The sequence below is a fragment of the Equus caballus genome, chromosome 3 (genome assembly GCF_041296265.1).
Source record: "Equus caballus isolate H_3958 breed thoroughbred chromosome 3, TB-T2T, whole genome shotgun sequence".
Taxonomy (NCBI): domain Eukaryota; kingdom Metazoa; phylum Chordata; class Mammalia; order Perissodactyla; family Equidae; genus Equus; species Equus caballus.
In genome coordinates, this window is record NC_091686.1 from 67,358,303 (window position 1) to 67,575,919 (window position 217,617).

Here is a 217,617-nt window from a genome sequence, read left to right on the forward strand (position 1 = left end):
ACGCCTAGTTGCATGTCATTGTCATTGCCTACCTTGATGCTGCTACTCCCTGAGCAACATTTTACAGTTAAAATATTAACTTTCATAAAGTCATTGATTTAGCAATCATTTTATGTTTGGTCATTCACCAGACGTTTTCTGTCTCAGTCAACCACAAATCAGCCTTTGAGGAACTTTGCATTTTCCTGCTAAATCATTTTCTTGATTATTGCGCAATTACATATGGGTTGGTATAGTTTTACAAATATTTAATGTTAATGTTCTTTTCAGGTGTGGAAAAAGAACAGAACATACATAGTAAATATTTAAGCTTGAAACTTTCTTGTCTTTCAATCTCCTCAAAGATACTTGAATTACTTTCTATATCTAAGTCTCAATAAACATTACCGAGGATTGCCTAATTTATGCAGACCCTGGGGGTAAAAATATCCAGAAGACTGAGTGGAATGCCACAAAAATCCTAGGATTTTTCTGTTTGATATTTTTTTCTCTGGTTAGCACTACCACTAACAGACAGGTAAAAACTTTCTAGTGAAGGCATAAAAACAAGAGCTATTAAAGTCTTTATTTTGATTGTATTGGATATTACTAATAACATCTCTTTGACTTAGAAAATATGCCCCAATAAACTTACATGTAAAGAAGATCATACTCCGTCTTGCAATGCATCTTAATCTATAAGGAATTGTTTGTGTAAGTTGTTAACATTTGTTGTTTGGCTTGCTAGACACTGGTTCTCCCCCGCGGCCGCCCTTTGAAATCACTTGGTCAGCTTCAGAAAAATTGCTAATGTCTGGGCCTTACCTTCCCAGAGATTCCAGTTCAGTTGGTTTGGGAAAGGCCTCGAACGAGTGTATTTTTACAAACAGACAGCTTGATATTTTAACTAAAACGTGGAAAGAGAGGAAGAATACTAAACCAAACATTTAGCTTCAGGTTCTAGTCCTAACTGAAAAGAAACTGTTGTGTGATCTTGTATAGGTCATTTTAACTGCTCTGGGCCAGACTTTTCTCCCTCTTAACCTGCAGGTTTGAACCACATGATCTCCAATGGAATAGCTTCCTATGACCTCTGAAATATAGCACCGGGAAGATGAAACGACAGCTCTATTGTCTCTTGACGGTAGGTGCCTTTTAGCATTGAGCAATTTTAGGCCAATGTGCAAAGGCATTGGCTAAAATATCCTAGAGTGATAGCACAGATAATGTCCCCAGGATATGAAATAGTAGTTCATCGTATAAACAGGCTTCTCCAGTCTTCTAAAATCTTGCCTCTATCTCCTTTAGGATCTTTGCTTAGGCTTCTTTTTTCCTTTTGTTTTTCTTTTCTTCCATTTGCTTACAACTTATGAATCACAAGCTCCAGACACGCACACAAAAATTGTGGGGATTTAGAAACTAGAAAATCTAGATCTTGCTGCTGATAAAGAGGACTGTCTTGTTGTATGACCCAAACCACGTTTCTAAAGCTTCACTCTTTCTGGTGGAAAAAAAAAGTATATATATAAAATCACTAAAAAGCGGAAAAGAAAGCAATCAATTAAGCAAAAACTGACATTAAATCAGTAGTTAGAAGCTCTAGCTTTCAATCCTGGCGCCCATGATTTGTGAGTCTTTTGCTTTTATGACCTTATTTACGCGGCACTAGCTTCATCTATGAAATTTGGAGAGAAATGTTTGTCTTTCATTCATCGCAGTGTTTTCATGGGCCTCAAGTGAGGGAATGTTTAATAAAATTGTGAGACAGAGCTGTAAGATATCATTGTTGGCATTAATAAACATCAGACATTCACTTAGTGGCAGGATATATAAAAGAGTCAAAAAAGTTAAAAGGGTACCATGATAGCCTGGATTCCCAAAGCAGAAGGCAGTGGACAGTCCAAAGAGGAGGCCCAGGTGCCAATTGCAGGTGGGACAGAGGTCAAGACGATGGAATGGAGGAAGAGGTTTGGCAATGATAAGGTCACTGGTAACCTTTCAGGAGAAAGTTCAGCAGAAAGGAGAGGACGGAAGTCAAGTAGTAGACATATGATATCCTTTATTTCTTCTAATTCCAATATTGCCATCAGAAAAAATGAGTCATCTGTGAGCCTCAGCACAGGCCTCTCTGAAGTTGTCATAACTGAGTGTAAAGCTCACGTAAGAGAGATGAGTCATTCTTCCTTGAGGGCCTTTGTTTAACCCTTACTGGACGCGAGTGAATGAGACAGAGAAGTTGCTGATTGTAGGTTTTACTATAAGATGCATTTCGTACTTTTTTCTTGTTTAATTTGGAGGGAAACATCAAAATAATTTCCTTCAATACGACGTAGCTCTAAGAAGGTATCCTTATACATTATGATAGAGGGATTAGGGAAAAAGAGATTTTCTGAGATGCTGAGATTTTAGACTTGCTATATCACTCACTCCTTATTTAAATGTATTTAGCCTCTTCTCTTATTCCTTTCCCATCGATCCCTATTTCACTATTTGTGTGTGTGGTGGGGAGATATATACAATAGAAACTATATGTTTATACATAGATGTATATATGGTATATATGTATATGTATGTGGCAGGGGAGGGGGAGATATATACAACAGAAACTATATGTATATATAAATATATGCATATAGTATCTATTGTATCTCTGGTGAGTGCAGATAGCTGACTCGAGAGAAACAGACATGGGTCTGCATCCTCAGTCTTTACATGGTGCTATAGAACTTATTGTACCAGAAGAAATAGTCCTTCAGATCTATTCTTCCCACTTTAGTGCGACTGCATGCCTAAGAGTATATAAAAAATGAAGTTAAATGAAACCCAAAATCTCACTAGAGAAAACCTGAGCTTTACGCAAATTCCCTAGAAACTTTCTGTATCCTAGCTAGATGATAGAGTGTGTCACTGGATTTGAAAGACATATTGCCCATATAGCTGTAGGGTTCCAAAAGGAATGGTTGTAAACTGCACTTCTCTTTGCAGCTACCCTGTGCGACCCATCTCATAGTGGATATTACGGTACCCAAAGATGAAAACTGCTGCTCTTTGTTATGATATTGATTGTACCAAGGTCCCTGAGAAATCTTTGACTTTCCAAAATCACAAGCCCACAGAAGATATTCAAAAGGGAACACTAAAGCATGGTCAATATGAAACAGTAGGATAGGGATGGCTTTGATGTTAGAGGGTAAATTTGGGGGTGGAAAGGTTGACGCCGTATGACATTTATACTTTTGTGACTTTTGATTTCAAAATACTTTTACGACACTCCAGTTCCAATGAATTGGCACTTTTGCTTATTTTTTGCTCTGGTCAACACTCAAATGAGTCTTAACTTTAATATCACTTCCTCCGGAAGCCTTCCCTGACCTTCCAGACCACGTTAGGCACTCTGAATGATGTCCTTGCTTTATATCCTGAACTTTCTCTATCATAAAACTTATCAGTTCTTCATCCGTTTGCTTCTTTGCTTCTCTCACTGAAAGATAAGCTCTAGGAGGAAGGGATCAACGACTATGCTTATTGAGTAACTTATGTGACAGGCAATGTTCTGCAATATGAAGTTAAACATTTTGGAACATTGCCTGGCACATAATGTTAGTCCATAAATATTGACTATTGTTATTGTTAGTGGTGATTTAAAAGTTGTATTCTCAATACCAGATTCTAATATTCTTGAAGCCAAAGTGATGCCTTAATTGTGTTTAGATACCCTGCTGTCTCTAGTTTAGTCTTGCATATAGTAGGCAGTAAATACATAGTTGTTGAATGAATTTGTTCATTACCAAAGCTGAATTCCATATTATAAATTATAGGAAGAGAAGAAAATTACACCGGGACTCAGTTGTCCTATATCTGGTATTGATCAGCTGTTACAATGCTAATAATTGCAACTGTAATTCCTTTTACATTAATGATGTGCATATTATTGCAACTAGCTCCTGGACCAGTTTTGCTAGACACCTACAAATCAAATTTAGGGCCAATGGTAAGGAAGACTTGCCCATTAAGCAGGACACTTAACAATACTTCTCTGAATTGATCAGTACCACTGACAAGTCACGATGTCGTATGATGGGTTTGGTATGGGCAACCAAAAGCCTGTTGAGCAGAAGAAATTATTTTAAGCAATCTTCAGATTATGATGTTTGTTGAAGACTTTATGAGATCTTGAATCATGCTGAGAACCGGTCAGAGATGAGATGAATCATTTTAAGAAAACACTCTGCAACTTAAGGAACCAAGGGACTCCTTCTATTGGCAACCCAGTGATTAGGAGCCCAACCAACCCCAGACCCTTGTGCTCCATGTGAAAAAGAGCTGGTCACATTTGGATGACCATCACTATGAAAATTAACACAGGAGTGATACTAAGACCTGAAAGATAAATACATCAGCAACGTTATTGAGAGAAGCGGCGTCACTCAATTCCATGTAGTAATTATTATGAAGCATTTGAATACTTCTTACCTATGCATCCCTAATTTATGACAGATTTAGCAACAATGATAGCATAAGACAGCCCAAGTTATTTAAAAATCTTAGGTTTGAAACTAAAACACTTTTTTGATAGGGAAAAAATAGCATGACACGTAGTTAAGAAATTATAAATAAAGAAATACAAATAAACTGCTAAGAAGACCCAGCTACTTCTTTCTATTGCTAAAAAAATTCTTGCTTCCACCTTCTTCATTGGATTGGCCTATACATATGTTCAATCATAACTTTTCTTCTGAATGGAATTCCATTATATTTTATTAGAGTTTATGAAAGTTTGTCGTTTCAAAATTATTTTACCAAAATGTTATAATTTTCATGAGATTTTTCTCAACCTCATGAAGTAGCGTGGGGTCTTCCAGACTTTTCTTGACTGAGACCTAAAGTCATTTTACATTAAGATGCAGCATACTTAAGAATATATACTCATATATATCTAAATAAGTGCTTTAAAAGCAATACTTTATCTTGTTGAAATGTACTGTGATCTCTTCTATTTTATTTCATACGAAAGATAAAATAATGGCTGAGATTCATTAAAATTTATTTAATGACACACTAATTGGTTACAACATGCAATTTAGGGAAAAAACAAACAAGTGTATCAATGATGCGTTAGAGTCGTGGTTTTCCTATGGATCCTGGAGCCCTGGAGCTATGTGAGGAGGTGGGGCGCTCAGAGTCTGTAGTGGTCAGAGATGGGAGCAAGAATGTGTGTTCCTGGAGTGGATGGATTCCAGGTTGTCACTCTCACTTTGTTATTTTTTGTTGTGTATCCAGGTCTTCCACATAAAATTTCATTTAAAGAGCATATCATTATGGGCTGGCCCAGAGGTGTAGTGGTTAAGTTTGGTATGCTCTGCTTTGGCAGCCTGGGTTCGTGGGTTCAGATGATGGCACAGACCTCCACCACTCATCAAGCCATGCTGTGGCAGTAACTCACACACAAAATAGAGGAAGACTGGCACAGATGTTAGCTCAGTGCCAGTCTTCCTCACCAAAAAAAAAAAAAGGAATGTATCATTGGTTTAAAAAATTGACAATTAACCTCTGTATATTGTAATTTCCTTACCTTATGGGTCAAATCCTGTTATGACAAAAACCACTGCTTCTGAAATCACTACAGAAAATAAAAGATTTCTTGTATGATGTTTTGTTTATTTCAAGTAATGCTATAGGCACAAAGTTACAGTAAAACTAAAGTATTTGTCTGGGTCTTAGGATTTTTTCATAACAGTTTTCCTTACATCTTTTAAATCTGGCATCAGAATTTTGGGAGTTCTGTTATGGGCTTGTGTTAAGTTGTTTAGATGATTTCCATGGACTTTAGCCCCCTTGCTCAGAATTCAGTGCTGAGTTTGTTTTTCTTTTTTTTTTCCTTTTTCTCCCCAAAGCACCCCGGTACATAGTTGTATATTCTTAGTTGTGGGTCCTTCTAGTTGTGGCATGTGGGACGCCACCCCAGCGTGGTCTGACGAGCAGTGCCATGTCCGCGCCCAGGATTCGAACCAACTCAACACTGGGCCACCTGCATCGGAGCAGGGCCAGCCACTCGGCCATGGGGCCAGCCCCCAGTGCTGAGTTTTGAGTGGCCACTGTTTTTGTTTCTGATAAGTGAATACATCTTCTTCTTTAAAGGTCAAGATAGTTTATTTATTGACTTATTCTTCATGCTTTTTCAGATAAAGAACATTTCATTTCAGTCAAGGGAAAATTAGAGTATTTTTTTAGACTTTATCAGTTTGTCAGGAATGAGAACAAATTGTTCCCAGACAGATATGCAATATTAAGGACAAAGGTGACATTCCACAGTTTTAAGCTAATTAGAAAGAATTTTAAATGATTACTGGAACTTCCTGAAATTACATCTGTTTGAGACAGGAACAAAAACCCTGCTTGTAAAGATGAATCAAAATTGGAGAGGGGTGGGGGATGGGAGAGGATTAGGGAGCAAAAGAAGAAAGAGAACTTGTATTGATTGAATGTTCGCTGTGTGTCAGACGTTAAGCTGAGTGTATTACGTATAGTCCTTCTTTTAATCCTACACAATCCATTGAATAGATACAAGAATCTCCAATTTACTGATGAGGACCTGAGTGTTGAAGGACTCATCCAAGCTCAAGCCGTGATGGAGCTGGGATCTGAAACTAGGGGTGTTAGATTCCAAATCCACGGTCTTGCCCAGCGTTCTCTTTGCTTCCCGAGACCAGGCCTCTTCGGCATGGTTCCGTAAGTTGCCCTCCTCACTGCTGCCCCAGCGCAGGTTCTCTCGCGGACCCTGGTCTGAACCCTGAGCCATATTCCCTCCTGCTCTCCCTCTCCTCACTCCTCCTATGGCCAATCCCTCTGTGGCTCCTCCTTCCATTTGGGGCCCATCTCATCCTTTAGGCTCAGCACTCTCTGCCCCTCCCTGTTCCTTAGCTTCCACCCGACTCCAATTTAGCTTTGACTTTTGACTTCACAGCATCAGGCTACCTAAGGTAGGTTAATAAGCCTCGTGGTTTAAAGCAAGGACTCCTCCTACAAGAAAGTCACATCTCAGTTTACGCCGGACCGCCAGGATGGAGGATTAGCACCCATGTAGACACTTCACCTCTCAGTAACTCAGGCTTTGGTTGAGAAAGGTTTAGGTTCCAAATTTGAGGGTCTGTTTGCATGAGAATTAGAGGAGCTGAAGAATTGAGAGGCCCAAAGGAGTAAACTATTTGAGGTCAACGACTGGCTGGCGTCGTGTGAAACTCTTCAGAGGGGTTTATGCCGAGCCAAGAGTCAACTCTCCCCCGTCCCAAACAGTCTATCAGATAGGGAGGAAGGTCACCCAGAGGGGAGACTGGATGGGTGGCCTTAGCTTGAAGTGGAAAGACATTTGTGGTTGCGGATAAGGGACAACTGGGTGCGTGGAGGGCAGAAAACTCAGAATTTTTTCTAGCTGGAGGGTAAACAAAAAAGGCCAGAATGAGGAGTACATCAAGCGCAAAGCTGTAGCATGTGGTTTTGTAGAAAGCTGAGGGTACAGCAGCACAGTTTCTTTGTGACGTAACGAGAAAATGTAGTGCTGTGAGGAAAAAGAGATTTCTCTGTGCTCTTATGACTGAGGGAAAGAAAACAATCAAGAGCTTTTTTTCAAATGAAGTATAGATCCTCAGGAAAGGAGGTTTGTTGTAGCTGGGATCCTGATGACAATCTGGAGAGCTCTCATGTGTAGAGTTTCCCGAAAGATCCTCCTTTTTGTAGGTCAGAGGACGGGGGAGAGCCGTTGAATTTTCCCAGGCCGCTCTAGAAAGGCCTGAGGAACACTTTTTAAGTTTGTCTCCTTTTCTGGTTGGTGAACCAGGCCTCACATCTTGCACTTTTTTTACATCCTCCAGTGCCTGGCTCTGTACCTGGAACATAATCAGTGCTCCATTTATGTTCTTTAGGTGGATGAATGGGTTGGGCATTAAATGGGATGACATATGTGAAAGCACTGAAGAGGGTGGATGGTGAAAAGCATGGACTTGTATAGAGGGAGACTGGCACAGAGGTGAGCTCAGGGTGAATCTTCCTCAGCAAAAAAAACAAGCATGGGCTTGGAGGGAGCCAGCCCTGTGGCCTAGTGGTTAAGTTCGGCATGCTCCGCCTTGACAGCCGGGGTTTAGTTCCTGGGTGCAGACCAACACTACTCATCGGCTGCCATGCTGTGGCAGTGACCCAAATGCCAAAAAAAAAAAAAATGCATAGACTTAGAGCCAGATTGCCTGGGTTCAAATCCTGACAACCCCATTTACTAATTTTATGACTTTGGGTAAGTCACTTAACCTTTCTGCACCTTGGTTTTTCCCTACTGGTAAAGTGGAAATAATAGTATTACTATCTCTTAAGGGTGTTGTGAGTCTTGTATAAGCATATTTAGAACTGTGCCTGGCCCATGGTAAGAGTTCAGTAAAGTTTAGCCACTTGAAACTTAACAACCTGGAAACTCTAAACCATACAAGGTTTTTATTGTTTTTAAAATGGCCAAGATTGGATAAAAAGCTAATGCAATACAGTAAGCCCATGGCATTCAAGTGTTTAATATTTTAAGTTTGATTGTTTGTTATCAGTCCTAAAGGTTGTAACTTAGAGTAATGGGTAATTTTACTTATGAATGAATTTAAATCGCCGGTAATGTTAGACTTATATGCAAGATGAATCTTTTCTCTGGAGAGTGTGCCCCAAAATATTGCTCACGGCACCTGACACTGCTTGTAATTACATATCCATTATCTATTTTCCTAGTAAGCACTATGAGGACAAGGATGATGTATGTCTTATTTCCAGAGCCTAACACAATAATAAAAATAGCTAAAAATTATGGTACATTCACTATGTGCCAGCTACTATGCTGAAAGCTTATAAGCTTACATAATTGGCATCAATTAATATCTCATTCAATACTCACAACAACCCTTTGAAGTTGGCACCATTATTGTAATAGATTATTGTTCAAACACATTCACTCTCCTACTCCCACTTCTATATGTAGAAGGTACTTCCATACCTCTTGATTCTGATGTTGGTCATATGACTTGCTTGGGCCACTGAGCTGTAAGCAGATATAACACAAGCTGAGGCTTGAAAAGCACATGCATGTGTAGGGGAGGAAGACATTTCCTCTACCCACTCTGGGTCCTTCTGGCCAGAAAACAAATTAAATTCACATAAGACAGAATAACAAAAAAAATTAAATAAAGCTTTATAACATGTATACATGGGAGAGGCTCAGGCAAACTGGGCAACTCACCAAAATGGCTGAAGCTGCCACCTTAAATATCATCTTCAGCTAAAGACAAAGGAGGATGTTGGGGGTGAGGGGAGGTTTCGGGAGGTTACCAATCAAGTACAGTAAACAAGAGTAAGATTCTTATGCAGACTTGAGTCCTCGCCTTCAGCATTGATGAGAGTTTCTAGAGATAAGGTCATCCCCTCTTCCTCCTGGTACAGAGAGGGAGACACCTTTACAGATGAAGATTTCCTTTACAATGTAAGTGTCTCTTAACAAAGGGTAAGTAAATTCTGCTTTTCAGGGTTTCTTTCCTGTCTGCAGCTTTTAAGAGTTACCAGCCCCAAATAATCCTCATGCCAAAGAGATGTATCTTGGAGTGGCCAGTTTCAGTTCCCCACACATGGAGGGTCTTGCTTTCTTGCACCTCTGCCATCATCATTAAAAACAATGCCCAGGCTAGCACCTGCTCCCAGCAGAAGGATGAGAGACGTGAAGCAGAGCTAAGCCTCTAGTCAAAACCAGTCAAGATCAGCCCATCTCCAGCCAAATTCCAGACTCATGAGGAAACCCATTCAAAATCAGCAGAGGTTGGCAGCTCTTTTTAGGCACTGTACCCACAAATTTTGATAAGTTGTGTTTTTATTTTCATTTGGTTCAAAATATTTTTTAATTTCACTTGAGACTTCTTTGATTCATGTATTATTTGAAATGTGTTGTTTAATCACAAAATATTTGGGGATTTTGTTAGTGATGTCATCTTTAATTCCACTGTGCTCCGAAATCATACTCCTTGTGATTTGTCTTCTTTTAAAATTGTTGAGGTGTGTAATATGGCCCATAATGTCATCTATCTTGGTGAATGTTACATGTGAGCTTCAGACCCATGTGTTTTCTGCCGTTGTTGGATGGAGTGTTAGGTCATGTTAATTGATAGTACCTTCAAGTCAACGATATCTCTACTGATTTTCTGCCTGCTTGATCTATTAGCTACTCAAAGAGTTGAAGTCTCCAACTATAAAAGTGGGTTTGTCTATTTCTCCTTTCATTTCTATCAGTTTTGCCTCAAAGTTTTGGTGTTTTGTTACTAGGTGCATATACATTTAGGATTGTTATGTTTTCTTGGAGAATTGACTCCTATATCATAATGCTTCTCTTTATCCCTGATAATTTTCCTTGTCTGCTTTTTCTGAAATCAATACAGCTCCCCCAGTTTTCTTTTCATTTGTGTTAGTGTGGTACGTCCTTCTCCATCCCTTTGCTTCTAACTTTTCTGAGTCTTTATATTTAAAGTGGGTTTCTTATGGATATCATGTAGGTGGATCTTGTTTTCTGTCCACTCTAACAATCTCTCTTTTAATTGCTGTATCTAGACAATTCTCATTTAAATTGACTTTTTATATAGTTGAATAAATATCAACCACATTTGCAACTGTTTTCCACTCATTGCATTTGTTCCTTGTTTCCATTTTTGACTCCTGCTATTTTCTGCCTTCTCTGGTTTTAATTGAGCATTTTATATGATTTCATTTCACCTCCTCTATTAGTGTATCAATTGTAGAACTTTTTAAAAATTTTCAGTAATTACTCTAGAGTTTGAAGTACACATTTTAGACTAATCTAAATCCATTTTCAAATAACACTGCTTCACATGTAGTGCAAATATCTTACAACGGAATATTTCCAATTCCTCTCTCCTATCCCTTGTCACATTAGTGTCTTTTATTTCATTTATCCACATGTTATAATCACCCAATAAATTATTATTAATTATTATTACTTTAAACAGTTATCCTTTAGATCAAGTAAGAAGAAAAATAAAATATTGTACTTTACTTTCATTTATTCCTTTTTCAATGCTTTTCTTTTCTTTATGTAGATCCAAGTTTGTGGCTTGTATTATTTTCCTTCTTCTTGAGGAACTACTGTTAACATTTCTTATGGGGCAAGTCTGCTGGCAAGGACTTCTCTCAGTCTTTATTTTTCTGAGAAAGTTTTTTATTTCTCCTTTACTTTTGAAGGACAATTGCTGGATATAGGATTCTAGGTGGTTGTTTTTCCTTTCATTGCTTGAATTATGTCACTTCACTCTACTATTGTCTGCATGGTTTCAGAGGTGAAGTTCACCACATTCTTATTCCTCTACAGGAACATGCTTCTCTGGCTTCTTTCAAGTTTTTCTCTTGTCTTTGGTTTTCTGCAGTTTTTATATAATTGACCTAGTTGTAGGTTTTTTGTTATTTATCCTGCTTGATATTCTCTGAGCTATCTGGATCTGTGGTTTGGTGTCTGTCATTAATTTCAGAAAATTCTCAGCCACTGTTACTTCAAATATTTCTTCTGCCCTATTCTCTTTCTTTTTTTCCTTCTAGTATTACAATTAAGTGTATGTTACACCTTTTGAAATTTTTCTACATTCTTGGATGTTCTGTTCTGTTTTATTATTATTTTTTCTCGTTGCATTTCAGTTTTGAGTAGTTTCAATTGATTTATCCTCAAGTCCATTGATTCATTCTGTGGCTGTGTCTTGTCTACTCTTGAGCCCATCAGAAGCATTTGTCACCTCTATAACAGTGTTATGACCTCGAGTATTTCCTTTTGGTTCTTTCTTGGAACTTCTATCTCTATGTTTATATTACCCATCTGTTCTTGTGTGTTGTCTACTTTTTCTATTAGTGTCCTTACTATACTAATGATTGGTATTTTTAATTTCTTATCTGATAATTCCAACATCTGTGTCCTATCTGAGTTCTGTCACTTGCTTTGTCTTTTCACACTGTTTTTTCTTGCCTTTTAGCATACCTTGTAATTTTTTGTTGAAAGCTGGACATGATGTATCAGGTAACAGAAGCTGAGGCAAACAGGACTTTAATGGGAGGTTTTATGTTAATCTGGCTGTATGGAACGTTTGCTGCAGTTGTAGGTATGAGAGGCTTAAAATTCCTCTAGAGTCTCTTTTTTTCTTTTTCGTTTTTTTTTTGGCTCCCCTCATTACTTTGGGAAGCCCAAAGTACTGGTCCTCAGAGAGAGGCTGCACATCTTCAGCTCTTTCAGCTATAATCTGCTCTTATTATACTGGGACCCCACTGTCATAGTGCTAAGATATGTGGGAAGGGAAGGGTTCTATAATCTTGTGATTGTCTGCCTTTTAATGAGTGTGTCCCTGGGCTGTGAGTGTGCTTTTTCCTCCCTGAGATAAGTTAAGACTAGAGGGGGCTGGAGTGGGATCACTGCACTTTCCTCAGGAGGGATAAGGCTCTGGTAAAGTATTTCCTATGGAAAATAGGCTCTTGTTATGGAGACTGCTCTGGGCATACTTCATAGGGTTATGCTTCCCCTCCCGACTAGATCCAGGAGGTCTCTTTCTAGGCTCATTGGAGATAAAAACCCATTAACATATGGGTTCTCTCCAAGACTGCAGTCCCCAGGAGTTTCTCATTCCATACTACTCCACACTCAGCCTCGAGAAATTCCTCAAAATTACCATTTAAGTGTTCATACCAGTTTATGGCTCCAGGTTTCTGCTTCAATAAGCAGATTTCAGCAGTGACTCTGAAGTCATCTGTCTCTACTTTTCAGGGCAGCAGTTTGTCCTGTGGCCTCAGTTCTCCAACAGGTCCAAGAAAATGTGTTGATTTTTAGTTTGTTCAGCTTTTTCTTACTGTCAGGATGAAAGCGATAACTTCTAAGCTCTTTACATGTCAGAGCTGGAACCAGATAACCATCAAATCATTTTTTAAGAAGGGAAGATGTTAGTCAGAAACTACATTCCTACCTGGAATAGATTAATCTCATTCTTAACAGCATTCCTCAAATAAGCTCAATTTATGGACTTTCCAATGTGAAAAAAAATCCACTAGGGGGCCGGCCCAGTGGCACAGCAGTTAAGTGCATATGTTCCACTTCAGCCACTCGGGGTCCGCCAGCCGGGATCCTGGGTGCGGACATGGCACCGCTTGGCAAGCCATGCTGTGGCAGGCGTCCCACATATAAACTAGAGGAAGATGAGATGGATGTTAGCTCAGGGCCAGTCTTCCTCAGCAAAAAGAGGAGGATTGGCAGCAGATGTTAGCTGAAGGCTAATCTTCCTCAAAAAAAAAAAAAAATCCACCAAAAACTCATTATGAGATTTAACAACATTCCCATTGAAAATCAGAAGACTATGTTTATTCAACCTCTGTGAACTCATTTTCCCCTTGGAGCCTCTCCCATATCCAAAACAGAACCCACGAATTTAATTGGCTGATGGAATTATACAGTAACATCAGAGACTTGATAAAGACAACATCCAGAGAAGAAGTGCCTATGAATCTATTTTTTCGTAACTGGAAACAAAGACAACATTGGATGTGCCAAGAAACTATGTAATCACTATTATTATTATCACTTGAAAATGAACAATAATTATGTCATAGATATGGTCATTGAAATATACTGGTAAAAATATAGGTAAAACTCATTGGATTTTTTTGGTTTATCTATTTGGTGGACTCTTTTGGTATTTAAACTTGTCCCATTATTTCTGTTCATCTCCTTGTTGAATACTCAGTCATACAGATATTGAAGAGAGCCTGGGTAAGTCCCAAGAGGTCTAGCCCAACTTGAAGTCATTCCCATTTGAAATAAAAACATGGAGTAATGTTTGCAGTTAGTCTGTTCATGTAAGTACCAAATGGACTCCAAGAGTCTACTTGAACTTGTGATTTGGTGGCAGGATCACCCTGGGAACCCAGGGCGAAACCTGAGAACAGACACAGATCAGTGTCTGTGCTGGAATCTCTGGCCTGAGCACACAACCAAGAGCAGCCACAGGAATGGGGTGTAGAAAGAAAACCTCTCCATTTTGAGTGGTGGTGAACAGACTTTCTCTCTTTCAGCTGAGACAGGACAATCAGAATGTTCTTACAGGATAAGAGGCTTCCAGGAAATGCTCCAGCAGTTAAGAATGGAGATTGGAAGGGACCACAAAGGGTGGATGTAGAGTCTTGTCCCTGAAGATTTTAGAGGCGGGGAAATCGACTGCTATCTATGTTTTAAGTACAATTTCGTCAAAAGACGGCAGAATAGATTAGGTCACTTCTTGGGGTATTGACTTTGCTAATGATGATTTTCACTATTTTTAAACTTCATTCTTGAACCCCAGCTGCCCCACCCGTTAGCTCGAAGTGGTTTAACAAGCTTGAATCATAGTTTTATCTGTAGTATGGAGTTAACAGAACACATATTGTGGGATACTTTTGAGGCTGAAATAATTTCACTTATTCAAAGAACAGGAAAGAATCCCTGGCAGACAGAGGGTGGTCAAGAAATGACGTGTCAATTCTCCCTAAACATACCCTCCTCACCCCGCTCCCCCACCACATGCCAACTAGGAAACAATCCTTGTCCACGATGAAGATTACAGATAAACAGTACATGCCAAAATGTCAGAAAGGGCCTTTCAATTTTATTATAAAACAAGCAATAGTTTAACAGATGTAAATGTCCTCACTGTGGGAAATGTTGCAATTTTATGACGGTTTAAGCAATGTTCTCACGTATGCACAGTCGCTGGATATCAGTAGGACACAATTATAAACAATGACTCCTCAAATTTAGCGTGGGTAGGATCTTTGTCTTTTACAAAGAAAATTGAGTAATAGGACTTTTTTTTTAATGTCTAAAATGTTTATATTGTACTACATATCAGAGCACGGAGGACAAAAAGAAATAATTTAATGTGACCCCTTCCTTTAGTTTTTCTTTATTCATGGCTGGGGCATCCATCTTCATTTTGGTTCCTGAAGTAATGTCAATTTTGTATTGTAAGTGTTGTAATATAAACTTTGTAAGCCTGAGCTTAACTTTTTCCTTAAAATTTTTTTCAGAAAGCATAAACATTACAACTGTTCTGAAATTGCTGCATATTTGACGTCTTATTTTGTTCAAGGACAGAGACAAGTTATTAAACAAAATTAAATAACATCCAGAGTACAGGATTCTTGAAATTACACATTTTATTGATGTAAAGTTGTAAACAATAGGAACATTGCTGGCAATCTGAAAGAGCCAGTAATCTGTAAATTCTGTAGTTATCTATAAAACTACAGGTCAGCTGATATTTGCTGCAAATGCTTATGGCAGTATTTATTCATTTAATCCTTAGTCAGAGAATGCATGATTTTATTATAATAGAATATAACAAATTTTACAATTATTTATATTTACGAAGTCACATAGTTTTTCATTCTTTTACCATCCTTACTGCTTAATCTAATTGTGTTGATTTCCCAGTTTGAGTGAGAATAATTTTGCACTAGGAAGATAAAAACAATATCATTTAAAACAGAATGGACAATGATTTGTGTTACGAACTGACTTTCGTCGCTTAAACAATATCATTTGAAACAGAATGGACAATGATTTGTGTTACGGACTGACTTTCGTCGCTCTAAAATTCATAGTTGAAGCCCTAACCCTCAGTACTTTAGAATGTGACTGTATTTGGAGATGGGGTCTTTAAGAAGGTGATTAAGTTAAAACAAGGCCATTGGGGCAGGCCCTGATCTACTCTGAGTGCTGTCCTTAGAAGGAGAGGAAATTCGGACACAGGGAGAGACATCAGATACATGCACACACACAGAGCAAAGAACATGTGAGGATGCGGCAGGAAGGCAGGCCAAGGAGAGAGGCCTCAGAACAAACCAAAGCTGCCCATACCTTGATCTTGGACATCGCAGCCTCCAGAACTATGAGAAAATAAATCTCTGTTGTTTAAGTCACCCACTCTGTGGTGTTTGTTATGGCAGCCCCAGTAAACTAATACAGATTTGAGGCTTACAAATCCTTATGAGGAAGGTATGACTATTATTTTTTTAAATTTATTATTATTTTATAGGTAAGAAAAAAACTATAGCACAAGGAACCAAGGTTTGAACCCAGCAGTAAAGAGCCAGAGCCTCGCCTTTGACCTCCCACCTTTTTTCTGCTCTCCTCACTGCACATTATATACAATGCTATTAAAACCATACTTACGTCATACATATTTCCTTTGCAATCTAATTGAGTACATTGTCAGTGAAAACAATCTCACAAATTATGATGGGAAAAAAGGAGAAAAGAAAAGGAGGAAAAATGTAGGCAGGTGTAGAACACTCACAAGAAAAATATTTCCACTGAGCAGATAAAAACTATGACCGTGCATTGCTGTAAACTTGTGTGACTTGGAGTGATAATCTAAGTTCTGTTAAATGACTTAGGAGACCTCAGGGCCCCGTGAGGAGACAACAGAATGACTGAAGGCACGCGTTGTCACAGCTTAGGAAAACCATAGAAGAAAAGTAAAATTTCTTATAAATGAACAACTTTTTGAAATGCCAAAAGAAGACAATAGAGTTTGTTTAAAACACAGTAGGGGACGCGGAGGACAGAATTGGGAAAAGCAAGTAAAATAATAGATGTAGACAAAATAAAAATAATTAAGGTAGCAGAAACTCTTAGTTTGTTTACATTTTACACTAATGATAAGAAGTGGGGAGACTATGGTATTTTGGATTAACCTTTCTACTGAGAATATCAAGAAAAGCTGCAGGAAAACAAAACAAAATGAAGTATTGCTCTGAAGGCATCAAACAGCTAGCGAGGCAGTAAGGAATGGAGGGAGCCACATCTGGGAGGAAGGGGAGTGCCCCATATGTTGGGCTGCTGTCCCCTTATGCTGATTCCCAACAGAGAAAGCAGTGGATGAGGGACAGAAAAGCTGAGCAGAGAGATTGACAGACTTACAAGGATGTGGACAAAAATTAGAATTTAGATCCTACCAAAAAGGAGGGTCCTTGTTACCATAACCCCTGCGTTCTATTTGGGACTTAAAGATTTACATCCTAATAGAAGAAAGAACCAGAAATAGATCAGGCCTCTCATTTTACAGTCAAGGAAACCAAGGCAGAGAGAAGCTAAAGAATTTGCCCCAGGTCATCCAGTTACTGGTAACAGAGCTGGGGTTCGAACCTGGCTCATCTGACTCCAGCGTTCATGCTTTTTATTTTCATACGACAGTATGCATAATATTGACACCCAAATCCAGCAAAGATGCACAAATAAAAACTTTAGACCAATTTCACATATGAATTTTGATACAATAATCTTCAAAAAAACCCCAGAAAATAAAATTCAGCAGCACATTTAAAGAATAATATAACAAGAGCAGGTGTGATTTGTACTAGCAATTGGAAGAGAATTTACCATGAAAAAAATTATTAATTTAATTCAACATGTAGAACAAGGGAAAAATCGTAATAATCTCCATAGATGTTGAAAATTCGTTTGATAAAATTCAATATCCATTCTTGATTTGAAAGTATAAATAAAAAGATTTTTTTTAATATACATAGATCAACTCAAGAGTCCACGTCATGTTGATGGAAAACACTAGATGAATTCACACTAAAGCTGAGAATGAAACAAATTAATACAGGCCAGTATAATTATTAGCATTAGATGAGCAAAAGAAATAAGAGGCAAAAATATTTGAATAGCAGGATATAAATTATCATTATTAATAGAAGAAATGATTTCGTATCTTTACAAAACAAGAAAACTATAAACTATTACAATCAAAGAAGCGTTTCAGTAAGATGGGTGAAAACAAACTTTATAAACAAAAATTGACGGCCTTCCTACATAAACTCAACACCCAGTTAAAATATAAAATGGCACATCTAACTAACAGTAATAGAATGATTTTTAGTATCTGTAAGTAAATTTAACAAGAAATGTGCAAGAACTCGACGAACAATATATTAAAATACTATTATGAAAGATAAAAGAATTGACTCAACTGAGAGGTATACCCTAATCTTGGATAGAAACACTCAACATCGTAAAAATATAAATTCCCTCTAAAGTAAGGCTATGCATGTAATACAATGATAACAAAATGACATGCGATTTTTGAAATAGACTAAGGAAATCAATGAAACAAAACAGAATCCAAAGACAGCAAGCACTATGGGAGTAGTATGTAATATTAATGTAGCATTGCAGATCAGTGCACAGCGGGGATTATTCAATAAATGTTGAGAAATTGCGATTGGCATTTAAAAGATAAACGACTTTATTTACTTACTTGTTGCACTAAAACAACTTTTAGATGGATCAAGTATTTAAACTTAAAAATGAAGCTATAAGAGTACCAGAGAACACCAGGGAAGCTTTTCTTTGTCTTCTTCATGTGAAGGCTTCATTAAGTGTGGAAAGGAAAGAGAAACCACAAAATACAAGATGGATAGATTGAACCACAGGAAATGTTGTATCAAAAAAGCACCATAAATAATTCAAAAGACAAACAACAAATATTTGCAAGACATCTCTAAAAGCAGAGGGCTAATTTTCTTCATATAAACGGTGCCTTATTTCTAACTAATGATGTGGACCCTTGGGTTGGTAAAGAAATGGAAATATTAACATATTTTAAATATAGACAGTGATGAGTCTTTGAACCAGCAACTCCACTTTTGGGAACCAGCAATCTCGTTTCTAAGAACCTATCCTTACAAACATGCATATCTGCATATCTGCAACCTGATGTACACACGAGGAGATTCTCTGCAGCCCTATCTGCTGTGATAAGAGACCGGAGGCAATCTGAATGCTCACCAAGTAAAGGCCCGTTGATTGATATGGTGCATAGACCAAGGTGATGCTACGCAACTCTGGAGTAAATGACTCAGCCTGGGATGTACTTGCATTAAAAAAGAAAAATCTACAAAGATATAACATCAGGTAAAAAAACAAAAACTAGAGTAAATAGTATAGTAATGTTTTTTGGCAAACAAGCTTATAAATGATTATACTAGCTTATGTATAGAATATCTCTGAAGTGGTACAAAATAATCGTTACCTCTGAAAAGTGGAAGTGGTGGTTGAGAAACAATAATAGAAGAAAGAATTGCTATTCTCTGAATTTTTTTTTATCCTTTGTATCATGTTCATATAAAAACCTATTAAAACATTTTTTCAAAAGCTTAATCTGGAGAAATGAGCAAGAACAGCCAATAAAATTTTGAAAAATAAGCTTAATAATTAAGTTCTAATTTTACCTGATCTTTAAGCATATTATATAACTACAATTATTAAATACATGTGTTGTACTGGTGCAAGAAGAGGAAAAAAGGCAATGAAATAGAACTTATAGCTATATACATTTAATATATGTGTATAATATATATGTAACTTTTGTATATTATACAAAATAAATTGATAAATGATAAATGAATCATCACAAATTAGAAAAGAACAAGTGAAATTTCCAGCTTGCTATACAAAGATAGAATCTTTAAAAATAGCTAAGTTTTTTTGTGGATGACAAACTTTCTAAAGTGAAAACTTTAGTGTAGAAAAAATCTTTAAATATGAAAATATCACTTTTCAAGTTCTACATTTCAAAGAGAAATAGAGACAAAATCAAAATAGAAAACAACTTGGAATAGACATTTGCAACACAAATGATTAAGTGTTATTATTTGAAGTATTTTAAATTTTCTATATGTCGCTAAGGATCTGAAACAGCCTAAGAGAAAAGTGGGCTATGAAGATGAATAGGAATTTCACAAAAAGTACAATTACAGATGGTCAATGAAGATATAAAAATATTCTGTCTCACTTGTAATGGGAGAACGTTGTTCCAACCTGAGACGGCAGTTGTGCTTCTGTTTGTTCAGTATGGAACCTTGCAACAGAGGTGTGAAGAAACAACTCTCGTAAATGCTTCGGTTTTCTGGCCAATATTTTTTGTGGTGAATTAGCTCGTTGTCTTGCCCAGTGTGTGCCTTGATGTGACTCACGCCCTCTGAACGCAGTCCCCCCAGCTATGACAATATGATGGAATGTATCAGCAAGTTAAGTGGACAGGGAGAAGGAACCTGGGGCACCTGTATGGTCACATAATCCAAAGTAGAAATTACTCAGATGGGTCAAGGTTTACCTGTTCTAGCCCAGTTCCTGGTTTGAGATGATCTCTTCTTAGATCCTGATTCCAGTAACCCGGCACAGCATACCTATAGCCTGGAATACCTCACATTTAACCTTTTACACAACCTCTGACTATAATGTCTTTCACAACGTTTTACCACCTCAGTAGAGTTAACGAGATTCTTGGTTGCAAAACCACTACACCAGTTTCTGTGAGGTTCTGTTCCTCCTGTGAGCTTTTCTTTATTACTTGTGACCTTTACCTCTCTGTCCGTGGAAATTTGTTGACGATTTTAATTTATTCTTTACTTTTATAATAAAATTGTTCCGTCATGGGCACTGAAATACTTTGAGTCTGCAGGATGAGTGTGTCTAAAGAGAGACAGAGCTCAAAGGTGCAGTGAATCTTGGCTGCAACACTTACTAACTGTGGACTACAGGCAAATTCCTTCACGTCTCTCCGTCTCAGAGATCTCATCTTGTAAAATGAGATTATCCCTCATAGGATTGCTGTAGGAATTAAATGATTAATATTTTAATAAATGATTATGTTAATTCAATGATTAATATTTATGAAGCATCTAGAACAGAACCTAGCATAGAGTAAATGCTAAATAAATAGTTTATGTTGTAATTTCTTGCAGTATACATTTTAGCAAGCATGTTCCACATCATTTGGAGACTTTTTTTGGTAAAGATTTTATTTTTTTCTTTTTTCTCCCCAAAGCCCCCCAGTACACAGCTGCATATTCTTAGTCGTGGGTCCTTCCAGTTGTGGCATGTGGGACACTGCCTCAGCGTGGCCCGATGAGCAGTGCCATGTCCACGCCCAGGACTCGAACCAACGAAACACTGGGCCGCCTGCATCGGAGCACTGGAACTTAATCACTGGGCCACAGGGCCAGCCCCCATTTAGAGACTTTTGGCCTACAGTTGCAATGTACTCTACAAATGTCTTTATTAACAATGAGCTCACATGTCTGTCTCCAGGTGTGAATGACTAAAATAATATACCACAAAATCTAACTTTGGATATGTTTTTCTATTTTTCAAAATCATTGAAAAATAACAGTAAGCATATTGATTAAATATGCATTATATACGCATTTGTATTAACACTAAAAGAAAATTTTTTTTTTTAAGGATTGGCACCTGGGCTAACAACTGTTGCCAATCTCTTTTTTTTTTTTTCTGCTTTATCTCCCCAAACCCCACTGTACATAGTTGTATATCTTAGTTGCAGGTTCTTCTAGTTGTGGGATGTGGGACGCCACCTCAACGTGGCCTGACAAGCAGTGCCATGTCCGCACCCAGGATCCGAACCCTGGGCCGCCGCAGCGGAGCATACGAACTTAACCACTTGGCCACGGAGCTGGCCCAGAAAATGTGTTTAATGTTTGAAAAAATAGTAAGTATAAATTTTTACTTCTTAATTTTGATTTCAAATAATTTTAACTTTATCTGACTCTGATACACAACTGTCTTAAATCTTTTCTGAAACAAGTGTGGTATAATTAAATTATTAAAAGCAAACTCTAGTATTCTTCAAGAAATAATAACTCTGTGATACTTTCTAGTATTAAAAAGTAGTCCTTGATGAGTTGTTGCAAGTTTCCTTGATAAAAGTTTGAAAATTGTCTCCGTTAGAACTAAATTACTTACACTATTCTTGTAAAAGGGAAACAGGGGCCATCCCATGGCCAAGTGGTTAAGTTCAGGTGTTCTACTTTGGCGGCCCAGGGTTTTGCTGGTTCGAATCCTGGGCGCGGACATGGCACTGCTCATCAGGCCACGCTGAGGCGGAATCCCACATGCCACAACTAGAAGGACCTGCGACTAGAATATACAACTGTGTACTGGGGAGGCTTTGGGGAGAAGAAGAAAAAGAAAGAAAGAAAGAAGATTGGCAACAGTTGTTAGCTTAGGTGTCAATCTTAAAAAAAAAAAAAAGGAACCAAAACAGGTAAACAAGTGAGAATATACTCACTTTGAAGCCCTTATTCAGTCATTGATTCAGCAAGTATTTATTGAGGTCCTGCTATTTGTATTAGGTGTTGAGATATATCAGTGAAAAAAAATTGACAACCATACCCTCTAAACTTACAGTCTAGCAGAGGAAAAGATAAAGAGTAGACATCATAAACAATTAAATTGTGTAGTATGTTTGATAAGTAAGTTTAGCGCTATGGAGAAAGAAAAAACATCATACAGTGTAAGGGTGATAGACAGTGAAGACGTGGCTTGAAATTTATGAACTTAACTTGCATTGTTGCATAACTTCCTCTGAGCTAAGTGGATTGCCCGATACTTTCATCCAATTTAAGAGCAAAAGTTTTGAGAAAGACAGCTATAATTGGACAGTCCTGGGAGAATTTCTCCATTTGGCAATATTCACCTTACGAGGATGACTTACTTCTGTTAACAGGTTACTATTTTACTCGAGTGTAGTCTGCATTTACTAGGCCTCCATAGCTGTTGGGTCACAGAAACAGGAGTATCTCCTGTCTTCTTCCTCTGCCTAGCCGTCTGAAGTCTTCCTTTCCCTTTTTCCCTCCCTCCTTCTTCTCTCCCTCCCTTTCTTTCTTCCCTCCTACCATTTTTTTCTTTGATAAATTTAAAAACTTTAGAACAGTTCAAAGATTTATGCCCTAAATATTTGTATTACCCACCATTTGGAATTGGAAACTTTTAATATTTCTTTCCAATTCTTTTTAATAAAAGAAGATGTTACAGATAAAATAGTCAACCTTTCACAATTTTTCTTTGGTGTTAGACTGCGCTATGTACTTTCCATATTTTAATTCATAATCCCCTATGTTAATTAGTATGTTAACTCATCTGTTAACTAATCCTCAGAACAATCCTGTGAGTTAGCTTCTACTAGTACCCCCATTTTACAGATGAAGAAACTGAGATGTAGAGAGATTAAGTAGCTTAAGTTTACACAGATTGCAAATGGTGGAGCTAAAAGACCCAGGCTGCCTGGCACTGGAGTTCAGGCTCTTAACCACAGAGTCATATGCCTTGTTCCAGCCTCATCCTCATCCTCCTCCTCCTCCTCTGAAGCAACCCACTACCATAAACTTTGTGTGTATCCATGAACAACACATAATTCCAGCATGTGTGTGTAAACCATCTCAAATTTTGCATATCTCTTTTTTCATACTTTGTTGTTCTCTGCCAAATTTTTCATTTGCAATTTACATCCTTGAAATACTAAGCATAATTATTGTAAAGTCTGTGAGAGCTCTAACGTCTGGAAACTGGATGGGTCTGTTTCTACTATCTGTTGTTTTTGCAAATATTTATTTATAGTGTCTTGTCTCTTTGTGTGCCTCTTTAATTGTGTGCCAGTACGTATTTGCAAAGTTGTTTGCTATATATTTGCAAATTATTTTCAAAATAATTTGAGGGTTAGAGTAATTTTACTTTTTCTCCCAATTTGATTTACATTTGCCTCTATCAAGTGCCTAAAGGGCAGTATTAGAATTTTAGGATCTCGTTAATCGAATTTCACACTGTAGTCTTTATAAGGCTCTATTTCTGACTTACCCTTACTCTTCAAGTATAGCCCTTCGGGTTCCAATTCAGGGCAAGGGGGATTATCAGTCCCCACCCCCAACCCCACCGTAGTAAACCTTGAACTCCAATCTGTGTCTTCAAAGTCCCTTTCTTCAGTCAAAGGAACAGCCTTTCAGCCTTTCCCTCTGAAGCTGGCAAATGACCCCAAAGGGAAAACAGCTCCAAGGCTAGGCTCCCGCCTTGGCTGTTGTTTCTCTTGAATCATAACTCGCACTCAGTTCTTCACTCCCTGGTTGACTTTCCTTCAAGCAGATGCCTGGGTTTTTTCCCTCAGCTTTTCAGGTTGACAGCAGTGGAATCATTGGTCCAAATTACCTTGACCCCTCATTCTAGGAAGCAGAAATTCTGTTTTTCAGTTTTAAGTACTTTTTCATTACCATTCTTATTTCCCATTTAATCCATAAATTATTCAAAAACAACCATTTTTAGTATTTAGTCCATTTATGTGTTTGCTTTTACTGTCTTTTTTTGTTAATTTCTCTCTCATGATTTTTAACCAGAGAACATTTGTATAATTTCTATTTTAAGAGTCATTGAGGGGTCCTGTTGTAAATATTCCTCCTGCCTTGAAAAGAATGTCTGGACCCTCTTTACGAGACAGTGTATGTATCTTTTAGATTAAACTTATTATTGCGCAATTCAAATCTTCTTATTCATACTAAATTTTTGTTTGCTTGTGCGATCAGTTTTTGAGAGACATTTCAAACTCTCCATCTATGATTATATATTTGTCCATTTCTCCTGGTAATTCTGTTAACTCTCGTTTTATAAATTTCAGGTTATTAGGTAGATGCCAGTTCAGGATTATTCTAGCTTTTGGTGCATTATTATTTATATCTTTATGTAAGCTTCTTCTATATCTCTATTAAAGCTTTTTGCCTTAGACTCTATTTATTCCAATTAATATTTTATATCAGCTCTCTTTTAGTGATAATATGATATCTAGGCATCTGTCATTTGGTCTTATGTGTATCTTTTGTAAATAACTATCTGAATGCTTGGATTTCTTTTTTTATCCCAGTTTGGAAATCTCCAACTCTTTACCATTATTATTATTCATAATATATTGCAACTTATCACTACTATCTCATTTTTGTTTTCTAACAGTTTTTCTTTCTATCTTTTATTTTTCCCTTTCTGCCTTTCGTTGGTAGAAAGACTTTCTCTGGTATATTTTTGTTTTCCTATATTTAAAAGTAATACACAGGGGCCAGCCCCACGGCCGAGTGGTTAAGTTCTTGTGCTCGGCTTCCAAGGCCCAGGATTTCGCCAGTTTGGATCCTGGGCATGGACATGGCACCTGTCGTCAGGCCATGCTGAGGTGGCGTCCCACATGCCACACCTAGAAGGACCCACAGCTAAGAATATACAACTATGTACCGGGGGACTTTGGGGAGAAAAAGGAAAAAGTAAAATGTTTAAAAAGAAAAGTAATACATAGTATTTATCCTTAAGGCATAAATAGTTAATGATATGATAACGGTTAACCATATTCTTTTACACTCATTCTTAATTTTTGTAATTTTATAACAAGGTCTCGTTTTAGTCAGGGTCTCTATCCTTTATTAGAGCAAGATGAGAGGATCTTAGCAGTTTAACTTCTTTCTAAACTCTCCCTCCAAGATCCTTGTTACTGTTACCTAGTATTTAAGTTTCACATTGTTTTCTAAATGTTGCCCCATGTTAATTTTAATTTCTACTCAGTGTTTATTTCTGTTTCCAAACAGAAACATCTCTGAGATCCTTGTTCCTCATTGCTACTTGCATGGTATTTTTTCTTCCTGGGATCTTTTTTCGTCTTGTTGAGGTATATTCATTGGCATTTCTTTCAGTGATGGTTTAGAGGTAGTGAACTCTTGGTCTATTGCATAGAAAATTATAAGCCCTATATTCTTCAATTTAGACTTTGCTAGAAAGTTTAGCCACATGTCATACGCCTTAATTGAGTTTAATAAGAAATCTTGAAAAGAATGAGAAGGCAATTACCACCGGTCCCTGGAAAGGTGGACGGATGATTAACTCATAGCTCATGGCGACAACAGAAGGTTTGAAAGTGTTAACTGGTGAGTTACTCCAAACTTACTTTAAATTTATTGTTTGTTTTTCATCTTGTCATCATAAAGTTGAGTATTTCGTTGTCTGTTGACTGAGGACAAAGAAATTTACAAGTTCGGTTGACTTGTAACCTGGCGACCCAAATGTTTGTTTTAAAAAACTGTATTTCTTAAAATATTTGCAAACTGTTCACTTAAAGTTGTAAACTATGTTTGTCATAGAAAGAAAGTGTGAAATTAACCCATTATGTAGGATTTCACTGAATTTCTGGAATCTCAGTTATCTATAAGTGGTTTGAGTTCACGTGTTAGAAAGCGCTAATACCCTTTGTGGCTGAATATCTTTATTTTATCTTTACTGTTAAATGGGGTGGAATTCTACAGTAACCTTGATTTTATCCAAATATTTTGAATATTTTATTCCATTGTATAATAATCTGTTTTCACTGATGGGAAATTTGCTGCCATTCTAATTGACTTTCTTAGGTAATATATCGTTTTTTCTTGGTGAATTTTAAGAGTTTTTAATCCTTCATGTTCTGCAATGTCATTGTATTTAAGTGTAGACTTGTTTTTACTCACCTACCTCAAGACTAGGCATATACATCTTCAACTTGAAGATTCATGTCCTGCTTCAATTCTAAAAGATCTTTGCCGTTATTTCTTGAATATTTCCTCTAACCTATTTTTCCCTTCTGGAACTCATATTAGACTTATCTTGGAAGTTTTCATTCCTTATATCTCTTTATTTCCCTGTGCTACATTCTTGATGATTTCTTCAGAACTTCCTTCCATTTCTCGAATTCTCTCTTTGTTGTGCCTAAGCTACTGTTTACCTACAGGATTTTTTTTAATCCCAGACTGTATTTAAGATTTTCACTTGTCTTTTTTTCAATTTCCTGCTCTTATTTTATGGTTCCTTGTTTTATCTCCTTGAACATTTTAAGCTACGTATTTTAAAAGGCCTTTAGATCACACTTCCTGTAATTACTTAGGTGTGATTTCCACATTTCTTGGGTCTGTGGACTCTTTCCTTTCTGAAATTCTTTATGTGTTTTATAATTTTTGTTTATGCGGTCATCGTAAGTGGGAAATGTGTTCTCTGGAAGGCCAGCACATCCCCTTGGCTATGGAGACCTCTCTATCAAGCACTGTGATGAACTCTGCTGAGATGCAATGGGGGCCATTGGTTCTAAATCTTTCTCTCGTTTTACACTGGGTTTCTCAGTTTGGAATTCCCACGTTGTGTGAGTAATGTGATTTCAGGCCCTTGTATCCTTGCTTGGTATATCTTCAAGCTCTGATTTCTTGAACTTGATTCCATTTCGACTTACAGCCTGAGGTGGGTATTTTTCTGTATACTGAAGTCTTGATTGTCTGGGGAAGATTTTCTAGTCTCTTTTCATTAACAGAGCAGAACTTTCTTAGCTCAGGGCTCTAAATATCTGCCTGTGAGATCTTAACATCCTAGGTCCTAAGGCATACATCTATTACAGATTGTGACCACCTATCACTTTCTTCCCATTATAGCTTCAACGTCCGCTCCGTGTTTCTGGGATTGCTCTCTTTTTTGTTAGCTGCTGATAGCCACTCATTTCTTCTGTGTTCACTCATCCAGTAGCAATGTCTGACTCTAACATCATTTTCCAGGTTAAAATGCAAGCTTCAAAATGATGTAATTATGATCATATCAGACCGTAGAAAAAGAACTTTACAAAGTCATGTTTTGAACCCCAATGATTGCATGAGATTCTGCTGCTGTATCAAGTGAGAAATATGGCAAATCTATGATGCATAGTTTTGACGTGACAGAGTAGTATTAGTGGTGAATGAACATTCTCACTGAAGTGATGTTGTTGAAGGTCAACCTGTCTCACTCTGTGCTTCAAAGTCTTCATAGCACTTCAAAATGGAACTAATAGTTGAATAGTTATCTGTACTTTTGAAAAGAATACTGCTGGGATAACGTGATAGGCATTGAAAGGCAAATTACCAAAATGAATGTGCTGAAAAGATAATAATTGAACAGGAAAGAAAGGGTAGGACTTTACCATTGCCGCACAACCACAGGATTTAGCATCAATTCACATGTCAGAACATTCTTCAGATCTATACTGAAAGGGAATTTTTTCCTTCATTTATTCTAGTGAGAGTGACTAAATCACATTTTTATTTCTGCCTAACAGTCTCACATTAACAAGAATTAGCATACGAAAAACTTTACATGGAGGATATGTAGGAAAAGCTGTGACACATAATTTTAACTGCAATAAGATTTATGTTTCCTGTTTTATTCAAGCTGCTGCTCAACAAGCTAGAACAAACGTACCCATATAATTTTGAAGCCAAAAAATATCTTGTGGCTAAATTTTACATCAACAGTTTTATCCATGTACTTTGAACAAGAGATTTTAAAAGCAATCTGTTTGAAAATCTTGGTACTGAATATTTCAGATTTTTTCCATATTTTAAATACATAAAGAAAAAAAATGACTGAGTTAGGAACGATATACTTCTTGCAAAGAAAATGACCATATTGCTTGCTTTTCATCTTCTTTTTCTTTTTCTTTTTTGGTGAGGAAGATTGGCCCTGAGGTAACATCTGTTGCCAATCTTCCTCTTTTTCTTTGAGGAAGACTGTTGCTGAGCTAACATCTGTGCCAATCTTCCTTTACTTTATGTGGGATGCCTACCACAGCATGGCTTGACAAGTGGTGCTAGGTCCGCCCCCAGGATCTGAACCTGTGAACCTCTGGCGGCTAAAGCGGAGTGCATGAACTTAACCACTACACCATTGGGCTGGCCCACTTTTCATCTTTGCTGTCAAAGATCTCCACCGCTATGTTTCTATGACTATGGAGTTGGAGGGATGTATAGTACTATTAAAATTATCAATTCCTAGGCACTGCTTACTGAATTCTGATTTTCTTTTCTTTTTTTTTTTTTTAAGACTTTTTTTTTTTTTTTTTTTTTTTTAAAGATTTTATTTTTTCCTTTTTCTCCCCAAAGCCCCCCGGTACATAGTTGTGTATTCTTCGTTGTGGGTTCTTCTAGTTGTGGCATGTGGGACGCTGCCTCAGCGTGGTCTGATGAGCAGTGCCATGTCCGCGCCCAGGATTCGAACTAACGAAACACTGGGCCGCCTGCAGCGGAGCGCGCAAACTTAACCACTCGGCCACGGGGCCAGCCCCAGGATTCTGATTTTCTTGATCTATGTTGGAGCCCAGTAATCTACATTTTAGTATGATTAAACGATTCCTCCCTCCACATGATTCCTGTGCATACTAAATTTTGAGAACCATTGATACAGATGCTGCATTAAAGGGCATAGTAGTCAGTACACTAAAACATGTACTCAGACTACCCAGATTTCTGTGGAAGGTGGTCGTTTCTTTGACTACTGGCCGGGTATGTTAATTTATAAAGGAACAGCTGATACTAACAACTCAGTGAACAGTTTTATCCAAGCTACATATAGCAAAGGCAAGTGGAATTCAAAATATATCATCCTGCAGTTTGAAATTCATACGCTAGATCTGCAGGGTTAAATTAGGAAAAGGCCAAGAACATTTTCAAGGAGAAGTGGCACCAGTGACATGATTAAAATGTGAATGAATATAAAGAATAGTTTTCAACCCATAGGGGCTTTGATAATGAAGCAACCTTAATGTATCTAATGAGAATTGCTTATAATTTTCTGGTGGGTTAGGTAAGGAATACACATATTACTAGATTTGTAATTCAAGTAATCTGATTACTAGAATATCATTGGTAGAAATAACCCATAAGATGAATGGCTGACATTGCATACAATCAAATTTATTATTCATGCAAGCATTTACATTAGTCGGTTGTGCAGTCTTAAAAATATTACTTGTTAAATAAGCCAACTTTTAAACTTTATGTTATTAAGACAAGCCATGGGTTCCTTTTCGCTTTTAATTTTTTTTTAAAAAATTCATTGTTGTGATATTATTACTTTTTAATCATCATTATTCACATAGAAAGCAATTATTAGTTTTAGATTTGAAAATTGATAAGCAACTATGCTCCTCTATACTTGCCAATAAGTAGAACAAGTTTTTTTTAAAAATTATTTTATTGAGGTCATATTGGCTTATAACATTGTGTAAATTTCAGGTGTACATTACTATATTTCAGTTTCTGTATAGACTACATCGTGTTCACCACCAATAGTCCAGTTTTTATCTGTCACCGTACGTATTTGCCCCTTTACCCTTTTTGCCCTCTGCCCACTCCCTTCCCCTCTGGTAACTGCTAATCTGTTCTCCTTGTCATCTATATGTTTGTTTGTCTTCTGCATGTGAGTGAAATCATATGGTATTTGTCTGTCTGACTTATTTCACTTAGCATAATACCCTTAAGGTCTGTCCATGTTGTCAAAAATGGCACGATTTTGTCTTTTTTTATGGCTGAGTAGTATTCCACTGTGTATATATATAAATATATATATATACCACATCTTCTTTATCCATTCCTCTGTTAATGGGCACTTGGGTTGCTTCCACATCTTGGCTATTGTGAATAATGCTGCAATGAACATAGGGGTGCATAAGCCTCTTTGAATTATTGATTTCATGTTCTTTGGATGAATACCTAGTAGTGAAATAGCTAAATCGTATGGTATTTCTATTTTTAATTTTTTTCAGAAATATCATACTGTTTTCCATAGTGGCTGCACTAGTTTGCATTCCCACCAGTAGTGTATGAGGGTTCACGTTTTTCCACATCCTCGCCAACACATTATTTCTTGTCTTGTTAATTATAGCCATTCTGACAGCTGTAAAGTGATATCTCATTGTAGTTTTCATGTCCCTGTTGTCTGTCTGTATATCTTCTTTGGAAAAATGTCTGTTCACATCCTCTGCCCCTTTTTTGATTGGGTTGTTCATTTTTGTTGTTGTTGAGTTGTATGAGTTCTCATATATTCTGGAAATTAATCACTTGTTGGATATATGATTTGCAAATATTTTCTCCTGGGTGATGGATTGTCTTTTCATTTTGTTGATGGTTTCCATTGCCATGCAGAAGCTTTTTAGTCTGATGTAGTCCCATTTGTTTATTTTTTCTTTTGTTTCTCTTGCCTGAGTAAACAGCGTATTCAAAAAGATACTGCTAAGACCAATGTCAAAGAGTATACTGTCTATAATTTCTTCTAGGAGTTTTATGGTTTCAGGTCTTCCATTCAAGTCTTTAGTTCATTTTGAGTTAATTTTTGTGAATGGTGTAAGGTAATGGCCTACTTTCATTCTTTTGCACGTGGCTGTCCCGTTTTCCCAACACCATTTACTGAAGAGACTTTCGTTTCTCCGTTGTGGACTCTTGGCTCTTTTGTCAAAGATTAGCTGTCCTAGAACAAGTGTTTAAAGTCTTCTTATTTTATTACTTCTTAATTTATTTTTAGTTATTACACATTTGTCTAAAACAAAAAAAAAATTAAAATTGCTATAATTTTTATTTTATTTTGTCTGTAGTAAATTTTAACATTTGTACCAACCCATCAGACATATTGAGAAAAGCATGAAGCAAACTCTTAGAGGTAAGGAGAGTCCAGCTACAGCACACAGTGGCTTAGATGTGGGCTATTCCATCAGAAATTTTGTGTCAAACTTTTACCCATATATGTAAATACTGCATATTTTTTTCCAACCAGTACCAAGGATACCAACAATCTCTTTAAAATGTCTTCGCTTATTTTACCATAAAGCAGTTCACAAACTTATGTCATCACAAACATCATCCCCAGTTTAATAGCAACATAATAGGCAACAATTAAATTCTCTGCTTCTGTCCAATTTTAAACAGAATTGGATTGAGCTCAATCTTTTAATAATTTGTTTACTATTAAAATGTGAGTTGTTTTATAAAGGAAACTTATTCACCTTGGCTTCAGCTTTGGTTGTCGGAGCCATGCTGGACTTCATAAAATATTCTCCAGTTATATTCAATTTACCATCCAAGGTGATTCTGACATTGACTTTGAAGAAAGTTTTGAGCAATTTTAATTTGACCCTCTGATTGGGTTCTCCATTCTTCCTAGTTAGGACTTCTGTCTTTGAATTTCAAAATAGAGTGATGATTTTATTTCAAATGTGCATGACAGTTTTTAAATATACAGTAAGACTGATGATTTCATGCATTTATATCTTGGGGATTTCTCACCAAAGAAACACCCATATTTTGGATCTTTTGCAGCTTCACAGCAATAAGACTGATCTTCAATTAAGTACCTAAGTACTTCATAATTTTTACATCTCCTGCTGATGATCGCCAATACCAGTTCACTGTTCGTGGTTGAGAACCTGCTTTGAGCTGTTTCACTTTCAAGTTCAGCTCAGGGGACCTAATGGACAGTTACTTCTTTTCAACATGCCTCATGATCTCAGGTTGTTCTGAATTTTTCTCATCATGAATATTTTCTCTATAGTGAAGAATGTTTTCTCTCTCTAAATTAAGAATCATGTTTAAAAAAACAGAATTTTCCATTCATTAGTATTATCTGGAAACTTCTTGCAGAAGAGTAGAGTTCTGCCCATTTAATAAGAAAAAACATTTAGTGTAGCACAGATCCAGCAGATAGGGAAGCTGATTTGTGGAAGCTTGGTTTATGGAAACAAAAGTTTAAAATTGCCGCTAATTTATGAAGTTACAAACTAACTTTTCAGAAAATCTATCTGTGCAGGACTCCTGGTTACGTCCAGAAATTATACTTCACAGCATAGCCATGTAGGTTACTAGCTGCAGTGTTAATATCTAGATCCTCCCAAACCAAGATGTAAGTGGCCAAAAAAGTGGCTGCATATGTCTTTCAAAGTCTCTAAGGAGCAAAAAAATCAGAACTGGCTACTCTGATCTTTGAGGAAATTTGATCGTTTCAGAAGATGGTCAGTGTTTAAGCTAACAATGAAATGTATTGACTAGTGTATCCTAAAATGTCCAGGGGCAGGGCTGAAACTTCAAACAGGGTTCTAATCAGGGGTTGTCAGTGGTCGGAATCTTTTCCATGGTTCTCGCTGCTTCTATCTCTTGTAGTTTCATTCTCAAGCAGGCTGTTATCCTGTGGCAGCATTGATGGCTTTTACAAAACTCTAAGCTTTCATTCTGCTAACTTAGCAATGAAATCTGAAATCGAGAACTTTTCCCCCCAAAGAGTTGTGATAAAAATCCCAGGGCTGATTGTCACCGTCCTGAATTAGGCTGCCTGCCTGACTCTCAGTTAATTGCTTGTGTTGAGGGTGACGGAATGCTCTGATTGCCCCTGGGGTTAGAGGTGAGGTAAGCACACCTAAACCAGATGCAATGAAGCTAAGGAAAACTGGTACTCCATCGCAAAATCAGGGTGCTGTTTTCAAGATGGGCATGGATGCTGGCAAGGCAAACACATTTTTACCACCTTTTACTACATGCCGTGTATCTCCCTAGCCATGCAAACACAACCGTCTGGAGGGTAAACCAATTTTGATCAGGTTGAGAAGCATCTGAATGTGTGTCACTCACAGGAGGCCCTCTAGTCCCTCAAGCGAATGGACTGCAGTCTGCTCGAAGCAGTAGTGTGCAGACATCTGTTCGCCGGGCCCACTGAGACCGGCCTGATTCCTGATAGTCACATATGTTAGGCTCAAGCTGGGGACCCTAATTAGACCAAATTTACCTCTTTTCTTTCTTATAGCTTTCCTTTCGCTCACTGACCCCTTCTTTCTATTAAATTTTTTGTTAATTCTTAAGCAAGCGCTTGGTCCTGGAAGGCCTGCAGTTTGACCTAATTTATTGCCTAATATAGACTGCTGAAGGAAGCCAAAGTTTTTTTTTTCTTCTGCCTCATTTAAACACTTTTGAATAACAGTTTCCTCAGAGGGTAAAAATAAAAAAGGAGGAGGGGAATAAGTCATGACAAAGGACGAAGAATTGGAACTCTTCACATTAGTGCTGTAAGTTGATAATATTTGGAAGGAAGCCATCTTAGAGTGTGAATTAATTTAGGAAGGAAAGTATAGTTATGAGGTTTTCCATCCGTTTATAGCTTGACAAAGGGAAGAACAAACACTGTGATAATGTTTGTCTGAGAGAATGTGAATCCACAGTAACATGGGGACTTGGAATTACATCCTTGACACTCTTGTTAAAACTTAGGTGGAGAGATGAGGGTTATCGTAACCCCCAGTGCCCAAGACCTTAAGTGCCTAATATAATGAGAATATTTCAAGTGCCTAAATTATATAATTATAATTAAGGTTGAGGTTGAGAGACAAGGGTGGTGATAATTTCAAGGTATAGTAAGTTCTGTTTGAATGCTTGTTTTGAAAACCTGAATTTATTCCAACATAAAGGCACAATTTGAGCATAATGGGAATTTTGTGTTTGCTTATGCATGATTTCCTCTGAGAGAACGGCTACATAAATGCACAAAGCTGTTGAAGCAACCTGCGTAGACTATGCACACACATGCCCACTTCTCAAATATATACCAGCTACCTTGGTTCACATTTGTGTTATGAGCTGACTCATCTGCATCTGCTGTTACATCTTTCTATCCAATTTCTATAGCCCTTCCTCCATCACTTGACAGTAACTCACAAGCTAAAACCCTTCTGGACACCCACTTCCACATGCAAACTTCAGGCATTTTTCAAGATAAAAACCCTCAAGATAAAGTGCCCTATATACTGAACCATTTATGTATTTCTTAACCATTTAAAATGTATAAAACTATGCTACTGTTTTTATTAGGGTTCTTTATTTTTTTAAAGATTTTATTTTTTCCTTTTTCTCCCCAAAGCCCCCCGTACGTAGTTGTATATTCTTCGTTGTGGGTCCTTCTAGTTGTGGCATGTGGGACGCTGCCTCAGCGTGGTCTGATGAGCAGTGCCATGTCCGCGCCCAGGATTCAAACCAATGAAACACTGGGCCGCCTGCAGCGGAGCGCGCGAACTTAACCGCTCGGCCACGGGGCCAGCCCCGGTTCTTTATTTTTTTTTAATGTGTCACTGATAAAATTTTTGAGCATTATATCCCTAACCTCAGTTTTCCCACAAGCCCTGAGGTTTTTATTGCTCAGTTTTACAGCGTGATGATTTAGGAAGGCACATATCACATTACGATAAAACTGACTGTATTGAGTGCCAATAAGACCTTCAACAGGAGTTTCAAATATTTACTAATTATAAGTAATATTTATTAAGTGAGTACTGTGTTCTACATATTTTACATATACCAGCTATCTAATTTAACTTAATCCTAAAATGACGCTATGGGTTAGGCATAATTATTATCCCCATTTTATAATGGAGGCAACTGAGATTTAGAGGGGTTAAATAATTTCTTCTCCATCACAGAGCTAATAAGCAGTTGGGATTCAAAACCCAGCTCTCTGAAATTGCAGATCCTGTTTCAAACAACTTTGGCCAAGCAACCGCCATGGTTAAAGTGCTGTGCTGAAGGCCCCGGAACTGGCAGCCTTGGCGTCAAGTCCAGGTTCCACCACTTACTAACTGGGTAGCACTGAACGAGGTACTTAGATTTTCTAAATGTCAGTTTCTTAATCTGAGAACTGGAAGGCAATCATAATAAAATAGCTAATATCCATGGAGCACTTACTATTACCCTCAAAACACTCCAGGAGATAAATATTAACCCCTTTCTGCAAATGGCCACACTCAGGCTTAGAAAGGTTAAGAACCTTGATCAAGGTGGCACGGTGAGGAAGGAGTGGAGCTGGGATTTGAACTTCAATGTGTTCCACTTCAGACTCCTTGTCTTGACCACTCTTCACCACAGCCCCCAGTAAATCCTTCCTCCTGGCTGTGTCTGAGGTTTGAAAGAGATGCTGTGTATAAATTACTTAGGACGTGCCCACTCTATGGTATGAATGTAATGAGTGAGGTCCATTATTGTTATGATTACCACTGGAACTGAGTCCAAAACAAAAATCATTATAATACAAGGCAGAATGTAAGCAGCATTGGAGAGGCAAAGAAAAAAAAAAGGATATCCAGGGAGTTCAAAAGAGGGAAAGCTGATGGTTATAAATAATACAATTCTTCAAGGAGGAGGCAGAATTTGAAAAAAATTGTGTAAGACCTTGGCAGACAGAGATAGAGGAGGGTTACACATGTGGAGCAACAGCAGAGAGCCTATCACACGGAGGGGCATGTGGGGAGTGGAGGGCAGCTGTTGGCTGCAGCTGATGGTCTGCGTGGGGAGCCCTGAGAGGGTAGATGAGAAACAGAGACCACTCGAGCCTCCCTGGGGAGGGTCTCCCACTGCTGGGAGAGGAGTCTTTGCCAACATGGCGCACAGTGGGGAGTCAGTGTCGATTTTTGAGGAGGGAGGTAATGTAAGCAGGGTTGAGCACTGAGAAAACAAATCTGGCACAGATTGTAGCAGAGAGTGACTGAGGGCGTGGGCAGGGCAGAGTGTCTGAGTCATTGGATGCCCTCCCCTGCCAGCTTCCAGGTGAGTGTGGGTTCTCCTGAAAAGCACATTCCTGGGCAGCCCTGCCATCTGAGATTCCTTTCTGGCTTGTGAGGTTTGCAGTACGACAAGGCCCTCTACAGGCAACCTGATGACTAAACTCGGAGGAATTCAAATAGGCAGGATCTTAAAATTAACCCAAAGAATCAAGGGGGCAGGCTTTAAAGGCCCATAGGAACCCCGAAGGCGTGGCATAGTGACAGAAGCAGGCTGGCTGTTGAGGGCATACTCTTCTAGCCAAAGCCATGTAAGAATATAGGGCCGTCGCTCTATATCTTTCAAAAGAAGCTAGAAAAGCTAGATTTTTTTTTTTTTAATAGTAAAACATCTTGATTCCTAAATGTGGACTTGATTTAAAACAAACACCATGAAAGCCAAAGGAGATATCTCAGTGGGCTAGATCTGCATTCTAGGCTGCATGTTTTCGACATACAACTTCCAACCAGGAAGGGCATGTGGAGGTCATCTTTTGTCTAACTTCTCCACTTCATAGACAAGAATATCATGTCTAAAGGGCCCCAGCCAAGTTAAATAACCACACAGCTGGACTAGATCACAGGTCACGTAAGTGTCCATTCATTGCACAGATTTTTAAATGTTGCTTCCAGTTTTTGCACCGAGCTGGACCACCGCCATTGACTCTTTTTCTGTAAGGCCTATGTGGGACTAGGGTTAGGATTCAGAGTGATGTGGTGGGAAGGAGGTTGATGAGATTTTCCTGTAAATGTGAAAACCGTGCACTCCTCACCCCGTTACCAAACTGACCCAGGTGTGTCCCAATTAGGGTAACATCAGTGCCAGAGAACCCTTGTCCACAGGTGGTGTCAAGTGTTCCCAAGTGACCTCCTCGTGCCCTGAGTCCTGAGGATGAACCGGGGTTCACTTACAGTCTACAGGCTCTTCCCAGCCTGTACATTCAGCTGTCAGCGGGCACTTGAAGACTGTTCCGGCCCCACCCTCAGGATGGTATGCGTATCTTAATAATCTGCAGATGACAGCAGAGAGTTTTTGTGGTTGATCCATGACAAAGGTTATGATTTTATGTATTTTAAAGAAAGGAACTTTTTTCATTTGCATACAAATTACCTGGGTATATCTCTAAGCTCAGCAAGAAATCAACCCCTGATGCTAATGTTTTCCGTAAAATATTGGGAAGCATTATCATCTAGAGTTCAGATGAAGGACTTTGGCGTCAGAGCTACCTGATTCAGGTCTAGGCTCTGCCACTTAAAGGCTGTGTGACCTTGAAAAAGTGAATTTCCTTCTCGCAGCCTCAATTACACATGGGTGTGGATTAATTAAAACATGCTAATAATGCTTTTCAAATGTTGTAAGTGCCCATAAATGGTAGCTATATTACACTATTGCTTCAACTTGATTTGTGAAGGAACTTAATATCCAATTAATATTTTTGTGGAATTTTAAAGATCTAGAGATGCCATTCTTTCCAGAAAGATGTGAAGCCTGATCAACACCCTTTTAAAGATCAAAAGCACTGCGCTTGAATGGGGTCTTAACCGAAGTGCAATCTAAGTGACTTATGCTCCAATAACATCTGAGAGGTAAAAATTACAAAGAAAGGCCATGGGGTATATAGATAAGACCTAACTAAATAATTCAATTCTCCTGGTTACCATATAATCACCTTCCTAATCTTTATGAGGTGTTTCCTTGGAAGCCATGGGTGTTGCCCACAATCTGGAATATCCATCATGTTTAGTTTTGGCAGAGGAGTGAAATATGGTGATGGGACATATTTACTCATGGATATACTCCAGGGACCCAGCCTTTGGATTCTTAGGAAATTCACTGCATAGGCTCTCGTATTCTGAGCTGTGCATTCATTGATGTAATAATTAACAGAAATTTGGAGCTGAATTTGGAGGATATGCTTCTGAAGGTGCTACTGAATAGGGCTGCGCCAAAGGTTTGGACAGAAATGTGGACTCACCCAGGTTAGCAGTGCCAGACTCTGACAAATGAAATTTCAACACTTCCAGTTCATCTTGGCAGATGCTGGTATCCTGATGTCATGCAGCCATGATGTAAGCCAGAAAGAGTGGTATTTTGCAATAGAGAGATTCTGGTAACCCTTCCCATGAGTGTGGGTTGCCGGATATCAATATTTACATCACACCACAGAGAGTGTGTTACATTCTGTAATTCAGAGAAGTTAGATGGCTTACTCATGGTCTTCTGCAGACAAAAAATTGTCCTATGTTCAACATCAAAGGCTTAAATTACTGATGTTTGCCTTGTTATTTTCTTAAGACATTTTTTCAATTACATATAATGAAAGGAAATCTTCTTGATGTCACCAAGATGGACATTTCAAAATTAAAGGATTAGATTTGTATTGTGCCAGGAAACACTAAAAGGTGAACCAAGTTATAATTTCATCTACTTCAAACGTTATAAAAACATAATCACACAAAAAACTAATTTGGGGAAAGAAGATACAATAACAAGCAATTATAATTCCCTTTTTGTAAATTTACTGGCTCAAGTATGACTAAAATTATAGTGTTTGTTCCAACCTCCATCATGCTCCAGAATATTAACTAATGAAGCACTCATGAATATTGATGACCTAAGAATGTGTTCTCCAAGAATTGAAGGGTAGACACAGGAAAGAGACAAAATAGGAAATGAAAGAAACTGATGAATCCTTTGGCCAGTTTGATTTAAAGATTCCAGAAATATGTTCTCATTTTTTTTCTCAATGATCCATCCCACATAATGATCCATAAACTGACGGTTGAAAATGTAGTTCTGATGCAAGGGCTTCACTGGTAAGCTTTTTTCAGGGTCTTATTGCATATAGGAACAAAATAGAAGATGAAAAAATTTGCAGAACATCTTGTGTTTGTGCATTTTCCCACTTAAGTTCTGCTTACACACATCAATACTGCCATAGGAATGCCAGAAACTCCATCCTGCAAAATTAACCCTAGGAATTATGGGATCACAAGATGATTTTGTATGACAGACCATAGACAGATGGCTTCTCATGAGCCACACTGTAAACTTCTGTAGTCCCACTGGTGGATTTTATACTGTTAACGCATACTGGTGAAATTCTGCATTAACTGTTTGACAGGTGCAAAAATTTGAATCTCTAGTGGCTTTTGTTTTGGTTTACTTTTTGGCTGGCAGTCTGGGGCTTTAATTCTCTGTCTGATGGTGTTTAATTTCGATTGTATTTTGTTTACCATTTAGAAATATTTATAGACAGCACATATTTATAACTTTATCGGTTCTCACCTCTCTAGACTCTAGTGTTGATTGTTCTTTCGTCGGGAAGCAGTCCTTAATTAAGCTTTATTGTTTCTTCCTGGACTCTCCCCAGTCTTTTAAGACCATTTTGAAATGCTCAGGAAGAGCATAGCTTTCTAGGTGTGGTCACTGGCGTCACTGGGAGGAACCTTCCCCTCCCCACTCCTCGTATGATGTAACCTCTGCATACTGTGTGAGGACATGCAGAAAGTGCTAACGTGCCGTTCCTTCCGAAGGAAAAACAAAGCGAGTGAAACACCTTCTACTCAAAGGAAAGCAGAATGTGAGGTTTTGTTTAGGAGTGAATGAAAAGTCATTAACTTAGTACAAGCGGAAGTTTTGTTACTAGGCTACCGTTGTGAGAATATTCACATTTGATCCTCTTTTAACCCATCTCATGATCAAAATTAGTTTTGCTTATCTACATCACAACGGGGAGAAAGCGTCCATAGTTTTAGATTGAATCTAAAAGAAAAATGGTCAAGATTATTATTCTTTAATTTCGTGTTTTAATTCCCTTAAAAACAAATTCTTAAATTATTATTTTACAAACCAAACAGTAAAATATACACCTAAGATGATATCCAGTGGTGCGTTTTTGGGTTAGAGATGGGGCTGGGGACAGAGGTGGGTTTGAGAATAATCCCACTTGTAGCACAGATGTGGAAAAATTCCTCTCTTCTCCCCCTGTCAAACTTTAGAGCTAGAGGGGCCTTGTAGAAAATGAAAACGAAGCCCAAAGAAATTAAGGAAACTGCATAAGACTTATTTAAATTAAGTGGAAGAAACATGATTAAAGAGGAAGGACCCTAATTACCAAATAGTTATGTCTACCATTGTTCCATTTTCTCTCTCTCTGTGCAAATCTGCTTTCAAGTATTCAGAAATGGTAAAGAAAGTTTCCATATGCTGTTGGCTGTGGAAAATTCCTATGTCCAATTCTTCAGTTTCTATTTCAGGGCCAATTGTAGAATTTTATTTATTAGTAGAATTCTAGAATTTCAGCCCATATGGATAGTCACCGGGTAATTCCGCTAACAATAGGAGGAAGTGATGAACGTAAGCATTAGGAGACTAATAATTCTGACCCAGAGTTTTATAATCCATGCAGAAACAGAAATGTTTTGCCTACTCAGGGCTCGATATGCAGATAGCTTTCAGTCATCAGAAACTATTTAGCTTATTCCATATTTCACAGATAAAGGCTACACAATGTTGTCACCAGCTGGGTATGACTTGTGTTTGCCTCGGACATTCCATTTTCTTTTCTCTGGCGTAGACTTCTGGCACATGTTTGGTTCATTGGAGGTGCCATAACACTGATCTCATCCTAAGAGTTGACATCACATTCTTTTAGACACCATGAAAGCAGCATGTTTGGGATTAGGTCCATAGAGCCGTGGTCCAAAATACTGGGAGCATGCACGTGAAGAACCCAAGCTTGGCATTGCTTTGGCTTCCTGCAAGGTTGATCATTATTCCCGTGCAAATTCACATCTGACATGGTCAGAAACATGAAACTCAGTCTCTGCTGTGAGCACGATAACAACACAAAAGAGCAACAAACCCAGAGAAGGACTATGAACTTGACTTCTGTCACAGCAGCCTGTTACTTGGCTCCCATGGCACTCCCATGATGGCAAAGTCTAAAGACCAAAATGAAGTTTATTCTCTCATTTCATCATGATCTCAACTTCCACTGTTTTCAAGTCTAATCAGCTTGGATGGTTTTGTTGCTTCATTTGAAGATTTCCATTTTGGGCCCACTGATTTGTACAAATGCCTCACGATCATTTCTTACGAAGGCCTCACAGTGGTCTTCCTCCAGAACAGATGTTGTAAGGTGATTTCAATTTCAAACACCTAAAACAGAGCATCAGTTTCCATATGAATTTGACTTCTGTTTGTATAGCTTATTGAGGATTATCAAAATGGTCTGGTGTAGCAATTACTCTTGGTGCCCCACCCAGATCCCCTTCACCCACTGGTGGATCCACCCCCCCAGCATTTGTGGGTGTTAACAGGCTCCCAGGAGCATCCTCCTCCAGAGGATTGCCCTTGGCCAACAGAGCACTTTACCTGAAGATCCCTGGGAAATTCCAAGCCCCTGCTTCCTACCTGACCAGGAGTATGCCACCCGTGCTCGGCTGACGCAGGGTACTAAAACCAAGATCCCTCACTTTGGGACAGGGCTGCAATGCCATTCATGTTCTACATCTCCCTGTGGAGTCAGGGTGAGGCTAGACTTCAGCTAAAGCCACATCTTTCCTTACCTTCTTCCTCAGCTCCAGCTTTCTTTACTTTCTTACAGGTTCCACCTTAGAACACTCCTTTAGCTAATCACTTGCACGAGAATCCCCATCTTAGATTCTGCTTCTAGGGAACCTGACCCCAGACAGCTGTCTTGTTAACATTAAAAGATCTTATTCCCCCTTTTTTTTCCCCTTTCTTGGTCTCTTAGGCAATTGATATAGCAATATCAATTGATATAATAGATTTATTCTCTCTAAGATGCAATTGTTAAGCAAACAAAATTTCTCTTATTTTGTACAGTCTTGATGATTTTAAAAATGACAACTTAGTTAATAGAGTACAGCAAGAGAAATATATTTTTACTTTTTTCTTAAATGTATCTTATTATTTCTTGACTTTTCTCTAGTTATATGGATTTAAGAAAAAGTTACTACAGTGGATAAGGCAGAAATAAGAATTAATACGTAAGCAATTTATACTTAGTGGATCGAGCTTATCTTCTTGGGCTTTTAGCAGTAGACAGTATCTCCTGAATATACCTTCAACTGATGTCTGGGAAGAAAATGGCCCAGGTTTGTCACAATTTTCATTAATTTAAGACTCATTTCTTGAGTTGTTCACTCAACAAATATTTACTGAGTGTCTCTTGTGTGCCAGGCACAGTATTTGGCACTGAATATATAATTGTGAAGAAGACCCACTTACCCTCTACCCTTGTGGCACCTGCTGTCTTCCTCATTTATAACTCTGATATAGGCAGAGAGAGATGAGGATGAAGGGAAGTTGTAAACTGGAGCTATCCTATGGCAACTGCAGGTTAATTTTTGCCACTTGTCTGGGTTTATGAGAAAAGCATCAAAACAAATATGTAGAGGGGCTGGCCTGGTGGCATAGTGGTTAAGTTTGTGCGCTTGGCTTCAGCGGTCCCACGTTCACAGGGTCAGATTCCCGGTGTGGACCTACACCAGCCGTCAGCCATGCTGTGGTGGCATCTCACATATAAAATAGAGGAAGATTGGTACAGATGTCACCTCGGGGACAATATTCCTCAAGCAAAAAGAGGAAGATTGGCAACAGATGTTAGCTCAAGGCCAATCTTCCTTACCAAAACCAAACAAACAAAAGCAAATATGTAGGAACTTGCCAGATTTACAGCCATATTTTTACTAGAAAATTGTACATGTCAATGCCTGGTACATGGTAGAGCCTCGATAAATATTTGCCAAATGAATGAATGCCCCATGCCTTCATAATTTGTTTCTTTCATACCTCTTTCTTACGTAGCAGTAAAAAATAGCAAGAAAACCACTTAATAATAATCCAACGCCAATCCCAATTGCAACGTATTTTTCATAAGAATCCACAGCATATGAAGTTAAGGTCAAGTGCTCACATCTTTCTCCAGTATAACCAGTAAAGCATCTTTAAAAGAAAAAAGAATATATAATTTTAAAACTTATGATGATAGAAGTATAAAGAAATGACCCATTTCAAAGAATGAAAAAATTTCAATGGAAAGGAAGTAATTTAAATCAGAGGCAAATACCAAAGGAAAGGCAATCTGGTAAAGGTATTGAAGAAGCTGTGTATTTTACAATTATCATTTCATTAAAGTTCCATATTAATGCAACTTCCCTCATTGGTAGAAGGGAAAGGCAGTACGTTTGCATGAGTTGATCTAGAAAATTATTAACCTACTCTTTCTCAGAAGGATTCCAAGCAAATCAATGATCATAAAAATAGTATCTTAGTTGCTCTAGAACTTTTTATTTTGAAAGGTCTTGCTTGCTTTTTTTTTCTCCCTTTCTTGGTCTCTTAGGCAATTGGTATATCAATTGGTATAACAGATTTTTTTTTTTTGCCATAGTCTGTTTCATTTCATCCTGTAATCAAACCCATGAGAACTCAGAACCACCTTTGCATGTTGCTAAAATGCAGGTTTGGATTCAATAGTTTTGAGGTGGAGCACAAGTTTCTGCATTTCTAACAAGCTCCCAGGTTAATGCTGTTCATCTGGGAATCATATTTTTGAGTAATGAGGATTAGGTGGCTTAAGAAAAGACTCCTTAGATATTCAAATACAAAGAGGATTAGTGAGTCATGCTCAGATCACGAACCTTTTTTACTAGATAAGATAGAGGTGTGTGGAAATGTACTATGTGAAACACCAGTGGCATACATTCAGCTCCCAACTCTGGGACCTGGGAGGTTCTTTGCAATTACCTGCAGATGGCTTTCTCCAGCTCGTGGTGGAATGCACAAACACCATTGATGCAGTAACTATTGAGGTCTTCCAGGCAAGGATGTGAGAACTTCAAGGCTATGGGTCCTTCTGTACTGTAGTGAGCTAGGAAAAGGAGATACAATATTTACAGATGAATTGAGTCGTACTTTTACAGTAGATTTGTAATACATACGTAAAGAGATCTTTAATTTTAAGAATATTTTCTGGGTGCTCTGTCCTTTGAACTATTGATTTTTTCCTTTGGCAGTTATATCCACAAGGGCTAGGTTAATATCATCTAGACATTTCATTAATGAACAGGGAGTGGAGGTGGATTGGTGATTCTTTCATTCTTTGGAAGCTACATGATCAGGTACAGATACAAGTTTGCCAAAAGGTGGCAGCGTTGATTCTAGCTGTAGCTCGCTATCTTGAGCAAGGCTTTCCAAATGTGTGCCTGAATGCTGATAAATATAGAAGATCTCACATGATTTTTTCATTCTTCCCTTTACACCTGAGAAGTCAGCACTCAGGAAGATTTGAATTTACACTTGTGGGATAATGAACTTGATTTCTCTTCACTCTTCAAGGGAGAGTAAGATGAGAATTCTCCCCTCCTCTTCGGTGGACTATCATGAGTAGCTAATCGAAAAGGGAGCATTTTTCCTAACTGATTTCAGAAGAAGTATTGTTATCGCCTATACAAGAAGCTAGAAACAACTTATGGCTCAGGCTTAACATAGTTAAGACAATACCTTTGAACATTAATTAGAAATTTTACATAGTCAAGAGGCATTATGAGGGCCTGGGGAAAGCTGTGGAGTTCAAATGAGAAAACCTGGGTTTTGATTTCTAGCTCTGATACTATGCAAGTGACTACATTTGGCCAAACTTTCGTGGTCAAGTGTTCAAAGCCTCTGGGAAAGCTTCCCTTTGGGAAGCTGTGTTGTGGCAAAAATGTCTATATTTCAGGATGCTTACTCCACATTCCCTGACATACTAAAGGCATATGCTAGACCATCCTTGGGATTTATGCAGTGGGAATGACCCTTGGGTAAAACTGCATAAATGAGTCCTTTTTGGTGTACTTTAATTACTGATTCTTACATTTTTCTTAAGCAAAATGAGTGGCATTTTATTTTGTCATTACATTACACCATATTTGCCTTGCTAAATAGATTAAGAGAAGTCTACTTATTTGCTTTTAGGGAAAAAAAAACAGTTCTAAAAAAGCATACTGTTTGATAGTGAAAATACTAAATCTTTAGATATATAAGATACTGTGTTATATAATTTCATTTTGGTTGAGAACAGACAATATTACCTTAAAATTCACATTCATTTTGTTGAATGTGGTGTAATGAATTTAATTTCTCATTTTAATAATTCTGAGGCAGTGAGAATTTCCCATTACAAACAGTGCTAGGTTCTTCCTACTTGAAGACTAAAGAAGTTCAGTGAACTGAGCCTGAATGAGGACCTACTAGAAAATGTGAGAAGTGAAAGAAGACATTTCCAAAGAAAGAGTATACTAGAGAGACATCTTTCCCCTAAGGAGAGGAATATTAGTTATAACTTTGTGAAAATTTTCCTAAGAAATTGGATTCAGATTTTTAAGTTAAATAAAAAGCAAGGAAAAACTAAAGTTCTCCATCAAGAAAGCAAAGGAAAACTATAGAGATGGTATATTCAATCCCTTTCTTCCATTATTACTACCTGTAACTTGGAGCATTTTGCTTGCAGTTTACTATGAAGGAAGAAAAAAGGCGGTGCTGGGATAAGGTTATGAAGTCAGTCACTGAGAGGAAACTGCATTTTAATTTTCTACCATATTATCTACTAATGAAGATGTTTCCTCTCTGTTCAAAGGCTCAGAAGACGAAGAAGCTGCTAAAAGTTATTCTAAAATCCAGATTGATTTCATTTTGCAAATTGATAGATATTCAAAAACTCAAATGGGGAAAATATGTATATATATTTTTTTTGCTGAGGGAGATTAGCCCTGAGCCAACATCTATGCCAATCTTCCTCTGTTTTGTATGTGGGTCGCTGCCATGGCATGGCTGATGAGTGGTGTAGATCTGAACCCGTGAACCTGGGCTGCCGAAGTGTAGTGTGCAGAACTTAACCCCTGGGCCACAGGACCAGCCGCCTAGGCAAAATGTTTTTTTTTTGTTTTTTTTTTTAAAGTATAGTTTTTTTTTGCTTTTTTTTTTTTTAAAGATTTTATTTTTTCCTTTTTCTCCCCAAAGCCCCCCAGCACATAGCTGTATATTTCTCGCTGTGGGTTCCTCTAGCTGCGGCACGTGGGACGCTGCGTCAGTGCGGATTCGAACCAACGAAACACTGGGCCGCCTGCAGCGGAGCGCGCGAACCCAACCACTCGGCCACGGGGCCAGCCCCCTAGGCAAAATGTTTTAAATAAATTTTTAAAATTTTAAAATTAACAGTGAAATGAATATTTAAATATTACTGTCTTCCATATTCAGAAACAAAATATTTGACTTGATCTTCTTTTATTTGCCTGGCTCTGAGGACAAGATATGGTGTTTCCTCTGTCGGATGTCCCCTCACCAGTCTTCACAGCAGGGGGCTGTTATAGTTTGCGTGAGAATCATTACCACCCAGTACACAGGTCTTGGCAGGTAACAAGCTTTTCCAAATTCACCTCTGAGATTTCAAATAGGTTTGAAAAAGTGCTGATGCTCAATAGCAGTCAGAAGCTCTTCTAATAATAATGATAAAATAGGAAACAAACATATCATCACCATCAACAATAAAAATTGAGTGCAAGTGTGAGGAAATATAGCATATGCTAAAACAATAACAAAAGCCCCCAAAAACAAACAACAAAAAAGATCTTTTCAAAGATGAGGGAAAGTGGATTAAGGCTTCATCTTGGAGCCATAATTTCTCTGGCTGTTAAGAAGACCAAAATCTGATGTCACTCATCAAGAATTCCGAAGTGGGGAGAAACTGCCTCTGGACACACCTGGCTTATGGGGACCCCACCAGGAGTCAAACAGAAAACGTGGCATGTTTCACAGTCAGGACAGTAACTCAAGACAAACGTTTTCCTCTCATTTGCTTCATTTCCTCCTTTTAAAAAGGCAATTCTTGCTGACACATTTACCTGTCACTTCCACTTAACTTCATCTTGCTAAAAGAGTCGATCATCTAATAATAAATATACATCTAAAAAATTCCAATTTGCTTTTATCACAATCCAAATTTCTCTTAAAAGTTAAAAAAAATCACTTGAAATAGGAAAGTGCGAAGAAAATACCTTCTGTTTTGTTAACTGTCCAGTTACTTTGCTGGGCTGTGACTGGGGGTGTGACAGTCGTGGCTGCCTCTTCAGTTAGCGCCATCATTGCTGTACGAAGGGGGGAAAGGCATCGTTAGCCGGTGAGCCTCCTTCTTGGTACAAGCAACAGATTGAAAGTTCCTATTTATCCTCACTTCTGTTCTATTTTTAATTCATTTACACGTGAAATCCATAACCTGACTAGGGCAATTTCCTGCCAGTTTCTCATTCATACCAATTCCATGGACTACATTATGATTATGGAAAATAGAAACACATTAGTTTTTAAGAGAAAGTGATATACTAATTCAATCACAAGGATGTTAACATATAATAGTAAAAACATCAACTACTCCTCAATTGCACAAAGCAAACATTTCATAGGTCTCAGAAAAAGAGGTGTCAAATATATTAGGAGAGGAACCTACATTACATAGGAAACTAAATTGGTTCACAGATTCCTTGCTCTGATCTTTGTCTTGAAGAACAACTGTTAAAAGCCAACTTGTCACTAACTCAGAGAAAACGAATCGTATCCACATTTTAGGCTGATACAAAATGAACAAAACAAAAAGAAATTACCTACCATTGAAGAAGAGACAGACTGAGATTGGCACTCCGAAAGCCATTTCCTGCCGTTGTTAACAGTATCTCGCTCTTCTCCTCCTAGACTGACGGGTGGAGGCTGGAAGCCTTTTATTGAGCTCTCTGAGTCTTGCGTTTATATTTCGTGAAACGTCATCTGGCAGTTCTTACCAATCAAAAAAATATGTACATCTGGCAGCAGCTTAAAAAGCCTCGAGGCGCTCACGCACTGGGTTCAGATACCTGTGTTATCTCGCAATGTGATCAGGTTTTCTTGTGGAACACTGGTTTCCTGTTACCCGTGGGCATAATCGTGTATGTAAAAGCACTTAAAACAACAAAAAAGAATCTGAATTCAGGAAAGGCCCCACTGGTGTGAACAGAATTGTACCAGCTCCAATGTTGCTAGGGACCTATATAGGATTCCAGGAGAGTGGAGTTTTGATATTTGCAAACTAAGAAATAGCATAACTTGTTAATAAAAGAAATATTCCTGTAATTGCACTTACATGACTTTTCAGTACAGACTGGGTCCCACTGCAGATCAAGATATTTTGTCATTTAATAGCAGGGGAGAACAATTAAATTTGCACAAGAACAGAGGTTCAATATTCCATTTTAGTTTTTGCTACTTAGTTTTACTAAGTTCTGTAACAGTAATTGTTTTTAGTAGTATAACATTTACTTTTATGTCATTCTGCCATTTAATATTTTTCTGAGTGAATGGGATGGGCTACCAATTCTGGGAACTACAATGCTTGAATCTGTGCCCCAATGATTAGGCTAGAGAGAACCAGTAAATTACCAAAGCAATAATAATAATAATAATAATAATAATAATAAGGAAAATCTCCATTAAGATAAATTTAAAATATTTAGGTTTAGTACATCTAATGAATAGAAAGTTGTAAATTTAACACAGAACATTCACAATTTTCTCACTTTTAATCTAGTTAGGATTACTAAAGTGCATTTTAAAGGCTAAAACATGTAATTATTACCATTACATTTTGTGATTATAAGAGCTTCCTATAAATTTGCACTTGCTCCAAATTATTATAAATAATTTATAAATATGTTTTGCCGAGGCGTTGTGTCTTTCTACCAGGAATTTCAGTCACTCATATTTTCTATACCTTGAAAACCTGTTTAAGTCAAGCTTGTCTATCATTTGCAATATGTGCACCCAGCAAATTCAATTTACCAGAAAGGCTCCCTGTCACTATTCACATATGAACTGGGCTTTAGAAATCACACAAGAATGAGCTTGTTGAACTCATTATAACTTGGGCAATCACTTACCACAAGAGTCATCATTTTAAAGTTGAAAGAATATATAGTACTTGGCTCACTTTGAATGTGCCTACATTTTGTACTGCTTTTGTAGTTTTTTTTAAACTGTTTATTATTAGGACAGTGTCTGGATAATATTTTTCCCGGGCAAATAATATTTGAATTATAAATCAAATAACCATCTTCTGTACCATTTACAAAGGCTTAAAGAAACATCACAACCAGTTGCAATGTTAGCGCCACCAAATTAGTTGAGATAGACATGAGATAGACATAGTCAAAAGTTAGCGTAGGGAAAGCCGTGGTGGAGAAGGAAGCCACACTGGAACTATCAGTGACCCTCACTCACCAGACCCCCTCCTCCGCCTCATTCTCGCAGTGTGCTTTCAAGAAACGAAACGCTTAGAAAGGCAGGGAGGCAAGCTAATTAGGAGCCAGTCAGTAACCAGTGGAGAGAATGACTTGTTAGTAAAAGGTTTAAGTCCTCTCCCCAAACTATTCCTTCTCTCCCTGATAAGAAAATAACCAATGTTTGCTTGGATTCCTCAGGAATGTTGCATTCAGCAGATCCGAAACTTTTGTCTACGCAGAGGCAGCCAAGGGTCTGGGGCCATCTGGTCATCCGACCCCTGGCACTACTGAGCCCCTCCCTTTCCCTGCTTCTTTAGTTACATTCCTATGTCAATAGTTTCTTTAACCTTTGGCTTCACATATGCCAGAAGCTAATGTTGAGATCAGGGCACTAACCTCCCCCTCTCGCACAAGGCAAATAGAAGTTACAAATTGTTCAAAGCCCAGGTGGCCCCACGCTGGGCTCACGCTGGAGTCTGAGCTAATTACGGGGCCTTAAAGTTTTATTACAGGGAAACTGATGCCTGGAGGATATCAAGAAGCTGAAGCTTCCCAGACCCCAACTCCTGGGCTTCCTGGCGCCAGAATCCACTATCCGCAAAGGAGGCGGACACAAGGACACCCACCTGCCAGTCCCTCTATTTCTCCATCCGCCAGCAGCCTCACAGGGGCAAACGCAGGCGGAGGGGAAGGCGCCAACCTGCAAGGCCACATACGCCCCCCACCCCCCCGCCCCCCGCCAAAACCTCAAATAAAAACCCCAACGTTTTTTCCTTTAAGGCGGTGGATTTGAGTTTTAGCTTCCGTCTCCTCGTCTGATAATAATAATAAAAACCCTTTCCTTGCCATAAGCCTGGCGTTCCAGTTTTATTTCGCCCCTCTTGTGTGGTGGGTAAAAGAACCTGTGTTTGTGTCCGGTAACAGCAGTTTCTGGAGGTTGATGCCAGGACTAATGTTAAATATCTTTATTTCCAACACTGTGACACAGAAGTACAACCATTTTGTGATAATTATTAACTGGTGTTTGCATAGTGCTTTGCATTTTATGGAAGGTTTTCATGCATATTTAAATTTTCAGTAATCCTGGCCCCCAAAATTCCAGTGCCTAACATAGAGTAAATACTCATTCTGTCTTGAGTGAATAAAGAAATAAACTACAGGCCTTATTTTTATTCCCATCTGATAATTGAGGAATGGAGACTCAAAAGAATGAAGAGTCGGGACTTGAATCTGTGTTCAGATTCCAGATCATATGCCCTTTCCATTTCTCCAGCTGTGCCCTCTGGGGGGAGTCAGTATACTGATCTAGGGGAATTCTCTTAATTATCTCCTAAAATCGAGCGTTAAATAAATTATCTTTATCATAATAATCTAAATATTAAATAAAGTGTGGCTCTCACACACATTTGGGCTGAGAGAAATGGAAACATCTCTCTAGACGTTTCCCCACTCTGGTGAATTGGGCCACATAATATAGAAACTCATCTACCACTTTAGCTTAAGGTTTATACCAGAAAATAGCCCTAATCATCCCCAATGCTTCTTTTCCTCTGGGACTCATACTGATGGAGGCCACTTACATTTCTCTATGGGAGAGTCTCCTGCCTTCACTTCTTCAGTCTCTCACCAAAAAGTCCTTTCCTCAATCCTGAAGAATGGGGGAGACGGGTATTGCAGGGTCGCCTCACTGACATCTTTACTCATTCTTTTTTGGGAGGGTTCTCTTTTTCCTCCTGGGAAAGATTCACCCTGAACTAGCATCCGTGGCCAATCTTACTCTTTTTTTTTTTCTCCCTCCCCAAAGCCCCAGTACATAGTTGTATATTCTAGTTGTAAGTCCTAGTTCTTCTATGTGAGCCACCACCACAGCATGGTAACTGACAGACGTTCAGTTCCCTGCCTGGGAACTGAACTTGGGCTGCCGGAGGGGAGAGCACCAAACTTTAACTGCTAGGCCATCAGGGCTGGCTCTACTCATTCTTGCTACATGTTAGAGCAGTTTATAGTGAGAAAGGAGAAGGCTAAGAGCTGTGGCACTCCACTATTATTTTCCCCTCCTACCACTTTTTCTATCTTAATTTATTTATCTCTCTCCTCTAGTCATAAGCATCTCTACAAGTGTCTTCCCTTCTCTTGCCTCCCCTCCCTCCCTTCTCTTTCCCTTAGTTTATTTTTTCCTTCGACTTCCTTTCTCTTCTGCTTCCCCTCTGTTTTTTTTCTTTTCCTTTCCTTTCCTTTCTTTTTTGCTCATTCACTAACTCAATCAAAATTTGTTGCTGGACATGGGCAGGAAATGGTCACCAGTCCATTGCTTATCTCTCTCTATAAGTATTCTGTAATTCTCATGGATTCAGTTGCCATTCATTCACAAAATATCGAATGCCTACAACATCCATGGCACTGGGCTGGGTGTAATGATGTTTGCAAAACAAATAGACAAATCATGCATGGACTCTGACCCCAGGGAACTGGAAGGAGCTGAGGAAAGTACATACATAACTACAGTACTGGGTAGGGACTGATAACTGCCGTGGATGTCTGTATAAAGGGCTATGAGAGTTCAGGGGTGGGGCTTAGTCAAACTCTCACAGTGTTTTTTCATGGACAAGTTTCATTTGAGGTGAATCTTAAATAACAAGTAGAATTTAAACATATAGCAATAAGAGAAAGGATTCTAGGTGGGAGCTGGGCACTGAGGGGAGGCAGAGTGGTGTGTTGTGAAAAGAGAGTGAGTTCTGGCTCACATCATCTCAACAGATCTTGGTTGGAATCCTAGTTCCACTTTTGCTATCCATTTGCCTAGGCTGAGGCTTTTTAATAACCCTAAGGGTCAATTTCCTCATCTATCAAATGGGGATTGTCAATAACCAAAAAAAAAAAAAAAGTAAAGCATTTAGCACATGATAGGTGCTCAAGTAAGGATAGCTATAACTATTGAACATGTGTAAAGACACAGGGTGTATAATGGTCAACAAGGTCAGAAATTTAGTTGTTAATACATGTGGATGAGTCCTAAATTCTCATCACTAGCCATGAATTCTTATTCTCTTCCCAGACTGATATTACATCAGGACTTTTATTTATCTACTATGTCATCATCTCAACCTCAACATGTCTTAAACTGAACATTTTATCTCTTCTCCAAATCAGCTTCCCTTTACAACTTCCTCATGTTCATCAATGATAACATCTTCTGGGCTCTAACCACAATTCTCAGAACTTATTAAATACAATCCAAACTCTGGTTTATCCAGGCTTTCTCTAATCTATTTCTGCAAACTTATCCAGCTGTATTTCCACCACTCTCCAACACACACTTCACCTTAGTCTGACTGTAATCCTTGCTTTCACACACACACATATATACTAAGCTCATTCTCACCTCCATATCTTCATACTATTGTTCAATCTCCGTTCATTCTTCAGGCCCTTTTCCAGACACTTGGAGGACAAGGAAACCTAGTTCTTCAAAGCTCCTCCACCAGACCATCACATGTCTGTCTTTTATGGACCCCAAATATCCATAAATAAAGTCACGGTACCAACGAACCAACTTTATCTCCTTTACGTGTTGACAAAGGCTTCCTCCGTGACCAAACTTTAGTCAGGTTCCTCTGAGTCCTCTTCTTGACAAGGGCTGGACTTGGCCCACTGAGCCCAGTTTTAGCAAAGACTCCTGATAAGTCAGTTTATAAAGAATCCTCTCCCCCTTTACATCTGATCAAGTCCCTCACCCCCCGACCCTTGATAACTGGCCTGGGTTTAGCACGACTCTAGTAAACTAGTTTAGAAAGAGACCCCCTACTTTTGAAGTCTAGTCAAGCTCCTCTTAGTAATTTTCCATCCACTGATCTCCTCGCTCTGCTCGTTGGCCACAAATGCACAGCTGCCTTTGCTGTATTCAGGCTGAGTTCAATCTCCTCTACTGCTGCAATGGTCTCGACTCCTTTGCAATAGTCTAGAATAAAGTCTTCCTTACTGTTTTGAACAAATGTCAAAATAATTTTTCTTTTACAGCGTTTTAATTAGTCTCTGGAAAGGCTCACCCCTGAATTTTAGCCTAGCCAAGGGGGCAAAAATCTTCCAAAAATCACTCCTCCTGCACCTTGGGGGGTGAGGGGACTCAAAATTACACACTTCACCTTTCCTATGTACATATATTTTGGGTCATTTTGTTTGTTTTGCGAATTTGGGAGCTTTGAATTGAAACTTCTGTCTGGGTTATGAGACAAAGATTGGTCTAGGCTGATTGTGGGATGGGCTATAGAACCCTTTCTTTCATGTTTGAGAAACCTGTACATTTCCCCAGCATGTTGTAAAGAAACAGATAACAAATACATGAACAAAGAATCTTACAGATATCTTAAGGAAACAGAGGACAGGTGTTCTTCAAATTGCTTTTATTATGCAGTTGAAATATTATTAATTATAAACAGTAGTCTATTTTCACACAAATTATCAAGAGTACACACTGATACAGACATGCATTGGGTGAGAATCATTACTGGTAATAAACACACTGGGATTTGGGCATGAAAACAATACAATTATGTGCCTAGGGTAGTCTCAAAATAGCCTTCAACTGGCACTCACATGTATTTCCTGATTTAACTTGTGTGAGAAACAGGGCATCTACTTTGGGAACCCAATGCCATAACAGAAGAGAGAACTGTGGGCAACAAAGCAGTGGATTTTTAGTCATACCCTAAGGTTTAGCTTTGGCACATTGTGTCATATTTTTCTATTAGATTTCTGAATTTGTGAACAAACATAACATCTGTTCTTTCTCTTTTCTTTTTTTTGCTGAGGAAGATTAGCCCTGAGCTACCATCTGTTACCAATCTTCCCTTTCTTTATTTTTTTGTTTGAGGAAGATCTGCCCTGAGCTAACATCTGTGCCAATCTTCCTTCGCTTTATATGTAGGTTGCCACCACAGCATGGCTGGCGAGTGGTACAGGTCCACGCCCAGGATCTGAACCCAGGAACCTGAGCCACCAATGTAAAGTGTGCCACACTTAACCACTACACCATGGGGTCAGCCCCAACATGTGTTCTTTAATGAAGTACTTGCTCATACTATATCATATTTTTCTGATATTTGTAGGAAAACACAACCTTAGTTTGTTTTGCTTGTGTTTGGATTTTCTATTATTCCTCAAGGAAGGTATTGTTCAAATATTTTTCTAGAAGAACACAGAAATTACATGTAAGCCTAACATATTCTTATTACGTTTTTACTGTAGCAAGCAGTCAGCCAGAATTTGACGTCACCATTTCCAAGTGGCACTGCAGGTTTTGTCTCCCCTGTATGTTTTTCTTTCCTTGAATAGAGCATCATTTCTCATCAGGATGGCCCGTAGGATGCATTTGGGAGATATATGAGGTCAAGATTTTATTTTTAATATTTTATCTTTCTTTTAGCAAGTAAGCTCTTTTTTAGCATATGATATAGAACATAAAATATATAAAAATTGAGCATGCTCGTAGCAAAACCTAAATTACATTTTACATGGGTGCTCATTTGGCTGACAAAACATTTGTTGAAAACATACTGTATGTGATGTTTAATTGGTTCAAAAATATATTCATTTATTATGAGCCCTTTATTGTTTTAACATTATGAACAAATATCATCCACAAAATAATTGTTACCAAAGTTTTCACTGGAATTGTTTTGATTTTTTTCCTAAAACTGAAAAACTGTTAGCAGGAAATGCATAAAGTTGTGTGAATCATCTGATCCACAATGATTCCATCCATGAAAAAATAAATACAATGTAGAAATAAATAGCTTTCTAGTAAAATATAAAGGTTTTTGCCCTTTGCCAAAATAAATAAATAGCATGACTTCAGTTTGCTTTGCTCTCTCACGTGATCTAGTAAAGGGTTTGTTTAGCCGCCAGAAGGGTGTTCTTCAGAAGCATTGCCACGGTCACGGGTCCGACGCCTCCTGGAACTGGAGTGATAAAACCAGCCTTCCTCTTAACGGCTGATGGAGGAAATAGAAAGTATTCTTTACTTTTAAATTTTTCGGAGAATGTCATAATTTTTAAACATACTGAACTGTTAAAGGATAAACTGCAGCATATTAAACATTTTAAGAGCTTATTTGAGCATTTATTGATTAGAATTGGGCACCACCAAACCGGAAATGGTTAGGGGCACTCTGCTGACAGGAACTCGGCGAGAGACTTTACTATAGAGAAAAGGAGGAAGCAAAGTAAGGAAATTACCAATCTGCTGTAGCTTAAAGCCTAGTTGGCTGTTTGTGATTGGTTGTCCTTAGGTTTCAATATGGTAACCTTGAGGCATTTACAGGCTTAGATTTTGGTTTGCTATGTAGGCTGCCACAGCATTACAGCCACCTCAGTCTAAGGGCCCCCTTGTTTACTTTAACAGAGTATAGAGGATTCTTCTACATTCCATATAATTCAAACAGCCTCAAATCATTTTTAGAATGAAGTGGGCTATCACACACACACACACACACACTTAGAGAAACACTGCTGTGTGTGTTATCTAATGTGGATAGAAAGGAAACAGAGTCCAAAACTGTGGGTTTTGTGTGCAGCTCAGTTAGTTTTCCATGATTAAAATCTATAACTCATTGACCCAACTACCTGTAATTCCAGTTAATTACTTCTAAAATGCACGATATTGGTCACAAAAGAGAGACAGGATATAGACAGTTCAGCAGACACCATTCATTACAGTGGAATATTCCTGTTATACCAATAGCATCATGTATGTGTGGATAAAACATTCCAGTGCAAGTCTAATAAAAATCATCAAACTTATTTGAATTACTGAGCATATACACACATAGTCCTGTTCTAAGGTATGAAGACTTCCTATTCAGTAAATCTACTCAAAGGAAATGGCAGAGAACTTTCAGCAAGTTTTATTTACGAACATTTCACACGCACATTATCACAGCTGAATGGCTCCGTGCACAGACCTGCTGGTTAGCGTTTTACCGTGTGAGTAAGAACAAGGAGGTTTTCCCAGATAACTCTTTTACAAAGTTAGCATGGACAATACTTCTTTAACTTGTAGTCTGACGTTATTAATCACATATTATTTAGATGCATAAGTTTTACATTTAGATGTATAAACTTTTACAAGTTTGCTCATTTATGCTTCTGCATGAATCAAAACCAACAGATGTTTTCTAGATTTAAGTATTATTTTTGTATAATTTATAATGCTTTCTTAAAATATAGTTTGTAAAATTTACATTTACCTTAAAGCGTAGTAGTACATTGCAATAAAATTTTTTAAATTATAGGAAAAGCAAAGGAATAATATTCTTCTACTTGAAGAAAAGTCGAAATAAGCTTGAAGAAATCACCAAAAAAAAAAAAAAAATCTATCCAGTGTGTATCATGAATCTTCTCATGGTATGTAACAAAGAAAAGATAAGAATACTGTGATTTGGAAGGTAATATTTTAGTTTTCCAAAAGCATGCCCTCTCCCGTGCCATACTTTCATCCAATGTGCTCTCTGCTGTAGAAACACTCACTGAGGTCAATAGCTATTTCATAAACAGCTATGAATTATCTCAATCCTTCCTTCCTTTGCTCTGGCTATTTCTTCCACCTGGAATACTCTTCTACCTTATCCAAATAAGAAAATCCTCATTATTTCTTAGAAGCTAATAAAGTGTCACCTGTCTGTAATTTTGCTCAAAAGTTCCCCCTCCAACACTGAATTAAATGTTTACAGGAACTTTATACCTACCTCCATTATGGAACTTAAGATGCTCTGCTGTCTGTTCCCTTAACTAGTCACCACACCTAGAAGGCACAAACCAAGTCTTTGTGGTGGCGGTGGTTGTCATTTTAAATCTTAGAATTTCTCCATATGCATTTTAGGCAGTCAGTTTTGATAAAGTGAATTAAATAGCCCTTGAAATTCAAAATTTAAAATCAATTTGTAGGAATCTTTCAGTGCTTTTGACTGGATACAAACAGTATCAAAACAATTTGGTTCAAGCTAATTTCATGAAAAACTCAAGCTACTCCTTCTGCTTGAGGGTGACAAACTGCATTTTTCACTTTTCAATAAGCCAACTCAATGGCATGAACAATGCCTTCCAGGACATTTTCTCGAGGATTGGAGGAGCAATGCCTTGGAAAATTTCAGCAGGTCTCTGGAAGAAATGTACTATACTACTACCACTGACACTGATAGTATATAAATCACATATTTATAAAGCACTGACTTTGAAATATTAACAGATAAAAATAAAAGACTATTCAGTAATATGGTAAATTAATAGTCAAGTACAAACTAAATCTTCAATGGAAAATGAAATAGTTTATTTCATAATCAAAAGGTGGATAAAATCGGTTATGTCAGGGAATCTGTTATGGGTATATAATCATTTTTATAGAATTTGGTTTTCCACTTTGAAAAGTAAAGTGGCTTAGAATTATGTGTATATGGAAAAAATAATAATAACCATAGCTACTATCAATTGAGTACCTTCTTTTTGCCAAGAACTTTATACACATTATTTTAATAATTAATATTTAATTATTATTTCATTTTAGTAGGTGAAGAAAGCATGGTTCTCTGAGCATCTTACTACTCTCCTATATGGTAGAGACATTATTCAGAGCCAGGTTTGAAACGTGCTATGATTGCAAAATTCTACCCCCTCCTGATGCATCTGTATTACCATGACCTGAACAAGTAGAAAAGTCCCAAGAAAGGCTCATATGCCAAAAATTAGCTCATTTTTCTCAAATGATTAGGAGGATAGTCTGAAAAATGAAACAAAGAGGAAAAAGTTCCAATATAGTAATTTTTCTACATTTTTACTATGAGTACTCATAGCTCACTATCTGTGAATTATATCCAACACTGTAAATTACACAGATGGCTTAGCAGTCTGAGTTGGCTTCTTTCTGGGCATCAGATTGGATAAATGAAACCACTGGGGTGCTCAGGTATCATGACCTTCCCTTACCAAATTATGTTTTTTCCAACATGCTTACTATTGCATTCTTTTGCTCAAAAAGTGAGCTTTAGGGTGGAGGACGAGGGAACGGGAGAGGCTACTGCAGGAAGTAATACCTGTCTGAAATTTGTAGCTGGTGCCTGCGTTTTCGCACACTTCACTGATGGAAACTAACACGTATTTATCCCGTCCTGCCTATCACTTCACAGAATTTGAGTTCATATCCATAAGAGACGTGTAATGGCTCTTCACCCCACCTCGGTTAGGGCTTCTCTGGACATTCATAAGCACTTAGTGGCATCAATGGAGTCTTGTAAGTTACTCACTAGGCAGAAGTTTATGATATCACTGTGAACACACCTGGTTATTCAAATACTTGTTACAAATATTTTTTATAGACAGATGTGAAAACGCAGTTTATACATAGTCATAAGAAGCAGACTGTGATGAATTTGACTTTAAATAACATATAAGGTAATCTGTTCCTTTTGATTTGATTTTCATGAGCCTCTATGTCTAAGAAAGATATATAAATTTATCTGATGCTGGCTAGTGTTAGTGTATTCTTTGTTTAATAAGGATCAGAATACACAAAGATGGACCTTGAGGGTATTATGTTAAGTGAAATAAGCCAGATAGAGAAAGACGAACTCTGTATGACTCCACTCATAGGTGGAAGTTAAACATATAGACAAAGAGAACTCATTGGTGGCTACCAGGGGAAAGGGGGTGTAGGAGGAGGGCACAAAGGGTGAAGTGGTGCACCTACAACATGACTGACAAACAATAATGTACAACTGAAATTTCACAAGGTTGTCAACTATCATAATCTTAATAAAAAGTTAAAAAAAAAAAAGGATCAGAATACAGAAGTGATTTTTCAAGAAAGTTGGAGGATGTCTGATGCTCTGAAAAGCATCTTCCCTGAAATGTCTGCAAGAGAGTAAGTTAGCAAGCATTACATCACCAGAATAACCTTTCATTGGCTGGTCTTTCTCTGAGGGCAGACAAGGGTTTGCATGTGCTTGTAAAAGATGATGCTTTTAAAGATTAATCTTATTATATGTGGGGAAAAGGTGTTCTATATGATCCACTGAAAAGAAATACAGAAGCATTTTAAGGCAGTAATTTCCTTCACAGACTTATTTACTGTGTGTTTAGATATGAGGGAGTGTGTGCCTGTTTTAAGGAAAACACCAAAAGTTCTGTATGTATGAGAGTCAGGTGTTAGATCTTGATTGATATTAGAACTTTCATGAGAGGTTCATGAACAGGTATCACAAAACCAGGGTTAGATTCACTTTCATAAAGTGAATTTCATAAAGTGAATTTCATAAAGTGGTTTTAGAGTTACTGAAACTGTTTGAGAACGGAGGCAAATAAAGCAATCATCAGATTCTATTGTTATCTGCATGGAACTTGCCCTGAGGAATGAGATTTAGATGGAAATGATGTGGTCATGTTTAAACCAGGTTCCCAAAAATAAGAATATTTTGAAGAAAGGCAATAATTATCATGACAATTTATTTGAATGACCTCTCCTGCAAAGTGAATTCCTATAGATTTCCTTGAAAGTGATAGCATGATTTAGAATGTTAGAGAGTCTATGTTCAGTTGTACAGTGAGAAAAGAGATGACCATTTAAAATCAGTCATTTTAGATACAAGATTTCTCTTTGTACCTACTATTCTCTTTGTTTGACAGACCCTTCCCCCACTTCACCTGGTGAATATTTAGTCTTCCTTTTCAGCACTAGTTAAATGTCACTTCCTTTGTGGTGCCCATTAGTTCCTCAAGCTGAGTTAACTGTTCATTCATTGATCCATGAAATTTAGCAGAATGATTTTCAATTTGTAGTCAGAGAGTATGTTGGAATCTCCTGAGAAACGCAGTCCGACTACATATGTCTCCTCTCACCTCAAGATTCTAGTATGCACCACTGAGAATCACTGCTGATGTGAGAGAGGTTTCTATCGTGGTTGTGGGATGGGGGAGTGTTACACATATAAACAGTGTGGAGGAGGTTTAAAACATGGTGGAAATTCACTGCTTCGGTAGGGCTGCTTCACATGGTGGCCTCAGTCAGGTCCCAGGCAAACCCTCATATGTTAAGGCTTGAATCACAGTTGCTCATGCCCCATTGGTCAAAGCAAGTCACACGGTCAAGCTCAAGGTTAAAGGCTTGGGATAGGAAGAATGGCAAAGTCACATTGCCAAGGGGATGTGCATATGGGGACAGAAGATATGTGCGGTCATTTTTCATAATCTACTATAATAGTCTCTTGGTTTCTGGTCTCTTCCACATCAGCCCTATAACCTGCTATCAGATTTATTCCTTAAAACACAGATTAGGCCATTTCAGTTTATAAACATTTGCTGACTCTTCACTGTCTCTTGGATAAAATATCAGTTCTTTGTCATGGCAATTAAGATCTTTCATTATCTGGCCCTGCATCCTTCTTAGTTGTTTCCTAACTCTTGCATATTCTCCTAACTCAATTATTCACTGTTCCCACACACGCTACAAACTGGCTCAGATAGATTCATAGCAAATGTTTCTTGAGAAAGGCAGCCATAGTCATTGTCCCTTGGAAATTATAGTCTAGTTGGGAGATATATAATACAAATATAATTACTTAAATAATAATTGAGCGAATGCTATGAAATGTGCTACAAATGAAATGTTTACTGCCCTGTGAATGTTAGGAGGACCTAAGTGAGCCTGAGCACTGTGTACACATGTGGCATTTATCTATGCCAAGTTCAGAAACCTGAAGGATAAATTAAACTTTTCCAGGTGAAATGGAATGCGAGGAGCAGACAGTGTTTTGGTAGGGGGAACAATGTGATGAAGGTGGAAAGAAGCTTCTCTCACGTGGAAACCAGCATGAACTCTTGGAAACACTGCAAGAAGGCCAGTGGGGTCAACAGGCAGGAGTGAGGAGGAAGCATTGCAGGGCACGACATGGAGGAGTCCAGCTCATGGAGAGCCTAGCACTCAACGTTAAAAATTTTGGATATCAACCTAAGAGCAATGGTTAAAGTATTTTTTAAATTTGGAAAAAAAATATATATTCTGAGGCAGGATAAAATCAAATGGGGAGACAAACTGTTCTCTGCACATTTCTCTAATGGAATGAGTTTATCATCTGGGGCACAAAAGTAAGTACGTAAAATGAGATGTGCTAAGATGGGAATAAATTCTGGTTCTTGCGCAAGCACCTCAAAGAGGAATAGAAATCAGATTTGGGGGTCAGAGAAATATTTGTAAACTGACAGAAAAGCTTCAAGATCTTATGGATGTCCAAGGGGGTAAGAAAGAAGGAGAGAATGCAGTGCAGACATAGAGAATAGTAACGGCGAAGAGGTTTGGAGCTGACAATCAATCTAATGCAATGAGGAGCCGAAAGAAGCTCATTATGACCGAAGCACATGGTGAAAACAGAGAATAGACAGGATGAGGCTGGGGAGGTGGTCATGGGCTGCATGACCACGAGGTGAGGGGTCAGGCAACTTAGGTTGGGTGATAGCAGCTGTAATTACTGTGTTCAGGGTAAATAAGCTTTTTTAAAAATGTCTTTTGTCAATAAATTTGGTTATTTATATATGAAGGAATAGCCAGTTTTGCAAGATGAGAAATTAGAGAGCAAAATGTGTATGGCTAAATAATTTTCAGAAGAAAATTAAAGGAGGAGTTCATGTTGTATTTTCATGTTTCAGGTTCTTGCATGTCATTAAATTATTATCCAAGAAATCCTTTTTCTGCCTGGAATATATATCTAATCTGCTGTGCTCCCTTTTCTTCACAGTGTGGATGGCTACTTTTTTCATGCTATTGGCTTCAGATTTCTAAAGGGAAGAATTAAGACATCAATGACTTGACATCATTTCCATTATTCTTACTTGAAGACAACCATTTTTCAATTCAGGATAAGAACAATAGGTCTGGAGCAGAGATCATTTCAGGTTTAACATCTGAGGTGATGACAAGGATGATGGAAGAAACTAGGTGTTCAGTTTACGTGTGTGCCTCAAAAAAATCCAGGGGTGACACACGGTCACAAGGTGTGGAAAAACTGCTCATGAAGGATACTAATAGCAGCATAAGGGATATTAAAATACCCTTTTATAACCTACATAAGAATAAAGGAAGAAGTATGTGATCATTAATGATTTGGCACCGTCAACTCTGCTTCATGACAGGGAGTCTCTGGCTTATGTGCTCTGTCATCATTGCCTCTGGAAACTTTACATTCCCAGGTGCCCAGGGCCTGGCTTAATAATCCAAACTCTCATCTAAGATACTTTGTTAGGAAGACTCGCTAATTCTTAGACAGATAGTGAATTTCCACTTCAATACATCATATATAACACCAAAGGTCTCCAATAATCGAATTTCCAGATGTACATAAATAGAATTAATTTTGCTAGTATTGTTTGGAAATTATATATTCTAGCAAAGTCAAAGAATATATTTGAGATTTATAAATCTATTTTTGGGTGGAGGAAGAGGAACTGATGTCTCAACTTACTGTAGCATTGTTTTATTTCCTTTATATTTTTTCCAATTCTCTGTCACTTTTAAGGAAGTACTCTATGGCCCATGTTAGATTTCCAACAATGCTACAACTCATTTTTAAAACCCACTCCCTTCCCCCAAAGAAAAAGGGATGATTCCTTATCTGTGACAAGACAGCAGAAGAAAAATTTCTTGTTCCTCTCATGTGAATTTCTGCCTCCGAGTATACACATGTAATTGTCTAAATTAAATGCTTAGAGAATTTTCCCATGCTTCTAAATGCAGTCCATTTAGGCATGACCTCTCAAACATATACACTATAATGAAGGGGAGACAAGCTTCAGGAAAATGAAGTGCATGAAATAACAACCAGAAAAACCTGACTGGCATAAGACTAGAGAAATAGTATGACTCAAGAGGTATTATGGAAAACACTCAACTTTCTCAAATTGTTGATATAAAAATGACACAAGGGCATGATGAGCCAGAGAGAGTAAAGTGCTCCTTGACAAGTAATGGCACACCACTCAACTCTCAGAAGGCAACAAAGATTCAGGTGCCGCAGCGGCAACTTACAATGCTTTCTTTTGCATTTATCTGGTTGCCTGATTCCTGGGGTTTCTACAAGTTTTCTGCATATATTAAGACATTCATTATCACACCACCCTGTGGGACAGACAGGATTAATGCCCTAATGGTACAAGAATATGAGACTCTTATCCACATTCCTTTACAAATTGTGTTGGCTTCATTGGGTTGGTGAGCTGTACTTACAAAGACTTTCCTCATCTCTTTACCATGCTATCTATATGTGTGTGGTGGCTAAGCCTTTATTTTGTTTTTTGCTTTAGTTACTTTTCTCCTTATATTAGATCAAATCTATATATATCCAGCTACCTGCCTCGTAGATTTGAATACCTAAAAATACCACTCATACCTCTCAGAAGGCATACATGGAGCCAAATAGCAAATCAGTCACCTGATGTAAGTTTGAAATTGCTTTCTGTGAACTCTGTCTATGACCCATCAGTGGAACCTCCTTTCTGACCATGGATGGTGTCAGTTATCATTACCAGTTTCCATTTCGGTAGGCAGGAGTAGGGAAAACTGCTATGATATTTCTAGTACTCTATCAAAATGACTAAAAATATCTCCCTTTCATGATTTCTTTAAAAAAACAAAATCATCATTGACTCCTGTCATTCTCCCCAATCCTTTCTCCTCAAGCCACTGAACATTTCTATCACAGAGTGGCAAATCTGTAAACTGGATAGGCTGTTTGGAGTCCTCCTCCAATGTCTTGGCAGGGCCTTGACCTGAGTCATCTGCCATCTGCCAACCAACCCGAGATACTAGGAGATAAAATTTCCCTCTGATCGCTATTTGTATTTTAATATGGGGCCCCAAGAAATAACTACAAAAATACCCTTATCATTAAGTGTAAAAGAAGAAAGACACCAGGCCCTTCTTTTGTTCCCACAGATATCCTTTTTATGCTTCAACTTTAACTCTTCTCTATAAAGGTAGATCATTCAATCTTAGGTACATTCTACTAAAAAGAAAGTCTTTAAAGGTTGACCTGATTTCAAAGCCCAAGGCTTCGCAATAAGCATTTTGTCCATGTTGTAAGCAACAATGGAGGCAGTGGCTCACTGCTGACAGGGATCTCATAGTGACCATCAGTGGTTCTACCTGTTTCAAATGACATGTGTGGGCACTATAACCACAGTCTTAGTAATAGTCTCTCTAACAGAGGCTTTCGTAAATTTCCATCAACTTTTTCAAAATGCTCGGAAGAGACCACCTCTGGGTTAAAGTGTTAAGTCTTCCCTTTTCCTAAAGCTGGAATTGGGGCTACTTTGTAGTCATCTACCACAAAAAGTTGATGTTTTGAGTCACACTGATCAACCATATTGTTATGGACTGACCATTTGTGTCCCCCCCTAAGTTCATATATTGAAGTCCTAACTTCTGATGTGAAGTATTACGAGGTGGGGCTTTGGGGAGGTGATTAGGTCATGAGGGTGGAGCCCTCACGAATGAGATCAGTGCTCTTATAAAAAAGACTTCAGAGAGCTCTCTGGCTCTTTGGGTCATGTGAGGATACGACGACAAGTTAGCTGCCTGCAACCCAGAAGAGGGTCCTCATCAGCACCCTGATCTTGGACTTCCAGCATCCAGAACTGTAGGAAATAAATGCCTGTTGTTTAAGCCCCCCAGTCTATGGTAATTTGGTGTAGCAGTCTGAACTGAGACACATATCTTCAAATTAAATGAATAACTGAAAACTGAGTTGCTGGGGAGTCACTTTAAGTTGATTCTTTACAATATCACAGACTAATAGTTCTTTAAAAGTGATATAGTTCAAAAACAGTCCTATTTCCTTAGAAACTGGTAATATGCTCTTACTTTCCCATCTTGTCAAACACACACTTGGGAGAAAATAGTGCCAAAATTACTTCCAAAAGAAGCTGACTCTGACATATAGTCTGGAGAATATAAGTCCCATGAGAGCAGGGACTTTTTTTCTATCTTGTGCACGGCTATATCCGCAATACCTCAAATGTGTGCTAAGTGAGAAAAATGTGCTGAGTAAATCAATGAATGACTTAATGGGTGTATCATTACTGGATCTGGGTTGTTGTAGATTAATAATCTGTTTGATGCTACCTTGAGTGGGAGCTTTTTTTTTTCCCACTAAGGCAACCTTAAGGAATTACTCCTGTAATGTAAGAGTAAATAACACTCAAGATTTCTAAGCACAGAGGAAGAGCATACAAATGACCAATGGTATGACTAAGAAGACTGAAACTTGGTGTGGGATGGAGATACAAAAGAAATGTAGGACAGGGAGCTTCCCTGACAGGCACATACAATTTAGTTGGGAACAACTAGGTAAAAATGCAAGGTCATACAGGATTAAGAGCAAAATGAATAAGGCAGAGGAGACCTGCTATAGGAGTTTGGAGAAGATGGGGACAAGCATGAGTGCTTTAAAGTTGACTCATATGACTGTTGGTCAAAAACAGACTCGACCAGAAGAGAGCTGAGGCCAGAAAAGGAATGAGAGGCAGGTTGGTAACTGAAACATGAAGTTATATATTTCCAGATTAGTACTGCAGCGGGACTGAAGAGAAAAGGTGAATAATGTGCACACACACAAACACACACACACACACACACACACACACACACACACACACACACACACTGTTTTCTGCCAGGCATTCTGCTCAGCAAGTCACATATGTTAATTCATGTGAGGTGATTATTTCATTTACTCTTCATAACAACTTTATAAAATAGGGATTATTATCTCAGTTTTTCAGATGATAAAATCGAGTCTCAGAGAGGGGAAGTGATTCGCCTAAGATCATAACTGTTTTAAGCAACAGAGCTCGGATTCAAACCCAAGTCAATCAGACTCCAAATCGTAGTCTTTTATGAAAGGTTGGACATAACAGAAAAAGAGCAGGGAGTGAAAAGTAACTGTCAGGTGTCAGATGTAGAGGACCAGGCATACACAAGACACCTGGAAGGGACTATAGTAAAAGAAGAGAAAATATAGATGAAAAACTAGTTTGAAAGCACTGGAGTTTTACTTCCATTTCTAGTAGTTTCTTAGAAGAATGGTACTGGGCTTCTCTGTAATTCCAGACAGTCTTCTGTACTCATGTCTTGATTACTGGGTTGGAATTTTGAGGAATAATTCTGACCAGAGAGAGTCCTAAATTATAGAGTCCCTTTCACTGTAGGAGAAATTTCCTGTCCAGTGGAGATTCTTTTGAAGAATGCAAGTTAAGGCTTCAGCTATTTGGGGCACAGTTCACAATTGTTTACTATATCATACTTCCTCATTCAACAAACAATGTTGGGCTTACTATTGAGTATATTAGGCCTTCTGTAATTTTTCCTTCTTGCCTTTGATCTGCTGTTCTCTCCACCTCTGCCCACTCTCTGCCTTATATGCACATACTTAGGAGAAATTCATCAATCCTTTCAGGCTCATTTCAAAAGGATTCTGGAAGTGCATTCACTCTTGCTTATGCGAATACTCTTGGAGTCATAATTGATTCTTCTCTTTCTTTATATTTAATCATTTAGCCAATCATCCCAACTCTCTTTTTAAATTTTATCTACTATCTAACCATCCCTTAACATCTTCACATATTAACACCCTGGCCCATGCCCCATCTGGGATAATTTCTTACTTGGATAATTACCATAGCCTCCTAAGTGGTACCCTATTTATACTTTTACTTCTCTAAGATGTATTCACCATTCAGTAGCCAGAGTGATTCTGTTAAAATCAAGTCAAATGTTATTTCTTTGTCCCAAGGCCTCCAGTGGCTTTCCATTGTACTTAGAGCAAAATCCAAATTCCTCTCTGTGGTCTACAAGGCCCTACATGATGTGGCACCCCTGCTGATACCTCTTTGACTTTCCTTCCCATCATTCTTCCCCTTACTTACTCTGTCCCGGTTACAATGGCCTTATGGCCACTCATCAAAGCCGCCAGCCAGGCTGCGCCTCAAAATCTTCACACGTGCTACTCCATGTGCCTGGAATGTTCCTCCCCGTATATCCACAGGCTCTCTCCCTCACTTCAGCACTTAGCCTTCCTTGGTCACCCTTTCTAAGCAACTTCACTCCATAACTCCCTAGCCCCCCTTCTCATTTTATTTTTGTAACACCAAATGCTGCCTAATATATGGATATGTGTGCATTTGTTTGTTATCTGTCTTCTCCACCAGAACGTTAGTACTTGTGGGTAAGGCTTTGCCTGTTTAGGTCACCGTTGTATCCCAAGGGCCTAAACAATGCCTGACACATAGCATCCCCCCACCCTCTCCTGCAGCCCCTCCTCTCCCAGCCCTGCTCTGGCCTCCAGGAATTCCTGAGAGGGCTGTGGGCAGCCCCTTCCCTTCCCACTGGCCTCCTCAGCTCTGTTTGCAAAGGGCTGCTATGAGGGGACAGAAAGGCCCTGGGCCTCCGCTGTGCTGGGAATCATGGGTCAGGAAAAAATCACTAGCAGGGGGTGGACTCAGCTGTTGTGTTCCCTCCAAGGCTAGGGGGTGTTCCATTCCTGGTGCAGTTTAAGAAAAGAGCAGGTTGTAGGTCCTGAGAGTAGGCACACAGACTAGCTCAGGGTATGGGACTTCTCTTTCCTCTTACTGTCCCAGGGCAGCTGGGCTAGGGGCTTCCTTTCTCTCTCTCCCTAGGATCACCCCCTTCCTTTCACACAGCCTCTCCCAGTTCAAGCACAGACTCCATCATGAAAACTGTTCTCTGCAGTAGCTCAGTCAGCTAGTGCTGGCCCTGTGTCTCTCTGTGGCCTATAGGGCAAGGTGACCAATCTCTGGAAGGGCTCTTGGCTCCATCAACTCCTGGCCTATCCATGGCAGGGGACCCTGCAGTGGCAGCACACAGGACCCCATGAGAGGCCCCAAAGGTCAAGCCAGGACATTGAGGAGCAGAGAACCAGGAAGCAGCAGGAAGGAGAGGCCCATCCCCATGGCCCTCTCCAATGTGTCCCAGCCTAAACCTAACTAAGATCCTGAGCACTGTGGTATTTAAAAATTTTTTTATTGAGATATAATTAATATATAACGTTGTATAAGTCTGAAGAGTCCAACCTGTTGATTTGATACATTTATGTATTATAATATGATTACCACTGTAGCTTTAGTTAATACCTCTATCACGTCACATAATTATCATTTCTTTTTTGTGGTGAGAACATTTAAGATCTAGCATCTTAGCAATTTTGAAGTATATTGTTGACTGTCATCACCATTCTGTGCATTAGATCTCCAAAACTTACTCATCTCTACTTGCAAGTTTGTACATTTTAACAACATCTCCCTAATTATTACCCCATCCCCTAGTCTCTGGTAACCACCATTTTACTCTCTGTTTCTATAAGTTCAGCTCTTTTAGACTCCACACATAAGTGAGATCATACAGTATTTGTCTTTCTCTGTCTGGCTTATCTCACTAAGCGTAATGCCCTCAAGGTCCATCCTGTTGTCACAAATGGCAGGATTTCCCTCTTTTTCATGGCTGAATAATATTCCATTGTACATATATGCCACATTTCCTTATCCATTCATCCATTGATGAGCACTTAGGTTGTTTCCATATCTCAGCTATTGTGAACAGTGCTGCAATAAACATGGGAGTGCAGATATCTTTTCGGTATCCTGTTTTCATTTACTTTGTATATATGCCCATAAATGAGATGGCTGGATCATAAAATCAATATATAGAAATCAGTGTGTTTCTATATACTAACAGTGAAATATTTGGAAAAGAAATAAACTATCCCATTTACAAGAGCATGGAAAACAATAATATACTTAGGAGTAAACTTAACCATGGAAGTAAAACATCTATATAATGAAAACTGTAAGAGTTTGATGAGAGAAATTGAAGAAGACACAAACAAATGGAAAGATACCCTGTGCTCATGGATTGGAAGAATTAATATTGTTAAAATGTCCATATTACTATAAACAATCTATAGGTTCAATGTAATCCCTATCAAAATTCCAATGGCATTTTTCATAGAAATAGAAAAAACATTCCTAAAATTTGTATAGAATCACAAAAGACCTGGAATAGCCAAAGCAATCCTGAGAAAGAACAAAGCTGGAAGCATCAGACTTTTTGATTTCAAACTATACTACAAAGCTACAGTAATTAAAGCAGTATGGTGCTGGCATGAAAAATAGACACATAGACCAATGAACAGAATATAGAGCCCAGAAATAAATCCCCATATATACAGTCAACTAATATTTGACAAGGGAGCCAAGAACACTCAATGAGGAAAGGATAGTCTCTTCAATGAATGGTGTTGGAAAAACTGGATAACCACAGGCAGAAAAATGAAATTAGACACCTATCTCACATCACTCACAAAAATAAACTTGAAATGGTTTAAAGATTTAAACATAAGACCTGATACTGTAAAACTCCTGGAGGAAAACATGGGGAAGAAGCTCCTTGACATTGATCTTAGCAACAATCTTTTGGATTCAACACCAAAAGCACAAGCAACAAAAGCAAAATCAACAAGTGGGACTACACCAAACTAAAAACCTTCTGCATAGCAAAGGAAACCATCAACGAAATAAAAAGGCACCCACAGGATGGAAAAAAAATCATATAGCCGATAAGGAGTTAATATCCAACTTATATAAAGAACTCATACAACTCAATAAGAAAAAACAAACAATCCAATTAAAAAACAATCAGAGAAGCTGAACAAACATTTTTCCAAGCAAGAGATACAGATGGCCAATAGATACATGAAAAGATGCTCAACATCACTAATCATCAGGGAAATGCAAATCAAAACCACAATGAGATATCACTTCAGACATGTTGGAATGCTCTTATCAAAAAGACAAGAGCTAATAAGTGTTGGTGAGGATATGGAGAAAAGGCAACCCACCCTTGTGCAGTGTGGATGGGAATGTAAATTAGTGCAGCTACTATGCAAAACAGTATGGAGGTTCTTTAAAAAATTAAAAATAGGGGCTAGCCCAGTGGTGTAGTGATTAAGTTCCCGTGCTCCGTGTCAGTGGCCCGGGGTTCACGGGTTTGGATCCCGGGTGTGTACCTATACACCACTCATCAAGCCATGCTGTGGCAGCGTTTCACATACAAAATAGAGGAAGACTGACACAGACATTAGCTCAGGGACAATCTTCCTCACCAAAAAAATAAAAAATAAAAAATAGAACTAACATATAATCCAGCAATCCCACTTCTTGGTAGATATCTGCATGCTGTGTTCTAAGAGTAGGTAGCTCATAGTGCCTGGCCATGCATACACAGAAAAACCTTAGTACCTGAACCAGGAGACACACGGGGGCTTGGGAGCCCTGTGCAGCCCTGGGCCCAGGAACAGCCGCCAAGGCTTTCTCATAGGCATGTCCCCAGTTCCTGCAGGTATGACCTGGCCTTCCTGCCTTGGGCTTCCGTAAAGTACCACTGGCCACACTACTGGGGGCTTGGTGAGCTGTGCCCAGCCCTGGCCCCCAGTCTCCAGCAGAGCCACATAGCAGTGGCAATAGCCACATCTCCTGAGGCCGGGGGCCTTAGGTCTACTGCAGACTCCCACCCTGCGGCCCCCACCCCACCTCTGGCCAACATGGCCTGACTCAGCCACAGTTGGCATGTCCTCTGTTGCTACCCCACCTGTCTGGTGTCCCAGCCTCATCCCCAATCTGTCCTGGGAGCTCTTGCTCAAGAGGCAGGTTACCTGGAGCCAGTTCATGTGCCATGGTGAGACCAGTAGGGGCAGAGGGAAGCTCAAGGACCCCACCCTGGCTAGTTCACCTCTCAGCAGACCACCCTGAAGGCCTCATGCTCTCCTGCCAATCTCACTTTGTGGGTTTCTCTTTCTTGCCCAGTCAAAATAGGTGGTAACTCATATGCCTTTCCCGCTCAGGACCTGTTGTATACGGTGTCTGGGCCAAGGCTGGTCTCTAGATATGCTCCCTTTGTTATTTTTCCAACTCCAGAGCATATTGCATGACATGCATTTCAATAAAAGTTGTGGCCTAGTCAATTTGAAGGGCAACGCTGAAAACATCGGTAATGATCAAGAGATTGAAAATGAGGTCAGTAAAGTTGGACATATGAAAAATAGAAGCCACAAAGGGACTTGATATAATTTTCCACACTGCATAAAGTGGTCAAAAAGTGTCTAGTCTCTACCAGATAACTGAATAATAAAAGTGAGTTTAGTTAGAACTGAAGACATTTTTGTGAGGCTGCACAATGTATACAAATTCTGTTGCAAATCTACACACCTCTGACCTACGGAGAGTTCAGGGTTAATTCTGTAAGATCTGAGCCAAGTATGACTTCACTGACACCAGGCATCCACCAAACCCACAGGAAAGAGTTAATAAGTGGAGCAAGCTTTCAAACTGATTAAAAAGCAAGCAGATAATGATCAGACTGTCCCTGAAGTTTTCACAATTGAATTCAGGACAGACTGAATGGTCTGTGGATGTTAAGTGAAGAAATCTCTCTCTTTTTTTTTTTCCCAAGTGAGAGATTAGTTTTCAAGTTTTTATGTACAGAGTGGATCATTATTCACCCAAGTATGGCCTCCCATCTAAAGACTATGAATTCTACATCCTTTTCATGTCCACTTAGAATGGCCATGTGACTATTTTCAGGTCAATAGGATTCCAGCAAAAGAGATGCACGCATCTTCTAGTTCAATTTTCTTAAAGGTGAAGTCATTCTCACCTCCCCCTGGAAGAAAACATAGACGAGGAGGCAATTGAACTTCAATTATACGGATGAGAACAGTGCTCACATGCAACAGTGTTATAGGCTGAACTGCTCCCCCCGCAAATTCATGTGCTGAAGTCCTAACCCCAGTACCTCAGAATGTGACAGTGTTGGGAGAAAGGGATTTTAGGCCATTAAGTTAAAATTAGGTCATTAGGGTGACCTAATCCAGTATGACTGGCATCCTTTTAAAAAGAGGAAATTTGGACACAGACATGTACAGAGGGAAGACAATGTGAAGAGACGGGAGGCAGACGGCCATCTGCAAGTCAAGGAGGGAGGCCTCAGGAGAAACAGCCACGGCAACACCTTGATCTCTGACTTCCAGCCTTCTGAATTGTGAGAAATAAATTTCTGCTGTTTAAGGCACCCAGTCTGTGGTACTTTGTGATGGCAGTTCTATCAAACTAATACAAACAGTAAAATGGATGAAACCAGCAGCCCTGAATGAAACAGAGCTGCGAACTCCCTTGACTGCCTGCCTAACTCCCGACTGTTATGGGAGAAAGCGAAACTATCTTGTTTGAGTTAAGGTATTTTGGTGTCCCTTTGTTACAGCAGCTTAACCTATACTGTAGCATAATCCTTAGAGGGGTAAAAATGGAAACAACTTAAGCATTTAATAAGAGAGAAAGAGTGAAGCAAACCACAATATATTCACTAAACACAACCATGAACTAGGACCTCAGTATGGAAAATGACTGATAAAAATTTAAGTGTGTAAGTCACATATCCCTCAATCAACGTAAAATATGCATACACAAAACATCTGGAAGCAATTATGGTAAAAATAACCATATTGATTGTGATTCTAGGTAGTTTTTTTTTTTAAAAGATTTTATTTTTTTTTCCTTTTTCTCCCTAAAGCCCCCCGGTACATAGTTGCATATTCTTAGTTGTGGGTCCTTCTAGTTGTGGCATGTGGGATGCTGCTTCAGCATGGCTCAATGAACAGTGCCATGTCCACACCCAGGATTCGAACCGATGAAACACTGGGCTGCCTGCAGCGGAGTGCGCAAACTTAACCACTCAGCCATGGGGCTAGCCCCTCTAGGTAGTTTTGACATAGGTATCTTTGCTGTAAACATCTTTGCCATACGCATTTTCTCCACAAATATTTTCCCTGCACAAATAATTGGCCGTAAGTCAATTTTGCCATAAAAGATAAAATCTGACTGGTTGACAGTTTTTGGTCTCATTTTTCCATGTTTTATATCTACAGTGATAAAATTTACTGGAAGTGTGAAATAAAAGAGCATAAAGCCAGATTGCACACTATTCTAGGAAACAATAATATATCAGTCTCTGCAAATCCTTTGGTGAGAGCACAGTCATCCCTCCCACATTACCCATAGAACACTGGAGATGTGACAATATTGCATTTCACAAGGCAATACAAAGCTCAGTTACAACTATGCATCCTAGTATTTGGAAACCTATACCTCTCTTAATGAAGGAAAAAACTTTAGTGAAAAAGAAAAAGTGACCCGTAAAAACCAAAACTTGACCAAACTATGGCAAGTGTGATGCCGAAGGAGAATAAAAATCAACCAGCAAAAAAACAAAATGCATAATACTATGAATGAAAGACTTGGAAGCAGAGTCCTTAGGTACACAATACACAAAATAAAATCAGTTATTTACACAGTATGTATTAAAATATTTTGTGCTTTCATTTTTTGCAAAAAAGTCTTTTAATTTTGATATTAATTTTTCATGTGTCATTATGTCTTTTCTAAGGTCCCTCTTTTATTTTTCATTATTTTATCCTTTACAGCAAAATTGCCTTATGGCCAATTATGTGGTGAAAATATTTGTGGCAAAGATATTTACAACAAAGATGCTTACCCTGAAACTATCAGAAATGATCGGTTGTGTTAGAGGATTGCATATTCTTTCCCATAGTATATAGCTTCTTTACTTTTACAATGTAATGTACCTTTAGACTTATCTCTATAATTTCTATTTCCTATCCTATAACTTTATAGGATAGTTAGCTGAAAGCATCACTCTTAGACATTAACCCCACCTATTTTGATTTTGAGAAATGTGCCTACACATTGTTCCTCTTTCCTACCTCTTGACTTCCATTTCACCAGTTCTCCCCAGCATTACTGCGTTCCCTGTTTTGGTATAGACCAGTGCGTGGAGAGACATGGTAAGGGATGGAAGACTGGGAGGAGAGATGGTAGGGAATAATGAGCAGACATTACAGTTCCCTTCATTCCACCTCCATCTCAGCAGCATTCATCATAAAACTGAAGCAAAGCTATTAAAGCTTCAAAAGATTATAGAAACATCCGTGTGCTAGCTACGAGGTGTAAAGGAGGCCTGAGAGTTCACCAAATGTGAGCAAGGTTAGCTGAATTGACAGCATGGGAAGTCATTCGTTAGACTGTTCAGCTGACCAAATCTATTCAGTGAGTTGCTGTTACAAAAGCAGTGTAATTACAAGCTTCCGGGACTAGGACTACAGACTGCTTTCCAGGTTGTTATTCAGGACAGGCAACTACAACTCACCGCACATAATCTCTTGTTTGTGTCTGATGAGAATACAGCATTCTTGGTCAGAAATGTATGACGTTTTCTTCAAAGCTACTGATAGCAAATGATTAAAGAAAATTCCAGGTGAAAGTAGGTATGTCTCACCATTTTTCTTTTTAGATCTATACAGCAAATCTGAATTTTTCAGATAGATTATTTATTGTATGATTTTATTAGTTACGAAAACAATTCTTAGACACAAAGTAATTTTATCACAGATGCTTTTAAATACTATTTCTTCTTTTAATGTCTTAAATTGGAGGGGGAGGCATGTTCAGGTAACTGAAGGGGAATGGTAATATTTGTCAGAGGCTAGAAGGAATTATGAACTATCTTGAGTTCTATAATTGAGGATCAATACAAAAGAGCATTTTAATTTAGTAATAATTTTAGGGCCCTATTAATTCCCTGAAGCACTCAGAGAGGAATGGCGTTGCAGGGCAGAGTAACTTGGATCTATACTGAGGAAAAGCACCAATGTGGATTCCCTAGGAAAGCTGCTAAGCAAACAATACCTCCAACACTGAACATCCTACATGGGTAGTAACACTGAGAAACTGTAATCAAACACAAGTGAATAATCATGTGGTAGAGATGAGTATGGCACTGGATGTGAATTTGAACTATATGACCACTACTTTCATGACTATTGTAGGGCATCGACATAAATATAAGCAGTGTTCACTTTTCACCATAGTGAAAGACCATGAAAATGATTGTGCAAGCTGAAACAGTGCACAGCAATCTTAATAGTCAACACGGCAAATTATGTTTGTTCAACGACCTTTAAAAATGTTTAGTGTTTTAATGTCAAAACATTTAAAACTCTCTTACTCTGGTTTATAAATATGTAGGAAATTGAAAATAATAGAAAAACTAATATTTATTTAGTACACCGTAATTTAAAACATTAGAAACATTGAGAATTAGTGTTTTATTTCTATGTAAAGGTCTTAGCAAGAGTAGTTTGAACGGTGCTTTTCTTCTGGTCATATTCTTTATGATCTGGAGCCAGCATCTTTTCTACGCCTTGGTGAATTGTCAGATTCCTTTCTAAGTTTGGATCGGCTTCCAACATTTTGTCTTTGCCCTTTCAAGGTCGGGAAATTTTTCTGAGAGTTCCTTTAATGTGAAGTTTTATGTCATGTCACTTCCTCTGAGACACTGCCATCCTTTTAGTCACAACCATTTTCCTCATTTTTGTCGCTAAGTTTGCTTCACTAAGTTCCTCTGGCTGTATACCTAGAGTCTCTCAAGTGGCAAACGGTGGCGTCATCAACATCCCATGGCCAGCTATTTCAAATTTCACTTTCAGTATTATCACTTTTCATTTATTTGCCGGCAATTCCTTCTTTCTGAGATCTATTTTTGTAAAATATGTGGTTTATCACTGGGAGACAAGGAGTCAACAGAATTACACACTTTGCTGTCCGAACTGAACAGCAAACGTGCTATGACCAATCACTAAGAGATTTTGAAAGAAGTGATGGGATTGATCACAGATCACGATGCACATTTATTTACATAATGATTTGTGGACTGAAGAGCTAGCAGAAGAGTCTGCACTTTATGAAAATACAGTTAATACGCCATGCTAACTGAAATTCAAACCGCTTCACTGGGGGACTGCTGTTATTCAGCCAGACCATGGTAACTGAAATCTGTACATATCAGAACCATGCAAAGTGAGGGCTGCTGTACGCCAATACTGTTGTCCAGACACTTTTAAAATCTGCTACTATACATCTCCTGGGGGAGAAGCGGAATAAAAGAAGTAACTTCATGTCCCCAAAGCAAAATATTAGCAAAGTGAAGTACAAGATAGTGGGGACAACAGAGGGTAGAAATTCCAAGCGCCTGGCTGTGGACCCACAGGGCCCTATTACTATGTCATCTCAGACAAGATGCCCAGGCTCTGTGTGCCTCTGTAAATGAGGGATAATAGCAATATCTACCTTATAGGGTTGTTGTAAGAATTAAAGGGATAAGTTACGTAAAAGGCTGAGAATAGTACCTAGCACATTGTAAGTACTTCTCAAACACTAGCTACTATTATTACTAAATGAAGAACAATACCAAATGACCTGAAAAGAGGATATCCCCATGTAAGAAAGCCTCTCATACCTTCCTTACTCTCAATGTAATTTTCTACTAGACTTGCCAGCTCTCTCTCTAAGAATATTGGCAATTTTGTGACTGAGGTGGCAGGAAATTATTGGAGGAGTGATGGAGGGACAACAATTATTTCTCTCTAGTCCTGACCACAACACAATGCCACCAGCTCAGGAAGGGCTATTCTATTCTACTCTGGGCTCAGGAGAGGAGGAAGAAGGAAGAAGAGAATGGAGCAGAGGCAAAAATGAGAGCAAGAAACCCTCGTAGATGAAGGAAGCTGTGCTCTGGAGGAAATTATATCTAAACCAAAGCAAAAACCTGACATTAAAGTCAAAAAGAAATATTTAGGGAGTTTTTATGTCTCCTTTTGTTAAGAACCATAATAAGTGGTGATGCAACCCTTATGGTGTATTTGATATAAAATATCACTCTTCTTATAGAGGAGCCTGATTCAAAACCGAAGCCAAAACATCTCACAATGAAGAAGATCACAAGTATGCATTTGTCTTTTCTTAGAAAGAAAATAGATAAAATAACTCTTGGTTTTACAAATCAGCGAATTTGCAATGATTTACACATTTCTGAAATGGCCCAAATGGGGTCATTGATGAAATGATTCTTTACAAATCATTCTCATAAAAGTAATCTACTGGAAATAGGTAGTCCTGTTTCCTTTATTAGTGCGCCAAACATTTCTACAGGGACAATTTACTTCACCATTTGACTTTACCTTCATCTGTTTTGTTTGTCTTGGCTATGGTTATAGTGAAACTTCCACCGATACTCGCAAAGCAGCCACACTTTCCCTGTGGCAATCTGCAGCCAAACGCTACCTATAAGTTTTGTGGCATAACCCAAGTTAAAATTCCTCCCTCTCAGCTGAGGGATCATCCCTCACCTCAAGTTAAGTCCTGATGAACAACCTGAAGAGCAACATGTCAAAACCTATCACTTGCCTGCTCCTCTGGGTGGCTGAGTCATGGCCTCGCTGGCAAGGCCTTCTTTTCCAAGTCCAGACCTTCCTTAGGGCTCTGGCTCCATGAACCAGCAGGGTAGTAAGAGTGATATTATCAATCATATAGGCATACTTCATGGCAGGATCAGAGAAACCTGACCTTCCAAAAGTTTCCATGGTTTTACACAATCATTTGGTAGCACTCAGTTGAATGTCCAAGATGCACCAAGCACTAGAGCTGGAAGGAGCCACTGCTGTCATTGCTATCATTTAACTAATAACACTGATGGCCAGAGAGACTGCAAAGTTATCAGGTTACTATACTAGATCTAAAAGCACCTCTTCAGTCTCCCAGCCTAATTCTCTTTCCTGTTCATCTTATACCTTTGTTTCTCTGTCATTTCCTTTTTTATTTCATTATATACTTAGATGCACATAACTGCAATTTAATTTAAGATTCGACCAAGCAGAGTGGTATGCAAACTGAAGTGCGTATCTATGTGTAGCTAAGCATAAGCACCCACTTAAAAAGGCTCATTTTTTTACATATTCAGAATACCCTCATGAGTAAAAACCATTCTTAGCTAAACATAAAAATGCATGGAGGGGCCAGCCAGTGGCGCAGCGGTTAAGTGCACACGTTCCGCTTCCGCAGCCCAGGGTTCCCCAGTTTGGATCCCGGGTGTGGACATGGCACAGCATGACAAGCCATGCTGTGGTAGGCATCCCACATATAAAGTAGAGGAAGATGGGCACGGATGTGAGCTCAAGGCCAGGCTTCCTCAGCAAAAAGACGAGGATTGGTGGCAGATGTTAGCTCAGGGCTAATCTTCCTCAAAAAAAAAAAAAAACAAAAAGAAGGCATGGAAATAATCTGACACCAATGACCTATGAGAGAAGGATCTTATAAGATGCAGTGAACTACTGGGTAAGCTGGCCCCACAAGGACAGTCAAGGTTGTGAAGTGCAAACATCCCTGCTTTTCTTGCCTTGAGCCAGTTATCATGTGCTGTCTGTGCCATTTGGGTGCATCATAAGTGGGTGGTGATTTTGCAATAAATACATGGTAACTATAATGTTATCAAGAGGCAGAATGACAGTGAAAAAATAAGAAACAAGGTCAAGTTGTAAAATGAAATGTATCCTTAACTCTTTCAAGTTGAGAAATTCAAATAAATTATTGACATCTGACATTGGTGATTGAACACGAAAAATGAAATAAAGAAATGAGGTCATTTCCTAGAAGAGTTCAGTGTGTAGACAGACATAACGCACACATATATACAGACAGACGACCACGTTCACTTGGAGAGCCACCCCTGTAAGACTAGAAGCTCCATCCCTGGCAGGGACCCTGTGAATGACAGCCTATGAGGGCAGGAGTATGCTCTCGGATAAGGTCCCTCTGGGGGCTGGCCCCGTGGCTGAGTGGTTAAGTTCGCGTGCTCCGCTGCAGGCAGCCCAGTGTTTCGTTGGTTCGAATCCTGGGCGTGGACATGGCACTGCTCATCAAACCACGCTGAGGCAGCATCCCACATGCCACAACTAGAAGGACCCACAATGAAAGAATATACAACTATGTACTGGGGGGCTTTGGGGAGAAAAAGGAAAAAAATAAAATCTTTAAAAAAGAAAAAAAAGGTCCCTCTGTACTTTGCTCTTATTCACCATTCTGTCCCCAGAGTGTATTATTGCATATTTCTGTCCTGTGGTTTTCCTTTTTTTCTTTTCTTTTTAGCACCAGGCTCAGATTGCCTACCTGGATCCTGTCCTTGGTGCACACTGGAATCTTACCTGTGGCGCCAATACCCTAGACACTGCTGAGTGTCTGCATGGCTCTTCTTCTTCACATGGCTCTGCTCTTTTTGGCCAGAATGATCAATCTAATATAAAAAATATTTCTAATATGAAAATGTCTCCACTTACTTTACTACATTCATGTCTTATTAGACATCTAGGATTCCTAGACTACACTGAACCCTGAATGCAGTCTGACAAAGATACTGGAAGTAAAACTGGATTAGGGGTCAGGCATATAAAAACATGTCTGTCTTAGGGCTCAGCTTCCTCATCTGTAGAGATAAGGCATTGGGTTAGGATTGTTTTTTCATTATGACACATTGGCTGCCTTATGACACATTGGCTGCCTTATCTCCTTCGTTGGACATAGAAATGCTAGCCTAGCTCCTCTTCCTCATCCTCTTTAAAACACAAGTAAAGAATATTGACTTAAATGACCCAGATAACTGTCTAGATCTGAAATGCAGTTAGGGTTAGCACCCGCATCTGAAGATGCCTTCTGGCTCTAAGAGTGAAAGGCTGAGTATACAGCATGGACGGCGAAGTATAGAGACACACTCCAAAAAATCAAAATAATGCCTGCTATAAAAGGCCAGCTGAATTCTTTCACTAAAAAACGGCACTACAAGGAATTTAATCTTAAAACTAAATATTAATGGTGCGATTCTATTTTCCTCCCAAGAAAGGAGAGAAGAAGGAAAGGAAGGCTAGAAAGAAGGAAGGCCAGGTGGGCAGGCAGGCAGGCAGAAAGAAGGAAGGGAAGAAATATGTAAGTACAACTAAACTCTTTTCCCTCAGAGGAAAGAGGTGTAATGATTAATAACTTAACAATGTCCCAACAGATAGAAAGTTTCTTCTTCTACTATCAAAACATGCAAAGCAGAATCTTTCCTTTTCTTTACTTATCAAGAGATAAAGTTTATTACCTTCAAAGTCCACATCTCCAACTAATTTTGTCTTTCCTGTCACTGGGTCGTGGACATAGTTGATACCCACGTCAATTACAGCAGCACCTTCTTTAACCATATCAGATGTAATCAACTTTGGAATACCTGAAAGTAAAACAGAGTTGTAAAACACTCTGGAAAATACTTGAACTTTGTCCTTGAGTAAAACAAAGGTTTATTCATCTAATTTTTTGTTGTCATTGCTTTGAAAAAATACTTCCTAAGGAAGAGGCCAACTGTGCTTGATCATTTCTGATCACACCAAAGAGCAAAGGTAGCACATGGGGGCTTCTGGGGATAAAATCCTGCCAGGATTTACCCTTTCACCTTAGTGATTGCTCACCCGACTTCTCCAAATGGATACCTGCTTGAGCAGCATCCTTTTGTATTTCATGTACTGTAAAGAGCATGGGGAATTTACAGAGATGAAAGAGGCTCCTGCTGAAGTGCAGTGGAGTGGAGAGGAGTGAAAACAACTTGGAAATTGGAGGCAGAGGGAAGAAAGGGAAGGAGGAAGGACAGAGAAAAAGAAAATCAATGAGAATGATAATAATTCATATTCCCCAGTGTTGTGGTAACCTGTACAGTGCCTTACACAAAGTGGTATCTCATCAACCCTAAACACGAAGTGCTACCTTGAGCTTTCTTTTTATTTCTTCTGGGTTTCTTTGATTCACTATGTCTGTACGTGACTCGGAAAGGTGTAAGATCAGTAAGCTCTACTCACTATTTCTACTTTGCAGTTCGAAAGATAGCTCCACCGAGATCTTATATCACCATCTATTTTCTATAACTATTTTCAAATTTTATTTCAAGTACAATAGTACCAGCTAACAATGGCTAATGTTACAATTTTTTGGTTAATAAGTAACAAACCATCCCCAAACTTAGTGTCTTAAAACAACAATTTATTATTATGTTTCATGGTTCTGTGGATGATCTTCCTTGAGGTCTGTCATACAATTAAATTGTGGCTGAGGTTGAAGTCATCTAAAGATGTGACCAGGCTGACTGTCCAAGATGGCTCATTCACATGGCTGCAGTTGATGACCATGGAGGGCTGAACTCAGCTGGGGCTGTCAACTGGAGCACACAGGCATGGCCTCTCCATGTCGCTTGGGCTTCTCTCAGCCTGGCAGCTTCCAAGAGTGAGTGTTCCAAGAGACAGGAAGTAGAAATTGCCAGTTGCTTAAGGCTGGAACCTGGAAACTGGCACAATGTTGCTTCAGTCCTACTCTATTGGTCAAGCAGTGACAGAATCCACTTAGATTTAAGAGGAGGGATACAGCCTCCACTTCTCAGTGTGAGGAAAATCAAAGAATTTGTGGCCATCTTTACTCTACTCCAATGCCTCTGGTGGATGTTGTGTCTGGTAGATGATGTACTCACTTTCACATTCTACCCCCTTGCAGGAAAAGGGCCACCCCAGAGGCATTCTTCTAGCATCTAAACTATCCATTTAAGCATTCCAGATTGTTTACATGTCACCTTGTGACATATGATTTTTAGTGTTAGTAAGAATTTAAAGTCTATAAAGAAATGATCAGTGCCAAAAGAGATGTAGCTACATGATAGGTTCCTCAGCCACAAACTCACATAACCAACAAGGCATCAATGTTTGAGATCTAAGCAGAGCACGTGAATTCAACCACTACCCCACCGGGCCTGCCCTGCACGAAATATTTTTAAGATGAAAATGTTGATGAAATAGTTATTAACATCCAGCTGCTATGCTTTTGAAACAGATTCAAATCTACCTCCCAATTGTAATTGTTCATTACAATTTCTTGGAATATCTGACTGGCAATGGACAAAGGCACAATTTTCAAAATAGAGAGAAATGTGAGCTTGATTTTAATTTCCAGGAAAATTTCAAAATGGGAAAAACTTAAATGCATGTTTATTTTTTTCTGATGATGATGTTACATATGTCTGTTGTAGGAAATCTGGAAAATATCTAAATGTTTAAGTTGAAAATAAAAGTCACTATAATCTTGCCATCCAAAGATGATAATTTTATTTTTTGTTGCATTTCTTTCTAGTATTTCAAAATATTTATTTTTAGATATAAAGTATTATGCCTCTAATTTTGTTTATGTCTCACTATGTATCTTACATTTTTGTCACTAAAATTGTGAGCATGTTCTTATCTCATCAATTATTTGAAATTTAAAAACCACATGAAATAATTTATGGATTACAATAAGTTATTCATTCTGCACTCTTTCCAATATTTTGCTATTATAAATAATGCAGTGACTGTTTATGTTCAGAAAACTACAGATGACATCTTAATTGCAGCATCAAATCTGACAAAATTTTTCACTGAACCCTTATTAACATGAGGGAAAAACGTGGGTGGATGAAAGCTCCTATTGGTACAGTCATGGCTGGTTAGATAACATATTCCAAAACACTCGATCCATCTGTAAAAAGGTCTATTAAGATCTTCCATGAAAAGTATTTGTCAGTGCTATTTTCAAATTTTTTATAAAGAATTTGGAAGAACACATGGGCATTGTGATAGTTATTTTATCTTTGTCCTCCTCCAGGTCCATTTTCCATCTTTCTCTGCTCTACCCTATGCCAGGGGTGGGGCTGATCCGTACAGAGGTCTTGTGTGCTTCCTATCTCTCTTGGAATCCTGTCACCGCCATGAGAACAAGCTCAAACTAGTCTACTGGAGGATACAAATCCTGTGGAGGAGAGCTGAGTTGTTTCAGCTTAGGCCATCCCAGACCAGCCAGCCTCCAGCAACCACTAGCTGAAGGCAGCAGATGCTTGAGCAAGCCCAGTCAAGGTCAGAAGAAACAGGCCACCGTCACGATAACTGACCAGCTGAACCACAGACTCATAAGAAATTGAAAAAAGAAAGTGGTTGTTTAAAGTGACTGAGTTTTGTTGTTGTTGTTGTTTTTTAACCCAGCAATAGCTGTATAGTCTATATTTCCAAACCACACGAAATTGGATAGAATAGCTAGTAGGTAGCCACTTTGGAAGGATGGACTATAAGTAGCAAGAAGAATTTGAAAGGGGATAAATGTATAATTCTGACTAGGTTCTGTACTTGATTAAAAAGTCATTAAAATAACTATTAGGCTACACTAAGAAAAACAGTGTCCAGATACAAGGATGTAATGTTGCCACTATATTTTTAGCAGACTTTCTCTGGAAATGCTGGTTGCATTGCAGAGGCTGGTCTAGTGAAGAGTGATTAGAACAGATCAAGAAATCATGTCATGTGGAGCAAGTGCTATCAAACTGGTTGGTTTAATGGCTTACTGTCAGTCTGCGACAAGATAAAAAAGCTTGTGCCATAAGGTAAGGCAACTCTATCACTCAACACACTGTTTAACTCAGCTAGCTTGACTTTTTCATAGCAAGATTTTTTCAGTGAGGGAAGCAGCTCCATATCTTGTTGTGGACCTGTAACATATGGTTCCCAGTGGCCAAGAAACAGTCACAGACCAGTACCAGTCCACATACTGAGCACCTCTGAAATAGGAGAATGGGTGAATACACTCAGGCTGCTTATCTCAGGGGAAAAAAAAAAACAACAAAAAGCAAAACCCAGTTGTCACGGTAGTATCTCCAATATGTTAAAATGAATAGGGAGTAGATTTACTCTGTATGTTTTCAGAAGGAAGAATGAAGGAAGGAGGGAACAAAGTAAGAGAAAAGATTTTAGCTCAATATGGAGAATATTTTAAGAATAATAAAATATGCCACAAAGAGAAATGTTATACTGTCCTTATTCCCCATTAGAAATATTCACAATAGGCTAGAGGAAGGGTTGAATTGGGAAGATTCGTGATGCCTTCCAACTGTGTGATTTAAACATTCTCTTTTATCAGTCAAATTTTAAAAAATGTCTTCTTTCTTCTCTCAATTAATTCATTTCCAAACCCTTACAGACTTCTGACCTTATCATTCTACTAAAGACAAGAAAGAAATAATACAAATGGTATTTAGTGGTTGAAATTATCACAAAGAGACATAAAAAAATCTATTTCAGATGTTAAATACTCTAAGTCGTCTACTTGTTTTCTTGTAGAGGCAAATGATTGGAAGTATAAAGTTGTTCATTAGTTGTATTTTTAAAGACAGAGAAATTTCTTAGAGATGATGTATTTAGTTCTGGGAGTATACAAATGCAATATATTTAAATTCTTATCACTTGACAACAGTGAAATAGCAGTAAAAGCTATTTAAATATTTGGTCAAGATAAGACCTATACATACCATTAGGATGTAGTGTCAGAAAAAAATTTTTTTTTTGCTTTTTGTTAAAGTTGAAAATGAAGAGTGATTTCAAGGGAACATTTCCTATGAGCTTTATTTATTTTTTTTGCTGTGACAATTCCATGGAAACATATCCTTAATTCTCATAATTTGAAGGCTCAGGCATTATATGTGAGAACCGAAACCATCCACACCCACATAGCTTACTGTGTACATTAATATGACTTTACTATTCCACTATCTTCATCAACATGACTTTATTATTCCAGGAAACTCTTGCTCAGAAAGATAAAAGTTGCAAGTAATTTCATTGTCTCAGGAACTTAGTGAAAAACTCATTTTAATTAACATCAAACTGTTTGACTTTTCAGTAGATAGTATGAAATGACTGTTTATTCTCCAAGACTCTTGGAAACCCTTGCTTCAAAACCCTCTCCTTGTTGTGTCCACAAATCCTAACCTTTTATAGTATGATCCTTCCCCAACCCTAATCAAGCCTCTGCATTAAAAGACTTGCCTTAAACTTCAACATCTCCTAACTATCTCAACTTTGCTCCCATACCCCAAGATGCTACTAAGGTAAACTGGCTTTCTAGGGGAAAAAATCCCTGATTTGTGAAATTTGATGATTTCTGTGGTATAAATATTCCTACTATGGCTGACTTCAAGCTGCCAAGGTGATATCACTGAACATGAAATTGGGAAGAGATGCTCAGAATCAACCTTCTCCGGCTGATAGGAGCTAGCTCCAGGGACCACTGCTCCCAAGGGACTGTCAAGGTAGTGTTGTCCCATGCTTCCATAAACTCAGATTTGTCTTATCAATGGATTGTTCGGGTGATATCTGGGGAGAGCCGGTATTCAACCCTATTGGGGATCCACAAAGATCTAATCAAGAACTTCTCTTGGCCATGATCCAAGACCTCAACTCGGAAACTGCTGGCGTCTCTGTGGCTTCTTGAGCCTCCGGCAGGGACAGGAAGCTGCTGGCCTCTCTGACTGGGATGATGAGGTAAGCCTCACTTTGAATCTGATTTCTTTTCATTAAAGCTCCCCAAAAGCTGAGTTTAATTTATCTTCTACGAATAAGGAACCCTTTTTAGGAATTCTTTCATTATGCAATCAGTTAAAGAACTTTCATCCATGGTGGAAATCAGTCTTATTACTTATAACACAATTTGTCTTTGTCCCTGTCATTTTTCGTTGTGTATCTATAAGAGAAAAGTTCGTAGGAAGGGCATGGGGGTAAGTCAGAGAAATCCATTCCTCAAACTGACCCTGAGGACTGAGAAATTCAGAAAGTGGCTTTTGAACTTTGGAAAATCCTGTGGAAAAACTTTGCCTCGGGTCACTTAGCAAAATTTTATGAGAACTGTCCTCAGTCTTGTTTTGTCCGTGAAATCTCTCCAAACCTTTCTGTCTGCGGGGAACTGCAAATTAGTCAGGTTCGCAGCTGGAGACGGGCCAGCCAGTAGGCCGCAGGGGCGCTGAGGCCACGAGGTACAGCACTTTCAACTGACCGGTCCTAGACTCTTCCAGATTTGCCTCAGTCTAGACCAGAGACCACTCGACCTCTGATGTAGACTGCTGCTTCCTACATGTATTTACACCACATCCCACGTTCTTATACTTACCTTTCTAAATGCCATCATTTCACCAAGGATAATTTAGAACTACAATAGCCATTCTGAGGAACTTTGATGTGAATAAAAGTGCTCCTTTGAGAGGTGCCTTACAACATAAAGGAATAAAATCTCAAACATCCAATGGTCTGCCTTTTTTAATGTTCTTGAGGAAGTATCCAAAGATATTCAGATTCCAAAATTGTTCCCTTAAAAGATTTCTTGGCCAAGGCAAACAAAATGTGGTAAACTAAAAATGGTCTCTCTCTTCGATTCCTCCAAATCTTAGCACAAATCTAATAGCCTTTTTCCTATCATTCCTCTTTCCCCCAGCCTAAGTTTCTCCATTGCCTTCTGACTTGTTCCTTTTCCCTTCCAGCTGGCCAGAAACCCCCAAAGTGCAATTACCTCATAAAGTTAAATCCCCCTCAGAAAAGGAAAACCACTTGGTTTTTAAGATCTAGTCTTATTCTGAGCCGAAAGACGGTGTTGAAAATTTTCTAAAGCCTAAAAATTTGCAGAGGAATCAGGAATAGTTTTAGGAACGTATAATCCAGCACTCCCAAGTATATATGTTCAGATGCAAAAGAAGTGGATGGAAAGGTAGAATTCAAAGACCCCAAATTGCATAAGAAATCAGGCAGATTTAGAAAAACTGTATAGATTGGGCAAGGTCTTTTGGAAACTATCCCCCAAATCATTCCTGTGAACAGAGAGTAGACTCTGATTCAGTCCTATAAGCAAAGAAAGGATCCATCCAGTGGGAAATTCAGAGACAAGCTCTTTAATACCTTTACACAGCATTCAGCACTAACTCCTGATGCAGAAGTAGTGAGTTCTCTGCTAACTGTGAATAACTTTGAGCCTTAAATGGAAGCTTAATACACAAGAAAAACTAGAATGGGAAATAGCCCCATTCCCAGACCTCCAGCACTGAACACTTTGAAAGAGGCTAAGAACAAAAACAGAATAAGACTTGGAATAAATTTATGGCTTTACAGATAAAACAATTAGACGCTCTCAATCATGAAACAAAAGGAGTCACTTGATAAAGACATTTGTAGATACTGTAAACAGAAAGAACATTAGCCAAAAAACAAAACAAACCTAAAGGAAGTGAACAATGCACTTTGTTCCTCGAGGAAGAGGAGGAGGAATCAAACGCCCAGTCTCCCATTTTATCCTTAAATTCACAATAGAAATTTCTCACAATGTTAAAGGACAACCTTTTGCTTGATCTAGGCATCCCTTTATTAGCTTTAAACTCTGCTCTTCTTATTCAACGTCTCCCTCGGAGTAAACAAACTTCTCAAGTGGTGGGTATCTAATAAGCCTCATACATTCCCCACTTGTCCTGGCCCAGGGCAGAGGTGCAGTCTTTCCTCTGTGACACCACACCTGCTAACTTGATAGGGAGAGATGCACTCTGAAAATGCAATTGCCAACATATTAAATGACTTGATGGTTTCTTTCCTAAAATCCCTGAGGACTCCCTATTCATCCTGAGGTCACAGCTATTTGAATATTGACTTAGACTTACTGGTACTTGTGTGTCTAAATAAAGCCCCAGTTGAAGATCTCAAAGAGGTGCCAGAGTTTTTGTGGGTAACACTTCTATGATGTTGGCAGGATTCATGGGGCTGAATCCACCGGAGTTCAGACTGACCTCTATCTAAACTTATGCATCTGCTGCCAATCCTCCACTTTTTGCTGAGGAAGACTGGCCCTGAGCTAACATCCGTACCCATCTTCCTCCACTTTATATGTGGGACGCTTGCCACAGCATGGCTTGTCAAGCAGTGCCATGTTGGCACCTGCGATCCGAATGGGCGGACCCCAGGCAGCCAAAGCAGAACATGTGCACTTAACTGCTACGCTACCAGGCCGGCCCCAAAACTTACACAATACTCTCTTAAAGTACAAGCTAAAGAAAGACTAAAAATGATAGTGAATAGACTCATTCTTACAACACTCATCCTCCTAGTTAAAAACCCAATGGATGAGGAGATAGATTCATTCAGAATTTTAGATGCATAAACAGAATATTCATTCTCTGGTTCCCTGTAGTAGCAAACTCAAATTCTTTTTCTCTTTGTGCCTCCTGAGGCTATATATTTTAGTTTTGGATCTGTATTTTGTTTTCCTTAGTGTCCCTTTGGATTATAATAATCAATACTTACTTGCCTTCTTCTGCAAATGTCAACAATATACCTACTTGGGTTGTTATGCCCAGAAGTTCACTAAGACACCCTCACACTTTTCACAAGTCCTCAACTCAGACCTAAAATATCTGAAATTTGCCTGTAATTCTACTCATCATTCAAGTGACGATTTGAGGCAGAATATATAATTCAGAAGATATGAATCAAAAGCTGAATTTGAGGTTTGTAACAGTTCAAAGTACTTTTATGTTATGCTGATCATATTAGCAGACATATTCCTGAAGTATAGAGGTAATAAGACACATTACAAATACAATAAACTAGCTATTAGAGTTTATAGAAATACTTGCTGTTGTAAACTCTCAGCTTGATATTTAGTAGTTTTCAAAACTCTTATATCAGTTGTCTAAATTCCTGATAAAACATATCAACTCTATATGCTGGGATATCCAGTAAAATCTGAACTCTAATTGTTATGTACTTATAATATCATCATTAAAAAATTCTAGCTTACAAATATAATTATACACTAAAGCCCAAGGAAGCTTTATGGAGGTAAGCTTGGGTTTTTTTCCCCAAGCCAATTAATCCATCTATGAATTTATTTCTTGCAAAAGAAAAAGGTCTATTATTAATGCAGATTTTCAAAAATAATTGGGATAATTATTTTAGGGTGAACTATTCTCATCAGGAAATTTAGTACGATTTCTGATTCTTCTAAGATTTCTTTCTTGTGGGTGAAAATCTCTTGGACTGATAAGTGTAGACTAACCAATGGATGATCGGCACAGAATTACCTACCTCAAAGGTCACGACTTTCTTATTAGGCGATCGCAAATCTGTTATTTTGTGATTCCTTACGTGACAAATATGAAATAAATCACCAATGTTGTCTTAGCAAAATACACTGAATAAACAACATATTAAAACAATACTGTCACCGACTAGTTACCTGAGGAACTCAAGGGTGGGTTTGGATATTTTAATTGTTTTTCCAAATTGTTCTTTTTCCTTTTGTTATGTTAAGGAGATGCAAACACCAACCACCCTGAACCAGATCAAGCCTCTCCACCAGGAGAGCTCTGCCTATGACCTTTGCCTTGTTTTTAATGCTAAGATCTCTCCAGGAGGTGCTTAGGCCTTATTACTGTCACCTGCAGTGTATGTAGCAGTACATTTTTCATCTGAACCTGCACAAGAGAAAGTACTCACCTCTCCCTGTTGAATATTCATTCCCCATCCAAAATAAATGTCCTTACTTCCCTTTGTTTGGGGATGCCATGACTCTGAAAATGATTCTATGGTCTCCTATTTGCCTCAAATATAGTTTACTTTGTGAGACAACTACTTCTGGTGTAGAGTCTGATTTAACTCACCAGGAGGGAACCCACTTCAGTTTTGGTAACAATACCAATACCTAAAGCACACAATAGGGTACAATTCTGTACCCTAGGAGCTAAGTTTACCCTAATATGAAGGTATAACCGTTACCTCTTAAGCAAGAGTGAGGCTATATCCTTATTCTTATCAATTAGAACCCCAACTGGGTATTTTCATATGCCTCTTTGACAATCTCAGAATTGAGTTCACATGAATTAAAAAAAAATCCTTTCCCTGTGAATCCTCCTATCATAGTCATCTTTAAGTGTTTATGAAATGGCTCAGTCAAGGTATCCTGATAAAAGGAAGAATCGTATTTACACATCAATTTAATTAGTAGAGTTCAAAGGGCTGTGCAAACATTATCTAATTAAACTTCACAATAATTCAGTGAAGCAAGAGAAGGTTTACCCATTATCCTCATTCACAGAAGAGAGATTCTGAGGCACCGAGAGGCTAAATGATTTCTTAGTTTCACAATGATGAGTCAGAGGTAAGGCTGGGAACAAAACCAGAACTGTTGTTCAGACAGAAAAGTAACACCATGGAAATGCTTATTCGGGAGGATCACTCCTTCACCCAGAAGTTGTCCTACAACCTAAATAACAAGAGTAATTGCAATGGAATTTGTATGAATGCACATGTTCCTTTCTAGATGAGAAAAACTTTCTTCAGCATTATTTGCTTTGGAGACAGTCATATGACGGCTAAATGCATCCTAGCTAAATAGAACCTACATTAGTAGTAAGAGTACCTCAGCATCTTCCCCCAAGGGTCCTCTTGTTATTTCTAGAAATCCTCAAAAAGTGTTTATATATTGGCGTGTCAGCGGCAATGGCCACAGACCATATTCTCTTTTTTCTTTTTTTCCTTGGCTTCCTTGGTTCCTATCTGATACCTGTTTGGCTATGATGCCTGTCATGAGAATAACGCCCATACCAAGGATAATCTCGGTATGCTTCCAAAGCTTCTAATCCTTGGGGTGCCAGAACAATGCCAGGCTCCTTACAGAGCTGAGGGCCAGCAGGGCTCTGCTTTGTGCCATACTTGATCATCAAGGGGTATGGAATCCCTCTATTCTCAGAAATTCATAGGATTACTCTTGAGTAGTTCCATTAGCTTCTACCTTAAACCTTCTCTCTGCAAAGCCCAGCCAGATGCATGTTTCTCTTTTCTTCCTCCCATCAACAGACCCTTGGTTCCCTTCAAATAGACACTGGTGCATTTGGGGCACGGGTAGACAGTAGAGGCCAGTGAGGGCAATAGGCAAAGGTCTGTATTACCAACCACCAGGTATTAAAATCAAATGGAATGAGGTTTCAAATACTTTTTAACCCTTTCTTTAAAGGAAAAATGTTTACCAAGTTCAGTATGTAAAATCGTCAAAGCAAGGAGACATGTACTAGTTGAAAAGAGAAGCTGAGGGTAGGAGAGCTCTATAGATAGCCAACAGCCCCTTCAGTTCCCCAGAGTCCAGTTTGAAAACCAGCGAGTCCAATTCCTTTGCTTTAAAGATGTAGCTCCTGAAAGCCAGATAGTCTAGATAATGTATACAAATGAAGCCTGATATTTAGGAAACAGAAACTGTTTTTCATAATCCCTGTATTTGATTTGTATGTAGTCTTAGATCTTCCCTTCTCCCACCTTGCTGTGTGCCAGTCTCAGCCTATCAACAACCAATGTTGTGGCTGGACCAGCCCTTGTGGTTCTTATGATTGCAAGGTGCCCTCAGCAACAGCCATCGGGAAATTTTGAAAATAGAAAAAGGGGTTATTACTTACAAAACCTGGAAGTTACATGGCACACCTGGAGCCATACAGGGAGGTCCTTGGTAGAGACAGAGAATGAGAGCATGGGCCTGGGATTCTGCTTTTTATTGGGGTCAAGGGTGGGGCCTAGAGTTTCACAGGCTCATTCTTTATTGGTGAATTCAAAGCATAAGAGTAGAAATTTAAAGCATAGTAAGAGAAAAAACAAGAAGTACAAATGGTCATTTTTTTTTTAAATCAACGAAGATCTCTAAAACAAAAGAGTCTGGGGGGGAGGGGCAACCTGGCTCTTTATCTAGTGGCTGGCGATGTGTTTATTGAGATAGCTGTCTTTCAAGTAGATGCCTCTTTGAAGTGGATGCCTCACAATCCAAGCTTAAGTTAGGCACTTGCATTATGAAAAGAAAGCAAATAGTCAGGCTTATACTACATACCTCCTCTAAACATTCAAGCAGCAGCTAAGACAATCTGTGCTTACTGACATAGGGAAGTGATACAGATGAAAAAGAGAAGCAGAGAAGAAGGAATTTACTCCCTGGCTCCTGGATTTCAAAAGACTAGCACTTCTGGCAGACAGATGGACTCAAACTAGAAAATGGAAGGCTAAGTATGAAAAATAAGGAGAACTGGAAGGAGTGATGAGAGCTTAGACTTAAGAGGTTCCCAGGGAGAGGTCACTAGTCAATGCACCTTGGGCTGTGTCTTGGAGAGTTGGCAAAAACCTCACTATTGGTTTTGGGTATCCAAATACAAAGGGATCTTTTCCTCATAGCCTGTGTAGAGGTTGAGAAGGTGCCATAGTCCAAATAATTAAATAGATGCAAGGAGGGCCTAGGCAGATGCCTTAGATACTTTCTTAGTTTCTTATAGCAGAGTAATACAGCCACTGGAAACAAAAGGGCCAATATATGTGTAGATAGTTGACCAAGAACCAGATGAGATGAAAGATATCTTATTGGATGCTGGTAGAGAATCATAATAGTGAGAACTAACTGCCCCCACCGTGCCTGGGCACTTACAGGCAACCTCAGGGATTATGGAAGGAAAGTCCAAATGGATGAAGCTTGAGTTTCCACTACATAAATTAACTTTTCAAAGATATTAATTTAACAGTCAATAAAGATTAGGGGGTTGTTTAACAGATGTGTAAGGATACAGTGGTCTGGATAATTGGTCGCCAAATAACTGAAATGTTTTTAGAACTAAATCAGATCTACAAATACCAGAATCTCAAACACAAATAACCAAATTTAACCTAACATGTTTAAAGTAGTTTGGACGGACAATTTAACAGTGCTTTGCCTGTTAAAAGAAAAAAAATAATGAAGGCTCCACATGTGCAAATTAGGCAAACTGCATTTCCTCTTCATCTACCACACAAGGTATTGCTCTAGAAATCTTGCTAGACACATGTTCACACAGAGAATATCAAACTTTGCAGATCTTATGATCTACCAAATTACTATCTTACTAACTTATATATTTAGTATTATCCATGACAAAAATACCAGCCATGGCCAATTTTAAGTGCTTGTCTAGGTTCCCCTGTCCCCTGGCCAGTAGGTTCAAATCTGAGGCTTTCTGGGTAACCTTGGAAAAGCATCTATCTGAGTCTCAGTTTTCTTATCTATCTATTTAGAATAATAACAATATTTACTTTCTAAGAATGGCTAGAGAAATAAATGAAACGATGTATATAAAGTACTTAGCACATTGCCTGGCACATAGAAAGCACCCAATACGTGCTCAGGATATGCCAAAGTTATTCACATATTATCCTGGACAAAGCATCTGGAAGAAGAGAAAGTTACTATAGATGCTCGTGTTATGTTACAATACGGTATTTTTCAAACTGTGAGTTGTGATCCATTAACAGATCATGAAACAATCCAGTAGCAATCAGCATTTTTTTTTAAAAGAATAGCACAGTATAATGTAACCTGGCATAAATCAAGGAGCAAGATAGTAATGATACCGCCTCAACACAAGGTTGACATAAGGGAAGCAATATTGTAGAAAAGAGACCATGTCATAACTTTGAACGACCTCTGACTGACTAACCCAGCTGGATTTGCACTCTCCAGGAGATCCACCTGTTCTGTAGATTTTATGACCCCTGCTAGTGCATATACCTCCCAGCTGCGATAGGACGATAACTTGGTTCTTTTGAGTTCCTTAAGAACGTGATGACCCCCCAACAGAGGGTCTATGCTGATAGCCATCATTAGTGAAAACTGAAAGATCAGGTGTGGCAACTCCTAGTCTGTAACACCAGAGGGTCAACATTCCTAACCCACTCCCCTATAACCCACTGGCCTATATAACTGCTTCAAGTTTCTGTGCCCCCGCTTAAGATGGTTCTTTTGGACATTAGTCGGCCCTCTTCTTTCTTGCTAGCAAGCTATAATAAAATGCCCTTTCTCTGTCACCATCTTGCCTCTTTTTTTTTTTTAAGGAAGATTAGCCCTGAGCTAACTGCTGCCAATCCTCCTCTTTTTGCTGAGGAAGACTGGCCTTGAGCTAACATCCGTGCCCATCTTCCTCTACTTTATATGTGGGACGCCTACCACAGCATGGCTTGCCACGTGGTGCCACGTCCGCACCCGGGATCTGAACCTGCGAACCCCGGGCTGCCAAAGCAGAACATGCACACTTAACCTCTGCGCCACTAGGCCAGCCCCACAATCTTGGCTCTTGATGATTGGCTTTTGTCTCGCAGGGAGCAGATCGTGCCCCTCTGTGCAGTAACAGTAAGGGTAAGAATTCTTTTGTAAAAATTTGTCTTATTTTATGTATGTATATGTAAGTATATATTAAGTAACGAAATGTGTTATACATTGCATTGAAGGCCCTAATTCTTTATCTCCATTCCCCCTGTATTCAAACTCCTTAACATGTGACTTTGCAGTTCCTTTATTTAAGAGGTAGAGTCTACTATCTACCTTCCGATGCAGGTGGAGTCTATTTTCTACCTTCCCATCCGAGCCTGGCCACGGGAGCCAATCTGGCCAATAGAAAAAGGCAGAAATGACAGGGTGTCAGTTCAAAACCTAGCCTCAAGAGGACTTGCATGTTTCCACTTGCCCTTTGGCACTTCTGCAATTGCCATGGGAAGATCACATCTGGGTCTGTATGCTCGTCCTAGGATGACGACGACACACATGGAACAGCTACAGTGCATCACCCAAGCCCAGACTGGAGCACAGCCCTTAGCAGACTCGCAGATGCATAAGCAAGCCAGTTGACCTATAATATGTGAATGAGTCAGTCTGAGATCAACTGGGTCCAGCCTAGTGGGTCAATGGCCCAGGAAACCACAGACTTGTGAGTCAAATTAATATCTGTTGTTTTAAGCCACTGAGTTTTGGCATGGTTTGTTCCACAGCAATAGTATGAAGTAAAAATTATTTCTTACTATCAGTCATAAGTAAAATACTTGAAAGACACTGGTTAGAAATTGATGTATATTCTATCAATTACAATGTGCAGTGAATTTGTTTTCCAATGAATTCCTAAAATCTCCACATATGATAATATGAAAGATTTTTTATTACTCCTTCAAATCACTGTACATCAGAACTTCTCATTCATGATGCCAAATAAAAACTGTCTTCTTTTGGGGCTGGCCCCGTGGTCGAGTGGTTAAGTTCGTGTGCTCCGCTGCAGGCGGCCCAGTGTTTCGTTGGTTCGAATCCTGGGCGTGGACATGGCACTGCTCATCAAGCCATGCTGGGGCAGCGTCCCACATGCCACAACTAGAAGGACCCACAACAAAGAATATACAACTATGTACCAGGGGGCTTTGGGGAGAAAAAGGAAAAAAATAAAATCTTAAAAAAAAACCCCAAAACTTCTTTTTGTTTCTAGAAATTTAAATAACATAGAGAAATAACATTGAAAAGTATGCAGCAACAAAGAAATAACATAGAAAGTAGAAAAAAAGAAAAGAAAAGCCTACCCATACAGCCACTACTCAGATTTAACCAGTATAAACACTTGGGCATATTTACTTCAAGTCTTTTTTCTAAGTTTATGCTTAAAAACATTGCCCTTGAAAATAATAGAATCATAGGTATAGATAAAGCATCTCTCAACACTATTCTCATCCTCTTGCTAGACTGGTGCGTATTCTAATCTTCTAACATTTTTCTCATTCTTTTATCTACATTTGTGTGTTCACAAATATAAACTATATATAAAACATTGAAGAGTTTTTAAAACATGAGGATGGAATAAAAAGTACATACCAGATGTAAGTTACCGGAAATATTCTAGTTCTTGGGTTGGAGGGGTGAGTACATAGATATTAATGATTATATTATTCTATTGACCATATATTTTGCAAACTTGCTAAACATTTATAAATTCTGGTAGTTGTTTTGTAGATTCCACTGGATTTTCAGACAATCATGTCATCTAAAAATAAAGACAGTTTTACTTCTTCCTTCCCAACTGGATACATTTTATTACCTTCCTTCCCTGATTGCACTAGGTAGAACCACGATGTTAGATAGCAGTGGTAAGAGGGGACATCTTGGTCTTGTTCCTGATCTTAGCAGGTAAGCATTCATTCTTTTACCATAAAGTATGATGTTAGCCTTTAGATTTTTTTCTCTTCATTTGTTAATTTTTTTTCTAAAGATTGGCACCTGAGCTAACATCTGTTGCCAATCCTCTTTTTTTTCCTTCTCCCCACAGCCCTCTCACCCCCCAGTACATAGTTGTATATTCTGGTTGTAAGTGCCTCTGGGTGTGCTATGTGGGTTGCCGCCTCCGAGTGGCCTGAGGAGCGGTGCCACAGCCACACCCAGGATCCAAACTGGAGAAACCCTGGGCCTCCAAAGTGGAGTGTGTGAACTTAACCACTCGGCCTCAGGGCCAGCCCAGCTTTTAGGTTTTTATGGATGCTATCTATCAGGTTGAGGAAGGCCTCTTCTCAATCTGCTGAGAGTTTTTTGAGAAATGGATGATAGATTTTGTGATTTCTGAGACTACTGGGATTTTTTTTTTTATTTTGATTGTTTGGTTTTAGTTTGTTAAAACGGTTAATTAGATGGATTTTTTTTCTTTAGGAAGATTGGCCCTGAGCTAATATCTGTGACAATCTTCCTCTTTGTTTTTCTCCCCAAAACTCCAGAATATAATTGTATATCCTAGTTGTAAGTCCCTCCAGTTCTTCTATGTGGGATGCCACCACAGCATGGCTTGATGAGCAGTATGTAGGTCCATGTCCAGGATCTGAACTAGTGAACCCAGGGCCACTCTAGCAGGGCAGGCGAACCTAACCACTAAGGCACTAGGCCAGCCCATAGATGGATTGATTTTTGAATATGAGACCAATCTTCCATTCCTGAGGTAAACCTCATTTGCTCACAATGTGTTATCCTTTTAATATATTGTATTAAATTTGGATAAATTTTGTTCAGAATATTTGCATCTATAATGATGAGAGATATTGGTCTATAGTTTTCTCTTCTTGGAACATCTGCCTGTTTTTGGTATCAGAGTAACGCTGGCCAATTGGGAAGTGTTCTTCCCTTTTCCACTTTTTGGAAGAGTTGTTATACTATTGGTAATATTTCTTCCTTAAATATTAGGTACAGTTCACGAATGAAGCCATTTGGACATAGAGTTGTCTTTGTGGGAGGAACTTTAACTATAAATGTAATTTCCTTTGATAGATATAGGGCTGTTTTAGGTTCTAGATTTCTTCTTGAGTGAGCTTTGGCACTTTGTTTCTTTCAAAAAATTGGTCTATTTCATCTAAATTGTTAAATTTATTGGCATAAATTTTTCAGCGTATACCTTTATCATCCTTTTAATATCTGTAGAATCTGAAATTATATTAACTCTCTCATTCCTGATATTAGTAATTTATGTTTTCTCTCTTTTTTTTCCTAATCATTCTGGCTAGGGGGTGTGTCATTACATAGATCTTCTGTGTATTCTACCTAACGCACTGCAAATCTTGAGTTTTTCCAGTCTGGATAACAGAGAAAGGCACTCCTCCTGGCCCTGTGTGAGTGCTGGGCCCCGTTATCTCTAATCCTTTCAGGTGGCTCTTTCTCTGCCGTGGATAGTTTCCTTACATATAAGCACTGTGAGCACTCAAGGGTGACCCTCTACAGAGCTTGAGTTTTCTCTCTGTGCTGCCTCTCCTTTTCAGTATCATGTCCTGTGAACTCTAGCCATTGTGGTCTTCCCAGACTCTCAGCTCCTTCTCTCCAGCTCAGAGAGTCCACCATGCTTTGCCTGGGTCACCTCCATCCATGGCACAGTCTTAAAACTTTCTCAAGCCCATCAGCTGGGGCAATCAAAGGGCTTGCCTTCTTTCCTATGTCTCAGGGATCATTTTCCTCAGTTGCTGGATATCTAGTGAATGTAAATTTTTTCATATATCTTGTCTGTTTTTTTTTTTTGGTTGTTTCAGGCAAGAGGGTAAATCTAGCCTGTTACTACATCTTAATCAGAAGCAGAAGTCTCATGATTATATTATTATAAATGAATACATTTTTATAAAGAAAGTTCATATTTCCTATATATAACCTAGATTACTCCTTTAATTGCTATCCATTGCGTGTATGCACACCATTTTATTCATCTCTTCCTCTCTTGGTGAACACTTTAGCTGTTTTCAGTTGTTCACTCTTAAAAACAAACTGCAGTAAACATTTCTTTATATACGGGCCAGATTTCTCTTCAGACATCTAGAAAAAATGGGATCTCTAGGTCATATGACATGCATATCTTCAGATTTAATAGCATTTTCAAATTACCTCTGGAATGACTGTAATGAAGCACACCTTCCTCAGCAGGGTGGACAAGTGTGTGCCTCCCTATAGACTTGCCAACACTGAGATCATCAGACTTTTTATTCTTTGCCAATCTGATGTATGAGAAAAAGGTCTCATTTTGTTTGTTTGCATTTCCCTGATTATTAGTGACACTGAGAAATTTTTCATGTTTATTGGCCATTTAAACATTCTCTTCTATAAATCATCCTTTTTAAAACTAGGATTTTATATTTTTAATCATTTTTTTTAAATTTAGTTATATACACTGGATATTGATTCTTTATCATTTATAATGCAAATATTTTGTCCCTACACAATGCTTGTATTTTAACTTTAATGGGCATTTGTTCTATAGGTTTAAAAATTTTGATGTGTTGATTAGGTCAAGCTCTTTGCTGATTTTCACTTGTGTGTGTATCTGTGTGTTTGTGTGTATCTTTTCTAAGAAAGCTTTACTTGCTCTAAATTCATGAAGATGTCCTATTAAATTCTCCAATAATTGTTTCATTTTTTATTTTTGTTTTTTTATTTTATCCTCTTTATTCTACCCGGAATTAATTTTTAATTTAATTTTGTGAGGTGGGAATCTAGTTGGATTTTTTTTACAAAATGAGAAGTCAAATGTTCTAACACTCTTTATTGAATTGTTTGATTTTCCCTCAATGTTGAATGACACCACCCTATTGCATACATAAGTATGTGTGTATTTCTGGCTTTTTCAATTTTCTTCCATTGATGTATTTGACTTTCTTATGCCTATGACATAATGTTAATTACTGGAACTTTATAATATAACTTGAGATCTAATAAAATACTATTATTCATAGTAACTAATATTTGCTGAATGTCTATATTATGTCTATGTTCCAAAAGTCTTGCATATTTTATCCCTATTAAATAAAAACCATATGATGTACATATTATTATCATCCTCATTTTAGAAATGAGGGAAGTGAGGAAGAGAGAGGTTAAGTAATTTGTAACTTAAGTACAAGATCACACAGCTTGTAAGTGGGAAAGCTGAAAAGCAGAAGTAAAAGGATCTTCTTCATTTTTTTCTTCCACTCCTCTTAACTTTTATAAATAAAATGACTCTATATTTTATGATCCAAAACAGGACAATTTTGAAAATAACAGAGAGCACTAATAATAATAACAGGTAACATAATCCTGAATCCAAATAAATCATGACATATGGTCACATTATTTATAAGATAACCCTTCTGTGAAATGAACTTTTCCATTTCCTTGCAAAATCATGATACTTTGAGATCATATTGAATTTATAGATTAATTTAGGGATAATTAACATCCTTATATGAATAAACTCTCCCATGCAAATACATGAGTTATATCTCCATTTTTAAGACTTTTCTCTTTCATTATATTTTATAATTTTTTTCTACTTTATTATTACTCTGTTTAGTTTTATTCCTAGGAATTTTACAGTTTTGTTACTATTGTGAATAGAATATGTTTTCTGTTACATTTTTTCATTGAGGTATAATTGACATACAACATTATTTTAGTTTTGAGTGTACAACATAATAATTCGGTATTTGTATATATTGCAAAATGATCACCACAATAAGTCTAGTTAACATCCATCACCATAGATAGTTCCAGAACTTTTTTTATTGTGATGAGAACTTTTAGGATCTACTCTCTTAGCAACTTTCACATATGCAATACAGTATTAACTATAGTCGCCATGCTGCATGTTACATCCCCATAAATTATTTTACAAATGGAAGTTTGTACCTTTTGACTCTCTTCACCCATTTTGCCCACCTCCCCCCACCCCCTGTCTCTGGCAACCACCAATCTGTTCTCTGTATCTATGAGCTTGGTTCTTTTTTCTTTGTGTTTTTATATTCCACACATAAGTGAGATCATTTGGTATTTGTCCTTCTCTGTCTGATTTATTTCACTTAGCATAATGTCCTTAAGGTCCATCTATGTTGTTGCAAATGGTAAGATTTCCTTCTATTTTATGGCTGAATAATATTCCATTGTATATACATAGACCATATTTTCTTTATCCATTCATCAGTCAATGGACACTTAGGTTGTTTCCACATCTTGGCTATTGTAAATAATGCTGCAATGAACATGGAGGTGCATATATCTTTTTGAGTCAGTGTTTTCGTTTTCTTCATATAAGTACCCAGAAGTGAAATTGTTAGATTATATGGTAGTCCTATTTTTAATTTTTTTGAGGAAGCTCCATACTTTCTTCCATAGGGGTTGCACCAGTTTACATTCCCATCAACAGTGCACAAGGGTTCTCTTTTCTCCACATCCTTCCCAACACTTGTTATTTCTTGTCTTTTTGATAACAGCCATTCTAACAGGTGTGAGGTGATATCTCATTGTTGTTTCAATTTACATGTCCCTGATGATGAGTGATGTTGAGCATAGTTTCATGTACCTGTTGGCCATCTGTATGTCTTCTTTGCAAAAATGTCTTTTTGGATCTTCTGCCCATTTTTAAATAGGATTTTTTGGGTTTTTGCTATTGAGTTGGATGAGTTCTTTATATATTTGGGATATTAAACACGTATCAGATATATGATTTGCAAACATATTCTCCCACTCACTAGGTTGCCTTTTCATTTTGTTGATGGTTTCCCTTGTTCTGCAGAGGATTTTTAGTTTGATGTGGTCCCACTTGTTTATTTTTGCTTTTGTTGCCTTTGCTTTTGGTGTAATACAAAATATCCTCGCCAAGACCCATGCCAAAGAGCTTACCGCCTATGTTTTCTTCTAGGAGTTTTATGGTTTAAGGCCTTATATTCAAGTCTTTAATTAATTTTGAGTGAATTTTTGTGTATAGTTTCATTGTTTTGCATGTGGCTGTCCAGTTTTCCCAACACCATTTATTGAAGAGACTGTTCTTTCCTCATTGTATATTCTGTATATAATTTGTCATAAATTAATTGGCCATATACGTGTAGGTTTATTTCTGTATTCTCTATTTTGTTCCATTGATCTATGTGTCTATTTTTATGCCAATACTATACAGTTTTGATTACTATAGCTTTATAATACAGTTTGAAATCAGGGAGCATGATGCCTCCAGCTTTGTTCTTTTCTCAGGATTGCTTTGGCTATTTGGGGTGTTCTGTGGTTCCATACAAATTTTAGAATTGTTTGTTCTATTTCCATGAAAAATGCCATTGGAATTTTGATAATGATTGTGTAGAATCTGTAGAATTATTTGGATAGTATGGACATTTTAACAATATGAATTCTCCCAATCCATGAACGTGGAATATATTTCCATTTATTTGTGCCTTTTTCAATTTCTTTCATCAATGTCTTACAGTTTTCATTGTATAAGTCTTTCACTTCTTTAGTTAAATTTATTCCTAGGTATTTTATTCTTTATGATGCAATTTAAATAGGATTTCTATTACATTTTGTAATTGTATAATATTGATATCTATTGATGATACTTATATTTTGTTCCTATTGTATCCAGCCACCTTGCTGAACTTTCTCATTAGGTATGGTATTTTATTAGTTGATTATCTTGAGTTTTATAGGTAAACAACCATGTCTGCAAATAGACATCATCTTGTCTCTTCTTTCAAGTCTTTATCTTCTAAATTATTTCTCTCAACTCATTGAATTAGTCAGGAACACCAATACAATACTGAAAAATAGAAAAAATAGTTGTTTTCCTTGCTTCATTCTTAAATGAATGGGAATAATTCTAACATTTCACAATGGAGTATATATTTTTCTATTTATTTAAAATGATATCTTCCATTAGATTAAGAAAATTTCCATTTATTCCTAGCTTGGAATGAATTTTTTTGTTTGTTTGTTGTTGTTTTATTAAATCATGAATGGGTGTTGACAATTACTAATTATTTCTTCTGCCACTGTTTAGATATTAAGAGTGATGCTAATCTATTTCTTAAATTTTGAATTCTTGTCTTGTATTCTTTTAACACACTGTTGTTTTTAATTTACTAATATTGTACGTAAGAACAGACTGAAGGTTTTTCATTCCCCTGTCACCCGTCTTGTTTTGATATCATGATTATCCTAATCTTATAAACTGAACTGGGTGATGTTTCTTCTCCTCCTCCCTCCATACCTTCTTCTCTCCCTTTCTTCTATTCCCATAAATCTGTTTGTATAAGACAAAATTATTTATTATTTGAAGAGGTAACAGAATGATCTCAAAACCATTTAATACTTATGTTTTTTAATATGAAGAACTCTGTTATTTCAACTTATTTTATAGTTAGTAGCTTAATCAGATTTTCTAATTCTTGGGCCAATTTAGGTCATTTTTTTCCCCCTACATTTTAAATTGTTATCTAGGTTTTGAGATTCAATTTAGGTTTTAAAATTTAATGACATAAATTTGTTTATATAATTTTTTATTTAAAATATGCCACAGTCTCACAGCTATATGTAATTAAAAATTTTCTGGTGTTAGCTTTTTGCTGTCTTTCTCCTTTTTCCCCCTAATTTTGCTCCTACTTTACATACGTCCATGAAAATTTTCATGTATTCTAATAAGATTATAAATTTATCCTATTGAAAATATGAGCTCCATCAAAAGATTTATCCCATTAGTTGAGATATCTCGAAGTTCAATTATAGAATTCATAGGTAGATCTGTATACAGCTTTTGATATCTCACATTTAAGTTTTACTATTTATTCTTTAATTCATAAAGCTATATTTCAATAAACTAAGGTTTGTAATAAATGCAAATAAGTGCAACAAAACCCATAGAGTTTTGGTGTTTCATTCATTGAACACTTAGATTTGAAATTTCCAATCAATTTTGAATAAAATGCAAACAAAATTTAGATGATCCATTTATAAAATTTCAACTCCACTCTAGTACACTTTACTTGACTGACAAAAAAATTATTTAAAGGTTCAAAATTTACATAAGATTGAGGATGAGCAGAAAAGAAACACAAACATATGTATGCATATATAAAAAACTGTAAATTTTGACAACTACTGCTTCTGCTTCAATTAGTAGAATATTTCATCTCCTTTGGAAAAACATCCTAAATTATGTGTGTACCACAATTAATACCAAGTCATTCACATCCATAGGATTTTTTTTCTTAGCAGCTTTATTGATATATAATTCACCCATTTAAAAATGTAGAATTCAATGGTTTCAGGATTTTCAGAGTTGTGCCTTCATCACCACAATCAATTTTTTGTGTTTGTGTGAATAAGATTGGCCCTGAGCTAACATCTGTTGCTAATCTTCCTCTTTTTTTGCTTGAGGAAGATTGTCACTGAGCTAACATCTGTGCCAATATTCCTCCATTTTGTATGTGGGACACTGCCACAGCATGGCTTGATGAGCAGTGCATAGATCCATGCCTATGAACCCCAGGCCACCAAAGTGGAACACACAAACCCAACCACTATGTCACTGGGCCAGCCCCCACATCAATGTTTGACCATTTTCATCAACCTCAAAAGAAACCTCTTACCCACGAGCAGTCACTCCCCATTCCTCTCTTATCCTACTCCCAGTCAATCACTAATCTATTTTCTACCTCTGAATTTGCCTATTTGGGCATTTCATATAAATGAGATCATATTATATATGGTCTTTTGTGGCTACTTTTACTTAGCATAATTTTTCAAGATTCATTCATGTTGTAGCATGAAGGTGGTTTAGTACTTTTATCCTTTCTATTGTCAAATATAGTATTCCTTTATATGGTTATGCCACATTTTAATTATCCTTTCATCAGTTCATGGTCATTTGGGTTGTTTATACTTTTGGGTTATTATGAATAATGATGCTATAAACACTTGTGCACTAGCTTTGGTGTCTCTTGAGTATATACTTGGGAGTGGAATTTCTGAGGTATATGGCAACTCCATGTTTAATATTTTGAACAACTGCCAAATAATTTTCTGAAGAAGCTGCACCATTTTATATTTCCATCAGCAAAGTATGAAAGTTCCAATTTTTCCACATCCTTGTCAACACTTGATATTATCTGCCATTTTGATTATAGCCATCCTAGCAGGTGTGAAGGGCTATCTCATTTGTTTTGGTTTGAGTTTCTGTAACAGTTAATGATGGTGAGCATCTTTTCATGTGCTGTTATTGACTATTTGTATAACTTCTTGGATAAATCTCTGTTCAAAATAATTTTCCCACATCTGAAATAGGTTATTTGCCTTTTCATTGTTGAGTTGTAAGTGTTCTTTGTATATTCTGGATACAAATCCCTTATCAGATATTTGATTTGCAAATATTTTCTCACTTTCTTTGGGTTGTCTTTTTACTTTCTTGATGGTGTCCTTTGAAGCACAAAGTTTTTAAAAATTTTTTTATGAAGTTCAACTTAGCTATTTTTTTAATTGTTCCTGATTATGCTTTTGGTGTCATAATTAAGAAGGCTTTGCTTAACCCAAGATCATGAAGATTTACTGCTATATTTTCTTCAATGAATTTTTTAACTTTAGCTCTTATATTTGGTTTATGACCCATCTTGAGTTAAATTCTGTATATGGTATAAGGAAGCAGTCCAACTTCATTACTTTGCATATGTGGATATCCAGTTGTTCCTGAACTATCAGTTGAAAAAGACTTAATATCATTAAGATAGCAACACTCCTCAAATGGTCTACAGATTCAGTGAAGTTCCTGTCAAAATCCTAGCAGACTTTTTGCAGAAATTGACAATCTAATCCTAAAAATCATATGGAAATTCATGAACATGGGATCAATGAATACAAGATGTCTTTCTTTTTATTTAGGTCAGGTTTTCTTCAATTTTTTTGAAAAATGTTTTGTTATTTTCAGAGTGGAAGTTTCTCACTTCTTTTTGTTAAATTTATTCCTATTTTACTTTTTTGGAATTGTTTTCTTAATTTTATTTTCAGATTGTTAATGCTAATGAATATAAATACAATTGATTTTTATATGTTGACCTTGTATCCTGAAACATTGTTAAACTCATTTTTTAGTTCTAATAATTTTCAGTGGATTCTTTAAGATTTTATATATACAAGATCACGTCATCTGCAAATAGAGATGGTTTTACTTCTTCCTTTCCAATCTGAATGCCTTTTGTTACTTTTTCTTGCCCTGGCTAGAACCTTCAGTATAATATTGCATAAAAGTGGTGAAAATAAACACTCTTATCTTGTTCTTGATCTTAGGGGAAAACATTCAGTTTTTCATGAATAAGTATGATTTTAGCCATGGGCTTTTCAAATATGCCTATTATTGAATTGGGAAAGTTCTCTCTGTTCCTAGTTTGTTGCTGTTTTATCTTGGAAAAATGTTGCATTTTGTTGAATGCTTCTTTTATATCTAATGAGATGATCATCATGTAGCTTTTGATGATCAGTATTCTGTTGATGTGGTAAATTACATTAATTGATTTTGTATGTCACAGCAACCCTATAGTCCCAGTATAAATCCCAAATGCTCATGGTATATTATCCTTTTTAATTATAGTTAAATTCAGCTTGCTAGTATTTATTGAGGATTTTTGGATCTATATTTATAAGGAATATTGGTCTGTAATTTCTTTTTTCTTGCGATGTCTTTGTTTTGGTATCAGAGTAATATTAGCCTCATAGAATGAGTAGAGAAAGGTCCCCATCTCTTATATTTTTGGAAAAGTTTCTGAGGAAGTAGCATTAATTTGTCTCTAAATATTTGGTAGAATTCACTAGTGAAGTCATTTCAGTCTGGGCTTTTCTTTGTGAGAAGTTTTTAAACTACTTATTCAATCTCTTTACTTGTTAAAAGTCTACTCAGATTTTCTATTTCTTCTTGTGTCAGTTTTGGTAGTTTATATCTTTCCAGGAATTTATCCATTATAGTTTTTCATAGTATTCCCTTATAATTCTTTTTATTTCTGTAAGATTGGTAATCATATGCTTTCATTCCTGATTTTACTAATCTGATGTTTCCTTTTTTTTCTCTTTGCCAGTCTAGGTAAAGTATTGTTAATTTTTTGATCTTTTCAAAAAACCAATTTTTGGTGTTGTTTATAATTTCTATTGTTTTTCTATTCTCCATTTCTTTCATGTAGCTGTAATCTTGATTATTTCCTTCCTTCTGCTTCCTTTGAGTGTAGCTAGCTCTTTTGTTTCTAGTGTTTCAAGTTGGAAGATTAGGTTATTGATTTGATGACTTTCATTTTTTTATTTAAAGATTTTATTTTTCCTTTTTCTGTCAAAGCCCCCCAGTACGTAGTTGTGTATTTTTAGTTGTGGGTCCTTCTAGTTGTAGCATGTGGGATGCTGCCTCAGCATGGCCTGATGAGCGGTGCCATGTCTGCACCCAGGATTCGAACCAGCGAAACACTAGGCCGCCAAAGCGGAGTGCATGAACTTAACCACTTGGCCATGGGGCCAGCCCCCTCATATTTTTCTAAATACAGATATTTATAGCTATAAATTTCTAAGCACTGCCCTACCTGCATTCCATAAGTTTTGTTATGTTTTCATTTTCATTCAGTTTAAAGTATTTCCTAGTTTCCCTTGTGATTTCTTTTGTGACTCATTAGTCATTTAGGAATGTGTAGCTTAACTTCCACACATGTGAATTTCCCAAGTTTCTTTCTGTTATTGCTTTCTAATTTCATTCCATTGTGGTTGGAAAACATACTGTGTATAATCTCAATCCTTTAAAATTTCTTGAGCCTTGTTCTATGGCCTAGCATACAGTTTATCCTAGAGAATTTTCCATGTGTGCTTAAGAAGAATGTGTATTCTGTTGTTGTGTGGAATGTTCTAGAGATAACTGTTAAGTCTAGTTAGTTTGTAGTGTTGTTCAAGTTTTCTGTTTTCTTGTTAATCTTCTGCCTAGTTTTTCTATCCATTATTGAAAGTGGGGTATTGATTTCTCCAACTATTATTGTTAAATTTTATATTTCTCACTACAATTCCATCTGTTTTTGCTTCATGCATTTTCAGGTTCTGTTTTTAGGTATACAAATGTTTACAATTGCTGTATCTTCTAGATGAGTTGATACTTTTATCATTATAAAATGTCCCTCTTTATCTCTAGTAACTACTTTTTTTTACTTTAAAGTCTATTTTGTCTATTAGCATATCCATTCTTAGTTTCTAATGGTTGCTATTTTCTTGATGTATTTTTTGCATCTTTTTATTTTTTCATCTGAAGTGCACCTCCTATAGACACCATACAGTTCAATCTTGCTTTTTACCAGTCTGATAATCTCTGCCTTTTTATTGGATTGCTTAATCCATTCATATGTAGTGTTATATTGATAGGGTTGGGGATATGTCTGTCATTTTACATTTTTTTACATATGCTTCACATATTTTTTCTTCTTCTGTTTCTCCTTTACTGTTTTCTTTAATTAAGGGAATATTTTCTAGTGTAACATTTTAATTTCTGTAATTTTTTTCACTTTATTTTTGATTTGTTTTCTTAGTGGTTGCGCTAGAGTTTACAGTATATATATTAACTTATCAGCACTGACTGAGATTTATGTTAATTTAGTTCCAATGAGATATAGAAATGTTAATCCTATATAGCTCTATTCCTTCCTCCTATTTTTAATTTTACTATTATTATATATATTACATCTTATTATATCCTTATATGTTACAAACCCAACAATATATTGTCATAAATATTATTTTATATAACTTTATGTCTTTTAGAATATATGAGAGGTTAAATTCAAGCAAGTATTATATGTCTTTTCTGTTTCTATTTATTTGTTCCTGTGGATTCAACTTATCATCTGATGTCATCTGCTTATAGCTTTGCTCCCATCTGCTTCATTTGTATGCTATTATCAAATATGTTACATTTGAATATGTTATAGGTCATCAATGCAATTATGTACATATTTTTGTATGTATTTGCTTTTTAAATAAGAGAAGAAGGAAGAAACATAAATTACACTGTCTTTTATAATTATCTCCATAATTACTTTTACTGGAGCTCTTTGTTTTTTGTGTGTGCACATTTGAATTACTGTCTAGGGTACCTGCTTTCAACTTAAAGAGCTTCTATGGGGCCAGCCCCATGCCCAAGTGGTTAAGTTCACATGCTCCACTTCAGTGGCCCAGGGTTCACTGGTTCAGATCCTGGGTGCAGATCTACACACCACTTATCAGGCCATGCTGTGGCAGCACCCCACATAGAAGAACTAAAATGACTTACAACTAGGATATACAACTATGTGCTGGGGCTTTGGGGGGAAGAAAATAAAGAGGTTCCTTTAGTATTTCTTGTAAGGCAGGTTTGCTAGCAATGAATTCTCTTATTTTTTGTTTATCTAGAAATGTCTTTTTTACCTTCATTTTTAAGAGAGAGTTTTACTGAACACGAGATTGTTTGACAGTTTTTTCTTTCAGCATTTTAAATATGTCATCTCATTGTCTTCTGGCCTCCACTGTTTTTGATGATAAATAAGCTGTTAATGTTATTGGGATTCCCTTAAACGTGATGAGCTATTTCCCTCCTGCTGTTTTCAAGGTTTTCTCTTTGCTTCTCAACATTTTGGTTTTTTTAAAGATTTTATTTTTCCTTTTTCTCCCCAAAGCCCCCCAGTACATAGTTGCATATTTTCAGTTGTGGGTCCTTCTAGTTGTGGTATGTGGGATGCCACCTCAGCATGGCTTGATGAGCAGTGCCATGTCTGTGCCCAGGATCTGAATTGGAGAAACCCTGGGCCGCTGAAGTTGAGTACCCGAACTTAACCACTCAGCCACGGGCTGGCCCTGCTTCTCAACATTTTAAATATGATATGGTTAGGGGTGGATCTCTTTGGGTTTATCCTAGTTGGAGCTTGTTGAACTCCTTGCATGTGTACATTAATGTTTTTCATCAAATTTAGGAAGTTTTCAGCCATTATTTCTCCAAATACTTTTTCTGCTCATTTCTCTCTCTCCTCCAATTTTGGTAATCTATTACACATATGTTGATATGCTTAATAGTTTCTCACATTTCTGGTGTACTTAATGGTTTCCCATATTTCTCTGAGGTTCTATTCATTTTTCTTCATTCTTTTTACTCTCTATTCTTCAGATGGCACAATCTCCATTGATCTGTTTTCAAGTTCACCAATTCTTGCTGATAACAGCTCAAATCCATTGAGCCTCTCTAATAAGTTTTTAAATTTACTAATTTTACTTCTCAACTTCAGAATTTCCATTTGGTTTTTTTTTAATAATTGCTACCTTTTTATTGATATTCTCTATTTAATAAGACATTGTCATCATGCTTTCCTTTACTTCTGTAAGCATGCTCTACTTTATTTCTTTGAATGTATTGATAATAGCTGTTTTGGAGTCTGCTAAATTTTAGGTCTGGGCCTTCTCAAAGGCATTTTATTTTTCCTGATTTTTTTTCTCCCTGTGTACAGAGAGGTCTCATATTTTACTGTTTGGCAGTTCTTAATTTTTTTTTGTTGAAAACTGGATATTTTAGATAACATATTATAGCAACTCTGGATACTGATCCACCCTAATGGGACTTGTTGTTGTTAATTTGGTTAGTGACTTGGCTATATTATTTCAGTGAAATCTATTTCACCTATAGTGTGCAGCCTCTGATGTCATGACTCAGAGCACAGCCTTGGGCATACACACAGCTACCATGGGATGACAATGGTTTTAGCAGATCTCTCTTTAACTACATCTTTCTCTGATGTTTCTGGTAAGCTTTTAGCTCGTCTTCCTCTATTGGTATCACATTCAGCTTTTACGCTCCTCTAATTGTCAATTAATTGCTCTACTATTTCAACAATAAATTAGGGAATAAATTGCTCTACTGTCTGATTCAATTAGATTCAAGCTTCTTTATAGAGGTAGACTTTGAGGTCAGTCTTTTGCTCCAAAACCAGGAGGTATTTTCTTAGGTTTATCTTTCCCTGTTTCTCTCTGTTAAACATATAGCTGATCTGTGATTTAGCTTATTGTTCTCATGACTACTAGCCTCCTCTTAATTGTCCACCACCAAAATCTCCATTGATTCTGACAGTGCCTTTAGGCTTGAACTTCCCTGCACTCTCTCCAAATAGTCATTTTCCTTAGAAAGAGCTATGGAACTCTCTGTTTTTGCAGTCTGCCTGTCCCCCTATACAAAAACTTTAAGCCACTTTTTCAGACTTGAGGGTGGGGACAGTGGTTCCCTACCAACAGAATAACACTTTTGCTTTATAAGCTGGTATTGGGGGCCAGGAGTGGTGGTAGTCCCTGGCCTTCACAGTTTGCTTCTTCTGGCAGGAAGCCTATACCCTACAAGTATGCTGGAATGAGGGTAAATGAGACCCAGTATTCTTGAACTGCAACACCTGGGGTAGAGCCTCTGCCCTATGAATGGGGGCTGGGTGGAAGAAGGGAGTCCCAGACTGCTCAGCTGCTCTTGTTTGGAATAAAGCTTCTGCAACAACAAGCAGAGGGAGACAAGAAATTCTGGCAGCCTACCTTTCCTGGGAAGATACTAGATTGGGATCTAAGAACAGGGAGCCCTGTGTTCCTTGGATACACCTGCCCAAAATAGAACTTCCGTTATGCCAAGCTGGAGGAGGGGCGGGAACCAGTGGGTCATGGCTCAAATGCCACCGACTTGTACTTTTCTTAGAGAGATTTAGTAGATTTTCTTGAATGAATGTTTCTCCATTTGCTGTATGCCCTTTACAAATTTTCAGAGATTTAAAATGATTTTTTAAAAAATATTTTTCACCAATGATGGTTTTTTCACTGGGGAAAGTGTCCATGAAGACTCTCTCGCCACCATTCCAATAGTGTCTCCCTGCCCAAAGGTTTCTTAATAAGGATACTGTTCTGCACTCATATTTATGTTCATATTATCACCACAAAAGCTAATTATTTCATCTTTAATGATGAACTTTTAAACCAAATTTACTATAATATTCATAATAATGTTAGATGTTTCATATTTTATAGAATACAATTCTAAAACTTTACATTGATTCTATGAATTAGATGAAAAATCAAACCATTATTATAAGTAAGTGAGTTTCTCTGAAGTGTCTGATGATATTTTTGAGCACTCTATTAAAATCAGCAGGAGCTCTGCATGCTGTCCAAAGGAATGTGTCTTTGGTTCAAGAAAGAAGAGGGAAAGAAAGATGGGTTATCTCTGTCTTTCAAATTTAACTCTCTCTGTAGACTGACTTCACAGCTTCAGACTTTTGTCAACCTTATTTGCTCCCCCACTGCTCTTTTCTTTTAGAGGAATATCCTTTTTCTAGTCTATAGAGACCTTTCATTCTTGTTTCCTAGAACAAGTATGTTAATTAATTTTAAAAATATTTTACTCTAATGTTTGAGTTTGGAGTAGATAGGATGGGGTACATTTCAGCATGTGCTCAATTCATCATTATTGACCAGAAGTTCATACAAATAATTTCTTCACATAAAGTGTTCTATATTATCAACAATATAATATATACAGCATATATGACGTATAATGTATATCACAGAATATGTGTAAATATCATTTCCATATACATATGTAGAGAGAGAAAAATCCTACCTAATGGAGTCATAGGTTTTAATGTCCATGAAAACTGCTCTTGAAGGTACCATGTTGGAGAACAACCTACTGTGTCTCAGGAAATCCAACACGGCCAATCAGTTTCTCTGGTTGATACCAGAGCTGGTAGCTGGCTCAGGGTTAGGGGCTATGCTGAATGAAAAATAAATCATATCTTTTATCTCTAGACTCACACACAATGCATCATGATACTTGAATTCTAAGAGACACGTAGGAACTGAGACTGTCTGAAAGTTGAGCATATTCATATTCATATTTATATCATGTTCATTCTCAGGCATAATGTAATTAAGTGGAATGTCAAACATAGCCTGCATTATTTAAAATATTATTTCTCATTCTTGTTTTTCACCTTTACTGTTGCTTTAAAAATTTATTTAGGTTAAGTGCAAGTACTATGCCACTCACCAACCATATCTTTTAATATATTAACGATCTCTGATGCATTTCAAAGGAACTATTTGAGTATTTACTATGGAATGGCAATGGGCCATGGTTTCAACCATTAGGGCAGATAGCATGAATTGTGGTAATTGAGCAGCTTAAGAATTTAGGCACTACCCCCAAATTCTGACTTGTGTTCAGGAAAATGCTTTTCCTCATAGCAGTGCCTAAACCATTATTAATCAACCAAACTCAAAGGCAAGCAAGACAACATCAATAAAAAAGTCACAGCAAATTCCAAACAACAAGTGCACTGGAGTAAAAGTCAGGAATTCTTAGTTCTAGTACTAGGTACATTGCAACTAGGAGTACAACCCAAGATAAATCATATGACTGTCTTGACTTCACTTGTAAAATGAAAGTTATGGATATCTAACCCCTAAGGACACTTCAGATATAAATATTTCATAAAACATCCACTAATTAACTTTTCCAATATATAATACACTTATCCATCTGTCCACTCATCCATTTAATAGGCACTTAGTGATGGTTTATTATGCATTAGGCTCTGTCTGGATACTAATAATTCAGAAATTAAGAAATATACATGGTCTGTTTTTAGGAATTCATGATCAAGCAAAAGAGTCAGGCAATTATAATGGGGTGTGTCACTGTGATTATAAATGCCCAGGATGTGGAGGTAAATAAATCAGGGAGGGCACACCTAACTTAGGCTGTGGCAGTGAAGGCTTCTTTTCCAGAGGACTGTGTTGATTCTGAGAGATGCTTTGAAGTGTGTGAGGTAAAAAAGGTGTGAAAAGCTGTTCTAAACAGAGGAACCTAACTATACAAAACAAACAAACGTGAACTTCCAATAAACTTCATAGGTTTAAGGAAACTGAAAAGAGTTTGAGATGGTTAGAGTCTAGGATGCATGTTGAGGACAATGGCTGGAGATGAAGATGGAGTCTAAATGGAACCATCAAATGACAGACAAAAACATTTTGCTTCCCACTATGCACTTAGGAGAAGAGAAAGGCTGATTCACTTTCACTTTCAATCGATCACATTCCAGTTCAGGTGTATCCTGAATTTACAAGACACTTGGTTTCTCCATTGAAAACGTCATAAACAGCTAGTTTTGTATTACATTCAATTCTTGGAAAAATTATGGCTGAGTATACCCAGTGATCTGGAGGGATGTGCTGACAGAAGTCCCTGTGGGGACGCCTGAGGAGCAATTCAACCAGGTCTTCACATTAGGGTCATCTGGAGAGCTTTGAATGCTTTCAATGACCAGGCTGCATCCCAGATCAACTAAATCAGAATTTCTGTGGGTAGGACCAAGGCATCAGCACTTTTCAAGTTTCTCAGTTGATTCAAATATGTAGCCAAGGTTGAGATTCTGCTCTAAAGAAAAAGGGAGTCAGGTGTGTGTGATGGGCTTAAACAAGCATAGTATTTATTGTTAGAGGAGAGATGGGTCTAAGCGATCTTAGTGTTCATAACTCACATTGGGTTCTATTCCAGGCTCCCATGGAGTCCATTCAGGGTTGTAGGAGGAAGAAGCCATAAATAAAAAATGGCAAGGGCTCGTTCCTTAAAGATTCTGTCGTGTGTTTTGTGACCCTCTAAGAGAGAATACCGTGAGAGACAGGCATTCTTTCCCACTTTGCAACAGAACTCCATGCAATTCTACCTTGAGGGCTCCAGCACATCTAGGATGGAGTGTGCAGTTGCGAAACTGTGTTTGGCCACAGTGGCAGCTGTTCTTCACAGGAAAAATGGAACCTCATCTCTGAATGAATTTGTGTTGTGAGGAGAGGGTGTTGAGGGGGTTGAAGCAGAAGAGAACACCATGCGAAAACTGGCTGGATTCGTTCGGGAGTATAAAAATCCATGAGAGACTCAAAAAGAGAGACTCAAAAATAATGGCAAAGGCGTGAGACGTAATTAAAAAGAATTACATACAGAATCCCAAAAGTTTTAACACTATAGGGAAAATATCCAGATAGGAAATATTCTCATCATTTCAACAGATATTTGCTAAATATCTACTATGTGGCAGATACTATAATAGATGATGGGGATAAGGCAATGAACAAGATAGACAAAAATCTCTTCCCTAACGGAGCCCACATTTTCATAGGGAAGACAGCTAATAAGAAAATAAACAAATAGATACAAAACACAATGTCTGGTCATGATAATGCCAGAAAGAAAAATTAAAAGGCTGCTATTTTTACATAGGCCTCTCTAAACAGATGCCATTTGAATAGAGAGATGAAGGAAGAGTGTTATTACGCAAGTTAGTGGTTCTTAAACATTTTGGTTTCAGGACTACTTCACATTCTTAAAAATTATTGAAGACCCAAAAGAGCTTTGTTTATGTGGCTTATATCCATTGATTTTACCATAAATTGTTTAAATATTTATTTAATTCTTTGGCAAAAAATAATAAATTTATCATATGTTAAATAACACACTTTAAATAAAGTAACTATAAATCCCCCAAAACAAAACTAGTAAGAAGAGAGGCATGATTTTAAAATTTTGATAACTTTTTAATGTCCAGCTTAATAGAAGATAGCTGTATTCTCAAATCTGGTTCTGTATCCAGTGTCACACACATATGTAGTCGGAAAAAGGAGAAGTGTTTTAATAGCCTTTTAAGATAATTGCAGTTGTCTTTCCTGGAATCTATACCAAAATTCCACAAGTAATAGTTTCTTTTATTTTTTTTTAAATTTTATTGAGGTCATAATAGTTTATAACATTGTGAAATTTCAGTTGTACATTATTGTTTGTCAATCACCATATAAATGTGCCCCTTTACCCCTTATGCCCACCCCACAACCCCCTTTCCCACTAGCGACCACTAATCTGTCCTTTTTGTTCATATGTTAGTTTATCTTCCACACGAGTGAAATCATATGGTGTTTGTCTTTCTCTGTCTGCCTTATTTCACTCAGCATAATACCCTCAAGGTCTATCCATGTTGTTGTGAATGGAACAACTTTGTCTTTTTTATGGCTAAGTAGTATTCCATTGCATATACATACCACATCTTCTTTATCCATTCATCAATTGTTGAGCATTGGGCTGCTTCCACATCTTGGCTATTGTAAATAATGCTGCAGTGAACATAGGGGTGCCTAAGTCTTGTTGAGTTCAAGTTCTTTGGAAAAATACCCAGTACTGGGATAGTTGGGTCATAAGGTATTTCTATTTCTTTTTTGAGAAATCTCCATACTATTTTCCATAGTGGCTGCTGCAGTTTGCATTCCCACCAGCAGTGTATGAGGATTCTCTTTTGTCCACAACCTCTCCAACATTTGTTATTTTTTGTCTTGGTGATTATAGACATTTTAACAAATGTAAGGTGGTGTCTTAGTGTAGTTTTGATTTGCATTTCCCTGATGATTAGTGATGTTGAACATCTTTTCATGTGCCTATTGGTCATCTATATATCTTCTTTGGAGAAATGTCTGTTCATATCCTCTGCCCATTTTTGATTGGGTTGATTGCTTTTTTGTTGTTAAGTTGTATAAGTTCTTTATACATTTTGGAGATTAACCCCTTCTCAGATATATGATTTGCAAATATTTTCTCCAAGTTGGTGAGTTGTCTTTTCATTTTGTTTGAGGTTTCCTTTGCCCTGCAGAAGCTCTTTAGTCTGATGAAGTATCATTTGTTTATTTTTTCTTTTGTTTCCCTTGCCCGAGTAGACATGGTATTTGCAAAGATCCTTCTAAGACTGATGTCAAAGAGTGTACTGCCTATATTTTCTTCTAAGAGTTTTGCGTTTTCACATCTTACCTTCAAGTCTTTAATCCATGTTGAGTTAATTTTTGTGTATGGCAAAAGATAATGGTCTTTCACTCTTTTGCACTTGGCTATCCAGTTTTCCCAACACCATTTATTGAAGAGACTTTCCTTTCTCCATTGTATGTTCTTAGCTCCTTTGTCAAAGATTAGCTGCCTGTAGATATGTGGTTTCATTTCTGGGCCTTCGATTCTGTTCCATTGACCTGTGTGTCTGTTTTTGTACGAGTCTCATGCTGTTTTGATTACTATAGCTTTGTAATACAGGTTGAAGTCAGGGATTGTGATGCCTCCAGCTTTGTTCTTTTTTCTGAGGATTGCTTTAGATATTTGGGGGTCTTTTGTTGCCCCATATGAATTTTAGGATTCTTTGTTGTATTTCTGTGAGGAATGTCACTGCCATTCTGATTGGAATTGCACTGAATCTGTAGGTTGCTTTGGCTAGTACGGACATTTCAACTATGTTCATTCTTCCAATCCATGTGCATGGAATATCTTACCATTTCCTTAAGTCATCATCAATTTCTTTCAATGATGTATTACAGTTTTGCTGTACATGTTTTCATTCGCTTGGTTAAATTTACTCCTAGATATTTATTCCTTTTGTTTCAAAAGGGATAAATGGGATTTAGTCTTGAGTTCTCTTTCTGTTAGTTCATTATTAAAGTTTAGAAATGCAACTGTTTTTTAGAGATGATTTTGTACCCTGCAACTTTGCTGTAGCTGTTGATTATTTCTAATAGTTTTCTGATGGATTCTTTAGGGTTTTTTATATATAAAATGACATTATCTACAAACAGCAAGAGTTTCACTTCTTCACTGCCTATTTGGATTCCTTTTATTTCTTTGTCCTGCCTAATTGCTCTGGCCAAAACCTCCAGTACTATGTTGAATAACAGTGGTGAGAGTGGGCACCCTGTCTTGTTCCTGTTCTCAGAGAGATGGCTTTCAGTTTTTCCCTATTGAGTATGATGTTGGCTGTGAGTTTGTCATATACGGCCTTTATTATGTTGAGGTATTTTCCTTCTATATTCATTTCATTGAGAGTTTTTTTTTTTTTTTTTGTCATAAATGGATGTTGGATCTTGTCAAATGCTTTCTCTGCATCTATTGAGATGATCATGTAATTTTTATTCCTCATTTTGTTAATGTGGTGTATCACATTGATTGATTTGCGGGTGTTGAGTCATCCTTGCATCCCTAGTATAAATACCACTTGATCATGGTGTATGATCCTTTTAATGTATTGCTGTATTTGGTTTGCCAATATTTTGTTGAGGACTTTTACATCTATGTTCATCAGCGACACAGGCCTGTAATTCTCCTTCTTTGTGTTGTCTTGTCTGGCTTTGGGATCAGAGTGATATTGGTCTCATAGAATGTGTTAGGAATTGTTCCATCTTCTTCAATTTTTTGGAATAGTTTGAGAAGGATAGGTATTAAATCTTCTTTGAATGTTTGGTAGAATTCTCCAGGGAAACCATCTGGTCCTGGACTTTTATTTTTGGGGAGGTTTTTGATTACCATTTCAATCTCTTTACTTGTGATTGGTCTATTCAGATTCTCTATTTCTTCTTGATCCAGTTTTGGGAGGTTGTATGAGTCTAAGAATTTATCCACTTCTTCTATAGTGTCTAATTTGTTGGCATATAGTTTTTCATAGTATTTTCTTATAATCCTTTGTATTTCTGTGGTATCTGTTGTAATTTCTCCTCTTTCATTTCTAATTTTATTTGATCCTTCTCTTTTTTCCTTAGTGAGTCTGGCTAAGAGTTTGTCAATTTTGTTTATCTTCCAAAAAAAAACAGCTGTTAGTTCATTGATCCTTTCTACTGTCTTTTTTTGGTTTCGATTTCATTTATTTCTGCTCTAATTTTTATTATTTCTCTCCTTTTGCTTACTTTGAGCTTTGTTCGTTCTTCTTTTTCTAGTTCTGTTAGGTGTAGTTTAAGATTGCTTATTTGAAATCTTGCTAGTTTGTTAAGGTAGGACTGTATTGCAATGAATTTCCCTCTCAGGACCACTTTCGAGCATCCCATATGGTGTAGTATGGTGTATTTTCATTTTCATTTGTCTCCAGATATTTTTTTATTTCCCCTTTAATTTCTTCAGTGACCCATGAACGAATGGATCAGTAGCACACTGCGTAATCTCCACATATTTGTCCCTTTTGCAGCCTTTTTCTTATAGTTGATTTCTAGTTTCATAGTATTATTGTTGGAAAAGATGCTTGAGATGATTTCAGTCTTCTTAAATTTATTGAGGCTTGCCTCATTTCCCAACATATTGTTTATTTTTGAGACTGTGTTATGAGCATTTGAGAAGAATGCGTATGCTGCTGTTTTTGGATGGAGTGTTCTATATCCATTTGGTCTAGTTTTTCATTTAATTCCACTATTTCCCTGTTGACATTCTGTCTGATGATCTACCCATTGATGTAAGTGGGGTGTTGAAGCCCCCTATTATTATTGTGTTTCTGTTTATTTCTCCTCTTATGTCTGTTAATAGCTGCTTTATATACTTTGGTGCTCCTGTGTTAGGTGTGTATATTTATAAAGGTTATGTCCTCTTGGTAGAGTGTCCCTTTATCATTATATACTGCCCTTCTTTTTCTCTCATTGTCTTTTTTATCTTGAAGTCTACTTTGTCTGATATAAGAATGGTAACACCTGCTTTCTTTTGTTTGCCATTAGCTTGGACTATCATCTTCCATGCCTTCACTCTGAACCTGTGTTTGTCTTCAGATCTGAGATGTATTTCCTGGAGGCAGTATATTGTTGGGACTTGTTTTTTAATCCATCCAGCCACTTGTGTCTTTTGATTGGAGAATTCAATCCATTTACATTTAGAGTGATTATTGATGTATGAGGGTTTAATACTGCCATTTTATTGATTGTTTTCTGATTGTTCTGTATTTCCCTTGTTTCTCATCCCATGTATTTCTGACTGCCAATTCATTTTGGTGGTTCTCTATGATGGTTTTCTCTTTATTCATCATTTGCATCTCTGTTCTGATTTTTTGTTTAGTGGTTACCATGAGGTTTCTATAAAAGATCTCATAGACGAGATAGTCCATTTTCTGATACCCTCTTATTTCCTTAGTCTAAGTAGGTTCCTTCCTTTTCCTTTTCCCCATCTAAGTTATTGTTGTCACAACTTACTCCATTTTGTGTGGTGAGTTTGTGGTTAAAATAAAGTGATTATGGTTATTTTTTATGTTTTCTTTCACTTTATCTTCAATGTTATAATTGTTTGCTAACTTGTTCTGATAGTTAGCTGCAATTATATGGGGGTTTTTTGGTCTATTTATCTCCTTGCTCAAGCTTTTGTAAATCCTTTCTTTGTTTTTCCAGGTATGAGGGCCTTCTTGATCATTTCTTGTAGCAGGGTCTTATGTTGATGAACTCCCTCAGCTGCTGTTTATCTTCGAATATTTTTCTTTATCCATTACATCTGAAGGATATTTTTTGCTGGATAGAGTAGTCTTGGCTGAAAGTTTTCATCTTTCAGAATTTTGAATATCTCATTCCACTCTCTCCTAGCCTGTAAGGTTTCTGCTAAGAAATCTGCTGAAAACCTGACAGGGTTTCCTTTGTAGGTTATTTTCTTCTGCCTTGCTGCCCTTAATATTTTTCTTTGTCATTGACTTTTGCCAGTTTTACTAATATATGCCTTGGATAAAGTCTTTTTACATTCAAATAATTAGGAATTCTATTAGCTTCCTTTAGTTGTAATTCCAGCCCCTTCTCCAGGTTTGGGAAGTTCTTGGCTATTATTTCTTTAAACAAGCTTTCTGTTCCTTTCTCCCTCACTTCTTCCTCTGGAATACCTATAATCCTTATGTTACATTTCCTAATTGAGTCAGATATTTCTCAGAGAATTTCTTCATTTCTTTTTAGTCCTAATTCTCTATCATCCTCCATCTGAAGCATTTCTATATTTCTATCCTCTGAATTGCTAATTCTGTTCTCCATAATATCAGCTCTGTTACTTAAGGACTCCAGATTTTTCTTCATCTCATTCATCTCCAACATTTCTGATTGGTTTTTCTTTATAGTTTCAGTATCTTTTGTGAAGAAATCTCTCTGTTCATTAATTTTATTCCTGATTTAATTGAACTGTCTTTCTGAGTTTTCTTATAACTCATTGAGCTTTTTTATGATAGCTATTTTGAATTCTCTGTCATTTAGATTGCAAATTTCTGTGACTTCAGGATTGATTTCTGGGTACTTGTCATTTTCCTTCTGGTCTGGAGGGTTGATATACTTCTTCATACTATTTGATGTAGTAGGTTTGTGCCATCGTACAGTGGTAGTATCTGGTTGCAGATTCCACCTGCCACCATGGCAGGGGGTGGGCAGGAGCTGTGCATTCTGAGCCACTGCGATCCCAGCAGCCGTGCCTGTCCTTTGGAAGCTGTGCTGACAGGGTCTGTCTGTGTTTGCCTGCTGGCTGCTGCTGCTTTACACATGTAGGTGTGCAGGTGCTCTGGCAGGGGTCCCTTGCTCTGACTGACCAGCCGAGCTGGTGTACCATGTTGGGGGAGGGGTGCTTTCTTTTGCATTTGAGATCCCGGAGATGCTCCCACTCTGAACTTGCTATCTGCCATCTTGGGCTGGTCAGTTTGGTGAAGACATCCCCACAATTGCTTAGCCTCCTTGGCATTGAGCATTCCCATGGGCTGGAATGCAACTCTGAGAGCCAAGGCGTTCCCGTGGAGGGCTTCCCTTTCCACCCTCTCCTCTCAGAGCCACATGCATTCCCATGCCCTAGATTGCTGCCATTCAGGGAGGAAGAGGAGATCCCCTTACCCCTTTCCACTACCTCCTGGGGGGGTTCAGCACCTCCACCTTCAGACGAATGACTGCATGGATCTCTCAGATGTCTACTGTATTGTGTGAATGTCCTCTGTTGGTTTATCAGTGTCTTTTCTTTGTACCTTAGGGAGGATAGTCTAAGCGAAGAACTCATTCTGCCATGATGCTGATGTCACTCCCTCAAGTAATAGTTTCTTAACGGTTTTTGCCTTATGGAATTTGAAGCCATTTCAATGAGCTTCCTATACTTTGTAATATTAAAATCCAATATTGATCTATCTTATACTTTTAATGGATTTAGTGTCATCATGCATTGCTTATTTGGAAAATATCACTTAATTGAGTTATGCAGATCTTCCAAATGTTGTCACATATTGTTATATGATACAAAACATCTTACTTGTTAATATCATCATTGATCTCATGAGAAAGAAATGTTAAGTACTGAAAAGCTTTTAAGCTCACACTGGGAGCACTGCTTTTGCAAAATTCTAAGTTTGCTTGAAATCAAACTATAGTCTAGCCCAGAGGGCTAGTTCAAATCCACCACAACTCTCCTGGATGCCTTCTGTACCCACTACCAGTCTTTGCTTTGATATCTTCCTTCCCACTGACAAAGGCAGACCATGGGGCACTCTGACCCATTTCCTTCAAGCCAATAAAAGGATCTATCTCTACACCAAGAAAAGACCTCCCCATCCCATCCATCTTTCTGGTCTAAGGATCATACCACTCCCTGAAGATTGGAAAGACTGTGGTGATGAATACAATGAATGATCTCACTCTTCACTTGAGACGCACCCCCCCAAACAGGGAGTGGCACAACTTTAAACATATAATAATAACATAACAACAGTTGGAACAAACAGTAGCAAGAGGATTGCTCTGTCACACCTATCAACAAGCTGAATGGTGTTATTTCTAATTTTGGGCCTCCATAAAGCACAAAAACAATATTATTAAACAACGTTTGGGGCCAAACCTCACAGAGTCCACTGCCATAGATGAGGTCAGTGTACATGCCAAAGTCAGGAAAGAATGGGCACTCTGAGAGAATGTGAGAAAACCACTCTGTCCTCATAGGGATTTAATACGTGGCCCTGTTACCTTGCCGACAAGCTTTGTTTTGGGAGAATTACTGTTGCTTACTTTGTGATGCAAGGACCAAACTAAAAACAAGGGCGACACATTCATATTCATTTGGAAACACCAAAAATATGCAGAGCATGGAACTCTGAAGAGGCCTGAGATGAATGCAGGCAAATCAAGGAAATAAATTTTTGAGGTAAACAAAACGCTTGTTAAAACAAACAAATAAAAGAAAATAATAAAACTAAATACCAAAAAAGGCCAATGCTTGTTTTGAAAAAAATCAACAAAATCCACAAAAGTGGATTTGAGAAAGCTTCAAGACTTCATGGTAGAATTCTCATCCAACCATGGCAACCCGTTCCCATGCAGCCTAAGAGGAGCATAATGAGACAGGCTGACACAGGGAGTGCAAGGATAACCAACAGAGCCCCTGTCCTCAGAGAATTCAAACGTATGGTATGAAAGGTGACTGGTAAAACTGAAATGCACTATAATAAAAATACACCAGATGTGCACAAGGTGCCTAGTTAAAACTGGTAAAAGGAAAGAAAACTGCAAAGGTCTTTATTGCTTATTATTAACAAATTCTTGAAAAGTGTATGCCAGCTGAATAGCCGCTTCCTCCAGGAGGCCTTCTGTGGCCACAGCAATCCTGACACTAGACTAAGCTCCCCTCTGCATATACACCCATAGCCCTTGAACTTTCCTCTCAGCAGTTTTCAAACTTCACCTTTACATTTGCTTGTCATTATTTGACTAATGTCTGTTTAGAATAGACTTCAAGCTCCATGAGGGCAGAAACTAAGTGAGATTTGTTGTACGCCCAGCACTTAACACAGTGCCTGACACTACTAGGTGCTTAACAAATGTGTTGAGTACACAAAGGGAGGGAGGGAGAGTGTAGCTTTAGACCAGCTAGGTATGCCAGTCCTTGGGAAGCAGCACATTGATTAGGAGAAAGACAAGAGAAAAGAGTCCCATGGGAAAATAGGAAAGTCCCCAAGCCTCTTGTCCCTTACACTTTAACTTGGTGAAAAGGAGTTAATGTGAGGAAGCAATTGAACACAGTTCAGTGAGCACCTATTAGACATCTGGAGATAACAGATAAATCCTAAGAATTCTGACCAATAAACTCAAAGTATTCTTTGTGAGATGTTTCTTTTTTTCTTGGTGGTGAGGAGGGAAGAGTTTCCAAGAGGAGAGAGAACATTATTTGAGAAGTTTCTTCCATTTGTGCTTATAATTTAATTGGCTTAGCTGGCACTGCAGGGCTGTGGAGAAGGAAGAAAGTGAAACAGCTGTAAGAGTCTCTGCAGGTCTTGGAAAGGTCTTAGCTGGCAGTGGCAGCAAGGACGGCAAGAGGGGAAAGAGAAGTGAGCAGAAATTCCAGGAGTTCCCAACCACAAATTTCAGGGGGAAATGTAGATGTACACCTGTGATTCTGCTCCATGTGACACGACAGGGCAAAGTACGGTATGAGTAATTCTTCATGGGGGAAAATGGAATGATATTGACAGCTCTGCATTAGGAACCAGTAGTTACCCAGGAGGGTAGTCAGGTTTGCCATTTGGTCTGCACAAGTACACAGTCTTCTCATGGGAAGGAACTTGAGCTTTGGCAACAAACAGATCTCCACCTTGACAATTATGAATTGTGTGATCTTACACTAATGGTAAGATTATATTCCACAGTTATAAAAATAAACACAATAATATTTCCCACTCCTTGCCCTAGGTTTGCTATAAAAATAAAATTAGATGAAAGCACAGAGCATGACAATTGATGAATGACAATTGCCTTTGGCTTCTTAGTCTTCTAATTGAAATCTCAAACACAATCTGAATATTGTATTGTATACAGCTTTACTGATATTAAGTTACTGTAAATGATCTTCTTTCTATATTACTAAAATGTCTGTCTTTTTCTATAAGTTTCTTCAAAATTTTTCTTCCAAAGAAGTCAGGGTAGAATTAAATTTCCATAAATAAATGTCATTGTTAATCTCCTTTTGGCAATTTTAGCAATTCAATTCATTTTGTGAATATCCTTAGTTATTTCTTTAGGGTAAAAAACAAGTATGGCTAGGGGCTGGCCGGGTGGTGCAGCGGTTAAGTTCGCACGTTCCGCTTCTCAGTGGCCCAGGGTTTGCTGGTGCGGATCCCGGGTGCAGGCATGGCACGGCTTGGCAAAAGCCATGCTGTGGTAGGCGTCCCACATATAAAGTAGAGGAAGATGGGCATGGATGTTAGCTCAGGGCCAGTCTTCCTCAGCAAAAAAAGGAGATTGGCAGTAGTTAGCTCAGGGCTAATCTTCCTCAAAAAAAAAGAAAAAAGAAAAAAAAAACAAGTACGGCTAAAGGACCACATAGAAATGCACTAAAATTGCCCCGATTTTACCTGTTTTGAGCCACCACTGTGATGTGACTATGATCTCTAGATGATTCTAGGAAACAAAAGTGATAAATAGCGAGTTGTTATTTTTGTCTCTTTGGTGGGAAAGGAAGGGGGAGACTTTCCTTGACCTAAATAATCTAGGATGAGTGGTGCACCAACTAGTTTCCACCCAGAGTCACAGGCCAGAATCTCTAACAAGGCACATTTGATGGTGAGAAACCATTTAATGAATATGCAAGAACAAAAAGAGGTAAAAAAAAAGATTTTGATTGATTTATAAATTAATTCCTTGGTCATAAAAGTCATATAAAAAAGCTACCAGGAGCTTAATTTTTCCAGTTGAAGCACATATTTTGCTAGAAACAAATATGAGTCTATGACAAAACGGAATGGAGATGAAAGCATAATTTTTGCCCCTTTCAGCAGCTTATTGATTCCTAAAGAATGTCAGCATCACTCTGTGAGCATGCTCTTCATCATCGCCACACACTATGAAAGGGACACATATGGCAGGCTGTGTTTTGTAAAAGCAGAACTGGAAGTAAAGATGTAGTAATACTCTACTCAGCTTAGGAAAATGCCAACTTTTTTGCTATTTGAATATCGGAATGTGAAATGTTATTTATTGGCAGAGAGTTACAGAATTGTAGTCACAACTCTGAAAGCTTTGCAAATTTAAATGCATGCTAATTTTTCGTCTTCCATAAATATGCCCCTTTGGTTCTATTAAGAAGTGTTACTAATAAAATACGAAGTGTGACCAACATAACTATAAATTCTTGAGAAAGAGTTATGCATGCCTGATGCCTGCTTCTTCAATTATTATAACATTGTCACTTAAGATAAAGCAAATAAACAAGGAAAATACAAGCACATGGCACTTTCCAAAATCATGGCAGCAAAACCCAAAAGCAGAATGATGAATCAAGATCAGGGGTTTTCTAGTCCTGGTTCAACCACTTCATTACATGACCAGGGACAAATCAATTCACTTTAAGCCTCAATATTTTGCATCTATAATATAAGGATAATAACCTTACTGACCTCATAAGGGTGTTATGAGGTTTAAATAAGATGATGTTTCAGAAATGCTCAATAAATATGAGTCATTATTATAACAAACATTATGAACACTGATATTTAAATAAATAAAATGATGAAAAGCCTATACTGAAACTCTCTATTCAAAGATTATTTTAAAATCTGTTTGATAACAACTATCACATTTTCAAAAATAATATCCCATGATACTCATAAATATGAGAATATGTTATTTAATCATATAGGAAAAAATTTTAATGTTCTTATATATTTTTGGTATATAAGCTATTTTGATATATAAGTTATTTTGATATATAAGCTAGTCCTTATATATCAAGGATTAGCTAGTGCAGGAGATGAATCAGATAAATTTGAAACTATATGGGTTTTTCTAAGGTTTAAAATATTTATATAGGGGCAAAAAAATGGATGTGGCCCTATTTAATATAAAGCCTGCTTCAGTTAAAATCTGGATTTGTCCTCAGTTGACCTCAGCATTACAAGGTATTAATGACATCTGGATAGCTCTAGGGGCTCGAGGCAAGAGGAAAGAGCTTCGGCAGCAAGGGATGTTCAAGACAGAATGGCAAAGGTAGGAGTCAGGAATGCAAATGAGAGCAGGTACAGGTTTTCCGTTCCTACCTATTTCCTTCATATGCTTGCTCCACTCCTTCTTGGTGCTAATTGAAAACTAGATGACTTCTTTACTCTATATATTTGGAAGTGAATTTAAAAGCCAAAATTGAGCATCCCTAGGTCTTTCAGTTTTCCATCTCTCTCTTTTTTTTTGTAATCTTTACTGAGATATAGCCAGCCCTGGTGGCCTAGTGGTTAAGATTTGGTGCTCTAACCATGTGGCAGGGGTTCATTTCTCAGTCAGGGAACCACACCACCCCTCTGTGGTGGTTGCGTGTTGCTGTAATACGGAGAGCTAAGCCACTGGTATTTCAAATATTTCAGAGGCTCACTCATGGTGGACAGGTTTCAGTGTTCTAGACCGAGAGAGACTATGAAGAATGACTTGGCCACCCACTTCCGAAAAAAATTGGCCATGAAAACCCTATGAATAGTAGCAGAGCATTGTCTGATATAACATCAGAAGGCAAGAGAATGGTGCAGAACGACCAGGCAGGGTTCCACTCTGCTGTACACAGGGTCGCTAGGAGTCGGAATTGACTCCATAGCACTAATAACAACAAATTGAGATATAATTTACATCTCATGCAATTCATTCATTTAATTCACATCTCTTTTCACTTCTTTTCTTCCAAGAAAAGCCATTTAATTAACATGTTTGGTACTTTGTAGGACAGGAGCTATTTCAGTTTAGTACACCACTCCCATGCTCCTCTATATTAAAAAGTTAACAGTCCCAGAAGACAACATGGACAGCAGGCAGAAACTTGACATGGATTGGGAATGGATCATCTTAATATTTTTTAATTTTATAATTATGAGATCAATACATCTTGGAGAATTCAGAGAAAGATAAAGAAGGAATCAATATTTATTTATCACCTATTCCCCACTAGCCAGAGATATCCACTCTTCTCAAGTTGTATTTTTCTTCCATCTTTGTTTTTCTGTTTGTCAATGTGTGTGTGTGTGTTGGGGGAGGAAGGTTCATATTTGGATTTTTATCACGGATGTAATCTAATAAATATATTTTTCAAAATATAATTGGCTGTAGGAATTCCTTTTAGTAGCTACACCATCATTCATTAAATGTCCCCATGTGTTGGGTGTTTAGGCTGTCCAACTTTTTGCTATCATAAATAAACCTGTGATGGATATCCCTGAATATTATCTCTGCAAGCCTCCCTAGATGTAGGATTTGGGGAACTGAGATAGTGTCTGTTGATAAGCTTATATGTGAAACAAGTTTTAAAATCTATTTATTTATATTAAATAAAGTTTACTCTCTAATCTAGTGCCCATTGTAAACTAACGCCATTTTTGAGTTCTTTCCAAGCCATTCAGTACTCCTTTGAAGAGCTTCCAGTAAAAAGTCAGAGAATTTATCATAAAGTAAAGGAGGGGGAAACTCCTTCAAATAGTTTTTTATTCAACAAAAGTAAATACGGGGTGATATCTTAGTGACGTAAAAGATATACAGAGTGTGTGGTCTTAATATACAAGGGGCGATTCTCATTCATTCTGACATGGTGTACCACATTATTTTTAGGAATATCCTGACCAACTATCCTGGGAAGAATGTATATTATAATTATTATGTGTCCTTTGCTGTGTGCGTCATGCATCTGTTGCATTTGTGTGTGTGTATTTTACAGAGATAATGAATCCTCCTGGTTATCTTTAAAATATGTTTTAGAATGAATTATGAAACACACAACAGAAACGCAATAGAATATTATTGAACTGAATCTGCCTTGTTTTTGCAATGGAATATCTGATCTCTGATATTGATTAGGATCGTGATTTAAAGGGCACATATTAGTAAGATACTAAGAGTGAATTGCCTGCAATCTGCACACTCAGAGAAGAACTATGACTTATTTGAATTTGTTCCAACCACAGTAATAAAGCCCACACTCATGCACAGTACTCATTAATCCTCAGGTTTTGTAACAAAGGTAAGTTGTTCTAAAATAAGCAATTATTAATGACCCAAATCAGAAATAAATTTGGAGGAAATGCACTTAGGTGAAAGATGAAGAGCCAGAGTTAGAAACCTTTTTCTGACTACACAAATGGGTAAAAAGAAGGGACTTAGAAAGCTGCCTGAGGAGATCCATGCCAACACAGTGGTTCCTTCCTTCTCATTGCTCTCCCTCAGAACCAAAGCCACACCTAAAGCAGGTAGCCAGGTGCACAGTCAGAGTCTCCATAGCCCATTTCAAACACCGCCTCTGTTCAGATTACTACACAAGTGTTGATGTGTGACATTTTGATCCCTGAATTTCTTTTTTAATTTTCAATTTTCCTGGATTTTAATCAGGTATGTGGATGTTACTGCAAAGCTACAACTAATAATGACCGACTATAGATCTAATGAAATCATTTCACTTTCTGCCAATCAACACATATTTGGAAGAGACATCGAGCAATACCACACACTCTGAATATACCACAGAAATGATGACTTCACCAAAGAAGGGCTCATAGTCCTACCCACACTAGAGAGCAAAGCAAGAGCATTTTCTCGTTCTTTCACTGAGGACAGTCATCATTTCTCAGCTGTTTCTCTGCCTCCTCCCTACCTAACCCTTGAATTCTGCAGGTGCAAGCTCTGAGTCAGTGCTGCTGATGTAATGCCATATTAAGCCTTCATAAAGTGGAACAGCCCCAAACAAGACATAAGGAGAATCTAAGGTTGAATGGATCCTGAAGAGATCATCTGCCCCTGTGAAGGCCTTCCTCAGCTAGGAAAAAAGGTCAAACCAAGATAAGCACCTGACTTTCAAAGAAGGAATTTTATTCAATCAACAGTGAGTTTTCTAGTCCCCATGCAAGGTTCTTCACTGGGTACAAGAAATGCAAAGATAAATAAGACATGGTTTTGGCTATTGGAGGTCACAATACAGTGGGAGTCACTTGAATGCTGTCCCCTCAATGTGGTCACCTTCAGTGCTGTTCCCCTGTAATTCTTACTGTTCTTCACTCATCACATACTGTACCTTATCTACGTCCTCCGTGTTTCCATTCTCCTTCTCCTCTTTTATTATTTGGTTACACTGCAAAATTCACAATGTGATACCTGAGAGAGGACTTTTCTACTTTAAATAAAGGCAACCAATGTCATCCCATGTTAGCATGATGTATTTAAAATTTACTAGTATTAAGGCATATTTTATGCCTTACCATGGGTGTTGTTAAACAGGTTTCTACAACTATAAATTATGACTTGATACAGCCTCATATAAAGCAAAGTCTAAGAAAAAACCAATAAATTACAAAGAGGTAAGCCCACCGAAGGTATGGTAGAAAAAATGCCTGAAACTTTCTCTTCCATGTGGTCCAGATAGCATTTATTAGAGTCATCTGTTGAAGTGGGTGATAATATTCAAGGGACATACTCAAAAAGGGCACAGAAGCCTTAGAGTAGATTTTAAATCATCTACTGATACACCAGGGAAAATATCATGGCTCTAGACACCAGCCTTTGTTAGCTATGGATTAGATACCCTAGAACCTATCCTGCTTTGAAGGCAGAGATAATCATTTGCTAACAGGCGGATAGAGGGCTTTTAATCCCTACTAGCATGTAGACACTGAATGTCTTGATCATGTCTGCCTTGACCAGAACCTCAGGAGAGTTGAATGGACAATACAAGGATGGAAGAATAAATACAAAAAAATAGACTGGATGACCAGAAAAATAGACTGGTCAGGAATAGATGACCAGAAAGAATGACAGAGCACATCCAGAGCATGCAGAACTTTCATTTTCAGGTCCCATTTTTTAAAGAATAAGAATGAATTTACGTCAACAGAAGTTTCAAGAAAAAGTTAGGCAACCCAGGCTCAGAAATCAGATACTCAGACCATAAAGGATTGAGGAAACAATTTCTTCCTGTTTTATAAAGCATTAAAATTATTAAATAATAGACATGGGAAATACATGGTTACTGAAACCGGGCTTTCTATGGACAAAACTACTATGAAAATACAATAGGCTGTGAGAATTAAGGCTGGAAAAAGCACATCAAGAGGGTAACATGGCCAAGCAAATATAATGGGAATCAAATGCATCAGATGGTAAAGCATTGGACGGTCAGGACAAACTCATCATGCACAGACCAGAAATGCAAGCGTGAACAGAAAATACAGACTGTGAGAAACATTTATTAATTAAGCTTAAATTTATACATGTAAAACATTCAACATTTGTGAAGTTAAGTCAATCATTCTATTTTTAGAATATAATTTTGTCTCTACTACAGAGAGTATTTTGGCTTAAAGACATTTTCTCACGTTACTTAAAAAATGCTTTCAAAGATGATAAAGGGTGGGGTTACAAGAGAACAATAGGTATAAAACAGCAAAGTTTCAGAAAAAAATTTTTTTCTTACACAATTATTCAAAGTGAATGCTGCAGCAAGAATAGGCCATCTTTCATTGGCACTGGTTAGACAGAGGCAAGAAGGCAATGTTATGTAACTTACATCAACCAACACGCTTCAGACATTTCAGAATAGGACTGCTCAATCCACACAGTACAAACAAGCTCACTCTAGATGGTATGGCCCATGCCTCAGTGTCCCATACTGTTGATGCTAATGACTTCCAAACCTGTCACTCCAGATTAGAGCTCTCTCCCAAACCCCAAATCCACATATCTCAATCCTCTACTGGACTTTTCCACCTGAATATACCACAAGTGTCTCAAACTCAACAAGCTCAAATGGAATTCATCATCTCCTCCCACCCACTCATCTTCTACCCCTCCTGAACCTCGCTTCCATTCTATATGCTCTTCCTTGTTAATGGTAACACCATGTACCCAGGATGCAAAGCCAGAAAGTCTTTCTGTTTCTCTGTCTCACTTTCAATTACTCCTATATTAGTTTAAAACCACATCAATGCTACTTCCAGCCTCATCCCTTATCTGGTAACCCAAAGTAATCCTTCTAAAATTTAAATTATTCCAATGCTTACAACTATTTAAAGATCACCCATGACCTACAGGATAAAATCCAAATCTCATTTATTTTGCTGTCTGGCCCTTCCTAAATGCTCAGGTTTATCTTTTACCACTCACAGACAGGCATCTATCATTTTGAAATAGTTAACATTTTCTTTGATATATTCACAGTGTTTTACATGTCTAAACTGCCAGAAGTCCCCCTTTTCTTTGATTCTGCTCAGTGGATTTCTGTTCATTCTGTAGGATGGGACCCAGCTCAATCAATCCATCTTCAGAGTCAGTGAAACACAGCTGTCACTCCCTCTTCAGTGGTCCCTCTCTGTGTCCCTCTTGGTCATTGTCTCTCTATTTCTCTGTCTCTCTTTCTTTCTCTTTCTGTCTGCCTAGATAATAGCCAGACATATATAGGCATAGACATATCCACACACACACACACACCTCTAATACTGTATTAACAAACTGTATTACACTAACTTGTTTGCATATCTTTCTCCTCTACTAGATTCTGAATTTCTCACGAGCTGGAACTATATTTTATGTGTATTTGTGTTCCAGCACCTGATGTAGATCCTGATATAAGTAGGGGCAAAATTAATATCTGCTGAAAGAGTGAATGAACCCAAGGAAATATGTACAGCCGTTTACACTATAGCACTGTTTATAAGAACAATAAATTGGAAATTATATACTACGTATCCGTCAACAGAAAGTGGATACTCAAGTAATTGAGTGCCATACAATTAGTGCTGCATGCATTTGCATGAGCAATCTTCAAAGTACAAGGTTAATCAGAACAAAACAAGTTCCAGAAATGTACAGCATGTAGAAATTGAAAACATGCATAACAATATTCAAATCTGACAAATCTGGTTAGTGGTTGTATAGGTGTTAACATTGTTCTTTTGCTTCTTTTTTTTAATTTTAATTTTTTTTTTTTTGAGGAAGATTAGCCCTGAGCTAACATCTGCTGCCAATCCTCTTCTTTTTGCTGAGGAAGACTGGCCCTTACTAACATCCGTGCCCATCTTCCTCTACTTTATATGTGGGACACCTACCACAGCATGGCTTGCCAAGCGGTGCCATGTCCGCACTCGGGATCTGAACCGTGAACCCTGGGCCACCAAAGTGGAATGTGCAAACTTAACTGCTGCGCCACTGGGCCGGCCCCTATTCTTTTGCTTATTTTTATGCATATTTAAAATATTTCATAATATAAATTTTTTGAAGACTTTTCATAAAAATGTAACAAAATGATGATGCCAATGGCTAGAGACATACCTTGAAGGGGCCCTTTCCCCCTGTGACATGCACCTATGTAACCAAGTAGAATTAGGTATAAACATCATATCATTTAACAATTTAAAACACATTTCAAAGGAAATCTGTATTTCTCCATAATAAAGAAAGATCTTTGATCTAATTGCTGTTTACTGAAGAAGTTTTCTGGTTATTGCTTTTGACGCTTGTTTTACCCATGGAAAAGAGGAGTGTATATATGTGTAGAGAGAAGAACCTCCAAAGGAAGAGTCAGTCTCAGCTCACCATGTGCTGACGCCACCAAGTGAAAACACTGGAGATGAAATGATTGCAACTGCTTTTTCATGAGAACATGTAATTATAACAAGTTGAGAAAAAAATAGAAGGGTCCCAGGCAAATAAAGAAAAAGAAACAAGGCCTCAGGATGCTTCTCCAGTGCTCGATTTCCAGGGAATGTTTTTATCCCTTTGAGAATAACATGGGCCAAGGAACAATGTAAGAGTAATAGTTCATAGATAGCTTTTACAGTCTATATACCAAAGTAACAGCAACTTAACCAAGTCCTTTGGTGCAAGATGATAAATTTTTGTATATTTTCAGTTGAAGCATACTGTAATTTTAGCCATAGGGTCACAACACAGTATCACACTGAAGGAAGGAAAACTACACTCATTTAGTACCAATTATGTGCTAGGCACTTAATTCTTACAGCAGCTTGTACCATTAGTAGTATTACCTCATTTTGTAATAGTTGAAAATGAAGCCCAGAGAGTTAAACGTGATTGTGTGTGTGTGTGTGTGTGTGTGTGTGTGTGTGTGTGTGTTTGTGTGAGGAAGATTGGCCTTCAGCTAATACATGTTGCCAATCTTCCTCTTTTTGCTTGAGGAAGATTGTTGCTGAGCTAACATCTGTGCCAGTTTTCCTCTGTTTTATGTGGGATGCTGCCACAGAGTTGCTTGACAGTGGTGCTAGGTCCACGCCTGGGATCTGAACCTGCGAGAACCTGGGGTGCCAAAGCAGAGTGGGTGAACTTAACCACTACGCCGCCAGGTTGGCCCCTAAATGTGATTTTTAAGGTTAAAACTGAAATCGAACCCAGACCCTCCTTACTTTAAATTAGTCCATGCTTCTACTATAACACACTGTCTCATGTTCTTGTCCCTTTCCCCTACTATCTTCTTGCATGTTTCCCTAAAGCCTTGCAGTGCACTGATTTGTAATGGCAACAGGCCTACAGAATGGGTTACGAATGATACACATATGCCAGCTTTGTATATGCTAAAGCTGATTAACAACACACATGTAAGGCATAAAATATGCCTTAATATTATAAACACATACATAACCTTCGGTATACACAAAGCTTTAAATGTTAATTTTGTTTTTGAGAATATAAGTAAGCATTCATAAGCAAATAAAGAACTTAAGACCAATACAATAAATATTAAGGTGTCTTGTGCAAATAATCTTCAGTGTTTACAAAGATGTTCACAGTTGTTTACTGAAATATTTATAATAGCAAAAGACAGGAACAATCTAAATGTACAAAAATCAAAAACTGAATAAATAAATTATGGTGTACCCATAGCACAGAACACGATGGAGTCATTAGAAATCATGTTTTAGAAGAACGCATTTTATGAGGAAACACGTACACAGCGTGGAGCTGTTAAATACGAACAGTAAGAACAGAGTGAAAGAATTGTGTAAATATTTGGATTTACATATAAATATAAAATAGTGGAAGACCAAACATCAAATTGTCAACTGTGGTTGGCTTTGGCTGGGAATACTGTTCTTTCCCCCTCTTATTGTCCATATTTTCTAGGTTTTTAAGGAAGGGATGTATTACTGATACCAGGAAAAAACCCAGTAGTTGCGTCCCCTCGTGTACACGGGTAAGGCTTGCTTGTTGTGGATCAGCGAGGCTTGGCCTACGGGGTAACTGAGGCTCAGGATGGATTGTGGGGGCTGAAATGGGGAGGGGAGAAGAGGTAGGAGGAGAAAGGAGAATGGGTGGGTCAAGGTCTGAGAGAACAAACCCCTTCACCTACGTGCCTCTACCTTCCCTAACCCCTCACAAAGTCAGACCGTTCCAGAAGAGAGAGAACAAGAGAGGACTCATCCAGGGACCACAGAATCTACAGCTATGAGCAAAGGTTGGTGTCATCCTGAGAAGCCACAAATCTTAAGTAAAAATAAAGCTTTTATGAAGTTGGCCTCGTACGTCTAAGTCATTGCTTAGATTAATTTATGTATGTTTATAATGACCAGTCAACTCTGATAGTTAATATTAAAAGTAACCCAAAGGAATACTCCTTTAATTATATAGAAGTTGTAGCTTAATAATCAATTGATTTATTATTTCTAAATTATTGTTTAAATATTCATATGCAATGGCCTAAAAAGGACTAACATCTAACATATTAGCCTATAACATTTATTCAGTATTTGCAATACGCTAGGCACTGAGCAAGGCTTACATGGGTTGACTAGCTTAATAACAGTGTGTTAGAGGTTATTATTCTTCACACTGAAGAAACTGAGGCTCAGAGAGATGACTTGACCAAGGATGCACAATTAACAAGTGGCAGAGTTGGGATTTAAATTCTGGAATTCTTATTCTAGCAAGGCTTATGCATTTACACTACTCTATACTATTGAAAATAATTGGCAAAATTGAGATAAATGACAAATTTAGGAAGGCAGGAAGGAATTCTAAGTGGAGAAGCAGAGGCTAAAGGGGACAAGATGGAGAAGGAGAAATAGGATATGGAAGAACAACAGCATTAATGAAGCCATGAAATGTGCTGGCACGCACTCAGGAAGCACCCAGAGCTGACAGTGAGCAAGCTCCACTCCGGAGCTGAATGAGCTGCAGATGGTGGAAAAGACTATTTCCATGCCCCACCCCTTGGAATTTCTCAGTGTCCTAGCATCCTGAAAATTACTAATTCTGCTCCAGGGAGGAGGAAATCCACCAGAGGGAAAAATCTATTGAGAACCTAGGATGATGTTTGATGGGAGTGTATCTAAAACTTGATAATATGATGGGAGAAGTGGTGAAAAGAAGGTGGTTGGTCACCTTGTATTCTATGACGAGTAAGTATGAATATTCCAAATTACTCTACTGAATTGCCCATTTATCCTGTTTTATATTACAGTGTCTATCATTAAAAGTGTTGTAATAGAGACGCTAGAGCTATGACTGTGAAGGTTCATTCATCATGCTGGAGGGGATGGCTTAGTGGACAAAACACCAGCTTTCACCGGCTATGACACTGCATCCAGAGGTTAATATGCAAGTGACATTGCCTCAGCAGCTCATCTTCTGAAGGAAGCTAGTTCCACAGAGTTTACTCAGATGGGTGGAGGGTCCTTTGGACAATGTCCAGAAGAAACTTGCCTATCCTGCCTGGATAATGAAGATTCCTAGAACTTTTGTAAACTTAGGATTTACCCCAACTTCCTGGAAGCATGAGATATGAGAGAAACGAAGGATCTTCTAACACCTTCTTAGAATTGGTGCCCGATTCTGGCTAGCTCTCCCTTCTTCATCATCAGCCTTACACAAGCTAATTTAGCCTTCCTCTAAACTACTTCTTTCCATTCAACTGTTTAATACTGTAACTATATTTTAGATGTCTATAACAGACTCTTTACTTTCTGTACCCTCCTCAAAATTTCTTAATCTTAACATTTATATTCAAATCAGTCCATTCACCACTTTCATGACATGACCCATTCTTTTATGAAAAAAATCCTTCACTTTTGTGGCTTTAGCAATTACTTTACAATGATAAACTAGGAATGTTTAGTAGTTCACAAAAATAATGCTGCTACTATATAAATCAACCAAAAACTAAACTCATGATTCCATCCTTATAAAATTATACTTTAAAAAATTTATCAGCTAAATTTGTATCAGTTTGAAGAAGCCTTTATTCCAGTCGTAATCTCAAAATCAATGCAGCATACATTTACTGAGTATTCACCACGTGTCAGATATTGTTCTAAGCAATTGGCTACCAAGCTAAAAAAAAAAAAAGCCAGTGCTGTCCATGGTGCAGTCTAGTGAAGATGGCAGACAACTATAAACAGGTGTTAAGTGCTATAACCACAGTAAATAAAGTGCCCTAGAAACAGACTGATTCTCTCCACAAACTCAGAGAAGTAGCTTTGAGTAGGGACTAGAAACCTCTTATTTCTAAATGTATAGTTTGACAGGATCTGATTTTCAGATCTGAGCTTCTAAATTAGTCTAAATCTCAATTTTTGTGGGGAAATGTTTCAAAGGTAAGTGATACACATCATTAAACCTATAAGGTTAGGACTACAGGAATTTGAGAAACTGGAGAAGTGAGAATAATATGAACCTAAGCTAATTTTATTCATGCTCCAAAATCTTCACATAATGATTTCCTCTTTTAGTTTTTTTCTTCTGCAAGCTCATTCCGAGATTTCATCACCAGATTTTTCACTGCCATCCTCAGACATTATCAATCTTTCTGATACATCACACACTCCTCCTCCTTTCTACTCTTCATGACTCCTAGATGGGACTGCTTCCATATATGCTGACATTCTGGTTATGACAACGATCAAGCCCTCCCTGTTCCAGCTACCTCTGCCATTAGATCACTATCGCCTTCTTTAATATGCACTGTTAATTGTATTTGTTTATTTCCCACACATAATGCATGAGGTGGTCATTTAGTTATATTTCATTCCTATTGTCTGGCTATATGGAATCTCTTTCTATATTAATTCATGCTTTCTCATTACTTTCACTGTAATTTACAATATCTACACATTTTACCCTTAAATTCTCCAGATAATTATGAAGGAAGTGGAAATGTAGCAATCTTTAGTTATTTCTCATAAACTCTCAAATTTCTTTCCCGAAATTTCCCATTATCCAAATATTTATTTCTTCGGGATGACTGCAAGGTTATATACAGGACTGCCTTCCAGCATTCAGCATACCCAGGTATCTAGATAGAGGCATTAGAGCTAGAATACATGGCAGGGAACAAGACCTGTTCACACTGCCTTCACTCAAAATGTCTTTCAGCGAGGATTAGGACTGTGTGTGGCCAACCGGCTGTCTAAGTTAGCTGCACACCTGACTGGTGCCCTCTGGTGGTAAGAGGATACTCTGTAGGGTGGCTGTGGTATAGAGCCTCAAATCTGTCTTCACACCTAGGGGCCTGAGTATCCCCTGGCTCCAATTTTGTTAATTTTATATAAACTTGGTCCTTCCTTTCCCTTCTCTTCCTTTATTTTCCTTTTTTCTTTTCCTGTCTTATTTTTTTATTTTTTATTTTTCTGAGGAAGATTTGCCTTGAGCTAACATCTGTTGCCAATCTTCCTCTTTTTGCCTGAGGAAGATTCACCCTGAGCTAACATCTATGCCAGTCTTCCTCTATGTTGTATGTACATCGCCGCCACAGCATGCCTGATGAGCGTGTAGGTCCGTGCCCAGGATCTAAACCCATGAGCCCAGGCTGCCGAAGCAGAGCACATCAAACTTAACCACTAGGCCACGGGGCCAGCCCCTCCTGTCTTATTTTTTTAACACCTTGTACACAGTGCTGATTTAGGCCTTTACAAAGGAGTGTACAATCAGTCTACAGGAGAAACTCATTGATCACGACAATGTGGTATAATGACTTGTGACATAAAGTTTGATTTGGTCACAATAAAATGTCAGCTGTTCTTGAAAGAGGAGCCTGATCATCCATTTGCCATTTCTCATGACAAGAAAAACATGAGCATGAATGCATTCTGAGGGGTTTTGCTCTACTAGAAAAAAATATTCATTCAATATTATAATTGATAAATGGGAACTAAGATAAATTGTGAAATGTCCTTTTCAATTTAACATTAGATTCAAGTAGCACCTTTAAAAAATGTAAATTTTATTCTCTCTAAAGTTAGCAATGGACAAAGATGACAACTCAAATTCCTCTCTACTCACCAAATTCTGAGTCTTGTGTATGAATCCAAGTGTTTCTAAAAAGAAATCAATGTAATATTTGTCGTCTATGAACATATCAGTTGGTGTAGCAGTATTTCATTTAATGTTTATCTGTGGCCTGAAAAAGTTTATTGCCTCTCTAAACATCTGTCAATCCAGTTCAAAAATTTGCATTTGATATCATCTAAATATAATTTCTCAGAAAAACAGGAAATGTGGGTAGCTGCACCAGCTTACCGGTGACTTCTGGAAAAGGGAGTATTTCTATTTTTACTTTATAAAGAGGTGAATTATTCCACCTGAGTCATCACATATATATTTTGAGTTCCAGAAAAGGGTCTATATTAGAATAAGAAAGTGAATTAAATTGGTTGAAACTAATTTAAACTCTCATTATTTTCTTCATCAAACTCAACTTCTTCTGGAACTTTTACTCTCGCTTCATAGTTTGTAAATACTCAGCAATTCAAATGCAGGGTCTAGGAATTCCCACTAACATCTAATTGACAAACAAAATGAAAGGCTCTCATTCAAGACTTGGAGAAAGCAAGAGAATCACAATTGTCTGCAATGTAGAAACACCACCTGACAAGAGTAAAAGTCGAAGGAAAGGGCAGAATTATTTTGTATATTTGAATATAAAACAAGTCATGGAAAAAAACCTAGATCGATCCATGAAATGAAACTGTTCTCTCTGTGTCTACTCTTGCCCCGCTAGAGTCAGTTCATCTTCAGACAGTTTGAGTAATCTTTTTTTTTTTTTGAGGAAGATTAGCCCTGAGCTAACTACTGCCAATCCTCCTCCTTTTGCTGAGGAAGACTGGCCCTGAGCTAACATCCATGCCCGTCTTCCTCTACTTTATACGTGGGATGCCTACCACAGCATGGCTTTTGCCAAGCAGTGCTATGTCCGCACCCAGGATCCAAACTGGCGAACCCTGGGCCGCCGAGAAGCAGAACATGCGCACTTAACCACTGTGCCACTGGGCTGGCGCCTGAGTAATCTTTTAAAAACTTAAGCCAGACCATGTTAATCTCCTGCTCTCAGCCATCCTTGGCTTATATCAAAGTCCTTACCATGGCCTACAGGGTCCTGCATGAACTAGCCCTGCTATCTTCTCAACAGCATTTCCTACTGGTCTCCCCATAGCTCATTCATGTTTAGAATCAATCATGTCTGTCAAACAAATTGGCAAAGTGACATTTGTTTTTGTGTTTAATCTGTCATTCCAAAGGCTGTTTGGGTTTTCCATAATGAAATGACAAATGCTAACGTAGGTACGATGGACCAATATGATGACTGCCAAGAGGCAGAATACAGTTGATGGAAGTTAGTCATACATATACCTAACTCTCCCAAGAAGCTCTTCTTATGGAGGTGTCAGCAATTAGGGCAGGAATTACTCTGCTGATGACATGCCACTAAAGACTCACCTGCAGCTACTATGATAACATCTGCCAGCTGTGTATGGATCTTCAATTGTTCTTTGGGGGTATATCTGTGAGCTATTGTCACAGTTGCATCACCTGGAATGCAGAAGAAATCTTGTTAATGATTACAGAGCTTTGTCAAAATTTATGAATGCACCAATTTTAGAGTAGTTTCAGTTACATCCAAAAGGCAGGAAAATTGCTTTGAAATGATCAAATCACTTTGAGAACAAAAGCTAGATAAGAAAACTTAGAAGACCCAAAATGTAGTGCTGTTCAACTGACCAGTGGAAAATCAGAGACCAAAATGAGGGTATGCGCTGACCATCAGAGGAGAGCTATAAGTAGAGTCCTAGAAACCCAGCATTTGAACGTATTGACAGGTTAATACACAGATGCAGGGGATACGCATTAGCTTGATAATAAGATATGTAAATACTGAAGACAGCAAGATAAGTGCACTAAAAATGGGGCAACGTATTGTGTGAGCTCTGGTGAGAGATTACTTCTGCCTCGTCTGTAGCAGGTGCCTCATCTTGAGGAGGTGTCGAGGAAGGGTTCCTAAAAGAGGCAATATAGTTTTTTAGGGTCTTAAAGTATAAGCAGGTGTAACCTAATCAGGACAGGAAGAAAAGGGCATTCCAAGCCAAAAGAAGAGCAGGGAAAAATGGACCAACTTTGAAATTATGAGTTCAGGAAATGATGAAGAGGTCTAGGATATAACAGGAAGTATTCATACATGCTTTAATGAAGTGATGTGTGATAACAGAGGTTAGCAGGCTGATGGATTCCAGTGTTTAAAATGTGAGTGAGACAAAGGCAGCGACGAGGACAGTCAAAGGAAGGACTTGAAATAAGAACATGGCTGTGTGAGACAGTATCTTCTCTCTTCCCCTCCTGGATAACATACAAATGCTACACAGTTAATGACAACAAAAACTGCACAATCTCCATTTTTAGCAAGAAGACACATTTAACACATTTAACAGACTCCAAGAACACTTAAGAGTTACCCAGGAGCAGCAGAGTTAGTAGAAACCACACGGGAGAAATGCAGCAAAGAAATGTAGAGAATAAAAAGGCAGCCAGCAGCCCAGATCTCCAAAAATGACTGTAGAAAGATACTTCCTGAATGTGAAGCATTCACGTCAAAACGCAAAATATATCTCTCTTATTTGTAGCAGAGAAAATAGGAACAAAAGCAGAAGTGGCCCTGTTGGACCCAGTACAGTTTACAATGGGTGGTAACACAAAGACATATGCAGAGGAGCCAATTCAAGAGGAAGCAGTTTAACTCTGTGAAAGTGGTGAAGGAGGAATCTGAAGGCTGCCTAGCACCTCCTCCCCAACCCCTAGCAGAAGTATCCCGCCAACAGCAGACCCAAGAAATCAAACCCATTCAATGATAAGAAAATTTCAAAGGAGTTGACACAGCATTAATAAAAGGATACTATATAAGGATCAGCCCAGGGGAGTTGTGGGTGCGATGGAACTGTTCTGATTCTAGTGGTAGTTACATAACTATAGGCATTTGTCTAAATTCACGGAACCGTATACCAAAAAGAGTGAATTTTACTACATGCAAATTTTTTAAGTAAATAAAAGGATATGTTTCAAAAGTGGTAGACTCAAAAAAACAAAAGCAAAAAATCTTTTTAAAAGAATTTACCAACATACCAATAAACTCAACAGAAAAATGTTATGAAAAAGTTGAACATTATGACCAACCATTATGCCAAAAATTTAAAAACTAAGAATTTAAAGTCACAAAAAAGTGGGGGGAAAAAGACTCAAATCCATACAAATTGACCTATAATGGCCAACACTGAGACATATTTCAGTAAAGGTGCTAGATTTTTAAGTTTAATTTTTTTTTAATAAAAGAATCCTATGAGCAATCAGGCAAAAATTCAGATTTTTACATCAACTCCAGAAAACAGCAGAGCAATACTTACAAGAGACTCATGTAAAGAAACTGGGAGTCAATGCTTTTATATCCAGTCAAATCCTCCAAGATTAAAGGTTGCAGACAATTTTGAAGATGTAAAAACTCAGGGAATATTGTTCCCATGAGTTTTGTGTGAGGAATTTGCTAAAAGATGAACTTTAATGAATCAAAATATATCTGAGGAAACTTGCAAAAGCACCATTGGAGAGTTTTGAATATATTTAATGACAAAACTAAGACTTAAAAAAAGCTGAGGATTGGAGTGACAGACAAAATGTAATGCTATTTGCTCTGATTATGTAGAAATGGTACAACTAAAAAAATTTAAATGGGAAGGGCAAAAATGAGAAAGTTTGCTGATTGTCTAATTTCTAATGACTGAAATTGACAGATATCATTTAAAGCTGACCAACCAAATAATAGAAGTATAAGAATATTTAAAAGTATAAGGAAACATACTACAAAGATAATTTTTATTGGTAAATATCAGGTAGGAGACAAAAGAAATGGAATCAGGGAAGAAAAAGGAAACATTTTATAATTTCTTTTATTAGAGTATCAGTGGATACCATATAAAGAAATAGATAACTAAGGGTACTGCGTAAAGTTAAAATTATTAAGGTGACCACAACCTTCCTAAATATAAGAAAAACCATACACTAAAAAAAATTGTAAGAAATAAATAGAAACCATAAAAACAACAAACAGAACAGAAACTAATATGACAATTCAGACCATATATTTGTCATAACAATAAATATAAATTTTTGTATCTATTTAAAAGAATAATATTTTCAAATTGGCTCACAAAGCAAAATCTAATTCTAAACTTTATGTAAGACACATCTAAAACAAAGCTGTTTAGAAATGTTGAAAATAAAAGACGTATAGCAAATGTATAGCAGGAAAATGGAAAAAAAAAAGATGACGTTCTTAAATAGAATAAGGAGGTACACATTATAATGCAAAGCGGTGATTCAAATGAAGATAGAACAATGACAAATATATAAGCAACAAACAAAAGAGAAATATAATTCATACAGTAGAAATTACAGAAGATACAAATAGAAAAAGAAACACGTATTCGCTAAATTTAATTCACCTGTCTAATCCATGACAGATCAAAGATATAGAAAACATAAATAACATAATTAATGCTATATACTCGATTAAAATATATCAAATTCTGAAAGTAGATCATGTATTTCCTTTCATGTACCCAAAGAATATAATTTTAAATGGTAAGATTTTGTCTACTAATAAAATTTTAATTATTAACAAAGGACAGTTAGATAAACTACAGATTTTTTTATCACAACTCTAAAGTTATAATTATGACAAAATCAGGAATTAAAGTCCCTTCCACTGGAAATTTTTTTTAAATCCTACTTTAATCAATCCTCAGGTCAAAAAAACCCCACAAAACCACATTGAAGAATTTCTAGAAACATTTATACTGAAAGTACTACATACTAGATGCTATAAAATAAAGATAAAGCAAAGCTTAGAGAAAAATTCATAGACAAATTATTTTATCAATAAAAGAGAAATAAGAAAAGAAGTGAATTAATCATTTAACTTAAAAAGTTAGATAAAAAACAATAAAATAAACAAAAGAATTTAGAAAAAGATCAATAAACATAAAAGTCAAAACGTTAATATTAAATAAATCTAAAAACTGGAATATTATAAGCAATGAGAGAATTCAATAAGTTAGCCAAGTAAAAAATGAATATACAGTAATAAATAGCTTTCATATATAACATGTTATAAGATATAATGAAAGAAAAGACCCTATTATGATAGCAATACAAAAGACAAAATAGTAAGAAATAAATTTAACAAGTTTAGGTGCAAAATCTATATGGTAGGAGAAAATCTCTAGAACACCACCAAAGGATATAAGTAAGACTGAGGAACTAGAAAGATGAACTACGTTCTTGGATAGAAAGACTCAATATCATAAAAATATCAATTCTCCCTATGTGCATTACAAATTTAATACAACTTCAATTAAAAAATTGTAATTTTGCTTTTTTGGGGGAAGGATATAATTTGATTCTAAAGATAATACGGAAAAATAAAAGACAATAACTAGGAAAGCTTTGAAAAGGAAGAACAGAGAGGAACTAGCATTGATAGGAGTCTTTCTCATCTCAGTTAATGGAACCACTTTCTGCCCAGTTACTTAGAGTAAAAGTCTATGGCTCTCCCCTGTTTTTTCTTTCTTTCACTTGCTACGAACCATCAACAAATGTGGAGTATATGTTTAGAACCATCCCAACGCATCAAAATTATGAAGCATCCTCCCATCTCTACCTGAGTATCTCTCCTATATTGAGAAAGGTCCCCTTAGACATTAGCAACCCACTCAAGCATTCTCTAGTTCCAAAGGAGAGCCTCCCAAATCCCCACAAAAACTAAAATCAAAAATAAAACAAAACAAAAACCTCCTACTTCATCAGTACTGATGATTTCAGCAAGGAATTGAAAAATACATAAAAATCCAGTGAGTTGTATATACATATAATTAACAATCTGTAAAGTTTTAAGCAAAACAAAAAAATATTGAGATGAATTGCAATCAGCATGGAAAGATCTTTTAGGTAACTTTACTTCCCCTTCAATAATATCTACTTAACTTGCTATTAGTCCTAAGTGAGTTTGGCTAGAGATACCCATGGTAACTATCAAAGTTATATTTAGACTTGATTGATAAGTTTCTGACTATGGGGATATCAAACCATGGAAAGGTAGATCAGATGATGACAGCAAAAGAGAAGTGAACCAAGGGAGTTAAAAGCAAATGTATTCAAATAACGCCTCAGACCCTTCTGCCTTTGCCCCTTGCTGATGAGCACCTTGATACCGGTTCTGCTCCTGAGAGCTTGCTATTCTGCTAACTATATTCTTATTTAATCTGTGAAAACTCTTGTCATTCCCATTTTCAATTCTGGTGCCCCATTACTTTTCTTCAAGGAATTGTCTGTCTTGCTGCACGTAATCCTTTCTATCTCCTCAACTTTTAACTAGGGTAACCAGTACTAACAAGTTACAGCAGCTACTCAGTAGACTGATCCTCAGATGACTTTTTCCCAAGATCAATTTTATCCTCTTATTGTGCATATGATAACAGCCTGGGCGAGGACCTAGCTTTTTTAACTATCACATAGACCCAGATAAAATTTTTTATTAGCAGAGTCTTAAGCAACTTCATTGTGCCCAGGGCTTTACATCATGTTTGTGAGATACAGCAAGAATAAAAGACATAGAACCTATCACCTAGAATCATAGGGTCCTGTTAGAACGTAATAATTAACTGCTGGGCAGGATCTGCTTCGTACAATATAAAAGTCCACAGTCGATCAATCATTGTCTCCTGGAAGCCACCTGAGAGTGCTCTAGACTATCATTACTTCTATAATTTATGCAAAATTGCAGATTGTAGCAAAGAGTTGCTGGCAACTAATGCAGAGTGCCAATTTGAGGAAAACAATATTTGCTATTTTAAAAAAAGCTAGAAAAATAACACAATACGTCTCATTTTAGAGCATCATTTTTCTGTTACAATTACTTAGATGGGGAGTTTAATTTGTTGGACATTTCCAAGCTATTCCCTACCTTCATTTATTCAATAATCAAGAAATAATCCCAGAATTATGCTAAGTAATGGCGATACACAATTCTCTACTCTCATATGAAAAACAGATATATAAATCAGAATTATAATACAGTGTGATAAGTTCCATATTAACGGGAGGTAAAAGTTACAGTGTTGGCACAGAGCATCACTATCTACTGCAGCTGAGAACAGCGTAGTGGCAGTTAAAGGTCTTAGGGATGACAGGCTCTTGATCTGAGTAGGAATTTGTTTGGCTTCTACTTCAATCCCCCTTTAACTATGTTTTTCTCATCCTTTATCACTGATAAATTATTTTCCATAAAAACACGAGGAAGGCATATTACTTAGCATAGACTGTTAGAAACTTCTTCCTTACAAGAGCTGAAGTCTACCTTTTTGCAACTTTTGCCTTCATTCTAGATCTATCTTCGACAGCAACACAGAACAAGTCTCAACTTGCTTTTCTACAAGGCAGTTCTTCAAATATTTGCTTGTACCTGCATCAGAAGGTGGAGCAAGACAGCAAACCAAATAGGAGCGAGAATCTCACATGGAGGGTTTTGCTTTGTCACTTTCCCTACATAAGGGAAAATGGAGTCCTTCCCAAAATATTAATTCATACCATGGTCTGGTTTAAAGGAAAAGTCACTGAGGAAATTACAGGAAGGAAAACTCAGTACTCATCAACAGAAGAAACAGCACCCGAAGGAGGAAAGAAGCCTGAGTTCTGTTTTTGGACAAATGCTTCCAGAGGCCTAAAGACTCTGGATTTGAATATGTCTTTCTTTCTCCAAAAACTACTATTGCATCTGTAAGCATAAAAACAAACAAACAAAATAGGTTTCTACAGAGACATTCTCTGTAGAAGCTAAATGGGCAGAGCCAAAACATATGTGATGTAAATAACCTTCATATGAGAACTTACTACATGTCTAGCACTGTGCTAATACTTTACACATATTAACTCATACAATCTCCACAAAACACTGTCAAAGATATTTCTCATGAGTAGAAACTAACATTATTTTTATTTTATAAGTGAGGAAACATAAGTCCAGTAATTTGTCCAAGGTCATACAAACCATCATAAGAGCCAGAATTCAAACTCATTCAGTCTAGTCTAGTGCCCAAGCTCTCAATCATTTCACTATACAGGCCCCACATCGGGTAGAAAGAAAAAGAACTGTTGGGGTTCACAGTTGTGAAATCAGAGTCGGCAAACACTATGCTCTCACTTCTGTCAGCAGACGAGCATTTGTGGGATTATCATCCTGACTCTTTCAGGAAGCCAATGTGGGATCTTGGATGATACTTCTTTTTCCTGAGGGACAAATTCTGCCCTCAGATCCCACCTGGAACACACTGGTAGTACCGATAACAGAGCATCTAATGACAGAAAACACATGTGCCTCTGACACAACAAGGACAGTTTTAGCTTTAATTTTTACTACTTGTAAAATGATCAACAGATCTATTTCTCAGATCTTAAGATAATATTGCACTCTCTTGACTCCTAAAGTCCATTTACTGTAAGTTTTCTATTTCAACTTCAGCTGCTTTTTGTGGATTAAACTGTTGAAATAATTTTAGATATGGTTACAGAGCACTCAGATCTAAGCCTTCTTTTCATGAATAAGATGGACCAGGCTTCAATAGCTTTGTATCTGGTCGAGACCTGGCTGGTTTGATTTGCTGTTTATCATCCTTCAGTTACCTTCCAAACACCTTGGGCCACTGGGTAGATGACAACTAAGGAATATGATTTCACTTTTAATTAGTCAAATACTGTTTCAAGCTTACTCCTTTTCAATATCTATCTCAAAGTTCTTTTGAGAGAAACAGTATTAGGGAGCACTGACTGAATCCTGACCACCAGTGTGTCTAGATATTTCAAAAATCTGCCGCTGGATTTGACCAAAAATTATTGAATTGAAATCATGGATTCATGTATTCAACAAGACAAGATACAAATGAACAAATACACATATAATAAAATTTTACATAGTAATCATCCTATAAAAAAAGGGTAAAGAGTAAGTGAATCTGAGAGCATAAAGAGTAATAGCAGAGGGGCTGTTTTGATAAGGCAGTCAGGGACAGCCTGAGAAGGTAACATCTGAGCAGAAACCCGAAGGAAATAAACTATGTAAATAACTTCAAAAGGAGCATTCCAGACAGAAGGAAAACCATGGGCAAAGACCCTGACACATGAGCATGTATGACATGTTCTAGGAAAGCAAAAGTCAGTGGTGCCTGGAAGGCAGTGATGGTGGGTGAGAAGGTAGGAAACGAGTAAGGAGACACAGCCCTGGTCAGATTATGGAAGGTCTTGCATATTATTGTAAGGAACTTGGACTTTATTCTGGTGTTGCGTTGTTCTGAGTGTTATGGGAAGCCACGGATGACCGAGATCCACTGGAAAACATACTGCATATGGGAGATGGGACAAGGGTGGATGCATGGAAACTACTTCATAAATTTTACAATGTTCCAAGTGAGAGATAATGGCTGTCTGGATTAGGATCTTATTATTGGAGGTAGTGAGATCATGGGTATATTTTATACAGATTGTTAATGGATAGGACATGAGGTGTGAGACAGAGGTCAAGGATGGCCTGAGCAACTGGGTGAAGTGATGGTACCACTTCCTAAGATGGGGAAGACTACAGGGAGTAAAACTAGGAGTGAGGATTTGTATGTGGTAAGTTTGAAACGCCTGTTGGCTATCCAAGCAGAGCTGTCAAGTGGACAGTGGTTACATGAGTCTAGAGGACAGGGGGACACAGATGGTATTTAGAGCTATGGGGCTGGAAAGGATCACCTAGAGAATGGTTCTGGAATAAGAAGTGAAGCCCTGGGCTCATTCCAGTGTTTTGAGCAGTTGTCCTCAACCCTGACCGTCTTAGAATGCTCTATGGAGCTTTCTGAAAAATATTCACACTCAAGTCCAACTCATAAAGATTCTGATTTAATTGTTCTGTGTTGGGCTCAGGCAGCTATATTGTCAAAAGCCCCAGGATGATTCTAGTGGGCAGCTGAGGTTGAGAACCACTGGTTCAAAAGTTGGGAAGAAGAGAATGACCCAAAAACAGAGAATGAGAAGAAATGTCTGGTGAGATAAGAGAAATGCATGCCAGTGGTAGCTTTAGTTTGGGCTTAAACAATAAAATAAATAGCCCTATAAAATGTGGCCATTTCGTTAAATTAAAAAGCATGTTATGAATATTACTCAATCTACTACATAGTTTCTCATTTATGAGACCCCTCAGGGGAAATTACTTTTCAGTCTTAATATCAGAAAATGTTTTATTTATCCTGAGCATGTGTTCATTTTTAATCCTAAAGACACTTAATTGGGTAACTAGTTATTTTCTTTCCTGCTAAAAAGCCTCTCAGGATGAAATTAGTGACCCAATCACAGAAAGTATAGTTGAGACTCAGTTAAATAAACTCACCAAACATATATTCCGTGCCAGTGTATAAAAATCAGGGTGTGTGGCAATGGGAATATATCCGTGAAGATTTAACGATATGCTTATTTCGAATAATAGCCTTATTCTTGGCTCCATTTTAATTCCAAGTCTGGCTTCCTCTTTTTCTTAACTATTTCTCATTTGCTTTGTGTTTTATATATTGCTTTTTAGAGTAAGTATACTGTAATAACTGATATGTATTGCAGGCTTACTATGTTGGACACTAAATTCTTTATAGGTATTAGCTTGCTTAATCCTCCCAACAGCCTCACATATCTTATCTCACAGGGAAATGCAAGAACAGAATGTGCACTCAGGCAATATGATCAGAGAGCCTATGCTCATTACCACTAGGCTCTCCTGCTCCAGGATCTCCACCAATCAAAACTGCAACTATGCTATGAACAACCTGGCAGGGACAAATGAAGCTACACGCTTGGAAGCCTTATATTTCTAGGATGGTTTTCCTATTAATAGGGATAAAATGTGTTGAATCACCCACATGAATCAATTCCCCAGGTAACCAAATCCCCCATAGTACCAAACCGCCAGGTCAGGGTTGGCGGCAGCATACCTGATTGTGAAATGGATTTTACAATTTTCACAATACCTGATTGTGAAATGGGTTTTAAGCTATAAAAACCAAACTAAATTTTAAAGCAATCAGACCTCCTAAATCCTAGCCAAAATCAGCTAGCCAGCTCAGCCAGGGGACAAGGGACAAGTGTTAGCATGAGCCAAAGCTCTGCCTTTTCTTTCCTAGTTGTTTTGGCTAAAAGTTGTGCATATGGCATCTGTTTGTTAAAGCTTTATAAAATTTTTGCATTTATTTTCTGCTTTCCAAGATTAACAGATGAAAATAAACTGAGGAATCTTACTACAACATCTGATTCTGCAAACATGCTTAAAAGATCATAGACTAATGCTAAATAAGCATTCCCAAGGTGCCTGCATTTGAGAGTGAAAAATGCAGACATCTTCATCCTCTCTGTGGAAAAAGCTAGAACTCTGGGGGTATACTAGTACAAACACAGCAAGTACAGAGATACAATATACCAGATATGAATACAAATATATATATTGTGTTAGGATAAAATAAAACCTTCCAGGGTCAAACACTGAATACTATTACTCTCTCAGAGATTCACAGTGCTGCCTCTATTAAAGGCTATACTACGTTACTATATTACAGCCTCTGAGAAAGAGCACAGCCAAGTTATATGTTTGATTTTGTTTAACCCAGATTTCCCATACTTATCTGACCAACTCCTCTCTTTCCTTTTTTTAAAAGATTAAACCCATTTAAGATGCTGTGGCACATCAGTGTTCTAAAGAATACAGCTTATGAATAGCTTATTAAAACTTTCATGATACTCTTGGTCTTCAAAGGATTCATTCATTTATTGAACAAAGACTTTTTGGAAAGCTATCATGCTAGGTGCCGGAGACAAAATGGGAAGATAAACAGATCTGGTCTTTGCTTTTGTGGAGTTAACAGTTCAGTGAGTGTGATGAACATTAATCAAATAATGATGCAAATAAACGATCCTTGCAAACTGATAAAGTCCTGAAAGTCTGCAGAAATATTCACAAAGGGAAACAGAAAAAGACCTCAGAATAAGAAGAGCAACACATTGTAAGAACACAAAAACAGCGGAAACCTCAGAGATATTTATTGATCAAACAGAATAGGGCCCACACTCTTTTAAACATTTACTACCTTTATATAATAATACTGCTTGGTATTGACTTGATTTTTTTTTTTTTTTTTTGAGGAAGATTAGCCCTGAGCTAACATCTGCCACCAATCCTCCTCTTTTTGCTGAGGAAGACTGGCCCTGAGCTAACATCCATGCCCATCTTCCTCTACCTTATATGTGGGATGCCTACCACAGCATGTCTTGCCCAGCGGGGCCAAGTCCGCACCCAGGATCCGAAATGGCAAACCCTGAGCTACCAAAGCTGAACATGCAATCTTAACTGCAGTGCCACAGGCTGGCCCCTGACTTGACTTTTTAAAGTCATCAAATCATCATTTGTATTTATGGTATAAATTATCTATTTCGTAGAGAATGAACATTTTTCTTCCAGATTTTAAATTTTTTAATAACTTCAATTAGAAGATATTTTTAGTTTTGGCTGTGAAGTGGATTTTTTTTGGTTATTTGAAATAAAGAATAGTAACAGAAGGTAAACAATAAAAGCATCCCATGGGGCTGGCCCTGAGGCCGAGTGGTTAAGTTCGCACACTCCATTTTGGTGGCCTGGGGTTTCGCTGGTTTGGATCCTGGGCGTGGACATGGCACCACTCGTCAGGCCATGCTGAGGCGGGCGTCCCACATAGCACAACCAGAGGCACTCACAACTAGAATATACAACCATGTGCTGGGGGAGTTTGGGGAGAATAAGAAGAAAAAAAGGAAGAAGAAGATTGGCAACAGATGTTAGCTCAGGTGCCAATCTTTAAGGAAAAAAAATCCCATTATAGCTGTAACACAAAGTAGACAAAAAAGAGTATAGCATTCACATATAACTATAATTAGAAATCACTCATTCCTTCCTACAGCTAAGTTTTTATTGCAGAAAGCTCTACCTCTCCTTTGCAGCACTTTGCAAAATCGCAACGAGTTACTCATTCATACCTACTTGATTAACGGCTGTCTACTGTAAGCTCAAGAGGACAGGGCAATATCTGATTTAGTCACCATCGTATTGGCCATGCTTAGTAACAAAGAAATCAGCCCCGCTGCAAAAGGACAGCGTTACATGTCAGTAACTTAAGAAAAAATAAAAAGTTAGTCTAAACAAAATGATATATCCTCAATGTTTTACAGGAAAAACACTGTAACTTCTTCCAATTAATGCTTTCAGCAACAACTTCTCCTCCCTGCCCAGTGTCCTGAGGTCTCCTCTCCACTTCCTTATTGTCAGGAGGCACCCTCTTCCCCTGTGATCTGATTCTTGGGAGCAAGGTGAGTCTTAAGTTATACTTTTATATAAACGCCTATAATTTTAAAATATAGGGGAATTAGTGTACAGTGAACACCTAGTTAATTCTCTCCCTCCTCCTCTTTCTTCCCACTACACAAGATTCTTTTTCAATAAATGACAATGTCTTACTTTAAATCCCTAGCCTGTGGTCTTATTTTCTACAATACTGGCACAGTCCTTGGTACCTAGGAGACATTAAATAAACTTTTATTGATGGACTGACTAGTTGCATTATTACAGGCCAAGCCCTGTGCTAAATTTCAGAGATACAAAAAGCCTAAGACAAAATATTTGTTATTGAGAAGTTCACATTTACCGTGTGAGGGTAGGAAAGGGGAACAGGTAGGCAATCAATATGCAATAGGATTAATATTGTGATGGCAGCATATACAATGTGCAAAAGTTAGAAGATTTGAACCGCATCTTGAAAGATGGGTGGGAGATGAGAGGACAGTAGGAGAGTGATGGGAAAGAGCATTCCACGCACAGGACACAGGGTGTACAATGGCAAGGAGGCATGGAAGAGATGGTGTGTTTGGAGAGCAGTGTGCAATGGAGCTTCAGCATAAGGTACCAGGGAGAAAGTGACAGGAGGAATAGCTGAAGAGGCAGAGTGGAGCAGACCACAATATCCTTATGAGTGATGCCTTGAACAATCAGGCTTACAGACATTAGAAAAAGGATGCTTTGTGCTGGTAGTAAAACAAATGCCTAACACTCTGAGGTCATGTGAAAAGAGAGAAAATGAAAAGGAAAGAGAAAGATTTGGACTTCACTGTACATTTTAAGTAACGTTTAACGTCAGTTTCAACAGTGGAACAGTCCCAGCTGTCTGATGTAAGAAAACATATTTTCCAAGTACAGTGCTTTCCAGATAATAAGCTGGCTGAATTTAAGAGACATTGAAAATGAAACAGTACTTTTATTATTTATTCAGTTTAGAGAATGAGACGAGAATAAGCATTTGTTCTTTTTTATTGCTTTCCACTATGAAAACTCAAAGGTGTAATTCAGAAAAGTCTAACCAACATGGAGGCATCATAAAACATAATATCCCTAACACCTTATCATGAGTACTTCTAATTTACAGGTAGTGGGAGGAGAGGGGCAGAGACTAAATGCCTGCCATCCTCTCTGCCGCAGTGTGACAATCGTTCATTTCGCAGAGGAAGCAAACATCTGACTCCTCTCACCACCACCAAGACTCAGAGTCTCAGTCCGGGTGGTGTGATCCTTTGTGTACTCTTGCATTCCTAGGTATTCCTACTTGGCTCCTCCTTTTGAAACCTGAGAGTGCCTGGCCCAACCTGGCCCTGAGCTGAGCTTAATCACACATGCCACCCATATCACGTTGTACTACCTGGAACATCCACTGCTGTATTACTACCTGAAGGCACCTCCTGTAGGTGGGAGATAAAACTCCCAGGCTGCCAAAAATTTTCATTTTCACTACTGGAGCAAATTTTCACAAAGGAAAGGCATTCTACTTGCAAAATTTCTTGTGATTTTCCATTTAGATAGGATGCCCCTTGAATAAAAAAAAAGTTGCAGCAGCAGGGCAGCTAGAGGGCCAAAGCTGAACACCAATGCAGAAGCAGTGCTTAGAGAAAACACAGCATCCAAAGATGAACAGTGAAAATGCAGACTGTCAACTTCTGGAAACAGAAGACTAAGTCTTTTTCACTACTGTACCCCACAATGTTTCATAGGGAATAAGCACTGAATGCATATTGACTGAATGAAATCAAGAACATCCCTGGGCCCATAGGACTCTAAGTAAATTCAGTAACTTGCTGATCCTTTCAAAATACTCTTTAAAAAAGTCCCAGCATCAATGCTACTGCAATGATACCACAACCTTTTAGTTAAAGGAGGAGCATGTAGCCCCATGCTGTAGCTATTTAGGGGGATCTACTTAGATGAGATGTTCTATAGAAGAATATAGATATGCAGAAAGGAACCTACTTTAAAAGAATTTAAAATAAAATCAGATTCTGTATTCTTTTGATGACAATTAATAATCACAATGCCTTGGTCATTATGGCACTTTGTTATCCTGAAGGAAAAAAACTGTTTTGGAGAAATTGAAGAACTTTCCTCTTGCTTCCTCACAGTAAAGCTAAAAATAAAGACACTGTGCTAAAGCCAATGGTATTCGGTTTTCATTCTGAAAGAAGGTGAAACTGGGTAGGTTACTATATATAAAGAAGTTAAAAGAATACAAAGTGATCTATAGGTCATCACAATGGTACTCAAACATCCTAATAAGTAGTGGGGCTGAAGAGAAGAGACTTTCCACTGTCAATCTCTTTATCCATCAGTTAATCACGGGCTTCCCTAAGCAAATGGAATGTTTGCTTAGGGCTGCCAAATTTTATTTTGTGCCACTGACTATTTATAATTTAAGTATAATTTATACTTGTATATCATGCCTTGTCCACCACCACCACCAAGACTATAAGCCCTTGGAGGTCAGGAACCATCTCTCACCTACTCTCTCTAAACTACACAGTGGCTCAAATGCCATGTCCTCTACAAAGCCTTCCATGATGACATTCCTCCACAGCAGATGCTCTCCCTGCAGCATCCTGCTGTGTTGAGTACCAGCACTTCCCCTTTAACTCAAGATTTTAGCACAATCTCAGTCCTCTAAATAATTTCAGCCCCTTAAGGAATTAAAAGAAGTTCTTTCTCAAAAAATAGCTGGCATTCATGTCCAAAATAATCAAAACTAAAAGCTAGCCATGAGTAGACACATATTAATCAAGCTAAATTACAGTATGATAATTTTTCTTCTAGTGCAATTATCTTTGGCTTTAAGATACAAATGAATCATTGGGGTTCTGAATCTCCTCTGGCAAAGAAACACAGTGGGAGCTGAATGCTCAACATTGTGAGTGCCATCAGAACAAGCTCTATAGATGTGAATTTGCTAAGTTAATACTCCTTCATTATCTCCATTAGCTAACAGCGCATGTGTAGTCACTGCACATAATTAACTGCTCTAACAAACATGGACGTTTGAGATATTAACTTTCCTATAGACTCCAAATCTTCAATAAGCAGCTCTCAACAATTCATTATATTAAGCATGCATGTCACCACACTCCTATTAAATATGCATGAGAATAAACACCATCCATGTTGCAAACTGTCCAACATCATCTTTAAAGTAATTTACTACCTTTTAGATACTGTAATTATAACGGCACCCAGGTGCCTCTATAATAAATATAAATTTAACTACCTGACTTGTAAATTACCAGGATTATAACTAATTCCACTTTCATTGAATTTTTAACGTGCATTCAAGTGAGAATATTTTATAACACAAAGTATAAAATATTTATAAAGTTAATATGCTTTATGACATTGAAAATGTCTAATTTAAAATCACATAAAGAGTGTTCGCTTCAGCAGCACATATACTAAAATTGTATAAAGAAAGGGTAAATTAATTTTCTTACACTGAGGTATTTTATAGACAAATAATTCAAAATTGAAATTTATCAAGAAATTAGCATGCAACATAATGATATGTACAAAAAAGTGCAATGGAAAGTATGATTTGTTGCAGTATGATGTCCTATTTCTAATCAAATACTTTATAGACTTTACAAATTCTACATGTACGCAAATTATTATAACAAAGACTAGATTAGATGCAAAAAAGAGCAAAAATAAAACTCACCAGAAAACGAAAATAAAATTTCAAATTAAGGCGAAAAATAAAATGCATCATTAACCTCAGATCATGTTACTCTAAACGTTATGGTTAGTATGGCCACAGGTTATTAACTTAAGCATGATAATGAAAATAAGAGAAATAGCCACAGTTTACATGTACCAAGGGCTTACTTCACTTACTGTGTCAGGCACTGTAATCAGTGCTTTACATTCATATCTCCTTTAGTTTTCACAATAACCCAGTGAAGGAGATGTTAATATTATCTGCACTTCACAGATGAGGGAAGTGGAGGTTTACACAGATTAAACGACTTGTCCAAGGGCTCAGCAGGAGAGTGGTCTGACTCCAAGCCTATCCTCCTAACCACACAGGCAGCACCCAGCTCCCAGCTCTGGATCTACCAGTTCCATGTGTGGCCTTGGGTAAGTCACCTGAAGTCTCTAAAGCTCATTTTCTTTAACTGCAAAATGTGAATAATATTAATATATGCCAGAATTACTGACAACTAAATAATACAGTTTATAAGAAAGTACTGTACAAGTCGTGGAGCTACATAATACTGCCTGTTACGTTATTAATGAGATAGGAAAATAAAATGTTGAAAATAAAAAAAAACTGCTTATTGGCTGTTGGTCAAAATTTTCCAACAAAAATGGTATACCTAGGTAAACTTTCATGGTTGTTCATCTTGCTTAACATAGAAAGCATTACATAAAGGCAAATAAAGCATTATCTTTATTATATCCTAAGAGACAGATAGACAAGCACTAATAAATTAAGTTAGAAGTGAATAGTAAAACTAGAAATGCAACTTTGTAGATAGTTACTGTGAAAACTACCATCAAATTCACACCACCAGATTTGGCCTTTCAAAGAGCTCTTCAAAACTAAGGCTTTTTAAAGTTGCCTGGATTCACTACCAGGCCCTAATTTACTATGATCCACAAACACATTCCGATTTCTGGCAATATTTAAATCCTTAGGCCTAGGAAGGAAAAATAATATTCAAAACTCACTATTCTTTATTTTGGATAAGGGATATGTTATCATTGGGCTTATTTTTCCACAGAGCTTTGTGGCTTAGAAAATTATTTCACATGCATTATGTCAACCAAGATCCTAATAGTTAAAAGAGGTATTTGAAAATTTGAGATCAGGAAACTGGAATTCATCAAGGTTAATAATGATAAGAAATCCATATATGTATACATCGGTGTTTTGTGTGTGTGTATGCGTGTGTGTGTGTGTATCAGCATGCAGATGTCTATCAACACGTGATTTTTGTGTATCTAGTGGCTTTCCACTTTCTTAATGTCTATATTGTTAATGACTTTTAAAAAGTATATATAGCCAAAAGAAAAAGAGGAACAAAAGTGCCACATATTTCCAGTAATTCCTCTATTGACTTTCAAGGTCCTCATGTCATTAGGTGAAGAATAAGGGAACCTTTAATTGCATAAACCCACAAATATGCTAAGTCACATTTTCAGACATCTTTACTTGATCACTTTAAGAAGTAAGAAAATTGTAGGAATATATAGATCTCCAAGGTCCCACTTACCTCCTGGCCGTTCGTGTTCTCCATCAGTGTGTAAAAGCATGGCAATGGGCATCCCTACATTCTTGGATCTTCCAGCCACAACCACATTTTTCCCAAATGTTTCAATTCCTTAAAAATGCAGAGTTTGATTTAAATGAAAAATCAACAACAAGAAGCAAATTAAACATTTGAATGGCCAACTGAAACTTCTATAAAAACTTCTAATTAAATTTGGATTATTGTGTGGCTTATCTATAATGTGCCCACATTCATTATTTATAAATATTTCTTTTTACACTTCTCGGATTTGTCACTTCCTCTCTGATTATGTCCTCATTAGAAAACCACAAACATTTTCAAGTTGCCATTAAATTACTTTTAAACACTGAGATTCACATGAAGAATTAGAAGTGCAGAGACTTAAAATATATTAACTACTAATTATAAAATAAGCAAAGTACAATGTCAAGCTTAATTGGCAATCAAACTTTGAGCAAATCTGGAACAAAATGAAGTGGGGAAAAAAGTATTTTTCACAAAGCTCATGTACTTTACTCCACAGGAGAGTGCTTTAGAGAAGTACTAACCTTAGAAACTTAGAAAAATATGAAAGATAACACACTTTACCTCTTTGGGGCATAGTTTCTTCATAAGTAAAATGAAGAAGTTAAAATTAAGGTTTTTCCAAGTACTAACATTCTAAGAGGATGACACTAGGATCTGCTTTCCCTTGGAACTTTTCTCTCTTAGTTAGAAAACAGCAAATTCGAAAGGAGAAGATGCTGCCAGAAATGGAAGTGACAGTGATGGAGGCAGGAGAGTCATCCATATAAAAGACAATGTGGATCAATGAAAGTAGAGAGAAACATCTCTACACATCTCAGGGGTCTGTGACAGCATTACAGTATTAGAGCACAATTCAAAGATAAATATTTGTAACGAGATCCTGGGTCATTAGAGATGGTTCAAATATGTTCTTCACATTTTGTTTTTAAAGATAAGAAAAAATATAATACATTGTGGAAAATGTACATCAAAATACATTAAGTTTATAGTTTAAAAGTAGAGAGACAAACCTACTATTCGGAAAATTCACTCCCTACATGGTGCAAGAGCAGTTACCTGTAACCTGGCACATGTTCCTCATTTTATTTTATTTTGGATTACTGTTTGACTTCTATAACTTTCCATCTTCCTACAGTCTGAAGTTTTATGGCTTATCATTTTCTTTCACCCAATACCACTGAGAAGGTTCCATCAAGGCAGTGCACAAACGCTCAGTTTGGCTCTGCGCGCCCCTGTCCTGTGCACTGCAAGTTACCAACCTGCTCGTTTGATTATTTCCCAGACAGCACTGGCAGTGGCGGGCATGAGAGAATGCTGGTCAAGGCACAGTCTTCCAATATTGATAATATGAAATCCATCAACATCTTTCTCAGGGGCAATGCCATTGCATACCGTTCGCTCATCCACATGGTCTGAAAAGTAAATAAAATTGGTCTAATTTTACAATTGTTCTTTATTTGGAAGTCTGGAAAATGAAATGTGAAGACCTACAGCTAGATCACTTAAGATTCAGCTTGAGTAAAGGTGTAAAGTCATGACTCTGTTCCTTTTCTTGCCAATGGCTGTAACTAACCGCTGTAAGAATATGCAAGGAGAGGGCCGGAAGTGGCTGGCGTGGTGAAAGGGAAAAATCTGAGAAATAAAACAATACCAGTGAGATCTGCAAACAGTCAGGTGATAAGCCTTTGCCTCAGTAAGTTTGCATATTTAAATCTATGTTTTTCCTATACAAGCCATTTCCACAATTAGGTTTCTATTAAACATTTCTAGCTTTACAGATTAAAAGGGCTGTGTTAATATTAAAAATAGTCATAACATCATTAGTGTCTAGTTTCCTCCCAAATGACATAACAAAAAAGCAAATATAAAACACGCACACACACACGCCACACACATATACACACACACGCGTGTCATTTCCCTAAAGCACTAGCACATTGAAATCCAAAATATCATTATGGTTTCCTATACGAAAGGAAAAGAACGTAACTTAAGTAAAGAACTAATCAAATGAGATAGGAGACGCCCATCACCTCACTTTGAAAAGCAGTAAGTATAGAAACAGAAAATAGGCTCTTACTATTCTGTGCAGAGTAGCTTAGGTTACCTTAAACCCAACAATTAACCCTTGTGCCTAAAATAATAAAATAAAAGTACATTTGTTACATAAAAGTTTCTTTGTTCATTACATAATGGATGTCATTTAGACATAATTTTTTAAAACATTATCAAAGCCCAAGTTCAAATTGTTTTCAAGGAGTTATGCCTTGTCCTAGATCTTTTGTATTCTAAAAGTGACACTACTGCCATCTTACTTTAAATAGACCCAATTTGCCATCATTAGACTACCAAAGTCCGTTACATATATAAAAGTAGTAATTTGAATCATATTCAGATAGAATCATATTCATCTGGGTCTTTGGAAAGTCTCTCCAGTCAATAGGTTTCCACTTTCAATAACTGTATTCATTCTATAATGTTCGAGCAGAGCCTCCATCTATTTTCTCTGAAGTTAGAAGATGATTATAAAGGTTCTAGTAAAACTTCTTTAAAATTTTATGTTTAATTTACTATTTGAGGACCAAAATAGTGGTTCCTTTATTAATCTGGATGATGATGGTGGTGATTATAGTGATGATTTATTTTTTAGACATCTACCCACTCATGCAAAAGCTTCATGCCATGGATATTTTTTACAATAAAATCAAAAGTTTCGTAATGAAAAGAAAAATAACTATATTTGAAATCTCCCTATTGAACTAGGACTTAAATTAGTTCATTTCTAAGTTCAAATTTGGCTAATATATGTATGGGTTGGCCATTGATTGAAAGAATTCAAAAAGCTCTTTTGTAAATTTTGAGAGCCATCATCTCACCAATAAGCCTGGGCTACACTGAATTTTGCCATCCACTGGTCTGTACTGTTCCATTCACTGAAAATAACGTTAAGTTGTAACAAATAATTCAACTCACACAACAGCTGAAATACTCCAGAAGAAATATAAGCATCTGAAAATTTGGAGGCAAGCATGAGAGACTGGTAATTACAGACCTGTCCTCTTACGTACTTCTTAAACTGCAATGCAGTTCACAACTCAGGTCACCATTTCATAACAGTTCTGTCTCAAGCTAATTAAGTAATAGTTTAAAAGACAGATGTGTGGACACACAAAAGGTGTTATGTAGAGAACACATGAAAACCAATTATTCATGTACTGGTTATTTAGACTAAAAGAGAAAGAGCCTACATGAGTACTAAAAATGTTAAGATCATAAAAATCTAGGAAACCAATTCATACACTATTTTTATGTAACTCTATATTATCTCAGGACTGGATTAAATCTCACATACACCCTATGCCAGGAGAGCTGTAACTTTTATTATGTAATGCACAGTGTATGGCAATAATACGAATTAGTGTCTCTTACATTTAAATAGGGCTTTGCAACACTCATGTTACCATCACAAAGGCTTCCCCTTTAATATTCACAGTTACTGGGGACTAAGGTAGAAAAGATATTATAATCTTAATTTTAAAGATGAAGCTCAAAAATTTGAGACTCATCCAATCTCAAACCACTACTGTGAGAAGACTCCAGAATTCAAATCCACATCTTTTTACCCTAAAACCAGTTTTTCCTTCTGTATTACAAAAAAGTCATAAATATTAATCATCTTGACTACCACGCAAAAATCAAAATCAGAGAGGGCCCCTCATCTCTTTTTTTTGTTGCTGAGGAAGATTTGCCCTGAGCTAACATCTGTTGCCCATCTTCCTCTTCCAGTATGTTAGTAGCCATCACAGCATGGCCACTGACACATAAGTGGTGTAGGTCCATGCCCAGGAACCAAGCCCAGGCTGCTGAAGTGGAGCATGCCAAACTTAATCACTAGGGAAGTAGGGTTGGACCTCCTCATCTCTTTTAATCAAGACATTTGATAATCCTAAAATATCTCAAGGAATATACTGTTTCTTCTAGGCCTCCAAATACAACACTATTCCTAGATTAACTAATACGTGTCTAAACACATGCAAAAAAAGGCATCAAATGTTTTACAACCAATACTACCTTTTGTTATATGAGTAAGAGAAATAAATACATTTTATGTTTTTGACTGACTCCTACTGAAAGTCGCCTGATGTCCTACCCCTGGGGCCCATCACTTGAAGAAAAGAAACAATCATGAGACTCAATAGCACCAATTTTTTCACAATGGTTATAAAACATTTCTGATTCAAAGAATACACTGGCAAACAACTAATCTATTAATATCCTACTCAGATGAATGAGAAACCTGGCATTATTCACTTTGTGTGTGTTTTTCCTCTATATTTAAGATCACGAGAAGTCATTAAATCAAGCTGGAAGAAAAAAGTCATCAAATTAAATTCATAACATCGCAATAGAACAGCTCAGGGAGTGCCTTAAGGAACTACACTGTAGAACTACAAGACAGAATATATATTTTTGTGATTTATCTATAACACAGTTAAGTGCCTTTGGACAGGAACAGAAAAAAAAGGAACAAATTACGGGTTTATTTGCCACCCAAGGATTTTTACATTACTGTTTAAATGTACCTCTTTTCACTTACTCAGTTCCTGTTGTATAAGTGCAAGCTCATTAGCCTAGTAAATAATATATGCTGTAGCTCAATACATCTTTTTCCTATAGTTTCCTCTCTCCAAGTGCTCAACCCCTTTTCCAATCGTCATCACACATTCTTAAATCTAGTCCCACCAAACTGTGTCCCATTCCCAAGCCCTTATCGTTAATTTTTGCATTTCAGTGCTATTGCTCATAATTATTTTCCCATTACTAATTCCTTCCTTTTGGTTCTTTCACACCTTATTCATTCTTCAATAGATTGATCCATTTCCACCTGTTCCCTCATCACAAATTGCAATGATACTTTTTTCTCTTCTGTTCTCCCACTGAACTGCTATAAAAAGTACTTAGCAGATTAGTTCAGTTAATTGATCATATTATTCAATTATCTCTCTCACCTATGAGTGTGACCTTTTAGGGTACAGACCTTGTCTTATTAAACCGATTCACTCATAGCCTTCTCCATCTCAGTTGATGGCAATTTCACTCTTCTGTGCTACTTGCCAAAAAAACCTGGAGTCACCCTGAATGCCTCATTTTCTTTCACATATAACATCCAATCAACTGGAAAACCTGTTGGCTCTTCCTTCATAATATGTCTAGCACTTCATTTGTCTCATCAGGCCCATTGACACTACTTTGGTTTCAGTGGCCATTATCTCTCCAGCCAGTTCTTGCAACAGCCTGGTAATTAATTCTCTGCTTCTATATGTGCATCCATACAATCTATTCAGAAAATAGTAGGCATTATATTTTTGAAATTCATGTCTGATAACAGCACTCTTCTCTTCAAAACTCTGTTCTTCTTGCTGTTCCAACATATTAGGCATTTACTACCTTGGCTATAGCTCTTCTGTCTGCCTGGAGGCTTTTCCAAAAAAACTATCAATTTGACTAAATCCCTTTCTTTATCTTTGCTTAAATTCCATAGTCTCTGTAAGGACTATTCTGACCACGTTATTTAAAAATGTAGGTTCCATGTGTGATTTCTACTCAACATTTCTACTCAATGTTTTATTGGAAATCCTAGCTGGTGTAATAAGATGAGGAAAAGAAAAAAGAAGCCTAAAGATCATAAAGGAAGAAGTAAAACTCTCTAGTCACAGATGGCATGGTGTTTTATTTACAGAGAATATCCTAAAGTATTTACAAAACAACAAAACAAAAGAACTAATAAAGTGAATTTAGCAAGATCACAGAGTTCAAAGCCAGTATACAAAATATCAATTGTATTTCTGTATACAAGCAGAAAGTACTAGAAAATTAAATTTTAAAAATTCTATTTACAATAGTTTACAAATCATAAAATGCCTAGGAGTAAACTTTAGCATTTTGAGGATGACCTCTATAATGAAAATGATAAATCACTGCTGACAGATGATCTAAGTTAAAGGAAGGTGTATCATATTCATGGATTGGAAGACTCAATAATGTCAATTCTTCCAAATTGATCTATAGGTTCAATGTAATCTCAATCATAATCCTATGAGGTTTTTTGGTAGAAGCTATAAAATGATTCTAAAATTTATATGGCTATGCAAAGATCTTAGAATCTCCAAAGCAATCTTGAAATTGAACAAAGTTAGAGGACTTACAATACGTGACTTCAAGACTTGCTACAAAGCTACAGTAATCAAGACAGTGTAGTACTGGTGTGATGATAGACAAATAGCTCAATGGAACAGAATAGAGAGCCCAGCTTTAGACTCACAATTATATAGTCATTTCAGTTTTTACAAAGGTGCCAAAAGCAATTCATGGGAAAAGGAAAGCCTTTTCAACAAATGATACTTGAACAACTTGAGAGCCATATAAAAAAAGAAAACAAAAAATCCTGAACCACAATCTTTACTTCACACAGAAAAATTAATTGGAAATGGATTATAAACCCAAATATAAAAGCTAAAACTAAACATTTCTGAGAGAAAACTTTAATTTGTGTGCTGGGTGAAGGCCAAGTTTTCTTAGAAAGAACACAAAAAGTATAAAGCATAAAAGAAAAAAATTGATCAATTAGACTTCAGAAAAATTAGGAATCTTATGCTTATGAAAAGACACCATTAAGAAAGTGGATAGGAAGAAATGAAGAAATCCTCTGATAAATATCTGACTCAATTAGCAAATACAACATAATGATTATAGGTATTCCAGAGAGAGAAGAGGAGAACAGAGCAGAAAGCTTGCTCAAAGAAATAATACCAGATAACTTCCCAAACCTGGGAGAGAAGTTGGCAATGCAAGTGAAAGCAGCCAACAGATCTTCTAACTATATCAATGTAAAACCCCTACCAGGCTTTCAGTGGATTTCTCAGCAGAAACCTTGCAGGCTAGGAGAGACTGGATGAGATATTCAAATCTCTGAAAGATAAAAACTTTCAGCCAAGAATACTCTATCCTGCAAAAATATCCTTCAGATATGATAGAGAAATAAAAAATTTCCCAGATAAACAAAAGCTAAGGGAGTTCATTGCCACAAGACCCCCACTACAAGGAGGCCCTTATACCTGAAAAAAAAGAAGAAAGGCGTTACAAAGCCCTGCATAAGGAGATAAATAGGTAGACAAAATCAGAAAATTGTAGCTATCCCTCAGAACAGGTTAGCAAACACTCAAACACAACATTAAAGATAAAGGGAGGAAAAGGCCAAAAATAAATAAATTCTTGTCATTTTAACCACAAACTCACAATACAAGACGGAATAAGATACGACAAAAACAATGTAGGAGGCGAAGAGGAAAGGGATGAAATTTGTTTAGTCTAAGGAAATAAGAGGTTATCAGAAAATAGACTAACTTATCTATGGGATTTTTCACACAAACCTCATGGTTACCACTAAACAAATAACTAGAACACAGACACAAATAATAAATAAGGAGAAAACTAAGAAAACCAGCATAGAAAACTACCTAACCAAGTTGGGAGTCCAAAATACATGGGACAAGAAACAAAAGAAATGCAGGTGAACTGGAAAATGAGCAATAAAATGGCAGCATTAAGCCCTCATATATCAATAATTACTCTAATTGTAAATGGATTGAATTCTCCAATAAAAAGACACAGAATGGTAGGATGGATTAAAAAACAAGACCCAACAATATGCTGCCTCCAGGAAATGCATCTCTGCTCCAATAACAAACACAGGCTCAGAGTGAAGGCATGGAAGATGATACTCCAAGCTAATGGTAAACAAAAGAAAGTAGGTGTTGCCATACTTACATCAGACAAAGTAGACTTCAAGAAAAACAGGTTTGACGAGATCCAACATCCATTTAGGATAAAAACTCTTAACCAAATCAGGATAGAAGGAAAGCACCTCAACATAATAAAGGCCATATATGACAAACCCACAGCCAACATCACTCAATGGGGAAAAACTGAACGCCATCACTCTCAGAACAGGAACAAGATAAGGATGCCTACTATTACCACTCTTATTCAACATAGTACTTGAAGTTTGGGCCAGAGCAATTAGGCAAGAAAAAGGAATCCAGGGGGCTGGCCCCGTGGCCGAGTGGTTAAGTTCGCGTGCTCCGCTGCAGGCTCCGCTGCAGGCGGCCCAGTGCTTCGTTAGTTCGAATCCTGGGCGCGGACATGGCACTGCTCATCAGACCACGCTGAGGCAGCGTCCCACATGCCACAACTAGAAGAACCCACAACGAAGAATACACAACTATGTACCGGGGGGGCTTTGGGGAGAAAAAGGAAAAAATAAAATCTTAAAAAAAAAAAAAAAAAAAAAAGAAAAAGGAATCCAAATAGGAAATGAAGAAGTGAAACTGTTGCTGTTTGCAGACGACATAATTTTATATATAGAAAACCCTAAAGAATCCATCAGAAAGCTATTAGAAATAATCAACAGCTACAGTAAAGTTGCAGGGTACAAAATCAACTTACAAAAATCAGTTGCATTTCTATACTCTAATAACTAACTAACCAAAAGAGAACTCAAGAATACAATCCCAATTACAACCACAACAGAAAGAATAAAATATCTAGAAATATATTTAACCAAGGAGGTGAAAGACCTATACAATGAAAATTATAATACATTACTGAAAGAAATCAATGATTACACAAAGAAATGGGAAGATATTCCATGCACATGGATCAGAAGAATAAACATAGTTAAAATGTCCATACTATCCAAAGCAATCTACAGATTCAATGCAATCCAAATCAGAATCCCAATGACATTCTTCACGGAAATAAAACAAAGAATCCTAAAACTCATATGGGGCAACGAAAGACCCCCAATAGCTAAAGCAATTCAGAGAAAAAAGAATAAAGCTGGAGGCATCATAATTCCTGACTTCAAAATATACTACAAAGCTATAGTAATCAAAACAGCATGGTACTAGTACAAAAACAGGCACACAGATCAATGGAACAGAAGTGAAAGCCCAGAAATAAAACCACACATCTACAGACAGCTAAACTTTGACAAAGAAGCTAACAACGTACAATGGAGAAAGGAAAGTCTCTTCAATAAATGGTGCTGGGAAAACTGGACAGCCACATGCAAAAGAATGAAAGTAGAACATTATCTTTTGCCATACACAAAAATTAACTCAAAATGGATCAAAGGCCTGAAGGTAACACCTAAAACCATAAAAGTTATAGAAGAAAATATAGACAGTACACTCTGTGGCACTGGTTTTAAAGAGCTCTTTTTGAATACCATGTCTTCTCAGACATGGGAAACAAAAGAAAAAATAAACAACTGGGACTTCATCCGACTAAAGAGCTTCTGCAAGGCAAAGGAAACCAGGATCAAAACAAAAAGACAATCCACCAAGTGGGAGAAAATATTTGCAAATCATATATCCAACAAGGGGTAAATCTTCACAATATATAAAGAACTCACACACTGAACAACAAAAAAACAAAACAACCTGATCAAAAAATGGGCAGAGGATATGAACAGACATTTCTCGAAAGAAGATATATAGATGGCCAATAGGCACATGAAAAGATGTTCAACATTACTAATCATTAGGGAAATGAAAATCAAAACACTAAGACATCACCTTACCTCTGTTAAAATGTCTACAATCACCAAGACAAAAAGTAACAAATGTTGGAGAGGTTGTGGATAAAAGGAAATCCTCATACACGGCTGGTGGGAATGCAAACTGCTGCAGCCACTATGGAAAACAGTACAGAGATTTAAATAGAAATAGCCTATGACCCAGCTATCCCACTACTGGGTATTTTTCCAAAGAACTTGAAATCAACAATTCAAAGAGACTTATGCACCCTCATGTTCATTGCAGCATTATTCACAACAGCCAAGGCATGGAAGCAACCCAAGTGCCCATCAACTGATGATTGGATAAAGAAGATGTGGTTTATATATACAATGGAATACTACTCAGCCATAAAAAAAGACAAAATCGCCCTATTTGCAAAATAAGCCAGAGAAAGAGAAAGACAGACACCATGTGATTTCACTCATACGTGGAAGTTAAACAAACAGACGGACCAAGAGAACAGTTCAGTAGTTACTAGGGCAAAGGAGGCTGGGGGGTGGGCACAAAGGGTGAAGAGAAGCATTTACATGGTGACAGACAAACAACAATGTACAAGTGAAATTTCACAATGTTGGAAACTATTATGAACTTAATAAAAAAAAAAGAAGAAAAAGAAAATGGACAGGCAAGCCAAAGACTGGGAGAAAATATTTGTAAAACAAATCTGACAAAGAACTTGTATCCAGATATATAAAGAACTCTCATAGCTCAATCATTAAAAGATAAAAAACTCCATCATTTAAAATGAGCTTAATACTTAAACAGGCATTTTACAAGGGCAAGTATTCAAATGGACAATATGCATGTGAAAAAAATCAGAAGAGTGGTTACTTGAGAGTGAGAATGAAAAGGAGGGACAGGGATTGACTGGGAAGGGACATGAGGAAACTCTCTCAGTTGATAAAACGATTCTATATTTTGATAAGAGTTTAAGTTACATGGGAGTTTGCATTTTTCAAAACTTAAGGAATACTACATTTAAGATATGTGCACTTCAATGCATGTAAATTTCACATGCAAACATAAATATTGAACTGTAATTAATGATATGCACACTGAAGTTTTAGAGGTACAGTGTGTCCTTTTTTAAATGCTTTAAAAATAAGATTGATGGGTGGATGAATAAATGGATAGATGTGACAAAACAAATATAACAACATGTGAACAATTATAGAATCTAAGTTAGGAATATATGGGTGTTCACTGTGCCATTCTGTTAACTTCTCTGTATGTTTCAGATTTTTCATAACAAAATATTGAGGGGAAAAACAAAACTACAACTTGTCCCCCAACATCACAATCCTCTTTACCATGCTCTGCTTTTTCTTTTTTCCTATAGTGTATCAACTTCCAATAAATGTAATTGCTTATTTTCACTGTGCTTATTTTTTATTGTCTGTCTCTCCTGCTACCACAACAACAGAAATTTTGTCTGTGTTTTTCACTGATGTAACCCTATCACAAAGAACAGTACCTGGAAATTTAGTGAATAAAAGACTACTATTACCCCTGATTTATAGATGAAGAAACTGAGACAAAATTAATGAACAAGTGAGAACAATTAGAACAAGACTACCATAAGGAAAAGATGTCTCATCCTTCTATAACCTCTGATATCTACCTTTAAAAAATATGATGAAAAACCAAAGGTGTTGTGGGGGCCTAGAATTGGCCACCCCAAGACACGTCTCTTTGGCATGAGGATTATTTGGGGCTGGTTACTTTTAATAAAAACTGCAGACAGGAAAGGAGCTCTGAGAAGCAGAGTTTACTTACCCTTTGTTAGGAGAGATTTACATTGCAAAGGAAATCTTCATCTGTAAAGATGCTTCCCTCTCTGTACCAGGAAGAAGGGGGGATGACCTTACCTTATCTCTAGAAACTCTTAATCAATGCCAAAGGCAAGGACTTAAATCTGCATAATAATCTTATTCTTGTTTTGGGCTTGTCTGGTAACCTCCTGTAACTGACTCCCCCGACCCCAACATCCTCCTTTGTCTTTAGCTGGATATGATAATTAAGGTGGTGGCTTCAGCCATTTTGGCGAGTTGCTCAGCTTTCCTGAGCCTCTCCCATGCATACATCTTATAAAGCTTTGTTTAATTTTCTCCTGCTATTCTGTCTCATGTGAATTTAATTTGTTCTCCTGCCAGACGAACCCAGAGAGGGTAGAGGAAATGTCCTCCTCCCCTACAGTGGCTTTCATTAAAATCCTGATTTGTCAATATCTTTGTATCTGCATCATTAGATATCTGGCACTTTATATTCTCTGATACAAGTTTTTTTTTTAATTTTTATTGAGTTGATAGGTTACAATCTTGTGAAATTTGATACAAGTTTAACATAAAAGATTCATGTTTGTTTTTCATTTATTTCTTCCTTTGAGGATTAAAAATCAGAAATTTCAGGCAAAGCTTTATGCTAATTGGTTAAAGTCCACACTCTGAAGATGAATATAAGGCCCTGAAAAATTCACTTATTTATTCTCTCAGCAAATATTTACTGAGTGTCTACCATGTGCCTGGCACTGTTCTAAGGGATTACGATACATAAGTGAAACAAACAGACAAAATTCTTATCCTCTGGAGTTCACATTCTAATGGAATAAATGTCTGCCTAACCAAATTACTTAGCTATAGCCTCTTAATGAGTTAATTATTTTCTAAGAGTAGATGAGAGAGAGATTTTTGCAAGCTGTGTTCACTGTCTCAAGCCAATAAATAACGTTTAAGTTACACTCTCTGGGTTCTACATCAAGGTTTCAAGACAGAAAATACTTATCAGATACTTATCACTTGCCCAATATCATTTAAAAGTTGTTTCATCATCCAGGAGTGAGGGGACAAAAAAGGAATGGGAAGTGACTCTAATCTCACTGTGCCACTCCACCCCCAGATGTGAGAATCCAGTAGAGATCGGAGGTGGAGTGGGAGGTGTTCTCTGGGCCAGAAAAGGGTGGATCTGGCCCTCCACCCTTCTTTAGCCTCTTCCTCCTATAGCCACAGAGACTGTACAAGATGTTCCCAGGCAGGCTTACTTCACAGGCTATAAAAAATAAATAATGGAGTGGGAACCTACACATCATGCAAAATTTGCCCTTAATGACTTTCTAGAGTGCTCTGAAGAGTACATGGAGATCCAAACGTCACCTTACTCTTCAGAAGCAGTGTTGAAGACAGCCTGGTTTATTAAGCCCTTGGTTTCCTGGGCACTATACACAGTGACTTCTGTCAAATAGATAGCACTGCACTCGAAGCAGTGTATAGTCTATAGAGGAAAAAACTCAGATAAGGGAGCATGTCTATTCTAATGAGCTTCTTTTACACACAAGGGACAAGCAGAGATTCTGTATTTTGGGGATTTTGCTTGCAAACTTCTCAAGGACAGTTAGTCTCAAATTGTTTTCTAACTATCCCTTTCCCCTGGTGCCTAGCACAGAGTTATACATAAATTGGATTCTGGGCAAATATTTTTTGGAACTGGTAAATGAATGGAGAAGGTCAGAGAGCAATCATATAAATAGATCTTTTAAAAGACTTTCTACAAAGAAATATCCAAATGTTTCAAAGGAACTTTTGAAACAGAGTAAATTCTTTATCAAAACTGAATGCACTCAAAAATAGATGAGGATATCACGATAAAGGAAAAAGAAAAGGATGAAAAAGAAAAGAAGTAACTACTGTTGTTCCAAGAAATTTTGGATTTTGAAAATACTTTGGAAGTAAATTATCTTGTTACATGATATAGCCTGTTTATGAGAGTAATTGCTCAAAAAGACATAATTCTATAGATCTGAGGGACTAAAAAACTCTTGAAATGGTGTCCACCTGGGCATGAATAGGGAAAGATATAAGTGGTTACAGGGGCCAACCAATTCCATTAATATGTAAATCACATGAAAGTGATTTACTCAGCTTCCAGAATAAACATTAACCTTGTAAAAAATCACTGCTTGCTTAATACTGCCATCATGTGGTTAACATAATCCATACACAGGAGAATTGTGTTCCATTTTGTTCCTTTTGCATATAAATTCCTTGAGAAAAATGTTATCTATGAGAATTTTCTTTTTAAAGTAGATAAATGATATTGTGGGGATGAATTTGTTTCTATGTGAACACTTAAATCATACCAGAAAGGACTTTAACAAAATATTCTGTTAGAAATCTGGCCTTTTTTCTTTGAATAAACCTCAAATGCATAAGTTGGTTGAATCAATTCATGGCTTGCGACAGAATCTCAACAATGGTCTAAGCAGAATCTGATTTTAAATAACTAATTAATTAATTTTCATAATAAGCTAGGAATATATAAATCCATCACCCAAAACAAAAGTTATGGCCTTGACAATAATCTGTATTTAACCATATAATCCACCCAATAACCCATTCCCTTTCCTGCTCCAACCTGACATCAACTTCATCCTGCATCCTGTACTTATCATTCCCTTGACTTCCCTTCCATACAGTTTTATTGCATTTATTTGTATTCCTAATAGATTTTGTCTTTGGTTTTATTTTTAAAAATAGCTTTATTTAAGAATATTTGAATATAATAGAAATGCACATATGTAAAGTGTACGATCTGATAAGCTTTGACATATGTATATACCTGTGAAACCATCACCACAATCAAGATAACGAACACATCCACCACCCTGAAAAGTTTCCTCACACCCCTTTTCCTTATCCCTTCCCCCCTCCCTTTCCTGTTCCCTCACTTCCAATCACCTGCAACCACTTGCTATGGACTGAATTGTGTCCCCCGTAATTCACATGTTCAAGCCCCAACCTCTAGTGTCATGGTATTTGGAGATGGGGGTTCTGGGAAGTAACTGGGTACAGATGAAGTCATCAGGATGGGACCCTTATGATGGGATTAGTGTCCTTATAGGAAGAGACACCAGAGAGCTTGCTCTTTTTCTCCACCATGTGAGGATACAGAAAGAAGGGCCATCTGAAAGTCAGGAAAACAGTTCTCACAAAAATCCAACCATGCTAGCACTCTGATCTCAGACTTTCAGCCTCGAGAACTGTGAGAAAACAAATTTCTGTTGCTTAGCCACTCAGTCTATGGTATTTTGTTATGGAAACCTGGCAGACCGATAACATCTGCTTTCTGTCACTATATATCAGTTTGCATTACATAGAATTTTATACAAACAGAATCATAGAGTATGTATGATAAGTATGTATAAGAGTATATTCTTATTAGCCTGGGTAATTTCACTCAGCATAATTATTCTGATATTCATCCATGCTGTAGTGTGCATCAATATTTCATTCCTTTTTATTGCTGAGTAATATTCCATTGTATGAATATACCACAGTTTATATCCATTCACCTGTTGATGGGCATTTGAGTTGTTTCCAACTTTTCATTATTACAAATAAAGCTTCTATGAACATGTGTATATAAGTCTTTATATTGACATATGTTTCCTTTTCTTTTAGGTAAAAACACAGACATGGAATGGCTGGATCATATAATAGATATATATACATGTAACTTTTTCTTTTTTTTAAAGATTGGCACCTGAGACAACATCTGTTGCCAATCTTTTTGTTTTTTCTACTCCCCAAAGCCCCTCAGTACATAGTTGTATATTCTAGTTGTAGGTCCTTCTAGTTGTGCTATGTGTTTTGACCATTCAGGGTACTAACTTTCCATTTCCATGTGAATCTGACCATCAGTTTGTCAACTGCTACAAAAAAGTATGCTGGAATTTTCATTGGGACTGCCTTGAATCTGCAAATGAATTTGAAGATAACTGACATCTTAACAATATTTAGCCTTGCAATCCATAAACATAGTATATTGATCTATTTATTTAGGTCTTCTTTAATTTCTCTCAAGAATGTTCTGTAGTTTTCAATGTACAAGTTTTTCACATTCTTTGTCAAATTTATGTCTAAAGATTTCATATGTTTGATGCTATTTTAAATATCTTTTTTCATTTCAATACTTGATGTTTGATAATAATATATAGAAAAATTGATTTTTGCATATTAATTCTATATCTTCCAATTTCTTAAAACTCATTTATTAGTATTAGTAGCTGCTTCTTCCTAGATTCCATTGGATTTTCTACACAGACATTCATGTTATCTGCTTTTTATTCTCTTTTTCTTGCCTTATTGTGCGGGTTAGCATCTCCAATACAATGTTGAATAGACATGGTAAGAGTGGATATCCTTGACTTGAAGAAAACATTCAGTCTTTCATAGTCAACCTTGATGTTAGCTGTAAATTTTTCATACATGCCCTTTATCAGCTTGAGGAAGTTTCTTTTATTATTAGTTACAGGACAGCTTTTTATCAGGAATCAATGATGGATTTAACCAAATATTTTATCTGTATCTATTGAGATGATCATATTTCATTTTTAGTTTAACATGGTGAAATGCATTGTTTGATTTTCTAATGTTAAACCAACATTGCATTCCTGGAATAAAACCCATTTGGTCATGAAAAATTATCCATTTTATATATCATTGAATTTATTTGTTAAATTTTTTAAATACCTTCTGCATTTATGTTCATGAAGGATACTGGTCTGTGATTTTACTTTCTTGTAATGTCTTTGTCTGCTTTTTGGTATCAGGGTAATGGTGGCCTCATATAATGAGTTTGGAAGTATTCCCTCCTCTTCAGTATCATTTTTTTCTTTAACTATTTGGTAGAATTCACCAGTAAAGCCATCTGAATATGGAGCTTTCTTTGTGGAATGGATTTTAATTACAAAGTCAATTTTTTAATAGAGTTATTCAGGGTATCTATTTCTTCTGGAGTGGGTTTGGGCAATGTGTGTCTTTCAAGAAAGTTGTTCATTTTATCTAACTTGTCAAATTAACTGGCATAAAGTTGTTTACGATATCCCCTTTTATCCTTTTAATATCTGTAGAATATTACCTCTCTCATTGCTGATATTGGCATTTTGTATACTCTTTTTCCCCTGATCAGTCTAGCTTTTGTTTAATTGATTTTTTTCTTTATTTTTCTGTTTTCTATTTCATTAATTTCTGCTCTGGTCTTTATTTTGTTCTTTCTTGTCCTTACATTGTCTTTAATTTGCTCTTCTTTTTCTAGTATCTTAAGGTGGAAGCTAAGGTTATTGATTTGAAACCTTTCTTCTTTTCTAAGATAGGTACTTAGTGCTATAAGTTTTCCCCTAACTACTGCTTTAGCAGCATACAATAAATTTTGATAAGTTGTGTTTTCATAAAAAGTTAAAAATAATTTCTAACTTCTCTTTTATTTTCTTATTGGACACGTGTTATTTAGAAGCATGCTATTTAGTTTCCAAATATTTGGGGATTTTCCAGACATTTTCCTGTTAGTGATTTTTTATTTAATTCCATTGTGGTCAGGGAATGCACTTTGGGTAACATGAATCTTTTTATATTTGAGATTTGTTTTATGGCCTAAAATACATTATATCTTGGTAAATGTTCTATGTAAATGTGAAAAAAATGTGTATTCTGTTGTTTGCTGGGAGAGTGTTCTACAAATGTCAATTAGGTCAAATTGGATGATTTTGTACTTCAAATTTATATCCTTACTGATTTTCTGTCCATTTGTTCCCTCAATTATTGAGAGACAGGTACTGAAATCTACGACTACAATTTTGAATGTGTCTATTTTCCTTAAAATTCAATTAGTTTTTGTTGTCTTCATAGGTATATAAATGAATAAGATTGTTATTTCTTTTTGATAAACTGACTCCTTTACTTCTGTGTAATGATCATCTTTATCCCTGGTAATATTCATTGTTCTGAAATATGCTTTGCCTGATATAACATAACCACTCCAGCTTTCTTTTGATTAGTGCTAGCATGGTACATCTTTTCCACCCTTTTGCTTTTAACCACTCTGTGTCTTTATACTTGAAGTGTGTTTTTTGCTGGCAGCATACACTTGCATCTTGCTTTTTATCCAATCTGACCACCTCTGATATTTAATTGGATTATTTACAACCTTACATTTTATGTGATTAAATCTATCATCTTCCCATGTTTTTTCATTGTCTTTTCTCCCTTCCTTTAGAATTGAGTATTTTTAATGATTCCATTTTATCTCAATTATTAGTTTATTAGCTATAACTCTTTGTTGTGTTATTTAGTTGTTGATTGTGGTTTTATAGTATATATTTTTAACTTATCTCAGTCTACCCTCAAGTGATATTATATCAGTTCACTATAGTATAAGAATCTCACAAAAATATCCTACCATTTCTTCCCTCTTGACTTTTGTGCTATTCTTGTCACACATTTTACTTTTATATATGTTATAAATCACATATTATATTGTTTTTATTTTTGGCTAATATGAATTATATGCTAAAATGATTTGAATAATAAGAAAACTATCACATATATTTACTTATGTAGCTACCATTTCCAGAACTCTTCATCCTTTGACTAGATACATATTTCCATCCAGTATCACTTCCTTCTGCCTGAGGAACTTCCTTTAACATCTTTTATAGTATGGGTCTGCTAGTGATTGTTTTCAGCTATTTCTGGGTTCTTCCTTCCCTAAGTGTTTGAAAAAATACTTTATTTTGCCTTTTTAAAAAGATATTTTCACCAAGTACAGAATTCATGGTCAACAGGTTTTTTTTCTTTCAAGACTTTAAAGATCAAGATGTTCCACTGTCTTCTTGCTTACATTGTTTCTAACAAGACATCTGCTGTCTTCCTTCTTTTTGTTCGGTATGTAATGTGCCATTTTTCTCCTTCTTGCTGCTTATAATATTTTTTCTATCACACTGGTTTTGAACAACTTGATTATGGTGTTCTTTGGTATAGTTTCTTCTTATTTCATGGGCTTGGAGTTTGTTGAGCTTCTTAGATCTGTGGGTTCATAGTTTTCATCAAATTTGTTTGTGTTTTTAATCTGAAATCTCATTCACTTATGAAAGGATATTTATTTCTTATTCATGTAAGGCTCCATAAGAATCTCACTTCCCTCCTTCTTGTAATTTACAATCATCTGTAATACCTAGCTTCCATGATAAGTGCAACAAAAAGAGGAGTGGGCATGGGGGTACAGTAACTCTTAACCATCTCAGTCCAGAAGTGGCTCAAAAACGTCACTTCCTCTCACAGTCCAGTAGCCAGTAGTCACACAACCCGAGTTTAATTGCTACAAGAAGCTGAGAAATGTAAGGGAACATGCGGATATTTGGAGTACTTTATTTGTCTCTGACACAGGAAAAAGCAGGTCTGAAATAGAGAATGACAGAATTAAAATTATTTCAGAGGATGTTGGCTGGGAAGGGCTCTCTGAGGCTGTGGCACTTCAGCTGAGACCTGAAGGGCAGAAAGAAGTCAGCCCTGGTATGTCTGAAAGATAATCAATGTAGTGGTCAGAGGCTAAGCCCTATTCAAGTAATAAAATGTACATTATCCTAGCATGTCCTCTGTATAATAAATACTACAGCTAAAGGTAGCTTTCAAGCGTATTGGGAGTATAAGATCCTCATCAAATCTTGATCAGTGACAGAACTTACATACTACTCTCTTAGAGGTAGAAAAATATGAAGAAGGATTAGACTTGAATAACAATAATCACCACAACAAAAAACAGTGGCTGAGAAACTACAGGGTTCATTCATCCCAGCAATAACATTCACTAAGAGTCTACCATAATACAGAGTGGATTTCAATAAAATGTTGACAGCAATTCTCACTGCTTTGGTGGAACTAACAGACCAGTCAAGGAAACATATTACTAGAAAAGTAACGAAATATTCTTTGTGGAATTGTTCTGAACACTCAAACACAGAACTAGGGTTTCTCCCTAGAGAAAGGGGAAAAAGTGCTATAGCAAAGGCCAAATCAAAATTTAGAAATAAACAGTGGGGCCGGGCTGTTGGTGTAGTGGTTAAGTTCACATGCTCCACTTTGATGGCCTGGGTTTCATGGGTTTGGATCCTGGGAGCGGACACACACCGTTTATCAAGCCATGCTCTGGTGGTGTCCCACATACAAAATAGAGGAAGACTGGCACAGATGTTAGTTCAGTGCCAATCTTCCTCACCAAAAAAGAAAAAGGTTTAGAAATAAACAGAATAAATGGCTCTACAAATATGAAAGAGTCCAGGAGGATGAAAATTTCCCACTCTGGTCAAGAACATTAAAAATAGAGTAATAAATATTCTGCACACATAAATTTTATAATCTCACAAGAAAAGTAATTATGGCAAGACATTTTTTCCTCCAAATGAAGAATCAAGTTTTAGACAAATGTATGTATCTACATGTTTACTAATTAGGTCAATATCCACATTTTTATGCCTACTAATTACTAGTAAATTTTATATTTGTTAAATCTACACAGTGAATTCTAACTCTTCTTACTTACCCTCTCCAGATTTAATCATAGTCAGGACAGGAGGAGAGAATCACCTACATCTGGCTGTTTTTACTTCTCCCTGGTTTTAGGACCAGCAACAGGAGAAACAGCCAGGCCATGTGACTGTGGACACATGATTCTATCCTGAGTATTTCCTGACCAAAGTTGCACAGTTTCTGAACATAAACAGAGGGTTGGCCTGTGACACACTCATTACCACCACAGAAGACAGAATTCCAACTCACTTCCTTGCTTTTTACCCATACGAGATGCATGGAAACTCCTTGTAAATTCTGTTTAATCCTTAGGCAAACTGGTCCTTCAACATCAGAATTATAATTTTACTTTAGAATTTCTTTTACTTAAGATATTGCCTTAATGGCAAAAAATAATCTCTGATTTCTAATTGTGAAATAATTTAGAATCCAGGTTATTAACCAAATTATAGAAAACTGGAGGTATAATCAACTAGAATCGTTTCATTTGTTCATTTGCTCATTGTCTTGTTATAATAACCTCATAAGACACGTACAGGAGAGGCTATCTCAATTCACTTCCACAGCCAACCTACCAAAATGGCTGAGTTCCATTTCTTCTGTAAAACATGCAGGCCGATGCCCAGGGCTTGCCGAACCTATCAGAAAGTAGTTACTAAACTAGTCTTGTCCCTACCCAGTTGAGTTTCATAATAATCAAGAGACAACTGTGTGTATTTCCCAATCTGTTTTTGCCAATTCTGTCACAGTGAATTATGTAATTTAATTAAAAATGGTATAAACAAATGACAATGGAATGTGAAAAGAAAATAGTTGCTATTTCTATGAAAACTAAGTTGAACGTTCTGGAAAGACTCTTGAGAACTAAAACAAATTATTAGTAACTTAGATAAGGGCAAGACAGCTACGAAGATTGGGAGACATTTTAAAATCTAGATAAATTTTCACTTAGATAGTATCACTCAAACTGAAAATTATAAGCAATGAATCACAGGTATTATTAATACCAGAAGATGACACAAAATTCCAGTCAGTAGGTTCCCAAGAGTCTTGGACCTACATCAAAAGATTGACGAATGAGTATTTAAATGCTTTATGCTATAATATAATGTTTAAGGTAAACATGCATTGTTTTATGCTTTTCTACTTTAACCAACTTTTTCTATTAACCAACAAACCTTATGTCCCAGTATAATGGAGGTTAAGTAGGTTAAGTACTGTAGATGAGTCTCTTCATCTGTAAAATGAAGATAATTCCTACTCAAGGCTGTTCTGAGGATTAAATAAAATCATTCATATAAAGGAATACCTGCCACATAGTAAGCACACATCACTCACTAGCTAACACTGATATATATGCTTGTGAAGATAGTAACATCATGGTTAAAAGTAATGGCAAGGGACCAGTCTGCCTGGATTCACATCCAGGCTCAATTACTTACCAGTTCTGTGACCTTAGGGGAAGCTACTTAACCTCTCTGTGCCTCAAATCCCTCATCAGTACTATGTACGCAATAATAGCTTCAACTCCACAGGATTATTGTGAGGATTCAATGAATTAATAAACGTAAAGTACCTGAGACATAATAAATTTTAGCCACTATTCCTTTGTACATTATTGGCTTCTCAGCAAGATAGAAAATTGCCATATCTCAGAACATCCAGATATTTGTTACTACCATGGTCCCTTTGGCTCTACGTTTCTCACTCTCTAAAATGAAGTCAGGACTCAAGCAATTTATTTTAGTACAGACAGATTACCAGTGCCATCTAGTGGTAAACTGCTAATAAATTCATCAAAAGAGGAATGTTGCCCATAACGAGGGAAAAAATCTACAGATATGAATTTAATTTTTTAAGACAAACTAGATTTAATGTAGTTATTTTTAAATTTGTGACTTTTTTAATTTTTACTTTTTAAATTTTTTTTAGGAAGATCAGCCCTGAGCTAACAAATGCTGCCAATCCTCCTCTTTTTGCTGAGAAAGATTGGCCCCGGGCTAACATCCGTGCCCATCTTCCTCTACTTTATATGTGGGACACCTGCCACAGCATGGTTTGACAAGCGATGCATAGGTCTGCACCCAGGATCCAAACCTGGGAACCCTGGGCCGCCGAAGCAGAATGTGTGAACTTAACTGTTGTGCCACCAGGCTGGCCCCTGTGACATGTTTTTAATAACTACATGAATGTAGTACAAATACAAGTGGGAGAAATTTTAAAAACTGCAAACTGCAAGATGATTGCTTAGCAAACACAGTGCAAAAAAGAGATTATTTTTTTGCATGAGCCAAACAATTGGGTTTAAACCCACTGCCAAAATTTTTTGGACAGATTTGTGATGTTAACAAAGCCCTGATGTTTCCTAGAACTTAATTTCCTATGATATAAAATGAGAGTGTTGCATGTGTTGAATTCCTTTTCCAGTTATAAAAATAAGTGATTAATCACTACACTGGTTTCAACATGATGTATCTACAGTATTATCTGTCAGAAGCATTTTTCTCAAGGGGAAACCTTGATGACCTCTAACATCCTTCCAAACTTTTTTTTTTTTAACGCAGCCATATTGGAGGAAAAGAATCTGAAATGTGAATTTTTGGTGTGATTTAAACAAAACAAAAGTTGTAATATATACCAAGATATTAAGTTCTATTGTTGGATAAATTAAATACTGATGCCGTACAAAGATCTCACATCAAGAGCTTTACTTTCTGCAAATCCAAACTTAACAGAAGACCTCAAAACTGCACAAAACTACTGTAATCTATACTATACTGGCAGTCCTTGCTTTGTTCAGTTGAAATATGCATGAATTTCAGAGCCACAATTTAGTTAAATAAATACCAGTCCTCCAACAACAGTTCAAATTTCAGTTATCATCGTATTTTAACTGTGAGTAATTATATAAGAGCTATTGGCTCTTTGGGCCACAAACCACTACGTAAATAACAGATGGACATCAAGATCAGTGACTATGTCACTTCTTTCAAAATCCGTCCATCACTGGTCACTGCGCATTTGTTATTCAGTTCAAACAGAGACAGCAAATCGAGTTGCCTCCTTGTACCCCAGTGATAAACTCACATGCTATTTCAAAAAACCGGATAATGGGCAGAGGAACTTAGCCTATAAAGATGAAAGTGCAGCAAAGAAACGAAATGTGATGAGGTTGGAAGTGAAATTGGATGCGAACAGAAGATCTGAAAATGGCGACAGTGAAGTAGATAGGGGATATCTAGGCCAGCATGAAAGTAAGAACCATGAATGTAAAAAATAAGATAAAGTCACTTCAGTAGGATTCTAACTGACTGTAAATGGATCGTACAAGAAATAGGTGACCCTGGAATGTTGACCCTGAGCCCTTTGGAGCGATGTAGCTACGCAGCCATAGGAACTTAGTGAAGGTGAGCTGTTGACATAAACGAGGAAAATTATTGTGACAAAAAGAATGCCAACGTCCCAGAGGAACTGACACCAGCATAAAACTTCAGATATTAGAAATTCGCAGAGATATTTCACAACATTGGAAGTACAAAGGACAAAATGAAAGCTGTTCCTAACTTAGAAAGGAACATGACAATTTAATTCAGCAAGGTACAGAAAAACGCTTGCTCCATATTATGTTCTACGAGAAGAAGGCAAGTACTGTTCAGACTCCTCTTGACAAGTTTTTTGCAAAGAAATAAAACACTTTAATTCTCAATGTTTCTAATGTTTTAAATTACAATGTACCAAATAAGTGTTAGTTTTACTATCTTTTCATTCCTTTATACATTTAAAAACTACAGTAAGTGAGCTTTTATTGTTTTGAGAAAACATTTTAAAGGTCACAGAACAATTATTATTTTTCCCATTGATTATTAAGATTGCTTTGCCCAGTTTCAGCTTACACAGTCCTTTTTACGGTCTTACACTATGGTACAATGCAAGGACGACATGCATTGCCAATGCCTAAGTTTTTCTTTCACAACTTTCAGTCAATATAAACATAAGTCATTCAGAAATTGTCACCTATTACATGCTAGTATAATAGCTAGTCCCCTTCTGAACATATTTTATAAATTACTTGAAGTATCATGATATAATGTTGAAAGATGCCCTCTTTCCTAACCAAACCAGACAAACAGAAGAGCGTTACGTACCTGGCAGTGGCAACTGAACTAATATACCACTGACTCTCGGGTCCATGTTCAACTGATCAGTTATATCCAAAAGTTCTTCCTGAGAAACATCCTTAGGTTTTAGAATGATCTCACTACAGATACCTGGAAGGAAAATAAGTACAGAGAGTCACTTGACTAACAAAGATGTGGTTTTTCATTAGTGGTGTCTTACACAGTGTGTGGCCGGTTTCCTCTGCTCCTGTCCCACTGGAAGGACAGGCCCTTCTACAAAAACGATGCTCAAAGCATCATCTGGAAGGACTTCTCAAACAGCACACATGCTTTCTCATAATTCACATGCATTCTTCGGCCCAGTGTCTCATGTGGCAAATTCCATTTATTTGTGACAAGCTACTGTTAGTGGATTCTAATAGAATAAAAATGCCAATACCACCACCACCACTATTAGGCCAAGTTCACAGAGTGAACTAGCCAGGTTTATTATCTGATTAAAGCAAATGTAATAAAAACTGGCCCTTTAAATGTAAAATGTTCCTCTCACATCTCACCATAGGATCTGAAATCCCACTGAACAGATTCAATAAGAAATCTGAAGAGAAAGAGTAAGAAATGATTATAAACTTTGGTAACTGAATAATCTCTAATAATAATAACATGTTATTTGAACAGCACTTGTTTGACAATTATCACTCATAATTACCACACTTTGAAGTAAAGCCAGAAAAAATTTAGTAATAAGTACAACTAAAACACATCCCTACCTACAGCAGAGGCGGCTCTGATCTTCCTTCTGACATAAGTGTGACTTGCTGGGTTATCACCCACTAAAATGATACTGAGGTGAGGTCTTCTGTTCCCAAGGGAAATCCATGACTCCACACCTCGCTGGATTTCTTTCTGGATTTGTTTGGCCATTTCAGTTCCTGAGATAATAATGGCATCATGTCTGTGGAAAACAAAAGAATAAATTTAGTACTAAAAAGACAATAAGGAACATTCAACCACCTATATTTAAAGTAGAAGAGTGAACAAAACATCTATGGTTCTCCAAGTGAGCAACCAAAATTTGATTTTTTTTTCATGTATACTTGACACCCATTCTTCAGTTTCATAAATACGTTAGTGATTTTGTGGATTCCAACTCTGCTTTTTAGTTCTATATTATACTTATCTATAGTGTACATTTCTTCAGAACTTTCATATACACATATACATTTTTTTTAAATTACCAAACCACATACTGAAGACCCGGACGATAATAGTGGCTGTATTAAAGGCTCTGCTATTTTTTCAGAAGAGGCAGACCAGCACAGTCTATGTAAAACCAGCACCCATCTTCAAAGCCCAGCGCCATGCTGTATACACGTGGCCGCAGTCTTGGGACCCTAAGGTTAAGTTAGTTCACTCTTTAGTTAGTGCATCCTGCACAAGACCCTGAAGTCATGAGCTCTGTACTACTCAACTCTTTTAACTTACTCAAGGAAAAATTTCATTCCACACCTCCAGGACAACTCTGTGACAACAGCTGCCAGTCTTGCCATGCTTGTCATTCATTACTGTGGGGACCAGTTCAGTAAGCTGATGGCTTAGCTGCTCCCCACACCTCGGCATCGTTTCTAATAGAAAAACTGCTCAGAACATCATTTCCCGGCAGTTTATAAGTGCTTAAGAAAGTAAGAAATGCTATACTTTAATAAATGACATAAATCTATCTTTGGAAAGGCACAAAGAAATGCATAGTGGGAAGGCTTTCCTACTCTCCATGATATGAAACTTAAAAGTGGTGAACTAATGTTGCTCTGTGTGTTTATTTTTTAAAGATATCTGATAAAGTATTTGATGGTTCCTTTTTCCTGCTGATCCTGTCCTCTCAATGTTGAAAGGCTTGGTGAAAGCATGATCTATAGCACATGATTATTACACAAAATGCCAAATGCAGGTCAATGAATACGCAAAGAAGAGGAAAAGGAGGAGGAGGAGGAGGAAGAAGCAGAAGAGGAAAAGGAGGAAAGGAAAACCTTATGGCACCCTAATTCTTTCTAGTCCCTGTACACTCTTTATTTTCTAATGAGGGCAGGCACCATGAATATCAGCCAACACAAACAAAACGCAGACTTGCACTCCTTCCAAATAGGTCAGCCGCCCTCTCTAACAGGTTTGTGTACATATACGTAGAACCCGATCAAGAATACTCTATTTCAGCTTGGCAGCAGCGGTCCACAGTGTTCATCCAAGTTCATACAACTTTGATGTAAACAATTTTCTGGTAAGAAGGGATTCCAAAATGTGGTCTATGGATACATACACGAAAATTGCCTGGGAAGCTTGCTGAACTTGCAGATTCCCAGACCCCACAACCATATCCACGATTCAGAATCCCTAGGGGTGGGGGAAGCCTGTGAATCTGCACATCTAACAAATTCCCACAGGTATTCTTGTGCATGACCGTCTCTGAAAACTACTTCTTCAGTTCAACACAAAAGTATATTTTAATAATAATCATAACCATGGGTAAACAACTAACTGAGCAAGTAAACTGACTGGCTAGACAATACAACTAAACAATTATACGTAAACTTCTAATTTATAAGAAAGTATAATTAAAAGAAAACTCTACTTTTGATTCTAATTTTTTCTACTTTCCACTAAAACTTTAACAGCTTTCAAGACATGGAAGGTCATGGTAAATTCAGTGTTATCAATCTTGCTCCACTGCCCTAATTTTGTAATAGATTTGAATTAATATTGATATAATATTAACAAGATATTGAAGTATAATTGACATAAAATAAACTGCACATATTTAAAATGTACAATTTGATGCTCCGATATATGTATATACCTGGGAAACCATCAACACAATCAAGAAAATGAACATATCCATCACCCCTAAAGTTTCCTGATACTCCTTTATAATCTCACCATTTCACCTGTCCCTGTCATGCTCTCCCTCCATCCCCAGGTAATCAGTGATCTGCTTTCCTTCACTATATATTAGTTTATATTATCATGAATTTCATAAAAATGGAATCATGCACACTAAATACGCCTTTTTACCCAGCTAATTTCACTCAGCATAATTATGATTCATTCCTGTTGTTGCCTGTATCAATAGTTCATTTCCTTTTATTGCTGAGTAATTTTCCATTGTAAGGCTATATCAAAATTTATCCATTCAATTGTTGATGGATATTTGGGTTGTTTCCAGTTTTTAGTCATGACAAGTGCTGCTGCTTTTATAAACATTCACGTACAAGTCATTGTATGCACATATGCTTTCATTTCTCTTAATCAAATACCTAGGAGTGCAATGGCTGGGTCATATGGTAGGTATGTGTTTAAATTTGTGAGAAATTGCTAATCTGTTTTCCAAAGTGGTTGTACCATTTTACATTTCTACTAGCAGTATGTAAGAGTTCCAGTTGCTCCACATACTTATCATCACTTGGTAAGGTCAGCCTTTAAGTTTTAGACATTTTAGTGGCTATGTGACGGTATCTCATTGTGCTTTTAATTTGCATTCCCTTAATGAATAATGATGCTGAGCATCTTCTCCTGTGTTTATATACCATCTGCCTGCCTTCTTTGGGGGAATTGTGTAATTTAATCTTTTGCCATTGTTTAATAGGTTCTTTCCTTATTATCGAGTTTTGAGAGTTCTTCATATATCCTAGATTTAAGTCCTCTATCAGATATGTGATTTGAAATATTTTTCTCCCAGTCTGTGTTTTGCCTTTTCATTCTCTTAGCTAAGCTTTGGAAGATCAGTTCTCAATTTTGACATATTTCAATCAATTTCCCTTTTATGGATCATGCTTTTGGTGTTGTGTATAAGAAATCTTTGCCTAATTAAAGGTGACAAAGGTTTTCTCCAATGTTTCCTTCTAGAAGTTTCATGGGTTCGGGTTATACACTTAGTTCTATGATTTAGTTTTATTCCTAGTTTGATGAGACTTTTTATAAGAATATTGTCAAATGCTTCTTCTGTATCTATTGAGGTGATCATATATCGTATTTTTTTGTTTGTTTGTTTTAGTCTTTCAATATGGTGAATTACACTGATTGATTTTCAAACATTAGACCAATCTTGTATTCCTAGGATAAACCTCACTTGCTCATGACATATCTGTCCTTTCCAGATATTGTGGATTTCATCTAAAATTTTGTTAACTTTTTGCATCTGTGTGCATGAGAGGTGTTTCTCTGCAGTTTTCTTCTCTTGAATGTTTTTGTATGGTTTTGGTATCAGGGTGATGCTGCCCTCATAGAATGATTAGGAAGTACCTCATTCTCTTCAAATTTCCAGAAGAGTCTGTATGGAATTATTATTATTTCTTATTATTTCTTCCTTAAATGTTTGGTAGAATTCACCCGTGAAGCCATCTGGTCCTGGAGCTTTCTTTGTAGGATGGTTTAAAACTACACATTCCAATTCTTTAATATAGAGGGCTGTTTGGGTTATCTATTATTTTTTGAGTGAGCTTTTGTAGTTTGTGTTTTTGTACATTCTAATAATTAGTACATAATTACAATTATAGACTAAATCAAGTTGAGATGAAATATACTTACTTCTGAGTTTAAATTTTATTTTCCAGGATTAAGTAACAAGCTTTTTTCACTATTTAATATGAATTTCGGATGCCCAATTTTTATTAATTCACTTAGGTGGCCTTTTAATGCTAAGAGAACAAAGACCTCCTATATTAGCAAATACCAACTGCAGATATGGCAACTGATTCCAGCATGAATTATTTCTAAGAGGTAGTAAAAATAAATACTTTCCATAAATTAAGTTGTGTCAGCAATATTCAGTTAGGGCAAAATACTCTACTAGAGAAGCAAGTTTACCTGCTAATATATTAGCACTCACTCTTACAGTGGAGAACATACATTTGTATTTTAAAATACAAAACCACCTGAACTCCATGTTGCATTTTACAGCATATGAATAGCAGTGTTGCTGCTGATACGTTTTATTAGTTGGTTCTCTGCTACACACAGTAATTTGTTCATAGGCTACTGTGAAACTGGCAATCACTAAACATAAGCCAGGATAATTATGGCCTAGACACTACGAAACTGTGTGACCCCGAGAATGTCATAGATGACAATGGCATAAACTGATTCCTGGCTTCCAAAGAGACACTCTATATACAGATTAAACTTGACTGCACCCAGTATGCTGGAGTCTGAGAGAGTGACAGGGCTTACTTTACATTATAGCTCTGATGTGCTAAGTCATGTTGCTCATTATAGCTGGCATGATATAGCCTGGCCTAGCTGGTGTTTATGGGTAAACACCCATATGACAGTCACCCAATTACGAATAGGGACTTTGAGGATTTCCCATAGCAGCTGGCCCATCCTATTGATTCCCGCAGTCACTGCAGACCTCAGCAAGCCTGGTTCTGTGGGAGATACAATATAAGGATAAATCAGGCAACCTGGAATTAGTGGAGGCCCAATGGGAGGATGCCTGTATCAGTCCACATGCTGGAAGAAGTGGTAAACACACGTATTATCTAGCTCACGTAGTCCTTAGTGCATAAACAAATGAGATCTTTTAACATGCATATTCTTGACAAATGTTAAATATCAGCAACAATTCAGATGTTCAGTCAGAAGCACACGGCTCCTAAGAGTGCTCCTTGGCTGCAGAGTTGATCTCTGCTAATCCATTTTCCACATTACAGCCAGAGTGATTTTCTAAATTTACTCATGTCAGTTTCCTGGTTAAAACTCCTCACTACACGCCCATTATTTAATAACTTAGTAGATACATATTGAGAAACTTCTCTGTGCCAGGTGCTATTCTAGGCACCAGGAATATAAATAATAGTGTATAAAACAAATTGTCTGCTTCTATAGAAACTATACTTTAGCTAAAGAAGACACAAGCAATTTTTTGTGTGTATGTGAGGAAGATTGGCTCTGAGCTAACATCTGTTGCCAATCTTCCTCTTTTTGCTTGAGGAAGATTGTCCCTGAGCTAACATCTGTGCCCATCTTCCTCTATTTTATACGTGGGATATTGCCACAGCACAGCTTGATGAGCAGTGTGTAGGTCTGTGCCCAGGATCTGAACCCACGAACCCCACGTTGCAAAGTGGGGTGGGCCAAGTTAACTACCATGCCACCAGGCCGGCCCCACAAGCAACTTTTCTTAAAAAAGAAAATATTTAACATGTCATATGTGAAAAACAGAAGGAAAGGGCGTATCTGGAGGCTAGAGCTGCCATTTTATATAGGTGAGTTAAGGTGTCACTTCTCTGATTAATCAGGTGACATTTGAGCATAAATGAAAGAAATGAAGGAATAAGTCATGTGCTTATCTGGAGAAAAGAATTCTAGGCCAAGAGAAGTACACAGCAAGTACAACAGACTTTAGGCAGAAGCGTGCCTGGCATGTTTGACAAACAGTAAGGACACCAGTGGCTGCAGTGGAAAGAACAAGTGGACCAGGACAGGTCTTGAAGTCAGACAAGTAGTGGGACATCAGATCACATAAGGTCCTGCAGGCCTTCAAAAGGACATTGGCTTTTACCGTGAGATAGGAAGGCATTTGGAGATTTTAAGGAAATCATGACCTGATTTTCACTGTTCACCGATAAGTGGTTAAAATGTGGAGGGCAGCCTCTAAGGGAGCAAAGGGGCAGTGGGCATGCCCATTAAGAGACTAGTGTGGTACCCCAGGAAAGAGATGATGGTGGCTGGGGCAAGTGGGGTAAGCAGCGGAGATGATAATTAGTCTGATTCTGGACTATTTTGCATTCTATTTTGGAGGTGGAGCCACTGGGATTTACTGAGATTGGGTGTAGGATGTGAGAAAAAGGACAGAAGTCAAATACAACTCCAAAATTTTTGACCTGAAAAACTGAGAAAAGGGAGTTTCAACTAAAATCCAAATTTCCTGTAGCTTACAAACCCCTGCATGAGCTTTCTTTAACCTCATCACTAAAGAACGCTGTGCTCACCAAGTCCCACACTACACACAGCTGCATTTCAACTTACCAAGTGAGCCAGGTTCTCATTTCTGGGCCTTCGCATATACTATTCCCTCCAACCAAAACACTCTTCCTTCTCCTTCCTTCCTCTCTAACCTCCCTAACAAGTCTGTTCCTCCTTCACTCCCACATATTCCTCAAGTCTCAGTGTGGAAGGCAGTCTGGAAAGTGTTCTCTGACCCCTTTACCCTGAAGACTTGCCTCTGCTATGAGCTCCCACAGCAAGCAGCTCTTACCCTTTCGTAGGATCTTATGTCCTTGTTAAAATTACTGTCTCCCCCACTATATTCAAAGCTGGGCAGGGCTGTGTTAAGAAAACCTCCACCTTCTCTGATAAAATTTTCATCACAGAACACAACAGGACTCACAGTTGGTGAGACAGACTGGCTAAGGTAGTGCCAGGACTTTTTGAGACTGGAGTTACAAACCAAGGAAAACCAAGGATCACCAGCCACAAGAGGCTGGGGGAGCACGGCTCTGCAGATACTTCACTCTCAGACTTGTAGCCTCCAGAAGGGTGAAAATAAATTTCTGTTAAGTCATCGAGTTTGTGGTACTTTGTTTATGGCAGTCTTAGTAAACAAATACGGCTATAATGCCAATTTAAAATATTCCAATTTGTGGGAAGAATCTTTTGATGGAGCTCCTAGTTTTCATTGAATAAATTTATATTTTGGAATGGAATGGAATGGAATTGAGAAGTCCTATAATTTTATTACATCAAAATATGGCAAAATATTTTAAAAATCATAAATAGGAACAACTTATTTGATGACTTTTACCCTAAGTATTTATCAAAAAAAGGTATACTGAAAGCAGGCACAAAGATGACACCTGTGAAAATATTTGACTGAAATATCTTCACGTTTCAATATGAAAAAAACTAGAATTGAGACTATGTTCCATTTGGCAGAGTTTGGTCTGGGCTTCACAGGTGCTTCAGCATCTGGAGAGACATACTTTTAAAATTGAAAATACTACTGTCTAAAGAAAAGAGTAATTTGCAACTTTTAAAAAAACTGTAGCGAATTTAATTTTAAAATTAAGCATCTTTTTTTTTTTCAGAAAATTAGTATCAAGATAAAAGATACGGCTAAGAAACCGATTCAAGGGGCTGGCCCCGTGGCCGAGTGGTTAAGTTCGTGCGCTCCGCTGCAGGCGGGCCAGTGTTTCGTCAGTTCGAATCCTGGGCGCGGACATGGCACTGCTCATCAGACCACGCTGAGGCAGCGTCCCACATGCCACAACTAGAAGAACCCACAACGAAGAATACACAACTATGTACTGGGGGGCTTTGGGGAGAAAAAGGAAAAAATAAAATCTTTAAAAAAAAAAAAAAAAAAAGAAACCGATTCAAGTAGGTGATTATGTACCAAGAATTTGGCATGTGTTAAAAGTTACTCAATCAACAGAAAAAAATAAAGATAAAATTAAGATAAAAAATTTAAATTGTTTTAACGTATAAAGATATAAATTACCTTTAAAAACATTAATTTTGAAAAAAGTTTCAAATAGAACTCTTTCATAGGCCCACTAATATATCTGTAAGTCAATAAATATTCTAAATTTTCATTACTTTAATGTCTCTTTTTATTCTCATAAATGTGCTACTTTGGTCAAAAAATTACATAGTCACATTGCCATTAAGACACATCAAAGGTACAGTCAATTTGATGCCTTAGCTATCTTTCACACCATGCACCGTGTCACTACTTGCTCAGGTGACATTTTCTGAAAAGGCAGAAATGCTGCAAGTGACCCCCAAAGAAGGCAGGACAAGCAGGTCTCTTTTTCAGCACTTTCTTTTCCCCTCCACTGCTGGGCTGGCACTAAATATGGCTTCATTAGGGAGCAATAAATCACAGTGTGGGGGGATGTGAGTAGCAGGGCAGCACAATGCAAAACAAATTACTTACTCCAAGCCACAAGTCCTGAGTGTCAGCCTTGGTTCACCATTAGTAGCCATAATGAGGTTGGACAAGTCACTGAACTGCTCTCAAAGGCATGCAATTTCCTCATCTATATACTGGGAGTGTTCTGTTTACCTTACATGAGAGGATTTGACTAAGAGTTGATTGGCTGTTCTGCAAAAATGGTTCTCTTTCCTAGTTTCTGTTAAGAAACAGGTGGAGACATATTCAGATAACCAAAAGCAACATGGGAGCAGAAAGCCATCAGCATTAAGTGCTGCTTCTATGAGCTTGTTTATTTACCTATACTTTCCAGAAAATAAACTGTAACTATGCTAATCTATGGTTCTAGAACTAAATGAAGTGTTTAATTAACTAAGGCAAAGTAGTAAACAGGAGAAAAAAAATCACTACTTTTCTTGTGTATCAAAATAGTCCTTCACGAACCAGTAAAATAACAAATAAAATCCACCCAAGATCAACAGTGTATTTAATTTGTGTACTTGGCATCTTGCTTCTGTATCTAGGTTTCAATCTCATTTTCAACCACAACGTTAATTAGAGCTGCAGTAAACTTTTATGATCTATAAAGATAAAAAAAGCCTAATATAATCATTAGCAATTAACTTTTCTCTGCAGGTCCTAACACAGTTTAATTACTTTGTATCTTAGAGCATAACTTGGAGATTTGAGTTTGAATTAACAATACAATAGAAATAAAACCCAAGGGAACCAGGACAAAATTACATACGGAATAAAACCAATCATTAGTACTAGGAAGCCTTTTGAAACAAACATTTTGAAAGTAAATACTTAGGAATACTTAGGAATGTTAAGTTTACGGTCTTTTAAAAACATTTCATTTCACATCTTAAATACTATACTTATACCTTGAAGTAATTTTATCAGAAATTGTACTTTTGTAAATCAATAAAAAGCAAAGCAAATTCTTTTCATTACATATGATTCCGTTATTCAGTTTTGTAACTTAACTCTTACAGGACCCTAACTTATAAACTAGAACATCAGTAGCCATCTAAACAACATCCACACCTTTTCACAAAGAATCATGGATGCTAAGCTTTGTACCATGAGGACACCTGAGCAGTCTGTTGAATCCTCTGACACCTTCTCAGATTCTCAGAACAATCTTTTTAAATGTTAAATATGAAACACACAGGTTTACAAGGAAACCAGTTTTACTGAAATATTATCAAACACTTTTTTTTAAAGCATTAAATAACAGTTCTAATAATTACCATAATATCAAAGTAACGACGAGTGTACGTAGTTTTGAGCTCTCTACATCAACTCTGTGATATTAAAATATGTATGGTTTTTATTGGCAACATTACAAGTATTGCTAATATTACTGTTGATTGTTGCCAACACTCACCATTGAAGAAAATGCTAAATTTATTAGAGGTTAGTGACCTCCCATCTAAGTTTATGGATCCCCTAAATTCTAGCCATGAAGTCCCAGGTTAAGAAACACTCTTAAGGGAATCTGACAAGATAATTTTTAAGATTTGTATGTAAAATTAGCTTTCTTGATCCTCAAAAGTTCTCTGAGATTTAATCAACGTTTTCAAAAAGAGGAAAAGCAATATGAGATATGTCAACAATTATAAAGTGCTTGTAGAGCAAAGCACTACATCATGGGTAGATCACGCAGGTTCAAACCGTGCCCTCACTATTTATTTACTGTGTTAACTTGGACAAGGTATTCAATTTCTCTAAGCCTCAATTTCCCAATCTGTTAACTGGGAATAGTAAGTGTCTACCTCCTTCAGTTGTTGTGAGGATTAAAGGATATACTGTGTGGAATATCTCAGCAAAGCGCTTAACACAGAGTAAGGGCTCATTGAATATTAACAAGAATTTATTTTTCAACAACACAAATGGATTAAAGGCAAGATGATATTCATTGCAAAGTTAAATATAAATAGCCAAAAACAGGGGGGGATGGACGGGAACATCGTTTTTAAACTATTTATATGCCTTCACTTTAGAATTATGAATCTTTGAATAGTCTTTTAGTTCTAGGCACACTCTTTAATGAGAATAATTACAGAAACCTACATAGGGCTCAGATCATTAAGTATGAAGTTGTCAACAACATGACCTGAATCTGAGAGTAAATTATTTCATATACTCCAAGGACCAGACATTGAACAACAGCAAGATGGTTAGGTAAGTTATGGCCAAATGACTTAGTGTAATATGATGCAGCCAATACAATGTTAACAGAAACAATGGCAACACAGAAAATGCTTATGATGTAATGTTAAGTGGAGCAGCTGGATAAGCCTTCTTGGATAATATCCAACCCTCCACTCTTCTTTGACACCAATTTAGGTTTGGATTATGTGCCATTCTGACCCCACAGTTCTCTATCTTTCAGGTGTGTTTTTTCTGGTCCATATTGCACTTCTTAATAGCAAATCTCATTTATTACTAATCATTAATTTATCCCACTCACTGGCAGTTCAAATTTCACCCAAGCTCCTTTCTCTTTAAACATCCCTCCACAACTTAATCACCTCCAAGCCAAACTATTTTAAGACACCTTCAGTGAGCTCCATGGAATTCCATGAGTGTGTGACCATGGAAGATCATCTGGTGGTTTTTTTTCCTGCTGTTTTTATCATCCCATCAGGGTAGTAACATGAAAGGATAACATAACTTCAAAGCATCTGAAAAACAAAGATTTGGGTAATTAAAGAAACTGCTAAAATACTACTAAAACCATGACTGAGTAACAAAATATGAGATTAATATCAGTCTCCTTTTTTCATCTATTAATCCATTAAAATTAGAAAACTTGATTTCAGAGACACTATATTAGAAGACACTATCCCTGAAAAGCTGGAACACAGACATAAAACTAAGACATAAGACACTAAATGGTGAAACAATTAGGTTCTAAATTTAAAATGACATAAGAACTGCTTAGAAATCAAAATTGTAGCCAGATAGCTATCATATCTCATTTTCATTAGAACAGGCAAGGCATTAAGACAGGAAAACCACACTACCGTATTTGTCAACAAAATAAGTTATGACTTTGAGAAACTGCCTTTACTAGCCATGGGGACTAACTCTACCTTGGCTGAAATCGGTTTACAGAAAAATCAGCTTTAGTAAGGGTCCTAACTGGAGTCTGGGTCCTTCAAGCTTCACATGAGGATAAAAGGATCTTTAAATCAAATAATAATTCTGCAGAGACAGAAATACTGAGTAAGTATTAGAGGGGAGAGTCTGAAGAAAAATGAACAGCCTTACAGATAAAAATGTCTTATTTTAATTATTAAATTCAACTACCCACTCTACAAGACATGAATATTTAAATAACATAAACCATAAACTAGCTCTAAAAAATAGGTTCTTTTAAATGCTGGCCTAGCTGCAAAAATTATAAAGCCATTGGCAGTGAGACATAAAGAAAGGTGAGGCTTGCATAAAGAGATGTAGGCTAGGACACCAAATTTTACAAATCTAAAATGAATCACAGCAGGAGAGAAAAAAACTGAGAGAAGCTGCCAAATCAATGATTTTAGGAATCAATGAGCAACAGGATAAATATAGAACAAACACTTGGGATATCCATTTAATTACTGAAAACGAGTTCACGTACGATGACCTAAGGCAGAGTTAGGGGAAGTACCTGTTGTAGGATCCTTGCAAATCTGCTTTGAGCATGACATTAACGTACAAGGTCTGTAACCTGCCCTCCAAATGGGACAGGCTGCTGCCCAGCTCCATACACTGAAAAGCACTGGACCAAAGACTGGTGTGATGTTTACAACGCAAGGACATTCTTACACAGCAAGGCAAAACAGGAAAAATTTAATCACCAAGAATTTTTTATTTTTAACTTTTTGGCTGTTTAGATAATTCATTTTAAGAAACAATAAGCTGCAACAAATAGAAGGGCTTATTTATTTCTCTGACATTAAATATAGTTTCTTCCAATTAATAAGATCTAATTTCTCACGAGTAAATACAAAAAAAACTCACTGCAAATTTTAAAGGGAAAACCACTGAAAGAAAAACTTTAAATGCTACTTCAAGATTTTGTGACTTTCAAATTCCGTTAAACATTATTTCCTGAAATTCCACTTACTAAAAAAAAGCACTCCTCCACTAAAAAAGTATTTATATGTTCAATTGTTAGGTATCTGACTAATCAAAAATATGAAAAGATAATCAAAAATAATTTTTCATTTTTCATTTAAGCTCTATATCGCTCAGAAACCGGTAATAAATCTGTTAATTTAGAAGAGTTAATATCATGAGGGAATTTATCAAATCAAAGGCAATTTTCACCAAGAATAACACTAAGGTTCAAATTTCAAGTCAATAGGAATGATGTCAGATTTAAATTACATTCACTATGAAGAACTAGACAACGAATGTGTCATTACATGTTAAAAAAAAAGATGACTGATGATGGGGATAAGTGGGGAGGCAGACAGTGGCGACCTCTGGAAGATGGAATCTCTTCTCTCTGCTGGTCCTAGAAGAGAAAAGAGACACCAATAAGCATCAACACACTGTCCGAATTCCTCCCCACCCGAGACCCACCAGTCCACAGGTGTTTCTCAACCTTATAGCCAACCTCACCTTTATATATGGTATTCAGTGCCAAGAGGATGTCAAAAACACCATGCTTTCCTAGCTTAATTAGTGCAGCCTTAAAAAATAAAAACTATCGAAAGTATCACTTATTTTTATGCAGTTATAATCTGCTTAAAATGGAGCTGAAAGCAGCTGGGTTGAAAGCAATACTTCTTATCTATGTTAAGACTAGCGTTACCAAAATTATTGCACTTAACCATTTTAAATTATAAGGAAGCCATTAAATATAATTAAAAAGATCTGAACTAGCTGTGTGTGTGTGTGTGTGAGAGAGAGAGAGAGAGAGAGAGAAGCAAGTAGCTACAACAAATGTTTGGGTTGTAACTTGTGCCTTCTCTTCAGTGTACATGGAGAGGACAGGGTGATGGGGTCGTTTACACCAAGTTGACAAAGGGAAATTAATCAACTTGTAAACTTTGAAGAAGATTATCCTTACCCTGGAAAGCAGCACTAAACCAACTGAAAAAGTAATTACATATCTAAATAAAGAGTGACTATAGTAGATAATTCCTTCAGTGCTGTAATACAAATAGAATTCTATAGAATCTCCTTTTCCCAGGTTGCAGAGTTACTCATTCCAAACCAACTGGTAAATTCTTTCAGACCCATGAGAGCTTACACAACCAGAACTCCGAATCACCGTTATTTTCTCACATATCCTCGTGGAAGACCTAGTCACTAAAAACTACGTCCAAAGTAAACCCTAAAGAATTTTTTACTACAGTCACTCAAGACGAAGGACCAAATATATAATCAATTATATTGGAGTTAATCAATTTAAATTAAATATGCATTAGCTATGTTTCCATATCCCTGATCACTACGTTATTCCAGGTATTGTGCTGGGCACTGGAGATAGAAAAAGATGAGCAAGACACAATCTGTGGCCAGGGACAACGGCAGTGAAAACACATGACTGGAAGCCCTGAAAGTCTGAGAACCAAGTTTCTTCTGGACTCACTGACACTGGGTCAAGCGAATATATTTTTAGTTTCTTAGGTTTGAGTTTGCAACTACGACAAGCAAATGAAGGGTGAAGTGCTCCTGGGCATGACTGTGCAGAAGAGTTAAACCCGTACTGTTCTGTACTTGCAAAGTATTAGCCAGCAACAAGGTCCAAAGAGATGCAGTGAATCTAAGACTGATCGCGTCAATCTCAGATCGCAGAGGTTGGGGAAGCGCTATACAGAAAAAGACTGAGAAACCAAGATCAATGGCTGATTTTGTGAAATCACTAAGGATTTTGGAGTTGGAAAAGACGTCAGCATTACCACCAACAAAGGAATTCAGAAACTCAAATATTAGTAAACCATCTGGACAACGCCCACGCTTTTGTTTAGGAAACACAACAATAACCAAAATAAAAACAAATGCCGGCACCAAGCAGGCCGTGCGTTTTTATGGCACCTTTCCTGAGGGCCTCAAATGTCACCCTGAATCACTCAACTGCACCTGCTGCAAAGATGGAAGTTCTGGGGCCGGAGCCCAGAGCAGAGCACATCCAAGCAGCCCGACCTGAGGCCGACGCCACCCACCCGGGCGGCCGGCAAGGCCAAGGTCGGAAGCCCAGCCCGGGCGTCCCGCGCCGCGCCCGCCGCCCCTCCCACAGCCGGCGGCTTCGCACCGCGCAGCACGCGCCCCGCGGAGAGCGAGCGACCGGGAGCGCTCGTACCTCACGCCGCTGCTCCGAAAGCCCCGCAACGCGCGCCCGGCCGCGCCCGACGCCCCCACAGGCGGCGCCGCGCTCCCACTCAGGGCCGGCACTCGGCCCAGGAGGCCTCGGAGCAGCGAGAGGGCGCCGGCCCGCACAGCCATGGCCGCGGATCCCCGGCTTCCGGGCGGAGGCTCCACCCCCCGCCGCCCTGGCCCTCGCAGCTGCAGGCCGGGCTCCGCCCCAACCCGGCCCGGCGGGAGAGCCAGTCCCCGCAGCCGGGTTCCGGCGCGCCAGGCGGGGCGGGGCCAGGAGCCAAGCTCTGGGGCTCGGGGGTGGGGCCAGGCACCCATCTCCGAACCGGGGCGGGGGCGGGGCCGAAGGAACTCCGGGCCCATCAGGGCGCGGGGCAGAGTATACCGGGGTGAGTCTGTGAGAGTTAATAAGACTCGACCTCGCACCTGCCGGACAAGCTGCTGATCTTCCTACAGCGAGACCGCAGAGCATGCTAAACTGAGCTCAAGAAGCGCGCCTGCTTTCTCCCAAGCCAGAGCCCTTGCCCAAGAGCCACTGTAGCTACGTGGAATTTGATTTAAAGCAAGAAGGATGTTATTGGTTCTTTGTTTCCCACTCCCTTAGTGCGACCTTGAGACACCCTGGGAGCTGGAGAAAGAAACAAAACTGTGAGTGTGTGGAGGGAGGAGGGGCTCCTGGCTGAATAAGTCCTGGACCTTAGGATTTCTGTAGCTCTACCTTATCGTCTCCACTTCTGGAACGAAACATTAACCCATGTCCGTGGTTTTCCAGAGACTGATCAAGTTAACACAGCCTAGGAACCTGCGTTGTGTGGTGAATTTGCAGTGAGAAAGCAAAATATCAGCTCCTTTTGAAAAAGTAAAAATCAGACTTATTCGTTATGCTGAGATAACAGACAGATAAGACACAGTCAAATGAAACCAGCTGCAAAGTAGGAAACAATATTTCTCCCAAGATCCGGCTGCACCTGTGAAGTGTCGTCACAATGCCTTTGACCACTGCTTTCTTAGAATCCCTGCTCTCTGAATTCATAGACTGTCAGAAAATGTGCTGTTTAAAATCATATCAGTAAAAAGGAAACATCGGACTTTTGCTAGGATGATCTAAGTTAATCTAACACAAAGAAGCAGCTTTTATTTCCAGCCTAGGTCCGAGCTTCAGAGGAGGAATTTCTGGACACATTCCGCATCTATCTTGACTTTATCAATTCCAAGGAAACAGGCCCCTGGACCCATCAGTCTGGTCTGATGTTGGCCCCTTTACACACAGCTGTTTTTTGCTTTGAGCCTGCCGGAATGCTGCCTCATTTAAATTTCACCTAAATTCTACCCTTCCCCAAATCTTATAATAATCCTGTATTTTCCTTTATTTGATGAGACATTTCTGGGTTCCTCTGGTATGCATTCTCTCTCATTGCAAGGAGCCTGTTATCCTAACTTTGTCTTGCTATAGGTTTATCCCTGGTGGTTGTGGTCAGATTAGGCTGGGACAGCAGCCAGAGTGATTGTCCTGAAGGAGGGATTCCCGCCCAGGAGTAGTCATCAGTCCAGCAGAGTAGGCAATATTCTGTGCTCTTTGTTGGATGGAGGAAGGCATGCCCTCCATGAGGTCAAGGACCACATACCCACTTCTTTTGCATTCCACTGTGCCCAGCACAGTATTAGGCAAAGAGTATGTGTTCAGAAGTTTCTTGAAAATTAGTTAATTCAAGTTGATAAGGAATCCATTTACATTACCACGTTGCAAAACAATCTCATCAAAATTTTCTTTAATCATTTGGCCTTGCAGAGGATATGTGCCTGTCTCATAGGGAGATACATTGCTCATTGCTCTTCCTTATTGTCTGTCTTGTGCTAGTGTCTTGCCAGCTCCTTTCTCTCTCTTCACACATAAATAGTATAGACTTCCTACTAATGAGCAAGCTAAATTATATTCCACCCAACCATGAAATAAACTTCCACTGCTCCTGAGTAGCTCATTAAAGTCATCTTGAGAGAAGAGGCTGCATCAAGCAAAGGAAGGCCACTGCCCTCTGTCATCTAATGGTGGCCCCACCAGCAAGGCTACCTACTGTCTAATCTCAGAGTCTCCTCCATGGCATTATCCCCAGAGCCTATCCCAGTGGGTAGCACATGCTAACTGCTCACTAAACATCTGTTACATGAATCAGTAAATGAATTGGACCTAGGCTTAGCAGGAATGGAATGCAATGCCCAACGGACCCCAACAGTCACCTCTGAGGAGATTAGGACAGAGCTGCTACTCCCACCCAGAGGTGTGGAATGTGTAGTTGAGCCTTTCCCAGAGCTAAGTACGCTGGCGAATGCGTATTGTGGGCTACTGCCAGCTGTTGGGTGACTAAGTTTTCTGACACATGTTGGTTTTCTTTTCAATTAATAAATCACCCCTGCAGAACATTATGCCTGCTATTCTTACAAATGGGCAAATTAATGTCGGTCAACTGGATTATGCCACGGGAAATTTTCCCCAGGTTTCTGGCTGATGCCGTGGCCAACAGAATTGTAACTATCCTAAAGCTAATCTGGATCATCTCTGGACAACAGTGACATTGCCATTTTCAGCTGTTTAATTAAGAGCAATATATATTAATAGTGATTTTTATGAATCCAACACACTAAAGATGTCAGCCTGCAAAAATGGAAACCAGTTTAAAATGCAAAGTGTTTGTCTGGGATCAAAGGATTGCAATTTAGGGAGCACAGATTCAGCTCCCAAAACCTAAATAGTTTCCCACTAGGGAATAAAAGTTAGGAGATTTTAAAAGCAAAGAAGGTAGGTTGTCTTACAAAGAATTTTAATTGCAATTGGAGGCAGAGAGCTAGTCTTGGCTAAACATTGATTGTCTATTGATTCTATCTTCAGAAAGTCCACAATCCTCAGTCTTTGTGATCAGGATGTCTGTTCTCCTGCTGACTTCTCAAATAGTTGCTTGTAAAACAATTGCCATTTTGGTCCAGTCCAAAGGTTTGGCCCACTCCAAGGTGCAAGATAGCGAGGCAGTTTCTCTGGAAAGGCAGCTCTGACTCCATTTTAAAATGGCTCCACTAAAGGCAGTTTTGACACAGAGGACTTGAAATGTTTTTCAACCTGGTTGGAGGAATTGTTTGAAGAAGAGATTTTCCCCAATTCATTGAATATGAAAAATTATAACCCTATAATCCAAAACAATTGGCTTTGAAACTATAAATCAGAATTTCCTATATTTTTCTTTTTTAGGTTAACTTTAACTGCAAATGTAAGCTTAATTCTGGCTACTATGGCAACAAAACTAATCATTAGGGAAATGCAAATCAAAACCACAATGACATAGTAGGATGACTACTATCAAAAAACAAAGCAAAACCAAAAAACAAATGTTGGTGAAGATGTGAAGAAACTGGAACTCTTTTGGTGTTCTGTAGGTGGAAATGTAAAATGGTGCAGCCATTATGGAAACCAGTGTGAGGGTTCCCTAGAAAATTAAAAATAGAACTACCGTATCATCCATCATTCCCACTTCTGGGTATTGTGGGGACCTGGAATTGGCCACCCCAAGATATGTCTCTTTGGCGTGAGGATTATTTGAGGCTGATTGCTTTTGATAAACTGGGACAGGGAAGGAGGCTCTGAGGAATGGAACTTGCCCTTCCTTAGGACACTTACATTTGTAAAGTAAATCTCTATCTGTAAAAGGTGCCTCCCTCTCTATACCAGGAAGAAGAAAGGCATGACCTTCTCTCTAGAAACTCTTAGTCAATAGCAAAGGCAAGGACTTAAATCTGCATTTTATTGTGCTAGTCTGGTAACCTCCTGTAACCAACTTTCCTCCCCCTCCCAACGCTGGCATTTCTTTAAGGATTAAGCATCTTTCCTTAGGCTAGGAACTGATTGCTGTGCTCACCTGTGACCGCCCAGCTCCAGACAATCGACTTGCCTCCTGCTACGCCCACCAAGATAGCAGACCCACTACCTGCTGTGTCCATCAAGCACTGTGCTGACAGGGCAATCTTGTGACTATTGTGGGAGGGACATTTCAATCACATGTGAAACACCCCGTTTGGGGGTATATAACCACTCTGTGCACCCCACTTCTTCGGTGCCCTTTCTTCCTTCAGGAAGAAAGGCCCTGGGCCATGGTTCCTCATAAAGCTTTGTTTAATTTTCTCTTGCTATTCTGTCTCATGTGAATTTAATTTGTTCTCCGGCCAGACGAACCCACATTTGGGAAGAGGAAATGTCTTCCTCCCCTACATTTACTATATCAAAAGACTAAAGAAGAAAAAAATGATGATCTCAATAGATGTAGAAAAAGTATTTGACAGGTGTGGGGACCTGAGGTTGGCCACCCCAAGATATGTCTCTTTGGCGTCAGGATTATTTGAGGCTGATTACTTTTGGTAAACTGGGACAGGGAAGGAGGCTCTGAGGAAGGGAATTTGCCCTTCCTTAGGACACATTTACATTTGTAAGGTAAATCTTTATCTGTAAAAGCTGCCTCCCTCTCTGTACCAGGAAGAAGAAAGGAGATGACCTTCTCTCTAAAAACTCTTAATCAATACCAAAGTCAAGGACTTAAAATCTGCATTTTATTGTGCTAGTCTGGTAACCTCCTGTAACTAACTTCCCTCCCCCTCCCAACGCTGGCATTTCCTAAGGATTAAGCATCTTTCCTCAGGCTAGGAACTGATTGCTGTGCTCACCTGTGACCGCCCAGCTCCAGACAATCGACTTGCCTCCTGCTACGCCCTCCTGCTAAGCCCACCGAGATAGCCGACCACTACCTGCTGTGTCCATCAAGCCCTGTGCTGACGGGGCAATCTTGTGACTATTGTGGGAGGGACATTTCAATCACATGTGAAACACTCCGTTTGGGGGTATATAACCACTATGTGCACCCCACTTCTTTGGTGCCCTTTCTTCCTTCAGGAAGAAAGGCCCTGGGACATGGTTCCTCATAAAGCTTTGTTTAATTTTCTCTTGCTATTCTGTCTCATGTGAATTTAATTCGTTCTCCGGCCAGACGAACCCCCATTTGGGAAGAGGAAATGTCTTCCTCCCCTACACAGGATTCAACATTCATTTATAATAAAAATTAAAAAGCTCTCAGAAAACTAGAAATAGAGGGAAATTCATCAAGCTAATAAAAGACATCTATGAATAACCCATAGCTAACATTATACTTCATGGTGAAAGACCCTAAGATTAGGAACAAGAAAAGGATGTCTGTTCTCACCGTTCTTATTCCATATTTTACTGTTTGTCTGGGGTTGACTGCAAAAGGTACACAAGAACTTTTAGGGGTGATGGAAACGTTCTATATTTTGATTGTGGTATGCTATATGGTCTATATGATGCGGTCAGTGAGCCAAGGAGTCCAAAGAAAGATTTCTTAGACTCTTAAGATTCTGGCAGTAGTGTTCTTTTATTTAGAGAGTAGAATAGCACGGGGACAGGACCCATGGGCAGTCAGAGCTTCTGCTGCTGCCGGCATGGGGACAGGACCCATGGGCAGTCAGGCTGCTGCGTGGGGACAGGGCCCATGGGCAGTCAGAGACGCTGCTGGCATGGGGAGCTGCTGCTGCTGACGCTGGCATGGGGACAGGACCCATGGGCAGGCAGAGCTGCTGCTGGCATGTTGCTGCTGCTGCTTCTGCTGCAAAGTTGGGTGGAGAGTAAGGCTAAATTTAAGGCATAGGTATGTGAGTTATCTCTTTACAAGACAAAGAATATGTAAAAAAGTTAAAATGATGTCAGTGCCCATTTGGTCCGGCCATTTGGCGGTCCCACAAATTTTAGATAAGAATCAAACCGGATTGAGTAAATGGCAGAAGTTACCGCTTGAATTTTATCCTCAGCTAAAGACAAAGGAGGATTTGTTGGGGGGGGGGGGTCAGTTACATGAGGTTGTCAGACAGTAACCAACTTAAGTTCTTGCCTCTGGCATTGATTAAGAGTTTCTAGAGATAAGACCATCCTCCTTCCTGCAGCAGAGAGGGAGGCATCTTCACAGATAGAGGTTTTCCTTAGAAATGTAAATCTTTCCCATCAAAGGGACAAGCAAATTCCACTCCCTGGAGCCTGAATCTCATCTGTAGTTTTAAAACTAACCAGCCTAAAAATCCTCATTATAAACCGTTTTAAAATTAAGCAGCCTAAAAATCCTCATCATATACATTTATCAAAACTTATCGAGTTGCACACTTAAAATGGGAACATTTTATTGTATGTAAATTATACATCAATTAAAATTGGTAAAACACAGTTCTTAAACATTTGTTGATTCTCTTTAGATGTAATCCATCTAATTCTAATGTTTTCTAACTCTAAAATCACATCGATTTTCCATAATTAATTTGGCCACTAGAGGGAACCCATATTTCATGAAATCAAGAGCTTGGTAATGATTCAAAAAGCACGTTGTCTATGGATGTAAATGCACAGAAAAGAATAATAAATATGAAAAGTTTTCATTACCAGATTTGTAAAAAATTAGTAATAAAATTTGGTAAAACTTTTTCTATCCATAATAATACAGAAAATAAAAATGTTACTTGTGGAAGAGACGAAGCTCCTTTCGTTAGTGCATTTAAATAGTGGACTCGATCTTGACTTTCATCTAGATGTTGTGGGTCATTTAAACATAACCTTGGAATTTCTTTTTAAAACATAACTTCTATTTTTGGTTATAAAAGTAATATATGTTCATTATAAAACACTTCAAAGTTATGGAAAAGCTGAATGAAAGAAGAGAAAGAGGAAGAGGAGAAGAAGAATCAGAAGCTGTACTGTTGTTGCCATCCTCACAGTCTGCAAATAAGAATGCTGTCAATATGTGTGTGTATTGTCCCAGGACGTTTACTGTACACATTGTTTTTACTTGATTGTAATCCCATATAACACAATGTTAGAATTGAACCACTATATGATATCTTAGCCATGAAAATGAAGTACAAATTAAATATTTACACATAATATGGAATGTTAATAATTACATTAACAATGTTCCTTTGAAGTGTTTTCTAATAGTACTCAACTCAAAAAGTTATAATAAAAGCTTTTTAATATTTAGTAGTCACATTAAATTGTCCATATTTCTTTGGTGGCTCTACCTCTCTTCTGCAGGAAAATCTAATTGAGTCATTACAACTGGAAAGGGATGGGCAGTGGGTAGCAAAATCCTTTTTCCTTATCCTAAATAATCTCTACTTAAGTTTTTAGAAGAAAAAAATATAATGTATGAACAGGAAAACATCTCAGACAAAAAGAACACTTTTTGGAGGCCAGCCCGGTGGCACAGCAGTTAAGTGCGCATGTTCCGCTTTGGCGGCCCAGGGTTTGCTGGTTCAGATCCCGGGTGTGGACATGGTACCGCATGGCAAGCCATGCTGTGGTAGGCATCTCACATATAAAGTAGACGAAAATGGGCATGGATGTTAGCTCAGGGCCAGTCTTCCTCAGCAAAAAGAGGAGGATTGGTGGCAGATGTTAGCTTAGGGCTAATCTTCCTCAAAAAAAAGAACACTTTTTGAATTATTTACATATTGGGCTTATGGTGCATTTCTAAGGAAAAAGAAACTGTACATACATTCCAATTTAGCTTTACCTTGCCACATAACAATAATGTATTCATGTTTAAGTAGAAGAGACAATGAAATGGATGATAAACCCTAAGTTTTGAGCCTTGTTTGTGAAATTACTTGTACTTTTATTAAAATCCATTAGGCACAAGTGAGTTATATGTAGACTTTAACTGATGGAGGGGATAAAAGGAAGAGAGTTAATATGAATGTTAACAATTATTTTAAAAATAAACAATATTTACTAATATTTACTGAAAACTTATTATTTTCCTGGTACTATAGGTATTGTGTTACATGAATTACCTTTTCTTTATTTAATCTTAACAAAGCTTTATAAAGGTTTAAGGGTAATTACTATTTTCCTTCTAATTTTACAGATACAGAATTTGATACTCTTTACGTTATGGTAAAGACAGTGTTTTACTTATGAATATACAAATACAGTGATTTTTAAATTTAACTTAATAACTATTTATTCAGGGCATACTATATACCTATATCAATAAGCTGACAATGGATTAAATTATCTGTACTCATTAAAAATGGCTTAAACATCCATTCTAGATTTTTAATACTTTCAATAAAATATGATTGCACACTCACTGTCGCGATATCTAAAGAGCTCAAGACACGACCTCAGCACTTAAAAAAAATAATAATAACAACAAAAAAAGAAAAGTCAAATGAGTGGGATATGGAATCAATAATCAGTATTTAATATTGATAACAAATACCTTGGAAGATGTAGCTTAGTATGTGAGTTTGTAGACTGCCAACTGAATACCACAAATAAGCAGAAAGACACTAAGTCACTTTTGCTGTTGGACCAGAGGGGTCTCATCTGCATGGAAGGCCTGCTTCCAAGGGAAAAAGGGAGGTACTGAAGTGAGCATGCCTGACTCATTCTTTCCAAATAAGATAAGTTACTTCTCTTCTGGACAGAATCATAAAAAGAGCTAGTGAAGACTAGGAATGCTATGCAAATTGAGCTAGTTCAATTTAAAAAGACACATGAGGAGTGGAAATGTATTCTCCCCATAGATATTTCTAAAATATTAAAAATAACAGGAGCACCAACCTACACATATAACAGGAGCCAAAGTCAGCACCATGCCTAATGGTAGAACAAAAGAAGAAATGACCTAAAAGGCTGAAATTGAGACAGTGATATCTAGAACCACCACTATAATGTAACAGAGTTTGGGACATGCTAGACAATGCAATTAGACAAGGGAAAGAAATGAGATGCAGTAATTAGAGCAAAAAAAGCGAAAGACTAGAAGCACCCTAATTATATATGCACGAAACTTCTTAAATAAATAATGATACATTTCAACAATAAAATAGTATGTCTCACATCTCTCTACCTCCAGGGAAATATATAAAAATATTCATTGAAATTGAACATTCACCAAAACATATTTTACACAAAGCACGCAAGATGCAGAACAGTGTGCATGGTATTGTCCCATGCGTACCACAAACATATATGCAGATTTATGTATAGGATATTTTTTTCAAGATACTCACAGAAAATTGGTAATCCTAATGGGTTCTGGGAAGGAGAAATGAAGATCTGGAGTGGGAGGCAGAGGTTGGTGTTTTTTTTTACTGTATAACCCTGTGGAATTTTTGTGATGTGCACATATTTTTTTCTTGAATAAATAAGTATAACCAGTTTACCTACTTGAGGGTATAAGTTAATCTGAATGGTTAACAGCAGGCTGAGTAAAGTGCTGATGGAATGATCATAAAGATAGTTAGGAATTTGGATCTCTTTCTGCTAGCGGAGTATTAAATTTTGAAAGTCTCAAGGAAGACTGGCACAGCTCTTGGGGCAACTAACAGTGTTTTGTGTGTTTTGAGACATATTGTGAGAATAAATAATAAGAATCTTTATAAGGAATCAGATGAGTAAGCCACTTATTAAGGATTGAATTTGTTCCCCTTAAAATTAGTATGTTGAAGTCAACCCTCAGTACCTCAGCATGTGACCTTATTTGGAGACAGGCTATTTAGAAACGTAATTAAGTTAAAATGAGGTCACTAGGGTGGGCCTTAATCCACCGTGACTGGTGTTCTTCTAAGAAAAGGAGATTAGGACATAGACACATACAGTGGGAAGACCATGTGAACATATATGGAGATGGCCACCTGAAAGCCAAGGAGAAAAGCTTCAGAATAAACAAACCCTAAGGACGCCTTAATCTTGGACTCCTGGTCTCCAGAACTCTGAGAAAATAAATTTCTGTTGTTTAAACCACTTAGTCTATGATACTTTGTTATGGCAGCCTGAGCAAACTAACGCACCACCTAAGCCCAGAGATGTTGGCTATAGGTGATAGACAGCCACTGAAGAATCTCAAGTAGAAGAATGACCTGATAAGATCTGCTCTTCACAACAATCACTTTGCAACGAGTAAGACTGACTGGCTGGCATGGACAGGCTGGAGTCTGGGAGACAAGTTAGGAAGTTACATAAATGATCCTGTCAAAGCTGATGAAAGGCATAATTAAGGCAATTTCACAAGGAAGAGAGAGGGGGAGTTACAGATGAGAGTGGTTACAGAGGGTAGAAATGGCAGGACCTAGAGCCCAGGTGGATACAAACCAGAGACAGAGAGTCCATCTGTGATGAAACCCATGCCCTGGCTTAGGCAGTTGAATGAATTGTTTATAAAGCAAAATGGAAAAACAGAGGAGCAGTGGGCTCTCCATGTGAACTCTGGAGGGGGCTAACCAAATTAGAGTGGTTACATGTTAACATTGACAGCAAAGAGAAAACGCAGAAGATAGACATCACTCCAGATTAAGATCATAGCACCTGGCGATCCAGGGAAGGGAGGCTGCTAGAGCTGGCAAGGAGGAGCAGTCAGGATGTCTTAGATGGCCCGATGAATTGCCACATCATGGGGAAGAAATGCACTTCACCCAGAAATACACAGTGGGTCTCGTTCTGGAAGTTATAAGTCTCAGCATTCCCAGAAGCTGGGTGCAACCGGGGTGGAGCTGGCCTTGTTAGCTGAAGCGAAAGTAATGGAAGACAATAGAGAGACTCCTGGCACCAGGCCTTGGCTCTGCCCTTAACAGGTTTTATAACCTTGGGCAAGTCAATTGATTTCTCTTTGCCTCATTTCCTTTTACCAGCAAATCAGGGTGAAAATGAAGTGATTGTTATTATAACACATTAGCTACTTAATACTTAGAGGACTCAGGAAAAGCCTCCTGGAGGAGGTGATTTGTAAACTAAGAGCTAAAGAATAAGTAAAAATTAAGCAGATGAATGGGCTGGGAGATGCGGAGAAGAAGAAAAATGTTCCAGTTAGAGGGAACGGCATCTGTACGACCCTGAGCCAAAACAAAAAATGGTATTTTCAGAGAACCAAGAGGTAATTTGATACAACTAGAGCATAGGGTTTCATAGGAGTGAAGTGAGGAAATCTAAATTGTAAGCAGTTAAGTAATTTGCTCAAGGTCACAAAACTAATAATTGTCTGATACGTGAATTGAGCATGTCTGCACCAGAACTTGCATTTAAACTATTAATTGTGTACAACACCATATAATGAGAAGGCCATTACCAAAGGCAATACAGGCATAATATTTCTCAGTGGGTCTAGGTAACAGAGTGAATATTTGCTTGAGCTTAAATAGAAAAATCAAGGTGAGAATGTCAGAAGGAGAGTCATTAGGAATACAGAATTAGGCCACAAAAGTGAGGAAGCCAAACTTAGTCAAATAACTCATTGGACAATCTACCAACCCTTCGTTCCACTACTAGTCCTACAGAAATGTAGAAATCACCTCAAAACGGATTTTGTGACTAACACAAAACAAAATTTTGATGATTAGTTTTCTTTTGTAAACTTGCTTACTACTCACTAAATAGAAAGTGAGCTCTGAAAAGCCGCAATAGTTGTGTTTATTTTACAAAAACAAAATGAAACAAAACCCAGATCCAGATCAGTTCAGTTTATAATGGACTTAGCAGCTGGGTGAATTGTGTCACATACTATCCGGAGACTGGATGAACTAGTCTGTCTATGCCTCTTCCATGGAGCGTTGACGCATAGAAGATTTATTACACTAATTTATTATAAGATCTCCTCTTTGTCCTCTGTATACTGTTTTCTTATGAGGTGGCAAGGTGTGGAATTATTTTGTTTGTCTTGCTTGTGATTTGTTGGGATTCCTGAATCCGAGGCTTGTTGTCTCTGATGGCCATGGAGGTGCATCAGTCAGATCTTCCTCCAGCAGAACTTGCTGCAGGAGCTCAGTTGATGTCCTAGTGTGGCAGCTGGCTTAACAGTACACCTTTTATTGGTGGTGTTCCCATCTTGATATTGTCTCTGTGCACTTCTCTGCTGGCCTTCCAGCCACCTCCCAAATGCATACTTGCTCTTCAATCCTTGTCTCAGAGTTGGCTCTCATTATCCCATTTCCACCCAATGACCTGTCAACTGGGCTTGAAGTTGAACTTCTAGCAACAGTGTGTTGGAGTTAAAAGATTTCCCCCAAAGGTACAGGGGAATTTTGCTCAAAATTTCTCTTAGCTAATATACCTATGTTTTGATCTGCATAAGACAACTGATAGCCATTTTATTCATTTACATGTTTAGTAGGAATAATTGTAACAGATCATGCCACATTACATAAAAGGTATAGTCGCAATTCATTCAAAACTATGGCAGGACTTTTGTTTAAATATCAATCTACTTGAGAAGAAAAGTGTTTGCTTCAAGACACCTTGCCATGTGTTCTATCTGTCTTTAACCTTTTTAAGATCATTGGCCATACCATCCTCAGGAGCCAAGCAAATTGATTTTCCATCATTCAATGTGACTCAGAAAGGAGAAAATTTGGATTGGTAAAAATGGGAGTACTACCTTTAGAAAAAATGGTTCATAAATTCTGAAGTGATTTAATGTTATTTATTGGGTTTTTAAAAACAACTACAAAATATATGTATTTCAAAACAAATTTGTCTCAGATAATACAGTAACCACATATTTAGTATGCAATGTTCTGTGTGTACTACCAAAATTTTCCACCATTAACTATGAATAATGTCAGTTAAAATGTAAGAAAGGACCTTTTCAACAATAAACTAATCAGAAAGCATTTATAACTATGTCTGTAATATGTCCATAATACATGTAATTCTATGTACAAGTCTCTATGTTGTTTGTTAATCTACACATGTATCTCCCAAGCTGCCACCATAGAATATTTACCGTATATTGTTCAGCATTATATCTCTGGCAGTCTTTTTGGTCTATTTTTGTTTGTTTGTTTCTTCTCCTTTTAACATCTGCTTAAGATCTCATTTATTATTGAGTAGGGAGAGCATAGTTGTCCAAATCACAAGGAATGTGTTCTGTGTGCCTATTTAAGTTCCCATTTATATTAATTCTGAAGTTTTCAACTGCTCTTCACAGACCACAGGGCTCTACCTGTATCTGCAGGATTCCTCAGAAGTTCGCTAGGTTCAGACATGACCATTTCACCATAGTTTCTACTCTGTGTGGAAATTCCAGGATTTAAAAATAATGTAATTCAATATTCACTTGTGATTTAGAAAGAAATTATTAATTTAGATATTATTAATTAAATTTAACTTAAAAAATTGATTGAGAAATTAAGATGAAATCTTTAACCTCATAAAGCTATAAAACATCTACACTAGATCCTATACTTAGTGGTGAAATATTTAAGAGGTTTGTTGAGAACAAAACAAGAGTACCTGCTATCATCATTTTCATTCAAGTTTTACTGAAAGTTTTAACCAGTGCAATAAGGCTAGAAAAAGACATAAAAAATTATAAATGGAAAAACAAAACTGACATTAGTAGCAGATGACATAATTGACTATGTAGAAAATGCAAAACAGTTTACAGATGCATAATTAGAAGATTAATGGATACAAAAATAATATACAAAAATCAGAAAAGCAGTTTTAAAGATACCCTTTATGATAGCATTCAGATAAAAAGTCTCTAGACATAAGTTAAATAAGGAGCAAGAAGAAAAAAATTTAAATGTTATTTCAGGACCTCAATTTATAGACTATGTGAAGTGCAAAAAATGGAAGATTTACTATTTTAAAGATGCATCAACCACCCCTACTCAAACTGATTTATAAATTCAATGCACTTTTGCCCCAAATTCTCATATTGACAAGCTGATTCTAAGGTCTGAGAAGAGCTAAGACATTGCTGAAGAAGAAGAGTAATGTTGGGGAACTTGCCTTTCTACTTATCAAGAATTTTTTATAATGCTATAATAATTAAGATGGTATGGCGCTGGTATAGAGATAAACATATTGACCAATGAAGAAAAAATTGGAGCCCAGAAACAAACCTGTACATATAACATTATCTTGATTTATGGCAGAGATTGGAAAATGATGGGTTTTTTAAATAAATGATGCTGGGACAATTGATTATCCGTATATGAAAAATAAAATTGAATTTCAACCTCACACTGTAGAGAAAAATGAATTTTGGGTTCTAAAAGTAAAAGACAAAAGTATCCAATTTTTAGAAGGCAATATAAAAGAATATTTTTATGATTTTGAGAATAGAGTAGCCATAAAAAAGTTACATTACAAAAAGCTTATTTTAAAAAACACTGCAGATACAAATTTTTGTCACATATATAAATGGCAAATGATTGGTATGCAAAATGTATGTTTTTAAAAACACTGATGAAATAGCAAATAGCATAACAGAACAAATGTGCAAAAGAAATAAAATTTCACAGAGGATCAAATAGAAATGGCTCATAAGCATGAGAAAGATATTATTTGTAACAAGGGAAATGCAAATTAAAACCACAATAAGATTCCATTATATAGTAATTTGGCAACAATTTAAAAAGTCGGACAATTCCAAGTGTTGACCAGTAGGTGGAGAAAGAGGAACTTTCATGAATTGCTTGTGGGTGGAATAAATCAGTACAACCATTTGGAAAACAGTATTATTTGGTGAAGTTGAAGATGTGTATACCCCATGACTCAATAATTCCCCTCCTACATATACATCCTGGAGTATCTTTTACACATATAGCCGGAGACCAGTACAAAAATGTTGAGAGCTGCATCGTTCATAATAGCAAAACTGTAAGCAACCCAAAGTTCCACCCAACCGTGGACCACAAAATAAATGTCAGTGTTAGCATAAAATGCAATGGCAGTCATCTGTAAAAATGAATCTGCCTAGATTAAACTCACAAACTTATTGTTGAATGAGAGAATTAAGTCATATTTATACATCATCTCATTTATTCAATGTTCAAAAATCAACAGAACTAAAGAATTAATTGTTTAGCATTTCATTCATAGGTGGTATATTTATAAGGATAAGTGACAAATTGACACTGAGTTAAGATAAAGTTAAGGGGTATGTGTGTGAGGAAGAGTGACAAGGAAGGAGAGGAACGAGATTTGAGAGGAGTATAAAGAGTGCTTTCTGTATCCTGATAATGTTCCGTGTCTTGGACCTGGAAGTGAGCATAGTTAAGTTTGTTACTGCTCCTAAAGCTGTACATGTATGTATGTATGTACACACACACTTATAATATACATATGCATACATATATTGTACAACCTTTTATATTGTATACATAAAACATATATACGTATGTTTTTGTAAAATATTTGTTGTACAATCTTTTATATCTATAACATACACTGTATTGTGCAATTTAAAAAGATTTTTAAATCTGCTAAGTCATATTGCATCTTTTGAATGTCCTCTATTCGAGTATGTAAGAGACTTCCAAATAACCCAGAATTATCCATGTCTCATTATTGCTGACCATGTATCTTTGCTTATTGTGGATATTCTTTGACATCAAAATTAAATCTACACATTCCAGTTCACACCTTACTCATGTTGCTATGTCTGTATTTGGGAGGTTTTTTTTTTTTTTTTTGAGAAGGTATATGGCAGTTTCTAGAATGGGACCTTGAAGACTGAGCAGTTGTTTCCTGTACCATATATGAATAATGCCTGTAGAGGAGCAGAATTTGCCACCCTAAAATATGTCTCTTTGGCATAAGGTTTATTTTAGCCTGATTATTTTTAAAAAACTGCAGAAAACCAAGTAGAAGTTACCTTTTTATAAGAGACACTTATATGTGTAAAGAAAATCTCCATCTGTAAGGGTGTTTCCCATGCTGTACCAGGAAGAGAGGGATGACCTTGTCTCTAGAAAGTCTTAATGCAGAAGGCAAGGACTTAAGTCTGCATAACAGCCTTACCCTTAAGGGTTTACTGTGCTTTTCCTGATAACCTTCCATAACTGACTCTCCCCATCCCCCAAATCTTTTTTATCTTTAGCTGAAGATGGTATTTAAGGTCGTGGCTTCAACCATTTTGGCAAGTTACTCAGTTTTCCTGGGTCTCTCCCATGTATACAGGAGATAAACATGCTATTGAACTTCTGTTAGTTTTTCTCCTGTTAATCTGTCTCATGCCCACTTAATTCTTACACCAGCCAGAAGAACCTAGAAGAGGGGGAGGAAAAGTTTCTTCCTCCCTGGCATGCCCAAAGTCTTGGTCTCCTGTAGTCTCAGTCTAGTACATTTTGTAAGCATTTCAGCTCTGAAAATTCCACTATCAGAGGCTCGTATTTCTGCCCCCATGATTCCTGCTTACATGATTTCTTTTCAGCTACAGCAAGAAGCTTCAGGTATCAACTGGATATTTTCAATAAGTTTAGGAGAAATAAAAATAAACGTGAATGTCTGAATACACTGGTATTGCAAGTCTTGGCTCTCACGGCATCAGCTATGTGAGATAAGTACAGCAAAACCTAGAGTGAAGATAGAGACACCCATACTTCCTTACTCTTAGTTTAATATTTTAAATCAATGTCACAGGCCACAATATTGGATTAACAATTCAACACTGATAGAAATAATTAAGGAAAATTTATGAAAGACCAATTATTTGCCAATATCAAAATAAACGTGCATTATTGACCTGCTGCTATGGAACTGTGTTAGACATACTAGACCAAAAATCCATTCCTTGAGGTCTTTATTGCATCAGGAAAGCCTATATAAGCATAAAATAAACTGGTTAACTCAGTGAAAATCTGTTAATATGATAGTTAGATGTGAGATCTCCGTTGAATATATAATTCCATCTGCTAACCAACATTAAATAAACATCCTAGATTGATTTGCAGTAATATTACTACTGTTATCCCTAAAAGAGAAGTACAAAACATTGTAGTCAGTATTTCAAGGTCATTAAATAGATTTTGTTCTGCCTCGACATGGAGTTCTTCAACACTTGACAATCTGAATGTATGCCCTAGTTTAATTTTAGATATTTTACAATTTTTGTTCTGCTTAAAGCCAAAATAAAATCTCTTTAGATCTAGTTTCTCTTTCATGAAAATTTCCAATGGCTAAAAGGAAAAGATAAAAATGTTTGTGCAGTCTCAGTAGGCATCTCTGATTTCAAATTTTGATTCAACACAGTGTTCTTTACATAGCGCAATCTCGATATTAGTTTCTATTGCTTGTTCCCTCCTTGTTGAAGAATGAAGGAAGTTTATCAAAGAGGCATTTGTCAGTTACTGGCCAATAAGGAAGTATAGAATTTATTTTTCCAGTTTGTTTTATTTGGGAGGGATGGAAAGTACAGAATTTAATAGATCTGTTAACAGAGATATGAACTTTTTTCCTTATTATTCCTCGGGGTGGAAATATGCAACTTTAGAGAATCCAACACCATTTTCACTTGATGATTATTTTAAGTATATTGTCACGAGAAAGTCTGTGCATCTTTTCAAAAACCATGTTTGTGCAGAACAGGGAATTAATATGCTTTCATGTTATCTTTGCTTTTTATGTCCATTTGCACGATCATATTTAATTTCTTGATGGAATCTGCCATCTATTGATAAATTAATAATTCTTGTCCTGTCAAGAGTAGTATTAGCATGTTTTTTCTGAATCAACAAATCAAACACTTTAACTGAATAATTAATACAATTATTGATACAGTGTCACTGTACACATAACCTCAATAATCAGAATATCTCATTTGCCTTCACAAAGGGAGATACCATTGAATTGTATCTATAAAGATGAATAAAAGCTCAGTGTACAGAGAAAAAGCTGGTAAATGTTGTAGACAGACTCACGCTCCAAGAAGTGCAGCTTTGTGACAGGGAATGGCACATGAGGGAAAAGTCTCAACATGCAATAAGATTGAATGACTTTGCAACCTTCAATTGATTGCTGGGTTCTTGGCCTTTACACCAGGCAAAAAGTGCCACAATGAATTAGAAACACTGTTCAGACACAATCTTATCTCCTTGAGTCTCATTTCACTGTGTACCAAGTGGAGGTGATCAAATTGTGTGTTGTCAGTATTTGAGGCCACGATGATGATAATAAGGAAATATATAACAAACATAATAAAAAACGTTTGAAGAATCAAAAGAAAGGAGCAGTTTCTAACCTGAAATTATAGTTTAGGATTTAACAGAATTAAAATTAGTTATTCTGGAATTTGTCAAAGTGATCATGGTTAGATTTCCAGGGATATTCACTTTTAAACACGGATCTCTAATTTGAGACATTTTGTTACCAAACCTGAAGAGAGTTCGCTCACCTGTTGCACAGCAAGCCAGTCTCTGACACTGGGTGTGGTGGAAGAAAGTGAGAATTTTATTTTTGCACAGCGCTGAGCAAGGAGAGAGGGCAGCTAACGCTGAAGTCCCAAACTCCCCGGAAAGCTAAAAGGAAGGGTTTTTATTTGGGGTTTTAGGTAGGGGAGGGGGAGCATATGGCCTTGCTGGTCAGCAGCTTTCCCTCCAGTCTGTATCTCTTTGTGAGGAGGAGATAATCCAGGTGCTTGTCCTTGACGGTGTCTGTCTCCATGGAGGATAGTGGATTCTGGAGCCAGGAAGCCAGAGAGTAAGCAGGGAATGAGTGTTTTGGTTTTAACACCGTATATGCTGGGTTTAATGTGGGGAAACTGATATCAGAGTCGATATCACTTTGACTCAATGCCAGATTGATAGTATATTTAATTTGTGAAGAATTCTAGGCTCTTAATACTCTAAGTGGTCAAAATATCAGGGGTTTTTTTGGTTTGCTTTTTTGCTGAGGAAGATTACCCCTGAGCTAAAATCTATGCCAATCCTCCTTTACTTTTTATGTGGGTCGCCACCACAGCATGGCTGACTAGTGGTGTAGGTCCACGTTCGGGATCTGAACTTGCGAACCAAGGCTGCCGAAGCAGAGTGTGCTGAACTTAACCACTAAGCCATGGGCCAGGCCCCAAATTCTCAGGTTTTTAAAATACCCAATTATATTACCATGATCTTCCAGCTGATCTGGGAGCTATACAAGTTTGTAAGTTACACTAAGTTCTCCATTTTGAACTGTATCTCATCCTTCCCTCTTCAAAATAATTATTTATTCTGACATAGACATCATACACTGTGCTAATAGTAACAACCATTTGTTGAGTATTGCTTTATGCCAGTACTATTCTATGTACTTCTGTTGTATTATCTTGAAACCTGACAACACTACATGGACTGTTTTTATCTTACGAATGAGGATACCGAAACACAGAAGAGGTAAGTACTTTGGCAAAGTAACAAAAAGAGGAAGAGATTTTCTTTTTCTTTTAAGTGTGTTTGGCCACAATGCCCAACTTTAATTTAAAATATTCTATATGTCAAAGTGGCATATTTTGGAGTGGCCTACCCTGAGCCCCATCAAAGCCACCAGGAGCCAGTAATGGCAGCAGTAATAGCAGGGTGCCCCCAAATAACTTTCCTTTAGCCCACACTGCAGTGGCTCATAGTGTGGGATCTGTAGAAGAATCCTGAGAAGCAGGGGGAAATGGTGGTTACACAATGTGTTCAAAGACAATACTGGAGGCAGAGTCAATGCACAGGCCTCTCTGATGGTCATGCGAAGTGAACTGATGTTCAAAAACCTTGTTTCTCTTTCTTGTTTGGTATTTAGATAGCTCTATGAGGACACTGAGTTAGGTGGTTCTGTGCACTGATACGTTTTGTGACCCACTGGGCAGACTTCTCTGAGCTCTAACTTGCTGCTATCGGTCCAGGTCCATTTAATCTGTTCACAACTGCCCATAATACCATCTCATTTTCTTTTCATAGGACTACTAAAAGTAAACGGTACAATCCCAGCCAGCTGTCACTATACCTCTGAAGGCAGAACATAAAATGTTTCCAAAGGGGTTCCACACACACAGGTGAAGATAAGGTCTTGGATGTGGGCTGATGGATTTAAAGTGCTAGCACAAAGGCCTTTGCCTCAGGCTCTGCTTTATGGGAAACTTAGGATAAAACAGAACTCTTACCTTAAAATTTTTCTGTTCCAGCAGAGAAAACATTGCTCTGTCTTGCTATTACAGAATGTCTATCTCTCCTCTCTCTCACATCCTGTCAATTTCTGGAAGTCTCTAGAGGATATCTTAAAAGAACTCTCAAATAAATAAACAGAGCAGGATCATACATCATTCCTTTTCTTCTGCTCTGGCTTGTTTGTCAAGGAAACCTCAGGCACTGCTGCCATTATTATTTCTTGATGGCTTTGATGAGGCTCAGGGCAGGCCACCCCAAAATAGGCTACTTTGGCATATTGATTATTTTGAATTAAAGTTACTTAAGAAACAGCTGGTACAAGAAGAACACTCTGACCTTCCTCTATGTTCTCCTGAAAACAGGAAATAAATGTCTCATGTGAAAGGTACCCTCCCTACACCAGGAGGTAGAGAGACATCCTTAACCCCAGGGACAGGGAATTCAGGGCCATGAAGGCTATGCAAACAACTCTGTTTAGTTTCTTTGCTAATTGGTACCTAAGTCTAAGTTTCTTTGTCTTGTCAGTTTTTCACAAATTTATTGTTTCCTTGTCTAAGCTGCCTGTTTTGGTCATTTCTTTGGGGTCCCATATCTGTGAGACTTCTATATGTATGAATTGAATTTGTTTCTCTCCTGTTAATCTGTCTTATGTCAATTTAATTATTAGGCTATCCAAAGAACCTATAAGGGTAGAGGAAAAATTTTTTCTCCCTGACAGCTTCTCAAAGTTGTATGGTCATACTTTGTCACATTGTTCCAAGACTTATTTGCTAACACAGAGAACACTTTCCTGCCCTCATTAACCTGTGACCATCCTCTCAAATAGCCCTGTCCTCCACTTCCTACCTTGATGTTCCCAATGGACTGCTGCCTTGTACTCTAAAGTCT

At 37.5% G+C, this 217,617-nt stretch overlaps 2 protein-coding genes across 21 annotated transcripts; both read right to left on the reverse strand.

The window, feature by feature from the left end:
• Nucleotides 1–40,053: 40,053 nt before the first annotated feature.
• On the reverse strand, nt 40,054–48,270 carry EPGN (epithelial mitogen). The gene is made up of 5 exons (XM_014738765.3): nt 47,944–48,270; nt 47,337–47,426; nt 44,050–44,173; nt 43,096–43,248; nt 40,054–41,436 (listed from the first exon to the last, which is right to left on the reverse strand). Exons 1-5 carry the CDS (start codon nt 47,984–47,986, stop codon nt 41,382–41,384), a joined length of 465 nt encoding a protein of 154 aa, XP_014594251.1. The 5' UTR covers nt 47,987–48,270; the 3' UTR covers nt 40,054–41,381.
• A 5,701-nt stretch (nt 48,271–53,971) lies between these two features.
• MTHFD2L (methylenetetrahydrofolate dehydrogenase (NADP+ dependent) 2 like) lies at nt 53,972–197,049 on the reverse strand. 20 transcript variants are annotated; one of them, XM_023637969.2, is made up of 11 exons: nt 196,766–196,930; nt 194,880–194,971; nt 182,300–182,484; nt 181,557–181,679; nt 158,675–158,827; nt 157,371–157,478; nt 140,091–140,183; nt 138,657–138,691; nt 124,772–124,817; nt 80,731–80,856; nt 53,972–55,576 (listed from the first exon to the last, which is right to left on the reverse strand). In XM_023637969.2, exons 3-11 carry the CDS (start codon nt 182,451–182,453, stop codon nt 55,464–55,466), a joined length of 951 nt encoding a protein of 316 aa, XP_023493737.2. In that variant the 5' UTR covers nt 182,454–182,484; nt 194,880–194,971; nt 196,766–196,930; the 3' UTR covers nt 53,972–55,463. The 20 variants fall into 20 exon arrangements, 14 of the variants coding, with proteins under 14 accessions (XP_023493737.2, XP_023493742.2, XP_023493739.2 ...); XR_011437084.1 differs by lacking the exon at nt 194,880–194,971 and adding an exon at nt 79,799–79,887 and having other exon boundaries at nt 55,439–55,576; nt 196,766–197,025; XR_002806998.2 differs by lacking the exon at nt 138,657–138,691.
• Between the last annotated feature and the right edge of the window lie 20,568 nt (nt 197,050–217,617).

What these genes read in the sequence shown, in the direction of transcription:
- EPGN (XM_014738765.3), bottom strand. Translation starts at nt 47,986, where the DNA reads ATGGCTTTCGGAGTGCCAATCTCAGTCTGTCTCTTCTTCAATG. An exon ending in AGTCTGTCTCTTCTTCAATG is followed by an intron (nt 47,427 to 47,943) that starts GTAGGTAATTTC and finishes CCCTTCGTACAG; the next exon opens with CAATGATGGCGCTAACTGAA. An exon ending in CTGGAGAAAGCCATCTGCAG is followed by an intron (nt 43,249 to 44,049) that starts GTAATTGCAAAG and finishes TTTCTTTTAAAG; the next exon opens with ATGCTTTACTGGTTATACTG.
- MTHFD2L (XM_023637974.2), bottom strand. Translation starts at nt 196,908, where the DNA reads ATGGCTGTGCGGGCCGGCGCCCTCTCGCTGCTCCGAGGCCTCCTGGGC. An exon ending in TTTCGGAGCAGCGGCGTGAG is followed by an intron (nt 182,485 to 196,765) that starts GTACGAGCGCTC and finishes TGTTTTCCACAG; the next exon opens with ACATGATGCCATTATTATCT. An exon ending in CAGAGCCGCCTCTGCTGTAG is followed by an intron (nt 181,680 to 182,299) that starts GTAGGGATGTGT and finishes TTTTCCTTCCAG; the next exon opens with GTATCTGTAGTGAGATCATT.